Source organism: Xiphophorus maculatus, chromosome 6 (genome assembly GCF_002775205.1).
Source record: "Xiphophorus maculatus strain JP 163 A chromosome 6, X_maculatus-5.0-male, whole genome shotgun sequence".
NCBI lineage: Eukaryota > Metazoa > Chordata > Actinopteri > Cyprinodontiformes > Poeciliidae > Xiphophorus > Xiphophorus maculatus.
In genome coordinates, this window is record NC_036448.1 from 28,373,465 (window position 1) to 28,661,822 (window position 288,358).

Genomic DNA, 288,358 nt, shown 5'->3' on the forward strand with positions numbered 1-288,358 from the left:
GATAAAATCATAACTGCAAAAGGCCAAGGCACAAATAATTAGTAGCAATCAAAACGTCCAGTAGCATTACGGGTTGAGTGCAGGACGCTGAAAACAAACATTCATAAAAACAACATTTCATCGAGCCGTATTGCCTTCTGAACTACATGGACGCCATAAAGTGCTCCTTTTCATCACAATTAAGAAAAACGGCGTGAGTTTGATGCATGCTTATCGTTATGAAACAGTTTGATGTCATCATGGTTTTTCTTTTTAAATTATCCGTTAAAGTGGGCCGGCTTTTATCCTCCTGCAAAAAACAGAAATATGAGCCGCATGTTTTCCAAATTCATCCGAGGCGCGTCGGTGAGTCCAGATGTTTCATTTTCACTCATTCACCAGCAGAACCATGCAGAAAATGTTACAACGTCTGTTCAGATATTGTTCTGTGGAAAATGTAAAAACTACGCAGCGTTTCCACCGCACTGTAAAAATCAATTCCAATTTTATACAATCAGCAATAAAAATTAAAGTCCAAGAAACAGAGAAATGAAAAAATAATTTTCCCTCATTACAACCAGAAACAATCTGGACGGGAAGCAGAGTTTGACTTTTAAATGGTAACTAAACTCGAAAACAATTCAATAGTTTAAATGGAAACTTTGAAGGGAAAATTAAAAACCAATCAATGAAATATATTGATCCAGTTCTTATGACAAAAATACAAAAACCAAGTTACAATTAATCAGCAAAGAAACAAACCAGAAGAAATTTCTCCTGGATTCAGACATTTTTATCTTTAAATCAAAACTCTGTTATGATGCGAAAACAGCAAATCACCGATTTAAAACATTTTAAATGTCATGAATGACGAGGGAAAAACTTCACATTAAAGCAAAACGAACAGAAAATATTTGATTTGACAAAATAAAAACAGAAAGAAATTACAGAGATGTTCTTATAAAAGATCTGCTGACCAGATAAAATAACTATTTAGAGGAAATATTATCATTATTGTGACTTTTAGCAAATAGAAACAATTTAGGTAATTATAACTGAGCTGAAACAAAATACGTTTAATCTGATTTAATTTTATTTTATTACAAGCCATCAACAGAGTTCTGACAAACTATTACTAAATGTTGGCTTGTATTAAAATAACAGGTAGTTTGTATTAAATTATTTGAATTTATGACTTTTTATTTGCTTCTCTTGAAAAGGTTTCAGATAAACCGGATAAAATGAAAGACATGCAGTAACAAATACATAAAATAAAAGAGCAAAAAAATGGACAAAAGTTTCTGACGTAATAAAAACTCAAAATCAATTTAATTCAAGTGAGAATAAATTAAAGTGACAATTTTTCACTGCAAAAAGTAATGCTAGCATTTTATTTTGAAACACTGTTTTTACTGAATATGAAATATTACTGAATATTTTCAGTAGGTGAAAAAGAGAATTTTTATTTTATAATTTTGGTAGCATTATTCTTTTAGCAGTTTGTTTCCCGCCATGGAAGACATTTTCTCTAATTAAAAAAATAAATTTTTGATGTCAACTCTTTCATACTTCATCAGTCAGTTTGAAAGGAAGCCACACGTTGAATTTCAGATGGAAGAAATAAGTACAACATGCATTTAAAGATGTTTTATAAACTAAAACTGAAGTGCAAGGCAAAGATATTGTTGTGCAAAACATTTTAAAGAACAATAATGAACAAGAAAATACATCAAAACATTTAAAGTTTAAACCAGAACAAGAAGAAAAACAGACAAACAGTAAAAACTTTACATGTTGGGTCTGATTGTTGCAACTGAGCCGAAAACAGCAGAAACCATCTGAACCGGATTCACAGATTTTAAATCACGTTCATAAACTGTGAGGTGAACTGCAGGCGAAGTGTCTGAAACACTAAATCATGAATGACTGAATCATTCTGGACGGTGCTTGAGGCACAATGAATGAATGAATGAATGAATGAATGAATGAATGAATGAATCTCTACAGGGATACAGATTACTAGATTATCCTGTCTAGTAGTAGGATAATCCTATAACATTTTGTCTTTATAGAAGTGGCTTAGAGGAACAGATTATATTTGTTGTACAGCAGATTAAGCAGATAGTCGAACGTCTCACCCATTTCACTGGAGTTGCTTCTGATCCAGAGTTACTGCGACTTTAAAGGAACAGTTTGAATTTTTACCGCTGGGTTTGATGAGGTATCTATAAGAAGTCAGTATCTTACCAGTACCTTCAGTCAACTCTCTGTTGCTATACTGCCTTTATTTTTAAGGGCTGCTAAATGTATCTGGGTCCAAAACTCCCATCCCAAAATAACAGGATGGAATAGTGAATGTGAAGTTTCAGATTTATGCTACAACATTTAGCATAGTTTCAAAATTAGCAGAACATAACTGTAAAGTTAAATGTTATCTGTTTGTTTCATAGCTTGGACTTGGAACTTGGAAATAAAGTTGGCAGACAGTCAATCTGACCGCATGTCTGTTAGCTCAACTGCTAGCTTGACAGCTGTGAATTTTCCATTAGCTTTATAGTTGTCTTGCTTATAGCTCAACACCGAGATCAGTAGTTAAACATTAGACATTAAACTCTGCCCTGCTAATTCCCTGTTAGCATGACATGCTATTTATTAGCACAACAGTTAGCCTAAGTCAGACTGTTACAGTTACCTCATGCTAACTGTTAAGCATAGTTAGGTTAACAGTTAGCATGGTAAATAGACTATGACAATAAGATTGAGTGTTAGCATGACAATTAGCTTGACAGGAAGTTAGTATAACAGATAAACAGTTAGCTTTTACAATTAGACTGTGAGCTTGATAACTAAATCAACTGTTTGCATGACAGATTCACTGTTAGCCTAAGAGTTAGCTCAACTGTTAATTTGTCAGTCATCTTGCTGGTTAGCTTGACAGTTAGCTCAAGATTTAGTCTGACGCGACTAGCTTGACATCAAGTATCAACATTTGAAAGTTAACATGTCGGTTAGCACAACCAAGCTGCTTCTTTATTAAATTGAACAGGAACAGTGAAATTTGTTGTTATTCAAGCTGGAATGAACCGTACTTGTTCTCAGACTTCATAAGAACTTAATTGCAGAACGTTTGTTAATTCCTAACGAGTCGCTACTCGTTACAGTGTTTGTATATAGCAGAATACATTAGAGTTCTGGCCTGATGTATCAAGCACAAACTGCAAGAACCTTCAAATGCAGGATTTTACAAAACATTTATAAAGCTCTACATCAACTGTTAGCTCAGCACTTAGCACCACTGCTAGCTGAGGGTGATCTTGCCTGTAGCTTCAGAACCATTAGCCTGACTTAAAGCTGCTCTGTTTGACAGTTACTGTGAATTTTATTTGTACTCAGAAGTAAAAATCTGAATCCAAGTTTAAAATGAATGAGAAATCCAAATTCAGTCTGAACTGTGAAGTCGGAGGTTTTGGTGCAACAGGCAAACTTAGCAAAGTTTTCATATTTTTTATTAAAATCAGTCACATATCCTGCTGAATAAAATATGTTTGTCAGCATATTGTTTAGTCTATAACTGCATAAAATGCAATGACATTAGCTTGTATTGCAAGTAGCAGTGAGTCTGGTCCCTGAGCACAACAAGCAAATCATAAAGGTTTTCTGACCAACAAATGGCCCATGGTGAAGAGTGTTAGCTCAACTGTTAGCTTTACAATTAGCTCATTTATTATCTTGAAAGTTAGTTTGAGAGTTGGCTTTTCTGTTAGTGTGACAGCAACTATTAGTTATATTCACTACCTTCACACTAACTAATGTCCTTAACGAGTCACTGAGATCACACCGAGTCCAATCTAGTAGGTAAAAAACTGACTACTTATAGCTACTCCATATAACCCCATTAAATTAAAACTATTCCCTATAAGTTATAAAATACTTGACTGCTGAATGAACTGAGGAAACATGTTCTTAAAAACAGTTTGAATTCACCTCCAAGGAGTTTTGCTTTTCCCTAATAAATCTACATTTTCTTTTTAAAATATACAGCAGATCTACAGCGCTTCAAAAATATAAAACCGTAAGATTGTTAAATAGAGTTTATAGTAGAAGTCATAAAAGCAGAGCAGAGGCTTGGTGATAATTCAAGTCTTCAGATAAAGTTTAGTCAGGTTTTACATCACAATCTGTGATTCTACAGATAAAGTAGTAAAATCAGTTCAGGCCTCAAAATATTGTTCATAACATCCAGATTTCAAAATTACAAATAGAACCAGATTTAATTACAATTAGCAAACTTTAAGTATATAGAAATGTCTTATTGCAAAGTAGAATACATAACATTTCCTACACTACATTTATTAAGGCCTAGTATATTTAAATAATTGTGAACCATTTTAGAGCAATTCAAGCAGCTCCATAACAAAGCTAAATATCCATTTATTTTATCATATAATAACTTTATTGTTTAACTTTTCAAAATATATAAAAAAGATTAAGCAGCAGATTTAATTACTTTCTGAATAAGTACATTATTTTCATTGATAGCAAAAATAGTTAAGATAATTAAATTTTAAAACATGCACCAGCTAATCGCAGCAAAATTACAACTTTATTGTTCCACTTCAGGCAGCGATTACAGGAGGATTTATTCCACTTTTACAATTTATTGACTTGATTATTTATTATAGAAAATTGAAAGCGAAGCATTGCTTTCCTTCCTCTTCACAATTATGCACTACTTTGTGTTGGTTCATCATAAAATCCCAGTAAACTTTAGTCAAAATGTTCTAAAATTTATATTTTTGTCTTTAGCAAGAAAAACCTCAGAGTTCAAAACGGCAACATTAACATGGACGAATGTAGAAAACTTTTAAAAACCTTCAGATTTAACTTTTTAAAGCTGTTTACATTTCAGAAATAGGTTTATGGAGCAACGTTTCCTATAAATCAAGCAGAAACTGAGAATAATAAATTATTCAGGCAATTCAAAATAAATTAGAATTAATTATATTTCTCTGTTTGGGGTCGTTTTAGGGAAAGTTTTGAATAAATCTCAGCTGAGAAATTTGAAAATGCTACATTAAAGTTGGAAATGCAGGTTCTGTGTGTGAGTTATTTTTTTATTTCAAATTTATTTTCACATTATGAAGTTTTCTAATCCTTTAAAATTTTATGTCAGAAATATAAAGACTGAAATCTAAGATCTGCACACAGCCGGATAATTTAAAGGTTAAAACAGCTTTTATAAAGATGTTTAAATGTTTTTTTTACTGCCCAAAGTTTCTTAAGATAGGATTCATAAGTATTCACGGCCTCTGAATTCGCTGCAGCCTCAGATTTTCCTGTTTTTTCTCTACGTGTTTCGAGGCCCAGCAGGAACCTGGTGGTTCTTAGAGCTTTTCTACAGGTTATAAGTTTATATCCAGCCACTTCACCTTCATGACTTTCTGCTCTGTTCTGCACTGTGAAACTTGTCACACTTTTTTTATTTTACCTCATTTGTTTGTCCAAACAAAGGTTTGCATGTTTCTGGTCTGTCCTGTGAATCTGACGCTCCAGCTACATCCGCTAACAGCAGCGATGGACGACGAAGCCGCGTCTCTCTGGGGTTAACTTCTGTATAAACGACCTGATTGGATGCTGGAAAAGACCATTGTTGTGTTCAAGTTGTGCTAAAAGGAGTTAGCCTATCAGGGAGGCTATGCTAGCCTAAAATAGCATCTCAATGCTAAACATGTAGCAGCTAATGCTAATGCTAGCATCCACAGTCCAGGACTTCCTGGATGGAATAATATTTTGCTCCAATCTGATGGTTTAATAAACTAAATAACAGATTAAAAACTATAAAGATCTTAGTTGTTGCTCTTATTTCTATTTATTAAATAATTTAGCAGCAAAAATGGGTTTTCAAGAGAATTTGTTGCTTATTCTGTCAATATACAGCTTTAAATTAAACAATGAATTAATTACAGACCCTGTAATTAACTAAATTAAAAAATTTAATGGAGTCAAACCGCCGTCATCCATGGAGCTGAATTTATCGCCAGTGCTTTAAAGAATCAGTAGTGAAAATGTATAAACCTGTTACGGTTAAACCTTTACATTTACTTCAACTTTACAAAATAGTTTAATAAAGTGTTTTCACTTTGTCATTATGGAGACTTTTATTTTTAAGAATACCACACTAAATCTGAGGAAACATGGAAAAAGCAAAGGTGTGTAAATACTTAGCAGTATGTTTATATGTATTACACATGTTGGCCAACATTATGTTGAATGTTTTATGAAATGAGAGACGGTTCATATCCCTGAATTCATGTGCCAGCAAAGCATCAGAAATTTAGTGTTTCGAATATTTTCTGACTGTAAGTTTGTAAATCTGAGATGACCTCCAGCAAAAACAAAACAACATAAATGTAAGAAGGTTGGATCAAACGACGAGACAGACGGTCGGTGAGGAACAAGAACAGACAGGAGACTTTTGGTTCCAGTGTCGCCCTCTAATGGTCACCCCAGGAATGGTGCAGCATCATGCAAACCATGCAGAAACAAGGATGTCTTCATATAAAAAATAAGTGTTACAAAATGGCATAGCAGGTATAAGTTTCCATTCAATCTCTGTTCTTTTTCCTGATATATCCTAAAATTTGCAGTGTCTACACTAAAAGTCGCATGCGTCACATGCAGTGCGGTTGGCTTTGCAGCAGTAAAGCTTTTGGGTGTACATATTTTGTATAATGTTCTTTTTTTAGCTAAATTTTCGTGAAGAGTGCGCTGTACAGAGTTTTTTCTTTACAAACGGTCTGCTTTCCTTTTTTTGTTTTGCTGTTGGGGCGGACTCGTTGCCTGGTCTCCGCAGGTCGACGGCCAGTCGTTCAGAACGCGCAGCAACAAGGCGGGTTAGACGCACCTTCCTCCCAAAGATTCGGCCCAAAAGTGTGGCTTTGACCCAGCGTTCTGGGTTTTACAGGCATGGGTTGGATTTAAGGTCTCAGAGTCGAGGCGACGTCGTGTTTCAGGGCGGCGTGTTCCACTCTGCGTCCCCGAACCCCTCGCCGGTGGAGGAGAGGGGCAGGGCGCCCCCGCTGGGCGTGAAGGGGTCCGTGTCCGTGTCCGTCTCGCCCTCGGCCAAGTAGCTCGGCCTGGTTCTCGTCCAGCTGGCCTCCCCGGCCGCCACCGCCGCCCCCATCGGCAGGTCCAACCCCGCCTCGCCCTCCCGCTCCCCGGAAATGCTGAACCCGCTGGGCGAGCGCTCCAGCTCCTCGTGGTTCACCGACAGGAGCGAGAGCGGCGAGTCGCCGCCCCGGCCCCCTGTGGTCCTGCCCCGCCCCGCCGACAAGTCCTGCAGGGAGCTGATGGGCAACACGGTCGGCCGCTCCGTATACGTGGGGATGGCGGGTGGCGCCGCGCCGCATGCCAACCCGACCCCCTGCCTGCCGCCTCGCCCTCTGCTGCAGGTCGAATTCGCTTTGCTGACAGGCACCTGGTATGACATCTGAGGGAACACCTCGGAGTAGTTGAGGAAAACCCGGCGGATCTCACCGTTCGCCGTCTGGTCGCAGGCCTCCAGGGTCATCCGAGCGTCGCCGGCCGAGTCCACCTGCAGGTGCTCGGTGTGCTGGATGTGCATGTCCACCAGGAAGTCCAGCTTCTTCTCCATGTCCTCCACCTGAGACAGAGACACATCCGTCCATGAGCTCAGCAAACTGACCCGCCAACACCAAAGCTCAGAACCATGAAGGACACGGTCAGCAGCTTCTCCAGGTTCTGAACAGGAATACGTTTTATTCCTCATTCAGAAAAGAAATTCATGGATTTAAAGGTTTTCATGACCTTGAACTATGAATAAATGTAAAGGAACACAACTAAAGCACACCAGAGTCCATAGGTCATTATAATCAGACCATTATATTGTTCTTCAATTTGAACCCTCACCTGCCTCTCCACCCTGACAAATCTACCCATCATGCTTTGGTCTTCAGTGTCTGGCATGGACGTGGCTTTGGCTAAGTAGGACTCATGCCTGAAACAAAGAGAAACAAATACATGAAGATGGTGCCGCCATTACATGCTTGAACATTAGCGATGCAGAGTGGTGTCGCAGTACCTGGGTGACTGACTGGATGGGTAGTTAAAGGGTGTTTTCTGGGGCTTCTTGCTTTTTGGGGTGAGGGGAGGTCCAGGGGCAAGAATCATGTCGATCCTTTAGAGAAGAAACACGTTGAACACGGCACATATGAGGCATTTAGCAAGATGTACCCCTCCAGATCTGTGTTGTGTCTGCTCACCTGGTCTGGAGGTATTTAATTCTGCAGAGCATGTCCAGATGTCCAGCAGAGTACTGCTCAATCACATCTTTGACATCGTAAGGCCTCAGAGTTTCCTTAAACCTCTTCTTGTTCAAGAGAAATTGCATGATCCTGTGAAGCAAAGTCCAAGATCAGGATTTCATTGTGGAACATAATTGCATCTGTTGAAGCTTTGCAACTTCTTGGACTTTAACCAGCTAGTTACACCAACTAAAACAGTCGGTGTTCTCTACAACCCAAACAAGGTAGAAGAGTCATACAAAACCTGAAAACTCCTCAGGACATCCGTCCATTGTGGGGACTGGCTTCTATCTTCAACGGTCATTGGACACAAAGGGTTGTGCACCCTGGACAGGTCAGTGATCCATCACAGGGTAATGCAAACACTAAGGGCAATTCAGTGGAAAACAAACCGAACTTTCATGTTTTTGAATGCTGGTCATTGCTCAGATGTAGGATGCAAGTTCAAAGTCTGCAGTGGGTTGGTTGCTACGGGGGGGATGCCCCAAAACCACCAGGAGAAGATGTCAAAGAGGCATCAGATGCCTCAATCACCAAACGACTAACAACTACCAAACCTCTGGATCTCAGCTCTTTACCATATAGAGAGGTCATCCCAGATACTTGCATGTCTTTTTGTTTGGTCAAGATCCATATCTCACCACCCCAGTTAAAGACTGTAATGCAGATAGAGCAGCAAATTCAACACTGTTGACTTTGACTGGACTGGAGGGAACAACAAGAAAACAAGCACTCTGGATCTGCCCAGTCCTGTTCTTGTATTGGTGGCACTATCCTTTCAGTCTAAACTCGGTGCCCTCAAGTAGATAATGTTCATCGTAAGGACTGCCTGGTAAAGCGCTCAGAGCTCAGACAAATCTGCTCCAACGTAGCCACTCTGTGCACAACGTCCAGTTTGGTTTAAACTGGTGTTTCCAGTCACTGCCCTGCATATTTTAGATGTGTCTCTGTTCAAGATCACCTGATTCAAATGACTGCATGACCTCCTCTGCATGTAGATCTACAGAGGTCTGTTAATCATCCACCTATTCACGTCAGGTGAGTGGCAGAAAGGCCACAACTAAAACATGTAGGGTCCGTGAGGACTGGGGTTGAGAAACACTGGCTTAGATCCAAGTCCAGCCTGGCAAAATGCCATTTACTGAACAGTCGCCTAACAGGAGCTCCTTTTTCTAACCACTCATTTCAGGCAACCCGTACACCGCCTCCTTTGGTATTAACACTTTCCCTACTTGAGTTCAATCCCATCATCCATCAGTTCTTTGACATGTTCGTCTTTGAGGCCTGTTTGCCACCCACTGAGCTGTTATCTTCAGCTCTTCCCAGAGTCCTCGGCTGCTGCAGGAGCTCCGGTGTTTGGCAGAAAGTCTTGGGGGTCCTGAAACCAAAACCCTTCATGTCTGAGTTCCCCTTTCAGGGAGCCATTCAGCCCCAGCATAATGGGGTGGGAGGAGGAAGTGCTTTCACAGGGTTAATCACTCATCTCACAGGTCTTCACGCTAGATTGAATTCCTGCATTATGTCAGCTGTGTGGCCTATAGATGCACCAGGAGACTGTTAATATGTGAGCTCTGGTTTACATCACTGATGTCGACACATCCAGCTTTGCTTTGCTGAAAGAAAGGTCACACTGAGCACACATGCTTGAACCTGAAGACTAATAACATTGTTACATGTGGAGCTGAGAGAAGTTTGCACTAAAAAACATTGAAGCCTTTATCTTGCTCACCAAAAAACGTTTTGATAAAAAGAAACATTTTAACTAGTAATACAGTGGAACTGATATAATACTGCCTGATTATTGTAACGTGCCAAGGTAGGACAGAGTGAATAGACTGCTATATATGAAAATGTTGACCTAAAACAAACTTTTATTTCAGAACAGTAAGATAAACATCAAGGTTTTCAGAGCTCAATGATTCTGGGCTCTTTGTCCAGTGGCAGAAGGAAAACCTGTGACATGCAGGGCAGAACATGTTAAGACCATAACCTTCATGGTCACAACATGTTCATTTGATCAGGTTAAACCAGTTGGTGTTTTCTACAGACTCTGGTTGTTAAGCACTTTGATGATCCAGCTTCGGGTCTTTCTCCATGAAATCTACATGTCCTCTCTGGGCATGAATGGTTTTCTCTCTGGATTCTTCCTCGGAGTCTGAAAACATGACGGCTTCGTTAACTGGTGTGTCTAAATTGTCTTCAGGGGTGAGTGAGTCCAGGATTGTGTGTCCTGTGAAGGACTGGTGACCTGTCCAGGCTGTCCCTCACCTCTCACCAATGACCGTTAGAGACCAGATGGGATGGACGGATGACTCCGTAATTTCCTTCCAAACCGTCAGACCTTCCTGTTATCTTCTGATGTGGCACTGCTCACTGGTCCTCCAGGCTCTCTAACGTGGTTTCTGCTGAACGGTATGGCCTGGGTCAGTGTGCTGTGGTACGTACTGTTGTCTGTAAGCGGCCCATACAACCGTCCGTACCACTCCATTCCTGGAGACCCTCCAGTTGTAGGTCTACGGGAAAATGAGCAGAGCTGCAACACCGTCCTTTGATTGGGACATTAAAACGGTTTTCTTCATGTTTGTTATTGCTCTAGTATGACGCAACGGTAGGTGTTTGGGTTTAACCCAACACGCCCAATTAAAGTCCAACTGGTGGTGGAAACATTCTCTACTGGACATGAAATATCGTACCGACCCGCACCAACTCATGCCGTACCGCTCAGTGGAAACAAGGCAAAGACCTTTTCAGGTTTTATCTCTAGACTTTGGATCATTGTTTTAATAGATTCAAGCTCAAAGTTCAGGATCACTGGAAGTGAGAACGATTACTCCGGACCTGACTGCCCTGATGACCAGTTTCAGCGTCGGGATCATCTCCTCCAGGAGGATCTCTGGCGGGAAGCCCCGGTCCTCTAAGACCGGGTCTGCAAGGCCTCCAGCATCTGGAAGACAAACAGCAGACACCATAAAGTAAACTGACCACTGGCGGTGGCGTTGTCCTGCGGTCGGCACTCTGACCTTCAGCGCTCTGGCGCAGCGTGTAGGCTTTCATCCGGAAGGCGGTCCGGAAGCGTTCGCGGTTACTGAAGCCGGCAGGTTTGGGCTCCTTGGAGGGACTCTCCTCGATGGATTCGGCGTTAAGCGTGGGTTTCCTGACCATCCCCAATGACGGCCTCGTGTTGGAATTGCGAACGCGTTCCAGCAAACTCACTTTCTGACTGAGGTGGAGAGGAAAGGAGCAGGTCATCAAACCTTTAGTATTTACATTGTGTGTTATGCTGACAATACTGAACAAGGACTCTTTTATGAAGTGCAGAAATAGGAGAAAACGGTGTTGGTCACAACCATTAAGGCAGGACTAGCACTAAAATATACATATTCAAACATTTGTAGTAAGAAAGAATTGTGTTAGGATTTCACAACTGTGGCAAAAATCTGCCAAAATATTTTCTTTCAAAATGTATTAACAACTACAATTATTTTAATCTGAAATGGACAAAAATAATGAACTTTTCCATGACATCCTATCAACCAATCAAATTTATTTATATAACACTTCTCAGTCACCAACTGAGAAATCAAACATTACATTTTGTTTCCATCATCAAAATCATCAATATATGTTGGCCCATTTATTATGGTTTAAGATGAACCTGCATACTTCCTGCTTCTCAAACTGGAACATCTTTTTGCTTTACATCCTCAGAGTTTCTTCAGGATCTGCTGGTTCTGCATATCAGAGCTGCGCATCAGGCTGAAGGAAGCGGCGAAGAACCCAAGGAGATTGGTCTTGTGACAATATTTGGCAACACAAAGACGCTGCTTTCTGGGTAAAATAAGACTCCTGTGTCCCTTAGAAGAGGCGGGGAGGTGGAGCGGTAACCGGAGCCGCCAGCGGCCCAAACGAGGTCTCTGAAACGTGGAGCGCTCTCAGCGACTTTGCTCCCACAGCGGACACAATATGAGCCTCTATGTGGCCTCAGGGCAGAATAGGGACGGCAGATTACAGCGCTGAGAGGCTGCAGAAAGGGAACGCTTTAAAGGAAGAGGGAATCTTCTTTCTGAACGCTCCTCGGCAAATAAAGAGCAGAAAATGGGATGTGATTATCCACAGATCTCTCTAAACGAGGCGACACAACAGCAGAAAATAACAAGCCCAGATAGTCAAAGAGCCAAAGTTTTGTGCTTATTTCCAACAACAAGACTAAACTTCATAGATAAAAGAGATCACAATAAACCGGAATGGAGAAGATCTGAAAGGATCTGCTGGCAGCAAGCAGCAAAACTCTCATCCAGCTCTCAGATGGAGGATCAGTTTCTGTTCACATCGCAGGGAAAAGATCCCAGATTAGCCACCAAACTGTTGAGAAACGCAAAACATCACAAAGAGCACAAAGCTCCCAGCGCTGCCGCAGTTTCTGGACGAAGTCCACCTCTTCGCTCAAAGCAACCAGATGAAGTCCGACCCAGATCCGTGTCTGGGTCTTTGTTCAGGATCGCATGTTTTTGTAGTTTCTGTGTTCTGAAAATTCATGCAGGTTTTTCCCAGCAGTGTGATAGAAAATGAAAAACAGAAATAAAAAAAATCTGATTGTGTTATGAGGAGCTGAGAGAATAAATGAAACCACGAGAAGTGAGACGCAGGCGGAGCTGAGGAACGAGATTCGCTCAGAAAGACTTTAAAACCAAAACTCACTGGTCCATTCATCAGAAAACCAACCCATCACAACTCAGACCAGTTCAGAACGAGACAAAAATAAGTTTCAACAGTAAATCTGAACAGTTCAGCACCAAAAGTGATTAAAAGCATTTTTTATTTTCAAATATTTTCAGTGTAATTTTGACATTTTATGGGCTGTAGGAACTCATGACTGTCCCTGAGCTGATAAAGGGAAACCATTCTCCTCATTTCTGCCTTTAATTAATGAACCTGAACCGTCACCCATCATTCAGTCAGGACTAATGGACTCACTAATATGTTCTCAAAAATCCTCAGCTTAATGTTAAAGTCAGAACGAGTGGGCGTTCAATATCAACTTCTTCCCAGAGTCATTTATCCGAGTCATGGATTAATATACGAAGCTATTTAGAGACGGGCTGGGTGGGATATTTTAGGAAATGTTAATTATTTTCTCTCTTCAGCTGGTGGCCTAATTAAAGTCTTTACTGTAGGCACAGCTCTGTAATTCACAGCGTCTCTGCAGGAGCTCAGTGACCTACCTCACCATGGCCTCCAACGTGTCCTTCCTGTCAGACAGAGAGAGAGAAAGTCAGGAAATAAACCAAACCTGGAAGATTACTCAAACTGTGGCATTTATCTGGAAAACCTCAAAGTCAAACAAATAAATAACTAGTAGATCATCCGGCAGGTGCAAACGCAGCGTAAATGATGCAAACTCAGCTTTCAGCTGCGTGTTTGGACCCGTCAGGCACCGACACGATCAATTAAAACAAGATCAATAATCTCCATTTGAATGATTTATTGTTTTCCTCTTTCTACCAAACACTGGATGGTAAAATCTTCACTCTGGTGTTTTGGTCTCAACTGAATCTGTTTTTGAAGGATCTTTTTTTTACAGAGACTTCATAATTAATTTATTTATTTGAATATTTAAAATGTCTTCCAGTTTCAGTGTTAAATGTTCTTCAGAATTTAAGGTTTATTGATCTTAGAGAATCTGTTCTTTCATTATTATGCCATTATTACCATAATATCTCTGGAAAATGATTTTATCGTTTATCACAGTAACTTCTGGGATAATCTAAATTTGTTGAAAGGCCTTTTAGCTCCACAGGAAACTTTTTCTGCACTAAGTTGTAAACAGATGAGGAACTGCTGACCTAAAAGACTTTAAAATATAAGAATGAATCCGACAGTTTGGAAGGAAAACATGATTAAATCTGGATTATGTAACTTTTATAAAGAATATATTTTTACATATTTATTGAAACTGTCGCCATGTAGTAACAGTTTGCTATGAGACAATCTGAGAAAAGATCGATCTCCTCCCTGAGCTGCTTTTGCCTCTGAAGAAATGCAGCAAAAGCAGCCAATCAGAGTGAGGAGGAGGGGCTTAGCGCTGTTAATCAACCTCATGTACTCGCTGAGCTAATGGAGGAGAAACAACTTAATGTTACAGAAAAACCGTTTATCTGCTGTCATCTTTGGCTACGCTAACTAGCCTTAGCTTTCACGACAAACTCTGTTAGCTGCAGCGGTGATTGACAGCGCTAAGCCCCGCCTCCTGGCTCTTATTGGTTGTTTCTGATTAGCGCTGGAGCTCGATTTTTTCACACATTATGTGACTCAAACTGTCATGACATTGTGACATATGTTTATAAAAAACATATTTTTTAAAAGTTACAACCTGCAGCTTCAAAGGCTCTGTGGGGAACAGATGGAGCCTCGTACCTGAAGCAGGGAAGAGAGATGATGGTTTCATAAAATCTCCACGTGGCAATAAGATCTTCCCTGATTGGATTGGTGGAGTAATACCGCCAGGCCGACTGGATTCAACACAGAACAGCTTCAGGATTCTGATGAAACACATGGAACCAGACAGAACACGTTCGGCGTCTCATCTGACCTGGATGAGTCCGGCTGCCGGGTGGCGGCGCTTCTCAAAGTGCTTCTGTCTGTGCTGCTCCTGGACCTTCAGAGCCAAACCAGAACCCAGAATCCCCTGCAGCCAGAACCAGAGCAACAGTTTAGGATGCTGCTTCATAAAAACATTAATAAAAATAATAAAATGGCTGATCTCATCTGCCAGATTTATTTTTCGCTACACTTTTGTTCCTTTTATTTAATTGTTGATGTAGTTCACTGTAAAACCCACAAGAAAAAGTTCTTTAATATTCACATTTTGTGAACATAACCTTCGTTATCTGCAGCCATGGATGGATAATGATCATAACTCACAGCAGGCAAAGCGAAGAAGGAAACTCCGATCAGAGCGAACGTGCCGGCTAACAGTCTCCCAGCCCAGGTCTTCGGGGTTTTGTCTCCGTAACCGATGGTGGTCAGCGTGATCTGCAGGAGAGAAATAAAAACAGAAACCTGAACTCCACCACCTGAAAAGGTCTCAGGTCTGGCAGAGCAGATCCACAGCCGCCAGGAAAACTTCTGGTTGGAAGGACGACGGATTTAATGAGGAGAAAATCAAAGCTTCATAAACCCGAGGCGTTCGTTACAGCAGAACTTCACAGATTATTTCTACTGTGGAGAGAAACTCTGTTCATTACATATCACATCAATACTTTATTTCACCAATATCATAAACAAAGCTGTTCTCATTCACATATTCATAAGGGGAATCCAGATTTCTTAAATAAAATGAAACCAACATCTGCGTAGTTATTTCAGCAGCGGCGAACGTACCAGCCCCCACCACAGCGCGTCGGCGTACGTGTCGAAGTCCTGCTGCTGGGTCTGCGCCGTCGGGTCCTCCTGGTCAGACACGTTGACCGAGCCGTCGTCCTTCTCCACCAGGTAGACCAGGAAGGACGCCAGGATCAGAGACAGGAAGCCGATGTACCAGGCCGTGATCAGCTCCTGCAGACGCACCAACACAGAACCGTCACTAGATCTGTAACGGTTCCATCAGGCCAGTCTGCTCAGACACATCAAGATGGACAAGTTCTCCTTCCTACTGACTGTTTTAACCAGAGACAAGTGATTAAATCCTCTCTATGCCACAGGTTACGTCAGTAGGATCCATACATGGTGCACAGAGGCAGAGATTAGCATGTAGATCAATAACTCAATAACAGGGATTAACTCTGAAAACATGATGTTCATCACTTTTCTACTTTTTATTCACCGTGTTAGTGGATAAGATGGATCGAACCAAATCAACAATAGTCAAAAGATTGTAAATTTAGTCTTTCCCTAGAAGCTACTTTATCGTTTTTCTGTGTTTTCTCTCATTGCTTTCCCTCTGGAGTCTCTTCAGTCGTACCTTACTGTGAGCGTAGATGGCAGAGCCCAGGAGTTTCCAGGTGCCGCCTCTCCGGTCCATGCGCAGCATGCGCAGGATCTGCAGGAAGCGCAGGCTGCGCAGCGACGTGGCCAACACGTTGCCCTGGTTACGCACCGCCACCACCGGCACCGAGGCAATCAGCACGAAGATGTCTGGAGCAGAAGGACCAGAGTTTCTGAGAGCAGGCTTTTCTCTGACGAGCTAATGAGTTTGACCCCAACACGTCTTTGTTGGAGAAAAAGAGACAATTTTTCAAGAGATGTTAATCACAGACAGGACCGACTAAAAAACTGATTTAGTTTGATTAATTCTTCTATTCACAGCTCCTCTTGAGAAAAGAGCCGCTGACGTCTGCAGAGGTTCTAATTCAAGTCTCAAACAAATCCTAAACATAGAAGTGTTAAAATGATAAAGGTTAAATGATGATGGATTGATATAAAGAGATGCCGACTCTCAGACAGGAAAGCTGCTCTCTGAACGTCGTTATGATGAAGGTGGAGGAGAGAAACATCGGATCTCACTGCCTCATTTACCTGGAAGGTGATCCAGATGACACTCTGGTGGAAATACCTCACCTGTTTGCTTTTATATTGTTTTTTTATTTTCTTAAACTTTCTGGTGAATTTCAGAGCAAATAAAGTAGTTTAAAATATTAGCCCTTAAAATGTTCTTCAGGTGACAGAAGACCGGCTTTATAATCGTCTTTATGTGTTTCTGAAGGTTCAGCTCTGAGGTCGACGCTTCCCATCCTGATTTTTGAGAGTTTAATGTTACTATAAACCAAAAATGCGTGAAGAAGCCATGATTCCTGCATTGGGGTATTTTTTTATTTTAATTTCCCGAATAAACTGAAAGAAAAAATATCAAATTTAATTTAAACACTTTTTTTTCTGCACAATTTGATCTTTAATAATCGATTGAACCCAGAGGAAGTTCTGGTCGTTATGTCTCCTGGTTTCTGCTCAGAGCTGCCAGCTCGGTGAGGACGGACAAATCAGGCGTCTTCGGCTCTTCAGTGGGAGTTTGAAAGGCTGAAGCAGCTTTAAATCTGGACAAACTGAGGATGTTTGCTGCCTCCAGCAGCTTTCAGGCGTCCTGACAGCCACAGAAAGTGAAGAACAGCCTCTTCCAGGGGAGGATTTCTGGCCAATTACTTGAAATTTATTCTGAAAAGCTGCTGGTTTGTTCAGGGCAGCTGACAAAGCTCCTGTCAGCCTGACTCTCTGCCTGCATGGCTCCTTTCTGAATGCTTTCGGCCATTTCGCTGAAATAATCATCATTGTGTTTCTTTGAGCTTTATAAATGACTTCCTGAGCCTTTTAATTTTATCTGTAAACATTAACATATTTATGATTCCTCCTGCTTACCCAGAATGCACAGCGGTTTGCGGGCAAACTTCAGTCTCCCCCTCCATCCTTTGTAGCGACAGCAGCAACCGGCAGCCCAGACCCTCAGTGCAAACTCTGCTCCGAATATGAAGATGGCAAACGTTTCCTGCAGAGGAAACAGGCTCGCTCACTCACTGTGTGTGTGCGTGTGCGTGTGTGTGTGTGTGTGTTTTCTGTGGAGAGACGGAGTCGTTCTCACCAGTATGACCAGCCAGTGTGCAGAATCCTTCTCATGTTCCCTGAATGTGGTCAGTATGGCCAGAATCAAACATCCCAGAACGATCAGAAACCTGCAGAGAAAAGAAACAAACAGCAGATCAGAAAAAGCTGATGAGACAAAACGGTTAGAAAAATTACAAATTATCTGGAAAATAAATCAGCAGAAAACCAGCAAGAATTCAGCCAGACAGCGAGTTTGTTGCTTCTGCCACTAGAGGGCACCGTTTCCTCTTAGGATAAGACTACAACTAGTTTCGGTTTGTAGACTAAACATAATAAAACGGAACCATCAGGAGCAGGTTCTGCTCGTTGCTGCCCCCTGGTGTCAGCTGTAAAAACACCAGTAAATAAAACCGAGCTGTTCTTCAAACGGAGATAAAATCCGAGCAGGACGATCCGTTGACAGTACCAAACATCCATCAGTGAGACGATGACGACCAGCATGACCCGCGCTGCAGGTTTCCCAGTTTAACCAGCAAAGACCAGCCTGAACTCAATTTATTTAATGGTTTAATGACAGGCACACGCAGCAGAAACAACTAAATGAATAAAAACATGCAGTGAAAAACAAGCAAAGCCTTCCTGGGGATTAATGATGGAACCAAAAACTGTTTGATGATTCGGGTGAAATCACAAAATTAAAGTCAAATAACAGAATATTTTACCAAGTTAATAAAAAAAATACTAATTTATCCCAAAGGGAAGTTAAATATGGGCAGATGATGATGCTGTGGGAAGGAGGAATCTCCTGCAGCAGTCAGTCTCACATCAAATCTTAAAATGCCTCTGACTGAAGATGTGCTACAGATCTGTTGCTGTATGAAATGCTAAAAGGTTAATATATATATATCACAGTATCATGTCCTGGATGACATCACCAGCTCCACAGCATCCAAAACCAGAGGGAACAATTTCCCAAACAGTCAGTGAGCGATAACAGAAACTTTCCCACTGATCCAGATCCAAAATATTAAAATGATTAACTAAATCATCCTGGGTTATATTTACAGGTCAAGCTGTTAGCTGAACCAACCCAAACTGTGTGAGTGCGAAACGCTGAGCTCCTCTGTGGTGCTTCATTACCTTCCTGTTGGACAGATAAACGCAGCGCAGGATCCCATCTGAGCTGTGATTGGCCATCGGGCCGTCCTGCAGAGAAACAGCCACCAGGACGCAAAGGAGAACTTTTCCCTCAGCCAGGCGAAGGCGAGGAGAGGCCTGCTGCAGACGGAGAGCGTTTGGACCGAACCCGCAGCCTTGACAGAGATAACGAAGTTTTTTATCCGAGCGGAGACAGAGGACGGACGCTCAGAGGGAAACAATTCCTGTCCGTCTCCGAGACAAAAGACGAGGAACGAATGTTTTTTATCCCAGCAAGACAAAAAACTCCAAGAGTCTCAGTTCCTCATGTTGGCTCAACAAACCTCAGCAAGATTTCTGAATCTGTCAGTCACCAAAACCTAAATAATGCAAAGAGACACTTAAGACTTCCAATCTGAATATTCCTCATATTTCTGATTAAGTTTTTTGTACTTTAGCCTTTCAGTCCAGTGAAGTGTAAACACTGAAGAGACCTGGCTGTAAATGTGCAGCAACTTTAGAGGCTGAAGTAAATTCAAACAATAAGAACCCATAACTGATGATGATGATGATGATGATGATGATAATCAGCCCAATTATGAGTTTAATAGCTTTATGTCTAGAAAATAAAGACCATGATTAAATTTACTTTTAAGGGTCTGAAAAACAAATGATAAATTAAGTTGCACTAAGATAAAGTACAATCAAACTGGTTAAGATAAGAAAAGTTCAAACCAGCTGAATGAAGATGAACAAAGAAATAAAATAAGCTGAGCTGATGTACAGTAATGCAAAAACCAGGTTAAAACAAAATAAGCTAACAAATAATAAACATAAACTAAACAAAACAGATCATATAAAAAAAGCTAAACTTAAACTCAGCTGCTACGCTAAAATGAGCTAAACTAAGATGGATAAGAATAATGAATCAATGGGGAAGAAATCATGTAAAATTTTACATCTAATTTAAATTTTGTCTATTTATGATCACAGATCTGCTTCATCCCTCGATTGATCAACAAAATCGTCAAAGTGCTCAGGAACTGGACTGAAAACAAGAATCACCCAACAGCTTTATGTGCTTTAAGCGATCGGCCCATCCTCTATAGATCACTTTACGTTCGTTAGCGCCATGAAGGCCCGGTTCTGATGGGGCTCCCCGGCCCAGATGGGTCCCTGGAGGATTCCTAACAAACAATTTATGGCAGAGATTCAATAAGCGCAGACTCTGCATTTCTGACGGATAAATCCCTCAGATGTATGCAAATAGTGGTGAGAAAGGAGAAGAGCAGCGGTAACAACGGCAGACAGAAGTTAAAGAGTGTGACCTTTAAAAACTGAGGAGGTTTTTATAGCAACTCTGACAGGCTGGGAAAAAACTGAGGAGGGAAAAAAACAACCAAACTTTTGCTTCATCAGCAACTCTGGCTGCCAAACTGACAAAATTAAAAACCCCAACAAGCCCAGAGGCTTCATATAATTCTACATTTACTGCTTTAACAGCCTGGAGTGCAAAGATTTACCATGTTGTGGATATTTTGCCAAAACATTTAGAAATGATTATCTTTTAATTGCGTTTCCTGGATTCAACCTGGACTTTTCCAGAGAAAACGCCCCCTAGTGGTCAGTTTGCCTCCCTGTGGGTTTTATGGCTGATGAATTATTGCTCTGTTCATCGCTGGTCAGAGGTTGGAGTTCAGCGCCGACAGCAGCTTAGATTTGCAGCTTAGATTTGCAGCTCTTTGAAGCGATGCCAGCAGAAACCGCCGTTCCTCCGACGGCTCAGCGGAGGAGGAAGATTCACACTCTGGTCTGAGATCTGCTGACCCTGCAGGACCGTTTGGACGGGACGAGCCGTGAGTCAGGAAATAACGCAGCACAGCAGCTGTTGGCTTCACTGACGTGTCATAATGAGAAAAATGCTGCCGAGTCACAAACCAGAAGAATCTCAGACACTTAAAGATAACCATGAAAGATCACATCCAGTGTAAAATCAGCAATGTTTCTGATTTGTCGGATGATTTACATCAAATCCTTCATTTCAGGCTGAAACAGATTTCCTCTTCATGTTACGTTCGTTGAGGTAGAAATAAAACTGATGCAGTAACATCACACTGTGTGGAATGTGAGACAGATCATCTTTTCTAGAAAAAACTAGAAACTTCTCAGTTTGAAAAATCAAGAATTTGCTAAAAAAAAACTTTTTGCAATAAACTTCAGAAATTTTTGAGAGAAAAAGAAATATGGGAAATTTCTGAGTTTCAAAAGTGGAAGATTTTCCACCTTCGTTTCCACTGGAGCTTTTTATTGCACATTTGCAACTTTTCAAAAATGTCCATGTTTTTTTCTACAAAATTTTTGTGATTGTCAAAATTTCTGTTTTTTTTCCAAGTAAATTCCTCCCTCTTTAAACTCAGAAATGTCCAAGTTTTTCTAATTTGTCTTTTTTTCTACTAAATTTCTCAGACTAATCTATAAATTTTAATGGTTTTCTAGCACATCTGTGACTTTTCAAACTCAGAAATGTTCTTGATTTTTCTAGAAATTTTGTGAAATTCTTTTGGTGTAAAATTATTTTTTTTCTATCTAACTGTCTAACTATCCCATCTTTAGGATCGTTATTTTTTAAAAATATTCAGATGTTTTCTGTCCAAACATCTGGATTTCTTCTGAAGTAGAGAAAGAAGTTTCTCAAACATTAAAAGGTCATTTTTAAATCTCTGCCACCAACACTGAACAGTTTACTTTCACAAACCAGAGCTTTTAGAAGAGCCTCTGCAGATCCATCAGCCGTTTAAAATAACCAACACTTCCCTTTGTTTCCTCTGCAGGAGACGCCAACCCACAGACCGAGCCCAACTGGTTTTACATGTGGAGTTGTCTCAAAGTGATTTAAGACGGGCAGGACTGTCACTGACGTTTTTGAATCATTACTTTAGAGAAATGGATGCGTATTTAACCAGCAGACTCCAGAAACAGAGTTTCACCTCTGGTACTGAGGACGTTCAGCCTGATCAGTCACTCCTAAAGGGCGTCCGTCGCTCATCAATCATCGGCGTTCCTCCAACTCGCAGCTCATCCATCAATCAGCCGAGTTCGTCTGCCCAACTCTGAAGTTATTAACAGAACCGAAGACGTTATGATGAAAAATCACTGGGTAAAAGTCTCACATGAGGGGAAGGATCTGAGTCTGGCTCGCTTTTTGACGAGCTTCTGTCTGTGTTTCCAGAAGGGACGAAATCAGACGGGTTGACCCGGTTTCTAAGCAGCAACTTATTGTTGCCTGCAGGGAGACAAAGAACAACTCCCCGACCAGCTGCCAGAGAGTGAGAGTGGAAAATTAGAATAAATGTGAAGCTACCTCAAGCATTAATGACACAAGAAGGAGGTCAGGAAGGAAAATCAGAGCCAAAAATCTGTTTTTCACATCACAAGAAAATCCATATGAAAGCTTGAAGAGAGCGCTAAAGGTAGGATGGGCGCCTGTTAGCTTAACTATTAGCAAAAACATCACAGTTGCGGATAATTATAATGCATGATGCTCCTCAGTAAGGCTACAAGTTTCACATGAATTATTGAACACCTTAAACAAACTGCAATAAAATGAATCTATCAGAGGTTGCCATCATCTAGCGTTCGGGTTTCCCAGGCCAGCAGGGAGACGTAGTTCCTCCGGCGTATCCAGGTCTTCCTCTGGATCTCCTCCTCACCAGGGAGACGTTGAGGAGGCGTCCTAACTGGATACCTGAGCCGACCCAAACAGCTCCTCTTTATGTGGAGAAGCATCGTCTCTACTCGGAGTCTCTCCTGCATGATCGCTCTTCTGACCCCACATCCCTAAATGACTCTGAATCATTGGGCCGAAGTACCAAATCTGGTTCACGTTGACGAAGGTTTTGTCATTTTGTCGTCCGGCCCTTCTTGCCACAACTCCACCTGGCTCCACTTCCCCCCCTCTGTATGCAAGACTGTTGAGTGATTGGTCAGAATCTCGCTCCACTTACTCAACTTCCAGAAGCGAGTTTTTCGCCCAGAAAGCATGATGGATCGTTTTGAGAAGCATTTGTTCAAAGCTGTGAGGAAGTAGGCACAGTTGGACCAAAACACTGAAATCCTCCTGATCGGTTCTGACCCAATGCAGCGGGCAACATCCCACCAACGTCTTCCGCTTGTTTTGGCTTCTGATAACATGGAACATAATATGAGATGTTGCAGTTCATCAAACAACATTTCCTCCTCATCCAGACTCGTAATAGTTGCTCTTCTGGGCTCTGATCGCCATGTTTCACAGGAACTCGGCTCTGAGTCTCGTGGCTCTAGAAGGTCAGTATGACAGCAAACATCCAGTAACCACATGATCCCGCGTTGACTGTTCGACTTCAGGTCGACCATGCCGGGCATAAAACTTGTGATGATACATGAGGGGAAGACAGTAGATCAAGATACTTCAGCTCCTCCACAGATATTTAATTCAGATAAAACTCAAGGTCCCTGGTTGGCATGTGGACCCCAGAGCATCCAGTCACATCTGAAAGGCCTTCACTCCTGTTCTGCTGTACTGTTCTCAATATTGGTTGTTGTTCTGACTTTATTTTTGTCTGTTCATGACATGCTCCAGGTTTTTGCTTCTATATGAGGCTAACATCTGAATCTGGGCCGTTAAAGACAAACGATTTGGTTGTGGAGTTGCTTGTTACAGATGCACATGTTGAGTTTGGCCATCAATATTTTTTAACAGATTTATGCACTTTAAGTTTGTATTAAACATTAAAATGATTTAAAATAAGCATTTATGAGAAATGACAACTGGCTACCCTCCAAGTTCTCCTTAAGTACCTGCAAGTGTAACTGTATACACCCTGTAACACGCCACCACATAACGCAGCAGAATCCTTGTTAGTACTCTGTAAGTACAAAGTCGCATGTATTGGTACCTTGAGTTGTCAGAACTACAGAAGCTCAGGAACAATGCACCAAACCCAGCACTTTATCTTTGGCAACTCAAAATCATTTAAAGTATATTTAGAGTGTTTAGTTACCTGAAAACAAAAGGTGTGAGTGTTAATCAGGTCAATAAACCGTGTAGTCATCTGCTTCAGACTCTTCAGCTCATGTAGCTTTGCAGGTTTTCGGCTGTTTTTGTGCCATAATCACACATTTAGATGAGACTCTACGTACAGTTTGTACCTTCAACAGTTCCCAGCTGCGTAATTCAGCGCCAAGCTCTCGTCCGGACCGAGTTTCCGATGGGCTGGCCTGCCAAAGGCTGGGATTTGTCACCTGAGTGCCCTCGAGGCCGAGGCAGCCATTACTGGCTTGGCAGGAGGAGGTGTCAGCAATCAGTGTCAGGCGTCCAGCAGAGCTGTTCATTAGCACAAAGACTGCTCTCGCCTCACTGACTCTGACGTCTGTCGCCTTGTCCCTCCGTCTGGGCTGATGGAAACGGGTTTGCTTTGTCACATTCAGCAGCTCATTTAGTCTGCAGCAGCGGCAGCCAGGCGCTCTCCGAAAAACTAAAAGGTCAACTTGGAGAAGTGGGACTCCTGGACGCAGCGATGTGCTTCAATTCTGGACGACTTCATGCGTCTTTTATAATTAGCAATTGAGAAATAATTTCCACCCAAAGCTTCTCCGTTATAGGATAACTGGCGGAGCATATCAGGCACCTCGGGCTCACTTATGGGATATTTGGAGAATAATTATGTGGTACCAATGGGATGGGTTTACTTATGGCAGTGGTGCCCAAAGTGGGTCCTGGAGCGCCGGCATCCATCCTGCAGGTTTTAGTTTCAGTCACATCATTTTTCAACACATCGGTGATTCAGCTGTTCTGTAAGACTTGAGTAAAAATGAACAGGAGGTTGTAAAATCACAGAAAGGGGAACTTCAGGTGCCTCAGATAGTAAAGTTTGGGGAAGTATGTGTGTGATCTAAGAGGAAACATTGTTTAAACAATATTTACTTATCCTTCTTAATGAACGTTTTATTCTTTCCAGAGTAATGTAGAGAAGGTAATCATTTTCATATGATTACCTATGATGAACTTAACTCAAAAATACCTTATTGATCCCAAACAGAAATTAAATTTTGTTGTAACTTATTATCAAACTTTCTACCAAGAGTTCATGGTGTAACTATTGAGTATCATTGGGTTTTTATGCTATATCTTTGGGGCATCACTTGGTAATTATAGGTCCCAATAAGGTCCCTATGGGGCCCTTACAGGATGTCCACTGAATAGTTCAGCTTTGGGCTTTTAAAGGGTGCTAACAGAGTATCTATAGGTAACGGGTTAAATACAAGGTCTGGTTGTCTGCTGTGTAATTATACTGCAGGATTTATTACTAAAACACGGTTAACCGTTTCCTATTCACGAAGACTAAAAGGTCAGGTTGACTGTTGTCTGAATTTACCTGCAGAGAAACATCCAGACAGTTTGTCCCATAAACTGGACACTGCCCCAAACCCAGAGCTGAACCTATCGGGTCTGCATGCTTAGGAACAGAAACAACCAGAGGATCCAGGATCCTCCCAGTGCAGCGGATGATTTATCTGCTTTCCACTCAGTATTGATCGTTTTGGTCCTCTGTCATAAATCAATCTTGTCTTATTGTTGCAGTAAACAAACTGGTTTTACTGTTTAAACCAACAGCAGTAATCAAACACATGAAGGACCTAAAAGGTGATTATGTTCAATATTGTTGCTGATTAAAACTTTACAGGCTTTTATTATTATTATTAAGGTTTGTTAACAGCGCCACCTGCTGTCTGTTGGTCTAGATGTGAAAGCCACTCTAATTCGAACAAATAAATATTTAAAAAAGAAAAAAAGCTGATAAATAAAAATCGTATTCTAAAGTATTTTGTGTGTGTTTCGGTTTGATAAAACTGAAAATCTCTCAGGTGAAGGAAGTCGTTCTGGTTCTCTGAAATCTCTCAGGTGTTCCCGGTCAAACGTCACGTCAGAGTTTCCCAGTTTCCTGTTTCCTCTCTGAGCTAAACGAGCTGCAGCATCACTCCATCCTCTCTGCTCCTGCACACGAGATGCTTTCTGAGTCTCCATGGCAACAGCTGCTCACTGGAGCATCCCTCCCGTTCCCCATCACCATGGCGACACCTGCTCGTCTTCCTCCCTGCTGCCAGGGAACACCGGCCTTACCTCCGCTGTCAGTGTCTCCATGGCGACGAGCGCGTGGCAGACGAGTCGCACAGTGAGCGGCGCGGTGTGATTGGACGCCTTTCAGAGCGAGTAAACAGAAAATCCTCAGACAGAATCAACAAAAGGCCGTCTGAACGCATGAAGTCATCCTTACTTTAAGGAGACTTTATGAAGAAACGTAGAAATAAAAGAAAACGATTAGAGAACGACACAAAACTAAAACCTGATGATAAAAGCTTCAAGCTATTAAACAGTCCAGCAGCATTCACCACTTCTGGTGAATGCTGCTGAAAGGTCAGTTAGTAAAACACTGAACCAGTAAGACTGTTCGAAGGAGAACACCTCTTCTCTCTAAAAACAAGATGGCTGCCGGACCTGCTTTACAAACCAACAACCAACAGGTTACAGCAGAGAAACTGAAAACACGTCCAGTTTTCATTTCAGAAAATGTTGCAGCTTCTTCCTGCTTCTCAACAAACAGGAACCATTAGAGAACATTTCATTCACGTGAGACAGATGAGTGTTGAGCAATAATTTAAATGTTTTAACAAGTGGATCTGTAGCGAACACGGCCCGGGTCAGGAAATGAACCTCCAGTGGGCCGAGGAAGCCGCTAACTGTTAGCGGATGTTGCTTGTGCGGCAGGTTTACAGGCGTACCAGAAACATGCAAACACAAAAGGTTCCGGCTCAGAACTTCTGTAAAACTGTAATTAGTTCATCCTGGCCCTAGTTTTCAGATTTCAGGATCGTTTGTTTCTTTGAGAACGTTTCTAAACCAGGACCTTCCATAAGTCCTGGACCCATCACCGGGTTTCCTTCCTGCATGCACAAACATGCAGCTGCTGCTCAATCAGCAGCCTGTTGTTCCCTGAAGAGCCACATTATGGTTCTTCCAGGCTCTTTGTGAAAACGAGTCACTAAGTTTCCCTAAAATGTTGTTCTGAAAGGTCGGCTGGCTGATGCTGACCTTTACCTGACCTGTGTGAGATCTTCATCCGTGTCTCTGCTAGCTTGCAGAACGGAGTCACTGTGGTGAAAAGTCAGACGTGTTCTGCATCATTCATGATCCTTCAGCCGAACCCTGATCTCCACCACCCGTCTGTTGGGATGCTGTTCTTTAAAACGATGCTTAAACCTGCTGCAGACTTAGATTGGATTAGTTTAGACGCGTGGTCCATTAACGATGCAGCGCCCAGAACCGTTATCTCGGATCAGACACGTCAGAGAGCTTCGCCTCCTAATGCAGGAGTCTTGTTCTCCGCAGGGAGCGCCGCGGTGACGTCAGCGGACGGAGACGCACCGCTGAGGCTCCACGAAATCAAAGCTCAGCCTGTTTCTCTGCTCGGAGATCCAGGATGGGAAACTCCAGTTCTACTGGATCTTCTGGTTCTGCTGGGGTTTACTGGTCTGCACAATGAGAAAGAGAAACATGAGGACTGCTGTGACACCTCCTCAGATGAATGTTTAAGGGTTGGATTCATGGTTCATACAGCAGAGCAGTTTATCAGCAGCATAAATCCTGGGATTAGTTATGAGGCTTTTCATCAAATTCTGCTGCCTGGAAACATATAAATCTAGACGGATCCAACAAGCGAATCCCGTCCAACCTGAACAAAAGCTTTCAAAGCAGAAGAATAGATCCATTTTTGTGAATGTTTGTTCCATTATTTGCAGTTTTTTCCACAAATGTTGTTCCATAAATCAAAGCTTGAACGGTTGCTGTTGATTTCTGACCATCATCAGATCTTCTAACCACAGATTCATAAACCTGCTCATACATGCAAAGGCACAACTGACCTTGAATATGTTAATATATGAATTAGACATGAATAATGAGGCTCTGAAGGTCACTTCTCCCAGTTGGTCTCGTGGCTCATCTTCATGATGCTCAGATGTTTTTACGCCCCGGGGGACGAGGGGTCACTTATTTACAGCCTGGCGCCGCATGTGGACGGATCTTTCAGCATCAACATGTCTGAATTAAAGGAGGAAGTTTAACTACAATCAGCTGTTTGAGTATAAACACCTAAAAAGTTTGACATTTAATGGCGTAAATGAGTCGGTCCCAGCAGAGCGAGGAGTTTTCCTCTGATCCTCCTCTGATTAATTAGCCTGAAGTCGCAGCTGCGTCCCTCCTCACCGACAGACGGCTTCATGTTTCTGTGGTTTCATCGTCAGTTCGCTCCTCCGTGAGGAACAGCAGAGAAAGACGAGTTTCATTTCACTGGTTTGGTTCTGCATTACAGCTCCACCCGAATCCTTAGAGCTCAAATCCTCTGGCTCTAAAGTCAGAGAGGTAAAACAGTCTGGGTTAGGGTCCGGTCACTTTTTATTTATCAATAAATGTACAAACATTTTTATATGAATGCCATAAATAACATTCATGCATTTCCTGAGTTTTAATGCTGGTTGTGATTAAATTTGCTCCGCTGCAGACAGATCTCCTGCGTCTCATCTGCAGGAGGTTCTTGGATTCAGCCAACACCAGTCTGTCAGCTTGGGGTGTCAGTGATGTGACGAGGACAGAGTGGGACTGTGAGGACATGGAGACGTCCAACAGGTCCAACAGACGAGCTCCGTCTGCAGGAATCAGGTCACTGAATGTTTCCTCTGACAAGCAGGATTTTACTGCAGATTAAAACAACTAAGAAATAATAAACCACTAAACAAACCACAGGCAGCAGGTGAAAGGTCATGAAAGGTCAGTTAGTAAAACACTGAACCAGTAAGACTGTTCGAAGGAGAACACCTCTTCTCTCTAAAAACAAGATGGCTGCCGGACCTGCTTTACAAACCAACAAGAACAACAATTTCATTTGTTTGGCCAAAATGAACAGCAAATAGAAACAGCATATCACGCCAAAGCATGGTGGAGGAGGGATCATGATGTGGGACTTTGTCCTCTAACTGGGAAGAATTTATTCATCTGTCATAAAACCTTTCATGTGGAGTTATGGTGATCACTGGACGTGTTTCACATCGTTTTTTATTCGCATTTTGAAGAACCGCATTAAAAACGTTGATGGAAACAGAAAAATTAAAAATAATTTCCTCAATTTAACAAAAACATTTTACGCTCCCTTAAGTTGAGATTTGACTTTTCTGAAAAGGTTGAAGTGTTAAAAGTGAAACACATTTACCAAATGATCTCTGACGCAGCGAACGCTGCCCCTGCTGGCGGGTCAGAGGTCCAACCCTCCGGCTCACAGGGAGAACTTTACTTTTCTAAGACTTGGTCCAGGCCAGGTTTCAACCTCTACTTCCTGTTTACTGCAGCCATGCGCAGCGTCATCTGATGACATCACGCGTTTCATATCCTGACTGATTCGCTCCAAACCAGCAGATGGAAACACGACTAACTTCAAATATTTACTTAAAATCTGCATGACAGTCAGATGGGAACATGGTTACTATGGCAACAAAAACAACCCGAGGTGATGATGTCACGTTGAAATCAAAGGAATTTCCTCTCAGAACCACCAGTCCTCCATCACTGGGATCACTGGGATCACTGGTCTGTTTCTCTCCCAGCTTGTTAAGTTGCTGCATCACAGATAAATCCTCCCTGATGATGATGATGATGATGATTGTTGTCCAACATCTAATCAGGCCGTTTTGTTATTTTTTCCCTCCATCTTTCCTTCAGAGCGACGCACTGCTGCGTTTGGCATTTTAGTTTCCATGGCGACTGGAAACCTTTCGGCCCTCCTTCCTCCCGTCATGCAGTCATTTTGGATCTGCTCAGCATGCAGCGAGTGAAAACGGTAATCAGAGGAGGAAGCAGACGTTCAGCAGCTTCTGCCTTTTATTCTGATGAATTCTCCTGAAACTCCTGATGCTGCGTTCTGCTGTCAGTTTGACGTTTTATTTCTCTGCTACTTCATAAACATGGAGGACAAAGACTCGGCTATGTTTCTTACTCTGTTCTCCTGCAGGATTATTTTCCTTTGATTACCAACAAGAATCCAGATGTAAAGAGATTCTTTAAGATGAAATCTAAAACCCAGAGGATGAAACTCCTCCAACCAACGCCGGCTCTGAAAACGACTGAAGGCGATGCTGAGAGAAGATTATGTGTAATTTTAAATTTCAGAAACAAGTATTGCATTTACATCCCTTTATTATCTGTAATCAAATCGTCCAAATCCAACAGAACCGAACTTCAAGTGATTTAAAAGCCGTAAAAAAACAAAACAACTAAAATGATGTTTTTACTTCAGTTCATTTCTTTGACAGATAAACGTGATCAGAGTCAGAAAAGGTTTTTGACTCGAAAATGTTGCTCATCTTGTCGATATGGTTTTGATTAAATGTGACGGACGCTTGTGTAGCTGAAACTATTTTCATGTTAAAGACGTCACGTTTTTTTAAACTTGTGTTTTCTCTCTGCAGAAAAATATTAAATGAAGCTGTTTATGTTTTTCTGTGAATTTTGAATTTCTCTCAGAGGAAACCTGAACCCAGCAGAACTTTTCTAGCGTTCTCCATCGGTTCCTCCATGTTTCCTGGATCCCAGAGCTGCTCTGAGCTTGTTTTCTGGGTCCAGACGGTCCTGCATCAACAGAACAGTCTCAGCAGCGCCGCGTTTCTGTCCCGGGTCAGGCTGAACGTCCACCGGGACGCGGCGTCGCATCCGGAGCCTTAAACCTGTCAGAAACTGAGTCATTGGACTATTTAAGCTGCAGCTGTCCTGCAGGTCTCCTGCTGCAGGCCGTATTTCACACTGTAAGCTGACTTTATTGCACCTGCAGAACCACGGAGGCTGCAGCAGCGCCTCTCATTATGCCTCAGAGAGGCAACATTTAGTTTTTCTATACGCAGCGACGCCGGATCATTACATGAGCTGTAAACGAGCCGCAGCAGAGAGACGGAGGTCTTAGCAGTGCAGCTCTGGAGGAGCTTGTTAAATTGACTTCCTGTCACCTGGATTGATCGTCTTCGGCTGATCCTGCTGGTCGGATCTCCGGGTCGGAGTGTCTCGGGTCTCAGCGTTTGGAGGGATTCAGTGTAGAAGCAGTTTCTGTGTTTAGTCATGGCTTTTTGGCGGATTTAGAAAATTTTTTTGTGACTGAAACTAAATAACATGAAAACACAACATGTCCTGCAACAAGTTACATACAAGTTGCTCCTCTGCAACCCCGACGAGAGACGAGAGGGAAGAGAGAAATGGATGCATCACCGAGGTAAATGAAGATAATCAGGATAAAAAGACAAAAACACATTAGAGTCACATTATTTGGACACTAGAAGCGTCACTGCTGTCTCCTCTTATATTACAGTGTTGAAGCTACAAGCACAGTAAAATAAATCACTGTCAGAAACAACACGGCTGAATAACTTCTCAGACTCGACATCATTACAAAAACCAGAACAGCACAAGCAGCACAATGTTCGGCACATTAATCCCACATCATATTCAAATTAATCTGATTGTTTTTTCTATGATGCTCATCTGTCTTAAAGAAAAGTTTCTACCACTTTTATAATCGCCCTGCACACAGGCTGCATCCACACCAGCCATGTTCAGTCCGCAGATAAAAGTTGCAGAACATCTGATCCTTGATAACTGGAGAGCAGGGATCACTGAGGAAAACCCAAACACTGAACTAAACTGGCTGGGTTCAACATCACCAGGTCAGAACCAGATATGGATGCCAAGCCCCGCCCCTGACAAGTGGGCGGAGCCAAGAGACGCTGAGAGGCGTGGCCAAGTGTGGAGTTGAGTGGAAAAAGGTCAAGACAAAACAACTGTTGGCAACTCAACGACTTTCCAGACCCATCCAACAAATCTAGAGACTTCTTTCTGATGTTGGACAGTTTAGCCGACTATTCTCTGCTGTGTCCTGAATAAGTAGCTTCCTCTGCACAGAAACGTAAAGATACAAACCTAAATAACACATTTAGTCAGTTTATCAGTAAAAAAGCAGATCTGGAGGTGAATTCTATGTTTCCCAGTAATATTTACCCATTTCTGTGGTGGAGGATGCAAATCTAAATAACATCCCAAATATGTGAGAGACAGAAAAATAATATTTCTCATTTTGAACAGAAAAATAATTCAGATTAAATATGAATATATTTGGTCTCCACACACTGCAGGTAAACGCAGCAGCAGATCACAACACTGGTCTGATAAAGACATGCTGGTAAACTTTAAATATATGAGTTAATATTTCACACAACTGTAAAAATAAAATACTATCCGTGTTTTCATATTAAAAGTATAATTGCATGTAATTAATCCATCAGTGTTCTTATTTCTGAGATAAATTAGTGTTTTCTGCTCCAACTTGTGCATGTAAATGTCTTTCTGTCTCCTCATGGAGAACTCTGCAGGTTTTACCGCCTATTTAAAGGAGACATTTCAGGACAGTTAGAGATAAACGCTCATTATCTGGGCCACGTTTTGGCAGCTTGAAGCCTCAGAGGGACAGTCAGCGTGACGCCACCGGCAGCTTCTGCTGCTTTTCCTCCGTCTAGGAAAACGCTTCCACAGCTATCGATGCGACATGCTGAGCTGGTCCGAGTCCTCCAGGGACAAACCCGCGTCCAACCGGAGACGGGAAGACAGAGATCCTACTTTCAGAATGACAGAACAATCAGCTCTGACTGTTGATGGAAAAAGGCAGAAAAATGCAGAAATGTCTCCAGTTTTTGGTGAATAGCAACTAAAAAACATACAATAGGTCTGCAGTTATTTTCAATACTAAATCACATGTATGTCTGAAAACAGAGCAACAAAAAACATACAGCTATTTTATTACCTTAAAGTTTTCTTCCTTTTGTACCCATTTGTTTCAAACTGGTGATGAATTTCATTAAATCTAATATTTTCTTCAGATCTTGTGTAACTCCACTGATGGTGGTGGATCCACATCTGGACAGTTGGTTCTTATGAATATGAGACATTGTGAGTCGCTTGAAGATAAAGTTACAGAACAGCTGCAACTGTCATTCATCATTATAATGGTGAATGTTATCCATCATCATAGTTTTGGCTGTCAGTCATTGGACTCGGATAAAACACACTTCCTTCTGCAGATGCAGAGGAAATAATAGAAAATTATTTTAAATGCTTTTTTAACAAAAAAAACCCACAAAACATCCAGAAAAGGTGGATGAGACCAAAACTATGACAGAAAGGATGAAGATGTGAAATTAATAATTGAAAGTCATAAAAATTTGTTTTATAACCACCTTTCCATCAGGGTTTGTTGATCCTGTAGGTCCGATGCCGCAGGCTGCATTTCCCACAGTCCTGTTCAGTCCGCTTTAACCCAACTCCAGCCCGTTTGCCTAGAAAGTCCGGTTCGTTTGGGGAGGTGTGAAAGCGTAATCAAACTTTGGGTCTCATACAAACCTCAATCTGGGTTCAGTTGAAACGGACTCTGGTTCAGTTCGAATGCACATGTGAACACCAAGCAGACCAGAAACCGCTCAAAAAGCAGGAAGTGGACTACAGCACAGGGCATTCTGGGTAAATACAACCAAAACAAACACGTTAGCCTAGCACTAGAGGACGAAATGAGTCGTGTTTTTTCTTTTTGCCAAGACAAAAGAGAAATTCTCCAACCACTAAAATCTGATGCCACTCCATTTTTGTTTCCATTTCATAAAGAAGGAAGTTTTGCTCAGTGTCTTCTTCAGAACCGTTTCTACTCAAATGGTCCAGAAGTTGGAACCATTTACATTTTAGGCTCCCAGTGGGGAAACTGACATTTCAGTACAGCCTGTTCAAAGAACAAGAGACATAAGACGGGTGTCTACATAGGTACACAGGCGTCGAAGGCTGCGGCCGTCATGGGAGGCGCTGCCCAATTGCTGGATTTATGCAAAATTTGCAGAGAAAAAAAAATAGCTCAGTTATTTTAAATCCTTATTATGTTTAGAAAATACAGACTGCATTTACTTTCTTTAATTCTTCCACATCTTTCTCCCTCCTGTGTGATCACACTTTTAGTCGTCCGTTGGTTAAAAATCCACTTTTCCTCTTCAGGAAAGTGAGCGGGCAGATAAAGGAGCTCAATGTCTGGATCAAACTGCTAACTTCCAGAACCAGCAGCTTTGGCTCGGGAACCGCCCGAGGTCCGGTGCTAATTAATCCGGAGATCCTTCTGCTGGCTCAGAGTCCGCGTCTCCTCGCCAGAAGTCCTGCCCTCCTCCAAATCCGCTCCTCCTTTTCTCCTCTAGCAGTTAAAATCAGAAGTGCAGGTTTCACAGGGTGACTTTGAGACACTTTATTACATCTCATTACCTACTTTTATTCAAACTCTGATTTAATCTGGCTTTAACTTTATTCAACTGGAATCAGAGCAATAATGCTTCTTTATGCCCTAAAATCCTCTTTAATATGTAAAGCAGTGAAACGGTTTTCACAGGATGATCAAAGTCTGGCTGGGAGCCATTTCAACGGGAGGATCCTCGTCCTGAGGGCCCATCAGTGCTCTGACATGAACAGAGACTTTCTGAGCTACGTTTCATTAACCAAGGTTGTTAGTTTCCAACTGGACTCAGCAGGACTTCAGCCGCAGTGCAGAGAAAAACTGGAAGGTTTTCAGGGTCAAAGATCAACTTGAAAGGCTGCCACTGACCTCTGCGGGTCATAGCAGGACAACTTTCTGCTTTTTTATTTACTTTTTTAGGAGCAGATGTCTAGGGTGTTGTATTCTGTCTACTTCTTTCATTTCCTTCTTTCTCTTTAAACCTTCTCACCACCTCTCTTTGTGTCCACTACGTTCGAAATAAACCCAAAGCCATTTCTGATAGTTTTACACGTATATCAAGTGAAAGTCGCATCGCTCCGCTTGTGAAAGCTGTTGTGCCTCACATTGACACTCGGACAACAATTCTGATTTCCACACCGTCTCATTTACAATCAGTTACTAAGTCGGCTTTCTATCACCTGAAGAACATTTCCAGGATTAAAGCACTAAAGTCTCAGCAAGATCTAGAAACTCATCCATGCATTTATCTTTAGTCGCATTAATTACTGCAAGTCTCTTTACAAATCTGCCTAAAGATATCAATCAGACATCTGCAGGTGATCCAAAACGCTGCTGCTGACGTTCTGACTAAAACCTGGAAGCTGGATCACATCACCCAGGTCTACAGTCCTTACACTGAGAGAAGAAACTTTAAAATACTGTTGGTGGTTTATAAACCACTGAACGGCTTTGCACCAAACTACATAAAAGATCTGCTGGAGTTGTATGAATATTCCAGACCTCCCTGGTCTTTTGGTTCTGGTTCTGGTCTGCTATGCATCCCCAGAACCAGAACCAAACATGGAGAAGCAGCATTCAGCTTCTGTATACTACATACAAGATAAATGGAAAATAGCCAAAACACTGAGTTCCTTTAAATCCTGGCTGAAACCCCACCTGGTTAGAGCTGCTTGTGATTAATAAGACCTGGAACATTGATTATCCTTTGATGGGTATTCATGATTTTAACTATGGCAGTTGACCAAACATGATGTCTGTTATTTTCACAACTATTGACTATATGTTGTGTTTGTAATTTTTTGGTTTTCATGATGTAAAGCACGTTATTCAAGTGAATAAATCCAGAGAGAAAGAACAGCAGACATTTATTTTTCTGATCTACATCCAAAGTATTTAATAGAAAACAGCATCAGGTCTAAGTTGTTTGTTTGAGTTTCTTGAAAAAAGCCAGAGAGAAAGAACAGCAGACATTCAGATTTAGAACAGCAGAGAAGTTTAGATTTTCATGTGGAGAAATATCCATCCATCCATTTTCTAACACCCTTGTCCCCAGTGGGGTCGGGAGGTGCTGGTGCCTCTCCAGCTAACGTTCTGGGCGCGAGGCGGGGTCACCCTGGACAGGTCACCAGTCTGTCACAGGGTAGGACAGGGTTGGACTGTGGCAGGAAGCCGGAGTACCAGGAGAGAACCCACGCTTGCACAGGGAGAACATGCAAACTCCGTGCAGAAAGACCCCGGGCCGGGAATCGTACCCAGGACCTTCTTGCTGCAAGGCAACAGTTCTACCAACTGCGCTACTGTGCAGCCCATGGAGAAATATTTCAGGGTTATATAAAAATTAAAGAAAAGAAAATCAGCCATGATATACTTTATGACTCCTGGAACACAGACAATGACATTTAAACCAGAAAAATAAAGAATAGCAGAGCAGAGAAGAACAATGAACCCTGACCAACAATCAGAGAGAAAATCTATGTGGGTTTACAGAACTCTACAGTGTCTCCAGTCCAGCGAAACCAAACTCCAGCATGTAGCGGCTCAGTGAATCTGGTCTGGACTCTGTGGATCAGAGTCATGGATCCAGAGACGCTGTAGAAGGACAGAATACCTGCTCTGTGATCCAGGTACACTCCGACTCTGGAGGAAACTGGACCTGAGATGGAGGTCCAGATGTTGTTGTGACCAAATTGATAACCATCTGAGAAACAATTTACAGCCCAAGATTTGTCATTACCTCCAAATCCACAGTCATTCCCACCTCCTGCTCTGCTGATATTCTTGTATGCGACTGATACAAAAACTGTCCCTCTCCACTCCACCTCCCAGTAACAACGTCCAGTTAAACTCTCTTTACTCAGAACCTGCCAGTAATCAGTGAATCTGTCTGGATGACTTGAATAAAACTGAGGTTGATTCATCGCTGTCACCTTCCTGTTTCCCTCTGACAGAACCAGCTTTGTGTGAGCTGTGTTTGGATCCATTGTGATTTCACATGAATATTTTAAGAATCCAGCCCTTGTCGTTGGTCCTGGTTCTGACAGTAGAACATCCACCTCAGTGACCATCAGTGAGATGTTTGTCCATGAGTCTCTCAGGACGTCCTGTAGTTTCTCTCTGAGCTCTGACACAGCTGCTGCCACGTCCTCAAAGTGTCTCAGAGGACGGATGTTGATGCTGGATGAGTGTGTAGACTCACTGAGTGCTGGCAGTGAGGGGTAGTTGAGGAGAAACTGGTTGTGATCCTCTGTGTGTGAGAGCTGCTCCAGCTCAGCGTCTTTCCTCTTCAGCTCAGTGATCTCCTGCTCCAGCTTCTCCTGAACATCTTTGACTCGACTCACTTCAGTTTCCTGCTGGGATCTGATCTGCTGCTTCACATCAGAGCTTCTTTTCTGGAGGAGACGGATCAGCTCAGTGAAGATCTTCTCACTGTCCTCCACTGTTTTATCAGCAGAGTGATTGATGGCCTCCACCTCCTGTTGAAGCAGCTTCACATCTTTCTCTCTGTCCTGGATTCTCTGCTGGATGTTTCCTCGTCTCTCCTCCAGCTCTCTCTGCCTCTCAGTCCTTTCTGCTGCAGCTGACACTGTTTCATGACCTTTATGATCATCCAGTAAACAGAAAGCACAGATACACTTCTGATCAGTGCGGCAGAACATCTTCATCACCTCACCATGCTTAGAGCAGATGTTCTCCTGGAGGTTCTTGGAAGGCTCCACCAGCTTGTGTTTCTTTAAAGGAGCCACATCATAATGAGGCTGAAGGTGTTTCTCACAGTAAGAGGCCAGACAGACTAAACAGGACTTGATGGCTTTCAGTTTCCTCCCAGTACAGAAATCACAGGCCATGTCTTCAGGTCCAGCATAGCAGTGGTCAGCAGGAGCAGCTTGGAGTCCAGTCTCCTTCAGCTGTTCCACTAAAGCAGCTAGCATGGTGTTTTTCTTTAGTGCAGGCTTCTGTGTGAATGTCTCCCTGCACTGAGGGCAGCTGTAGATTCCCTTCTGATCCTCTTCATCCCAGAAGCTTTTAATACAGTTCATACAGTAGCTGTGTCCACAGGGAATCGTCACCGGATCCTTCAGTAGATCCAGACAGATCGAACAGGAGAAAGTTTCTTGGTCCAGTTGACTCTGCTCCATTTCTGCTCTCAGTCACAGCGACTGTGTGAGTTTCAATTCCTCGGACCAAAAACACGGTTGAGCTCTGATCTACAAACGTGTCAGGGCAGAGAGGCTGCAGCCAATCAGCTTTCACCTTCAGCAGGTGTTGGCTCCTCCCAGCTTCAAGGCGTGTTTGAGCAGGAAGAAGTGGGAGGAATATCAGACTTTGATTCCAGGAAAAAAGAGGGCTCAAAATGATAAGGTTTAAAGATTAACCGTCTTCACAAGTTTTCTGTTCAAAACACCAAACTACAAATAACATTAGTGAACAATGGAAGGTCGAGTTCAAACCTTATTAGAAAATTAGAAGGTAAAACAGGGACAATGTAATGTAATTGATATGTATTTTTCAAAGACATGAACTGAGGCAAGTTAATATGTCAACTCCAGGAAATGATAAGCTCTCTTATATAATGAGAAGAGAACTTGGTGAATATCCAAAGTCAATCTAATTGGATCTGCACAATAAATCACAGGAATGTTGACTGTTAACTGATTACCTGATCACCAGGATATTCAGCGACTCGGTGTTGATTAATGAAAGGCTGAACCAGTACGGCAGTTAGGAAGTGTTCAAGAAGAAGGCCTTGGCTGAGAAAAAACAGCAGATTAGCAGAAACCCGTCATACCAGCTGATGAGCATGGTGGAGGAGGGCAGGTGATGTGGGATTGTTTTCCTCCTCTCACAGTGATATCGCTCCTGATTGTACCCACAAGTCCTGGGTACCTCTGACTCAATAAGGCTACGTTCACACAGCAGATCCTGATGCTCAGTTCAGATTTTTATTATTTTTGCTGAAATCTGATTTTTTTTTGTGGTTGTTTGTACAACTAATAAAATGCCACTGCAATCCGTCTTGGGTATGAATGATTTACAGCCTTAAAGCACCGTGAAGAAGAATGCAGACGTCACACAGCAGCGCTCTGTTTACCGAGGAAATAATCGATCTATGGATCGATTTTAAATGTATTCAGCATCAGGAGCCGACAGCATCATCACAACCATTGCTTCGTTCAGATTCACTGCATTTGGCCTCTTCTGGTACCAAATTATGATGCATGTTGGATAAAATGGCTGAGATGTGGAAGTGGCACAAATTCTATTGTCTTTTGGGTGAAAAGATAGGAAATGGGTCATTCAGAACCAGTATTCAGACTGCCATGAAGAAAAGTTGGATTTGGGTCTCATTTGACTGCTTTGTGAACGTTGCAACCAGGATTTCCTCTGAATACCAGAGTATTCCAGAAACCTGACCCAAACTCGGTCACCAACTGGACTGATTCCAACAGCAGCAGATTTACATAAGAAAAAAAGCCCCAGTCAAAGTTTGGAGCCGAAATAGACCTCTCCAGAAACAAACAGTTGACTTCATTGGCAGTTGCCTGTTCTCTCAGTAACGTTTTGTTTTTCAGTTTCTTTCTGATCTTTATTTTAAACTATGATGTTTTTATTAAGATTTTAAAATGTATTGTTCTTCGTTTCCTCCTCTGACTCGAGGAACAGTTGGAGTTTCTACGGACGGTAAATCTGCAGCGTCATGCTGTGTCACTAAATCCCACGTCTACAGATAATCTGAGTGTGAAACAAACTGTTGTTTTCAGAGCTGAGATTTCCAGGATCTACAGTGATCCTCTGGAGCTCTGCAACCTGCTGCAGCAAACGCTGCCGAGTGTTTTAGCTGGGGTTGCCTAGCAACTGGGACTCGGCTGTGTCATCGTGTTGTTGCTGAAGCACAAAACACACTCATTACAGACAAACACACACACATCTTGATCCGAGCCCTCACACCCACCAACCTGCTAAATATAGGCAGGCATTGATGCAGTCAGCAAACCGGTGTCGTCTCAGGGGAAAACATCGGGTCACGGTTCTGTTCAATGCATGAACCCGGTGTCAGTCTTTTACTTCAACAAGGTGCTCTGATCACTTTAAAGACCAAACATTGCAGATTTCAGGCTGAAATGAGGCGATTATGTACAATAACCACTGGAACCGGAACCGAATCACAGTGGTGGTGGGACTGGTGCTGAACCAGCAGGACATAAGAGAAGAAGACGGCCTTATCAGCCGTTCGCAGGCGCTTCAGCTCGGGGAGGAGGAAAAGAAAACTGAAACACTGCCCATAAAAACCTGAGCTGGTTTTTAACTGGTGACTTGGATCTGCAGAGAAAAACTCAGGTTTTCTGCTTACAAAGACGTAAAGCTACAAAAGGAAAAATTTACTGGAGTCAGGACACTTGAGCTCATTCATAGGTGAGTTTTTTTATCCGTGTTGATGACTGATTTACATTTAGAGTACAGAAAACACCTGAGCTCTTCCACTGAGGTGAACTGAGTCTCTGGAAATCAATCCATTACGTCTTACCTGGGCTGTGATTGGCTGGATAATAAACCTCTTGATGCAGGAATCAGGAAGTTAAGGCATCCATCCTTGACTGGCACCAGATTCTCAGATTACATCCAACCTTAGTGTTCCCCAGAGGGGTAATGTTGCTGAGGCTGAGCTCAGCTAAGCCCCAGGCATCCAGGCTCAAACACCAGGCACCTACTAACCAGATCCCCCCTCCGAACGCAGGCCTGGCTCCAGGATGGGGTCTCCGTCTCCCTAATCCTGGCAATCTTGGAAGGAACGTGGTGGCGAGCTGCTTGCCTTACCTTCAGTTTATACTTGGCAGCTTCTAGTGATGTCACTCTGGTGGTAGTAGGCAACTACTGTACCTGCCTGGCATTGACCAGTCCATTTTCAAAAACAGAGAGTTGAAGTGCAACAAAGCAAGCTAAGGTGTGAAGTCTTCTTCATTCACTCCTCAGAGTTTCCCAGATCAAGGGTACTCAAACCTCGCAGACAGTCAGGGTGGTGAGTCGACCGAAGAAGCTTATTACCAAACATCAACAAAAAAACACAACTCTGTTGTATGTGAACCACCTTCAAATGATCCGTAGTCTTCCACCTGTTTGATGTTAGGAACAAAATCTAAAGGAAAACAGATTTTCCTTTCTCTACCGGGTCCATCTTCATTCTCCTCTGGGATCCCAAGTAGCTGTGGAAAAAACTCAAGTCAAACTAATGGGAATCATTTTGGCCGTGACCTTGACCTCAGTGCAGCTACCTGCCACCCCAAATGGTTCCTACTTTTCTTCTGCATGAATATTCCCACTGGGATCGCCTTTCCACAGTCCATGTAAGCAACAGTTGTGCTGATGTGAACAATCGGACTTCCAAATGGACTACAGGTCTGAACTGAGCCGTTCACAATGTCAAAACAATTAACAGATTGAACTCATTCTTGGTGAAAGGGCTTTTAAGAAAGGCTGCAAGATTTTATGTATTAATGATAATGATGAACAGCAACTAAACCAAACACAGACAGCAAAGGTGTTCATATGCTACTTCATATTAGAAAACATCTGCTTGTGTCCATCGCTTTGCCTGGAATCACCTTCATACCAATGCAATCACAAACTAAAGTCATAAGGATTTTTCTGTGCTAGTTAATAAGGTGAAACCAAACTCTGCCAAGCATATTCCAGCTAATCCAAAAAATACAGAAAAAGGATGTAAAAAAGGCTGCCAGCAGTAGATGTGTGTGAGTTGGCGGCTTTGGAAGAGGAAAAACAAAAAAAGTGGGGCGAGAGGCAGAAATAAAAGGCTGGCGGGAGACGAGAAAGGAACATAGAAGCAGAAATAACCGACAGCTGGTGGCGGGGAGCTGAGAGCATGGCAACAAGAGGCTGATAAAAGAGCAGAGAGTCGACCGCATCCCTGAGAAAACAGTTCAAACACCGGTCCTGAAGAACAACAACAAAAGAGAAGTAGGTCTCACAGACACAATGCTACCTCACCCTTATATGTATCTAGTATATATGGATGAAAGCAGAGGAGCACTCTGCACATGGACTTTACCTTCATATAAAACCAGAGCAGAGGCTGATTGGCAGGCGGCAGCAGCAGCTGGGTGGACAACCGATGGAGCGTTTGAGGAGGACAAACACAGACAGAGATGTGAAGCCTGTGATCAATAATTCAGAAACCAGGGACGGCTGGAAAATGTCAGCCGGCTCTGCGTCTTCACACCACTATGAACACACAGTCTGCAGGTCTGTCAGGTTGAAAGGAAGGAGGCCTCTCTTCTCTGTCCTGGAGCAAACCTCCAGCACCTGGAGAAGGTCAAGCTGGATTTCATTAGCGCTCTGTAAGGGGGCTGCAGTTGTAGGTTTGATTCCAGTTTCCCTCCTGGAACATATCAATGTGCCTTTTGGTGCAGCAGCTGAAGCCAAATTACCCACCAATCTGCATATTGATGCATGAAAGACTGCTAATTTCTGAGTGCCAGTCCAGCTACCATTTAGTGGGACTAAAAAGGACTGGACAACTAATGACAATCATCAAATTGTGTGAGAACAGATCAGGATTTTATAAATGCAACTGCTCCAAAATGTTAAAAAGCTCCATTATAAATGTTGTGGAGCTTATCCCATGATAGACATAAAAATTAGGACTGCATTGTATGGAAAAATGTGCGAGGTAAATAATGTTGCTGTGATCTTTAGCATTTTGACAATTTCATTTGTGCTAGTGTGATATTTTGCTGCCATGAGACTTTGACTGGCAAATATGTCATTATGTAATCAGTAACAGGTAACATGAATAAAACGAAGTGTTAACTACTAGAAATATTACATTTGCTTTAGGCCAGTTCAGAAAATCTTAGGAAGGCCAGGAGGATAAGAAACTACAACAAAAAACACATCATATCAGAAATATGTTATACTCAAAAGACACAAAAGAAACGTGTGCACCTTGTTTACCCAAAATAAAAGTTTGATCCTAGTCTTTAGTTGTCTTGTGATATGCCAGTTTGTAAATGTAAGGTTGGTAGATTCCCTCCCAGTGATCTGTGAATGCAGTTTGTCCTACCACACTGTGGGTTCTGTCACTATAGGTTCTGTTCAAATGGCCAACGGGTCGCCATCCATGAATGGAGCATCTAAAGCCTGGATCCAGTCTCACTTCTCAGATCTTGATAATATAACAAACTGACCTATGGATAAGGTCAGAACTATATTACACTCATGCTTTATGAAAAACCGTAACAATTAACTGCCATGAAATAAAACTGAAACGTCACTTTACTCATATTTCACTTATACTTCTGTTGTACAATTTATTTATTCGAATTAAATTTGACCAAAATGAATTAGTATCATCCAGTTAATAAAGAAAAACAGCTAAAGGTAATAAAACACAATACATGACTACTAATATATAAAAAAAGAACAATGCAAAAATAAATTTAGCCACATAGTCTGAGTAATTATAGATTTTCCCCATTCTATTTTGCTCTGTAACTCAGAGTCCACATGCTAACTGTTTTAGCATAGCTCAATGGAGTTTACAATAGTCCAAACTAGCATAGCGGCTAACGGGGTCAAGAGGTTGATGTGAAGTCGCCAATATAATTCTTCATTACTCGGGGAAACTGTCTGTTACATCAAATACAGAGACTCCTCACACGGTTTACCTCACGCTTTCAGTATTAATATCATAATATCAAAGCATACAAGCTACTTTCATGAACTTACGAGGTTAGCTAGCTTCTCCCATCACAGCAACGCTGCTGCTAACTAGCATAGCGCAGGCAAAACGCAAACTGGGGGCGGGACAACCACTGTGATTGGCTGAGGTTCTTCTTCTTTATTTTAATGGCGGTTCGCAAGCAACACTTGCATGTGCATTACCGCCATCTACTGGAATAAAATGTGGATCGGGAGGCTAAAAATACATAAAACTAAACAAAAAATAAACAAATAATACAAAACAAAAGAAAACCATATTGTGATTGGCTGAGGTTACCTGAAACTACTTAATCTATTTGTTGTTAAATTCTGTAAAATGCACAATCATATATTTTTATACTGAGTAAAACAATAGCTTTTATCACACACTTATAAGATGAATGGACTTTTAAATATTTACATTTACCGTAGCTTTATTTCATTATATAAAACAGTTTATAATGTCCTTTTTTGTCAACATTAAACAAAATGAAAAATGTTTGTTTTTACAAACAGACAACCCATCCTGCAGCGGTCTGGTGCAGCGGTCTGGTGTTCGGGTGTGGTCCTGTTTTTATTTACTGCCTAATGCTGTTCTGCTGGGTCCATTATGTGGCTAAGAAAAACATCTGCACGTTCCAGAGCCCAAATGTTTTCCAGATCTAATTAGGCCTTAAATAATCCCTTTAAGGCAGGAGGAGTTATCTGCCTGATCTTTTTCAGAGCTGCTCATCCATCATCCAGTAAGTTAGTGACCATCAGGATCCATCAGGAGGAGGAAGGAGAACCAGGAGAATCAGCCTCACTGATGGCTTTGCTTTTAATTAAGCCTCTCACTTTAAAAAATAAACTTTATTTGAATAAAAATGAAAATGTTTGATATCTTTCAAGTTTCTGAATATATTTAAGATATCTCCTGGGTTGAATTAAAGGTAAAACTACTTACATTTCTAAACAAACAGCAACACATAATACTACTATGGAAGAGACTTTATTTCTGTTTGAAATGGCTGACGGATCGCTTGAACTGCCAAATATTCATTCAGTGTCTTCAGGTTGCAGAGAGAATGAGTCCTGAAGGTTCCTCTGTCCCAAATCTCCCAGCCTCAGTAACACCAGCTGCTGTTCATAAATTAACACGCTGCTGTTTGGGAATCCACAGTTTGTTTTGCTCAGCTGAGCTCCACCATCTCAGAAACTCAGAACCAGAAAGACGGTCAAAGTTTACAGGAGGAAACCTTCATGGAGACGAAATGACGCATCTTTATAGCGCCACCTGTGGCTCACCACTGGAATCACTTTGGTACAAATAACTGTTCAGATAATTATTTCACAGAAACAACTGGCTGAAATGTTTCTCCAGATCTGATACCAAAGGAAGAATCAGACGTAATAAAAGACTGTTGAAAGTTTCTGTCGCCTTCAGGAGAAGAAAAGCCGCATCAGCATCCCTCTGAACGTCTCGGACTCGGACTCCAGCCGTGTCCTCTCCCGTCCTTCAGGCACCACACACGGATCTGAACCCCTGCCAGTGATTTGGTTTCAGTTTGAGGGGGACGTTAGCAGATGTACCGTCCCTGGATCTGCTGATCCACTTATTATCGGCGCTACGACGTCAGCCTCCTCCTGAGCCGACCAACAGATCCGGACCGGATTCCTCTTTGTTATTCAGTTTAGAAACTCTGACTCTTTAGAAGTTAAATTAAAGGACCTTTAGCAACATGAACGATTACTTTAAATTCAAAGTTGTACTGATATAAAAGGCATTTAAAGTTAAAAGGACTTTGAACTCAGCTGATTCTCTTTTGCAAACTGATAAGTAATGAGAGTAATTAGGGGATTTACTGGCAGCCTTAATAAACTCCTAAAGTTTAAACTGACGTCAGTCAAAGTGTAATGAGGCACAGAGTCAGAGCCTCAGACGTAGAAGAATATTAAAATGTTAAAATGTTTTAAATCACAATTTATAATGAGAACCGATTTACAGAAACACCTGAATGCACCGGCGTGGATTTTACACCAAGAAGCTCAAACTTTAAACCGAGACCAATGACGATTATTTAAGGCTCCTGTTGCATAAAAATTCATCTTAATGTTAAATTTCTACATGTATAATGAGATGTCTAACAGAAATGTGTTTCCTGAGATCCAGGAAATGTCCAGAGTCCTGTTGTTAAACTCATCAGTACTCCACATTTCTTCCATTTGTGTTTAAGACAGAAATGGGTATTTTAACAGAAAATAACCCTAAACAGAGCAGAAGTCTGGAGTCCGTCACAAAGTCCTGATCTCGGTTCTAGAGGGCTGGACAGGTGTGTGAGTCCGGTGGCCTAAACCCGACCCAGTTCCACCAGTTGTGTCAGAGAAATGGGCCAGAAGCAAACCACTATCAGAACGCTGAGGAGGGAAATCCAAAACGTTTCACCGAGTCAGAAAAAAAGGAAATTCTACCAAACAGGAAACTTTCACAGGCAGATTGTTTGGTCCTAACAGGCCAACAGTTAATTTGTTCTAATTTCAATAAATGTTTGGATTCATTGATCTCAGTTTCAACTCAATACCAGCGTCAGTAACTTATTTATGGAGAAATCCTCAACATGTTTGGTTCTTATAATTCCTGTGGTTTATATAAAGAGGTAAAATCGTGGATTCTCCATCGTTTCTCGCTGAGAAAATGTCGGTTAGAGTCGGATCAATGCTGCATCAGTTCCTGTCTTACTTCTTCGCTCCAACAAAAACGAGAAGCTGATTCTGTTGACTCAAATATTTCCAAAGCCTCAGTGAAAAGCAGGATGAGCCTCCAGAAACAGAAAGAGCCTCATTCTGTCGGATCTTTGGCCAAAAACTGAAGTAAACTCAAACAGTCGATCACCGGAGGCCCAGCCTTCGACATGCAGGGAACAAGCAGAGCCTTTCTGAGCCCCGGGCAGATTGGAAGTGATGCTCCATTATGACAGGAGGTCCGGGGCGCGGTGGAGGACGGGCAGAACTAATGGTTCCTGGTGCAAAACCCTGCATCAATAAATGATGAGCAGAGTTCACACTGGAGCTAAGTGCTCTGTCAGCTGCAGGAGGGTCAGCTGCAGCAGAGATCTGCAATCTGATGCTGCAGTCGCAAACACTCACAGAGCCGGAACCAAGACTTGGGTCCAGATCAGGGGCAACAGAGACGTAGTAGAACATTAATCTTTAACATTCAGGGACTTTATGAGTATGAAAGGCTGGTGCAGCATGAAGACAACTGGAGCTTTTTACCCTACTCTAAAACAACGACGGGATCCTGAAACTCATGCAGGAGATATTTACTTATGTTTACTTCAGAACCACTGAATTAAACCTGCAGTGGTTCTGATGGGTTGGGTTAGCATAGGTTAGCACGCTAATGGATGAACTCAATGACATAAGGCTTCAAACGGTGAGCTGGACTTTATTCTGAATTCCCACGTTGTTTGACAGAAACGCTTACGCTGCCCGTGGTTATGATTTTATCCTCGATTGCCATAAATCATCAGAAAATCAAAACTTTTATCTTTCCAATTACATATAACATACGTATGTGATTAGACAGAATGTCACAAACAAAATGCAAAACATTATGTCCAGAGGCAGGACATAAGGTCCGACCCAACACGGGTCCAACGTCCAGAACTCGCAGAAAATCACTCATATTAATACAATTTTAATAAATCTCTAAGAGTAGAATAATAATAATTATTATTATTAATAATAATAATCCAGGAACATTGGCGTCTTTTTGCACCTTTACAGATTTAGTTTAGTTTGCATTTTTACTTTAATTCATTATTTTGTCTTCAAATAATCCAGTGTGATCGTACCGACTCGCTGGTAAAAGCAGCTCTGGACTGTTCAGACTGGTGTTCCGGTCCAGAACCAGAACCAGAACCAGGACCAGAACCAGGACCAGAACCAGAACCAGAACCAGACTAATGTTGGGTAGTTAGATGATCTGGAATGAAATAAAGCAGCTGCTGCTGTGAGGTCATAAATTTGTCACATTTCTTTAACTAGACGTTTCCTAGGAGACGCTGAACAATCTGAGCTCATCATTTATTTCAAACTTAAAGGATAAAAATGTTTCTATGGAGACAAATGAGATAAATTATAGGAGAACCAGACCAGCAGGAAGTTGCTCTAAAAAGAAAACGCTACAGATTGGAGTTTAATCACCTTTACAGATTAAAAATCAGACTTTAGCTAAAATACATCAACATTCTGAGATGAACCAAATGAAGATTAAAGTTCTGATGGTTCTACAAAGAAACCCAAAGTCAGAAAACCAAAAACTGGGATGGAGATGGATGGAAGGTTGGAATCCATCCATCATGGCTGGTTGGATGGTTGGTTGGATGGATGGATGGATGGTTGGATGGATGGATGGATGGATGGGTGGATGGTTGGTTGGATGGATGGATGGATGGATGGATGGATGGAAATGACTACTTGTCCATCTTTACAGGTTTTTGGTGATATTATTTTGTCGTTTTCGTCCCTGTCTGGTTCCATGAAGCATTAGTTAATGCAAACATTTAAAGTGAAGCTTTAAAGCAGAAGGTGTCCAAAGAGTGCCTGAATATAAATATTTATCAAAACATAAAACACAAATTCAGCCCATTAAACACTGAAATAACAGGAACAGAGACGAAGCTTTGATTCTGTTTTTGTTCTGTCAGGATTAAAAGGTTTGTTGGTTTTAACAGCAGCAGAAACACACACACACACACCGCACACACACACACACACACACACACACACACACACACACCGCACACCCCAACAGAACAGGGAAATTACTCCACTAATGTGCGCCGACACACACAAGCTGAGCTGCAGGAGAAAACAGCTGCACCAGATAATTAAGTGTAAATTCATTGTTACCACACAGACTGTATCCGAAGCTCCCACACAAACAACCACCAGCAGCTTCCTTCTTTTCCTCCTTCCTCTCCTCCTCCCTTCTTTCCTTTCTTTCCTCCTTCTTTCCTTCCTTCCTTGAAGGGTGACGCTGCGTTCTGATTGGACCAAACTAACGTCCACATGCGGCCATCGTAAGACGGTTTCCGCTTCAGTCTGCAGAGACTCAGACGTTCAAACAGCAGTGATCTCATCCAGACTGACTCTAATGAGGTAATCAGTTGGATTTTTACTGCCGGGCCGTTCGACCCGAACAGAACCGCTGCTGTCTCAGAACCAAACGAACACAAATCAGGTTAATGTCCAACATGACACCATAACAGGAGCAAAACCTAAAGCTTTGATCTCAGACTGACCATAAAACCTTCATTCTGGTCCAAACCCGAGACGGAAAATAAAACAGTTAGAGAAACTTATTAACAATAAATATGTTCGTCTCACTACTTGAATAAATCCGGATCCGTCTGTCCAAGTTGGTTCTGGTGTTTTAAAAGCCAACAGCTGATAAGTGGTGAGGATGTAAAGAGTGACTGAACACTTCCACAGAGCTGCAGCTGTCCGACGCACCAATCAGAAAGGCAGATTAATAATCAGGAAGGCAGATCAATAATCAGCTGGGTGTTTCTATGTTTCCTGGGATCAGATTTAAACTCCGGCATCAGGAACAGGAAGTGCTCCTGGTTGAGCTTCCTGAGTTTTTCCTCTAAAATTCATAAAGGATATTAAATCAAAATGTTCTCCATGTGATTCTCAGCCTGAACTTTTCTCTGGTTCACATTTTCTGGCTTTGCATTCACACTAAAAACATGTTAGTTTACAATCGATATATTTATAAAGATTTTGTTTCACGTTGGGATAATATTGTTCTTGGTTTTCACAATTATTCAAGAAAATAATTTTGAAAAAATTATTTTACTGCAAAATTTTTTTATTCACAAAAGTAAATTCAATAGAAAAAAATCTTGCTTTGTGACTTTTAAAGTTAAGTCATTTAAAAACAGACAAAATGGCAGAAATAAAAGAAAATTAAAAAACATTTCATGAATTATTGAATAAACTACAGGAATTATTCCCTCCATGTTGCCGAGAGACGCAGCGAAAAATCACCAGATTCAGTTGTGACTGAAATTACAGACGGCAAAGATTCGGCTCTCCCTGGTTGCCCCACTGCACCCTACACACACACACACACACACACACATGCACACACACACACACACACACACACACACACACACACACACACACACACACACACACACACACACACACACACACACACACACACACACACACAGGCTCAGAGCCATGCAGAGGTTTGGGTGTAGCAGCTGCAGTGGGATTGTGGGATTGGAGGGAGGGGGGTTTCCCTTTACTGGTGTGGATCTGGTTTCTCCTCCCAGTAAGAGCATCCTCCTCTGGGTCCGGCTGCTCCACCTGCACCATCGATCTGGATCACAAGCTGCAAAGTTCAGGGTTGCCCCAAAACCAAATCATCTTTAAGATGCAACAAAATGCTGCAGGTTGTGGATTTTAAACCCTCATAAATCTCATGCTGACGTTTTCAGAAGCATCTGAAACATGTTGGATTCTCCTGCTGGAGCAGCTGAAGTCTCAGCTTCCTGCCTTCCTAATCTGGGACGGTCCAATTCGAGGTCCAGGAGGACAGAACAAAAAAATAGTCACAAAAAAACACGATCGCAGGATTCAGGAAATATAAACACCAAAAAATAAGTTATTTTTGATGGAGCAAAAGACACAATAATTCTGAACTTTGGTAGATTTAAATTTATTTTCATTAAACTGTAAAGTTTTCCACTGACAGGAAGTAAAATGGACATCTCTCAAACATAATGAATAACAGAGGATTTATTGGAAATAAACTAAAAATATTTATTACATTTTCAATCAGCGGTGATGAAACTTTTACTGAGACCAACAAACATTTGGTGATGAAGGCTGGAAAGCCTCTCTGCCATCACCCTAATGTTTACTCCACAGAGTCTGTTAGATCCAAGTCATTAATAATACCTCCAGTTTGACTCGCCTTCTGCAAAACATTAACAAAAGAAACATGTGGAAAGATGACTTTATCTAAACCTGTCAAAACTTTGAGTATTTTCCTATTGGTGTGTAAAAAACAAAACAAAGTAAAGAAAATATTCAAAGTAACCAAATCTTTCAGAAAAATAACCACAAATTAATAAAAACAACAAACATCCAAACAGAAAGAGCTTCATGCTAAAGATCCCAGATTAACACCAAGCAGCTGCAGACTGAGGCAACGCTCTGCAGATAAAAGCTGAAATAATAAACCACTGAAATCAAGACGAGTGAAAACAAACAGAACGACTGAAGCATAAAAAACACCATCGTCCTGGAAACCAGCAGAGAAATGTGTGAGAGCGTCTCTGTGTGACCTGAAGGCCCAACGGGACGTTTTATTCCCAGGTATCATCGCTGCCGTCATCAGCCGGAGGCTCGGCTTCATCCTTCATCCTTCATTACGTCTTAACGGCTCAATAAAATCCTCCGCTGAGGTCAACGCAGAATAAAACTGAGTAACGTCTCTGAAAACTCCAGCTCCCGCTTCCCAGCATGCATCTCTGCAGTCGTAAACCATCCGAGCCACTAGAGAGGAAGACGCTGAGAAATCATCATCATCATCATCATCCTCCAGCTGCTGCAGAATAACTGGACCCGTTTCCACCAATCCAACCCGATTCTTCCCGTCTCCCAATGAAACTTCGTCAATATTCTGCTAATGTCGAAAAAACACAACTGCTGTTTTCTTTAAATATGAAATGCAACTAAAATCACAGAGGACAGGTTTGTTCACACCATGAGTCATTAAAACATGCATCATCCTCCAACCACTTCCTGTCGTCTTCTTTGTCGTTTCCCCCAGTAGTAACAACCGGTTGTTGATCATGTGACTCGTGTGATGAAATAAAGGAAAAATAAACCAATAAACTAATTTCAATACAGCCAAAAAAAACCACCTCATCCTAGAGACAAAACTTTTTATGGAAAACAAGAATTTCTGGAAGAGCTGGAAGAAGTGGCCGGGGAGAGGGAAGTCTGGGCCTCCCTTCTGAAGCTGCTACCCCCGCAACCCGACCCCGGATAAGCGGAAGAAAATGGATGGATGGATGGAAGAATTTTTTTTTATTTCCGTGTTTCAGAACATTTATTTTCTAAATAACAAATTGTACAACAATACACTCAAAAGAAAAGTAAAAACAGTAAACAGTAGCTCTGCTGTCAGAGTTCGGTTACACATTCACACCTCCCCAAGCGAACCGGACTTTCTAGACAAACGGGCTGAATTTGGACTGAACCGGGCCGGCAGACATGAGTTTACAGAGGAGTTTTGTTTTATTCAGATCTGATTTCACTCTCTGGAAAAACAAACGGATTCACTCGGTCAGGACAAGATTTACTGGACCAGAATAAAATAATCTGTTGGACTAAAAGTCTGTCTAACCGACATTGTTTCAGCTTTTAACTGCTGCTCATGGATGAGTTGCTCAAGGGCACTTCAGTGGCTGGTTTCTGACAGCCGGAGAAAACATTAGTCACTCTGTGCACCCACAGATTATGATGCACACGCAGCAGTTCAACATGACACGTATAAAAGCCGAGAGGGAAGTGGGATGAGGATTAAAGAGGAGAAACGATTCAACGAGCTGCGATAAGGAAACTCGACACAGAAAGACGAGGAGGTGGACAGGAGAGAAAATGTTCCACACTTTGGTTTGTTTGGCACTGAAAGTCTGATAAAATAAAAAAATATGACCCAAATACAACCGAACATTGTGCAGATTTCTAACGATACCATTTAAGGTGAAGCTAAATCTGACTAGCAACAAAAATCTGCTTTGGGATCCTCAGATCATCTGTACAAAGCTTTAAATGTTACCTTTAGCATGCTAACAGTGTCTTAGCATTAAGATGTTAGCTTAATATTCTAAATGTATTGTTAGCATTGTAACATTAATGTTGGGGATGCAGGAATGTTTAATGAGTTATTAAACATAGACTCGTTAAAATGTTAGCTTAATGCTAACTTTAGAGTTAACAAGGTGATGCTATTGTTAGCTTCAAACAGTTGCTTGATTCTATAGCATTTGTTTTAGCATGCACACTTTAAGCTGCACACACTGTTCATTCATTACAATGTTCTGTCATTTTATAGCATAATCATAATTGTTATAAAAATGCTACTTATAAAATCTGACTTAAAAGAAATTTGACTTCCTAATGTAACACCTTGAATTTGGGCCTCTGTCTCTTTAAAAACTCCTGGTCTTTCTGAAGCTCCGCCTCCAGGAAGTCGTCATGGCTCCTCTCTTAACCCTTTAACGATTTGACCGCAGCTCAGAGGCGGAGCTTCGCCTTGAAGGCGGGGCTACGTCCACCCAGGGCTTTGCATAGCTCAATGGTTGCCATGGAGATTAAAGGATTTCTCAAACACACATGAAAAAATCCAGGCAGCTCTCCAGGTGTGTTTTTGATGAGAATATCATCTTAACATGATGAAAGAGTAAAAACTCAAATTTACATGATACTGTAATGAAGCTCGTTAGTTCAGAAAAGTGAAGGTTAGACATGAACTGTAGTGAAGACAGAAATCTGAAACCAGATTAAAAAAGTTCAAAATGTCCAAAGTTGAATCTTAGAAATGATTCCAACCCGGATCAGGTTCTAATCCAGGTTCAATGAACCCGGTTTGGGTCGGTTTTAACCTCAACAGTCTGTCAGATCAGAGAGTAACGAGTTTCTGTTTCTGTTTCTGTTTCTCATCTTAACGTCTGTTTGGTTTTTTACTGTAAATTTTCGACTGGTTCAGTTTCGATCTGCAGGAGGGCATTTCAGGTCAGAGCCAAACTCTTCACTCTGGTACCCAAATACTGGTTTCCATGGCAACGCAGTGATGAGAGCGAGCAGAACCGGCTCGGGGTGGAGGCTGAGAGCCGGGCTGAGCTAGCGTGAGAGTGTGTGTGTGTGTGTGTGTGTGTGTGTGTGTGTGTGTGTGCGTGTGTGTGTGTGTGTGTGTGTGTGGGTGTGTGTGTGTGTGTGTGGGTGAAAGCAGAGGGAGTGAAGGGGAAACTGGAGATCTGGGGCATCATCAGTTTTGGTGGCAGATCGCTGCTGACCTTTGACCCCTGCAGACGTCCAGACACACCAGGCTGACAGCAGAGAGTCTTGTGGATGAGATGCTGGATAAATCCCATCCCGGCCTCTTAGTTACCATCTGAGCTGCGCAGCTCATCAGGAAAACACGCATCAGCAGTTACCGGGCAGAGTTCGGACTGGTCAGATAAAATTAACGATAGTTTTATAGCAATCAGGTGCAATAAAATGAAATGCTACTGATAAGAAAGATAAAAATGTTTAAAGCAAAAAACCTTTGACCAATTTCCACTGACCAAAAGATGACACACTGTGACAATTAGAAAATAAATGATCTTAACGTAAAATTCCAAATAAAACTGGTTTTGCTGCTGCTGCTGATGTCTGAGTTTACATTCTGCCATGTTTGTAGTTTTTAGTGTTTTGTGAGGAGCAGCGTCAGCAGGATAAACTGGAGCAGCAGGAAGCCGAGCGGCTCGTTAGCGGCAGGTTCAGCTCCGGCTACACGCTGCTGACTCGTTTCACAGAACGACTTTAATATTCTGACTGACTGAATGCTGACTCAGCAGAATCATTTTGATCTCATCGTTAGCTTTTCCCTGACAGGTTTGTTCCTGGAGCCGAAGAAAAAGCAGATTTTCTCTCTGAAAACATGTTTAGAAAGCTGCAAGGTTGGTGATTAAAAACCTTTAGCTTGACATTGTTTCATATTTGTCCCCATTTTATTGGCTGGTTAAACAGAACTGGTGTTTTGGGTCATTTGTTTTAATTTACTGGGACTTTTCATATTTACAGTCATTGGATAGTTCAAAGCATTCACTGCTGACATTAGACAAGCAGGAAGGAACATGCTGGTTTATTTTCCTCTAATGCATAAAAACTCACTTTGACCGTGATAAAACTAGGAATATAACTACAGATTAAATGTTTTGTTGTCAGATTAAATGTTTTGTTGTCAGATTAAATGTTTTGTTGTCAGATTAAATGTTTTTCCAAACCCTTAATTGAAGACTGAAGACTTTTGTTGATGAAAGCAGATTTTCCAAAAATGTCCCTTATTATGATCTGGTTCTTATAAAGTTTACTTTATCTTCCATTATTGTGATTTAGTAATCAATTAACTGCAATAAATTAGCTGTAAAAAGAGAACACACACACACACACACACACACACACACACCAACGCGTTAGAGCAGGTTCTGTTTTCCGACCGGACCCGGATGTTCTGGGCTGTTTCGTAAACGGTTCTGTTGCATTTCTCCCACAGATTCGTGGTTTCCTGCAGTAAACCCAGCTTTAGGTTTGGGGTATTAACCTGGTTCTGGTTCTGATCCAGTCTCTGTCTGTGCAGCTCTGTTTCTGTTTGCCAGCTGTGGGTCGGGTCCAGTCTGTGGTTGTGGCCGTTTAGACTAATCACATCCGTCTCTCCTCTGGGAGTCCAGAACCGACGGGTCGCAGGTTCTGTCCAGACCAGTCGGTTCTGATCTGGTTCTGGGGCTGGACCTTCAGAGGATAATGATGTCGGTTTGGCTCAGGCTGTTAATCCTCCAGGTTTCCCTCAGTGTTTTATCAGCCTGGCGGGTCACCAGGCTGAGGACTGTTTGTTTACTTTAGTTTTTCTTTTTTAAGTTTTTATAGATGATGTTTCAATATTTTTAACAATGTCTTCCAATAACACATATTTACCCAGTGACATTTTCAAATTTACTGTCAACTGGATGATAAGTCAACAACAAACGCTTGTCTTTTCCAGCAGCCATTATGCAGCGCAGATAGCAGGAAAACCAGATGACCGAATGTAGATGTTGTCATCTGGCTGTTGTGATGTGGATGCTCAGATGTGGTTGCTAGGTAACGGGGGGACTCAGATGTGGTTGCTAGGTAACGGGGGGACTCAGATGTGGTTGCTAGGTAACGGGGGGAACTCTGTTCATTTTCTGGACACCAAAAAACTACATTCATGAACTTACTGCCAAAAAAGCTGAGTTTGGTTTTTCCAAGCAGTAAAAACCCAAATGGAAGAACCAACACGTACAGACTGTGAATTTTTCCTAGTTTACACCCGGTTCTGCTGAACGGCCCGGGATCCAGAGCCCGAGTCTCTCATCATCTTTAATGAGACGTTTTCTGCTAAAACATGGAGAAACCCTGATATGAGCGATCACCAATCATTTAGAGTTCCTTCCCATGATCAGCCGCTTTAATCCAACTCCAGTCCGTTTATCAAGAAGGTCCGGTTCGGTCGGCGAGTCGACCTCGGTCTGGGTTTGGTTGAAGTGAACTCTGGTTCGGTTTGAATTCATATGTGAACGCCAAGCGGACTGGAGTCCTCTCCAAAAGCAGGAAGTGAACTAAAATGCAGGGCATTCTGGGTAAATACAACCAAAACAAATATGCTAGCCTAGCGCTAGCAGGAGAAATGACTCCTGGTCTTTAGCCAAAGACTGAAGAAAAATCCTCCAGCCTCTAAAATCTGACGCCTCCATTTTAGTTTCCACTTCATGAAGAAGGAAGTTGCTCTCTGTGTCTCCAGAGGTTTCTGTGTCGCTTTCTTCAGTGTTTTCCTCCGTTTAGTGCAACTTTCTTTGTTCATTTCCACATTAACACAAGGAAGATCTGCTAACAGCAGCGATGGACGATGAAGCTGCTGCTTTCAGCCAATGAGGGTTAATTTCTGCTCCTAAAACGATCTAATTGGACGCAGGAAAAGGTTGTTGTGCTAAAAGGAGTTAGCCTGTCAGCAAAGTATTCAAATCTGAAATAGCATCTCAATGCTGACATGTAGCAGCTAATGCTAATATCAGCGTCCACCTCAATAAGATTAAAAACCGTAAATGTCTTTATTGAGCTCACATGTCTATTCATTCAACAGTTTATCATCAAAATGTTGCTTATTTTGTTAATAATGTTGTTTTGATTAAAATCCAATTAGTTATTTACTATGTAATTAACTACATTTTAATTCATTTCCACCACTAGTTACTGAGACTCAGCTGAGCTGCATGTTAATGCTTCCAATCTGTGGCGGTAAAATAAGAAACGTTTCGACATCCCAGAGTTTAGTGGGACATTTTCAGCAACACCAACAATTTACAGCCAAATCTGAGGAGGATTTTTCTTTCTTTTTACTGAAAATGTCTCAGGAAGCCTCAGATTTCTGGTGAATAACGGTCCAGCATTAACAGAGTGATGTGGGAAGAGGCCAGACGACTGAAGCTGGGGACGCCACCCACCACAGCTCCCAATACTCCCATTAGGGCAGAAGAAGGAAATATGTAGCATGCATCTGAGTCACGCCTCTTTACGCCTTCATGTGCAATTAAGAAAACATATTTTATGAATAACCTCAGAAAACTGTGAATATTTGGATGCATTTTTATGATTTCTCCATTAACGCCGGTGAGTTTGTCTCTGCAGATTAAATCACAGGGAGAACAAAAGGAGCGGCGCTGCCGCTGCATCCATAGAGGCGAGAGGATTTCACACCAGAACCAACACATGAGGTCACTTTGATACGGACTCCCACCCGACATCAGCAGAAGGAAAAACTGGCTGCTGCTGGCAACCGTGATGCAAACAGCAGGTTTCTGCTCGAGGTGGAGGGAGCAGAAATAAAAAGAGTCATGACAAGAGAACCGAAGGGATTCCTGGATCAAACACACAATTTAAAATACTGAATGAGAAGAAAAAATACAAAAAGACGGAAAGCAGCAGCTAAATTAGACTAATGTGGCATCAAACTGGAGACGAACTGAAGCACAAACCCAGATCCAGCTTCGAAGAGAAGCAGCAGAGAAATGATCAAAATTCAAATAATGTTTCTGACAGATAAAATCAAAGCTGAATTTAAGCCTTTTTTACTTTTCTGGCCCAGATTCCAGTGATGTAAGGAGAAAAGTGAGCCGACCCGGTCGGAGGAAACAAGTTGCTTCCTGTTAGTTTTGGTTCAAACTGATGAGTTCGCTCCTCTACCAGCCGCAGACAACGACAACAAGATCAGATTAACGGAGCAAAATAAACGCTCCCCCTCACCGCAGACATTTAAAAACCGCTGCGTCTGAGATCAGAGCCTGAGACGAGTTCTCTGAAGGGGGTCAAAGGTCAACAGCTCTGAGAAACAGACGCAGAATTTTACCGGCTGATTGGAAAACAGGCGGATCGTCCAACGATCACAGAAAATCCCACAACAGGTTGTGAATACTTTGGTAATTCTCCATAAATCATCTGGAAACTGGGCCAAAAACCCAAATTATGGCTGTTAGTTTTTGACTCATTTTATAAACATCTGTCACCATGGCGATGATCAACACCAACACCCAGTTTGATTGCTGACATATTCATATTTCAAACCTCTGACTGACTTTTAAAACCAAACTCCCTCCCAGCAGAGATCCAGCCTCCGAACACCAGTAAACCAGCTCAGACTGGTCCAGAACCAGTTCTAGTTCATATCATGTTTAGCTCGTCTCTCCAGGAAGTTATGATCTCAATTATTCATGCACAAATGTTGCCATTTCCATAAGAGCATTTGTGATGTTGATCTAATAACCAAAAGGTAAAAACTGAACGGTTCCAGTGGAACCGTGAGAAAATGAAGCTGCATGATGGAAATGTTTTCTAACTAGTTAATCCGTGATGGCTGATCAGATTAAACTGGTTACCAATAATACTGATGCTGCTTTACATCCTTTGCTAGTTAATGGAATTACAATCCAAAATTTTTAACTGTCTGTGCTCTGAAAATGTGAACGTTCATTTAAATTTCTGAACATTTCTGAGCTCATGTAAGAATCTGTGAGTTTTGTATTTTATTCCACCTGCAGCGACATGATTAGTAAAATCCAACAATCACAGAAAAACATCGCAACATCCTGGAGGGACCGGATGTGAATTAGAGCCACTGGAAAACAGAAAAATACTTTTTCTCTCAGAGTTCTGACTTTAATCTCAAAAGTTTAAAGTCAGAATTCATTTTTAATTTCTTTTCAGTGGCCCTCGTCCCGTTCCGTAGTTTGTTGGGTCAGAAGTTTCGCCTGGCTCCTCTTCAGAACGCGCAGCTTCATTTCTCACCAACAGATGTGCGAAATGATCAGCAAACACCTGCATGACTAGCCGAACCGGAACCGGACCCGGAGCGGTATTTACTCACACGAACGCGTGGTAGAGCAGGGCCCATCCTCTCGGCCTCTCCAGCGTGTCGTAGATCAGGTTCTGGATCTTCCTCTTGCGGATGTTATTCCTCTTGGCCGGCCGGGTGTAGCTCAGGGGGGTTTTGGCCAGCAGCCCGATGGTGATGCCCTGAGCGCCCCGCTTGAAGTCCTCCCGGCCCATAAGCAGCAGGGCCCCATCTTTGTCCGCTCCTCCGCCGCCGCTTTGGTCCAGTAAGTCCCCGGAAGGAGGAAGAGGAGCACCGGAGGTCTTCTTCTGCTCTTCGGAGCCGCTAGTCCTGGACCGGAGCCCCATGGTCAGTGCTGGAGGGCCGATGAGGGCAGCATGCCATGATCCGGACCAGACACCCGGTGTTCAGCCGCGGGTCAATCCGGGAGCAGGTCTCCGGGTGGCGGGGAGGTCCTCAGCGGTGCGCCTGGAGGACAGAGAGGAGCGGGGATGAAGAAGAAACGAGAGGAAGAGGAGGAGAAGAAAGCATCGGCATCTGCAGCCAACAGGAACCAGAACCGAGCTGTGCGTAAAACACGCCCTGCTGCTGCGAGGAAACTCTACAAACTCACCGCTGCGGCTTCACGTCTGGAAACATGAATATCAACCAGACGGTGAGTCCAACAGCTGACATGAAGGAACAAACCCAGAAACATCCCCATCCAGCCTCCCAGCCCACAGGAACAAACACCGAGCCCTACCAGCGGCCGAGTCCGAGCATGGTGCGCGCCTCCGGGGCTGCCAGCCTCCATCCACCTGCAGCGGAACCGCGGAGGGAGAGGAAGAGGAGGGTGGAGACCGGAGGAAGCGGAGCGGAGATGCTGCGTGAAGGAGCTCGATACTGAAACTGAAGAAGATGATGACAACCAGCCTTCATCAGCACCGGCGCCGACGTGACGTGCGCGCACACTCACAGGTGCGTGCACCCGCGCGGGAACGCGACACACACCTTGATAGCTGCTGCGGTTCTCCTCTTCAACAGAAAAACGCAGCTGACATAGCTGTGTGTGGATGCGCGCGCCCGAGGACTTGCTACGCATAGTAACGTGCATGTGCGCGCTCTCTCATGTAAACATCTATAGGGGAATTTCTATATTTCACCAAATTTCTGTACATTCCTGACATAATAATTCAACAGAAACCAGACTGTTGGTCCTTTTAGTGAGAAACAGCAGAAAATCCTCAGAAAGCTGTGAAACCAGAACTTCACCAAACCCACAGGGGCGCCGCGCGGGAGGGGGCGCCAAAACGACGCTGAAAATTCATTTCCAAACTTCGTCACTCCAAACCTTTTTTTTTTTTTTTTTGAGGATTCATTAGATTATTTAAACCAAAAATCCTGAAAATCTTCAGATTTTCTTTAATTCTGCTGTTCAGGTCAAATCATTTTCAAACAAATGAAATATGGAATTATTTCTCATGTCTGTTGCGTTTGCATTTATCATTTTTCATGTTTTTCATTTGTTTAAAGCATTGTTGCTTCTGGACTATGATGGTTTACTATGTTTTTGTTTTTGTCTACAACAGTAAAAGTAAAATCCTCAGTAACTGAAAACTTTTATAGTAAGACTTTTACTTTCTGGATTCATATTTAAATTTACATTTTGTATTTATTTTAATTTGATTTGTTGCAGTTTGTGTCATTTATGATGTTGTTTCGGGGAAAGGTTCAGTGGCTTTATGAAGAAACTGTTGGGCCAAAAGAAAAAAGATCATGACATTAAATTTATTTAGAAAACAGATGTTATTGTAAAGATAAACTCTTCAGCGATGACTTTTAGTTGTGACTAACATTCAAACCTTTTAGTGAAGATATTTTCATCTTTGTGTTGATGAAAGTCCATCTGCACTGTAAAAACACAAAATCTTACCAAGCATTTTTCTCTAGTTTCTGGTGCAAATATCTTAAATTACACATTAAATAAAACAAAACTAACTTATAAAACATTTCAAACTTATCAGGAAGATATAAGATCTTGTTTTTAGTCATTAATTCCCTCCTATTAATTAAAAAATGTAGTTCCACTGTCAGATTATTTCCCTTCCAACATGTGAAAATGTTTTCTCTGTGCTGCAGGTTTTTGTCGTCTGCTCCAGGATTCACCCAGAGGAGCCGAGAAATCCTAAAATAGATTGGTTTGACGTCTGTTTGCCCTTTAGCTACTTAACCGCTGCCGGTCGCTGGATTTGACTAATTATCTGGATGAGAAGCGGCCGGACAGATCAGTAATTGAAAAAGCAATGATTTGCCAGTGTGCTGGTTCTGCTGTACAGGACGATCCGGTGAGTCACGGTGGCTCCGAATCGCCTCCCAGGGACAGAAGGGATTCAGACTCCGCGCTGCTTCTTATAGCTACTCATAAAAATCAATCCTCCTGCTGGAGTTCGGCTTTTTTTAGACTTTACTGCAGCAAATTCTGCTCTCTTCATACTTGTTAAATATGTCCTTCAGGTTCTTGTATCTTTTTGAAGTCTGGATAAATAACTGGAACATAAAATCTTCTGCAGACTTTTATGTTTTCTTCCTTTTTTCAGCAGACAATAATGACTAAAAATTCCTTTTTATAAAACAAATCATAATCTTTGTTCCTCTACCACAGTGAGATGGAGTGAGGTTGTTCCCTGTTTACTTTCCAGCGTTTTTAAACTGTATAAATATCCAATGAAAATGTTTTTATTTGTGCGCTGCAAAAAAAGAGACTGTATGTGACACTGAAAAACATGCAACCGGTTATTAATTACTGTGTTTTATGCATTTTTAATTCAAAGTTGGTTTAAAAAAAACAAGACGTCAGACTTTATGATAAAACAAAAAGACAGAAGGGGTTATAATGTTGTTAGTTTGTAAAAAGAGATCCAGACTCCTTAGTTTAGATGTTAAATAAGCAATCCTTTTTTTAAGCTAATGTGACATTTTTCCAAATTAGGAAAAATAACTAATCTGCCAAATTAAGTTAAGTAATTATTTCTCTAAATTGAACAAAGTTGCAACTTTTCTAAACTTGGGTAAGTGACTCTGTTGCTGCTAAGCTAAGAGAAAATGTTGCTGAGTCACCATATTGCTAAGCTAGCTCCATTAAAACACTGCTAAGCTAGCTGTGTATTTAGCCTGACTAAATAAAGCCAACTGAGTATACAAGTGCTCGTCTTGCTAAGTTAAAGTAAGTGATCTACTGATATTATGCTAAGCTAGGCTATATTAGCCTAATGCGAGGCAGCCATTTTGTTAACCTAAGCTGAGTTAGCATACTGCAAAGCTAAGTTATCGTTGCTAGAACTAGACAAAGGGAATATTTTGTTTATTAGGTCACTGTATTTTTCAGCTAAATTAAAAATATTGAATTGAATTTCCAACTTTCCAAACTTTTGGCTCAAAGTTTTTTCTTAAACTTACAAAATGTTTATATAACTTTAATTTTGAAGCAGTTTAAGCATAATTTCCATATGTTCTGTTTTTTCACTTTGTTATTGACGTCATTTCCTGTTTAAGACGTTTGTGATTTGTTTGTGTTTCATAACCAGCCGGTTCTGAACCCTCTGGGTTTTTCCAGGTCTTCCTGCTTTCTCGCCTCGTCACCGTTGTCTTGTGCCAGAAGGTTTTTGAAAGTTTTATTATGCTGCCGCTCCTGAAGTTTTCACGGCTGAGTGGCGAGGTCGTTGAGGCTGAGCTGGACATCGGAGTGACAGGAGAGTTCAGAGACTCCTGACTGGACCGGCGGGATCCTCCCTGACGACACACAGAAACCTGAGCAGGATAAAACCTTCAAAAGACTCTGCAAGATCACAGTTTCTACTTTTCAGGAGCTCTTTATGACTTTCAGGCTTAGTAACGTCTAAAATCGGCCCAATTTTAACCAGAATGAGCTTCACCAGAAGCAGGAGGAGGAGTGCTAAACAATTGTTTCTTAATTTCATTGTTAGAATTCAACAAATGTTCTTAAAGTGTAAATAACCACTGGCAAATTTTACAAAATCCATTGTTGCTAAAATAAGCTAACTGACAATGTCGCTAGTCTAGGTTAAGCTAAATGGTGTTATTGATCAATGAAGTTTGTTGATCATATTGCAAAGCTAAGCTAACAGATTGCAAAGCTAAAAGTTGTTGCTAAAGTAACATGCTACTAAACTAGGTTAAGCTAAATGGAAAGCTAGGTGACTTGATTGCTAAATGCTAAGTTAGGCTTAGTGACAACTTGACACCAGGAACCATAATAGTTCAACTGAATTCAGGTGATCCTGAGTGGTTAAATAGACGTAAATGTCCAAACCAACCTTATAAGACTTAAAAACATATTTTTATTTATTTAGATGAAGTTTAAAATGCATTTTATTAGTTATGCAACAAGTACAGTATTTACTCTTACCCTGCCTGAGTGACACACCAGAGGTTAGTATTAGCTTAATAAGTAGGGAAGCAGTTAGATTAAATATTAACTACAGTAGTAAAGTATTTTACTACTCTGTGGAAAACAAGCCACAGTGGTTTGGTAAAATGGTTTAATTTTGTATAATGTATTCAGTCTGAAAACTACAACAAAATGCCAAAGCCACAGCTGCAGGTTTGCTAGAACAAAATGCTAAAAGCATGACTTCAATTTTAGCATAATTTCCATCGTTGATGTGGCTTTCGCATTTCAAGCTGTAGAATCCAGACTTCATTACAGCAACACTAAACCAAAGTTCAAAAAACCAAATCATGAGACAACAGACATCTCTTTTTAGTAAAATGTGTGTTTTCTTCTGAGTGAATGTTTTCCTAGCATGCTGCTGCAGGTACTGCTTGTTTCCTGTTTACCCAGACTGTGAGGATCCTTCCTGGGTCTTTGTCAGAGACCCAACTGGTGAATAATTGAAGGCATTACAGCGCTGCGTTATATCTGCATGATGTGGCCGACTCCTCAGCCGCCATGTTTTATTCATCCAGCTCATCCAACTTTCACGGCGCGGGGTTAAAAGACACGAAGACGGGGACGACTTCAGCGACACGACCAGCTGAGGAGGAGACGGGCGAGGAAATCCTCTCATTGTAGACGGGAGTGAGGTTAACGGAAACTAGTTCAGATTTGGTTTTACAGAAAAGCTGGAAGACTCAGCAGGTTGACAAACAAAGGATGCTTATATTGAAGCCCGAATGAGATTGTTTAAAGTTGTATCGTCTTATTATTTTGGAAATATTACCGTTCACACTTTGGTAAAAGCCCAAAATTAATCTGACATTCTTGCATTCTTGTTAGCCTGAGTTAAAACCCTTCAGTTCAAGTCCAGCTCAGTCCTGCTGCAGATCCTGATTTAACTCTCTGAGTATTATTTAACTGCATCCAGATTATTTAACTGCATCCAGATTATTTAACTGCATCCAGATTTTTGATGCCTGGTTGTTTATGCTACTGAAAAATGTGACAGCAATCAGACTTCTGCGAATGGTTTACACATGCTAGCTAGCTAGTTGGTGTGCTAGTTAGCATGTATGACATCTCTTGTATTGTATTATGTTTGGGTTAACTTTAATGTATTTTTAAAAATAGTGTTTGCTTCATTAATTTAATGTAGTTTGTCTGTATTTGGTCTAATCTATCATTTTGTGATTCGTTCAGCCAGAAAAACATCATCAAACCACTTGTAGCTGAACTGGAAGTTAATTTTGATCTAAATATGATTTACAAGTTTCATCACATTAGATTTAATAAAATCTGATGGACTGTTTAGGCTTAATTATGCAGCAAATATAAAAAAAATATTTTTTTGGTTTACAGATTTGATTTTAGACATGAGATTATAAATTAAAGGTAGAAACAAAGAGATTTAATTTGGTCTTGACCTTGAGATGATTGGTGGATTTTCCCGGTGGAGCCCAACATGGACGTAGAGCCGCCATGAATCAAACTGCTCCCGTGAAAAATGAGTCCAGCTGTCGTCTTCTGCAGGACTGACACAGGATCAGATCTGCCGATTCAGCAGAAACAACAAAACAAACACATCAATCTCACACCAAGCGTCATAAATCACCATGTGACCTCAGTTCACAACACGCAACTAATCCTGGAACCAGAACCCAGGAGGTTCCAGGAGATTCATCGCTTCGATCTGAAGAGCAGCGAGGATCAGTTTGACTTTCAGATCAAATATTTTCAGACCTTCACTGTTTATTGATCTCGTTTTTTTCATGTTATATCAGAGCTCAGTAGTGTAGAAGAAGAGAGAAAATCTAAAAATAACTGCTCCAAAAAGCCTAGAAACCATCTGAAGCAATAATGAAATCGTGTCATTTTCCTAATAACATACAATAAAGACAGAAGGTGACGAGTCTTTGCTTCCACTCTTTCCCAGCTCTCAAACGTTTTCTCCATCCAGCGGTCAGCTGCTCAGTTTCTCCGTCTTCCAGACGGTCCTAATGTTTATGGATTGGTCAACATTGATTTTCCATTTTCTCCCAGTTTCAACATTGCCATCTTTCTCTTCACAGACAGTTCTCTGCTCTCAGTGTTTGTTAACAATAAATGCAGCTGGAAGTGAGAAAACATGCTGCTGTATTTTTTGTTCAGTCATTATTAATGGACGCAGCAGGAAACCGATAAAACCTGCCGGTCATGTTTCTATGTTTTAGAAATCCAAAATAAAGGCTGGCAGGATGCAGAAATGATTCCTGAAACCTGAGGGGATTTATTCAACATGAATTCAGTTTTCATAACCGCTGCTATCTGAAAATGATTTGACCCACTTCACTGGAGAACTTTCTGCTTTTGGATTTTGAACCAGAAGATGTGAACAGCTGAGTCAGGAGTCCATCCAGTGTGCTAACATTTCCATAACCTACATTAGAAATATTAATATTACTGTTGGCTTGGGATGCTACTATTAGTGTGCTATTTTTTGCATTAGCAAACTGCTAGGAAAGAATGTTAATGTCAGTGTGCTAATTTTTGTGTTAGCATGGAAATAGGCTAATACTGTTGCATGAAATGTTCGCGTGCTAACGTTTGTTTTTGCATAATTTCAGACTATTAATATTAACCAACTGTTATGTCACCTTTAGTGTGTTAATTTCTGTACTAGCCTTAAAACATTAGCATATTAACATTAGCATAAACATATAATAGCATGCTACTTATAGACATTACTGAAAGCTTAGTATGCTAAAGGTGCTGTTAGCATCAAAATGTTAACCGTAGCATCTTAATGCTACTATTTGCATAAAAACATTAGCATGCTAATCGGAACGCTAGGATGCTAATGTGCTTTGTGTTTAACTTGAAACTTTGAATTTCAGAATGATCAGCTAACTGTACAGCTAGCTGTAAAAGCAACAGCGGAGCTCACTGTAAGTTTACTGACGTTTTGCTGTGGCAGCAGTTTATAAAAACGAAGGCAGGAGTCAGATTCCTCCTGTGATTGGTTGCTTCTGATGGCGCTGCTGCAGAGGAAACCCCGCAACTGTCCGTGGCTGCAGCTCAGGACACAAAGATGGGGACAGGGAGGGTTCCTGAAGGCAGGTTAAATAATTCATCTCACAGAGAGACGGAGGAAAGAAAACAGCAGACAATAAAACAGGAAGTTGAACAAAGATTAGGACTGAGGAATACTTACAGATCTGGAAGCCTCACCTCATTGTGTGAGCGCAGCAGTAATCAATGAGCTGTAAATATCTGAGACTTGCATCACATATTTAGGAACCATCATCTGTTTACGGTTCCACAATCAAGAACTTTGACTCTATATTAACGAATCTGATGGGCCTTTCCAACCTCCTGGATGATTGTAGAAACAACCAGAGACATTCAGCCTGAATTATACATTTAGCTGGAGGCCTTTTCATGTGGAGGAGAAGCTAGGAGACGTTAGCGTACGCCGTCTGACTGAAGAAATGCTCCTCATAAAGTCAGGAAAAAAACACCCAGCAGCGCCGAAGAACTGGGTCAGTGAGAAAAATCATCATATTAAGAAAAAGAAACTGATAAAAACAACAGAGAATTTAATTCAAAACTGAGGACAGGAAGAAAATCGACCACTAAATCCATTAAAACCATTTTGACCACAAAAACCAGTCAGTCAGAATGAGCAAAGCACTCTGAGCCATTAAGCCTGATATAATGGTCCCAGTGTGACAGTAAACACCAGTTAAATCAGCTGTTAAATACCACTGATGGTTTCTAAGCTGCTTCCAGACAATTTAATTAAGAATTTACAGATTTGTGGGAAAAACAGAAATTTAACAATGATGCTAATTCATATCAGAAAAAACACAAAATTAGATTAAATCTGCTTTAAAGGTGAATATCAGGGGAAAATTAAACTATATACAGTACAAATACAGATTTAAATGTCTGAAATGAAGCAAAACCCAAAAGGAAATGAGCTAAAACGTATTTACATCTGTAGAAACATGAGCAGATAAAAGTATCCATAGATTATTCAGACTGATTTGTTTTTAAAACAACAGCTTCCTGTAAGTTTTCCCAGTGCTGCGAACACATCAGCAGTATTTTCTGTTTCTGTTCTCAGATCAGATAAAGTATTACTGACGGAGCTCCACAAGGCGCCACACTCGGTCCTCCTCTGGTCTGTTCGTTACAGAGACAATCCGGTTTACAGATTAAGGAAAAGTCATTAATCTGATTGTAATTTTCCAGGGTTTGATTCTTGTTCATATTTTTAAAATAATTCTCTACAGATTATATCGTTTACATTCATATCCATCCATCCAACTCAACCTAGGAAACATTAAAGTTATCTAATTTAACACCGACATCAAATCCTTAATATCCATAAATTCTTGAAAATCTCAATCAATGCAAAAGGAGTTAGTTTGAAAGATTTTACATTTTTGAGGCAATGGACTAATTTTATGTTAACTTATTTATTAGTTTAGACGTAATATGACAGAAAAACAAGATTTATGCCCTGATGATCTCAGGATAATCTAGAAAAATGTTTACATTTTAACCAATTAGATCATAATCATATATCTGGCAATAGAATGTAAAAAAATAAATGGCCTATTCAAAGTCAAAACTGTCTTCTGGTTAACCAAGGAATTTGTTCTGAACATTTCCTAAAACTGCTCAGAAACCTACAGCTGATGTTTTCCATGAGCTGTAAACTTTATTTGCATGATTTTATTTTTGAGTTTATTTCCTCTCAGTGATGAGCAACACATTTCCTTAGCCTATAAATAAACACGCCTTCATTTTGAAAAGCTGTGGAAGTGGGAAGCGAACACTGAGTTACTGCACAGAGCAGGGGCTTTATTACCAATAAATCAGAAATCTGCAGCCAGCAAATGCCTGATCGGTTATCAGTTATCGACTCATTTCTGGGTTACAATAACTAATAAAGATGTTTTCCAGTAAAACTGGAGAAATTAATTACCAAAGTGCGGCTCCAGGCTCCAGGCTCCAGGAGTTTTGATGTACTTGCAGGTTGCAGTAAAGACAAACATCCTGCTGTACAGCGCATACAGCTCAGTCCAAATATAGCCTGGATAATAAAAGAGTGAAGCCGTCAGGAAGGCAGAACGATTCCTGCAGGCGTACAGAGGAGGAAGAGGAGGGCGAGGAAGAGGAGGAACGACCTCAGAGCTTTTTAAGGTGACAACTCAAGAGGAAAGTGAAGACTCAGGAGAGTTCAGCCGAGATTCAAGGAGAGAAGAGCGAGCTGAAGAATAAGTTTATGTCCTCTGGGCAGAGAGGAGCTTCTGATCAAAGTCTGGCAGAGGACCCGAATCTGAGGCCGAGCATCACAACACAACGGCCTAAAGCCGCAAACAGAACAAAAAACAGCCACAGCTCATCGATTTTTCTTCAGCTGCAGCTTAAAAGCAGCACAAATTAAATCAGGGAAGAGAACAAGTCAGGATTTTAGTAGCTGGTGAATTAATGAGAGGAATATGTTCACTTAAAAAAGAAACAAACTAACTTTGGTCGACCAGCAGCAGTTAAACATCCGTCAACTAAGGTCAGGTATGAGAGAGGCTACGCTAACTGCTAACAACACATAATCATCAGTCAAGCTAATTGCTGAGCTAACAGCAAAATCAACAATTAAGTTAATATTTAATCTAACTGCTTCCCTACTTATTAAGCTAATACTAACCTCTGGTGTGTCACTCAGAGCAGGGTAAGAGTTTTAAAGGAAGGTAACTGGACTTTTGTTATCTTGAAAACATTTCAGCCTTATTAGTGAAGCTCTAATTCCCAATCAGCATGATTGATCTGAGGACAGTTTATAAACCTAAAACTCCCAACCTATAAGTTTCTGAACTAAAAATGACTTTTGGATGAGAGGTTTAGTTGCCTTCATTAATTCTCAAGATTGACCTTTGACCTAACAGTCAGGGTAGAACTCAGTCAAATGTCCGTTAGCGTGACAGTTAAACTCAATTATTTTAAGAAACAGTCATGCTAATATAAGCTATACATAAGCTAACAGCGCTCTAAACACTCAAAACAGTGAAGCTAGCTAACTAATTAAAGTCACGTTAACAGAATGAAAGCTGAGCTAAAATTTCACTAATAGTCAAGCTAACAGTCAAGAACCTCTTGAGCTATGCTAATGCTAACATTCATGCAAACAGTTGCATAAACAGTTGATAGTCAAGGCAACACTGAACAGTGAGACAGCAATCACAAAGTCATGTAAATGCTATTAACATTAATAGTCATGTAATAATTAAGCTAACATGCTACAGAGCTAACAGCTTCTCTACTCAAAGTAAAGCTAAGGTGTCCAGCTAACAGCTGGGCACCTTAAGTTGGTTTGCTAACCGCTAATAAAACTCAAAAGAAGAAGAAGCTACCAGCTGAGTTAGCAGATGAACTAATAGATCAATCAATTACAAATTTATTGATGTAACTTGACTTAATGATTGATTCTATATTGCATTGTGATTCTGTGTTTGTTATGATGTAAAGCACTTTGAAATGTCTTGCTGCTGAAATGTGCTATAAAAATAAAATTTGATTGATTGATTGATTGATAGACAAGCTAATAGGAGAGCTAACCTTCAGTCAAGATCACAATTTAAGTGACCAATACGTTACAGATCAAGTTAAGAGTACGGTGAATATTTAAGCAAATATTGTACTTTCTCAAAATCAAGCAAATAAGCACAAACATTTTAAGGGAAACAGCTGAGCTAACGGTTAAGCTAATATTCGAGCTAACTGATACTCTGACGACATTTTCTTTCTACAGATTGGAGGTTTTCTGTTGAGGCCAATAAGGCTGAAGAGCCGCTGACAGAGACGAATAAACCTCTGAGCCCTCATCAGATCAGAAACAGGAAACTTCAGCGTTCAGTTAGCACACCTTGTACCTCTGAGGAATTAGAAACTAATTTAACATTTGCTCTTTGCAAAGAAATGAAATGAGTCCAGGCACACACTGAGCTCAAACTTTGGGGAAAAGCTGCAGAAACTCTTATGAAGGTCCGGAGAGGCTGCCAGCTTCCTCATTAGAGGTTTCACTGATTCTTCAATCTGGGATCAATAACACTGACATCCACCAAAATATTAAAACCCCAGTTCACCATAGAGAATCTGTCACAAACTGCAACTAAAGACAATCAGATTAAAAGGCAATTAAAGGCGAAGGTCAGTATCACTGGTTGATGTGTTTCACAATGACAGCAGATTGAAGTTATATTTATCTGTTTTTGTCTGTCCAGGTGATAAATCTTGTTTGGTCTTAATATTTACAACATACACATGGATTCTGTACTTTAAGGTTAAGAAAAAGGATTTAAAAAAAGAATAAAACACCAAAAACTGTCCAGAAGAAAATCTTTTTACTAAAACCAAAATGTTTTTCTGTCAGAATCTTCTGAGGTTTTGTTACCAACACTAACATTTGTTTTGCTGTACGACAATTAAAATCACTTAAAATCACAGGATTTGCATCATTTTCTGTAGAGCGGCGGTGAAACTGTGTTTTTAAAAACATTTTAGATGAGTGGAGGAACCTCCGGGTCGTCCATGAACTCTTCAGGGAGTTCTGCTGTTTTACCCGGTTTTTCCTGAAGATCTTCTCCGTTGCTCTGCTGAGGCACGATGTTGGCAACATCAACAGATTTACGTTTACTGGGATCAACTTCCAGCCTCTCAGGAGTTTTATCCTTTCTGAAAACAGAGAAATGTATATTGCAATAAAGCTGGAACTGAGTTTGGATGCATTTTACACTCTTTAAATATCAGAGCTTTCATGTTTTAATTGTGTTTGCAGCAGCAGTGAATCTATTTTCTTTCTTTTTCCCACATGGAGCTGAAACTGTTACAGTGAAAAGCAGAGATCAGGCTGAGAGAAACAGTAAAAGTTGCTGATTTTGCTCTGCTGCTGAGATCTGTGGCCAACAGCAGCAGAACCTCTTCACCGCCGTCTGCTGGTTTATTAAGAGGGGAATTCAGCTTCCAGAGGACGAAACGTCCCGACTCAGAATCGCTGCTGCAGGAGAACTGCAGGCTGGACCAGAGAAACGGGTTTAAGCTGAATCATCTTCCTGAAACCCAAGAACTCGACAGCTTTCGGGTCAGAACCTCAGATTGTGACTCTGAGTTGCTCCTGAACATCCCGGTAAACCACAGAAGAAGAGAGGTGGAGGTGTCATCGCTCCAGCTTTGGTAATGAGGATGTAATTGAGTTCTGACTGGACGGGCCGGTTCTGGTCAGTGTCTGGTGATCCGTCGGGTTTTGAGGAATCTGATTGTAAGTCCATCAGCTCACCTTTAGATAAGAACCAGACAGAGACGGTCGATGCTCAGATGCTGAACTACTTCCTGACCTGGACTGTAATCTGATGAGTCACGGGTCACTTCACGGGTTCGGACCTCCTCCAGCCGTCAGAACCACCTCAGGTCTTCACAGCAGAAGTTCAATGGTTTATCAGAGACGTTGGTCCATGTGGAGCTTTAATTTACTCGGCTGTTTTGGAAACTTTCAGTTGAATGAAGTTCAACATCTGCATCAAAGTTTTGGTTATCGACTGAAGAACGCTCAGTTACAGATTTATATTCATGCTCTTATTTTGAAGTCTGTTTATGCAGCAGTTCTGTTTCCTCTTTACCTTTTTTCAACATCATTTGTTAATTAAACAAATAAATGCAAAAATGGTTTGCTTTGAGAGGCTCCTTATTAAGCTAATACTAACCTCTGCATACCTAATGCTATAGAGCATTAGCATACCTACTGTTTACGATTAGTGCTGTTGGGTTAGCGTAGCTAGTAGCGTTTTAGGCTCAGGTTCCCATTCCGACTAGTTTGTTTTTGTTCGGATAGGATGTATTACTAGATCAAATTATTTATTTGGCATCTTTTTTATAATAACGTTTTTTAACGGAACCCAGAGCTTCTCTGCTAATCATAAAGACATTCTTGGATGGAGCAGTCAGTGGTCCTCTCTGCTGCCCCCTCTGGTGAGGAGGTGCCATCGCGCCCCGAACATCAGCCTCTGTATTTTCCCATCAGTTTTCATGTAGTGAATGAATCATCGGGAGCTGATCCTGCCTGACTTCATGTTTCAGATGATGTGAGATATTCCATTATTCTAACATCCATTTCCTGCTCTCAGGAACATCCAGTCAGACCTCATCATGTCCTTCAGATCCGTTCCTGCCGGTGTCCGCTGCAGGATGGCCGATCTGTGGCAGAGCCAGGGGTCAAAGGTCGGCCTCTGATCGGCTGCATGGTGCGATAAGTCAGAAGCTGCTGCTCACCTGTCGCCAGGTTTAATGCATGGGGTTTGATGGGCAGAGATGAAGGACAGGAAGCGACTATAAATGATGATGGTGATGAGGATGATGATGGTGGGAGTGGCTCCAGGCGGTGGAAGCTCTCCCAGCAGCCCGTGGTTCACCCTGTTGCATCCTTTGGATGATTTATTATGGATTATTGATCAGATAACCAGAGGATGATCTGCAGGTCAGTCAGGAAACTCGGAGATTCAAACACTTCAGGTTTAAACAGGATTATTTCTGAGTCCCTTTCTACGGCTGCAGAAAGATTTAAATTTCCAAACAAATCCTGTTCATATCAACAACAGTCACATTTATTCTGTTTTGTTTTTAAAAACTGCAGGACTTGGAAATATAACCTGGGATGTCTCGGAAAGTAAAAATCAGGTTCCAGAAAACATGACCTGGACCTGGACTGGGAAGTTCTGGAAACGTTGTAAAGCAACCAGTAAGTTTCTAATGTATCCTGTTGCTTCTGGACAGTACCAAGAAACTTTGGGTTTCTGTTATTCCTGGACACGGCGCCGTGCCCGGTGACCCGTTTCAAGCCGGTTCTGCTCAGAGGTTCTGGGTAAAGTACCGTCCTGGAGTTCACGGTCAGCGCTCCGGTTTGTGTTCCGGGTCACGGTCCTACCTGTTCCGTTCCTCTGCTGAGCTGCGGCTCGGAGCGTCTCGGTGCTGGCGAGGAGCGGGCTTCTTCACTCTGAGTTCACCTTCAGCCTGAAGGAGAGGTCAAAGGTCAGTGAGCCGGTCTGGTTCGGAGTCGTTTGAAGATGAGACACAGATTTACTGATTTACAAATAAAAACCTGATCGATACGGCGAGCAACAAAAACAAACAAGCTATTTAAGTTCTTTAAAGAAAAAACTGTTTTTCTATCCAAACTGTTTTGTTTTTATCATCTTGTTGATTTTGGACAGAATTTAAAAAGTCAAACAAAAACAGAAACAAAAACAGATTTAAACTGGAAACTTTGCCTGGAGGAAAAGTTCAAAACTATTTCAGATTCAACTTTTTTTCAGTTACAAAACTTTTTTTCTTATGAGCAAATTTTATGGCCCTAATTTTTCCCCATAGTTCCTGGACAGAACCAGAACCAGAGCCAGCAGTACCGACCCGGGGCATGGTCAGAACCAGGTGTCCGGTGGTCTGGGAGCGCCGGGCCGTCGAGCTGTCGGGCTTCACCTCCGCAGGAAGAACCACCTGGAACATCTGCAAGGTAAATAATTCAGAACCGTAATTAGTGAGATTAATGCAGCGACCCAGTTCTGGCACCGACCCGGTTCTGACACTGACCCGGTAGCTTCAATCATTACTCCAGCCTTTTATAGACGCACTTCCAGAATAGATCGGCAATCAATCTCAGCAGAGAAACTAAAATGATTCATGTTGGAGGACAAACTGGAGCAGATTGTGATTTAACTCCCAGACTGGGAGGCTTACTGGGATCTGTGGGCAGAAGGGAAACCTTCAGCTCTTTGCTCCTCCTGCTCGTATTAAAGGAGATTTTTTGACAGCCTGAGGTGAAGCATCGCAGCATGAATCACTCCACCCGCCCCACCAGGACGACTCCTGGCATAAAACAAGCGCACATAAATCCCGCAGCGTCGGCGCTGATGAAGCGTTTGCTGCAGGAAGAAGCGGAGGCTCTCCAGCTCCTGGATGATCATCCAGATGTTTGATGATTCTGACATCATTAGTGGGAGATTAAAGCGCAGCAGAGGTTTCCTCACAGCTGCTGAGAGAAATATGACATCATAATCCAGAGCAGAAATAAACAAACTCAGCTGAACAAGACAAAGAAATCATTTTTAATCTGGTTCCTCTGCATACAGCAGACATATTCAGATGGATCTTTTTATTCTAGTTGATTATTAAACATGTTTCTGTTCTCTTTTTGCTGAAATAGCTTAGAAGTAACTATATATTATAACCATTTTCACTATAATTTCTGTTTTATCTCATAAATATGTAGAGAAAACAGAAGCTGAATGTTATGACTTTGTTTTTGTTGGTAGATGTAATTTTTTTGACCTCCACAGTCAGCAGCAGGTGGAAAATTAAAGAAACATGAAGTAAAAATAAAATGTGAATTATTCTGCTGTCAGAACTTTTTTGTACTCATGGAGAGTAAAAGGAGCTGCTTTTTATAATTTTTTGTTTTCAAACCCGAGAGCAAACGATGACTCAGCACTAAAGGAAACCGACCTGTTAAAACGCCACCGCAGTCGGATCAGGCTGCTGGGAGTCTGAAGTCTGCTTTTTGTTTTAAAGTTCAGTCTTTATGTGAAAAGTTTAACTGTCTTGTCTCAGCACCTTTCCTTTGACGCTGACTCTGGCGTACGTCGGCTGGACGTCCACATCCATCAGGGACGTGTCCATGTGTCTGAGGGAGGAGACGCGCCAGGTCAGTTTACACTCAACTGAATAAAGATCAAGTTTCCAAACTGAAGTTCTCACTGAAATTAAATCAGATTTATTAGGAAAACAACAAACTCTGCAGCACACTGAGGATTCAGCAGGAGAGATACTGTTTCTAATCCATCCTATGTTTTTATACATTTTTTCCCAAAAGATCAGAATAAACTAGAAAATTTCTGAAGAAATTTAGCCAGGGCCTGCCAAAGCGTGCCCGTCGGTTTGGGCCCGGCGTTGTCATGCTAGAAATTAGCATCAATGCTAAAGAACGCTGCAATGTAATCAGTAGCATGTGGAGAATCACAAGAACGTTAAGTAAGGTGGCCGTGCACCATTCAGTATGATTTAAAATTTTTGTCAAGGCTTTTATTTTTGAAAAACTTCATTTCAAAGGGCCAAACTAAATCCATGTATAACAGTCATTGGATAAAATCAGTTATATAATGCTGAAAAGAGCAATAATCTCATGTAAAAATTGTCAAGGCGTTTATTTTGAAATTATTATTATGCTTCATTTCAAAGGTCCAAACTAATCCCATGTATAACAGTCATTGGGTTAAATCAATTATAATGCTCAACAGAGCAATTACCTGATTTAAAAATATTCAAGGCTTTTATTTTGAAATTTTCAGTATGCTTAATTTTAAAGTTCCAAACTAATACCATGTGTAACAGTTACTGAGTTAAATCAGTTATATACAGCCCATAGCAGCAGGTAGTTCTAAAGGCCAGTTCAGTCCTGATCTGTTTCAACTGAGTATTCCACTATATATAGAACTACAGTGATGCGTATTTGTAGTCCTAATCAGCAGCCAATAGCCTCTTGAGTTCCGTTGCTATGGTAAATAAGTTTCTCACCAAGGTGTGAACTGTTAGTGACAGAGCCTCAGACAGCCTAGAAAATCCTGTCGCATGACTTTGCTCTGAAGCACCGTGACAGAAAACCGTACGATCTAGATAAATTTCGAAAACATTTTACCGGAGCAGACATGCGTATCAATGTCAGGACCGATTTTGATACCAATCGTGCGATATTTGTGGGCGTGATGGCAATTTCAAAATTATTTTGGGGTGAAAAATTGTCTTCATTTCTCACTCTAGCAGAGGGGCACTCAGGAAGATTCACACTCTAATTTTAGGAAAAATTAGAACCTTTGGGTTGCTTAGAGACAAATTGTGGACAAACCGTAATTGGTATCGACGAGCCGTCTTCACTTTCGAAGAGATCACAGACGTATCTACAAAATGAAATTTGAATGGCATTTCTACGTGAATTCGTGACGACACAGAGAATCCTCAAAAATAGAGTATTTCTAGGATTTTTCCCATTGACTTATAATGGGTTTTTTTTTCATAGTTTTTTGCGAATTATGTCGCCATGTTAACCCCGAATCCCACCAAAAGTAATAGCTCCAATGGCGTGAATTTTCTGCACGTTTTGATACCTCATTTGTAGGTGTGCACCCAGCGGTATGAGCCGCATTAACGGTTACGGATGAAAAATAAAGAATTGGGAGAATAGCAATAGGTTCCTGCCATTGCTTTGCATGGCAGGCCCCAATAAAACAAGGAATTAAAACCCAGTTTAAATGTTGGAGCTGCCAGCAGGTCTCACCTGTAAACGGCCAGGTCCAACACAACAGCGTTGCTTTCCTCATCCTCAGTCAGAGAAAAGGCCAACCTGACACACACACATCAGAAACCCAACGGAGGGATGCAGGTCAAATGTCACGTCAGATTTTATCCAGAATGTAGCAGAACAGAAAACAGCAGAATCTGGATCCTGTCAAAGCACCAGATGTGAAGTTCTGACTGTTTTTAAAGGAAGACCCTGATTCTCTTACTTGGGTTCGTTGATGTTCATGACTCGTCCGTCAGCGGTGATCAGAGTCCTGGGAGGTTTGTTCTTCTTCTCTGGTTCCCTGCAGACAAACAGAACCACATCCAGACAAACTACACTCTGATGCAGTGAGCAGACAAGAAAGTTCAGATCCAGAATCACGGCGTCTAAAGCGATGGAAGGGCCCGCCATTTTTCATCTGAAAAGTCCTCCGACGTGGGCGGAGCCAAGACACGCAGAGGGGCGTGGCCAAGTGTGGGGATGAGTGGGTCAGCAGGGCTGCAGTCAGGATGACAGTACACTGTTGACAATTTATCACTGTGTTGCTACAATTGGCAACTTTGTAGACAGCTAGTGATTTTTTCACAGAAGTGACAGGCTAGAAATGGGAAATGTGAAAACAGCAGTCGCTCTGCAGTGACTGAGTGAAGCTCCGCCCCTTTCACAAACACTGCAGTCAGAGCAGAGGGGATCCAGTCCGCTCCAAGTCCACACGGAAAATTAATCACAAGTGCAAAGCTGAGAAACGATCAGCGCTAGCAGTGCTTGTTGTTCCAACTTCTTACACCAGGGGGCGTGTGTCTGATGGTTTTAAACCTGAACTCAGGTTCAGGCTGGAACTAATAGGAAAATTTAACTGCAGTAGCCACACTTTAGTCCACAGAGGGCAGCACTGAGACGATTTCAGGCAAAGCTATTTAAGAATTAAATAAAATTTACATTAAAATGCCACAATTTGAACAGAAACATAAATATAGTAGTTAAGGACCAGTTTAGACAGTTTATCTCCAAAACAAAGTTTAATTTGGGTTTAGTCACTAAGTTGTCGGTGAACTGGAAGTAACACGAAATCTAATCAGTCAGAACATTGAAAACGGGTCATGGAGCCATCCATCCATCCATCTTCTGGTCACCCTTTGTCCCTAATGGGGTCGGGAGGGTTGCTGGAGCCCATCTCCAGCTACGTTCCGGGCGGGAGGCGGGGTACACCCTGGACAGGTCGCCAGTCCGCCGCAGGGTCATGGAGCCATTCTAACTTATTTAGTTTCTGTTCCTGGTTGACATTTCCACATCAACGCCGTGAGACTGTTGTAATATTACAACATGCCTGTTTTAAACTTTTAAAAAACGGACTTTTACTCTGGGTTTTATCATAGAGACTGAAGAGGACATGTAATGTCAAAGAACTTTACATACTTTACTTTAAAATAAATAATCTGAAAACAATTTAATCTTCAAAGTTCTGCTACAAATCCATGTTGCTTTGTTTTCATTTTTTATTTCTATATCTGGGTCTTGCAGGGTTAAATCTGTATAAATTGTTTTCTGTCTCTGTTTTTCTACGGTTGCTTCCTGAAGCTGGACGTGAGTCAAAGTGTTTACTGCCGTTACAGACGGCCACTCTCTCCTTCAGCTGCATGAAGCTGCGGTTAAACACGCTCCTCACAACCGTCCGTCCATTAGACCCGCCGCGCAGCAGATGGCTGCGTCTGTGTCTGAGGCAGGTGAGCGTTTAGCGCGCTGCGGCGGGTCAGCTGCCCTGACCTCTGGCAGTGGCCATGAGGAGCCTTCAGTCTGCTCAGCTCAGAGGTGAGGAGATGAAGAACGAGCTGCCAGACTGAATATCAAGTTGTTTTGTTGCATCTTTTTCTCTTTTTTCACGTCGAATCGCAATTTCATATGTTTGAAGTTACACAAACGATTGCTTGGATGCCAGGTATGCAGAAAAATATCTTTGTTAACTAACCAGTGGAACTATAACTTTCTCAACAAAAAAGGTTAAAAAGTTTTTACGTCAGAAGTTACTGACTTAAAACAAGCTTCTATATCTTATTGAAAAGTTATTTGTAAGTTAGTTTAGTCTTATTTCTAGTGTATTAAGATACTTGCACCAGAAATTAGACCAAAATTCTACATAAATCCTGAACAAATCCTGCAGGTTTGGAACTTTGTGACCGGGTGAAAGTGGAGTTTATAATTATTAAAGCTGTGAAATGAGATTTGACTGAATCTGAGCATCCTCATCGGTGTCTTTCTGTCCATGCAGCAGCTTCTCTCTGCTGCTGACAAGGTGACATTGTGGCTCTGCAGCACGTCTTCCTCAGATGGGTGTGAAGAGTCTCAAACAGCTGAGTCATGCAGACATCAGAAGTGACAGCTCTCTGCTGGCCTGAGTGGAGTCAGGAGGTGAGGATGATCTCTTCAGACACCTTCCAGTTAGCCATGAGCCGACCGAGTCCGTCCTGGAAGCAAGTCCTCTGAAGCCTCATCAACTCATCAGGTTGGTTTTACATGACGGAGGCGTACAGTCGGGCTCTTCCAGCTCAGGACAGAGGGAACCCCGGTGGCTCAGACACCAGGGCCGGAGCGCCGGAGACCGGTCCTGGTCTTGGAGGAACCAGACTTGGCTCAGTCCCTGCTGGGCACCTCTGGTTATTCACAAACCCCAAGTGGAGACGATGATGTCCTGAACCGAAGTGAGCGGTCAGAAGTGAGGCTGGCAGCGTGCTGTTCGGGTCTGAGATTCAGCGGTTGGTCAGGTCGCATCTGACAGATGGATGAGTTCATCTTCAGACTGTAAGAGGATCGGAGGCCAACCAGGTGTCTCAAGGCCCAAGCATGCTCAGGCGTACTTCACTCTGCAGAGGTCCGAACATACTCAACATGGACTCGAAGCAGACCAGATGATACCTCAGAGAAACCGTTCATGCTCATCTCCACCTGCACCGTCTCCATGCAGCGTTAGCTGTCCCCATTAGTCAGGCTGTCAGTTTCTTTGACCTGGAAGCGTCTTTGTGTTTTCAGTCTCAGCTCTACAGAATCGTCTCCTGGTCGACCTTACAGTAGAAACAACCACAGGAGCAGGAAATTCATCTCTCCTGACATTCCTGTGATGCCATGAATGGAGTCAGTGGTGCTTTGAACTTTTCAGACTCTGAAAGCTTTTATTTTTCAGAGTTTGGGTTAACTCCGACTGAAGTGCTAAACATTTGGACTGATCAGAAACACCTCCAGGTCTTTGGCAGCAGACGAAGCAGCACAGAGCGGTAACCCAGCAGGATCATTCATCGGCCAAAACTCGGCTGTTCTGCTGCTTGAGGTGTCAGGAAAGCTGAAAGCTGTGAGTCAGCAGGAAGCGGCTCTGTCCTCATGGGCAGTTTGAAAACTGAGACGTTCTGAAGGCTCTGTGTGAAGCAAACCAGTGGACGTCCAGAGGTAAACTGCACCACAGCGGATGTAACGACTTTCTGTGCCAGAAAACACAACAAAAATTGAGCCGATTGACATTTTTTCTCTCCTCTGTCTGTTTGTTCTGACCCTTTTCCATTAGAGCCTAAATCTGAGTTTTTGGTTTTATTTTGAACAACAAATAAACAGAAACATGAGAACAGAGTCAATCCTGCAGACTGACAGGAAACCCGAATCCTCCAGTTAGAGGTGGGATGATCTGTTGGTTGGTCTGGAGGCGTTAAACACAGACGGTCCGGTCTGACCCGGAGGTCTCAGAGAGAGTTTATGGATTTATAATCAGCCTATAAACGTTTCCCCATCAGGTTCATCTGTGTGGCCTTTAATCACAGCTACACCCTCGCCTCCACGACTCCAGTTACAGAACAACAGAGTGAAGCTCCACCAGGCGGCCGGATAACAAAAACGGACCTTCAGAAAGGGACGGACGCAGCCTTTAACCGAGGAAGCAGACGACAGACTTTAATCCCAGCAGCGCAGGACTAGCAGGACTGGTTCTACTGTTATCAGCTTCCTGTCCTGGTTGCACAACTTCAACATCATGTAGCATAAAACGTTCAGCAGTCTGGTGAATGATTTATCCTTTAATCGTTTAATGGTTCAGTGCGGTTGATTCACGGGGTTATAAAGACTCACGTCCACTGGCATGGATCCACAGCCGGCCCAAATGCACCAACACACCAGATGAAACCAGTTTAAATCATAAAGACACACCAGATGAAACCAGTTTAATTAATAAAGACACACCAGATGAAACCAGTTTAAATCATAAAGACACACCAGATGAAACCAGTTTAAATCATAAAGACACACCAGATGAAACCAGTTTGAATCATAAAGACACACCAGATGAAACCAGTTTGAAGCAGAAAGACACACCAGATGAAACCAGTTTGAAGCAGAAAGACCTGCAGTGCAGGGACAGTTTATACTCTGAGTGGATTTGGGCCGGCTGTCTGCCCAGGATTACAGGTGCAAAATGACTTTGGAGCGTCGGCCACCGCTCCGTCCTGCTGACGTTCCTGACCACAGACTGAGGAACCAACGTTAGAATCCACCCGGACTTTAACCGGCTACAGAGAGTTGACAGTGGTGAAGGAACTTAATGCTGCCATTAACTTTGGGTACTTTACCATGGAAAGTAGTCCTGGCTCAGTACTCCTCTGTTTTCTCCAAGGCTGGATCTCTGATGACTGCACTGATGTGATCCACCTGACAGTGGATTCTTTGTTTTCACTCTTTGTTTTGACTCTGCTGCCGGTTCAGTGCTTGTCTCTCCTCTGTCCTGTCGACTCCCTGTCAGTCGTAGCAGAGGACAGTTTCTTCTTCCCGTTGGAAAGTCGTTGTTCCTCTCCACTCTCACCAGATGCTTAATCAGGATGGCAGATTGCTGTAAAATCAGCCCAAGAGATTGTCTGCTGTCGTCCAGGAGCAGTGAATGAATCTGAGGGTTTCCGAAAACTTTGATTTGAATTATGAACTGAAGTTGATGTATTGTTTATAACCAGTGGGAATAAATGCATCATAGGACTGAAATGACTTTTTTGTAAAGTGCTGATATCTGTAGTCACTGTTTTGGGTCGGAGTCATTTAGCTGCGTTGTAATCAGATTGTGTTTGTGAGTTACAGAGAGACGAAACACGATCAGAGGTCCATGTTCGAATCTCATGTCATTAAAACTCTGGAAAGTGATTCAGCTTCCAGGGGAAACCGAGGAGATTTAATCAGACTATGGATGATCAGGGAACAAACTGTGGAAAACTAAATATATATAAATATTCTGGCTGAGCGGGATCGTTCTGGATCAGCGGGATCCAGTCTGTAGTCCAGTCAGAGTCCCAGAGACGTTTCCTCATCCTCCAACCAGGTCCAACCCGTTTTCACACATTAACAACTTATTTTCTGTTCGTTATTAACTTTCCTACTTCAAACAATCCAACATTTAACCTTTAAATCGCCTCTAAATCGCCGGTTCTGTCCAGAACCTTCACCTCTAAACCCGTCGGTTCTGCCTGAACCTTCACCTCTAAACCCGTCGGTTCTGCCTGAACCTTCACCTCTAAACCCGTCGGTTCTGTCCAGAACCTTCACCTCTAAACCCGTCGGTTCTGTCCAGAACCTTCATCTCTAAACCCGTCGGTTCTGTCCTGAACCCGGGAGTTCTGAGTCCCAGCGGGCCGCAGCAGAACTCCAGGTCCAGTTCTGTCCATCCAGGACATGTCCAGCGGCTACATCCTGTCTTCCTGCTGACCCGGTGGGTCTCCGTTCGGTCCGACGTCACCAGAACATTCTCAGAACAATCGGCCCGTTAAGCTCCTAATTAACCTGAGCGGACTCGGCAGCAGACGCTCTAATCTGCTCTGCTGACGTCAGATTAAAGTCCAACATCTCCTCATCTGCTGAGGAAGGACGGGTCCGATACCCTGCAGCAGCTGCATCATGCTGCCATGACCTGAAGGTCCGCTCGGTTCTGAGCAAGACATCAAATCTGCACAGAAACGCTCAACATGTTTTTTTGTTTTTTATTTCATTTCGTTGTTTTTTCTTCCTCTGATGAATCTCTCACTGATGGCTTCAGCGCGGAAAGGAAAGATTTTAAGGGAATCTGTTTCTTCTGCAATTTATTCCAAAAGATCAATCAATAGATTGATGGAAAAAAAGAGTGAATGTTGACGCTGTGGGCAGGAAGGAGCTCCAGTAGCAGTCCGTCTTACAACGAGGCTTCTGACTGAAGGCTGTAATGACATGCTAGCAGCTCAACATCCCGGCAGCAGAGACTCCATCAGTTGTTTTCTAGCTCTGCTAATCCACCTCGTTTAATTTTGCCGCTTCGCTTTAAACTTGTCTGGCTGAAAATGGCCAAACAGAAACTGACAACAGGAAGTAGGCTGGTAGGTCATAAAAAGACAAATTATGTCCAGATCTAAATAAACGGATGAGAAAGTCTCTGATTTACCATCTGTCTTCTTCTGGTGAAAACTAAGACGTATGTTTCATGTCGGAGAAGAAGCAGTCGGATAAAATGCGACATGAGAGTTCAGACTGACGACGCTTTGACAACTTGAAGATACAGTTTAGCTCCACATATGGAAGTGGCTCAGACTGGATGTCTTTTGAGTGAAAAGAATCGGGTCGGTCAGACTCGTGTGAAAAGTCGGATCCGGTCGCATTCGGCTAATGAATTATTATTTTACCAAATTTTACCAAATTTGGTAAAATGGAAAAATCATCTGATCTGATCTAGTTTTTGTATTTACTCAGGTTTTCTTTGTCTGATATTAACAGAAATCTATAAGGAGGAAAAAGTTCATTAGTTGGGTTGGGAGGTATCAGCAGTTCTGGTTCTGGTTCTGTGGTTTGGGATCACAGGTCCAGATGTTTCTGCTACCTGGACTGAAGGTCTGCATCTTTCTGCCTGGTTGTTAAACTGGTTCCGCTGTCTGGATCCTGAACCGGTTTGAACTGGAGCTGAATCTGTTTTCATCTCTGCTTCCTTCCTGCAACATTTATCTGAGTTTTCCTCTGATTTTCCTCAAGGATGAAGAAAGAATGAAAAATGGGAGGAAGCGTCGTGACATCAGCTGCTCAGATGTTCAGTTTCTGCTCAGGTGGAGATAGAAACAGTGACACCTTGTGGCCAAGATCCTAAACTACATCCAAACAGACAAAGTTCATGGTTTGAGTTCTTGGATATTGGTTCCTGTTTAACGCCTGGTTTTTTAAATAATGTGTAAATACATAATATAATATGTTTCTTAATCTATGTTTAAGATGTTTATTTATCCAGAGGCTGATGGAACAAGAACAAAAATAATCTGCGGGATCAGGAAACAATTGACAATTTTCTCAACAAAATTATTCTGAATGTTTTGGAGAATTGCTCCATAAAATAATTTCATATTTTTTATATGTTTCCAAAACAATAAAGTTGAAATCTTTGGCTTTAAAGATTTTAACTTTGGGATTCTTCTTCTCTGTGTTAAATCGAACATCTGACACAAACGGAGTCAAAGTGCTTAGAGGATAAAACAGATGAATCTGGTCCACTCACTTCCTGTTGGCGTTCTTCTTCTCCTCCAGGCGGCGGTGCGCCTCCAGCCGGGACTCGGGGGTGAAGGAGCAGGGCGTGTGCCAGAAGTCCTGCTCCTCCTCCTCGGCGCTCCGCAGGTTCTCCTTGTCGTCCTGTGAGCTGAGGAGGAACACGCAGACATTCAGACCATCTGGGAAAGTTTGAACCAGGTTTGCTTTCAGCTCCAGATCCTGAATTTAAGGAGAATTAAGATCAAAACTCTGTTCTTCTGATAGAAATAACTCCACTTGCTGAAACTCACTCTGGTTTCCTCTCCTTGTCTCTTTGTGCAGCCTCCTCTTTCTGCTCCTCTCTCCTCCTCAGGTACTCCTGCTCCTGCTCCCTGACTCGCCTCCTCACCTGCTCCAGGCCCTGCGAGGCTCTGATCCGCTCCGACCGGCTGATCTCTGTCCCGTCCAGCCACTGGAGACGGACACACAGGACAGGGGACTTCTGGATGCTAATGAGTTAGCTTCAGCTGCAAGTACTGCCTTCAAATCAAGATTTAAATCCTGAAAGGTATTTAAAGGCGACCTGTTATGCTTCATGGAACAGGTCAGCGTAGGTTTATGGCCTATACAAAACATGTTAATCACATTTTTTGCACAAAATACTTCTCAGATAATCAGCTTTTATTCAGTTCACTTCTGTCTATTTGTTAGCTGTTTTATGGCCTCTGTCACCTTAAATCCAAACAAGCAGCTGCTGGCCACGCCCCCTAACGTTTACACATTTAAATAAAGAAAAACAGACGTGCAATTGTACAACCATACAACTAAAAGAAGAAGTGGAGCATCATGTACAGGATAAGCAGGATTTATATGTCTGAGCAATTTAAATATATATATATATGGCAACGGATTATGATAATGTGGTTTGTGGTTTATTTGTGGTCTTTTGCTGCCATCTGCTGGACAAATTAGAAATAACTGTTTATAGCTAGTGAAAATAATAGCTTTCATTTGTTTCATCCTCTGTATTTCTTGTAGACCAGTGGTCCCCAACCACTGGGCCAATTGGTACCGGGCCGTGCAAGAAATAATGAACTACTTCCGGAACTTTTATTTTGAAAATCCTAAACCGGATTTTACCAGTTACGTCTTGCGCGTCAAAATTGAGCCAACTTGCAGCAGAATGAGTAACAAAACAAAACATTGAAGGGCTGCCCGGTCCGCGCGACTGAAAAGGTTGGGGACCGCTGTTGTAGACCACTCTCAGCTCTGTTAAAGAAAGTTTGGACCTGAAATCTCTCCTCTCATCCTTTACTGGAGGCTCGTAGTGGCTGTACTGTTTACAGAACTAACCCTACTCATAAAGGGAACACAACAGCTTGGCTGGGTGTTTTGGCTTCATAGAAATTTGACTCCGTAACGTAATGCCTTGAAATTGTGCCTCTGTCTCTTTAAGAAGCTCCTGCTGTTTCTGAAGCTCCGCCTCCAGAAAGTCATTACAAAGTGGCTCCTCTATTAACCCTTTAACAGAGTTTTTACCAGCGTTGCTCTGAAGAGTAGCTTCTATAATGAGCTCAGCAGGTCCACCAGGGGTTTGCTAATAGCTGCTGGCTAGTCTGCAGGAGCTGAGGGGAGGAGCTGCGCTTTGAAGGCAGGGCTAGGCCCACCCAGGCTTTTTGGACATGGTGATTAAAGGATTTCTCCAACATGTCTGAAAGAATCAAAGCAACATTCTATTATAACGTGATGGAAAGATAAAAAAGTTGATAATTAAACTCTTGGGCTGTTTTTAGAAGCAGTAGATGCCAAAATGTAATAACAATCTTTAAATCTTTAAAAATGACATTTTTGCTGAAGAAGTTTGAGGAAGTGCGGTGACCTTGAGCTGAGGCAGCGCCGCCACGACGTACTGCCGGTAGCCCTGGAACTCGGTGCAGGGGTTCCCCACCAGGAAGAGCTCCCTCAGGTGGGCGTTGTGCTGCAGCGACTCCACACTGCTCAGCAGACCCACGAAGTTCACCGTCAGGTCCAGCTTCCGGAGGCTCTCACAGCCTGAAGGCAGGAGCAAAGTCAGAGTCTGCTTCTGAAAAACGGGCCTGCAGGGTCGGCTCAGCGCGCACACCTTCCAGGTTTTCAATGACTTGGATGTTGTTCAAGGCCAGATTCAGATACTCCAGCTTCTTCAGGCGCCCCACGTTCTCTGCAACAGCAGAAAAGACTGAACTATAAAAGATAAAACAATAAAAACTCAGTAATTGCAGCTCTTTAACTGGTGAAACACTAAAAATCAGTCGTATCCAACAGAGAAGCAGAGAAAAAATCCCCGTTCTGGGAATTGTGAATCAATTCAAAACAGTCACATTTCATCTGCTTAGACTTGTAAAATAATATTCTGAATGATTCTTTCATATATTTTTATTTAAGAAAAAACCAGGAAGCTAACCTTATCTAATATTTATTATTTAAGTATTTTATACACAAACCTGTTTTTGTTTAAATATAATCTGACAGTATTTTAGGACTGTATTAAATAATGTTCTATATAAAATCATTCCCCTGGTCAGTCACATAATTTAAACAGAATCTGTAGACCGTTGGAAGAGAGAAAATGGTTTCTGAAATAAAAATAGTTTCTGGATCGAATCTTGATCCTAAAAATCAGAATTGAATTTCTCGCTGCTGAAAGATTCACGTCTGCTTTCCAATCATTTCTACCATAAATAATAACGTTCTGGTTTCCATGCAGTCATATTCACACGAACGCTTTAATTTAGGGATTTTAATGAGTCATTTGAAAGTTTATTTTTTAAGGGAATAAAACAAAATGAAGTGATTTTTAAAACTGCGTCTCTAATCAAAAGTATTTACACCCTCACTTGTATTTTTAGAAAGTTTCACCTTTTCCAGACACTTGTGTCTCTATCAATATGATTTTAACATAATTCTGGGTGAATATTTGACCAGTTACATTAAAATAACTCATCAGGTTTTGGAGCTCACTAAGCAAACTGACGTTAAACTTCCTGAATTCCTTAGCTGAGGAGTTTTGAGTCATTTTTACCATTTCTGGGTTAATAAATTCAAACTCCAGTGTTTTAAAATAATTTCTACTGTATGTTGCATAATTATTATTCCATCCTGGAAGGAGAAAGGTTCAAATAAATCACTTAAAGCCCCAGATGATCCAGAATAAACCCCATCCTGACTGTTTCCATGCAGGTGTCTCCTGTAAACCGATCGGTACCGATTCTGGGGATGAGGTTGTTCTGCAGGTAGAGGATCCTCAGCTCCCTGCACCACCTGTCCACATGCTCGATCCGCTCGATGTCCTGCTGGTGCAGGGAGACCTCCTCCAGGGAGAGGATCTCACAGCCGTTGTGCTCGGCCCGCCGCCGGATCAGCTCCTCTGTGACTGGATGGGGAAAAAACAAAAATAAAGCATGGATAGACAGGAGTTTATGGAGCATTTCTGAATGTTTATGATTAAATTATTATGTTAAAATATGTCAGGATGAATTAATTCAACACAAGACTATTTTAAACCATTAGAATATTATAATTAACTTATTTCTATTGATCAGTGATATTTATATTTTACGCATACTTCTCCGCATAGTCTTTAAAAAAAAAAAAAACTTTATTATTACATTACGTAACAACTCCACTGAGCGGCTAAGCTAACTAGCATTTATTTTCCATGAAGCGGAAACAAACTGTAAACAAAACCTGAGAATAAATATGATTTAAAGACAAATAAATCCGAAAGTTAACAGTAAATTTAAGCTTATAGACGTTAAGTATCTGTTTTTATTACTTTTCCGGTTCTTTTTCTCCTAAACTTACTGTAAACCATCTTAGTCTCAGTCGTTGTGACGCGTTGCCGTGGAAACCGACTTTTTGCTACGTTCAAATTCTGTAGGAAATTTTAAACATTTCTAAACTAATTTAAAGGGTTTTAGTTTCTGAACTTGAAATGATCACAAAACAAGTCAAAAATTAAGAATTAAAAAAGAAGAATTGAATGATAAGTGTATTAGTGAGTCTTTAAATGTAACAAAAGTGATAGGATCTAGTCAATATTGATCAATAAATCAGACCTAAGTTCAAACTTCCGTTTAGATCTTTAAAGGCAAATACTCCACCATCATTATTTTACATAATATATGACATTTTACGTTTATTGTAGCAACTCATGCTTGTTTTATTGGCTTTTTGTTTCCTAATAAAGAAATCTTTACTTTTTATATAATTTACGTTTTAGTTTTTACTGAAGTTTTCCTTAAATAATAGGAGTTACAATAACATTTAATTTCCCTTTAAGATTAATAAAATATTTTTGAATTTAAACTAGAATTTGAAATAGAAATGAAATACTTGACATTTTATTGGTTCTGAAATGTACAAATGCTTCTCATAAACTTATTGATTTAGCAAATTTTCCTCCGTGACATGCTGATGGTTCATTACTAAAACTTACATTTTCTGCTACACAACAGAAACGCTGTCACACATTTTACTGTTTGGCTCAGGCGTAAAAACATCAATCTTCTGATTGAGTAACAATTTCGCCTTAAGACGGAGCATCAGGGCGAAGAGAAAATACAGAATAATAAAGTCATGGATTACGGGAATAAAGTCGTGCAATATAAAGAACAATGTTACGGTTCAACTTCTCATATTGGTATTCTTATATTATTATGACTTGGTCATTATCGTACGACTCTATTCTCGTATTATTTCGTTATTATGGTAATATTACGCCTTCATTCTCGTTTTACTCCAACTTTAATGTCATTCTCGTAATTAACTTTTTATTTTTTAATCTGGCCCCAATACTTCGTAATTCCAAAATCTTCTTCAAGCATATATTATTTAATGTATATTTAAACTCATTTGTCAGGATTAAATAGTCAAACATATAAACAACAAAAACCAATAAAGCCCGCATTTACAGTGTGTTCTTGAATGCAGCATCCCATCAAGCCGCTGACCCTTATTTTGAAAATTCAGCGCACAGAAGGGAAGTCCAAACAACATCTGCAGCATCCGGCCGTTTTCCATGAGCAGGTGAGCCGCTTTTCGGCTTCAAAACCGGTTTAGTTGCCCACAGAAAGCTGGAGGTCGCTGGATCTCACCCTGCCGGCCTTACGGAGCTGCTGCTGCTGAGACCTGAGCTCGTTTCCCCGCCAGAATGAGCAGCTTGAAGGGGTTCCAGTCCCAGCTGTCGTCCATCATGGAGGCGCTGACCCGAGCCGCGGTGGCGGAGATCTGCGGGCTGGTGGACGACGGCTACGCCGTCCTGCAGCTGGAGATCTCCCGCAGCCGCAAGGAGAACGAGGCGCTGCGGACGAAGCTGGAGCTCATCGAGTCCATCATCGCTCGGGGCAGCCGCCGGACGGACGGCGGCCCGGAGGACGCGGCAGCCGGTGAGTTCAGCGGAACCGAACCGGTGAAGGTTCATCACCGGTTCTGTTTTTATTATTATTATTATTTTGGTTGTGAATGATGGAATCAAATCTTCATGTTTCCACCAAACTTCATTAGAAAAACTGCAATAAAGCGTTTCGGCTTTGATGGGAACAAAGTTAGGAAGCCATTCTCAGCAGGATGACTTTCCTTTCAGGCTCTTTTTAATTCGGCACATTAATAAAACCGGAAACTACAACATATCCCTGCGTTACTACAGTTATAACTAAGGAGAAGTATTTAGTGGGTTTGTTTTGTTATGATCCGTTTCAGGGCCGTTAAAATGTGAGCAGAACCCTGAGCAGAACCCTGCGTGGCCACCAAAAACCTACTGTCTGTAGTTATACTCAATGTTTTTATTCTATAATGTCATCCATAAAGCAATAACCCAGATAAAAGAGTTTGGTGTTGGACTATAAACTATAACAATTTGTTTGTATTTATTTGAAATATTATGACAATTATGCTTACCTAATATAACAGCTATTGCAGTCATAAAAATGTTGTAAATAAGATTAAAGTAGGCATTTCAACACAAGCAGATATTTTTGTTTTAAACCATGATGGAGCCTCTACCGTGCTTTACTGATTTGATCGTTTCAGCTGAGGCTGAATCTGAAAGTCCTTCGAAACGCCAGGAGAACTTATAAAAATAACAGTTTATTCTGTCTGTCTGGGATTTCTGCGTTTTATAGTTCATCCTGGAAGTATTAGACATTTTTCTGGATTTTTTTCCTGTAGTTCTGTTTTTATCTGTGAATGTTTTTCCACCCAGAGTTGGAAGCTGAAGCGTCTCTACAGCAGGTAAAACCCTCCAACTTCAGAGGACATGGATCCGTTCCTGCAGAGGTGAGACATCCACCATCACTTTACTTCACTAATAAACTAATCCAGGTAAAACCGCCATGTTGTTTCTTCTGACAGGATTCTGCTACAGCCGCTGCGGAGGAGCCGATCCAAATGGATCAGGACATTGTTGTGATCAAAGAGGACACAGAGGAGGAGAAGGACGACCCGCTGCTCCTGCAGGAGGACGGTGAGAGGAACCAAGTTCATTTGGGTTTCTCTAAATATTCCAGCTGTAGGCCTCGTCCACATGTATTGTTTTTCTTTAAAAAAAAAAAAAAAAACGATAGCTGCACCGCATCGTTTAAAAAAATATCATACACAAGGGATCAGTTTCAGAAAAGCGATGATCCACACCAACCCGCTGGATTACCAGACCCATGAGAGGCAAATCTAACACCTGTCAGCCAATCAGAATCCTTCAAAAGAACCACGGCTTCCTGTTAGGAACCAGCTGACCAAACGTGCTAGAGCTCAACTTGGGATTCTGGGTAATGAGCGGTACCTTGCTGGGGTTGCTAGGTGACAGGCATTATCTGCTGATTTGTGAAATTTTATTTCAAAGGTTTTTGAAATCACTAATTTTCCAGACACCAGAATAAAATATTGACATAGTTCCCACAAATCTGAACCAGAAGTCATCCGCGCCATTGGACCGCCATCTTGGTAGGCAAGCACAGCGCAGAGCATAGATGAACCATGGCTTCCACACCAACAAGAAGTATATTGACACTCTTGACCAATGTGCAAGAGACAGATAATCGACCCGTTGGAGACAGAAAATGTAGCTTGTTTATTGTTGTCGTAGCAACTCCATAGGAACTGTCATGAGAGTTAAGTATACCTACCAAGAAGGCTGTAAGCTACAAAGTTCCTGGAAGTGTGACATCACATGAGAACTATGGCCAAAAACAGCCGAGTGATTTCTGTTGTGTTTTAAGTTTGGACTGTTTGTAGAAGCAGAAAAAACCCAAATGATAGTTCTGCTGTGGACGAAAGACCAGATTGCATATAAATCTGTTCAGTTTTCTCGATATCCTGCTATGTATGGACTAGGCCAGAGATAGTGAAACCTTTCGCTCTGATCCGTGTTCAGGTACGGAGGCGGAACCGGGTCTCCCTGTGGGGCAGGAGGGCCCATCCGGGATGAAGATCTCTGACGTGCGGTGTTGGGACCAGAGCAGCTCCTGCAGCGGGCAGCCGTCCCCGGGTCCGTCCGGCGCCGCCGAGGGCAGCTCTGCTGACTTTGACCTGGCCTCTGAGTCGGACAGCGGCGCTCTGTCTGCAGCGGACATCAGGACCGGCTTCCTGCTGGGGTCTGGAGACGGACCGGCAGCTCTGCCCGGACTGTCGGACCTGAAGCGGGGCTCGGCTCTGGTCGGGTCCGTCCCCTGCGATGTGGATCTGGATCCCGGCTCCTCCTGGAGCAGCCAGTCTGTGCCCAGCATGGTGCCAGTGCCGCACCGCTCCATGCTGCTGGCGCTTGGCGGCTCCAGACTCGACCCGCTGGAGCTCAGCCGGTTCTGCAGGGACCAGCGATTTGCCTGTAACTACTGCGGAAAATGCTTCACATCGTCGCGCAGCCTGGAGACGCACGTCCGCGTGCACACGGGCGAGAGGCCGTACAGCTGCGCGCAGTGCGGGAAGCGCTTCACGCAGTCGGGCCACCTGAAGACGCACCAGAGCGTCCACACGGGGGAGCGACCCTTCTCCTGCGAGCACTGCGGGAAACGCTTCGCGGCCAAGCAGAACCTGCGGATCCACCAGCAGAAACATCACATGGTGCCGCTTTGACTGGGACAGAACCGAGCCCAGACCCGCTGACCCACAGACAGGGCCGGCCCAAGCCTTTTGGCACCCAAAGCAGATTGTCACATGGGGCCCCCCGTACCAACATGTCAACACCAGATTCTTCATTCCTGAGCTGCTCTGTGTGTGACGTAGCCACATTAGCATCATTTGAAACTAGCTTACCAGTTTTATTTTGGCTGTTGATTTTAACATTACAGGAAAAAAAAAGATGGTTGAGATTTTAAAGTGCTGAGTGGTATTTAAGTGTGCCATGTTGTTTTAAGCATTTGAAAGTAGCATCAGCTGATACATTTACAGTTTTAAACACAATTTAAACTTTATTTACAGTAAACAAGTTTGAGATGTTATTTTTTCCCAACAGAGGCAGCAGCCATCAGGAGGAAGAAATCACCTTCCACACATCTCATTTCTACAATCGGTTGTGTGGAGGATCTAAACTGCTGCTTAACTTGCATATGCCTTGGGCCGGCTCTGCTGATGGACCAGAACCTCCAGCAGTTTCATAACTTTTTCTGTTTATCAAGACATTTCAGTGGAAAAGCTGCTCAGACTTCTTCTCTCTGCCTTTTCATTCACTTTTAAACAGGAAGACATTCCAGTAGGAACCTAGTTTTGTCTTTAAAGACAGTTTGGTGTCAGTCAGTCAGAGGAAGATTTTCTAAAGTTATATTTTTGTTTTTTATCTTACCGAATCCAAACAATAAAGTTAAAGCTGACAGAAAAGCTCAGACTAAATCAATTTTTATTCAGCTAAAAAAATTTCAGATTTCTACTGAAAACGGCCAATCAGGTGCCAGGATTTTCTGTCACCATGTAGAAACTGAAGAACGACCTGCTGTGTTTACATCCACCAATCCTGGAATGTTATTAATTTTACGCTTGTGATAAAAGCAGGTTTCTCCTACGGTGGAATAATTAAACACACACCTGGAACAGAAACATATGACTGATGGTGAAAGTGTAATACTGAAGCTGTGTGTATTATGTTGACTGTTTAATAATAAATTCAAACTGTTTACCATTTGTAAAATTCATTGCAGTTGCAGTGAAATCCTCCTCAAATAAATCATTTATCAGAAGTAAGCTCCACGCTCCGGCTGACTGTAGCAGAGCTATTTTAAAAAGGTGTTTTTGTTTTTAATGATCATTTAACAATCTGTTGGCTCAGTGGAGATAGTTTCATTTTAAATTAATGGTTTTATTAGTTTTTAACCTTTAAACGTTATATATGCATCCTAATCAGTTTAATTTGACGAGTTAATTTAGTAATAAGGATTTGTGAAAAGTTTCCCAATTAGTAGTACCATGGACTATACTAAATTATTTTCAAAGAAATGTAGCTATCTGTAGTTTAGGCAGACCGTAGATGTTTCCTTTTCTGTGCTGTAATGCCAAGATGCATTATTATTGACTATTAATGCAAATAAACGTGTTTTTTAGTGGAGGTCTCAAATATTTGGGGATTTTAGCTATTTGCAGAGGCAGAAATACATATAGAAAAGTAAAAAAAACAAGATAGGTGGAAATAAATAGCATTGGAGAAATGAAAAGGGTAAAAAAAATACAGAGGGAGAATAAAACACACAAAAATATTTGAATGTACACAAATAAAATGTTAAAAAGAAGTTATTGATAATAAAGCAATTACAAAGGTTAAAGAACTTGATGAAAAGAGATGTATACATTTACTTCTGGCTGTCTATTTTAATTACCACCAACATTTATTTACTGTATTTTTGTACATTTAATCACATCTTTGAGCATTTATTTGTTTCTGTATTTATTCTTTTGTGGCAGTATTGGTCCTCTATACGTGTCCAAATTATTGAGTTATTTAAAATACCGTAGTAGAGTTAAAAGTAAAGTTTACCAATAAAAAGAGTAATTTTAGTTTCTAAACTTGACTCGCCTACTTTTACTTTGAAATAGGATCTTCATCCGGAAGTTACGTAATAATAATGAAAACCATGACTCTTCCCTGTAGTCTCGGTCGTCTGTTGTAGTCCTAACTCTGCGAGGCTTGTATCCGTCGTCGCGGACGGTTTCTGAGGTCGGCTTGGGTTCGTACGTTCGGTCCGGAGCTGCTTCAGTTCGGTTCCGGTTCTGTTAGAGCTCCGCGATGTCGGTACTAAGCAGCAAAGCGCTCCAGGAGCAGCTCTCCGTCGTCCTGGGAGCGCTTACCAAGGCGGCGCTGGCGGAGATCTGCGAGCTGGTGGAGGAGGGCTACTCGGTGCTGCAGCTGGAGATCAGCCGGAGCCACAAGGAGAACCAGGACCTGCGGAAGAAGCTGCACCTCATCGAGTCCATCGTGGTCCCGGGCGGCGGCAGCGGCGCCGGGGAGAGCCAGGCGCCGGCCCCGGAGGAGAAGACCGAGGCGACAGAGGCTGCTGTCCCACCGGAAACACCGCACAGACAGCGGGACAGAGAGCTGGAGGACGCCGCCGGTGGATCCGAGGGAGACGGAGGATCCGCCGGGGTGGAGCCGGAGGAGGTAACCGTTCTGACCGCAGACAAATTATTTACCACCAGAGAAACCTGAGAGGGGGTTATCACTAAATAATTATGGCGTATTAGGGACATTGTAGGTCGATAAAAGCATTTTTCTAGCTTCTGTTTTTCTAGAAAATTTGGAAATTCCCTAGTTTACAATGTCGACATTTTTCGACTTTTGGAAAATTTCTGAGTATCAAAAGTAAAAGAAAAAAAATCGACTTTTTGAAACTTCCCCCCCAAAATTTTGAAAATTTCTGAGATAAGCTAAAAAAAAATTCTAACAAATGGTCAACTTTTGAAACAAACTAAATTTATGAAATTTATTTGAAGGGAAATTTCCTCTTTTATTTTCCTATGTACAATGGCCCCAGTATGCCTTTATAAAATAACTCATTTATTAGACGTGTGTAACCCACGTTAAAATCTGACAAATAGGAATAAATAGCTGCTCAGTTAAAATCTGAATAAAAAGGAATAAATAGCTGCTCAGTTAAAATCTGAATAAATAGGAATAAATACTTGCCCATGTTAAAATCTGACATAAATAAGAATAAATAGCGGATTAAAAGTCTGAACAGAGAATAACGTCGCTGCCCCTTTAAGGAACCAGCGTCACAGACGCGACGCCTGGGTGACGCTGCGGTGCACAAACCAGAGGGAGAGAGCAGAGGAGGAATCGGAGGAAAAGAGCAGTTGATTGATTAACGGAAAAAAAAAGTTAATATTATAGTTAAGAAGACATAATTTACCTGGTCGGAAACTGACTGGGATTTTATGAGAACTGAGTTACATCGGTTTTGGTGAGTTTTGTGTTTATTTTCTTACATATTCACCGTATTGTACTTTTCCTTTTGGCAGAAAGCTAACGCTTAAGACGTAGCTGTTTGAAAGAAATACTCCGTTATAAACTGTGATCAGGTTAATGTATAAACGGTTATCCAGTTAATATGTTGAGTTTATGAAGAAGAATTTATTTGTATAATTTAAGGATTTAAAAAGAGTTTTGTCGTGTTTGTGGCCTGTTACACAGGTCAGGTTTTTTTGTTCGGTTGGAAGCTCAGTCGGAGCGAAGATTGGTCTGCCGTGTGCGACGTCCACATTCACAGACGGGATTCAAGATGGCGAGCCAGACCTAGACCTTCAATTCATCTTCTCCATCATATCAGGGAGGGACTCTCCTGCGTATGATAATTCGCTGCCGGAGCGGTAGGAACTTCAGGAACTGGTTCAAACCGAACTGAACAGGATTAAGAACTGATTTAAGAACTGGTGAAATTATCATTATTTTTCTGGACTGAATCAAAACTGAAGCTTTTCATTGAACTGAGAACCTGAATTCACATTTGGACTTGAACTCGAGTTTAAAGTGGCATACTTGGCTTTTCATATGTTATGTCTCTGAATGTGAATTGAATAATTGTGGTCCACTTTGATTTGTTTGAAGGTATTTCCTTACCTGTGAAAGAAAAAAAAAGCGAGTTAACTCAGAGAAAAAATAGGAATCCTAAAATAGGTGCAACCTAAGAAAAGGAGACCGGTCTAACTAACTTAAATTAGTTTGACTAAAATAACCTAGGAAAAAGAGACTGGCCTAACTAAATTAGATTAGTTTTACTGAAATAAGCTAGGTGAACTAGTGAGTAAAAAGAAGTGATACATTTTTCTTTTTCTTCTTTTTTTAGGGGGGTTTTGTGTATTGTGTTTCATGTGTGTTTTGCATTCAGTAAATTGCCGGCTTTTTGCATTTAAAGCAGCGGTCTCTGGTGTTGTTATTCTTGCTTCCCCACTCCTTAGAGCCTAGAACTGGTCCAGTAGCACAGTTAGCCGTGTGATACCGGTGCTACAACTTGGCGAGCCAGCCAGGAGTGGCTTAAAGCATTTAAACTAGAAACCAGAGACCGTATAATATTGTTCTTAGTGTAAAAAGAATAAAAAATGGATGTCGTTCAAACCAGTAGTGTAAAAATCCCTAACTCAGTCATAGTTAGCGGTATAACTGACACAGAAACTGATGACGAACTAAGCGACTTCCTGAAACAATATGGTTCCATTCAAAGGGTAATTCCAGTAGACCTCACTGAACCAGAGTCAGCCAAGCAGATTATTGTAGAGTATACGTATAGTGTAGCTATGCAATCTCTCTTACCTTCATTGCCATACAGGCTTAACAGTAAGACTAGGACTGATGTCACCTACTACATCAGAGCCTTAGCTAATGTTTACACACCTGTAGTTAGCAAAACAGCTACACAGACTTACCTTTCCGAGTTAAAGGACATTGCAAAACAGACTGGTAAAGACTTTGCAGCTGTCCTCAGAGAAGAGCTCTCCCTCATTAGTGAGACTGTTGATCTAGATCACTCAGAGTCCCAAGATGAAGATGCCCCTGAATATGCTGCACATGTAGGCCTCCTGCCCAGTATGGCCCCGCAGCAGAACGTTCAACATCATTGGTCCCCACCATCGACACCATCTAAAGAAAAGGCACAACCCGCTCTGAAACTCTCTGACGTCAATCCATCTGATATACAAAAAGTAATTGTTGAGCACATAGTGAGAAATGAAGACTCTGCTCTGCAGGTGCACACTTCCTTGAGACTCAGACCCTTCTCTGGGTGTGTCCCACGTCCCAACAGTGAAGTAGATTATGAGACATGGCGCTCCAGTGTGGAACTTCTCCTTAAAGATATGACACAGTCTGATCTTTACAAGTCGCGAAAGCTTCTTGAAAGTCTCTTATCACCTGCTATTGACATCGTGAAGCACCTGACACCTGATTCTCCCCTTAGTGCGTATTTAGAGATCTTGGACTCTGCTTTTGGCACAGTCGAGGATGGAGATGACCTCTTTGCCAAGTATCTCAACACAATGCAGGATAATGGTGAGAAACCCTCAGCTTACCTACAACGGCTACAGGTCATGCTGAGCACCACCCTCAGAAGGGGAGGTGTAACTGCAAGCGACCTTGATCGGCATCTTCTCAGGCAGTTTGTCAGAGGCTGTTGGGATAACATCTTGATAGCTGAACTCCAGCTAGAACAAAAGAAGCAGAATCCACCTACCTTTGCTGAACTTCTCCTGTTACTCCGTACAGCAGAAGACAAACGTTCTTCCAAAGCTTCACGCATGAAACAGCACTTCAACGTTTCAAAACCAAGAGTGTCTTCTCATTATCAAGGCATTTATGTGCAGAGTGAAGAGGACTGCGGCTCATCTCAGCCAGCTCCTGATCACAGGTCTGAAATCCAAGACTTAAAGAAACAAATAGCTGACCTACAGTCCCAGCTCACACGCATCACGCAGAAAGACAATAGAAAAGCTAAATCTGCTGCCAGACCACTAGCTCCCCAGACAGCTGGCACACATTCCCCAGCTATCACTCACACATCTCAAAGGTTGCAGCCCCACAGCCGAGATGCAAGCATCAGCACAAGCAATAGACCAAGGCCCTGGTATTGCTTTAGATGTGGAGAGGATGGGCATATTAAGCCTCAGTGTGAAAGCGAGCCAAACCCATCTCTGGTGGCTGAGAAGAGGAAGCAGCTAAAAGAAAAGCAGTTAGCATGGGACAGACAACATGGCACTTCAAAGCCTGATCCTTTAAACTAGACCCAGTTCCGGTTGTGGGACAAACAGGGACTGGAACACAGGCAAAATGTCCCAAAAAGAAGTTGCACAGAGCCCATGTGTACTCTCACACACAAAGACAGTCAGTAACTTTGCCAAAAGGTCTGATTGGAGCCAAGTGCACCGCACAAGTGACCATAGCTGACAAAGACTGTAGCTGCTTGTTGGATTCAGGCTCCCAAGTATCAACAATTCCCAACTCCTTCTATCTAGAGAACCTGTCTCACTTGCCTCTCAATTCTTTGAACGACCTGCTAGAAGTGGAAGGAGCCAACGGTCAAAGCGTCCCTTACCTTGGCTATGTTGAGGCCACCATCAGATTCCCAAAGAGCTTGCTTGGAGTCGACATCGAGGTACCTACACTGGTCTTGGTTGTACCTGACATGCGCTCCACGTTGTCATCAGTGCTTATAGGCACAAATACCTTGGATGTTCTCTATGAGAAGTATGCAGAGATTGCACCTCAAAACTTTGAGTCTCTTCCTTATGGCTACAAAGTCGTCTTAAAGACCCTTGAAATCCGGAAAAAACTGTCTGTTGATTCCAACCTGGGGAAGGTGAGACTTCATGGTAGAGACCTCGAGACCATTTCAGCTGGACAGACCAAAGTCCTTCAAGGATCAGTGAGCTGCAGGACATCTGACGTTGGAAAGTGGGTGATGGTAGAGTCACCAAAGTCATCGTCCCTGCCTGGCGGCATCCTGGTGGCAGATAGTCTGGTGAGTCTACCACCAAAGCCATCACGCTGCATCCCAGTCACGCTCAAAAACGAGTCACAGCATGACATCACCATGTCCCCAAGGGCTGTGATAGCAGAGATACATGTTGTTGAGAGTGTTCAACCTGTCAAGACCCCTGGCTCAGACTCTCCTACAAAACCTGACCAAAAATCAAATCTCGACTTTGACCTTACTGATTCTCCTGTACCCAACGAGTGGAAAGAGAGGATAACAGAGAAATTGAGCTCCATGCCAGAGGTGTTTGCAAGGCATGAGCTTGACTTTGGCCGCACTGACAAAATCAAACACCATATAACTCTCAGTGACGAGACACCATTCAAACATAGGCCAAGACCTATACATCCGCAGGACATAGAGGCTGTGCGTACCCATCTCCAGCAACTCCTCGATGCAGAAGTCATCCGTGAATCAGAATCGCCTTTCTCCTCGCCAATCGTAGTTGTCAGGAAAAAAGATGGCGATGTCAGACTCTGCATAGATTATAGAAAATTAAACGCACAAACGGTAAAGGATTCATATGCCTTACCTAATCTGGAAGAATCCTTCTCAGCGTTGACCGGGTCCAGGTGGTTCTCGGTTCTCGATCTCAAATCAGGCTTCTATCAAATAGAGATGGAGGAAGCAGACAAACACAAAACCGCATTCGTCTGCCCTCTAGGATTCTTTGAATTCAACAGGATGCCTCAGGGAATAACCAACGCCCCTAGCACGTTCCAGAGGCTTATGGAGCGTTGTATGGGAGGGTTGAACTTGAAGCAAGCCCTAGTTTTTCTGGACGACCTCATCATCTTCTCCTCTACATTGGAGGAGCACGAGGAAAGGTTGATGTGCGTGCTCAACCGATTGAAAGAGTTTGGTTTGAAACTGTCACCAAAGAAATGCAAGTTCTACCAAACTTCTGTAAGATACCTCGGCCACATTGTGTCTGAAAAGGGCATTGAGACCGACCCTGACAAAGTAGCGGCATTAAAAACCTGGCCAAAACCAAACAACTTGAAGGAGCTAAGAACCTTCCTGGGTTTCTGTGGTTACTACCGACGGTTCATTAAAGACTACTCAAAGATTGTGAAGCCACTCAACGAGCTCACTGCTGGCTATCCACCGCTAAGGAAGCACGCAAAAACCACAGTGAACCCTGAGAAGTATTTCAATCCAAAGGACGGCTTTGGTGACAGATGGACGCTCGCTTGCCAAACAGCGTTCGACACCATAATTGAAAAACTGACAACCGCACCCATCCTCGGATTTGCTGACCCCAAGCTCTCTTACATTTTACATACAGATGCAAGCACTTCGGGCCTCGGTGCCGCTCTCTACCAGGAGCGACAGGGACAGAAGCGCGTCATTGCTTATGCAAGCCGAGGTCTGTCAAAGTGTGAGTCCAGGTATCCTGCTCACAAATTAGAATTTCTTGCCCTTAAGTGGGCAGTAACAGAGAAATTCCAGGATTACCTGTACGGAGCCACATTCCTTGCTGTCACAGATAGCAATCCATTAACGTACATTCTTACCTCAGCTAAGCTCGACGCCACGAGCTACAGATGGTTGGCCGCTCTGTCGACGTTCGATTTCCAGCTACAGTATAGAGCTGGTAAGCAGAATCAGGACGCAGACGGGCTGTCCAGACGTCCTCATGGCAAAGCACCTGATGACACATCGTCACAAAAAGAGTTGGAGAGGATACAACAATTCACAAAAAGACACTTGTCAGAGGCTGATTATGCACATTTGAATGAAAGCACCATCAAAGCCATCTGTGAGAAGCACTTGGTCCATGAAGTAATCAACAATCACCCTGGGGAAACATCACCCAGCACCACCTTGGTTGTGTCACTTGCCCACCATCCAAAGGCTCTCCCTCAAAGCTTTGAAGAGGAGGATCAGCTTGGTGGCTTACCTGTCATCCCCCCGTTATCACCAGCTGAACTAAGAGACAAACAAAATGCTGATCCCTGCATTGGTGAAGTACTCAGGCAAGTGGAGTCCGGAGAGAAACCCCCTCCATCCTTGAGGAAAGAACTTCCTGAGCTTGGTCTCTTATTGAGGGAGTGGAACAAACTGGAGGTTTCAAATGGTGTTTTGTATCGCAGGCGACAAGAGGGTGCTCAGACTCACTACCAGCTTGTACTCCCAGAAGCCCTGAGATTCGTAGTCCTCGAGAGCCTCCACGACAACATGGGCCATATGGGCACAGAGCGCACGCTAGATCTTGTCAGGAAGCGGTTCTATTGGCCCAAAATGTCAACTGAGGTGGAAAATAAAGTCAGAACCTGCAACCGTTGCATACGACGTAAGACCATGCCCGAGAAAGCTGCACCACTCATCAACATCGTGGCCACGAGACCACTCGAACTCGTGTGCATGGATTTTCTCAGTGTGGAGCCGGACTCAAGTAACACAAAAGACATTCTGGTCATCACCGACCATTTTACGAAATATGTAGTGGCAGTCCCCACCCCGAATCAGAAAGCCAGGACAGTGGCCAAGACTTTGTGGGACCACTTTTTCGTCCATTATGGCATTCCTGAAAGACTCCACAGTGACCAAGGTCCCGACTTTGATTCCCGAACAATAAAAGAACTGTGTGAGCTCATTGGCACCAAAAAGATAAGAACCACACCCTACCATCCGAGAGGGAATCCTGTAGAACGCTTCAACAGGACCCTGCTCAACATGTTGGGAACCCTTGAAAACCAGAAGAAGAGTCACTGGCGAGAATATGTCAAGCCATTAGTACATGCTTATAATTGTACTAAGAACGAGACAACCGGCTTTACCCCTTACGAGTTAATGTTTGGGCGTCAGCCGAGATTGCCAGTTGACCTAGCCTTTGGCCTACCAGTCAATCATCAGCCAGGCTCTCACTCGCAATATGTCCGCAACCTGAAATCTCAACTTGAAGACAGTTACAGAGTAGCAACTGAGAATGCTAAAAAGACAGCCGATCGCAACAAAGCAAGGTTTGACAAGCATGTCGTTGACTCCACCTTGATAGCAGGCGACAGAGTCCTGGTCCGAAATGTCCGTCTCAGAGGCAAGCACAAGTTAGCTGACAGGTGGGAGTCCGACGTGTATGTTATCCTGAGACAGTCCGGAGACGTCCCAGTGTATGTTGTGAAACCTGAGACAAGAGATGGTCCACAAAGAACTCTTCATCGTGACCTCCTGCTGCCATGCGGTTTCCTTACTGTGACCCCGGTCGAAAGCGAAATTAACCCGCCAAAGGCAGTAAGGCGACCAAGAACTCGACAATATTCTAAAGATAACACATCAGATGGAGCTGATGAGGATGAATCCCAATCTGATTCTGAGGAATATCACTATCAAAGAAACCTAAAAGTGGACACAATAGGTTTCAACCTGACCTCCGGACCTATGGAATACTTACCTGGAAGGATCGAACCAGAACCTGACTTGGCTACTGTTGAGCAAAATCTTTCAGACGTAGCTGAAGCTTCCCCTGATAATTCTCCAGTAGAAACTGAAGAGAGAGACTCACCTGATCCTGAAGAGAGAGACTCACCTGATCCTGAAGAGAGAGACTCACCTGATCCTGAAGAGAGAGACTCACCTGATCCTGAAGAGAGAGACTCAATTGCTGAAGAGGAAATTGGGAACCTACCTGAGAAAGATCCGGATAATATCCATCCTTCTACTCAACCTGCTCAGGAGAGCAAAGAAAACACAAGTGATCTGGGTCAAACAGACAACCAAAATGAAAGTGACTGTTCGGGGAGACCTATCAGAGACAGAAAAGCGACTAAAAGACTGACTTATCCTGAACTAGGAAACCCGTTGATTACAATAGTTCAGTCTTTATTTCAAACCTTGAGTGATGTATTTACAGACTCTCTTGAAGAACCTAGCTCTCTAAGAATCCCTGGAGTTATGACAGTATGAAGTTCAAAATGCACAGGGACGTGCATTAGGTAAAGAGGGGAGGATGTAACCCACGTTAAAATCTGACAAATAGGAATAAATAGCTGCTCAGTTAAAATCTGAATAAAAAGGAATAAATATCTGCTCAGTTAAAATCTGAATAAATAGGAATAAATACTTGCCCATGTTAAAATCTGACATAAATAAGAATAAATAGCGGATTAAAAGTCTGAACAGAGAATAACGTCGCTGCCCCTTTAAGGAACCAGCGTCACAGACGCGACGCCTGGGTGACGCTGCGGTGCACAAACCAGAGGGAGAGAGCAGAGGAGGAATCGGAGGAAAAGAGCAGTTGATTGATTAACGGAAAAAAAAAGTTAATATTATAGTTAAGAAGACATAATTTACCTGGTCGGAAACTGACTGGGATTTTATGAGAACTGAGTTACATCGGTTTTGGTGAGTTTTGTGTTTATTTTCTTACATATTCACCGTATTGTACTTTTCCTTTTGGCAGAAAGCTAACGCTTAAGACGTAGCTGTTTGAAAGAAATACTCCGTTATAAACTGTGATCAGGTTAATGTATAAACGGTTATCCAGTTAATATGTTGAGTTTATGAAGAAGAATTTATTTGTATAATTTAAGGATTTAAAAAGAGTTTTGTCGTGTTTGTGGCCTGTTACACAGGTCAGGTTTTTTTGTTCGGTTGGAAGCTCAGTCGGAGCGAAGATTGGTCTGCCGTGTGCGACGTCCACATTCACAGACGGGATTCAAGATGGCGAGCCAGACCTAGACCTTCAATTCATCTTCTCCATCATATCAGGGAGGGACTCTCCTGCGTATGATAATTCGCTGCCGGAGCGGTAGGAACTTCAGGAACTGGTTCAAACCGAACTGAACAGGATTAAGAACTGATTTAAGAACTGGTGAAATTATCATTATTTTTCTGGACTGAATCAAAACTGAAGCTTTTCATTGAACTGAGAACCTGAATTCACATTTGGACTTGAACTCGAGTTTAAAGTGGCATACTTGGCTTTTCATATGTTATGTCTCTGAATGTGAATTGAATAATTGTGGTCCACTTTGATTTGTTTGAAGGTATTTCCTTACCTGTGAAAGAAAAAAAAAGCGAGTTAACTCAGAGAAAAAATAGGAATCCTAAAATAGGTGCAACCTAAGAAAAGGAGACCGGTCTAACTAACTTAAATTAGTTTGACTAAAATAACCTAGGAAAAAGAGACTGGCCTAACTAAATTAGATTAGTTTTACTGAAATAAGCTAGGTGAACTAGTGAGTAAAAAGAAGTGATACATTTTTCTTTTTCTTCTTTTTTTAGGGGGGTTTTGTGTATTGTGTTTCATGTGTGTTTTGCATTCAGTAAATTGCCGGCTTTTTGCATTTAAAGCAGCGGTCTCTGGTGTTGTTATTCTTGCTTCCCCACTCCTTAGAGCCTAGAACTGGTCCAGTAGCACAGTTAGCCGTGTGATACCGGTGCTACAACTTGGCGAGCCAGCCAGGAGTGGCTTAAAGCATTTAAACTAGAAACCAGAGACCGTATAATATTGTTCTTAGTGTAAAAAGAATAAAAAATGGATGTCGTTCAAACCAGTAGTGTAAAAATCCCTAACTCAGTCATAGTTAGCGGTATAACTGACACAGAAACTGATGACGAACTAAGCGACTTCCTGAAACAATATGGTTCCATTCAAAGGGTAATTCCAGTAGACCTCACTGAACCAGAGTCAGCCAAGCAGATTATTGTAGAGTATACGTATAGTGTAGCTATGCAATCTCTCTTACCTTCATTGCCATACAGGCTTAACAGTAAGACTAGGACTGATGTCACCTACTACATCAGAGCCTTAGCTAATGTTTACACACCTGTAGTTAGCAAAACAGCTACACAGACTTACCTTTCCGAGTTAAAGGACATTGCAAAACAGACTGGTAAAGACTTTGCAGCTGTCCTCAGAGAAGAGCTCTCCCTCATTAGTGAGACTGTTGATCTAGATCACTCAGAGTCCCAAGATGAAGATGCCCCTGAATATGCTGCACATGTAGGCCTCCTGCCCAGTATGGCCCCGCAGCAGCACGTTCAACATCATTGGTCCCCACCATCGACACCATCTAAAGAAAAGGCACAACCCGCTCTGAAACTCTCTGACGTCAATCCATCTGATATACAAAAAGTAATTGTTGAGCACATAGTGAGAAATGAAGACTCTGCTCTGCAGGTGCACACTTCCTTGAGACTCAGACCCTTCTCTGGGTGTGTCCCACGTCCCAACAGTGAAGTAGATTATGAGACATGGCGCTCCAGTGTGGAACTTCTCCTTAAAGATATGACACAGTCTGATCTTTACAAGTCGCGAAAGCTTCTTGAAAGTCTCTTATCACCTGCTATTGACATCGTGAAGCACCTGACACCTGATTCTCCCCTTAGTGCGTATTTAGAGATCTTGGACTCTGCTTTTGGCACAGTCGAGGATGGAGATGACCTCTTTGCCAAGTATCTCAACACAATGCAGGATAATGGTGAGAAACCCTCAGCTTACCTACAACGGCTACAGGTCATGCTGAGCACCACCCTCAGAAGGGGAGGTGTAACTGCAAGCGACCTTGATCGGCATCTTCTCAGGCAGTTTGTCAGAGGCTGTTGGGATAACATCTTGATAGCTGAACTCCAGCTAGAACAAAAGAAGCAGAATCCACCTACCTTTGCTGAACTTCTCCTGTTACTCCGTACAGCAGAAGACAAACGTTCTTCCAAAGCTTCACGCATGAAACAGCACTTCAACGTTTCAAAACCAAGAGTGTCTTCTCATTATCAAGGCATTTATGTGCAGAGTGAAGAGGACTGCGGCTCATCTCAGCCAGCTCCTGATCACAGGTCTGAAATCCAAGACTTAAAGAAACAAATAGCTGACCTACAGTCCCAGCTCACACGCATCACGCAGAAAGACAATAGAAAAGCTAAATCTGCTGCCAGACCACTAGCTCCCCAGACAGCTGGCACACATTCCCCAGCTATCACTCACACATCTCAAAGGTTGCAGCCCCACAGCCGAGATGCAAGCATCAGCACAAGCAATAGACCAAGGCCCTGGTATTGCTTTAGATGTGGAGAGGATGGGCATATTAAGCCTCAGTGTGAAAGCGAGCCAAACCCATCTCTGGTGGCTGAGAAGAGGAAGCAGCTAAAAGAAAAGCAGTTAGCATGGGACAGACAACATGGCACTTCAAAGCCTGATCCTTTAAACTAGACCCAGTTCCGGTTGTGGGACAAACAGGGACTGGAACACAGGCAAAATGTCCCAAAAAGAAGTTGCACAGAGCCCATGTGTACTCTCACACACAAAGACAGTCAGTAACTTTGCCAAAAGGTCTGATTGGAGCCAAGTGCACCGCACAAGTGACCATAGCTGACAAAGACTGTAGCTGCTTGTTGGATTCAGGCTCCCAAGTATCAACAATTCCCAACTCCTTCTATCTAGAGAACCTGTCTCACTTGCCTCTCAATTCTTTGAACGACCTGCTAGAAGTGGAAGGAGCCAACGGTCAAAGCGTCCCTTACCTTGGCTATGTTGAGGCCACCATCAGATTCCCAAAGAGCTTGCTTGGAGTCGACATCGAGGTACCTACACTGGTCTTGGTTGTACCTGACATGCGCTCCACGTTGTCATCAGTGCTTATAGGCACAAATACCTTGGATGTTCTCTATGAGAAGTATGCAGAGATTGCACCTCAAAACTTTGAGTCTCTTCCTTATGGCTACAAAGTCGTCTTAAAGACCCTTGAAATCCGGAAAAAACTGTCTGTTGATTCCAACCTGGGGAAGGTGAGACTTCATGGTAGAGACCTCGAGACCATTTCAGCTGGACAGACCAAAGTCCTTCAAGGATCAGTGAGCTGCAGGACATCTGACGTTGGAAAGTGGGTGATGGTAGAGTCACCAAAGTCATCGTCCCTGCCTGGCGGCATCCTGGTGGCAGATAGTCTGGTGAGTCTACCACCAAAGCCATCACGCTGCATCCCAGTCACGCTCAAAAACGAGTCACAGCATGACATCACCATGTCCCCAAGGGCTGTGATAGCAGAGATACATGTTGTTGAGAGTGTTCAACCTGTCAAGACCCCTGGCTCAGACTCTCCTACAAAACCTGACCAAAAATCAAATCTCGACTTTGACCTTACTGATTCTCCTGTACCCAACGAGTGGAAAGAGAGGATAACAGAGAAATTGAGCTCCATGCCAGAGGTGTTTGCAAGGCATGAGCTTGACTTTGGCCGCACTGACAAAATCAAACACCATATAACTCTCAGTGACGAGACACCATTCAAACATAGGCCAAGACCTATACATCCGCAGGACATAGAGGCTGTGCGTACCCATCTCCAGCAACTCCTCGATGCAGAAGTCATCCGTGAATCAGAATCGCCTTTCTCCTCGCCAATCGTAGTTGTCAGGAAAAAAGATGGCGATGTCAGACTCTGCATAGATTATAGAAAATTAAACGCACAAACGGTAAAGGATTCATATGCCTTACCTAATCTGGAAGAATCCTTCTCAGCGTTGACCGGGTCCAGGTGGTTCTCGGTTCTCGATCTCAAATCAGGCTTCTATCAAATAGAGATGGAGGAAGCAGACAAACACAAAACCGCATTCGTCTGCCCTCTAGGATTCTTTGAATTCAACAGGATGCCTCAGGGAATAACCAACGCCCCTAGCACGTTCCAGAGGCTTATGGAGCGTTGTATGGGAGGGTTGAACTTGAAGCAAGCCCTAGTTTTTCTGGACGACCTCATCATCTTCTCCTCTACATTGGAGGAGCACGAGGAAAGGTTGATGTGCGTGCTCAACCGATTGAAAGAGTTTGGTTTGAAACTGTCACCAAAGAAATGCAAGTTCTACCGAACTTCTGTAAGATACCTCGGCCACATTGTGTCTGAAAAGGGCATTGAGACCGACCCTGACAAAGTAGCGGCATTAAAAACCTGGCCAAAACCAAACAACTTGAAGGAGCTAAGAACCTTCCTGGGTTTCTGTGGTTACTACCGACGGTTCATTAAAGACTACTCAAAGATTGTGAAGCCACTCAACGAGCTCACTGCTGGCTATCCACCGCTAAGGAAGCACGCAAAAACCACAGTGAACCCTGAGAAGTATTTCAATCCAAAGGACGGCTTTGGTGACAGATGGACGCTCGCTTGCCAAACAGCGTTCGACACCATAATTGAAAAACTGACAACCGCACCCATCCTCGGATTTGCTGACCCCAAGCTCTCTTACATTTTACATACAGATGCAAGCACTTCGGGCCTCGGTGCCGCTCTCTACCAGGAGCGACAGGGACAGAAGCGCGTCATTGCTTATGCAAGCCGAGGTCTGTCAAAGTGTGAGTCCAGGTATCCTGCTCACAAATTAGAATTTCTTGCCCTTAAGTGGGCAGTAACAGAGAAATTCCAGGATTACCTGTACGGAGCCACATTCCTTGCTGTCACAGATAGCAATCCATTAACGTACATTCTTACCTCAGCTAAGCTCGACGCCACGAGCTACAGATGGTTGGCCGCTCTGTCGACGTTCGATTTCCAGCTACAGTATAGAGCTGGTAAGCAGAATCAGGACGCAGACGGGCTGTCCAGACGTCCTCATGGCAAAGCACCTGATGACACATCGTCACAAAAAGAGTTGGAGAGGATACAACAATTCACAAAAAGACACTTGTCAGAGGCTGATTATGCACATTTGAATGAAAGCACCATCAAAGCCATCTGTGAGAAGCACTTGGTCCATGAAGTAATCAACAATCACCCTGGGGAAACATCACCCAGCACCACCTTGGTTGTGTCACTTGCCCACCATCCAAAGGCTCTCCCTCAAAGCTTTGAAGAGGAGGATCAGCTTGGTGGCTTACCTGTCATCCCCCCGTTATCACCAGCTGAACTAAGAGACAAACAAAATGCTGATCCCTGCATTGGTGAAGTACTCAGGCAAGTGGAGTCCGGAGAGAAACCCCCTCCATCCTTGAGGAAAGAACTTCCTGAGCTTGGTCTCTTATTGAGGGAGTGGAACAAACTGGAGGTTTCAAATGGTGTTTTGTATCGCAGGCGACAAGAGGGTGCTCAGACTCACTACCAGCTTGTACTCCCAGAAGCCCTGAGATTCGTAGTCCTCGAGAGCCTCCACGACAACATGGGCCATATGGGCACAGAGCGCACGCTAGATCTTGTCAGGAAGCGGTTCTATTGGCCCAAAATGTCAACTGAGGTGGAAAATAAAGTCAGAACCTGCAACCGTTGCATACGACGTAAGACCATGCCCGAGAAAGCTGCACCACTCATCAACATCGTGGCCACGAGACCACTCGAACTCGTGTGCATGGATTTTCTCAGTGTGGAGCCGGACTCAAGTAACACAAAAGACATTCTGGTCATCACCGACCATTTTACGAAATATGCAGTGGCAGTCCCCACCCCGAATCAGAAAGCCAGGACAGTGGCCAAGACTTTGTGGGACCACTTTTTCGTCCATTATGGCATTCCTGAAAGACTCCACAGTGACCAAGGTCCCGACTTTGATTCCCGAACAATAAAAGAACTGTGTGAGCTCATTGGCACCAAAAAGATAAGAACCACACCCTACCATCCGAGAGGGAATCCTGTAGAACGCTTCAACAGGACCCTGCTCAACATGGATATATGGAGGCCGAAAGCGGCCATACTGACTTGCACTTTTTCTCTACGGTTTTCTCAAGATAATGAGTTAATTACCCATTTTGTCCAGATTGTCTCGAGAAAACCTGAAATTGACTCATTATCTTGAGAAAACCATCTGGACAAAGTATATGCGAAGTTAAAAAACTTGAAATAGTTTTGGATCTTTGATCCATATTTATTTTTGGACCTGGTATTTTCCCCCCAGCTAGTAAAACAGAGAAACTTAGTTTTTGAGTCAAAAATGTCAACATTTAATTAAGGGGCCGCTGATTTGCATATATTTACATAAAAAGCGTAGACCCATGAATACTGCTTTGGGATTTGAGATGTTTCAGTTCTGCACTGAATAAAAATATTCTTCAGCTCAAAAGAAATAAAGAAGTAATATTTGTTTTTTGGGCCTCAAAATGTGGGAAATGTTAAGAAAATGTTTTTTTAAAGATGAAAATGAAGGTGATATGTGGCCAGTTTTCAGATTTAATGGATATTTATCATAATGACTCGGCGTTTTGAGGCGGATCTGAAGGCTGTTTGGGTTTCAACAACAAATCTCCGGACTGGAAGATAACTGTGTCCTCATACAGGAGCAGAATCTCATTAAAACCGGAGACTTTCTCAATATAACGAGATTTATATCTCATTAAAACCAGAGCATATTCTCGTTTAAACGAGAAAGGTCGTAACGTGAAACTGCAGCACCTCGCGGGGCGTTTGAGTGCCGTCTGGAAGAAAACGGAGAGTCAGAGAGAAGATGTAATCTGTCAGAGGAACTTTTTTTCCTACATCTTGTTAAAATGAGAGTTTTCTGGTTCTAATGAGAAAACTTTTGAATTTTAACAAGATCCTGCTCCTGAATTTATTCCCAGCTCTGGCAGTTTAAGGCTTCCGTACAGGCAGACATGTTGGAGATGAAGCTGCTGATTATTTCCTCTCTGGGTCGACGCTGCAGGCTGAAAGCGGCTTTGTGAAGTTAATTAGCTCCTAATCTGGGGGAACCGATCTTTAATGGATGAAGTGATTAAAAACAACTGCAGCACTTTGACTTGTTCTGAGTGGAAATGCAGAAATAAGCTGATATCCTGCATGGCTGCTTCTGCTCTTACTAGAAATGTTGTGGCTTCCTCCAGGTTCCGGATGTGGTTCTGATTAAAGACGAAGACTCGGACGGGTTCGACAGCATCGACGACGGTGAGCGGAAAATCATTCTACTGCTGCGCGATGCGAACATTTCATAACAGCCCATATTGATAATTATTGATTCATTTTTTGTTTTAGATTTCCAAATGATGCCAAACTAGTTCACTGCACCAAAATCTTTTTTATTTTATCAAGTTATGAAGACAAAACTGCTCCATCATACTGCGTTACCCATTCTGCAGACTGTTGAGATTTCATAGTCAAGCTTACAGATTGCCTACATTTCCCATAATTCTAATTTATACTAGCAGGTTTCCAAAGTACCGTCAGACAGTGGCAGTCACATTATGCCTCCAAATTTAAATGTATTTTTCCAGCAGCAGAAACTGAAGGACCATCAGAAGCTCCTCTGTGGTGAATGTTTTAAAAAGCTGAGCTAGAAAATAAGAAGTTGAGGGAATCATCCTGTGTCTCAAGGCTGGTTTAAGTAACTCAGCTTCATTTCATTTCATATTATTAAAGGATTAATAGAGGAGCCATGTTGTGATGATTTCCTGAACTTTTAAAGAGACAGAGGCCCAAAGTCAAGGCGTTAAAATACGAAGTCAAATTTCTTATAGCGTGAAAGCTGAAGGTAACATTTACCTGATTATGCTGTAAAATGCCATGATCTGTGTTTAAAACACATTGTACTGGCCCTTTAAATCTCTGGATGATCCGTAACGCTCCAGAGTTTTTCCTCTCTGTCCAGGAGAACGGAGGCGCCATGATGGCGGAGCGGCAGCCGCCAGCGAAGCCGCCCTCTCGGCTCGGTCCGTCCGCAGGCGCCGCCGCCGCAGTCGGCCGTACGAAGACGGCGACCCGTCGGCGCTGAAGTCATCCAAACTGTCGGGCGGGTCACAGCAGAACGTCCCGGTCTACAGCCTGGACTCGCCCCGGAGCGAGCCGGGCGGCTCGGCGCCGGAGGACGTCCAGGTGAAGACGGACGCCTCGGCCTGCTCCTACCCGGACGTCCAGCTGGTCCAGGACTGCTCCCTGGCGCCGCCGGGCCCCAGCAGGCAGCTGTTCTTCAGCAGCGCCGCCCTGATGGAGGCCCAGTCTCCCTCCAACCGGGCCGACTTGGACCTGAACCTGGACCCGTCCTGGTCCAAACAGCCCAAAGGCTCCATGGCGTTCGCCCAGTTCTGCCCCAACGAGAACCTGGAGGGCGACGTGTTCAGCCTGAAGCTGGTCGGTATCGCCGGCTCCGCGGACGACCACAGCGCCGCAGCCTTCGAGTTTGAAAACGGCAGCATGCTGAACTTCGGACTGTACGGATCCTCGCCGGGCCAGCAGCTCTCCGCCGCGGATCCGGACGAGGACGCCCACAGGAAGCGCTTCGTCTGCTCCATCTGCAACAAGACCTACGCCACGGCGCAGAACCTGGAGGTCCACACCCGCATCCACACGGGCGAGCGGCCGTTCGCCTGCGACCAGTGCGGCAAGAAGTTCACGCAGTCGGCCCACCTGAGGTCGCACCTGAACGTTCACACGGGGGAGAGACTGTACGGCTGCTCGCTCTGCTCCCGCAGCTTCATCGTCAAGTACAGCCTCAAGCTGCACATGAAGAAGTGCCACCCCAACAGCTGGGTCCAAACGGGCCCAACGACTGGGCCCAAACGGCCTGAACCGGGTCCCAACTGGACCCAACAGCTGAGCCCCACTGGGCCCAACAACAGAGCCTAAGCAGGCTGAACTGGGCCTAATGGTTCGCTCCAGAACTTTGTTCCACTTTTTAAACCTTTTCCTTTCTAGCGAAGCGTTAAACGGCCAGAGGTTGTAAATGAGTTCAGGAGCGGTATCTCTTTAAGGTTTAAAACTACTCATAATCAGATTTAGATTTCTTTAAAACCAAAATATCAGGTCGTGATTTTAAACCACCTCAACACGACTTTGGATTTTTGCACTGAAAAAAAAAAAAAAAGAGAGAGAGAGAGAGAGAGAGAGAGAGAGAGAGAGAGATTGGAGCTTCAGCTTAAAAAATGTAGTTAATTTGTCACATCTATTCAAATGTTTGATAAACTTAATTTATTAGCATTAGGAATGTTAACATTTGATTAACATGACTTGTAACTATTGACGCTCCGTTCTGGTTTTTTGCTGCCGATTCCAATCCTGATCACCAATGAGGGCCGATCACTGACGATCATCTGGGTTGGCTGTTAATTTCTATTAGATCTGGCAAAATGTGAAAAATGATCTGGCAATAAATTTAGACATAAAACATGCAAAATACAACACTATTCAGTCAAAAGGACAACTTGAGATCAGTAAAGTAATATTTAACAGTCAGGCTCTCAATACCATAAATTATACATGAATCAAATAAATCTGGCCGATCGATCAGCAAACCTCTACTTATAACAAATGACATTTTTTAAAAGTTCTTTTTTTCAATGTAGGAGAAACGTTGGAAGAATCAGAGAGGAAACTCCTTCATGTTTTAAGAAGTCAGAGGAACATAATTTTATTTAAAACTAGATATAAAACTCGTCTGGTTATCAGAAACTCGTTTTAACGAGATAAAAAACAGATTAATATGAGTTTGTTATAGAGATGAGTTTCATCTTGTTAATTAGCTTTCTTAGGATATTAAACTCAAACTCATTTTAAATCAGTTTCTTGTCAGAGATGGAAACAGATGAACAAAAATGTCTCATAATGAAAAACTTTCTTGTTTTAACGAGAAGTTTTATGTCCTTATAGTGAGAAACTTCCTCATTAAAACGAGATTCTTCTCCTGAGTTTATTTCCAGTTCTGGCAGTAAAACGGTTCCGTAGATTTCTGCATGTTTGTGTAAAACCACCTATGAATTTTAATTTGTCAGGTTTTAATGAAGCGCAGTAGCATTTTTCTAAATAATGTAAAAAATCTTAAAGTTTTGAGATGAAATCAGACAGATTAGAGCGGGAGGAAATGAAACCGTTTAATCCATGAAGTTTAAGGATTTCAGACATTTCAGGTATTTATGTTCTGAGGAGACGAAGATAAAACTTTTTATTTCCCTTTTTATTCTGGAGCTGCAAAATTTGAGGGAGTTTTTGTCCTTCTGGTGGGATTGAGATGATTGGTGTCCCTTAATGTCCTAGTAAAAGATTATTAGGACCAGACTAGGAATTCTGTTCTTCTTAATTAGGAGAATAAAGCAGTAATTTTCTGAGAACTCCTAAATATTTTTTTTCACTCAAAGCACACAAAAAGTGGATTCTGCAAAACATGTTCCCTTTAAGACATCGGCATTAAATGATCAGTATCAGGACTTGGAAACATTTCTGAATAATCGGCCTGATCTGGTCACATCAGATCTTGTTAATTATCAAAGCTTTTCTCTCATTAAAACGACTTTTCTTGTAATTTTACAACATTTATCTGGTAATATTGCACCTTTATTCTTATATGATTGTATTTTTGTTTATTTAAAATATCTCTTATTCTGGTCCTAATCATAAAATTAATACTTTCCAACAGACTAATAGCCACCATCATGCAGTACCACTCCTGACCACTAGAGGCTCCAATAAACAGTGTTTGTCTATTTTACTGTTGTTTGAAACAATTACATTTTATACGCATCCTGTCTGCTGTGTTTTAATCCGTTTTTAGTTCAGTTTAGATCCAGACTGGATTTGATTCCAACATCTTTACGTTTTTTTCTTCGCTCTACCTAGAAACGAACCTTTAATTCTTAAAATCCTTCACAGTCTTTCAGGTTCTTGTCCAAAACCTGTTCAGGTGAGTCCACAGATCATCTGTCCTGGATTTGGAACCTTAATTTCACCAAACCTATCTAGAAACATTTTGGTTCCCTATCCACTACAGAAAAAAAGATAATTATATAATAGATAGTTTTATTAATGTATTATAGGTTACATAAGTCCTCTGAGCAGTAGATCCATTTTGTTAAAAAAATAAAATTTCTTATGTTTTATATACTTGCGTATTGTTTATATTCATAAAAATCTCACATTTTTTCATTAAAATAATAAAGTCTTTGGGGCGGCCCAACGACTGGAGCCCTGGGCTGAAGTCTGGTCCAGTCAGGATGAGCTCCTCACTGCCAGGATGATCCTAAAGGATGAAATCCACAAACTAAAGCAGTCAGACTAAAATTCATTCTGATCACAAAATCATATTAACTTTAACAGTAAAACTAACTGCTGCAGAGCAAAACAAGGTATTTGGGGGTTTAAATGTCTGTAAACCTACTAGATTAGATTTATTATCATTAATAGTAAAACTGCTGAGGGATTTTATAAACAGTCAAGACACGTCAGACTAGACCGGAGTAATACTTCACAATAAAACCCTTCCATGTTTCTTTCCTTAATTGTTCAACAAAAACAAGTTTTTTTCACATAAAAGTTTCAAACTTATATTTCGTGAACTTCTAAATCCCGGAATTTACTCTGCGTGACTAACTGCAAGTTTCAGGTCAAACACCGGCTTTTATTTTGGTGACTCCGGGTTTTCTATACCTGGAATGTGTGAACACGTGACTTCGCGCATGCGTACTGAGTATTGTTTCCGTTCCTGTCGGTGTGGAGGCCTCAGGCAGGTAAACAGGTTCTCCAGAGGTTCTCCTACGGTTCTGTTGGTTCTAACTAGCTCTCAGCGGTTCCGGTCGGACCAGCAGGAAAATGTCTCCATCCGCCACGTTTCACTCCCAGCTCGCCTCCATCATGGAGGTTCTGGCCAACACGGCGGTGGCGGAGATCTGCGAGCTGGTGGACAACGGCTACGCGGTGCTGCAGCTGGAGATCAGCAGGAGCCGCAAAGAGAACGAGGTTCTGCGGAGGAAACTGCGGCTCCTGGAGCTGCGGGCGGCGCGGTCTGCCGCGCTCAGAGCCGCCGCGAGCGGAAGCGGCGCCGCGCTGCTGTACGCCGCTAGCGGCCGCCCGCGCGCCAACCAGCGCGTTCACGAGCCGAGGAGGAGCGTGACACTGACAGGTGACCTTTAGGGTTCAGATTTACTTCATGCTAACAGAAACTATCCACAGGTTTCAAATTCACAGCTATTAAACCAAGTTGAAGTTGGCGTCTGATTTGGACTAAAGGGCTATTCCGCTACCGTAGAGTTGATCTATGACGTAAAAGGGCTAATGTAGATAGGAAAAACAAAACACTAAGATATTTAACCAGATATGTGATAATAATAGTAGTAAAAAGTTTGATCTCAAATATTCTAGAAAAAACCTGAACATTTGAGTTTTATAAGTAAAAGATTTTCCTCTTTCGAAACTCAAAATTTCCAAAAGTTTCAAAAGTCAAGAATATTCCCATTTTTAAATTTCCAAAACCAATCTGCACATGGTTTGTTGAAATGCAAAGACTCGGTCACAACAAGATCAATAATCCCCCACTAATAAATGCACCAGTTACCAACTGGTAACTGGTCCATTAAACAAAGAGTCCATGGTTTCATTTGTCCAAACTATGAGGAAAATTGTCCAGAATAAAACAAGAAAACATTAGTGGTGTGTGTGTGTGTGTGTGTGTGTGTGTGTGTGTGCTCAGACTGCATCAGCCTCCTACCAGACCAGTTTGGAGGTTCTGCTGGTTCCAGTAGCTCGCCACCTGACCTGCATTAGAGAAACAGGACTAGTTAAATATCATCACACTGCTAGTTAGCATCTTAACAATGGTTCATTTATACACAGAAAATCAAATCCGTGCCGTTATGTCCATGAATGTGCTTTATTTGTAAACATTCATGCAGTTTTTGTATTAATATTATGCAACAAAACCCATAATTCAGAATCTGCCCAAAGACCAAATGGAGGATTTTTCATTTGGTAAACTCAGTGTATGGGTTGTGAAGAAGTCGAACTGTTAGCTGCTAATGGCAGGCTAAACCAGTTAGCATTAGCTACAAACACTAGCAAGCTAAAATCAGTAGTTCAGTTCATGACAGACTTAAATCTAAATCATGTTTTTATAATGAGTCTCAAAGTGGAAAAGCATCAGAAACAATGAGTTTTATGGAAGAACAAACCTGGAGCAGCTCTGGTCACCAGTCCTCCCAGTGGTCGGCTGAATGCGTCATGTGACCAGGATCACATGACTGACATCAAACAAGCTGGTGATGCTTCTAATGTTAATGAGAATATTCAGTAGATTTTAACCTGGATAAAATCAGATGCTCAGCTCTAGTGACAAAAATCTTTGTGACGTTAATATTTACTGAAAGTTCAACAGTTTTGTCAGAATTGAAACTAATGGCTCTGAAGTTTGAGAAACATGAAACATTCTGGAAACCGACCAACAGAAATTAAAATTCAATAAACATTTGATACATAGTCAGAAATTCATATTTTCAAATGTAATAAAAAATAAGTGGCAGAAATTCATAATTCATTAAGCCTATAATCATTTTTAAAACTTTAATTTAAACCACTTTCAGAATGCACCAAGAAGGACTTAGAGAATAAGTACCAGTGTTTTTCAGTGGCCTAGTCAAAGTCCAGACCAGAGCTCAAAATCCAATCATTGTTTTTGCTTCTGCAGAAGTTGCAGCAGAGCTGTCCTTGTCGTCCAATCAGCAGACTTCTCAGTGCAGAAAGACCCACCCACCACCAGAACCGGAACCAGAAGCTGCAGGACAGATGGTGAGTCGCCGCGGCAACCGCAGTTTTATTTCACTGGGACTGTTTAATTCAGTTTTAATGATTTAAATACAGTTTAGTTTCTATTATTTATAGTAGTTGTTCTAGTTTTTTCATACTCTGGTTAATTTTTAGGTGCAGAATTCAAAAAGGTCAAAGTTTTGTGATTATGTTTACATCGACGGGGTGATGAATACTCAGCAGAAGAAACCAATTTAAAAACTATTCAGATTCTGTTGAACAATGCGCCTTGTTTCCAGGCGGCTGCAGCCGAGACCACAGTGGTGATCAAGGTGGAGGATGAGGAGGAAGAGTCCTGGTCCCAGTCCGACCCTCATGGTAAGACTTCCTGTTAGCCTTCCTGTTAGCCTTCCTGTTAGCCTTCCTGTTGGCCGGTGCGTTGTTAACCTGCAGGCGGACTGAGTCTGGTTTCGCCTCCAGGTCGGTTCTGTGTTGGTTCTGAGGATCAGCACGAGGCAGAAGCTTCGTCCTCGCTGGTCAAACAGGAAGAGAGCGGTGCAGACGGCGGCGTCTCTTGGACCAGCGCGGAGGTGAGCTCCACCTCCACCCAGCAGACCAATCAGAGGCCAGAAGCCAGCGGCTACGACTCCATGATGCTGCAGCAAGCCTCCCACGCTGCAGCAGCAGAACCCGGCGGCTCCTCCGGGTTTGTTCCCAGCAGAAACGCTTCAGCCGATTCAGGAAGCGGCTTCAGCCACAGAGAGGCGAGTCTGTCTGCAGCGGGGCAGCGGCAGCAGAGCCACGCCGCCCCCGGAGGGAAAAAGTTTGCCTGCAGCTTCTGCGGGAAAAGCCTGGCCTGCCTGAAGAACCTGAAGACCCACATGCGGGTTCACACGGGCGAGAAGCCGTACGTCTGCGCGCTCTGTGGGAAACGCTTCTCCGACTCCAGCAACCTGAAGCGCCACCAGAGCGTCCACACGGGGGAGAAACGCTACGGCTGCGTCCACTGCGGGAAGCGCTTCGCCCAGTCCGGCTCGCTGAAGGTCCACATGGCCGTCCACACGGACTGCGGCCAGTTCCGCTGCTCCGTCTGCGGGAAGGCCTTCACCTCCGCCGGCCACCTGAGGAGGCACGTCGCCATGCACGCCGGGGACAAATGCTTCCCCACTGCGTTACCGTGACGACCAACAGCAGACGCTGCGTCCTTCAGCAGGAGTTTCAGACCAGTCGTCGGCCGCGCTTCCTGCAGCAGGTCTGATGCTTCCTGCTGGTCGGATCAGAGCGACAGGAAGTCCTGAAACCGTCCGGATCATCAGGCTCCTCCCACAAACTGTGCAAACTATGTTTCTGTGCAAATTCTGACATTTATGTGTACATTTTTAAAATTCTGCCATATTTTGGCAGAAACAGTTTAAGAGGATAAAGCTACTGCTGTTGAGTTTTTCTTTTTTCCTGGTTAGCGTTTACATCACAGCCATGTGTTCGGGTTTTATTGTCCCACTTAAAGGAGGAGTTTTTTTCCGGTGGTCTGGCGGGGGGTCGCGCTTTTATGAGGTTTTTGTGTCTGTGTGTGTGTGTGTGGTTTTGGGAATTGACGGTCTGACGGGACATCGCCCCGTTGCCCCGTCAGACCGTACTGTTTTCTAAAACTATCTCAGACAGACGCCCCCTGGTGGTGAGTGAGGAGAGGGAATAATCAGCATTGTTTGACTTGTGACTTGCAAAATTGGCAAGCTGGAAGTCTGTGATGTTGCTGAGCTTCACAGCAAATACTGTGATGTAATAGTTAAAAAACATAATATGGAGCAGAGAAAAGTGATTGGATTGAAACGTTGGACCCAGACAGAATATGAAGGTATCTATGCAGCACCAGGAGAAACTAAGTTAAACTTTTCTGCGCTCCTAGAGATGCCAAGTACACAACAGGTATTTAAGGGCTGAAAGTGGTTTAGGAATCATGAGTTCCTTTAACTGGTCCAAAGGAACCTGAACGACCTCCAGAGAACCTGGAGAACCGCAGACGGAGAAAATATTTTGGTTTCAGACAGGATGAGTTTTAAATCCACTGTGACGCTTCAGCATCTTCCTCCTCTGAGCGGCGGGTCTTCATCCGACCCGGTTCGGTTCGGTTCGGTTCTGAGGAGAACCAGCTGGTTACACATGATGGAGAAATGTTTCCGGAAAAATCTGCACAGTTTTCTTCAGAGTTAAAAACTTCATGTTTTCTGGTTTATTGTGAACAAAACAAATGTTCTGTTTTTGTTTAGGAAGTTTTTACGTCTCGACGGTTCTAATAAAATGACTCGATTGTTTCTCTGGTTTCTTTGCTTTAGACTGAAACAGTTGGTTTAATCATCTCCGTCTTTGTGTTGCCTTCAGGGTCAAAGGTCACAGACTTAAAAGAAGTTGGACACAAAAACTGGAATTAATTTTTAAACAAACACAGAACCTCAGATTGTCTTTAATGTGGTTTAATAGCTTGATAATAAACAGTCTGACAACAGGCAGGAGACAGGAAATTAAATCCAACGTCACAGCGCCACCAACTGGTCAAATATCCAAGAACACCTATGAAATCTCTTTTTACAGGAAATCTTTTCAGATTCACATGAATTTAATTTAAACTCCACATTTTTCTTTTGTTTCACAGTTAATATTTAACTCCTGCTGAGCTGCCAGACTGTTTCTGAAAAACAAGTGCCATCACAGCGTCACATTTCCAAGTGCATTCAATCAAAATACAAACAGCAGAACATGAGGCTAAGAGCTTCACACAGATCTAAAGCTTAGAAAGTAAAAAAAAAAAAAAACTCCACAAATTTCACTTAAATATGATTTTTAAAAACCACACGTTCTTAAGCTGCACTGTCTGGTTGCGACCAGCAGAGAGCAGCAGAGTTTGGTCTCTAATAAAAACACAGAGCAAGAAGAGTTGAAGGACAACATGTTTACCAGTAATAAACAGGAAGCTTCCAGAACAAAGTAAAGCAGAGCGCTGTATCAAAAATATCATCGTTTTGTTTCTGGATAAAAAATTTGGCACTTTGATAAAAACGTTTCTGTCGGGTCTTCGGACCACAGCATGATTAGAAGGATTTCTGTGGGAAGATTTTTCATTTTGCGAGCCCTGAACGCATCACGACCTTCCTGACGGTTCCCTGCAGGAAAAACGTCGGCTCTGCTTTAACCTGAAACCGAAGCTCAGCTCTGGATTTCTGACAAATGATCAGAAAGTTTTACAGTACAGTTTACATTTCTTGGTCTCTGCGTTTCCACACAAAGTTTTATTTTCAATAATAATATCAACATGGAGCCTCTGAAGTGAGAGATTATTTTTAGTTTGAGTGGATTAAAAAATAAAAGCACTTCAGGAGCTCCATACAGAGGCAAGTCCCTTTCAAAATAAAAGATTGCGACAAAGTAAAAACTTGGAAATAAAAACACATGAGAAGTAAATACATTTATTTTTTCCTAAAATTATCTTCTGAAATCCCTTTTCTCACTTTTGTACAGCTGAATTTTGGAGCAGCTTGGTTTAGTTTTTCTGCAGCCATGAAGGATTTATTACGTTGTTAATAATAAGAATTTAACTTTTATTAAATTTTTAAATATCTAAACATTTCATCAACATCAAGGTTTTATTCCTATTAATCTGTCTGAACAGGATAAAATATATTAATGCAAAAAAAAAAAAAGACTTCTGGAGCTCCATATGAAAAGATGCTTTTCAAAATAAAAGCTTGTGCAAAAGGGGGAACTTCACAAACAATAATTAAATACGTCATAATTTAACTAGAGTAGTTTTCTTTATCAAAATTGAATTTTGCACTAAATTATATCATATTTACAGCTGAATTTATGGAGCAAATCTGTTCATTTATCAGATTTTTATGCTTTATCATTTGACTGTATTTTAATTGATTTATGTTAGTTTTCATTTTTATTTTTAAAACATCTTGCTTTCACTTATAGCTTATTATGTGGTCAACTTTATTTATTCATTTGTGTATCTTTTTTAGCTCAGAGATGTTAAATTAAAAGCACTACAGGGGCTCCATACAGAGAGGAATCCTTTCAAAATAAAAGCCTTGCCCAGCAGTGAGGACCTGACCTCAGATTTAAACGTAAAAATAGATTCATCTGAAATTTAGGTTCTGAGAATTTTGAAGCAGGTTGTTTTAATATTTATATTTTTAATTTATGTTTTTCGGGATTTTAGGTTTTGAAGGTTTAAATTTACGATAACAGAATGTTTTATTATTATTGCTCTCATGCGTCTCCCCTGAAGTTGTGGTTTATTTATTTTTTTATTTTTAAATAAATGTTAATAAATCATCACTCCTCGGCTGTAAATTAAATATTAAATCTTCTGCAGGATTCCAGGTGATATTTGTGGCTCTAGTGTCCCTTATACAACAGCAGGCTGACAGGAAACGGGGAAGACATGCGGCAAATACCGTCGGGTCCGGGAGTCGAACCAGCGATGACCGCGTCGAGGACTCAAGGCCTCCAAATACGGGTCGCGCTAACCGCTACGCCACCACGACACACCCAGGATTCCAGGTGATTTTTGTGTAAAATTCAAACCTGAACTTGATTAAAACTTTGTTTGGTTTCTTCCACAGAAATTCCCAGTTGATGATTTTTTTCTGTATATTTTAAACATGATGTGAAGCTTTGCAGCTCTCTGCGATGCTAAGCTAACCGAACGGTTCTCTCTGTGACTCTGAGCTCCTTCAGCCATTTTAAAACCAACAGCAGTTTTTATTCTTTATCTGCTGGTAAAAGTCAGATTATTGATTATTGATTATTGATTCCTGATGACTTTTCTCTCTCGTCAGCCATGATTGTTTCTCTTTCTGTGAATTCAAACCCGGTTAGCTTTAAAAGCCTCCAGAGCTCAGAACCAGTTTCACCTTTTTGTCCAGCTGGATTCAAACACTGATGGAAAAACCAGCAGGAAGGTTTCTACAGAATCCTGTCTGGTTCTGGTTCTGTTCAGGTCCTGGTTCTGTTCTGGTTCCTACTCGTTCCTGGATGTGATGTCCTGAGGGACAGAAGATGAATGTTAGTCGTTTTCTCTGCAGCTCATCGATGATCCGTTCAGATGGTTTCCGGACTCACCTCAGTCTTCGCTCTCCGCCACTCGCCCATCGGACCCGACTTTGTCACGACTGAAAGATGAAAACAAAACATTTCATTTAACAATAGGAAGCATTAAAGCCTCTTATCTTACTGTAAATTCATTTGTTTATTCTTTATTCTGCATCCAAGAAAGAAAATCTAAAAATGTAAGTTTTATTATTGTTTTGATTTCCAAAAATTTAATTATTACTCTGAAAACTAAATAAACTCATCATAAAACAAATCTAATTATTCCTATAATGGTTTTTTTGTTCATTTAGTTTTGTAAATTTTTTTCTTATACATTTAAATATTTTAATTTTTATTTAATTTTATTTTACTTCATCTTTTCATGTTTGTATTTATTTGCTATTAATTTGTTTTATTATTTGAAAGTTTATTTCATTTTGTTTACATTTTAATCCACATTGTTCAACTTTTAAAAACATTTGTCATTTAATTTTACATTTTCTGTTTTCTATAATATTAAACATCTCATAATATTGTCAATTTATTTTTTTATTTATTATTTTGATGTATTTATTTTTACTTGTTTTTAATGTTTATTGTTATTTTTACTTTGATTTAGTTTTTTTAAATTAAACGTAAAAATCTTATTTTATATGATATTTATTTATTTTATGTTTCTGAATCTATTTTTAACGGGAGTTTGGAAAACGATGTGAAGAACATTGAATCAGTTCTGTGGAGCGGACCCGGACCGGACCGGACCAGAACCTCAGAACCGCAGCAGCCCAGTCATACTCACACATCACGGCTGAGATCGTCGCCAACATGGCCGCCGTTACCATGGCGCTCCACCAGCAGGAGCTGCAGGAAGGAAGAAACGTCTTCATCATCTGGTTTGATCTTCAGATCATCATGAATAATAAAACAAACTGGATTAACTGGTTTAAGTAATTTAACTAGTTAAATTGGTTTAATTAGTTTAACTAGTTAAACGGGTTTAATTGGTTTGAAGTCTCACCCTGAGTAGAGGACGCTGATGATGAAGATGCTGAAGATGAGGATGAGGAGAGCCTTCATCGTCAGTCCTGAAATAGAAACGAAGTTTCAGGAACCTGAACGTCTCAGAGAATCAGAACCGGACGGTTTGGGTCACAAGTGCAGCCCAGGTGTTCCCGGCTCACCTGGAGGTTCAGGTGCCGCCTGGCAGCAGCTGTAGAAGGCCGAAGGGGGCGGGACTTCAGAGAGGCCGCTCAGTGATTGGGTGAAGCGCTGCGTGGACTGACTGATCTCAGAGCAGATTTCCTCCTGGATCAGCATCTTCCCAGGAGGCGGGGCTAATTCATCAGGAGGAGGCGGGGCTTCTTTGTCTGGAGGAGGCGGGGTTTCGGTGGGATCTGAACCAGGAAGTAGAGTCATGTGACCTCAGCGGCTCATGATGGCAGCGTTGGACCGGGCCGCTCTGCAGACTCACCGTAGGTGAAGCTTCGTCCGTCGTCCAGATCGGCGTTTAGCCCCGCCCACAGAGACTTGTCCAATCGACACGGAGACGCCACCTGCTGGCCGACCAGGGCCCAGTCCAGGTCCGGGTCCAGGTCCAGGTCCAGGTCCGGGTCCGGGTCCTGTCTGAGGCCGGTTCCCAGCATGCCTCTGAACACCTTCTGGTCCAGCCATGACTGGCAGCTCTCTGAAACGCCGCTCAGCAGAGAAACCAGAGCGCTGCGAGGTTTCCGCCTGCGCCGGAAAACTCTGAGGACGCAAAGAGATGCCGAGGTCACCGCTCTGTCGCTAGGCAACGCCTCAAGGTCAACAGCTGTCAGGAAAATGATCCAACAGAAGAGTTTCTACACATCTATAACCATCAGACAGGAACGAAGGACAAAACTGTTACATTAATGCTAACAGTTTTCCAGACCTGGAAAATTCCTAAATCCCAGAGTTTTCCAAAAAGATGAGAGAGAAATCCTCTAAAAGGATGAAAATAAGCTGCAGCAAGACTCAAAAAAACATTCAAAGTGATGAAGAGGATGATAAAGTGGCCACAAGGTGGCACCAAACATCCACAATAAGATGAAAAACTGTCACGTTTGGACATAAAATCACAAAACGAAGCATCACAACAAAAACTGTCAGGCTAGAAAACTTTAGAAAGCAGTAAAAATGAGAAAACGAGTAAAAAAGCAGACAAAGCAGCCAGGAACAAATACAAAAAATGTCTTGATGCTCCTTCAGTTTTAACAGGAATCCTCAACAAACACAAATTATCTAGAGACCCCAGAGGTCAAAACGACTGCTGGGCAACAAAACCAGAAAATAAACTGGAAAAAAATATTAAAAATGATGAAAAATATTAAAAATGATGAAAAATAACTAGAGACTGGAAATGTGCCCAAATTAGCAGCAAAAAGCAAAGAGAGGAAGAGAAAAGTTCAAACAGGATGAAATGAATAAAAAGACAAAACAACTTTAAATTTTTACAGATTAAAAACTAAATGGGTTTCAGTTTAGCAGTTAGCAAGAATTTACTGAATAATGTTACAAATATGTATCTTCAATAAAGACCCAAACACGGTTCAGAGTGACATCAAAATGTTGTTAAAGTAACAGAGAAAATATAAAAGTAACAAAACAAAAAGAACATTTGAAACTGAAGGAAACGTGAAACAAAACAAGTTTCATAAAAACTTCAGAAGTCTGAAACCCGCCAGCAGGGGGCAGCACTCTGCTGCAGCTTTTATTCATCAGTTTTCAGGCCAGCAGCTCTGAAACTGAACCACAAACATCCCATAACACTGACGGTCTCCTAGCAACAGCTGTCAGTGACATCACCGCTGAAGTCACTGAGGAAGAATTTACAGCTGAGTGAAACCTGCTCTGATTGGCTGCTGCTGTTTACCCTGCAGGCCAGGAACCAGCCCACCTGTTCTCACCTGTGTGATGATGTCACACCTCACCTGACCAGGTTCTCCTTGTAGGACACGCTGGTCCTGCAGTCGGTCAGAGACACGTTTCCGTCCTCGTCCAGGCAGAAGCTGTCCTCTGTGACGTCATAGTAACCGTTGGTGAGGAGGCGCGGCGAGCGGCGGCAGCAGCAGGGGGCGCCGGCTTGCGCAGACGGGTAGCAGACGTACGACGAGTCGGGGGAGAGGAGGGAGACGTCCGGGCTGCAGGGGGACGAAATGTCTGGAGTTTAATTTGATTTATTAAATATTAAGTCTGAACAGAAGAAAACCTGATTTCATTTTTACTCCTTCATGTTTCAGACAAACCTGATTAAACTTCTAACAAGCAGAAACATTTTGACGTCTGTTTTCCTGCTGGGCTCAGAAAGTTGTTTTACTGCCAGTGTTTAAATATTCATAGGTAGATCTGTCTCAACAAGCACAGGTTTACTGTTTCTCTCTTTTCTGTCTTTCAGCCAAAAACTGGATGTAAAAGTTTTCAGTCTGTTGATTTGGACTCAACTTTATAACTAATTTTATTTGTTTTGTTTATTTAGGATGTTTCCAGTTCCAGTACTAAATGTTTGTGAATGAGTTCTATAGAACTAGAAAATTATCCTTAATCTTGATAACTGCTGGGACAGATTATCGTCCAGCTGAACTCGTTATGAAGTCAGGTGTGTTTACAGGAAACTGTCTTACCTGTGGCAGGAGTGATTCCCACGCAGCCGCCGTTTTATCGGGGAACCTGAACAACAGAAGAGGTTCGGTTACGTTCAGGAACCAGCAGGTTTCTAAATAAAGACGAGTTTTAATCAGCTGAACTTTCCTCAGTTCAGATACAGAGTCCAAGTTTCACCTCTGAGCAGAACAACCTTAAATCATCTACTGACAGTTAATTTAGCACTAAAGCTGAACCATCTGCTCTGGTTGAAACCAAATTCTGCTAAAGGATCATTTTCTACCAGTTTACCACAATGTAAAGCACAGAGGAGGAAGGATTATGGGATTCACAACAGATTTCACTTTTTATTTTCGTCTGTCTGCAATAAATGGTGGATTTTAGCAGAATTAAAATGTTAATTACAAATAAAACTCTCACTGTAAAGCACGGTGGTGGCAGCATCATGAAATGGTGTTTTATAAATCGGGCAGCATCTCAGGTAATGGATGCTGGGATTGAATTTAACCCAAAAACACGCCTGAGCCAACCGTCTGTTTTCAACAGTGTGAATGGTTGGGGGGGATGTGTGTGTGTGTGTGTGTGTGTGTGTGTGTGTGTGTGTGTGTGTGTGTGTGTGTGTGTGTGTGTGTGTGTGTGTGTGTGTGTGTGTGTGTGTGTGTGTGGGACGTACTTGTGACGGCTCCAGAGAAGAACAGAGCCATGTTTGTCCGCTGCGTCTCGTCTGTTGTTCTGTGAAACAGCAGAAACCCGACGCCCGGCGGTGAGAGAGAGCAGAACCGATCAAACACAACCAGAAAATCTTCTGCTTCCTCTCAGATTCAGTTTGAACAGGTGAACATTCAGGCTCAGATTAATGGATTTTCTGCAGAAATGATTGCAGTTCATTCTTAATAAATAAAGCCCAGATCTGGAGGGAGTTTCCTCCCGTTAAGTCTCTCCCCTCTCAGACAGACGAGCTAATCTGTGCAGATCTGATCAGACTAAGAGCTGCAGGAATGAACAGAATCTGCTCCAAACTCGTCACAGGAGCTTTTTAAACAGCTGCTTAGTTTTAAAAAGTTTATTTTTACCTTGAGGCTGAGAAGGAAGAAGTTTATCTGCTGCAGTTCTCTCACATCCTGAAGAGGCGAAGCTGCAGACAAACAAGCAGAGGAACAGAAGGAGGCCGTGACTCTGAGCTCATGTTTCCTGTTAACCGTTTATCAGCCGAGCACAAAACTCACAAACTCGTTTCTGACTCCAACAAAACTCACAAACTCGTTTCTGACTCCAACAAAACTCACAAACTCGTTTCTGACTCCAACAAAACTCACAAACTCGTTTCTGACTCCAACAAAACTCACAAACTCGTTTCTCTGACTCCAACAAAGCTACAGACAGTCTGACGAACCTCCAGCAGAGGGTCAAATAAACACAAACTGTCTGAAGTTTCTGAACTTTGAAAGATGCAAACAGATCAGCTCCGTCATGTTAACCCTTGCAAGGAAAAATAAGTTTTCCAAGATGCTTTTTATGCTTATTCATACAGAAAAAGGTAATTAGCATATGGAAGTGAAAACTTTTATGTTGACAAATAGGTTGTGATACAAAAATAGATTTTGACTAAGGTGTTAATTTATTAATTAATTAAAATACATATTTATTTACTGTTGTGTGAATTGAAGAGGTGATGATGCACATTGATCAAGGAGGGAGATTTTCATAGAAGCTAACAAAATTACATCAATAGGAACATTTGTTGAACATAAACAAAAGATTAAATAAATGTCCAGATGTTGAAAATGTTCAAATATAAGATTCCTAAAGCTGATATTTAATATTTACAATCTTTCACCAGCAGCAGGAATTTTCTGTGGCTCTTTAGTTACATCCAGCGATAACAAACACCTGGATTTATTTTTAGAAAACTAAAAGTTATACCAGGTCTGCACCATTTCATCTTTATATTATATTTATAGTAACACACTTGTTTCAGGAGAATGAAATAAGGTAATATTTTAGTTATTGTGTTTTTCTAATACTCATTTATCTTTTTACAACTAGGTTAAGAGTTTAAACAGTAAAAGCTGAGTAATTCAGTTTAGGTCAGACTTTCCTCAAAATCTGTAGTTTACAATTAGGATTCAATTTACAGGAGTCCAAATGCAGCAAATGCATCATTTTTGTTGTTTCACAAAAAGTGTAAAAGTTTTACAGAGAAAAACTGATTTAGTAGAAAGTCCAGTCCAGGTTGGACCAATCTGAGTGTCGATGTTTAAATGAAGCTCAGATTCCTCAGAAAACTGTGAAATTCACCTTCAGTTCAGAGCCGAACTGGAAAAATTAATTTTTTAATATTCTCACAAATGACTTCTTCTAAAATGTTGTTTTAAAATGTTTTAAGAAGCTCTGAAGCCGTGAAGTCCAAACGTTTTTATGTGGGTCAAAATCATCAATGAAAAGTAAGCAGAGTTTTTTAAAACGGTAAAACTGTGATTTTTTAAAAACATGATAAACTATTATTATGTTTAATAATATCAATTATGTTTAATAATGCAATGCTTTAAACAAAACTTGGAATGTGTAAATCACTGCAGATCCAAAGCTTTAAAAGTATTTCTCACATTTACTTTATTAAAATAAAACATTACATTTTGAAATTAATTTTTACATTAAATTTTCTTTTAAAAACATATTTAGTTTAGAACAAGACTTCAGTCCAGTTTAAAGTTTTCTTTAAAGTAAAAGTCTCTGTGGTTCTGAATATCATGAAATAAAAAATAATTAAAAGTTCTGATTTTTATAACATAAATATCTTGTGCAGTGCCTGACAATGTTTCCCTGTAAGAGGATTTGGTTCTGTAGAACCCGGTCCGAAACTCAGTAAAACAACAAAGCCTAGATTTTATCCTCAGCGTCTTCATCTAGTCTGGGTTTCTAGTGGTTCTGATCCGTTCTGACCTGAACCAAAGCAACAGAAATCATTTAAACTCTGGATTTAATTTAACATGGACAGGAAGCTAATTTTACCTCAAACTGGTTTCAGAAGGTTTTTAAATGTAATAATAAGACATATTGTGGAAACATGGCAGCAAAAACAGAACAATTCTTCAGGCCTAACGGCCCAAAGAGAACCGGAGAACCAGGAAAGTAACGGACCGAAAAAAGATAAAGGAACAACTGAGTGACGAGATAAAATGAACAAAGAGGTTCTGCTGAAACAACATGTTTTTAAAAACCTCATTTAGTTTTAATTAAAGTGAATATCTGCAGAGCGATCCGGACCTCAGTGAGGATCAAAAACTAAACATGCTGATGGGAAAATGTCTGAACGTATCCGGCTGCCTGGACGGTCATGTTGGGATATATATATATATATATATATATATATATATATATATATATATATATATATATATATATATAATTTTCAGCTTCTGAAGCCAAGATATTTCTTGGATTCTTTTCTAGAAAATATCTGAGATTGTTTTCAAACTTTCTGAGTTTTTTCTGTCTTTCTTGGCCTTAATGTCGTCAGATTATTAAAAACCCTGGATGATTATTTCTCATCTTCCTTGTGAAACGCTAAACTTCCTCACCAACTGACTCCCGTTTCCTGTTTTCAGAGCAGCTCTGTCCTCTGCTCTGTGTTTGGACTGGTAACGCAAACAGAACCGAGTCAAAGCTGCAGAACAGTCAGGAGTTCAAACGTGCATCCGGGTTAAACTCTGGTTCTTCATCATTCAGGAGTCAAACACGAAGGTTTGATCCATATTCAGTCTAAACTCTGCAGACTCTGGTTTTCTGCACATTTCTGTTTCTAGTGTTCAGCTCGTTTCCCCTCTATGTGTTTCACATTGGACTGTTCCCATCGCAGCTTCCCAGCATGCCTTGCAGCAGCAGCAGGCTGGAAGCTGCTGATGCTGGAGATAAACGCGTAGCAGGAAACCCAGAGCTGGACCGAACCATTCCAGTTCCCACCAGAACCGGGGTCCATTTGAACTCTGGAGGCTGATCATTTAATGTGTTTACTGTTAGATTAACCAATCTTTAATTATTTATTTAAAAAAAAAAAAAAACAATGTGATGAAAATAAGATGCTTTTTCTGCTTTTCATAGTTTTAATGTTTAAGTGCATCATCTAAAATATTTTATACTTCTATATTTTTGTTCCCACCGTAATTATCATGGTTTGAATCTATTTTAGCTGCATCTGTCAGTATTTCCATGATAGTCTTTTTGGTATTTATTTTTGCAAATATAGTTTAAAATAATGTTCCTTCCGGAAATATAATGGAAAAAAATATTTGGGTTTTTTTTTGTAGATAAAGGGGAAGAACAGGCTGTTATTTAAGCAATAATTGTGAACATATATAACTCTTTAAAGTAATTAAAGTTATTGAAGGCGGTTTCTGTTCAATAAAATAAAGAGTACTTATTTAAATGTATTTTAATTGTTTTCATGATTTTTTCAGTATTTTTGTTGAATTTGCTGCTCAAATCGAGACAAAAGAGAAAATAACGGGACTGCTGAACTCACCGGTTTGTTTTTCCTCTCGGTTCCTCACCGGAAGTTCAAATAAATCCTCTTCCTCCCGTAAAAACGTCCTCCTTTTGTTCCTTTTGTTGTTTCCTTTGGTTTTTATGATGTTTAACCAGGTTTCGGTTTTTATCAAACCGAGCAGAAGTCTGTCTGCCTGACTGTCTCTGCCTCGCCTCACCGGAAACAGCAGATGATCATAGAAAAACAAATCCAGCTTCCGGTCAGAACCTTCAGAGTAAAAGCACAGAGAATTCTTCTTCTTCTTTGTGATTTTTTCTGGCGGGTGACATCTAACGTCAGGATGTATTATCGCATCTACTAGTGCGGACCAGAGTATCTCCATCCATCCATCCATTTTCTGTTCACCCTTTGTCCCTAACGGGGTCGGGAGGGTTGCTGGTGTCCATCTCCAGCTACGTTCCAGGCGGGAGGCGGGGTTCACCCTGGACAGGTCGCCAGTCTGTCGCAGGGCAACACAAAGACATACAGGACAAACAACCATTCACACACACACTCACACCTAGGGAGAATTTAGATAGACCAATTAACCTAACAGTCATGTTTTTTGGACTGTGGGAGGAAGCCGGAGTACCCACGCATGCACAGGGAGAACATGCAAACTCCATGCAGAAAGACCCCGGCCGGGAATCGAACCCAGGACCTTCTTGCTGCAGGGCAACAGTGCTACCAACTGCGCCACTGTGCAGCCCCAGAGTATCTCCCTTTAATCTAAATTTCTCTATATAATCCTGTTTCCTTCAAAAAATTATAACTGCTTTATTTATTTTATGTTTAATATTAAGTTTTAATGTCTCTATATCATATTTCCTAATTTCTTGTTTTAGCTTCTCTCTACTTACTGTATATTTTTCACAATGAAATATTACATGTTCTACTGTTTCCATATCTATACCACTCTCACATCTACCTGTTGGATGTTTACCTATCAAATGTAAAGTTTTATTTAATCTGGTGTCCGAGCCGCAATCTTGTCATCACTACTTTTCTTTTCGATTTTCTCCTATTATTTCCATATTTTCTACTTTCTTTTGTATATGAAATAAATGATGATATTTAGTTCCTTCCTCCCACAATTGTTGCCATTCAGATTTAATTTTGCTCTTAATAATTGATTTTAGCACAGATAATTTTCTATAAATAAGGTTTTTATGTCTTTAAAAAAGTTTGAATGAATTACTAATTTGCTTATGTTACAAATTCGCTCCTATAGTCCAGCCTCCTACTCGTATTTTTCTGTTTTTCTTAATGCAGTTTGAATCTGCATGCTTATATTTATATTTAAATTAGATTTCCCACTGAGACAAAAAAAGATATTTCTACTTATAAACTACTCAAACCTCAAACTCTCATTACTTACAAATTTTCAAATGTTTGGGCTTATTTAAAACGTATTTTTTGTAGGCTTTATTTTACATAATGTATTTCTCATAAAAATGTCTATTACTTCTTTAAAATCTCCCCAGTATTTCAGGAAATCATCTTGTTTTGGTGAAGCAGGTGTTTTATTTTGACGGTGTCAGCATCCTGTTTTGGCAGTGACTCAGGGGCCTTGAGGAGTTTTGGTTGACTTTCCGATACAATACCAGCTGAAATATTGAGGAAATTTTCTTATTTCTCTGTTTTCAGCTTTTATCAGGTTGACATGTTGATTAGGAAGCAGCAACGGTGACATCTAGTGGACATATTGTGTAATAACTAGCTTAGCCATTTAGAAAAAGATGTTTCAGTTTATTTAAACAAGAAAAGTATCAAATATATAAAACAATTCAATAAATATTTGTATTTATGCAATAAAGCACGTATTTGACAGATGAGCTGTTGGGACTCCCAGTGCCGCTGTGAGGAGCAGAACCTCAGCGGTGCTAGGTGAAGGTTCCGGCAGCAGAATCAGGGATGTTGGTGGCGTGCATGTCCCGCGTCATGTTGGACTTCTCCTTGAGCTTGGCCTGCAGCAGCGTGTGCTCCACCACGCCGATCCTCACATCCATCTGCACCACTTCCTGCTTCAGCTTGGTGAGGCTCTGCTTGATCTTCACCACCGGAGCTGCAGTCCAGACGGAGACACAGAGACACAGGAAGGAAATGGGTCGGACATGTTGGGGAGGGAAACGGCTGATCAAGTCTCACCTCCATCAGACATGCTGCTGCCTTTGTCCTCCATCTCCTGCTTCACCTTCTCCAACTCCTCACTGATCTGAAACGGACAAAACATGATGGTGTGTTCACTGACTGATGGTGGTGTGTTCACTGACTAGTGACGGTGTGTTCATTGACTGATGGTGTGTTCACTGACTGATGGTGTGTTCACTGACTAGTGACGGTGTGTTCATTGACTGATGGTGTGTTCATTGACTGATGGTGTGTTCACTGACTGATGGTGGTGTGTTCACTGACTGATGGTGGTGTGTTCACTGACCTCAGCCAGGACTCTGGTCCTCGTCATCACTCCAACACTCGCCTGCCTGTAGCGCTCCTTCGCCTGATGGAAACAGTCCAATCAGCTCCCGGTACCGTTGACGGTTTCTGGTTTGTGGGTCATTGGGTCTCACCTCGCTGAGCCGGGCCTGAGCGTTGCGGTATTCCTGGATCAGCGCCTCCAGCTGGTTGTTGATGTATTTCTCTCTGCTGCTCACCTTCTCCAGAGTTTTCCCGATGTCCTCCTGCAGCTTGTCCAGGTAGCTCTGCAGACACACAGGACAAAACACGGCGGGGTGAGAGTCCGACCAGAACCAACCGTCCAGAACCAGGTGGGTTTGTCCAGAACCAGCTTGACCGTCCAGAAAAAGCTGGACCGTCCAGAACCATCCGGGTCCGTTTGGATCAACCCACCTTGGTGTCTTTGAGTGACGACTTGATTCCGTCTCGGTGCTGATGCATCTGGTCCAGATGGATCCTCCAGTCCTGGAGAAGCGGAGCAGAGTCAGAACCAGAGTCAGAACCAGCATCAGAACCGAACGGGTCGGCTGCGGCTCAGATGAGTTCAGGTGAGTTCTGACCTTGTTGTCGGTCCTGATGGTGACCTTGAGCTGCGGCAGAACCCGCTCCACCTCCAGCCTCCACTCGGCGGCGTCCACCGTGGACTCCAGGATGTCGTCCGGCTTGGAGCTCGGTTCTGCTTCCTGCCAGAACACAGAACCGGATCAGAGGGAGGAAGTCGGGTTCAGAATGACAGGAAACTCTTTTTCTTCTTCTTCTCTGGTCTCACAGCGTGAGCGTTACGCAGCTTCAGCGCCTCCAGGTCCATCACGTTCTCCTCCTCATCGTCGGCTTCCTCCTGAGGTCAGAAACACAGTCAGACCCGTCGGACCCTCCAGACAGAACCTGCGGCAGTACTGGGTTCTGATTCATCAGAACCACTTGGTGAATAAACCTACAATCATCTCCTCCTCCACCTTGCTGAGCGTCAGCTCCGCGTCGTCGTCCATCATCGACTCTTCCTCTGTGTTTTCTGCAGGGTAGTTTGGCCTGGAACAGAAAACAGGAAATGAAACCCTCCCACATCCTGTCGGGTCAAAGGTTGGGTGGATTTCAGGACCGGTTGGTACCGTCTGAAGGTGAAGCCTCTGTTCTTCAGCGCCTCCTCAGCCAGACGGTCCAACACGAAGCAGACGAACTCACCGGAGCCCGACTTCAGCTTGGAGGGAGGGAAGTCCACCTTCACGCCCTGATGGACACAGAGAGTCCAAAACTTCTTCAAATCGGCAACAAAAACAAACCCGAACCGATCATTTCCAAAACCCGTCGTTTAAATCTGCTGGACTTACGAAGGCTCTGAGTTCTGCCAGGATGTTGGACACGGTGGCGTTGGGCTCGTCGTACTCCTGCGGCTCGGTGAACCGCCGCCCCGCCACGTTGATGAGCCAGGCAGCGATGATGGTGAACATGTAGAACTGCTCGCCGGGGTTGGACACCAGGTACGGACTGGAGACGAAATAATGCCTGGCAGGACGGACCGAACACGATTAGAACCGAAGGAAACAGAACCTGGAGCTTCACATTAATATATTCAGTCCAGAACCAGAACTTCTCCACACAATTTCCTTATTCTTTTTAAATTTAGGGTTAGTGTAGATCACAGAAAAAAATGAAAATTATGTAGACACAGAGGAGTACATTTATGCAAAAATCTCAGAAATTTCTAAATTAATTTAACATATTTATAATATTTATAATATATATTATATGCATTATTAATATGTTTATTAATAATGCATCTTATTTGTTAGCATGTTACATACTAAAAAACCAACAAAACAGTGACTGAAGACTTTTGTCATCCAGTTTTTGGTAGAGAAAAGAAACAAAACTATAAATTATGCAAATGGTAATGATTGAGTTCATCTTCATTTATCATGTGATTAATTGATTTATTTGTTATTGCAACAGGCCAAGAAAAAATGAAAACAGATGTAGGAAAAATAAAATGTTAATTTAGTGAGCTGCTTGTTAACCATCTTCATTTATGCCTAAAAATTATAATATAAAACTAAAGATATTTTCTGACAATATAAAGTCATTTGTAACAAAAAAATTTCCAAGGATCCTCGATATTTCAGTGACATGTTGAGGAGATCACAAGTCAGAATGTTTTCCAAAGTGGTAGATCCGGGATCTTTTCCTGGATCAGAACATCTCCATGTTTTAATGTTCTAATGAACCTAAAACAAACCTGCTTCATGTTTATTAATATTTTAATGTCATTATGGTCTCTAGTTCTCCATATTTTCTCTCTCATCTACACCTTTTATCTGCTTATTTACTCCTGTAATAAACAGAAAGCTGCTCTTTATCAGCTGTGGTACACCTGTCCGTCTCACCTGGTCAGGCTCTTCATGTTGTGTTTCACCAGAACTTCCTCCTCGTAGTTGAGCAGCTTTAGCTTCTCCAGAAGGTTCTCCATCGTCACAAACCCCCGGTGAGCCGCTCCGGGGCCCCGGTCCTCTTCCTCTCCGCGTCTTCCCTCTTCAGCCATCCCGGAGACTTTTGTTTAAAAATTAATAATGGTAAAAACAGCTAAATGGGGCTCGGAGAGTCGGGTCGTGGCCTCCTTGATGCTATTCTTATCCGTTGCCAGGGCAACAGAGCTCTAACCGACGCAGCAGTGGATGTGGCTAATGTTAGCTGCTAGCAGTTAGCTGCTACCCGTTTTAATCTTTCGGTCCAATTTTAAATATATATATTAAATATTTCTGTTTTGATAACGTTTAAAAGTCTAAACAGTATATATGTGTTCCTAATAATAAACTCACAGAATCGTTAAAAGACACCAGTTTGTCACGGCGGAGAAGATAAACAGGCTTCCTTCTTCTTCTTCTCTTGTTTTACTGCCGGGCTGCAAAAACTGAAGCTGCACATCGCCGCCTGCTGTGCAGGAGTGTGCAACGACACTTCTTTATCTTTTAAGAGTAAAATGTCACTTTAATAACAATAAAGAGCTAAAGAAAATAAAGTCTTTCATCACCTCCCCTAAAAAAGTAAATGAATAAAAACGTGCCCTATTGAAAAACATGGCCACTGTTCCTTAGGTTATCTCATATTAATATTATACTAGAAATAAAAAAGGAAAAATGTTTGAATGCTCCCTAATACATTTTTGATAACTAATTTTAAGTTTATATAATAAAGTTACATGATATTATTCTGCTAATCACTGCATGCTAAAATTCAGAAAGGAGATGAAAGAAGATTGAAATTTGACTGCAAATAATTTTAATTCAATCAAAACACTAAATTTTGTTCTTTAATTTTCATGTTTTTGCCTGATGTAAAATTAGCCCTTAACTGTTGTTATTTTCATACTATGTCTGGATTTTAAATTTTTATTACTTCTCTTTATGTTGTTTCTTTATTCTGCAGCATCATTGTTCTTCTATAAAGTATTCGCCAGTGATTCCTCACACCTTCACACGCCTTCAGTGTGTGTGTTCATGTGTGTGTCGGTGAATAATTCATGCCTCCTCCCCGGCGGTGCAGCAGGAGGTGTGCAGAGGGAGGGAGGGGGTGTTTGTTTTATCTGCTGGCTGCTCCCTGCCTGCTTGTCTGAGCTTTTACTGACAGGCTCACCGACAGCAGCGCCGCCTCGCTGACAACACCTGCTGAGCTGCAGCCTCACCCAGCGGGGTGATGATGAGAGCCCACAAAAAAGAGAACCATTCTACCAGGTTCACACATTTTTACTGGAGGCAGTAAAAATGTTTGATTAAAAAAAATAGAACCTAAAATTCTGGAGCTCAGTGGAAACTCTGCCCCCTACTGGGGAGAGTTATAACCAGCTTGAAGCCCAAGCTACATTAGGTAACTGTTCTTGTATAACAACGAGGTTTTGGAGAGAGGATATCAGCCTTATATGAGTGTATGGTGTGGTATTAGGGACAAAATTAAGACTATTGCGCACCCAGCTGCAGATATATCCATGTGGCAGGAGGCTATAGCCAATCTGAAGCTAGCTGCTGATCATGGCAGGTTGGCACCAGTAGCTGAGTGGCCAGCGTTCCTAGCCTGTATGAGCCTTGGACTAGTGTTAGCATTGGATGGGCTAACAATTAGCATGCCTAGGCTGGTCACCCACAACTTTATCAAGAAAAATTAAAAGTATGTCACTTACAGATATAACCAATTTCTCCTTCAAAATAAAAACAAACAAAAAAACCAGTACAAGTCAGCCTAGACATTATCCTAGCCAAGGGTAATGCTAGCATATCTAAAGCTAAAGCTAGCGTATCCAAGACTAATGCTATTATGTCCATGCTAACGGACAGCAGAGGAAGAAGGCAATCCAGTGGTGCAAAGCTAACCCAAGTGACAAGGAAGTAGCAACCACTGGGGGCGCTACAGTCTTAATTTTGGCTCCAATACCGCCATACTTCATAACCCAATTTGGACCAGGCTTCTGTTGTCGGATGTTTGACTCTAGAATATTTTGGTATTCATCGTTCAAATTGTGACTGCAAGGTTCCCAGTTCCTGGAGGGATGATGATGGGGGCAAACAAGCCCCCATCATCATCCCTCCACCACCGTGCTTTGCAGTTGATGTGAGAAGTCAAATGCAGACTTTCTCCTTCAGCCTTATTCTTTATCTAATTGCTGTCTAATGACCTTTAACCTGCTAAGTGAGCCTGTGGAGTCTAAGATGGAGCTATTGGATATTTAAGTTCATTGCTGAGCATTTTCTTCTTCTGACAAATTTTTGGACTTTGGTTTGGAAATAATCTTTCTTCCCATATTGATCATCCATTGCTGATGTCTGTGTAGCTTAGCATTATGTTAGCAAACAGATTAACCCTTTAGGACAGCAAACTGCCTGAACTCCTGCTTTTACAGAAGACGTCTCACTGATGATGATCAGTTAAATCAGTGGATCTGAAGACAGTTTAACTGTAAAAACTGTGTACCAGACACCGTGTCAGCCGCTGGGCTAATGGTGAGGAGAGACGAGGGCGGATCCACAGCTTAACCTGAGCGAGGCGGTAATGATCCCCGCCTCGCCTGAGGGCCGGCAGGCGGCCCACGGACCTGCTGGGCATCAGTCACTCTGCCTATTTATGCGCCGCTGCACAGAAATATCCCCAATCTGAGGATCATTACGCCACTGGATGTTTTCTAACAGAGGTGATAGGTGACAGGTTTTCACCCCTTTCAGCGGTAAATTAGCACCTGGGGCTTGAGGTGGTTGTCAAGGCGGTGAGGAGGATCCTGGAAAATAAATGTTTCCAAATGTCAGTTTCCACTGTTCAGTCAAGATGATCTGGTCATTTTACTCTCCTCAGAAAGCAGTTAGATATGAAAAATAATAAAAAGGACCAGATTGCTGACCCAGATTAGCTGCCTTACAGTCCTTGGCTATTTGATAAAATATGTCTGCAGAAGGAAAAATGACACATCAGTGTGTTATTCAAAATGCTAACTGTCTTATTTATTTACAGGAATTACATCACATAAATGTAATTCCTGTAAATGTAATATATATATATATACAGTGGTATAAGCAAATTGTCCTCCATTTCTCTATTGTTTGCACATTTCTTCATTTCAAACAAAGACTTTTGGGAAAAGAAGAGAACATGAGGAGAGGAAACAGCGTAAAACGTCTTCACCCTCTTCAAAATAAGAGCATGAATATCAACATTTAATAACAGTCAATAATCAAAACTTTGACAAGGATGTTGAACTTTACTCAACTGGAAGTAAATTAGAGATTTAGAGTCTGTCTGGAAAAATGTCATTTCTGCTAAACGTTTTCAAAGTTAGCAGAACCTCTAATGTGCTAAAGAAACAAATTAGCTCTGCTATTAGTGGATTAGCAAAAGTGTGGCTAGTACTGCTTCCTATTATTATAAAAATGTGAACTATTGACTTAGTAGCCATTCACCAGGAAGAAGCCAATACCTCTAAAACAATTTATATTTTAAAACAGTAATGAAAATATAAAATTATTAAGTTTTAAGTTTTTATGAAAGATTCAATAAGTTTCCAGGGTGCTGCAGTGGCGGACCACTAGGGGGCTCCACTCACTTCCAGCCTGTGATCTAAAAATGTGTTTTAACATCTTCAGTCAGAGGCTTCTTCAGAACCGCTGAGATACTGACTGCTACCTTGACAAACCTCTTCAAAGGTAATAATATGAGCTACAACAATTAAATTTTCCTCAGATATTAATAAAGTTTTAAATTGAACTTTTCCTCCTGTACTGCAGCGTTTCTTGTTGCAGTTCGCCGGTCGGCAGATAGAGGGCAGTATTTGCAGCTGGTTTTAATGTTTGCCTCTCTGCTCCCCCAGCTGAAGGTGTCACTTGTTTCAAACGCTGATTTATCGTTTGTTCAGCATCCTGGCGGGTCATTATGTTCCCTGAACGCTGACTGACAGGCAGCGCTGTTTCCTCCCACACACAGGAGGAGGATGTTCTGAGCAGGAGGCCCGCTCACCGTTTGGATCTGGAAAACCTCCAGAGAGCAGCAATAAGTCACAAATCTCTGCTGGAAAGGAAATTAGACGTTCAAAAAATATTCAAACCTCTTCAGCTTTTCCTCCATTTTGTTACGTTGAACTGAAATGTATTTCAGTTGATGGAGACGAGTCAGCGCAGAATTTTAAAGGGAGAGAAAGAGAAAACGGTTAAAGAATGAAAACATTCACATCTGTTTTCTGCTGATACCCGAAAATATCAGCTATAAAATGGAAAGATTGTTAAATTGTGATGACAGTATCTGTTCAGTTTTATTGCAGATTATTGAAATAAAGCTAAAAACTGATGGCTTCTTTTAAAGCTGATTTCACTTTGCAGTCAGTTTGTGACGCCAAAGCCAGTGTTTTTCTCAGGTAATTTCCTGCCAGCTCTTGTTCTGCCGCTGCATCGTGTTGTTGCAGGTTTGTGTCGGCTCTCTTTGTGGAGCAGAAATGGGTTTTTGTATTTCTGTATCTGTCAGAGGAGACAAAGCAGGAACACGAGTCTCTGCAGCCTCTGAATGCAGCAGCGTTTTACTTTATGAAAAGCTTCCTGAAACCTTCTGCTCCGGCTTCACCTGTGAACAAATTTAATCTCAGACAGACTCCTCGAGTGTTTGTGACACAGAAGAAGTGTTCACACTGTGAGAGGGAAAATGAAAACGTCTTAATGGAGCTCCTCTCTCCCGTCTTCACCCAAGGCTGTTCAGCAGATTGCTTCAAGAGTTCAATTGTGCTCAGCTAATGCATAACAAACAGATGAAGCAGAAGCAATCAGCCCGCCGCCGCGTCCTCCGCTCTTTCTCTCTGAAGTGCTGGAATAAATCAAAATTATGTTTTTTTGGTGGATTGGAGGATTTGGCTCTGAGGAGAAATTCATTACAGCCGTTTCTTCTGCAGCTTTGATGTCTGTGGAGCTGCAACAGGTGAAACATGGTAATATCTGCTTATAAAGGCAAACTGGAGCTGGAATTAGTCAGAGCTGCAGAGCAGATCGCATTGAAAGCAGCGACTGCAGCACATTCACACGCAGAAAGCTTCAAAGCAGGGGCGGAGCTACAGGTGGGCATGGGGGGAATTAATACCAAAACATGACGTCAGACTGAGAAAGGTAGAAAGTTATGAGCAAATTCTGGTTTTAAAGATGAAAATCTGAAAATAAAATAGCATAGTTACAATGACAAAAGACATTTACACCTAAAAACTTGTCTGTGTTTTTCTTCCAGGAAAAGGAAACAGACAAGTTGAATGTTTTGTTGGCTTTTACTTGTCTCTGTTTGGTGTTTCCACTTCCTCCAGAGACGAGGCGCAGAGAGTCGACTCAGACAGTGAACTCAGAAAATGTTTTACTGAGAGGATTCCCCAGGACTCCTCTCAGTCTTTCTTCATCTCTCGGCTGGTCTGGGACTGAATTACAGCCTCAGACTCTCTGCTGCTGGCAAACACATCTTACTGACAAATCCACAAATCTGGAGAAAAAAATCTGAGTCAGGAAGACAGAAAACAGTTTATAACACAGACGAAATCTGTTTCTTTTAATTGTGAATAAAAAAAACAGAACAGAACGAACTAAAGAAGGATAAAGCAAGAAAGAACAATGAATAAATGCTTTAATGGATAAAAATAAAAAGAGAATCATCAACAACCAGCCAACCAACCAAACTAACCAAACATCAGACAAAGGGTTTGAATGGATGACAACCAAACATTCAAACCACCAGAAGAAAATCCTAACTAACCAACCAACCTGTTAAAAAACAACCAAACTCCTAACTAACCAACCAACCTGTTAAAAAACAACCAAACTCCTAACCAACCAATCAAAATAAACAAATAAACCAATTAAATAAACCAAGAAAACAACCAACCACATGAATAAATCAATAACCCAACTATCCAATCAAAACACCAATTAGCTAATTAAAGAACCTTATAAATAACCAATAAACCAATTAACTTTTTGAAAAACAATATAAACCCAACTAAATAACCAAATCAAAAAAATATGAAAACATCTAACAGGAAACCAACCAACTACCAGCTTCCTTGACCAGGTGAAGCTAAACAGACCAATTATTATTTTATTTTTATTTTTCCTCTCCAAATAAATAACGACAGTAAAAATGAAACTGTTACCGTAAGAAATGTTTTATTTGTTGATCCAGGTTTTGTTATACAAGTCAAACCACAAACGTTACAGAAGAGAAACTGACAGTTTGTGGTTTTTATTCCTGTTTCAGCATTTAGGATTTTCTGAGTAACTGTAAAAAAAAAAAAAAGGATTTCAGACCTGAAATATGATCAAAATGCCCAAAATAAACCTAAATAAGTTACTCTACTGCAGTAAATGAAGAGCAGCAATACAAAAATAATAAAACAGTCTGACACAGAAAGATGTGCTGCTAAAGCAAACTAATGAATTTCCTTTAAAAGCCACATTTCTACTGGATGAATTCAGATTCTCTGATGATTGAAGAGCAGAAAGTTTAAAGTCCAATCAAAGCAGTGACCTCAGAAATGGTCTCAGGTGAATTAACTGTGTGCTGGTCAGAAAAAGCAGCAAAGGTTTGAAATCATGTAGGAGTGATTACATCCTGCTGGAGGTCACTGCTTATAAAAACTCTCCATAAAACGGCAGATTTCTCCGTTTCTCAGGCCAGATATGGAGGAAACGTGCAGAAATGTTGGTTTTGTTGCTTTAAAAACAGTTTTGATGTCAGAATCCTGAACTTTTCTAATCTTAAATAAAACTAACCTGTGTGGCATTCAGGGGTCTGAAGGAACATTCAGCTTCTAGTTAAATCTCAGTTTCTCCTGCTGGTTGTTGCTCTGAGCTCAGACAGAAACCAGCCTGACGTCAGACCAGCTGAAGACAATTTCACCTGAAACTGGAAGTTTGTACAGGATTATATGTACATTTAGTGTCAACATTCAGAATCCTTCCTGTCATCTTCCTCCCCTCCATCGGCTCTCCGACCCGTCCGGACTCTCATTCTCCACAACCTCATCACGTCTCACCCTTTACATAAATACAATGGCTTCATTTCACAGATTTTATCAATAATTGTCAAGATTTAGAGCGCAGTAAATTTATAAATTGAGACAATCATCTAACATCTCAGACCAGTTCCTGGTTCTCAGGACGTTATTCTGACACCCGGGTGGCGCCGGCCTGCTCCACCGGACCCTCCCTCTTTGTTTCCGCGGCGCTCTCCGGCTTCTCCTCCTTGGCCGGCTCGCCCTCTCCCTCGGCTCCCTCCTGGCCCTCGGCGACGGCCCGCTCTTTCTTCAGCTTGATGCGGAAGGTCTCTTTGGTGGGAGCTTTCTTGGCGATGTTCTCCTTCAGTCGCTCGCCGGACTGCTTCAGCCGTTCCCCCGCCTGCTGCATCTTCTCCCTCCTCTCCGGCGGCATCACCTTCTCGCCCAGGTTGTGGATCTTGGTGCCCAGGTTGTCTTTGGTTTTGCTCATGTTCTCCTTGGAGAAGGCGGCCTTCAGGGTCTCCGTGCTCTTCACCATGGACTTCTTGAGTCGAGCGGCTCGAGACGGGTCCGGCTCCTCGTCTCTCAGGTACTCTTCGTCGGAGGAGAGGTCGGCGGGGATGTCGTAGGCATCGGGCTCAATGTCCAGGCCTTCCAGTCCAAGACCTTTGGGAGATTTGGTGACAGCCACGGATGGGACCTCCGTCTCACCCTGAATGACACAGAGAGACCTGAGATTAACTGAGAAAACTGAGATTAACTGAGAAACCTGAGATTAACTGAGAAAACTGAGATTAACTGAGATTAACTGAGAAAACTGAGATTAACTGAGAAATCTGAGATTAACTGAGAAACCTGAGATTAACTGAGAGACCTGAGATTAACTGAGAAATCTGAGATTAACTGAGATTAACTGAGAGACCTGAGATTAACTGAGAGACCTGAGATTAACTGAGATTAACTAAGAAAACTGAGATTAACTGAGATTAACTGAGAAAACTGAGATTAACTGAGATTAACTGAGAAAACTGAGATTAACTGAGAAATCTGAGATTAACTGAGAAACCTGAGATTAACTGAGAAAACTGAGATTAACTGAGAAATCTGAGATTAACTGAGATTAACTGAGAGACCTGAGATTAACTGAGAAAACTGAGATTAACTGAGATTAACTAAGAAAACTGAGATTAACTGAGATTAACTGAGAAAACTGAGATTAACTGAGAAACCTGAGATTAACTGAGAAACCTGAGATTAACTGAGAAAACTGAGATTAACTGAGATTAACTAAGAAAACTGAGATTAACTGAGATTAACTGAGAAAACTGGGATTAACTGAGAAACCTGAGATTAACTGAGAAACCTGAGATTAACTGAGAGACCTGAGATTAACTGAGAAAACTGAGATTAACTGAGAAATCTGAGATTAACTGAGATTAACTGAGAGACCTGAGATTAACTGAGAGACCTGAGATTAACTGAGAAATCTGAGATTAACTGAGATTAACTGAGAAAACTGAGATTAACTGAGAAACCTGAGATTAACTGAGAAAACTGAGATTAACTGAGAAATCTGAGATTAACTGAGAAAACCGAGATTAACTGAGAAACCTGAGATTAACTAAGAAAACTGAGATTAACTGAGATTAACTGAGAAAACTGAGATTAACTGAGAAACCTGAGATTAACTGAGAAAACTGAGATTAACTGAGATTAACTGAGAAAACTGAGATTAACTGAGAAATCTGAGATTAACTGAGAAAACTGAGATTAACTGAGATTAACTAAGAAAACTGAGATTAACTGAGATTAACTGAGAAAACTGAGATTAACTGAGAAACCTGAGATTAACTGAGAAACCTGAGATTAACTGAGAAAACTGAGATTAACTGAGATTAACTAAGAAAACTGAGATTAACTGAGATTAACTGAGAAAACTGAGATTAACTGAGAAACCTGAGATTAACTGAGAAACCTGAGATTAACTGAGAAAACTGAGATTAACTGAGAGACCTGAGATTAACTGAGAAAACTGAGATTAACTGAGAAATCTGAGATTAACTGAGATTAACTGAGAAAACTGAGATTAACTGAGAAAACTGAGATTAACTGAGAAAACTGAGATTAACTGAGATTAACTGAAATTAACTGAGAGACCTGAGATTAACTGAGAGACCTGAGATTAACTGAGAAAACTGAGATTAACTGAGAAAACTGAGATTAACTGAGAAACCTGAGATTAACTGAGAAAACTGAGATTAACTGAGAAATCTGAGATTAACTGAGAAAACCGAGATTAACTGAGAAACCTGAGATTAACTGAGAAAACTGAGATTAACTGAGAGACCTGAGATTAACTGAGAGACCTGAGATTAACTGAGAAACCTGAGATTAACTGAGAAAACTGAGATTAACTGAGAAATCTGAGATTAACTGAGAAAACCGAGATTAACTGAGAAACCTGAGATTAACTGAGAAAACTGAGATTAACTGAGATTAACTGAGAAATGTGGATCCGGTGTCACAAGCATTATTTTAAAGTTACATTTTTGTAATGACATTCTTGAGTAATTCTTACAACATGGTAAATGGTGGAAAAGTGCTTTCAATAAATCTCCTGGATTGTGTCAAATATGCATCTACAGGCTTCTTGGCTGCGTTAAGAAACTGTAATTAAATAATAAAATGAAACTAACTGTTTTCTCACCTGATATTCCAGTAGAATCAGTTTAATTTGGAACCAGAACTCCATCATCTGCTCCACCTCCAGCTGCTGTGGTTCTGAGTCAAACCAACCTGTTCCCCTCCTGGCCTGTGGGGGCGCTGCACCAAGAACCACTGAAGAAAACGACACTAAAACCTCTGAAGACACTGAGAGCAACTTCCTTCTTCACCAGATGGAAACAAGATGGAGGCCTCAGATTTTAGTGTTGGAGGATTTCTCTTTAGTCTTTGGCTAAAGACCAGGAGCCGTTTCTGCTGCTAGCGCTAGGCTAGCATGTTAGCTTTGGTTGTATTTACCCAGAATGCCCTGCGCTGTAGTCCACTTCCTGCTTTTGGAGCGGTCTCCGGTCTGCTTGGCGTTCACATATGCATTCAACTTCAACCAAACTGAGGCCGAGGTTTTTGGACGGACCGGATTTCAGTTTCTGAGTTTGATGACACGTTCACACCTTCCCAAAGGAACCGGACTTTCTAGGCAAACGGACTGGAGTTCGATTAAATGGATTGAACAGAGCTGCTGTGAACGCACCTTAACAAACATCGACTTTAATTCCTGCTGAAATATAACATTCCAAAAGAATTAGTTTCTGATTAAAAATGTAACAAGTATTTGTCAAAAGGTAATAAAATAAATGTTAAAATTATTTGGTATTATTTTAGTTTTTGTTTTTCATTTGATTGGGGGTGTAAATACTTTTGGACACAACAATAAGTGGATAAAGAATCTTTGAAATAAATGTCAGAATTTGAAGTTTCAGTTTTTGTTTAATAATAAAAAATGTTCCACCTGAAAGCGTCTCTATTTAATAAAACAGTTTTTAGTGGCATTTTTTGGTGCTGTTGGCAGGATTTAAACCTATATTAGAAATATTACAGTTATAAGTAACAGGATTATCAGTAATAAACAGCTGGGGTCATTTCAATGAGATGGTTCATATTTTACAGCCTCATTCACAGAAAATGAAGAAATGCTGTAAAGAAGCTAAATTAAAGTCAAAACCTGGATAGTAACTTTAAACATCTCCATTAGCTGCAGATGTCCAGATTAAGATTAATTTGTCAGAAATATTCCTGTTTCTTGACTCCTTCCCCTTTAGCGCAGCTCCATCCTCTCTTATCATACATCACATTTGCTCCATCTCGACGGGCGGCTCAGTTGTCCCAGTGCAGATGAAACCGATCTGTTCTCTCCATTACGGATAAATTTACTCTGCTGCTTATTAAACCGAAGCAGCTCAGACAGAAACATTATATTCCTCAGAGATGCTGTCAGACCTGCAGCCCCTTGTTTCTGTCTGAAAACACAGCCGTCATCATGAGATCAAGTTTCCCTATTTTTACGTTTGAGAAGGTCACAGAGAGAAGAGCAGCAGTAATAACAACCTCCTCTCCGATTAACGGCTCAGGTACTCAGAGATAATCTGAGTGCAGAGACGCGCTAACAGTGAACATTATTCATCCTTTCATTTAAACATCTGAAAACTGAGCAGAACGATCATGTTTTCCTGGCCGAACAGAAAGTGCAGCAGGAAAATTTCCCCGCTGCGGAGCGAGTTAATCAGGCTGAAGCTGCGGCCACCTGCAATGATCCCACTCATTAATCATGGAGGCGTCGTCAGAACCAGCCTGAAAACGGTGAATGACACAATAATTACAGCGGCTGGGAATGTGGCTCAGAGAACGTATTAATAACCCGAGAGGTGATGAGGGAAGAGACAGGAAGTTCAGAGGCAGTGATTATCGGAGCACACAGGGAGCTACGGGACAAAACATGACGTTACACGGTGACGTTACACAGCAACGTTACACGGTGATGTTACACAGTGATGTCACACAGCGGCGTTTCACAGCGACGTTACAGAGCAGAGTTACACGGTGACGTTACACGATGGCGTTACATGATGACTTCACCAGCGGTGTTACAGAGCGACGTCAAATCCCAATAAAATACCATTACAAGGCTCTATTTTAAAAATGCTGACAAAAACTGACAATGAAAAAATCTACAAAGAGCAAAACATGAAACTTTAACGGCTTAAAGATCAGAAGGACTCTTTAAAACACCAACGATGTGCAGAGACTCACAAAACAAGAGACAAAAGTCAAACAGGCCTCAAAGAAACACAAACATGTCCAGAAATGATCTGCATTAAAACCTCAATCCCAAAAATTATAAAAATATTTTAAAGAACACAAAAACCTCAGTTTACCAGAGACTCAGTGAGATAAACCGGATCATTAACGCAATAAGGGAATCACTAATTGATGAGGTTAATATTTTACCCAGCATGCAGGAGGATCACAATCTAACCCATGACCTCTGAGATGAAACATTTCAGCAACGCGTGGCGAACAGCGGCGTGGGCGGCAGCCATCGCTCTCCAACTGATTACCGGCCGCCGCCATCTTTCTTCCTCCAGTGGCGACAAAGAGCTGCAGGAGGAACGCCGCGGCAAAACATCGCCGAATCAGCAAAACATCCCTCAGGAGGAAACCCGACACCAGGTCGGACCGCCGGGATCAAACTGGCCGAACCGGGCCGGACCGGGACCACAGGGTCAGGCGGTGGCGGAGCCACAGGGAGCGAGTGAAGAAAACGTTTATTAATGGTGATGTTCAGCTGAGGCTGCAGATAAAAACAGATTCATTTCTCAGCTGCCAAAAAACAAGAACAAACTGCTGGCTTTAAAAATATCCTGAAAATAGATTAAAAGGGAGAATTAATGCTGTTTTATCTACTATGTTAACTTCAACTGTTATGAAAAATGAAAAATACTATAAATATGACAAAAGCAATTTGCCTTTGTAATTTAACGCCTTGAAATTGGGCCTCTGTCTCTTTAAAAACTCCTGCTCTTTCTGAAGCTCCGCCTCCAGGAAGTCGCCCCAACATGGCTCCTCTATTAACCCTTTAAAGTTTTTACCAGCGTTGCTCTGAGCAGCAGCTCCTATAGTGAGCTCAGCAGCTCCGCCAGATGTTTGCTAATTGCTGCTGGCTAGTCTGAAGGAGCGGTCAGCAGCTCCTCCTGGCTGCGCACAGATAATGGATTCACGTCCTGCTGATACAGAACATGAGCAAAGCTAAGAATGAAAACTGAACTCAACACCTGAACATGATTATAGTTACTTTAGTTCGGCGTTTCAGGCGTACCGTATAGACAAGATGGCCGCCAGGGCCAAAATTAAATCTGAAGTTGGTGTCCTAATTAAATCCAGACTGCATCCAGCATGAAAGCATCGGTGTGCTGATGTCACAGTTACTAGTGTTTGGATTATATGCTAAAGACGATTATTTCTCTGCTGCCCCCTGGTGGCCACAGAGCCCTGCGGGTCTTTTCTAAATATTTCACATGATGTAAATTTCCTCTTTCTGTCCTGTAAAGCTGCAGCTGCTCCAGCGGCCTGGTGTGGATCCCCGGGTGGCAGCAGTTCCTGGCCGGGCCCTGCTGGCAGCGGGAGAATGCTGCCATCCCAGAATAGATCCCTCTGTCACAGATCCACAGCAGCTGTTCGCTGCACACTGAGATCCGGTTTCTATTCTGAACGAGTCTCTGCAGCGCTGCACACAGCAGAGCTTTTACTCAGACGCACAATCAAGATCACACCCCAAAAAAAATAGTTTATAAGATGCTAAATGTGCAAATGAAATGTTTAGCATGAAGAAGAGCTAAAACAGAGGCAAACCAGTCTGAAAAACAAAAAAAAGCAACTTGTCGACGATTTTAGGCAACTAAACCATAAAAACCTGATTTCTTTGCTCCTATTGTTGCTTCTTAATGTGTCCTGATGGTGGCGCTCAGCACCATGACAAGATAAGCTTCAGCTGAATAAAACAGTAGAAGAAGAAATGTTGGCGGAGGAACCACTGAGATTTTCATAATATCTAAAATATTCATAAGGACATGCAGCTTGAGAAGCTGAGACACCCAGACGCTATGCTAGCAAGCTGTTAGCATCACGGCTGTTAGCGTGTTCAGAGTGGAGCTACATGTTAGCAGATTTCAATAATTCACCAATCAAATAAAAGGTGGAGCTGATGAAGCGTCACAATCCCAGTCATCAGATCATCATTGGATGCAAATGTTAATATTCCACTAACTCAAAAAAAACAACATAATTTCACAATTGCAGTATTTCCATTAAATAAGAAACATCAAAATCACGTGAATAAGTTTGTTCACACGATAAGTCATCATCCTCCAACCACTTCCTGTCTTCTTCTTCTTCGTGGTTTTCGCCAGGATACAGAATAATGTAAAGTTAATGTCTATATTAACTATAAACTCACTGAAACCCTCAGTAAAAACGTCCAGGATGAATTTATATCAATTAAAAAATCATTTGACTTTTTCCGTTGCACTGAAACCTCCAACCAGAACCCGTCCTCTCTGCAGCTCCACCTTCAGCAGCCCTGAAAAATCCACTCTGGAAACCAGTTTCTGCTAATGGAGGACTGGTTTCCAGTACTCCCACTGCTCCCTCCACTGAATGCATCGCTGCAGCTCCTCTTCAGATGCATTAGACTGTCAGACTCCAGAGATCCTCCCTGAAATCCCTTAATAAGAAATAAATTATTCCAGCTTTTGATCTGAGAGAAACTGGATTTGAAAAAGCAGCTGATTGTCTCCATCATCTGATCTGAACAATTTATAATCCAGATAAAATACTCAGATCATCCCATCAGAGCATCGCTAAGGTTCTGTCTTTAACAGAAGATGAAATGAAGATTAGCGGGTCGATGGCTGAGGCCGTTTGAAACGTTACAGTCAGAGATGAAGCAACAGTTTGGGTCAGAAACGGCTGAAAGGGTCAAAGAATAAATGAAAGATATTCATTCATTTATAAATGTCAGTTTCAAACTGAATATTTAATTAGCAAACAAAATACTTATTAAAAATCTAAATATTTACAGTGAAATATTAACTCTATGCTTTCTAAATATGTAAACCACAAGGTCTGATGTTCTGATGTTCGTCTTCAGTCACAGACAGAACCTGATCAGCAGCCGTTATGAAGCCCGTCCATGTTCCTGGTGATCTGGACTCTGACGGATCAGAACATGTTCCTGGTGATCCGGACTCTTACGGATCAGAACATGTTCCTGGTGATCTGGACTCTCACGGATCAGAACATGTTCCTGGTGATCTGGACTCTGACGGATCAGAACATGTTCCTGGACTCTGACGGATCAGAACATGTTCCTGGTGATCTGGACTCTGACGGATCAGAACATGTTCCTGGTGATCTGGACTCTCACGGATCAGAACATGTTCCTGGTGATCCGGACTCTTACGGATCAGAACATGTTCCTGGACTCTTACGGATCAGAACATGTCCCTGCAGATGAAACAGGCATTTGGTTCATATTCCCAGCTTTCATGCTAGCAGCTGCTGAGGAGTCTCTCCGTATTTCCTGCTCTCAGCCGAACCGGATTCGGGTCAGGTCCTCTCTCCGTAATGATGAAGCTTTTCCTATAAATTACCGCGTTAGAGTCGAAAGCTCTTATGAGTCTGAACTTCAGCTGCCCTTCATTTCACAGCGCTGCTGCTGCTGCTGCTCAGCCTCCCTGTGCATCAGACGCCTAATGATGTGATTTACAGTTCATCAGTTAACATCTGGCCCAGTTTTCCTTTATTCCTGCTACTTAATTACTCTACGGTTCCTCATAAAGAAAAATATCCGCCTTCTTCACTGACTAAACTCAGATCTGAGCTTTAAAGTTTTTCAGTTTAGATGAGGTTTGTAACCGGTACGCGCGCTGAGGTCGACCAGGCAGGTTGATTTTAAAATGTTTGGTGAAGATACAGAAAACGCCTCAGGGTGATTTCACACCAGCCCAGTTTACTCCACTTTGATCAAAATCCAGTTGGTTCTTAGAGGTGTGAATGCATCATCAACCAGATTTTGGCCGTTTCTTTTTCTGGTTGAAATGAACTCAGGAAGCAGACGAGAGCGCAGGGCATTCTGGGTAAATACAACAAACAAACATGCTAGACTAAAGAGAAATCCTCCAACTGCTAAAATCTGACGCCTCCATCTTGTTTCTATCTGGTGAAGAAGGAAGTTGCTCTCAGTGTCTTCAGAGGTTTTTGTGTCGTTTCCTTCAGTGATTCTTGGTGTAGCGCCCCCACAGGCCAGGAGGGGAACAGGTTGGTTTGACTCAGAACCACAGCAGATGGAGGTGGAGCAGATGATGAAGGTTTGGTTCCAAATCAAACCACGTCAAACGGACTATCAGGTGGGAAAACACCCTGAAACTGAACACTTCCCTCTCGGGTTCAGTCCAGGCGCTGACAGCTTAACAGACCTTCGCAGCGTCTCATCTTACCTGGTAGATGACCACTCTGAACTTGTTGCGCGTCAGCAGCTCGTCCTGCGTCGTTTCCACCTTCTTGACTCGGATGTTCTGCTTCTCGACGCGCGTGCGGACCTCCTTGACGTTGGCGCTCACCTTGCGGGTCTTCTGCAGGAGCTTCTCCACGGTGCCGCTGGTGTCGCTGTGGTCTTTGGCCAGCTTCAGGACGTCGCCCTGGATGGTCTTGATGTTGTTCTCCAGCTCCAGCTGGCGCTCCTCCATGCGCTGCTGGCAGGACTGGACGTTGTCGATGATGCCGGCCACGCGCTCCAGCAGAGACAGGATGGTGAGGGCGCTGATGGGGTTGCCGGCCTCGTCCTCCACCCCAACGATCTCCAGCTTCTCCTGGACGCCTGCCGAGCGCAGCTTGTGCTGATCCATTGGGGATGGTTTGGAAAACGTTGTAAATTTGCAGGTTCAGTCGGAGGAGCGTCGGGGTACCAGCAGGAGACCAGAGAGTGGCAACACCCAACCGCTGTGACCCAAACTCAGGTCTGGGAGCAAGAGAGACGGGAAACTCCACCTACCCCCCTTTAAAAATAGGTGTGAGGACACTGAAGGATCCTGATTCAGATCTCCACGGGACGTGGGCCAGGCACTAAACTCTGAGCCTGCAGAACCCCCCGCCCAAGCTAAAAATATGAGCTCCCTGTAAGGCGACACTTTGACATTTCAGGCCATGCAGGCAGCCTTCTGAGTCCTGCGCCGCTTTGTTACCCGCCATGCACAGTGATTCATAATTTCCAATAATTTCCACTTGTGTTCCTGTAAGCAGCTGTGAAACATGTACATCAGCAGGAGTCATCCTGCGTTGCTGCAGCGACAGTTGCAGCCGTTCCATCTCTGACTGCTCAGAGCAGCTCTGCCCTTTTACTTTCCCCTGGGCAGCAGAGTCCAAACACTGAGATCTGAAGCCGTTTATAGAGCTGACGGCTCCAGAGCATCAGAAACTCTCTGAACAAACACGTCTGAGAACGACCCGCGAGGAAAACGGAGACAAAACGCCTCTTTATCATCTGCTAAACAGTTTAAATGAAAATGTGCTGTGAAGCATTTAAATGAAGATTTGCTCCAATGCTAGAAATTATACTAAAGTGCTTTTGTAGTTCATAATTTACTTTTTAAAGTTGATCAGAATTTCTAGGAACCTTTAATTTAAAGTTTCCTGGGGTACAAATATAATGTTACACAGGCGACATTCTGATTTTTCTCCAAATGTTCTCGTCTTCTGCCAGATTTAATGTTTATTTCTCAGCTTATCTTATCCCAAGATGCATTGCAGGGAAATTAATGTTCTTGTAACAACGTGGGAGAGAGAGAAGTTTTTAATGGTGATTCATTAATTAATTAGGTAACTAGTTACATTTTTTTGTTGTTTATATAAAAAGCTCCAAAGGGAACCTTTGTATTTGCATGTTTCTGGTAGATCTGTATATCTGATGCACAAGCTACATCGGCTAACAGCAGCGATGGAAACTGATGAGATTGTCAACATTTATCAATGCGGTTAGTTTCAATTTAATTCAAAAATACTTTATTTATTCAAGTGTTTGGTTCAGGGAAGCAGAAACCAAAATATTCAACATGTTGCACAAAACATGAAGTTTGTAACCTGCAGAGAAGATCACAGTGAGTGGAGATGTTTTCATATGTTGTATGAAACAGCTAAAGCTAGCATAAAAAAAACAATTTAATTTAACTGGATCTTACAGAACCCCATGAGGCCCCGGAGCCGCTGGTTCCAGACCCTCATGGAGTCCAAACGTTTCGTCACTGCGGTCAACAACGACATGCAAAATTCATGCAAAAAATTGTTTTTAGTGATTTTTCTAGTTTCACCTGGTTGATAATAAGTGAACTTTCAATGAAATCTATAAATCCTTAAAGGTCCAGAACATAAAAAGGCTTCGAACTTCTGCCTTGTTAAAACAAAAACACAATTTAAACATTTTTGGGATGAACTGTTGATTTCTGGTTTATCAGTCAAATTTTTTACCGTTCTTGATTTGCAGTCAGGGGGCCGATCAAAGTCATTTCAAGGGCCACAAATGGCCCCCAAGCCACACTTTGGACACCCTGATCTAGAGGAAAAACGGACGGTCAAAGATTCGTCTCTAACCACCACAGACTAGCGGCTGCAGGGTTTGTCCATCATGGTGACCATTTATCTCGTAACGTTGGATGTTTTTCTCCACTGAATGAATTCAGAAAGTTTTCTTTCGGCTTCGCTACCAGGAGAGAGAAAACCTCGTCCTGCCTGAGGTTTGGTTGGAGAACGGGAGGTAATTCCTGAACAATGGAGTCATGTGAAGCGCCTGCTGAATGCAGCGGACTGAACCGAGCAGCTGCTGCTGCCCCCGGACCCCCAGCACACACACACACACACACACACACACGCACACACACACACACACACACACACACTTCAGCCTTTAAATATATATTTACAGGCCAGCATGCCTCAGACCCCCCCCCCCCCCCCCGGTTCGCCTCAGACCCCCCCGTTCGCCTCAGACCCCCCCCGTTCGCCTCAGACCCCCCCCCCCGTTCGCCTCAGACCCCCCCGTTCGCCTCAGACCCCCCCGGTTCGCCTCAGACCCCCCCGTTCGCCTCAGACCCCCCCCCCCCCCCCGGTTCGCCTCAGACCCCCCCGTTCGCCTCAGCCCCCCCCGGTTCGCCTCAGACCCCCCCGTTCGCCTCAGACCCCCCCCCGTTCGCCTCACGCTGCCGTTGGTTTGTTCCGGCTTGTTTACATAAGCAGTTTTTAATTAGACAGTTAATGATGTGCTGGCTCCGCTGACAGGTGGGTGGAGATTTATAATAACGGCTGAAGGCCATAAACAACCTCATCTGTCCCTGTTTTCAACCATAAACTCCCAGAGCTTCTGTAATTGGCCTGATATGAGGACAGAACCGGACAGAACCGTCTCTGCTTGTTACAGCAGCAGAAACACTGGAGGACGTTAATCAGAGCTCAGCACCAAACATGATGACATGTGGTCCAATAAGTAAAGGTCAACAGGAATATAAAATGACATGGAAACCACAGAGTTCATTTTTATGCTTCTCCATAACCGATTCAATAATGAGGTAAACATGACAGCCTCCTTCCAAATCTAAAAATTGTCTAATTCAAATGTTTCACCTGTTGTTTTAACAATCGATTTTATGTAAAAAACAAAAACATATTTTTACTTGCATTGAACAAACTGACCATAATTAAAGTCCGTTTGTCAATTTCTGGAGCCATTTTGTTTTAAAACATTAATTATTAAACAAAAATTAAGAAAAAAAAACAAGGTTTGAAATGAAGTTAGCGTATTAGCGTTAGCCTCCACTAAACAATGTGTTTGCCTAGCTCTTTAGCGTTAGCGCAGCTAGCTTTTTGGTTAGCGGTGAAATGTGGTTATTTGACATGAAAAAATAATTTACTGCTAATGTTTCATGTTTCACCAGGCAGGTGGCACAATGGAGGCATAATCAGAGGAAGGCAGAAACATGCCAGTGTTTTTATTAATATTTCTCTCTGTTCTTTTAAAATTATTTAACTACAGAGAGAAATAATAATTTGTGTAGAAAATGGAAAAGATTCGGGGTAAAACAAGTCAACTGACCCAGAGTCATTATAACAAACTTTAATAATAATAATTTACATCCAGCTCATTTAATGACCTATAAAAACTGGAATAAAACATAAAGAACAGACAAACAATGAAACCCGGGGAGCAATTATGTCTTTGCAGCGCTTTAATAACTCGGGCCGATTAAACTGACAGGAAAACAAAGACCTTTTAAAGCAGCTCTGTTATTGTTTTACAGGTTATATGGAGGGACTGAAATGAACAATAATCTGAATATTATGCAGAAAAAAACGGACAAATCAAAGCGTAAGTTTACAGGATGCAGAGAAGATATAAATGATGAAGACAGCAGCAGTTTGATGTGAATAAAAACTGGTTTTATTTTAAAAAAGCCTCTCAGAATCTACATGCACAACGTCAACATGTCAAACACGCTTTATTCACACTGAGAGAAACGGCCGACAACAAGCAGGAACCTGGTGGAAAAACCTGGAGATGCCCAGAAAACCCGACTCAAACAAAACAGAACCGCTGGAGAAATGATCCGGACCTCAGCACAGATTCAAACTTAGAAAATTCAGTTTTATTGGCTGAATTCTTCACAAACAGAACCTTCAGTTCAAAGATACAAAAAACCGATGAAGACCACAGACTGATAAACGCTTCCTGATCGGACACAGTTTGGCTTTTTTGGATGTTTTATATTAATTTGTGTAGTAAATATAAATGAGTGTCTGTAAAGCTGAATAAAACAGGCAGTGGAGCAACATGTCCTGCTGTCTGTTTCTATCTGAGTTTATGTTAAAGGGTTTCAGGTTTCATGGCAGCACAGGATGCATAGGAAGTCAAACAGAAAGTACTGATATAAAGTACTAAAATAAGTCATTCAGCTGATATAAAAGGTCCTAAATGTTAGTTTTGTTTCCACTTGCAAGGTTTTTTTGTGCATATTGTTGACAGGTTTTCATATTTAAGTGATCTCACTCACTCTGGTAGTTGTCACAGTAAATGGCTCACATTCACACCAGCAGTAATTAATGGAGCAAACTGCTGCTAAAACTGAGCAGACCTGTGTTTACAGACAGGACAGGTATTTGATAGGAAACAGCGCCACCAGGTGTCGCTACATACCGAGAACAATATGTAAGAATTAATGTGTAACAATATGAAAACCTAGATTTCAGTTTCTCTGACCAGATTACATGAAGTACATAAAGCCGTTCTGGTCAGACAAACTGGGATAAAAAAAAAGAAGCTAAAAGCAGAAACATTAATTTTATTATTTAAAATTATTTTATTATTTATTAAAATTGCTTTTCTTTTTCCTTCAGCCCCTGAGGAGAAATGTTTGACGTTTCGTCCTGGGGATTTGTTTCATACAGGAAGATTATTGGTGACGCGCCACCTCCATTTTGTATTTACAGAGCAAATCATGGTTACCGTTTCTGTTATTAATGGCCCAATATGAATATAATAACAATTTAAATGTCAATAAAACAATGTTTGCTTCACTTGCATGCTGTTTAAATCACTTTGCTATTTTTTGAACAGGATTTGCTTTACTGGTAGTCGAAGCTAACAGGCGTTTCGTTTGACATTTGTAGTACGTTGATTATATACTTGGTCCAGAAAATAAGATAATTAAAATTACTAATTTAAATAATCTTCCAATTATAGGAGCATTTTTGCTAAACCGCTAATGTGAAGCTAATTTTTCACTTTGCTAATTTTTCAAATGGTTAGCACACTTAGCTTCCCCTGAATTAATTTTACCATCTAACTTCTAAAATGTTAATTTATTTGCCTGTTTTTTAAACTTTCAGGTGAATAAAGTCTGTGTTGCAGCTTATTGACTGTGAAATAGTTAGATCTTTATATTCATGCTCGTTTTTCTCTCATGTTCTCTGTAGTTTTTCAAGAAACTTCATTGAACAAACGTCAAATATACAAACAAATGAGAAAATACATGAACAAACACAGGGTGTTAATTAAATAAATACATGTAAAAATACACATATATGTGATTTGTTTTTAGGACATGATTGTTGGTATTAGCATGGTTGAATTTATTGCGTTAGCATTAGCTTCCTTTAGAACTGGCTAAAGATGAACCAGAATTGAACTAATTTTTAATTAATGTAATTGTTTAGATTCAGTCATGTTAAAATGCTTTGTTTAATGTCTTTTTTTCATCATTTTATTCTGTTGATTGTAACTTTTCATTTAAACCAACTGTTAAAGGTCCTGCTAGCGACGGATGTTGTGAATTAGCTTGTGGCTATAAACACAGATTCAGGCATCAGATTGTCTTGTTTTTGTGTTTCTTGTGTTTCTTGTCTCTGTCAAATAAACAAACAAATAAAAAAACACCATGTTGGTGTAACAGTTTAAGGTTAGCTGTGCTAATGGTTATGATTAGCTCTTTAGGCTTAGCGCTAATCACAAGTTAGCGGAGCTCACCGCTGTAATCTACTATGATGCTGATGATGCCACATTTAGTGAATTTTAAATGTTTTGTTTTCAGTTTTGCATGTTGAGAATCACTTGGATAAACAAATTATTCATAAACCATCAACATTTAATCACAAAGAAAAGCTGCAGCCGTTGTTTCTGTATTTACATGAACAGGAATGATCTCCGTTGGAGAAAACATGACGATGATCTGACATGTCTGACTTTTGTTTATTGGGAACAACATGAAAAAGGACAATGATTTACATCAGACTGACCCGTTCGGATCGTTACGGACATACTGACACAGAAACCAAGGACTGGCCTCAAGACTTCAAAACGTTAATACGACAAAAATTTTAATTAAATTAAAAATTAAAAGGCAGTAAGTTACCTGCACACCACTAACATCTTAAAGACACGTTTTTATTCCTGTTTATACCAGCAGGAACCGTTGGAACGGCAGAGCGGGCTTCACATATCCCCAAAGGGAATTTCTCAGTGGGTTTCCATGTGCTTGGAATGTGTCACAGAGAAGAAAATGTCAAATTAAAATAATAAAAAACCTCTTCACAACATTCAAAGAGCCTAGACTTCCTCCATGTCAAAAAGTCCTTGGTTATAATCTTCAGCTCCCTGTTTATACCAACAAGGATGCAGGAAACCTTCCAGCCTCTGAGCCGATAAATAAACTCGTCCTCCGCAGGTCCTGGCGTTTCCAAAAACCCCACATTCATCGTTTCCACACCGAGCGCCAGGTTCTCCGTTCAGAACCGACGGGACGACGATGAACCAGACGGAGTCCAAAACATTTCCTGGTAAAAAGTTTAAACTACACCACAGTACACAGTTTTCACAAGTCATGCTAATTTACAAGAACTACAAGTCAGAACCAAAGCTAACGTAAAATCCTCCAGTAAAAATTACTTTAAAAAAACAAAAACAATCCTTATAAATTATTAGCTTAGTTAAACTGAAGCCTTAAAAGAGATTTTCAAACCAAAGAGCAAAAGAATCTGTTGGACTGGCCGGCGCCTCAAAACTTTAAAAACAAACTAAGTTTTTGATCAGCTGGATGATCAGAAGGAGCTGAACAGGCGGGGAAAAGATTTTCATGGGTAAAAATCAATAAATATCACATTCCAGAGGGGCAGACGCTGCTTCGTTAGCCAGCTTACCGAAAAGATTTCAACAAAATGCAGGCGGTTGTGTTGATTCAGCTGCTTGGAAAAGAAAAATTTTAATCCACCAGGAAAAATAAGGCCTCTTAAATAAATATTCTTATTCTTCTTTTATTGTTTTTTCCCCCAGGAGAAAAAAAATGTCCCACTTACTGTTAAAAAAATCGGCATTCCCGCCTTATAAGAAAAATACTTATCAAAGAGAAGCGTCCGGAAACGAGGCTATACCATCCGGGAGTTTGTGTCCGAGGAAAAGTGGCCGAGGTTTTGTTTCTGCCGGCGGCCGCGGTTGTTTTTCGGACATTTCCTGGAAACACAAACCGAGAAAAAAAAAGAAAACATTTCTAATGTCTATCGTCTCAAAAATTCACTAAATAAGATTTTAATGCATCTTTATTTAAAAGTTAAAAGTGTAAAAGTTTTGGGCCAGGCTAAGATTTTCTTATTTTTTTATTTTCAGAACGCAGTCGTACAAAACAATGCTGACAATAAATATTACAAGAATAAGGTTGTACATTAGGAGAATGAATTTGTCCATTTATTTATTTTCCTCCACAAAAAATAAAACATTAAATGAGCATCTTGTGAATTTATGCCTCAGTATCAGTTTTACAAATGAAAAAATATTGAAACTCATTTGACTATCAAAACTTTGCTCTTGTTAAAAATACTTTTTTTCATAATTTTATAACTTCACTCTGGTAACATTGCATCTTTATTATTTGTCACATTTTAAAATCATTCTTTAGTTTTAATAAAACATTTTTTAAATTTATTTTTAATGTTTTTTATTAAAGAAAACCTCCAAACATTGTTGGAAACTTGAAAGTAACAGAAGACAAATAATGTATTTCAGTTTGGTTTTAAAGAAATTATTAACTGTTTATTAATGTTTACTGGCTATGAGTCACATTATTAAACTGATTATGATTTTAAAATATTTGTGGGGTAAAAATGCTCTGTTGTTGCTGTTTTGATCATTTCCTAAGAAATGTTCCAAACTTTGTTTATAGTAAATGAAATTTGTGCAAAATGGAATAAATCTGAGTTATTACTAAATATTTTCATCAGTTATTTTAGCAGCACATATTTCCTTTTGTAAAACAGACAGTCCTGATGAAGTCCTTTAATCTGATGATAAACCGTTTCGGTGAAATCAGGCGTCTTCCTACCTGGTGATGCACATCACCACGGCAACGATGATGGCGATCTGCACGGCTCCGATGATGGCAGCGATCAGGACGTAGTGCAGCTTCTGTCCGCTGGGTACCACGTACAGGATGTTGAAGTCCTGCGGCTCGTCGCACTGCGTGCCTTTGTATCCGGCGTCACACCTGGACCCGGAAACACGCTACGTTAGCAACATGCTAACAGGCGAGCATCAAAAAGCAGCAAATTACTGCAGCAAACCAGCAACAAAACGAAGCATAAAATCAGGAAATGCAGAAAAACACATGCAAATTACTGCCACCATTTTGTGACTTTATTAGTAAGAGTAACAGAGAATTAATTACCAAGCAAACATGAGCGGAAACATAACAAAACAATCCAAAAATCTCCCAGCATTAGTGCACAAAGCAACAAGTTTGATCCAAATTTGAGCTAAAAGTTGCGTTTTCATGTTAACTCAGGTGTAGTTCAGGCTGACCTGCAGGTGGCCATGTTGTACTTGATCTCACATTTCCCATGGACGCAGAATCCGGAGTAGCTGTCGGCGCAGGGGATCGGCATGCCGGCGTAGAAACCCTCGCCTTGGTCCAGACCCGTGGTTTCTGGAGAATGGAGGAATAAAAACAGCAGGAGGATTTTTAACCATCAGAGTTATGTAAAGAGTTAGGAAGCTAGTTAGCATAACCTGTTAGCATCACACAAAATATCAAAATAATAAAATGACATTACATCTTTGTATTTGTTTCTAATTTACACATTTTAATATTTTACATGTCTTTGTGGTAAATATATTCCTTATTTTTTTTACTTATTTTTCAAATGTTGCCAAAAAAAAAAAGAGATTACTAAGTTTATTTTTTCATCTGCACCTTCAAGTGGGAGGAAAAATAAAACCTAAATCCAGAACATTCTAGGATTTTTGGATTTTATAAAAGCTGAGATGTTTGTCAGGAGACTGAACTCCTCACCCTGTGGGTCTGTTTATAAAGCAAACACTTTAAAATAAAAATCTGGGACCTTCAGGCGATGGGAGGCTGCAGTCAGACAGTGAAGGTCAGCAGAGAGAAAAGGTTTTCCGGATCATTAGCAGCATCAGCAGCATTTCACTGGGCCTGAATGAGACTCTGGAGTCAGAACACCGAACGGCCCAGCAGGTGAAAACTACGGAGGCCCTAAAGGCCCAAAGTTTAAATCACTTCTATAACTTCATCCTGCGTTGATCTGAGTGAAACCGACTCACCTTCTTCAGATCTAACAAGATTGGTGTCAAACGTTTGTGCAGCAAAAATGTTTGTTTGTGCTGCAATTATATAAAAAAATCTGCCTTAAGATGAGTTACTGTCCCTCAGCTCTTCTTCATGGGTTTTGACAGCAAAGCATTTAAATCTGAGGTTAAATGTTTCCATTGTGTGAATCTTGATATTAATTCAGAGATCAAAAACTTTCCAGATTTGATTTAATTTCCTCCCTGATCTATAAATTCAATGTTTTGTTGTGCAGCAGGACAAATGACCCGGTTCTGCCACGGTGGGCCCGTTTACTCAGGAGAGATGTTAGCATCGCAGCAGCGGCTCCTAAAAACTCAGCTTTCACTTTATTTCACTATCAGAGCAAATTTACTGCTTCTGGTTTTACTGCTGTGTTTTTCCTGTGAGGACTTTATTGTGTATTAAAGAGATTTTCATTGGGTTTATCTCCAGTTTTTGCTCCGCTGCAGGTTCAGAGTCGGGTTAACAGGCTGCTGGAAGGAACCGCTGGCTGGATGAACATCTGGAAGAGAGTCAGTGTTGGTCTGAACAGGAAGGAGACGACGATCAGCTTCAGACGAAAACATGAAACATTTAGTCCACAGACTCACTTCATTCAGGTTTTAAACCACTAACCTTTTATTTCATTATCTTCCACTAATCACTAGTTTGCTAATAGCTCATTTTTAGCGTAGCACTTTAGCTAACTGGTAGCACATTTAGCTTTTTCCTGGATAAATTCTGAAGCTCTAATTTACTGAACTGTTCTGTAAACTTCTGGTTTAATAAAGTTTGATGTCTGTGTTCAAGTTTTGATTATCGACTAAAAATGTCTTCCTGTAGTTTGACGCTTATATTCATGCTCTTATTTTGAAGTTTGCTTTGGGCAGCAGTTGCATTTCCTCCTGTTAGTTTTGTCTCTATTTTTCTACAATAACTTTATTTAAAACAAGAAACATGCAGGTACAAAGTAAAACGCAAATAGCAAAGAATGAGAGCTAATGTTGTAGCATTAGCTTCTGCTAAATAGCATTGTAGCATGTTAGCATTAGCACAGCTAGCTTTTTAGCTAGAGAATTTAAAACCTGAATGTGTTCCGGCTTCAGCCGGTTTAGACTTTCCAATGAGCTCCATTAGAGAGAAGCCACAGCATCACACGTCCTCCACCGTACAGGTTAGGACATAAAATAAACCTATCAATTATATTATCTGATTTAGTTTAGAAGTGACACAAATCAAATGTTTTGTGGGTGAAAAACATTTAATTCAGGATTTATCTGCTGTGTAAACAGAAATAAGCTTCTTTCTCTGTGTGTCAGGTCAGCAAAAGGTGAAGGAAGAACTAATAAATCCTCCAGTTATATTTATTTAATATGAACAGTTTGGATTAGAGGTTTATTTCCACAGAGTTTGTGTTTGTTGCCTCTGGAGGCCGTGTTCGGTCCAACAGTCCGACCTGAACAGAACCGAGCGGGCGGCTGAGGGAACCTGAAACGGTCCAGGTAAACGCGGCGGCGGCGGCGGCCTCACCTAAGACGTTGACTTTGAAGGGGCTGCTGTCGTCCTTCTTCCCCAGCTTTTCCTTATCCGCTGTGGGAAACAGAGAGAATCACATTCAGACACAAACGCTTCGTTTTCTCCAGCGTGTCAGCAAACATCCAGCGCCGTTACATCACAGAGTCTGTCTGAGGCGCTCAGGCTCTTCCAGTCGGATTCTGCTGTCATCGTCTGACCGCGTGACTTCCTGTCTGCTGTCTGTGAATTTCTCTGTGTGTGTTTGTTTCTTTTAGGTCAAAATAAAAGGAGAAGAAAACGTCAGGGGATGTTTACTCGCAGTCTGAATCACACCCTGTTCATCTGAGTGAAGGTGGTGATGGGTCCATCTCAGACGACGTGTGTGTGTGTGTTCGTGTGTGTGTGTTTCTGTGTGTGTGTGTGTGCGTGTGTGTGTGTGTGTGTGTGTTTCTGTGTGTGTTTCTGTGTGTGTTTCTGTGTGTCAGAGAGTGACGGGTGAAAACAAACAAAGCAGCAGCAGCAGCCGCTTGCTGTGAGCGGGCGTCATGCTCTCTTGCCGCCTGCAGGAGGAGCTGCTCTGAATCTTAACCAGCCTCCATGTTGCTTCTGCTGTTTCTCTGTCAGCTCTGACAGGAAGATCTGCTTCATGTGTGTGTTTAAAACTAAACACACACAGGAAACTCTGGTTTTATTTCTTGGAACCTGATCAGATGTGGAGCTGAAACTTCAAGGTCTTTGGATAAAATCTGGATGTGCAGATTTTTGGTACTTTGGATGTTTCTGCTGCAGCTGCTTTCTGGGTTTTGAACCTAAACTGGGTTGAAACCTCTATAATTCATAATGCTGCCTAGTTGTGGTTCAGCATTCACAAATTCATTTAGCTAATTTTCTGAGGACATAATTTAAATTTATTTGATGAATATTTCTCTGTCTGTGAATTATAATCTAAAATGTCAAATGAAGTTTATTTATGTGGCAGATTTCATCGTCCATGTGGTAAAAACACAAAAATAAAAAGTCATCCACAGTTTTTACTCCGAGTTGTTGTTGTTTGTTTTTAAGCAAAACCTGAAACTGCTGCTGCGCAAGTTACAAGGCAGGTTGTTGCTAGGTAACCAAAGAGAGAGTGAGTTAATAGTTTCCACCCCTGTTGCCTCTCACAGCTAGCTGCTAATGTCTTTCCTCTGCCTACATCTCCCAGAATGCTGTGCGGTTCTGGATCAGAGTTCATTTTATTGATGGATTATCTACTGAAATTGATCACATATTTATTGCGATATATATTATTGATTGGATAAAGACGCTGAAACTTCCTTTAAATCAAAGCTGAACAGGATCTGTTTAGATCTGCCTCTGATTAAAATAACTGTGATCAATGTATTTGATAACTGATTTATTGCTGGTTCCTGAGATGTTTATGGACTGAAACACTCTGACCGCCCTGCTGCTGAAATGTGCGACACTAATAAAGCCGACTGGAGTCTCTGGTCGATACGAAGCTCATTTCAACGCTCGAATCTGATCTGCATTAAAAATACATGAGCAGCAGAAACTGGTGAAACTTGATGAGATCCGCCGCACTTTTCAGAAATCCCAGCTCTGCTGTTGTCAACGTGTTTCTAGTCAACAAGGCAACCGCCTCACACTTCGGTTTACTCACTCCAACACCAACCCAGAAACACTCGTCTGTTAGCGGTTCTGTGTTTTCTGCTTCCTTTAGAGATGAGAGGATGAAAGAAAAGACGAGTGACATGGTGGGAGGTTGGTGAGGATGAAGGGATGAAGCAGGAGACAAAGAGCAGGGTGAGATATTGTCAATATTTCCTCCTGAGCGAAGCATCATTAAAAATGGATGAGTGGGTTTGGTTTCACTCTGCAGCTGTGGGTGGGGTCGATCTGAGGCTCCATCTCTGCAAACCCAGGAGAAAATCTGGTTTTGTTTCTCTACAGTTAAACCAGGCTGTCGTCTCTGTTTGTGGTTTCATTTCCGTTTGAACACAGAGAATCATTCATTTCTACGGTGCAAATCAGCTGCAGAGCAACACATTTACAGCAAGCAGACATGTTGGTTTCAACATGAATGAGTGAATATTGAGGCTGCAGCGTTTCAGGATAAACCAACTGAAGCTGCTCTTCCATTATAAATGTGAACAAAACTGTTGATATAATGTGGAAAAAACACAATTTCATAGTTCAAATGTTTCCATTAAATAAGAAACAACATTAAAGTCACACAAGAACAAGGATACGTCATTAAAAAACATGGCTGCCGCGTCATCCTCCACCACTTCCTGTTGTCTTCTTTGTCATTTCCAGCAGTAGTAACATCCTGTTGTTGATCATGTGACTCGTGATGAAAAATGAATGTTTCCAGTGCAGTTCTGCTGAAAACCACTTCAATCAAGCAGCAAAACTTTCCATCAGAAAACGTTAAAATTGGCAGGTTTTTTTTTTTAGCCAATTTATTTTTGTAATTCCAATTTGCACAAATTGAAGGTCGATGGAAACGCTGCTGTTTAATATTAATATCTGATGTTTTTAACGTCTTTCTACAGGCGCTTTGAATTATCTGTGTCTGAAAGGTAAATAAACTTAAAAGTAACCTGTAACCATGGTAACCAGGGGCTGTGATGCGGGTTGCTAATTTGATGCTCTGAATTTTGTTTTCTAAGGAAATAAATTAGAGTTTGACGAAGCTTTGGTCAGATCCTGACCCATAGCGACTCCTGCAGCTCTAGATCAGATCTATAAGTGTCTCTCTATATTATTTCTCTATTATCTGTTTCCTGTGTTTTGGCTCCATCACGCCCCGGTGCTGGCCCGACGCCCTGAAGTGACAGCCGATCAGAGCGGGGGGGGCAGGTGTTCATCACCTCAGGGCGTTACACACCCACATAGCCCCCCCTCCCCTCCAACTGGCACCGTCCAATCAGGCTCCTGCTCACGGTCGCCTTAAAGCCACAAACGCCGACAGGAAATCCATAAATGTCTGCGTGTTGTGATCCGGCGCCAGCAGCCCAGAGGACGGGCCGAGGCGGCCGACACTTTGGGATTCAAGGTGAGTCTAAAGCATAAATCTGATGCGAGCTGCGGCGGGCCGGGCCGACTCTGGGCGTTGGCTCCGGCTTTGAACAACATCAGACATCAAGCTGCGACTGCAAATCAGGTCTGTATGCAACACTCGCACCTCAGAGCATCAAAGCCGCTCTGACTCATTCTTCTGCATATTTTAAAACCTGACATCAGAGAGCGGCTGGAAGTGTAAAAACTGCTGAAGTAACTGCAGATTTAATCCACTGGAGTCGTTTCTCTAGTTAATGGTGAGGTTAATGAAAAAGCCAAAGGGTATCTCTGTTCCGCAGCGATTCAACAGACACTCAATCCGTCTTAAACCCTCTAAATATTCCTGCACTCTAAAAACCGACACTCAGGAAGACCTGTAATCCCTCCATCGTGTCTGGGATCACAGCGGCTTCATTCATCTGGTGACAGAAGAACTGAGACAGAAGGAAAGGAAAGGCTGGGGTTGCATTCATGTCATAATGTTCATTAAACTCTCGGTTTGCTCGGTTTTATCCCTCAGATTCAGAGCAGTCGTCCTTTAGAGGAAACTCATTTCATATCTGCCGTTTCTCAGGTCGTTAGCCGCCGTTAACGACCTGAAGTGGAAACATTGGTACGAATGTAAAACGGCTTTAAAACTTTATTGTTTTGTTTTTTAATTATCGTTTATATGCAACATTATCATGCATTTTCAGCTGAGTTTTAGCTTGTAAAGCACTTTGTGCCGCATGAGTTATTAGAAATAGAATAAATCAAGTTGACCTTTAAACTACACGGTGCTACAGAGTCGTCAGACTTTGTCTTTTATTAATCCGTAAACAAACAAACCGACTGAAATGGAAAAAACACTCAGAAGGATTCAGAGTTTGGTTCCGCTAATCCAATAATAACGGAGCTAATATGTAATTTAGTGCTTTAGCTAACTAAACATTTAGCAGTTAGCTTCACTCAAATAAATGCTGATTCATTTGGCCATAAACGTTCATGGCGGTTTCTGTAGCTGCATTTAATTTGACCATAAAACTGCAGAAATTAGAATTACAAAAATAAATTTGCTTAATGGCAACACGGCAACTTCTAAAAATAAATATATGTCAGAAAAGCGTCAACATCTGTTGCTGTTTTTAATGAACAAACTAACAAACACCTAAAATGCAAAGTTTGGTTTTCTTCATCATTATGGAAACGCAGTTAATGACACCTGGTGGTTATCAACATGTTGCTGTAGCGCTTTAGCTTTAGCAGAACTAATGTTTATGATTAGCGCTTTAGCTTTAGCAGAACTAATGTTTATGATTAGCGCTTTAGCGTTAGCACAGCTAACCTTTTAGCTAGCGGTTCCCACCACTGAGTTTGACTATATGGTCAAAATAAAAATGAGAATTTATTAAATTTAAGGTGGGCGTGCCGTGGTGGCGTAGCGGTTAGCGCGACCCGTATTTGGAGGCCTTGAGTCCTCTGCGCGGCCGTCGCAGGTTCGACTCCTGGACCCGATGACATTTGCCGCATGTCTTCCCCCCTCTCCTTCCCCGTTTCCTGTCAGCCTGCTGTCATATAAGGGACACTAGAGCCACAAAATACCCCCTGGAGGGGTTAAAAAAATTTAAGGTAAAATTTTTGAAGTTTGACTTAAAAAACCTCCAAACATCTGTCACTAAACAATACCTCAATCTGTCCTTTTATCTTTTCTCCAACTTTTTTGTTCATAAATCTTTGATTACATTTATTTTCATCGCTTCATGCAGAGCAGTTAGCGACATGCTTTTCAGTTTTCCTCAGTTGACACTAATAAAATCATTTTGGACGACAGTCGGCAGCACTTAACGCTGAGGCAACAGTTTTACAGTACAGCAGCTCATCAGCTTTTCCAGTTTTATTTGGCAGAAGCCAGAGAAGCAGATAAATAGAAGCAAATGTTGGAGCTAATTAGGTGGACATACTGCTGTAAGTGAACAATTAAGTTCCTCTTTATCTGCTGGATCAGAAAATGAACATTTGTTTGCACCAACATGGAAATATGCAAATGTTTCCTCTGCAAATCGTTCAAATAAATCCTGCATTTTTCAGCAAACCAAAGTGCCTGGATGTCAGACATGATGTTTACGCTGCAGTCAGTTTTCCAGAACCTTCCCTCCGTGTCACATTGACGAGGTTTGCATTAATAACCCCGTATTACAGCCTGCATGCTCGGTTCGCTTCCTAATTGAAAACGCCGGCGATCAGACGCATTAATTTGACTGACATGGTTCCAGTAACGAGACTGATTTATTAAACCGTCACGGTTCTGCAGCCAGCAGTGATCAGCAGGAGAGGAGCGCCATCCGTCCTGCATCTGCAAATCTGTGTGAAGTTAGAAAACATCTCAGGGAGAAGATGAAGGAATCTGGAAAATGATGAAATCCTGTTTGAAACTGAGCTACTCCGTCCACAAACAACCGTTATCTTCAGGGCTACAAAGCTTTCCCAGCCCAAACGCTCGTTAGCACAAACAGGAAATCAGCCAATCACAACGCAGCAACTCAACGGATTGAGGCATCTGGACATGGAGACGACAGCCTGTTCAGTTTGAAAATGGGCTTCAGGTTGTTGGTGCCAGACTGTTTGATGGGATTTTCACCAACAACCAGCAAACTTCTCAGGATGACAGATAAAGATCCAAAGAAAAGAAAACGTCCAGTGATCAGCAGATAGTTTTGGTTCCAGAAGATAAAAAGGCAAAAAACCTCAAAAACCACATTAGATGTTAGCTGGGAACAAGAAACTGAGGCTGGAATAAACGACAACCTGCCTTTAATCAACACTTCAGGGCGGTGGAGGTGGCGTCATGCTGTGGGAGAACTTTGGTTCATTGATTACCAAATAAATATTGTTTCAACATAAAAGCCTCCTGCAAGATTGTTGCTCATCATCTGTGTCAACAAACCACCAACATCACGATAAATGATAATATTGTCGTTTCAGACCATGTTTCGTTCGCTACAATAACACTAATGCAAGTTCACCCTCTGAAAAATCTAAAAACTTTCATTCCTAAAGAATATTTAACACAGAAACTGGAAAACATTTTAAATGTCCAAAATAAACAAGTAAAACAAGTAAAACAGCAATAATTTAAATGAATTATGAAATCTCTGGAACCAAATATTAATTGTTCAGCTTTGACAGGGAAAACAGGCTAAAGGGGCAGCTAATGCTAGCTGGCTACTTTATACTGGGAGCTAATTTTTTGCAGCGTTTTTCAACATTTTTCAGCGATACTGAAGGGTAGCATCTCTGACTATTGTAGTCCACATGGAAACTATAGATTTTATATTAATTTATCATGCAGTTAATTGATTTATTGCTTATTGGGAAATGTTTAGTGGTGACAGCGTTTCACACACATCAGATAAACTCAACCTGATGTCACTGAAGTCCTTTCAGTCCCTGAAAGATTCATCTCCTCTGGTCTGAAAATGTGTTTGGAGCCGTTAACGGCCTTGGACTAGACTCCCTGAGGTCAGAGATGGAGATAAACTCCTACCAGAAGAGGTTTGGTGTTCAATCTGTGCCTGACATGAGCTGCTGTTCACAAACGGACATTTTCAGACGTGTTTTGCACCATAACTTTACCGAGGCAGCGTCCCAGGTGCTTGACGTCGATCTGCTCCTGCTTCATGCACGAAGCCTCCCGGACCAGGCACGGGTTGTTGTACGAGTTTCCGTCTGTAGCGCAGACCGGGTTCTCATTGTGGCCGCTGCAGTCAATGTTGCATATGCACCTGAGGGCAAAGGTCAACCATCAGAACAATATCCCAGGAATGAAACTGTCTGAACCCATTTCTGACACACAGCACCAAAACGTTCAGATTATTTTAAATTAAAGCAACATTTCATTTCATGTTTCTGTGCAGTTTAATGAAAAGTTTGGATCCATCTTCTTCCTTCAAACATTAAGCTAACTCTCTAATACCATCATATGTTTCATCTGTTTATTTAACAGTCACCTAAATATGTTGTTAGTGGTAGTAAACAGCAGAGACACACTTCTGCTAATCTGCTAATTTCTGGTTTGGGGTTTAAATGTTTAGTGAACTTAGTTTTCCCCGAATCAGATTCTAAAGTGTTAAATTATGTTGGATCCTTTGTAAACTTTCAGTTGAATAAAGTTCAACATCTGTGTTGAAGTTTTGGTTATTAACTTAAGAATGCTTTAATCATTTTACACACATGCTTTTATTTTGAAGGCTCTTCAAGCAGGAGTTCCATTTCCTCTCCTCATGTTCTCTCTGTTTCCCCAATAACTTTATTTAAAACAAGGACATGACAAATAAAGTAAAAACATGGACAACAGAGAACAAGAAATAAACATAAATACAATATCTAAGGGAAATATAAAATATAAGAGCAAAAATAAATTTGTCCTTGAGAGTTGGACTCTTTCAAGAGCAGACGCAATTTGAACTGAAGTTAGCGGCTTAGCACTAGCTTTAGCATTAGCTAATGTTTATGATTAGATTAGCACAGCTAACGTGTTAGCCAGCAGTGTTAGCCACGGCTCAGACATAATGTATCTGTGAACCAATTAAAGCTTTTTACTCATTAACCTCTCGCTCACCAGACATCTTCGGAGTCTTCATCACATTCGGCTCCATATTTACAGGTGCTGCACTTGGTGAACTTCTTCCCGACGTCGGAGGCTGAGCCCTCATCGTCTGTTAGACGGGCAGAGAGGAAAAACGCTTCAGTAACAGCAAACATTTCTCTACAGTCCTGCTTATTATCCTGGACTTCATCCTTTACTCGCAGAAATATTCACACCCGTTGACCATTTTGTCACATCAAACCACAAACTGTGTGTTTGTTGTGCTCCGTCCAGAACCGTTTATCCTCTCCAACCAGGACTGGACCTCCGTTCAGACTAGCTGGTGACCAGTGGTGTGGTGGGAGCCGTCACTGGGATGTTTTTGTGGACTTTAGGAGGTCCAGGTAGGCCCAGTCTGTGACGGAGGAGGAACCAGTTTCTTCTTCCTGTGGAGATTTCCTGAGGACGGTGTGATGAATCCAGCTGGTCGTTCATCAGTTGTGTCTCAGTGTTTCTATGAGCCCAGCTGAGAGCATCTTCTGCTACAGAGGAGAATAACTTCCTATCCAGGAGTCCAAACCGACAGTTTTCAGAGGGAAGCTGATTTCCATCAGTGTATGAAGGTCGCTGTGTGTTTTTCTACTAGCAGGGAAACGGATCAACGCCCTGAAAACACCAACAGGAGACGAATGGCTCGACATCCACTGTGTTCATAACTCAATGTTTGGTTTATTAAACTCTTCTTTATCTCCCAGTCTGGATCTTTAAACCTTGATGTTCTATAAAACCACCAGAAGAAAAACTTTCTGAAGTTTTACCTGTTTCCTCAAAGTCAAATCCATCATCGTTCACCTGTGACTGTTTCTGGTTAAACTGGTTTTAATTTCACCTCCTGTCGGATTCTGCTCCACCGCCTGCGCAGCTCTTTATTTTTTCAGATCTTCATCGCTGAACGTAATAATCAGCTTTTTATTTGTTCTGCCTCTTTTCCAGAAGAGTGGCTTAATTTCATTTTGAAAACAACCTGCAGCTCGCGTCGGATTTTGTTCTGGTTAGCGGCGCCTCTTCCCGCCATCGAGGCAGGCCACGGCTCAGGCGCTTTCCTATCAGACACAGCTGAGCGTGTGGAGAGGCTGCTCAGGCTTATCGGCCAAATGGAAACAGAGGCGCCACATCATCATCTGATATTGTTATTATCATTACAGCGTTTAATGCCACCTCGCATCCATTCTCCAGCAGCGAAGCGCCAACAGCGCCGAGTATCAAAGAGCCGCAGGGATTATTCAGGGCTGCCTTTCATCAGCAGAGCCATTTTCATGATTCATCAGGTGCAATTTTGTTGTAAAACAGAAGAAAAGCTGAATCCTGCAGAGAGAAGGAAACTAATCTACAGCAAAATGTAGAAACCACAGAGGAAACGGAGCCTGGAGGTTTAAAGTTTAGGATTGTTGTCTTAGAAAAGCAGGAGTGAGATTCTCTGCATGTGTTTCAGGTCCAATTTTCTTCATTTCTTCCTTCATTTCTTGCATATAAAAGTTTCAGCAGGAATTTTTATCTTGTGTTTCTGGTTCACCCATAAATCTGATCCGCTGAGAGGAGCGATGATGAAAAACACAGTTACAGTTTTCAGTTTGTGCTAAAAGGAGTTAGCATCTTAATGCTAACATGTTGCTAATGCTAATGTCAGCGTCCACAGTCCAAGTTTCTAAAGAAGCTCCATGAATGATCAGGACTTCATGAAACTCTGGAAAGACGAACTTTGCTCCAAACTGACGGCTGAAAAGATTAAAAACTTTAAATATTTTAGTTTTTATTTTGTAAATTCAAAATTTACCAGCAAAAAGGCTTTTTGGATTGAAAACATTCTTTATGTTGTTGATATATAGTTTCAGTAACATCTGATTAATTACTTACTGACCCTAAAATGAACTGTATTAAATTTTTAATCCCGTTCCAACACTAGTTTTTATCAGAAGCAGGTTTTACATCGAGTCTTTGCTGCTCCACATTCTGGTAACAGAAAAGAATCAATTCCTGGAAATACGCAGCAGAAACGAACATTTAGTTCCTGAAGGTCGTGAGATCGTTCAGAGTTATTTCCATTTAAATCCTGGATGAAATGTTTCAGTTACTGCATCTGAAAAATTAAAGCAAAACAAAATCAACACACAAATCAATGCAGCTAAACTGCAGAGGCGTTCACAGGGCCGTTCTGCTGCTTTAAGAGCAGCAGCATGATTAAACTCTGTGTGTGTGTGTGTGTGTGTGTGTGTGTGTGTGTGTGTGTGCCTGACAGATTGGCCTGCTGTGTGTGTAGCTATCGAACATGGAGGGCTCAGTCGGCGCTCCATCGATTGACGTGGATCTGCAGCCGAGCGGCGTCTTTGTTTCTGCTGACAGCAGGACGCCGCTGCTTCCTCTCTGACTCCTGTTGTTGTTTCCCTCTTTGCTCTCGCTAATATTTGCCTCCCGGCTGAAAAAGGTTCCTCTGTTCAAGCGTTAAATCCCGTCCAAACACAGATTCTGTAGCCTAAAACAGATGCAGCTTATTATCACCACCGTTTGGGTCAGCAGCTCACAGACGTCCTGCAGCGAATGGAAATCACCGGCATGAAGCTCACGACCCTGAACATCATTATGGCTTTAAATTTTTATTAATATCCAGCTCAGAAAACGCCTAAAAGACTCAAACTGACGTTTACTTTATGCAAAGTATGCCTCTGACACAGCTGGGAACCGCTGCTGCGCACAAATTTAAATAATTTTAAATAATTTAATAAATAACAGGAGATAAAAATAACCTGGGACGTGGATGTAAGCAGCAGGAAGTTCTGGTTTCTGGTCGAAAGCAAAACAAATCATCCAGAACGAAGTCAAACCGTGGAGAAAACGCTCTGACCCAACTAAATCTGAACCTGCAGCCACGACTGAAAAAGATAAACGTGTCACAAAAACAACGGACAGAAAACCTTCCATCAAGTTCACAGTGAAGCACGAGGGAGGCAGCATAGTGATCTGGGATTAGGTTTCTTCAGAAAGGTGAAGATGAATTTCAGTTTTTAGAAGAAGTGACCGATGATTAGGCCAAAACGAGAAAAGATTAAAGTTTTGAACGTCCTAATCAAAGTCTAGAACTAAATCTGAGAGGAATCGCCTGAGAGGCTGCAGACAGAAGATCTTATCACAATCTGACAGATTTACAAATATTATCCAGTCAGGAGTTTTCAACTTGTATGAACTTGTTTTATCTGGAGAAACGACCAACATTAAACTGGGAAAATTTAAAAACCAGCAGCGGCAGAAATTCATCCGTTTTACAGAAATTATTTCTCCTTCCTGTCGTCTTTCTTCCATCTTCCTGTCTCTACTACTAACATTTTGTCACATTAGATTCTCCTAAGGTACGATGTGTTTTGTGAATAACTTTTCTTACAAAGTCTTAGAATTAATGTCCAGATTAATGTTTAATATTGGAGCCTCTGCTGCAGCGGCAGAACCTGCAGGTTAACGCACCGCGTTTCCGTCTGTTAACACAGAAATCTGGAATTTACTTGATTCTGTTCATTTGTGACCAATTTAAAGTTAAAGATAAGAACTGCACAATATGAGGAGCACATGATTCACATCACGGCTGAACGCTCCAATCACAATGCTGATTCGATTAGCCCACATTTACCTTCCTCCTCTCCTTCATCTTCATCACCCGAACGTCCCAAACACTAAGCAGAGCTGAGAAAGTTCATCCAGCGGATCAAATGTAGTAAGCAGGGTAAAGCTAAAGCTAAAGCTAAAGTTACCAACACTCAAAGGAAACATCATTAAAGTGCAACTAAAGAACAAAATGAGGCAGAAAGCCAAGAAAAAATGTCAATATTTAGCAAACAATCCTGCTTCCTATTGGTGTAAGTTCATAACAGCTGATGGCCTAGTAAAAGCCTCAGCTCATTAAGGGTCAGCCAAAAAAAAAGTTACAAAATGTAATGCAACTTCTGAATAAGAGAGGAGGCAGACGTTCTGACAGAATAATCATCAGAAGAGCCGAGGAAAACAGAGAGCTTCGGACAGAAAAGTTAAAGTTAAAGAGAGTCTAGGCACAAAACTCCACTGCTGAAGGAAAAGCATGTCGGACAAGACGACGAAAACAGAATCAAACCCTTTAGATGTGGATCCAAACACCAGAGTCTGTGGATTCAATGAGGGCAGATCTTTCAGGACATAATGAAACCAAGAATGTTCCAGTTATTCAGCTAAAAGAACCAAAGATCAGAACCAGAACCGTCAAGATGTTGGGTCAAAATCCCAGCTGAGACAGACGGGCTTCACTGCTAAGTACTATAATGAATATATTTCATTAAATATTATTAAATACTTGTTATAAAATACTTATTCCCCGTGTGGTGAACTTGTATTCTGCACGTTAGACATTTTTAAACTAGTGATGGAGTTCAATTAAAATTTTTAGTCGACTTAATTGAGCAATTAATCACAATATATTGACAAAATATTTTCAATTCAAACTTCGTTTTGCTGGTAAATTTTTGTATAAATAGATATGAGCTCAACAACAAAATATGTATAGTTTTTAATTTGCTCTTCAACCATCAAGTTGGTGCAAAGTTTGTCTTTGCAGAGTCCCAGGAAGCCCTGATCATTCATGGATCTTCTTTAGAAATGTGAACTGTAGACGCTAACATTAGCATCAGCTGCTACATGTTTAGCACTGAGATGCTAATTTAGGTTAGAATAGTTTCGTCGATAGGTTAACTCTGAACAACACACCAAGTCTTTTCCAGCAACCAATTTTGCTTAATTTTTTCTGCAAAAATGAATCCAAAATATGCTGAGAGAAGCAGTTCTGTCGTCCATCATTGTTAATTAAGAATATTGCTTGCGCATATCGAGTGTACCAGAAACAAGAATACAAAGGTTCCGCCTGGAACAATTGTTTGTAAAACATAGGGTTTGTGCAGAGCTACTTTAAACTTAATAAATGATGTAAAATGTGTTTTCATTCCCATGACCAGGCGTCACTGAGTTCATGTTCTGGTTTCAGGACCGTTTATCCGCTAATTCTCCAGCAGCCCAGCAGCAGAGTGGAGGCTGTTTCACTAATTAATCTCAGAGGTTTGACTGTTTCATCGCAGCGGCTCAATAAAACCTCCCTGCAGCAGCCAAACCAAACAACAAACCATGTGGTCGTCCTCACAGGTGGCTGCAAAATGTCTCTGTTGCCAAATTTGGCATCGACGACGCTTTTCCATCTTGGCCCCTGCAGGACGGAGAGATTGGGCCTGCTCCTCTGGGACGACTTGGCGGCTCCTCGCAGGATTCACTGCTGCGGTTAATATGCATCAGAGGAGGCGTGGAGAAACGCACACAGCGGTTCCTCCTACCGCAACACACTCAGACCCGCAGAGATCAAGACTCAGCTGTAATTGATTTCTGTTTGACTTTCAGTCACAGCAGAAGTGAAGCAGGAAATGAAATCTTTAAATAGCCCAAAGAAAAAAAACAACAGAGACTCACCGTCTGCGTCTCCCGAACCAGAACCGGGATCTGTGAAGAGACACGGCAGCGGTCAGACATTTTGCTCTGAAGACTCAGAAAGGAGCGAATCATCCAGCAGGTTCCTGATTCTCAGGCCAGATTAACACTGTTAATCCGCTAATGCGCTAACAGAATAGCTCATTTTTAGCTTAGCATTTTTGGTAACTGAAAATATTTAGCTTAGCTTCCCCTAAATGTTTCTGTTTCACAGAATCACTTCCTGAAGCACAAACTGTGCAGGTGGGTGAGAAAATACACAGAAAAAATGACAGCAATAATTTGGGTTATTCAGCTAATAATAATACAAACTAAGGATTAATTTTTATAGTCATATTTTCATCATAATTCATCAGTAATTTATAAATGTCAGTTTCAAGCTAAATATTTAGTTTGAAACCAGATATTTACCTGGCCAAGTATTTAGTTTACTAAGTAAACATTTAGCAAATCATAGATTTATTGTTTTAGCATTAGCTTCTGCTAAACAGCATGTAGGTGTGAAGTTCAGATTCTTCCAACTTCAACTCAAATCAGCAGTAAGACGGTTAAACCCTGACCACAGCAAGGCGTCCTTAACGGACCAGAACCGGTCCTGGATGGGATAAAACCCGACTCATCTGGTTGACTCAGACCTGCAGCTCCATCAGGAAATGGAGCGCCTGCTCCAAACTTGGCTCTGATGCACTGAATTAAAGAAATGAAGGCAAGTCTGGGAGTTTCTGGCACGGCGGTGTCGCGTTAAGAAATGGACTCCAGCTGCTTTCTTCCATTAAACTTCACCTTTCTTCCTCACCGAGTCCACAGGAAGTTGTTTTTCATCCGAGAAGGGCAGAAACAGTCGGAGTGAGTCGGAGACTTTCATGACTTTGGCAGCACGGCTTATTGATCAAATGTGAAAATTTGGCTTAAAACCTGCAGGTGAAACTCAGCTTAAGCCTTTCAGAAAGAAAAATATCACAGATCCGAGTGAAAATGGCCGAGTTGTTATTGATTCCCTGCAGGCAGATTTACTGATGAAGCAGCAAAAACAGCGACTGCAAAGTTCAGAAAGAAAAACACGGAGAAAAACTCAAACAGGAACTTTTCTAACCGCATAAAAACTGGATGAGACAAACAAGTCTATATTTATTTTAAATAGATGAAGCTGACATTCTGCAGCTTCAGTTCACTTTTATTTGATCACTAATCGGTTTCCACTTAGTCCTTTAGGATTAAACTGAAAGGCAAATAGCTACAGAATAAAGACTCTGCAAAACAGTGAATGTTGAAACAACGGGTTAGAGACGCAACCAGGTGTTTCACACACACAACAAAAACAGATGGGAAAAAATCAGAGCAAACATTGTTCTGAAGAACCTATCCGGGTCCAAACCGAAGCCTGAACGAACGAACGAGACGACAGCTTCAAACGGCAGATTCAGATTTAGAGTCTGTCAACATTTGGGCTGAACTTGAAATTAAATTTCAATTTAATTTGAATTTGGTTGTTTTGTAACATGTTGCACTGTTCTTCTTTCTAATTTGTGTTTGGCCTGAATCTGCTAATTGAAAATGCAAATAAAAAAAAAAGTTCAATCATTGTGGCATAAAAAGTATTTTATGCATTTAGACTCATCTGCATGCGTTTGGGAAAAGTTCCCAGGGATTTGGTGGACAAAGACAATAAATACTTAATTAGAGTTTTCTGCTGATTGTGAATAAATGTATAACATCTGCTGGTTAAAACTCAAACTGCCAAAGGAAGGAGAGGCAAAATTAAAAATGTCAACATTATGGAAAAACAGCATAAGGACTAAAAGATGGAGACATTTGAATCTAAAGGAAACAAACAGAGAATCCTGATAACTCTGTTTACTAGAGTAAATATTTCCAGTTTAGTTTGTACTATTATTGATAATACATACTGCTATTATTTATTTAGTTTGGTTTATGTATTATTAATTTCCATGTGTTTACTATTGTTCTTTTCACTGAAGTTATTGTGTATTTACTTGTTCATTGCAGAATATTAGCTTTTCTTAATAAATGTTCTTGTATTTCAGTTTTATCTGTAGTTTCCAGATGAGTCAAAATTAAACATCATGAATATTTAATGTTAATTAAATGTTTAAGGAAATAAATAAGATGTGAACAGGGACGATGATGGACAGGTGTGTGTAGAAAATAAATTAAAAGTTTGGAAAAAATGAATAAAACTCTGGTGTGTTGTGACCAGAACCGGCAGCGACCCGTTTGGACCGCGGACGGGTCAGCTTTCTGTTTCTTCAGCTCAGAAAGCAGAACCGTCTCCTGGTTTCTGATTCCATCAGCGAATCGCAGACGGAGGAAAACTGAGAGACGCTCATCAACAGCTGCTGCTGTGGAAATGAAACGGTTAATGAAGCGAAGGAGAATTCCTCCGTCCTGATCTGGAAACATTCAGACAACCTGCCGCCCATGACCTTTAACCTTTGCTCACTGAGGCCTGGACGTTTCTCTGAACCTCACACTCTGACCTGATGGCTGGGAAGATCGAAGCTGCCAAGGATCCTTACATCGCTCCTTCCTTCCTACTTCCTCTTTTCCTTCCTTCTTTTGTACTTCAGTCTTTTCCTTCTTTCCTTCACTCCTTTTCTCCTTCCTTCCTGTTTTAATTCCTCCTTTCTGTCCTTCCTTGGTGTTTTCCTTCCTTAGTCTTTCATTTCCTTAGTTTGTCTCCTTCTTTCTTTCCTTCTTTAACGCCTTCATCCTTCTTTAGTCCTTTCCTTGCCTCCTTATGGATTAAAGCGTCTCCTTCCTTCCTTCCTTCCTGCCTTCCTGCCCCGGCGTTGTGCCTGCCGGGGCATTAAAGAGTTTTTAACCGATCTTTGAGCATTCTGACATGTGGAAGCAGCGCTGACGTCTCTGCTGCAGCCATAACTCTTCCTCCTCCTCCTCTTCCTCCTCCTGCAGTTATATTTCATCAGTGAGAAAAATAAACCGGCTTGTCCTTCAACTCCAGAGTCGATTCTGAAAGCTCAAATCTAAAGGAAGTGAAGTGGCAGCAGATGAAGCTTTTCCTCGGCTTTCTGAAGTCCAGAGTTTTTTCTTCACACTTCAGCGCCGACTGGAACTGGATTAAATTCAGACGGATAAAAACCACACAGCAGCCTCTGAATCCCGTCATGGAGGAAAGTCGGTGGCGTTACGTCTGACTCACCACCTGCTGCATCAGATCCTTAAAACAAGGAGAGTTCAGCTTTTTAGTGAAAATCAGAGAAAAGAAAATCAGCCGTAAAGCTGTGGAAGCAACGCCTGGTGTTCCGGTCCAGACCTTCGTCTCAAACAATCTGTCTGAGGTCGGATCTTACAGACCGTGTTTTTGTTTTTTCCAGTAAACAGGAACAGGAACCAGCAGGGAGGTGAGGAAGAGGAGGCTGAAGAGCGCTAGGCTGGTTTCCGGGGAAACCAAACCGCTGGCAGCAGCATCACCTCTTCCTGTTCGCTGAGGGAAAACAGTGAAGTCACCCGACCTGCAGGGACGCCGGACTCCACAGTCAACTGACCGTCCTGCTGCTGACGGTCAGAAAAACTCTTCATCACTTGCAGAAAACATTTAGAAGATTTAAAAAAGGCTGAAACTTTTAGATTAGAGAGTTTTATGATTTTTATCAGCAGAAACAAACATCAACACAGCACTGGTGGTTTTTAGGCTGATGCTAACACCAGTTAGCATGCTAATACCAGTTAGCAATAGCATCCAAACGCTGTCTCTGCTTTAGGCAAGTTAATAAACTTTGTTGTTTAACATTAACTGCTTTAAGCATTTTTAAAAACTACTCAAATGTTAAATCTATAAACTGATAATAATGTTACTTCATTTATGCAGACGCTCCATCTGCACTGATGAAGATTCTCTTTGTTAGCTGTCTGGATTTTCAGCTCCAGTTATTTTCTGTTTGCTGCGTCCTTTAAGATTTGATCTGTTTTAGTTTCTTTGTTGCATCACCAACAAAACGTTCGACAATCAGTAAAAAAGATTTCTGTTCTTTCATAAACTGCAGTAAATCTGATCTTATGGTTGGAATAGAAACAGATTTAAAACTGAAACAAAACATTGGTACTGATGAGAATCATCTTAACTCTAACGTTTCTAGAACCGGTCCAGAATAACAGAATTATTTGTTCCCAACGTTCTGCATGAACAAATGAAACATAAAACCGGTGAGCAGTTTCCAGTTCAGAGGCTCTGAGCTTCAGGAGATTTTAATGACTTTCATCAGAAGCTCCTAATTAAAATTGATCAGTTGATTAACCGACTCGTCCTCAGAAATCAATGACCCTGATGATGATCTGCAGAGTTCAGAGCAACAACCAGTCCATTAAAAACACAACAGCCTGGAAAATCACACATTTTAAAAACCAAATATTTAGCTCTGAGCTAAAGCTCCAATTTAAACCTCAAACAAATTATTAGTTTATCAACTAAATATTTTATACTGTAATATCTAAATATTTAGTACTGAATTAAATATTCAACTTCTAACTAAATATTTAGCCTTAGCTAAATATTTAATTTGCTAAATGTACTTAGCTTAAAACTAAAGCTAAACATTTAGCTTTAGTTTGAAACTAAATATTAAGTCTAACTAAATATTTAGTTTGAAGCCAAATATTTATCACTTAACATTTGGAACTGTAACAATTATTATGTTATTATATTAAAGAATTAATGATTAATGAATAAATCATTTTTAACCCAAATTATTGCTGTTAATTTTTGACCATATAAATTCACAAATGGGACGTCACGTTTATTTTACGCTGATTAAATTATTGACTTTGAGTAAATGAGTCAAAGTCAACATTAAATCCTGATGGATGGAGAAAAACGATGAGAATTTATGGGGCAGAAGATGAACTTTCCTCCAGAACAAACTTTATCTGCCTGAAACCGTAAAGCGCCACCTAGTGTTTATTCTTAAAACTGCTGCTAGACCTGAGTATCTGTCCAGAACGACCTGGGCTCGGTGTATTTGCTGGACTCAGTCAGTATCTGTGATGGGCTTGGTGTATTTGCTGGACTCACCGGCGGAGCATGGCCCGTCATGGACTCTGGAGATGGATCTCTGCTGCTTGCAGGACGCCAGCCGTCGGTAGCACTCGTTCTGGTAGGTGTCTCCATTAGAACCGCACACCGGGATGTAATTTTTGTGGCACTGCGGGTCAAACCCAGAGGTCAAACTGGTCAGAAATGACTCAACAATGGCAGTAAACATGCTCAGACAACGTAAATCCTGAAAGCTCAAGTAGGAGCGAAGAGGAAAACCCTAAAGCAGCTCCACGGTGTTTCTCAAGCAGAAATCTGCATCATCGTTTCCAAACTCTAATGGAAAAGACAGAAACAAATTCAAAAGAATATTTTTTCTGTCCTGTGATCAGTCCCTCAGTTTCTGTGCAGCTTCTGGTTTTCAGTTGGTTTTGTCAGATCTTTGCTTGGATTGGACAGAATCCAGCTGAGGTTCTGATTAATGAGAGGAAAACATGGCAGAAAATAACAGAATAAAAGAATAAAAGTTTGAAACAGGTAAAATAACTGCTGAGCTCTTTTGATTTTCATGTCATTAGAAAATAATCTGATCAGATTCTGTTGCCCAACATGGCGCCGTTAATGAAAAGCATCTGAGCCGTCAGGATGATTTGATCTGTAAATCCATATCCAATCAGAGCGGGACGGCCTGCAGCCTGACCGCCGCTCCACGGAAACCGACTGAGACCAGACTGATGAGTTCTGACCGGTCCGGAGGTCCAGACGAGTGTTTGGGTTTGTTATCAGCTGAATACTGAGAGACACTAAAAATCAACAGCAGAAGAGCCTGGTGCTTTAACTAGGACGTTCTCATCGGGAAGACGACAGAATGAAGCAGAAAAATTTCCTTCAAGGAAATCACTAAAGCATTTTGGAGAAATACATTTGGAAAATATATTCTTAATAATTTGAACCAAATGAGGCCCTAAATATGAGGAGCCGTTTGTAAAGTTAGGCAAAAATGATCAGCAGTTATTTGGGTTGTTTAGTCTGTCATGAGAGAAACAGAGGGTTCATCTTTTAAACCATGTTAGCTGTGAGGCTAAATATGTAGCTAAACTAAATATCTACCTTAAAGTTTAATCTCATTTAGCTTAAAGCTAAATATTTAGTTTGAAGCAGTGACATTCATTAATGGGACATTAATAAGTAACATGGTAAAATATGACTTTGAATAAAGATCCCAGCATTTTTTTCTTATGAAAAACTAAATAACCCAAATTATTGCTGTTATTTTTGATGCTCTAACTTTACAAACATCCCTTACAAATTCCTCTGAGTGGAGACATAATTATTTAAAGTCGTCTGAAATGTTGCTCAATGATTTTTGCTGTTTTTACCTGGAACTGGCAGACGCATTTGAGCTGCGCGCCGTCGTCTTTGCATTCGCCTCCGTATCGGCAGGTGGAGACGTCGCAGACTCTCAGGTCGCTCTTCTTCTCTGACAGATCTGCAGCAGAGGAAGGAAATAATTCAAAGCTTTAAATCATGTAAACATCAAGATTTTACTCATCTAAAGAGAACAAAGTGGTTTAATGAAGCTCACACAAAGTACACATTCAATAAATAATGACTTTGATGAGGATTTTAATCACAAAGTTTCTGTTTATTTTGTGGGAAATGGATGATGCAGTCATCAAGCCTGATATTCATCAGAGCGTCGCTAACGAGGAACATTTCCCAAAATGTCAGCGTGTTTGAGGTCGCAGCCGGCCGCCGCTTTCCAAACGCAGAGAAGTTTCTCCTGCTTATCCTGAATCAGTTCTGCCCTTTACAGCTTTTTATGAGCAATCAGTTAATAAAATGCCACAACGTGACTCCTCGATGGCCGCTTCCTTATCTGGCAGAGCTGAAGAGGAGATTAACCCACACACACACACACACGCACCCACGCACACACACACCCACACACACACACACACACACAGGATCTGATAATAACAGGCCTCCACGTGTCAGAAAGCAGAGCCTCGCTCCTCAGATTTCAGCCTGCAGCAGGACTGGCTCTCAACAATCATGTAATGGTTCATAATTACACTGAGCAGCTCCTAAAAATGGCCGCTGAGGAAAACGCCGTACAGACGGACGGACGGACGGACGGTCTCATCCCTCCTACTGGAGGCTTTTCATCCAGAAAACTTCACACAGAAACTGTTCATATGTTTAATGTTCAGAAGTTTCTGTTTTACACTGAAATATTTACCTGCCAGAGTTTGAAGTAAAATCAGGAGCAGAATCCGGTTTAAACCAGAAAACCTCCTTATTATAACGATATGAAAATACTGACAGATAAAAAGTTAAAGACATAAAGCGTTTCGTTGTGACGATTCTTCTCTCCTGTTTCTTTTAGACAAAGTGTTGCTGTTTCACTGTTACAACCTTTCTGATTTAATTTGATATTTTGGGTTTACTGACATATAAATCTCATCATAACAACATATAAAAATTATTATCTTGCTATAATAAGAAAGTTTAATGAGAAAGTTTCTCAAGACGTAACGAACTTCGTTGAGTCGCTCCGCCCTGCTGAACGTCAACGACTCGATCTGCTGGTTTCCATGGAAACATTTTAAACTTTTTAAAGGTTTGAATCTTTTTAAATTGATCTGAATAATAAACTGAACTGAAAACCAGGATCTTCTGGATATGATTGATTTTTTTGCCTCAGGATGAGTTTATAGAAATGAACTGAATTAAATTGAATTTTCCTCTCAGTTTTACTCTGACATGTTGAATTTGATTTATTTTTTTATCTACGTCCCTAAACGTGTTTTTTGCTTCCTTCTGATGGAATCCAGCCGTAAAACTCGACCGTCGTCTCCTGGTTCTGGTGCAGAAAGCAGGGAAACATTTTCACAGTGTTACAATGTCGGCCTTTTGGTGAACAAAGAAAAAACTAGAACATGTTTCTGAAGTGCTGAAGTCGTCCGCAGCTTTAGTGGAGAATCAGCAGGTCTGCTGGTGGTTTTTAGATGTTTACATGCAGCATCCATGAAAACTTTTAATGGTTTAAAACCAGTTAAGGCCCCGGCTGTGAGACTGGGAGCTTTTCTGCCGTGTTGAGCCGAGCAGCAGGGCTGGAGCTGCAGCAGGGCTGGAGCCGCAGCAGGGCTGGAGCCGCAGCAGGGCTGGAGCCGCAGCAGGGCTGGAGCCGCAGCAGGGCTGGAGCCGCAGCAGGGCTGGAGCCGCAGCAGGGCTGGAGCCGCAGCAGGGCTGGAGCCGCAGCAGGGCTGGAGCTGCAGCAGGGCTGGAGCCGCAGCAGGGCTGCAGCGGCGATGTGCGGCTCTGCAGGCGTTCACGGCTAATTAAGTCCATGCAGCGTCTGCATCCATCAGCACCACCGCCTGACACACACACACACACACACACTCAGAGCTGTGTGTGTGTGTGAGGAGAGCTGGGAGGCAGGACAGCTTCCTGTTTCCAGGTTCTTAATACCGAAACAATCAACCAGCAGCAGTGGTTAAAGGTCCAACTGGAGCCAAACTGGAGCCTGAGAGCAGCTCCCAGTCAGGCTGAAGCAGCTGCTGCAGTTCCTCTCAGCTTCTTCACTCTCATGCATTTTACAGCAGCAGCAGATTAGAAATGCACATAATCTGGATGGAGGCAGATGAGGCTGACAGAGCGCCCAGGGGAACGTCCAGATCCCCGAACGCCACAGGGCCGGGGCGCCCAAACACACTGCTTCACACACACACACACACACACACACACACACACACACACACACACACACACACTGCTTCACACACACACACACCTTCACACACACACACGCACACACACACACACACACACACTGCTTCACACACACACACACTCCTTCACACACACACACACCTTCACACACACGCACACCTTCACACACACACACACACACACACACACACACACACCCACACACACACACACACACACACTGCTTCATTTGACATTTTATCAGTGGAAATGCCTTTTTCTTGTACATCTTCTTTGATTTTTGCCTCTTATTTTCTCATCCATTCATCAAAATAAAAAATATTAATTCTGATATTTTTATTTAAGATGTTTTTGCTTTATTTTTGTTTAAATTGTTGAACATTTACCTGGTTATTGATCATACTTTTCTTCATTTTATTATTTTTTTCCTCCATTTATTTTTCTTTTTTTGTCTATTAAATGATTTTCCTGAATTTATTGCATTGAAACATTTTCTGTCTTTGTTTCTGTTTGCAGAATCAGATCAGTGGAGGAAATGAGATCATCGATTATCGTTATTATTGAAACATAAACTAAAAAAAAATGTAATTATAGTAAGTATATTTAGTTTTCCTCGTCACAAGCTGGTAAAGTTTGTCAGGAACCAGCAGGTTCAGGAATCATCTTCAGAATATTTCAGATGAACATTATGGAAACATTTCATCTTTTCTTTGGTCCAAACCGAAGAACCAAACATCCCATCAAACATGTCGGATCTTAAACTCGACCTTCATCTGTTATGTTTCTGTTTTCATTCAGAAAATCCAGATTTAGTTCTTCCTTCATCCTGAAAGACAAACTTATAGAAAACATTCTGGCTCTGACTCCCGACGGCTCGTTTCAGAGAAGTCGAACCTTTTCAGTCGGGCATCAAACTAAAAGTAAAAAAACAAAAAACTGTTTTTTCTCTCCAGAGTTTCTTTTTTCGTTTCATCACAGAGAAGAGAAATCTTCTGAAGGTCTGCCGCTTTGTCCCCGGTGGATGTGAAGCATCACTGATGCATGATGGGACGTGAAATCCTGTCACGCTCGTACAAACGTTCCAGTTTTCTGAGCAGTTAGGAGCGTTGAGAACGGATTAAAAAAGAGAAACTCATGAATCCTAATCAGACCAACAGATGAAACCAAATTCAGCTCGGCCCGTTGGGTCCGGGGCCACCAGGGGCCCCAACACCGATAAATTAACCCGTGGTCACTACGCACTAATCAGAAAGCAGGAGCTTGATTTGTTTGGACCGACATGATGGAACAAACGCAGCAGGAATCCTGCAGAAACCAGCAGATTTTCATTCTACACTCAGAGACACTGCAGGGAAGAGGCATGACCTTTGACCTGAACCCAGGTCTGAAGCCAGATGTTTACATACGCTGAATAAAAATATGCATCTCGGTTTTCCTCCCAGTCTGGTGAGAAATTAGACGAAATGTTTCCTGTTTCAGGTCAAAATCAACAAAATGATTTTCATTCGATAAATGACAGAAAATCGAGTTTTTTTCACCAAGATAATAGAAGCACTTTATTCATCCCAGCAGGGAAATTACTTCTAACAACAACAACGCGTCGAATCGATACGATTGTAGCGCATAAATAAATCCCAAATCTACTGTTTTATGCCGATAAATGGTCTAAATTGGAGTTTTAAGTGTGCTATCTTCCTGTTTTTGTGTAATTTTGATGTTTTCATGTAAATCAGTTTAATTTTGTGACTTTCGGCCTGAACCAGAACCAGAACCAGAACCAGAACCAGTGGGATGAGTCTGATCTTGTTTATCGGTTTCAACAGAAACCAACCTGGTTGAAGTTTACGTCACTTCACTCAGACACGCCCCCTGGTGGAGAGGCAGGATTTGGACTGAAAATGTTACTGATTTTATCAATAAAAAGTTTTCATTTAAATTCTGATTACAGACCCAAACTAGCAACCAGTTACTGAGGACTATTTCTTCCTTGTCTTACTGGTTATTTTTACAGTACCAATAAATAAATGATCAAATATCTGGTGTTTTCTGTCTCAGTAAATGTTCATACAAGCAAATATATTGTTATAAAATGCCTATAAATAGTTTGAACCCTGTTGGATTCTTTTATTGTTTTACAAATCTGTTTAGCTTTTTGGGACAAAAATTAACTCTTTAATGTCAAATGAAAAATGATTTCTACAAAATTATGACAAATAAAAATATGTAACAAAATACATTGATTCACTCACTGACCTCATTCAACAGAGGTCCAACCAAATGGTACCAATATTTCACAGATATCAGCTGAGAGCAGTGAGTGTTAGACATTTTAATAATGCTAATCTTTCTTTAGCCTTGGTGCCTTGCAATAAGAAGGTTCTGGGTTCGATTCCCGGCCCGGGGTTTTTCTGCATGGAGTTTCCATGTTCTTTAGTCTTTGGCTAAAAACCACGAGCCGTTTCTCCTGATAGCGCTAGGCTAACATGTAAGCTTTGGTTGTATTTACCCAGAATGCACTGCGCTGTAGTCCACTTCCAGTTTTCGGACCGGTCTCCAGTCCGCTTGGTGTTCACATATCACACTGAACCCAGTTTGATATGTTCACTTCAACCGAACCCAGTCTGAGGTTTGCAGAACCAGTTAGCTTAGCGTTCACACCTCACCGACCGAACCGGACTCGGTACCAAACACTCATCAGTTTGTTTTCTGAACTTTGTCACGTTTTCCTCCTGAACTCTGAGAACGTTTCCTCCTGGAAACAAAATGTCGCTGCGTTTCTCAGACGGCCTCTGAGCCTCGGAGAGAGTTCATTAAATGGATTCACTCTAATTCACTTTCATTTAAAACATTTGCCAAAAAGCCGTTAATACGGCGGCTGGGTTTGAAGCGCATACCCGCCGCTGATTGACGGCGCGCTCTGTGTTTCTTGGTTCTCTTAATGGAAAAGCTATTTGCAGACATGAAGCCCTTTCAGCTGTAAATCTAGTCTGGGTTTTATTTGCAGGCAGCGTTCATGTTCTGCCTGAATGACGGAGCCATTATGCAGCTTCGCATTATGAGCAGTAAGAGCTGCTCCCCCCCGGCAGGACGGAGCCTTCAAACAGGAACACATTAAACATCGTCTCACTGCTGGACGCTCCTTTACTTACAGGAGGCGTCAAAAATTCACAAGCAAAACAAAACGCAGAAGCAAAACCATCGACGCTTCAGTCGTTTCCTGCAGAATTCGGTGTTGATGAAGATTACATTATTAATGTTCACTTCCTGCTCTGTTTTATGCTATAAACTAAACTTTGTCACAAAAAAATGCCACGACAAAAATGTTATTCTACCTCCTCAACAATAAATTAAACATGAAATATTTTCATTGAGCAAATAAAGTAATCAGATTTGATTTGTAATTTGCAGGAATAAAGCTGAACGGCAGTAAGTCAAAAATAATAAGTTGTAATAACACGAGAAAAAACATAACAATACAATTATAGTCATAAAATTACCAGAATAAAGTTATTTGACAAAAAGTCCTAATGTAAGAAGAATAAGGTTGGAATAACATCAGAAAAAATGCAAAATATACAAAAATAAACTCAAAATATTACAGAAATAAACTCAAAATATACAAAAATAAACTCAAAATATTACAGAAATAAACTCAAAATATTACAGAAATAAACTCAAAATATTACAGAAATAAACTCGTCATCAAAGAATAAAAGTTGTAATCTGAGTGATTGAAATAATAATTTTATACAAAAGATTAAAATGTTGAGTGAAATTTTACTTTCATATCAATTTGTGATTTTTTTATCAGGATGAAAATCCCAGGACGCTGTGGCGTCATCAGGCGGTTACCTGAGCAACCAACAGTCAGTGGGAACAGCAGGTGGAGGTCAGAGGTCACCAGCAGTCCTTCGGCATGTCTGCCTGATGCAGGGCGACATGATGTCATTTCCTGTTCTGGTTTCATTTATTCATCAATTTACTGTGAAAAGCAGAAGATTTTCAGCCAAGCTAACATGTGACCTCTGACCCCGCTGGCTCTGATGGAGCCTGCTGACCTTTCAGGAGTTGAATGAAACGTTCTGGACGTGTTCGCTGCTCTGCTGGTGTGAAATATTCACCACTGATTTGTTAACAAGCAGGAAAATATCCAGCTTGTTCGTGTTTAAATGATTTTTTAAAATTTTTTCTGTCTGGCGGCGAATCCGGGTCCAGATGTTTCCGTCCCATCAGAGCAGCTGCTTCCTCCTCCTCTTCCTCCCCCGGCGTCTCATTTGCATAATGGCCGCCCTGTAACTCCGTACGGTTTGATTTGTAGCGCAGCGTGAGGAAACGCCGCGGCGAGCGCAGCTTACAGCCTGGTCCTACTGGGAGGAGCGGCTCTGGTTTGACTGGTTTCATCAACGACCGACTGGAAATGAAACCCAGGATCTACGATCCGGCAAGACGAGAGAGAAAAGAATCTGAGCTGAAAACAGCCTGAAGTTTAAACACAAACATGTTTACATCAGAGAGACGGAGGCGGATTAAAGCAGCATAATCAGATTAAAAAGCCGTTTAATTATCTGGAAAAAACCCAACACATTAAATATGAAGAATATTTTTAGATTTAGAGCAACAAAAAGGAGTTAAACTCCAGAGGCAGGAAACTGGATCCATGTTTCAGCCTCAGAACCAACTGGGCCAATGAAACGGCTCCACAGGTCCAGAAAGGTCGGGTTCTGAAAAACTACAGAACTGAAACTAAAACTATATTTTCATCTTGCTATGCATAATTTATAAATGTTAGTTATAAACTAAATATTTAGCTTTCAAATGAAATATTTAGTTAGCATGCTAGCCTGCTAAATATTTATACTCAAGGTAAATATTTAGTTCTAAACTAAACATTTATTTTACAAACTAAATATGGAACTTGGAACTAAATATTTAACAGGCTAACAGTATTTAGCAAGTAAGCTAGTTTTATAAATATTTGGCTTCCTAGCTAAATATTTAGTTTTCTATCTCAATATTATGCTAAGTACATATTCAGCTTGCAAACTAAACATACAGCAACCATGCTAATTATTTAGCAAAAACTGAACTAAATATTTAGCTTTCAAATGAAATATAATATTTAGCACTAAATATTTATTTTACAAACTAAATGTTTAGTTTACTTGCTGAAGCTGATGCTGTCCTCTGATCCGGTTCCAAACAGAACCGGAACCAAAACGAGGAACTGGATCCAAACTGGATCCAAACTCCACCCAGAAGAAAAGCTCCACCCACCCAAACATTCAATACAGTAGAAACTCAGTTCATGTTTCTGAACAGAAATAGATGTGAGTTAAATAGATGTGAGTTAAATAGATGTGAGTTAAATAGATGTGAGTTAAATAGATGTGAGTTAAATAGATGTGTGTTAAATAGATGAGAGTTAAATAGATGTGAGTTAAATAGATGAGAGTTAAATAGATGAGAGTTAAATAGATGTGTGTTAAATAGATGTGAGTTAAATAGATGTGTGTTAAATAGATGAGATTTTCTCCAGAGCCTTTAAGCTTCAGGATGTGAATCTCAGATTCTCAGAGTTTTTCCTCCTGAAGCCAGTTTTAGTTTTAGTTTTAGTTTTTGTGATGAAGTGAGGTTTTGCCCCAGAGGAGCTTTTGTTCCTCGCAGTCTGTTTACGGCGCCTCTGCCTGGTGGAGGCTCCAAACCGGCCCAAACCATCCTGGACCGGGCCCGAACTCCCGCTGCTCCGCTCCAGCATGAAAGCCCAACAAAGAGGCTTTCAGCCCACAAAACAGTTAAAACCTCCATTATAAAACGGCTTCATTTGAAGCGGCTGTCAGCAGGTCAAAGTCTGCTGACAGGCGAACACAGGCCCGCCTCGTCACCGCCTCGCCGGCCTCCATTTGCATTTTCACTTCCAGCCCTGAGCCGGTTTTCTGCCCTTTACCTCCTCTGTCAGGATCCGTCTTCCTCTCTGCCTCGCGGTCGCCAACCTCAAACTCTCACAATCACATAAATCTCCCCGACGGCGTCCTAACGGCCACTGAGACGGAAAATCTCTCCCCTGGTATTGATTCAGAGGCAGCGTCGCAGCCGGGATGGGAGTTCAGTTTTCCTTCTCCGTCCTGGAGAGGAAGGAGAAAATATCTGCAGACTGAAAACTCCTGACAAACTGGTTCCAGCTCTAAAACAATCCATTCCTCTGAACAGGTTCCTGGAGCGTTGATGACGCTGACATCAGTAAAGATGGCGGACAGAGCTTCAGATTAAATCGTTTTCTGGGTCATAAGAAAAGTTTTCTCACCTCCCAGTCAACTAAAAATAATCTGCAGGAAGTGAGTCGAGTGTTTGTTAAATCAGAGAGACAACAAAGCCTCCTGAGATCGTCTTCACATCTATCCCAGAAGAAATGAAACGTTGCAGCAGCAGAACAGAGTCTGTAACGTTATTTATGTATTCAAATGGACAATAATAACCTGCAGCTGTTTCAGAAACATCTGGATTATTCCCAGAACAGCCAACAGGAATCTGGTTCAGCTCCGTTTCGTTATCAACCTTTTAATCTTTCTTCTTCTGCTGATCAAATGAAGATTTAAAGGAACTGATGAACCAGAATCAGAGGAAATAAAACCATTTATGTTTTTTGAAATGTGTCATGTATAAATATTAATGAATATTAATGAGACTCTTTCATTTCTGTAAATAAAAAAACGTTTGAATGAAGTTTGGTTCAGTAAGAAATGTTTTAACTTCAGTCTAAAACCTGAGGAGCCGCTTTGGAGCAGATCTTCAGCTGTTTTTGTTTTCTGCTGTCAACAGGACGCAGCAGTGTGAGCCCACACACACACACACACACACCCACACACACACACACACACACAGATTTATAGAGGTTCTGCTTCCTGAATGGATCGGCCCAGAGACTCACTGAGGCGAGACTAATCAGGCCTATTCCAATCCCGGGCCCAGTGGTGGACGTCGACCCCCCAGCAGGTCGTCTGCTGCACTTCATGCATTTTAATCGGTGCAACGTAGAGCTGCAGACATAGATATGCAACCTGACCAGCAGGCTGGTTTCTTACCACAGAAAGGAAAACAAAAAGATAAATGATGAACGACCCGGTCCGAGAACTGGAACATCTAAATGTTTTATTTACAAGTTTTATGTTTTAACATAATAATATAATTATACCTGATTTATGTGTCATTTTGTTCTGTTTTTAACTGTTATAATTATTAATGTTCATTTTAGCCGTTTGATTTTAAAACTGATGTTAACTGTTCATTTGGAGCCGGTGCTGCAAATGAAGTTCCTTTATTTTATTTTATTTTATTTTAGTTTAGTTTATTTATAGGGGCAGAATCTGCTGGACTGAAGTTAAGAACCAACTTGATTTTCTCTCTCGTTTGAATAAACCCAGTGAACCTGAATGTGTCTGAAACGAGACGAATAAAGAAAATTTAAACATTCAGTTCATTTAAACTCAATGTTTTAGGCTGGAAAAATCTGGGATTAATGATAAATTACCTGTTTCTGCTGGATTTTCTCTCCTGATGCAGAGTAAATCTGAGACGTTTAAGGTTTTAGGAAAAAACAAGATCAATATGTTGGCAAACAACAAGTTTTCCTGCTGAACATTAACAGATTTACAGGTTATAATCTTAGTTGGATTTTGTCTTCAGTAAAGAAATTCATTCCTTTAAAAATGACTGGCAGATTATTTCACTTATAACAATAGATTTTTTTACAGTAAGACAAACACATTTTTATCAATATTAATAATTATATTAAGAAATAATATAATATTAATAAAACTCCTGTTTCTTTAGTTTTGTCTCATTTCAACCGAACTAAGATTTCTGCCTTGGAAACTTGGTTAGATTTTGTGTTTTTACAGTGAATCAAGTTTGTTTTTTTCTTACTGGTGTTTTTTTTAGTCTATTTAGTAGAAAATTAACTAAAGTGCTGATGACTGGACCTCCAGTCCTTTATGGGACGTTTGTGGCTCATAAAGTCAACACTAACAGCGGCCATTATGGAAACAAAATGGCCGAAATTAGGGCTGAAGAGATTAACTGGATTATTGTAATTATTGAAATAACTGTCAACTAACTTAGTAATTGATTATTCTTTACCTGGAGGACATGGATTAAGAAAACAGGACAGCAATTAAACTAAAACAATAAAATATATATGTTTTGCTTTTAAGACCAAAAAGTCTTTAAATGTGCTCTACCCAAAACTAATGAAGAGCTTTAGCTTCAAATTATGGTTCAAATTCTCTACAACAAAAATCACTTTAGTGCTTCCAATTATTAATCAGTTAATCCCAAATCATCAGCAGATCAGCTGTAAACTTTACCGATTTTAAAACAAGCAGAAAGATTTTCAGCTGCAGATGCATTAAATGTTCACTAAAGAAATTATTTATTCTTATATTTTAGACAATAAAAGATTAAATTCTGTGTTTATTTGCACGTTTTAGAGTAACATCGTTAGCATTCTGTACGGTAACGAGCTAGCAGTAGCCCTCATGCTAACATGAACATTTCCATATAAAAGATAAAACAAACATCCTGGACTGAGGAAGTGACTGTTGGTCAACATGCTAGTGATTAGCCACATGTTTTATTGTACTGTAGAAAAAAGATTCAAATAAAAAATCTGCATAATCTGCCAATTTTCTATTAAATGAATCGTCAGAATAATCTCAACTATGAGCCACAAACATGTTTGGCTGCAAAGGAAACCGGATCTTCAACATGGAAACTCAACTTTTTTCTTTTGGAGGGAAATGTGTAAATGTAGGTAAATATCTCAGGAAAGGAAAGTTGAGGAGGCTGAATGAAGAATTCATAAAAACAAAGAGAGGATGGAGGCAGCTGCTTCTGCAGCCAAAACGCTGCGAGCTAAAAGCTCCTGAGGGATTCAGAGGTTTAAAGTAAACAGAGCAGCTCATCATCAGCTGGTCACCAGTTGGTCACCAGTTGGTCACCAGTTCCCATCTGCCAGTCGTTAAACTGGTCCTGCTTTAATTACAACGTTTCAGTTCCTCCAAATGTCCAGAAATGCTCTAATTGGCCCAAATATCATGAAACGTCACACAGAGCTGAAAGACAAAATCAAATCTCTGAGCTGATCTGAGTAACTTCAGGTTTTCTTGAATCTTCCTGTGAGTTCAGTAATGGAGACGACAGCGGCGCGCTCTGCCTTCAGAAAGTTTAAATTGCTGCAGGAGGACAGACGTTTGTTGAGACGGCTGATTTATTTAAAAAACATCAGTTTTAATCCGTGTCTTCTGGGTTTTCTGCTCAGACTCGTATTGACGTTCACAAGCTCTCTGCAGCCGCTGCAAGGAGCGAGTCCGACTTCTAATGAGTTCCCTGAAAGAACTGCAGGGGCATCGAGCTTTTTCAAAATCTGACAGCTGACTTTTTAAGCTCGGTCTGGAACATTTACCTCAGGCCAATCTGCAGAGGTTACTGAAACTTTAACAGGACACTTACATCACAAGCCGACTCACAACCAGGCCAGTGAAGTTTGGTGCAACTATTCAGATCCAACAGAGTCGACACAATCAGGACAAAACTGCAAAGTCGAAATGTTGATGTTCGCAGCAGGACGACTGAACACAATGAATGTTGGAGAAATGTTTTAAAAATGTACAGCAAGGCGGCCATTTTGGGTCCATTTTTGATATTCACACACCTCTAATCTTAAAAAAACTCCTCCAAGGGATTTTGAGCTTTATCATTGGTCTGTGTGCAGTTAAGGGATGGGGGATTAAAAGTTATCAAAATGTTTTAGTTTTTGAGCATGGCCCAGTGGTCTATTCACCAAAGCAAACGCTATAATTTTCACAAACAAAGGTCAAAGTGCACCAAACGTAATATGAACCTTACACTGATGTATATTTACCTACTTTGTTGTGGAGAATTAGTTTTCTCTAACATACATTTTTATGTTTCTGATGTTCAGGAACGTTTCTGATAAACTTTAATAAAAAACATCCGGGAGGAAAAACCCGATTCCTGACCGACGATCCGGTCAACGTAAAGAACCGAACTTCTCATCCTGACACAGAACCGACCCATCACATAACTCCAAAAACAAAATTAAAAGATTATTTTCGTCTGATTTTCTGTTGGTGACAAAAGCTTCACGGTTCCAGAACATTTTTTTACTTGGATTTTGTGACGTTTTTAATATTTAATGATGACTTTTTACAATAAAAGTAAAAACTTCATCACATTACATTAGTGAACAAAATGCATCAGACAGAAAAACTGTTTTCATGATTATTTGGTGTTTTGGTTTCCTGATCATATTATTATTAGTAGTAATAAAATCTTATATTCAGTTATTGGCGAGTTTCTCTAGATGACGTTTGTCCTCTAAACGTCCTGCAGGTGGCAGAAGGCCGACTTTGTAACCGTCTTTATGTGACTCTGAAGGTCCAGATCTGATCTCTGGTTTCTGTCTAATAACTGAAGCTTCATGTTGATTTCAGATCATCAAAACTGGATGATAAAAGTTTCAGTCTGCTGTTTTAGTCTCAACTGAACCTTTATTTTGAAGGACAGTTTTGTTTAGAGAGACTTTATAATTCATTTTATTTGTTGTTTTGTTTATTTACTTTGGCTATTTAAAATGTCTTCAAGTTCCAGAGTTAAAAGTTTATTAAAATTGAAAGTTTATTCATCTTTGAGGATATGTTCTTGTATTATTAAGCCATTATCATTATATTGCTGGAAAATTGACTCAAAACAACAACATTAATTTTTATTGCAATAATTTCTCAGACAGTTTATCGTCCAGTTATTGTTGAAGATGATCAGTAAAGAGAGGAATAAACAGGAAGAAATGACCACCAGCAGCTTTATAGCCTTCATGGTTTCCTGAACCGCCTGCTGCCTCCACCTCGACTTTAAGGAGTTTCTTTTTCTCAGCTTTAATTAAACTAAAGTTTGAAAGTCGACTTCCAGCAGCTGATGAACTGAATCTGTTACCTCATGAAAGACAATTAAAAGTGTCTGTCACCTGTTAATGCTGCAGCTAATTGGTTTGAGCTAAACTAATAAAAGAATTATTTCCAAGCTGCAGGAGATCAATGAGAGGAGGTGAGCTAATTTAACCTGGAAAGCTTTTATTTTGGCGAGCCGACGGCCCAGTTTGTCTCCAGAAGAAACGAGACGAGAAGTTTTAAACAAACAAACCTAAATTATTGGAACGGCTGAGGGAGAGAAAACGCTCCAGCTGAAGTTAGATTAAAAAATTTAAATTATGAAATACACAAAATGAAACAGAAGAAAAAAACTTTGATGTTTGAAACATTTAACTTATTTGAACTGTTTCTGCCAGAAAACATGGAAAACAAATGGAGAGAAGAGCCACTTCTGCCCCGCCGGGGTAAAATATGGGTTAATAAAACAAAACTTTTATTAATATGTTTTCATTATTTTGAAAGGGAATCAAATTAAACTAAAATTTATTTCTATTTTCACATTTTCATACAAAGTGAATCATCGAACTTCTGCAAATGGAAAACAATTCTGCAGAATAAATTAAGTGAACTTTTCTGCAAATATGAATTATAGAAATGAAATATAAAGTAAAGAAAGATCCGTGTGTTTCTGTACGCCTCTACATCTGGCGCACAGCTGCATCAATGAACAATGAAGCTGCTTCTCTTTTCCTATTGGGGGTTAATTTCTGCTTCTGGACGATCTGATTGGACGCTGGAAAAGACTGCTGTTGTCTTCATGTTGTGCTAAACGGAGTTAGCCTAGCGGCGAAGCCATGCTAGCCTGAAATAGCATGTTAATGCTAAAGATGTAGCAGCTGCATTGATGCCAAGATGAACCTGCCATCAATCTGACGGTTTAATGATCTGAATGAAATATTAAAAATAATAAGTTTGATAATTTAGCATCAAAAAGATTTTTGAATTGAAAATGTTGCTATTTTGTTGATATGTATGAAAAATACAAAACTTCTGCAATTTGCTCTAAAACACAATAAATGAGTGAAGGAAGGTTTTCTAATGCAGGATGAACTGAGATTTTCTCACATGACATCACAGCATCACTGCATCCTGATTGGACGGTTTGTCCCGGGTCAAAACAAGCCTGTGGTCCAGCGGTCTGGAACCAACATGGCTGCTGCAGACGTAACGTTCACCGTGTTTAGTTTCCGTTTGGCCGTTCTCCAGAAACTTGTTATTTTTGGAGCCAAGAAGAAAAGCAGCCGGAGTCTAAAAGCCTGTGAAGCTGCAGGACGTGAATAACGAAGCTCCCTGTAATCCACAGGCCTCCCTCTGGACTCCGTTATGTAATGTACACAAAGATCTTCAAAGTGTGAAAGTAAGCTCACACTTTTCACAAAAAAAAGAAAAATGCTCCCAGAAAGTTTCAAGAGACATTTGTTAAACTTTCAGATCTGAGACAGGAAACAAAACCATCAATTATTTAAAACGTTGATTAAAATTCAAGTCTTGAAGTTATAAATTCAGAGTGAAGATTAAAAGTTTCTTCAGTCTGGTTTTCTTATTTCATCATCTGCAGCTCAGCTTCTTGACACAAACACAGAAACAGCTGGAGGACAAGAAGAAGAAGAATAAGAATCTAATATTCTGTTTAAAACTGAACTAAAATAAAACCAGGAATCATCTTTCTAACACCAACATGGTGGCTGATAATCATTGGGATGTTTTATGGTTCAAACTGTGAATGTTGAAAATGTTACGTTTGATGGTCAAAGTGATGCTGAACTTTGTGATGAAGAAAAGAGAAGTACGGTGGCCGACAGGTGCAAATGCGCAGCAAAAGAGAAAACATGCAAACAAAAAAGAAGACACCCCCGAATGAAATGCAGCAAATAAAAAGAGAGACGCAAACACCCCCGAATGAAATGCAGCAAATAAAAAGAGAGACGCAAACACCCCCGAATGAAATGCAGCAAATAAAAAGAGAGACGCAAACACCCCCGAATGAAATGCAGCAAACAAAAAGAGAGACGCAAACACCCCCGAATGAAATGCAGCAAACAAAAAGTGTTGAAAACGGAAGTGCTCCAGACCACTAGGGGGAGTCAAAGAAAATAGTATTCATTTCTATGGGACCAGATGCAAGATTCTTCTTCTTCTTCTTCTTGGTATTTATTGGCGGTTGGCAACAAACTTACAGTAGCATTACCGCCACTTACCAGTATGGAGTGTGGTTCGAGATGGTCTATAAACTTTCACTTTCTACCTTTTCCCTCCATTAACTCCTGATTAAACATACCCCCACACATACACACCTGCTTATATTATCCAACTTGCTTATAACTTTATATACCCCTCTTTGATATTCTTTACACATTCACACCCAACTTGCTCTACTCATATCCTATGAAATAGCTTTGTTTTTTTAAGATACCGAATAATTATTTGAATATGTCTACTCCCGAAATCTCTCCTCAAAAATTCTATTAAATTAAACCTTTCTTTAATACCTACACACTCTCTCAGCATGCATCTTCTCTCTTCTTCATACTTACAACACTCTAAAATAACATGCTCTATTGTTTCAGACTTCTCACAATAATCACACTTTCCAGATGCAAGATTCAGAGAGATACCTTTACTTTCTTTCAAATTTCTTTCTCTGAATCTTGCATCTGGTCCCATAGAAATGAATACTATTTTCTTTGACTCCCCCTAGTGGTCTGGAGCACTTCCGTTTTCAACACTTTTTGTTTGCTGCATTTCATTCGGGGGTGTTTGCGTCTCTCTTTTTATTTGCTGCATTTCATTCGGGGGTGTTTGCGTCTCTCTTTTTATTTGCTGCATTTCATTCGGGGGTGTTTGCGTCTCTCTTTTTGTTTGCTGCATTTCATTCGGGGGTGTCTTCTTTTTTGTTCGCATGTTTTCTCTTTTGCTGCGCATTTGCACCTGTCGGCCACCGTAGAGAAGAGTTGGAGAAACGGGACTCGGACAGTCAGGAGGAGAAACCTGCAAACCGAAACTCCAAAAGCAACAAACTCCTGAGTGGAACCCGGTCAGAACCTCCCGCCGCCGCCGCTTGTGTCATCAATCAGAGCGATTCGCTCGGAAACACTGAGAATGAGCCGACAGGTGGAGGCTCAGGATTCATCCACATTCAGAAAGCAGAAGGAACCGATTATCCTGTTTGCTTCTGCCTCATTATGAGCAATAAAACAATCGCTGAACAGATTCAAACAGAAACCAAACCATGAAACGTCTGATGCTGAAAACAGTTTCATCCCAGCAGTTTAACCTGAGGACGTGGAGACAACACAGGAAGTGATGGAAGCAGGAAGCTGCTGATTTAAAGCAGCAGCGACCCAAACATGACGGCGCCACACAAACACAACGGAAACGATGGCAACCGGCTGCTCAGTCCACCAATCACATGATCAGCAGATTATATATCTGGATTCTCTGACAGGCACCAAACAGACGCCTAAACTCCTGGAATGAAACAGCCGAAAACTCCAAACAACCAGCTTCTTCTGGGTTAAATTCAAATCATGAAAAGCTTCAAATAGATTAAAAAAAAACTAAATACCAAAAACATCATTAATATAGAAATTAAACAAAAACTGTTGTGTTTTTGTAGTTTTGAGGATCCAAATCCAGATGCATTGAGGGGAACCATTTTGAGAATCAAAACTGGGAAAATAAAAATCGGTGCTAACAGAGGTAACCGCTAACAGAGCTAACCGCTAACAGAGGTAACCGCTAACAGAGCTAACCGCTAACAGAGCTAACCGCTAACAGAGCTAACCACTAACCTAGCTAACAGCGCTAACAGAGCTAATGGCTAAAAGAGCTAACAGCACTAGCAGAGCTAAAAGAGGTAATTGCTAACAGAGCTAACCACTAACCTAGCTAACAGCGCTAGCAGAGCTAACAGAGCTAATTGCTAATAGAGCTAACCATTAACCTAGCTAACAGCGCTAGCAGAGCTAATTGCTAACAGAGCTAACCACTAACCTAGCTAACAGCACTAGCAGAGCTAGCAGAGCTAATTGCTAACAGAGCTAACCACTAACCTAGCTAACAGCACTAGCAGAGCTAACAGAGCTCATTGCTAACAGAGCTAACCACTAACCTAGCTAACAGTGCTAGCAGAGCTAACACAGCCCCCTCCTCTCAGCTCCAGAGGACAGAATGACCTCATCAAGTGGTTTCATTGCAGGGCGTCGGGGTTGTTGAGGCGGTGACCCCGCGAACAGCAGCGAGGAGTGAATATTTTCTCCAGATGAGCGCTCCGGCTAAACGGCGCGGCTGTAAACCGTAAACAACACGGACAGGACATCAATATTCATCCGCGGTCCTGTTAATGTCGGAGCGGCTGCTGAAAATTTAATCACGCCTGTTTCTCTCTCCTGACTTCATCCGTCATGTCGGCGTCGCCGGACTGAGGCTCCGAGAGCTTCTCCCAGGAGGAAGCAGTTTAAAAGCCTCGCAGGCCAAATTACCGCCGTGATTTCATTTGTGTTGGCGAGGGAGAATCAAACCCGACCTGACCCGAACCGAACCGAACCAAACCGAACCGAACCGAACCGACCCGGCTCGGCCCGGCGACAGAAAACAACGCACTGCCGTGAATTTGTAGAGTCAAAAATGAACAGCAATCAGTTGATATAATGGAATTAAATTTACTTTAAACCATATTTTAGTTATGTTTTTCATCCTTTTATATATGTCACAGTTAATAATAATAATAATGATAATAATAATAATAATAATAATAATAATAATAATAATAATAATAATGAATAACGTTTCACTCTTTCATTATGAATAATAATGAAAAGAGTCTTAAAACCCAAACAGCTGAACAGTTTCAGTCTGATGGACATAAATCGAGTTGGTGGTTAAAGTCAACGACCATTAAAAATCTGCAGGATTTAAATGTTTTATACCTATTAAATCATCAAAGGGATAATTGTTCTTATTGTTCTCTTCTGTCTCAGAAACCAGAGCGAGACGATGCTCTGGGTCAAACATCTGATTCCTGCAGCTGCAGATAATTTAACCCTGGAGGTGTTGAGAGAAACCTCTAAAACCTCTAAAACCTCTGAAGCTTTGGGATAATTAAAAACCAAGATGAGACGAACCACATCCTCACATCCTGACATCAGGAGAGGCTGCAGAACAGATGTGTCTCCTCAGCGACCAGCAGCCACATGAGAGGGAACCACAAACATCCACAAAGCAACAAAACATCCACATGCCGTCCAGTTACAGCCTCCTGGCTCTAGATGAACACATGAATCATGACGTTTGGATCAGAACCGAGTTGGAAAGACATTTTGCTGCTGCTGTTCACCAACAGAGAATATTCTGCAGAGACGCGACAGACAGTCGTTTGTTCTGGACACCAACACCACAACAGAATCGGTTTTTTGGCTCCATTGCCTGATGAAATCAAACTCATTGATCTTTCTCTGGATGAACCGCCAAACTCTCAGGTTTCCATGGTTACGCCTGCTGAGACTCTGTGAAAGCTGCAATCAGAAACCCTGAAACCTGACAGCCAAACTCAGAATCTGCCCTCTGACCGGTGATGACTGGTAGTCCACAGTGGATGCTTGGTGCTTCTCCAAAGCTGAGTTTTCCCAGCAGACCTCGAACACAGCAGCCAAAAGCCATTTTGTTGGTTTTTCTGCGACAGCGAACGTCGTCTTGACCTCTGTTTCTGCAAACGATAACTCAGAGAGCCGAAACTTTCCTGTCATCCGGGATCAATCCGTTACTGCCATGCTCACGGGCTCTGAGGCAGCGGGGGGAGGGGGGGCGATGACACACTTCCTGTTAGTAACCGTCTGGAGATTCATGTGACTCTGAACGTTTCACCTGCAGAAGGTGAGAATCGTCTCATTCCAGTTCTTCACATGAACGCGGCTGGGTGAGTTTCCCTGCTAACATGATGCTGGTCTCTGACTTTAAATATTTATTAAAACAGGAAGGAGCAGATAACATGAGATGAGCTTATGAATATTAGATTGTGATGCTGTAGATTCATATTAACCTCCTCACTTTACATGAATTCATATGAACAGAAATATGTTTGTTAGAAACTCCAGAGATCAGGAAAATCTAATTCTAGAGTTTTAATACATATGAACCATAAAGCAGTTCAGTATCTGCAGCTTCAGCTGTTTGTTTACATCATTTACTTAAATCTGTTTCTGTTTAGGAGCTGAGAAAAATAAAAAATAACAGTAAAGTGTGAAACACCTGCTGATGGTTTTACCTTTCAAAACATGCGGCTTCAAATCCAGTCCTGATTTACGGAGAGATTACTGACTATTAGAGTCCTTTTATTTTGAAATGTCACGTTTTGCCCAACATGTTGGAGGTGAAATGGAAATTAGAAACATGTTCATAAAGAATTAGATGATTTATGTCAGGAGAATAAAAGCTGCATCCTAATAACTCTGGATTATAAGCCGTATTATTTTCTAAACATCAGACTGAACAGAAACGCCATCATGTCTTCCTCTGGGTTTTAATGAACCCAGAGCTCCCAGTCTGAACTGGTTTTGTTTTTTTGATTGTTTGATCCATAACAGATCAGCCTGATGAACTGAAAGTTTGATGTTTGCACAAAGAGCAGCAGCAGCAGCAGCAGCAGCAGCGCTGCAGCCCTTTGTGCCGCTGCAGCCTAGTCAAAGCAAACAGATTCATCTCCCATAAAGGCAGAAGAAGCACTAATGAAACATCCCATTACTGAAAGCAGAGCCCGATTCGGTTTAAAGGCTTTAATCCGATTAAAGGCTCTAATGATGAAGAAGTGACTCTGATCCCTGCGGAGCGGATCAGGAGCATCCGGAGCCGCAGGAACACGGACTGCAGGAGCTGCAACGCAACAGCAGAAAAACTTCAGGACAAGTCCTGATGTCCTCCAGGAGCAGCAGCAGCATCAGGACAGAGTCGGTCCCGTGTTGCTGCAGCAGCATGAACCCAAAACCACCTCACCCATCCAACCTGGCAACCCGCAGCCCGCAGCCTTACCTGAACACTCCTTGCCTCTGCCTTTGCACTCCCCGCTCTGCGGCTGGTAGGAAGCCCGAACCTCCGGCCCGGCCAGCAGCAGCGCCAGCAGCCAGGCGGACGCCAGGCACCGGACTGCCCCGCCCGGGCGCCGGCGGCACCTCCCAGGGCCCGTCAGCATCATGGAGGAGACCCGAAGCCCGCAGTCCGCTCGGTTCGGTTCGGCTCGGCGTAATTCCTGAAGAAACGCGGCTGTCCTGACGGCGCGTCCCGCACAGAAGGAGCTCCAAACGCGGGAGAGAGGCAGCGGAGCGCCGCTCAGGTCTGAGGCGGAGCAGGAGCGATGATTCCTGCGGGATTCCGGGTTCAGGAAGCCTCAGAGGCGGTCCGGTCCGGCAGCAGCATCCTCAGTCCGAGCCTCCGCCGCTCAAACTCCGAGTCTCTCACAGCGGATCTGATGTCACTCCCGCACAGACCCGCAAACCACCGGGGCGCTCCGGCTGCGCGTCCGCCGCGCGGCAAGGAGGCGGTGAGGGGCGAGACGCGGCGCGCAGAGCGAAGCGGCAGCTGCGACCACAACAAAGAGACCCGGACTGAAGAAGAGGAGGAGGAGGAAGAGCAGGGGAGGCGGGATGGTCACGTGAGAGGATGCAACACTCCCACACACCTCCACGCCTCTACATGCACACGCACGCGCGCACACCTTACACACACAGCCAACAAACTGCAGCAAACCGGAGAAGAAGAAGAAGAAGAAGAGGCGGAAGCCGCAGAAGGTCAAAGTTCAACAAGTTGAAGATTCATTTACTGGTTTTCATCAAGAAATCTTAAAAAATATAATAAAAAATAAACAGAACTGGGTTGAAATGATTAATCAATTATTAATAATCAGCCAATTTAGTGATGAAATGAAACGACTGTTGGTAAAATCTATAGAGAAACTTTAAAAATTACTAAATTATTCATTTCTCCTGATTTTTGTTGCTTCTTTTTGGTTTTTGATTTTTTTTTCCCCTGTAAGAAGTAAAATATTTTCCAACTTAAATTGGATTTTTTTGGTCTTTTTTCTTTTGCATTTTTTATATTTAGAGTCTGGTGTAACATAATAACGCATCAGTTTAACAAAACTAAAGTTTTCTTTTCAAAGCAACATCTGAGAAAATTCAAAAAACACTTTATTGATCTCAAAGGGAAATGAAATGAACTGAAAGTTTCTTCAGGAGAAAAGTTTTCATGATCTGTGGAAACAACCAGGAGATTAAAAGGTTATAAATGAAACTTCATAAAGATTTCAGCTCCTCCTGACCATCAGGGTCAGAACATTTATGGATTTCATTTCCTTTTTATTTCAAAAACACAAAATCTTACCAAGTATTTTTATATAGTTTCTAGTGAAAATAAGACCAAACTAACTTAAAAGTAAAAAGAGCTTGTTTTAATTTAATAATAACTTAATATTGGTTAAAAAGTTCTTGTTACATTATTTTACTTATAACATGGGAAAATGTTTTGTTAAAAGTAAAATAATCTCCAAATGAAACTAGAACTTTTTCATCAATATTTAGTTATTATTGCCTTAAAACAAGATCCTGCATCTTTATTAAAAGTTACTTATAAATTATTTTTGTCTTATTTCAAGTGTAGTCAGATATTTTCACTAGAAACTGGACCATAAATACTTGGTAAGTGTTTTTGGGATCAATAAAGTATTTTTGAAATTTTGAAAGCAAAAATTTCCCTGCGATGAAATGAAAGATCCTCTGCTGACCAGGAAGCGTTTCTCCTCTCTGCTCTTTCTGCTAAACTTTGCCTGATGAATAATGTGAAGCTGGTTAGTTACTGCAGTCAGAAGTAGGTCAGTCCTCGGACTGCTGGGTCCTGCTGGGTCCTGCTGGGTTCTGCTGGACCCGACGCGTCCTGCTGATCCCGGCGCCGCTCTGACTCATCTGCTCCTTAGCTCAATCATGACTGAACACAAATCAGGAGTTCATAACGTCAGAAAGCTGCAGATTCCTGAAAAACGTCAAAAAGTCAAGCCTGCAGCTTTCTGGATGTAAAAACTAGAAGTTGTTCATAAATAACATAAATTCACAAAAGGCTTTTAGGGAAATCAGAGAAAAGTTCTGATCCGTCACAAAGTGGACCACAGAGTAAAACATGAGTTAACAGAACTTTAATTTGACCAGGATGAGCTGCATTTATGTAACCAACACTTATCCACACTGACAAGCAGTAAAGTAGGAAAGAAAGAAACCAGAACAACAGAAAGACTTTGGAGGTAAATCGTTGCTGTCAGTATAAAACCAGATGATGAATCTTTACTGAATCCCAGGCAGTTGGAGCCAAACTTCCTCCTCCTGTTTTTCATCATTTGGTTTATTAAACGTCTTCTTGCCAGATTTCTTTAAGTTTGGAATATTCTGTAAAAACTTCTCAGTAATTTCTCTCTGAGCTTCGTCTGTTTGGGTTTTTATTCTCCCCATATGGCAGCGATCACCCAGACAGGTTCTTAACAGAAACTACAAACTTTTACTCATCACTGGATTTTATTCAGTTTTTTGACGACTGATTTTTTTTCTGTTGGAGTAAAAGTAGGTTAAAGTACCGTGACGCCCAGGTGTGGCGGGTTAAGGACCACCTGCACCATAAACCTTCAAACCTCCTATAAGATGCTGATAACTGCCTGTTTTAATAGTTGAAACACTAAATATACCAAATATCCTTTGCTATGCACAGTGGAAACCGCCTTAGCGCTAACGCAGCAGCTAACATCTCCATCCTTCCTCATCTTCACTCGACCAGCAGCTTGTTCAGCAGCTTTGCTCCATGTATCTCCCAGGCTACATTTACTTTCAGTAGATATTAGATATGCTCTAAAATATTTTTTCTGCAATAATTGAAACTAAAATCTACAAATAGGTGACATTTCTGCGAATCCTGAACCACGAGGAGGCGAGTTTCCACTCTAATGCTGTTCTGACTTAGTTAAACTTTTATACTCGACTGAAAATATTTATCTTTTCCAAATTATCTGCACAGATTCTGCAGAAAAGAAGAAAGAAGGACACAGGAAGAAGCAAAGAGAACATCCTGATCACACAGAGGGAGGCGAAGGCTGGAGGCGTCCAGGTGGGAATAGGAGAGAAAAAGGACCAGACAGGTGAGTCTGAACTTCCTGAGGAATAAACGAGGAATAAACGAGAACCCAGAGGATTTTTATCAGAGCAGGACTGAGAAACAAAACCAGAAATGTAGCTAAAAACAAACTGAAGCAGATAAAAATCCAAGATAAGAAAACCTTATGAACGGCGAGCTGGACAGGATGATACTCTAAACCACACAGAGACTCAGTGGAGGCGCTGGACGACCCAGAGGGACCAACGCAACGAGTCTGAGAAGAAAAAGTCAGAATATGTGGTGAAGGCAGTGAGAGACATTTTAAAGTTGAGATTCTTAAACTAATTTAAAGTTTCCCTTTGAGGGACAATAAAAACTGATTCTGGAAACCCTGAGAAATGTAGAATCTGTCCTCAGCTTCAGCAGTTTATCCTGCAGACTGTCCACAGTCAGAGCGTCCAGCCCGACCCGCTGCAGTAACGGACCAGACGGGGGGAGGGGGGGGTGTCTCCAAATGGAAAGAGGAGGATTGTTGCTGATTTGATTAGGCTCCATTATTGTTATCTGTAATTGGCTTAAAGCTTTTGTTGTGGATTGAAGGTCTGGAGCTTCACTGCTCAGATTCTTCATTAAGATTAAAGTAGGAAATTCTGAAACACCTGAAACTCAGCAGGTCCAGCTTCTCCCCACCAGCAGAACCGCCGGCTGTAACCAAATGAAACAAATGGAAAGTTTAACGCCCGTCTTCCCAGCGGTGCAGGGGGTGAATCCTGGCTGGTTCTGGTTCTGATCGTAGCATGCAGCCTTTAATTTCCTCCACCATCTGCGGCGGCAGCTCGCCGCTCTGCTGCGGGTTTCAGGATAATCCGACGCATCCTGCCGGGCCGAGCGGGCCGCCGGGGTTAACTCTGCTAATCACCACAAAACCATCTGAATGCAGGAATTAGGTTTTAATGAGACGCTTAATCTGAAGGAAGCCGAGGACGCAGAGGCAGGTTGGGTTCCTGTCAGAACCTCTGAGGTTCTGTTCAGAACCTGAGCAAACATGGTTCAGTCTGTTCAGAACCTGAGAGGGAAAAATGCTCATGCAGGTCGGATTAATATTCCAGACAGAAACGTTCACAGTTCCTCTCAGCATCATAAATGTTTCTGATTTTACCTCCGAACGTTTGGGGAGATTCTCCCGGCTTTGGTTCTGCCTTTTCCAGACCAGAACCTGAACATGTTCAGAGGAAACTTTCCTTAGATCGGACCTGTGAATCATGTTGGCGCCTAAACTTGAACAGATTGACCGACGTTCTGTTAACATGTCAGCAACGACTGCAGATTAATTTGATTTTTAGCTCCAACAAGATCAGAAGAAGTGCTGCCTTATTGCTTGTGTCGTAAAAACTTGGACACTGGAAGGTTTTGAATCGGATCCTCAGTTAGTGTTAAGGACGTTTATAGGTTTGGTAAAGGATCTGGACCGGGACCAGTGGATCTGGACAAAGCACCACTGAGGATCAGAGGGTTTGAGCAGAAAGGAGTTTGTTACGTTGGCAGACACCATGAGGCAGTTTGAAAGTTTGAAAGTCTTTCTAGCGAGAAGCAGCAACATTTTCCATGATTTCCTGAATGCTGTTTGCAGAAACCACAGCTGACCTGCCGCCTCACTGCTGCTGGAAATCTGGTTCAACGGCCTGAAAGTAACAGACTGGAGAGCAGCCATGTCTCAGCCAGGACTGGTCATAAACCTTTTCTCAGAGCCCAGGCATCAAAGACAGAACCAGGTCTTCTTCCTCCATCGCTGCTGAAAGGGTCATTAAGTTTGATTGCCCAGGAAACGTGTTGTTGTACCTATAGAGGCAGTTTCTAGAGCTCTGGTTGCACTGAAGGGGCGTCTTTATGGTCCATCTGGTCTCTGCGTCTCCAAACCCAGAGGTGTGTCCATGTTTTAACCACGAAGCCAAACTCCCAGCGGGTCGAACCGCCTCGTCTCACTGATCCGTTCAGCAGATCTCTGGACAAAATCTGACAATGTTGCAAAGCAACGCAGCATGTCAGGATCTATAATCTATAATCTATAATTCATACCGAGGAGAAAAGCAGCTGAACATGAAGCACACGAGATGAGGCGACTCCTTTCTCTGAAGGTTTTGCTCTCAACAGGAAGAAGGCGAATCGCTGCTTCCTGAACTCACACCTGATGACAAAATGTAATATTTATTGCATGTTTGATTCCTGGTGACTGTATGATGTTTTATGATGCAAGTAAATAAACTCGACTTGATGGTTTGATGCAGCCAGATCTGGGTCGACCGGTCAGGACTGGAGAAGAAGGAGCTACGCTTTCAAGTTTCTGGATTGTGAGAAGATTTCTCTAGAGGAAGAAGATCTGAGTACAAGCAGCTGAAACGAAACTCCTGTGAGCGTTAGCTGAGCTCAGCCTTGGAGACGGGAAGCTTCATCCCACAGGAGAGCTTGGAGCTCCTCTTCACCAAACGCCGTCTGATCAGAACCAATCCTGGATTCTTTTCTTTCCAGACGGATCCAACAGGGAGGAGAAGAACGAGCGTCTGGGTTTCACTTCTGGGGGATTTTCTGTGATCTGACCTTCTGACCTTTGGATCGTTGGGGTTTTTCCTGACATGAGGTTCAGACAGATGTCCAGGCCTGTCGCCGTCTCTCCTGTCCTCCAGCAGCTTCATGTTTCTCCTGCTTCATTAAGGCATGTTATGCATAAACAGAAGCTCAGATTTTAATGTCTCCTCCATCGGCTGAACAAAGAGTTGGCCGGTAGTTTTAGAATATCTCACTAGTTTAGTTTTGCATAATTAAAGACTGCCATAATGTTTTAATAAGCCGACCCATCCGCAGTAAAAAGATCATAAACGGAGTCCCTTCATAAAATCTGTCATAAAAAGATAAACGGCGCATAAAGAATCGTTTCACGTCGGGTCTGTCAGTCTCACATCAACGTGATTTATAAAGGTTGTAAAGATAAAATAAGAAAAGTGCCTCTGCAGTCAGAGCTTCAGGAAACTTTAATGGTTCCGGTCGGGTCGGGTCAGCGGGTCTGTTGGTGATGTAGAAACTCAGAACGCTGCTGAGTTTCCAGTCGCTTCCTCTCCGTTATAATATCACCTTTAGTTGATCGTAGAATATTTAATAGGAAAAGATTTCATGTCTGGACTGACCCATTCTGGTACCACTCTGGATGTCAATGGGCGACCCGTTCTTTCATTAACGCTGGTCGGTCTCTGCCTGGCCAAACGCCGGACTTCAGAGCCCAGTGGAAACCATCGTGTCTCTAAACGGCGTCTAAAGCTTCAGATTCATTTGTTGGTTTAGTTGAATGGAGATTTTATGTCATAAAACGCCTCAAACACACGAAACCACAGAAAACAAATGCAATAAAAACGCTGCATCTGCAGGAAAGAGAAGCTTAAATATCAAAAACAACAACAAATATAAAGTGTTGAAAACTTGTTTTTCTGGAGGATTTAACTACATTAATATGCTGCTGTTTTATAATGTGGTTAAAGATATGAAGGGTAGAAAACCGTTTCTTTGTTCCTCCAACTTTCTTCTGGACGTCCCATTAAATCATCCTGTTTACTGAGGGTCTGATTTGTTGGTCGACTCCCCCTGGTGGTCTGGAGGATTTCCATTTTGTGGCGTTAGCTTCATGCTTAATGTTGTTTTGGTATTTGTGGCGATTTAACTTTTATTTTTATTTCCTGTGATTGCAGGATTTTTTGTTTGCATTTGTTTTGTAGTTTTTCAGGAAGGAGAGATTCCAGTATGAGAAATATTAGGGTGACATTTACAGGCCTGAAAACACCAACTTGCTGCAGGAGGGACCGGTGCGCTTCACCGTAACAAGCAGCATCTCAACACGTCAGCCAGGACGGTGATGTTCGGAGACGGTGATGTTTGGGGACGGTGATGTTTGGGGATGGTGATGTTTGGGGACGGTGATGTTTGGGGACGGTGATGTTCGGGGACGGTGATGTTTGGGGATGGTGATGTTCGGGGACGGTGATGTTCGGGGACGGTGATGTTTGGGGACGGTGATGTTTGGGGACGGTGATGTTTGGGGACGGTGATGTTCGGGGACGGTGATGTTTGGGGACGGTGATGTTTGGGGACGGTGATGTTTGGGGACGGTGATGTTTGGGGACGGTGATGTTTGGGGACGGTGATGTTCGGGGACGGTGATGTTTGGGGACGGTGATGTTTGGGGACGGTGATGTTTGGGGACGGTGATGTTCGGAGACGGTGATGTTTGGGGACGGTGATGTTTGGGGACGGTGATGTTTGGGGACGGTGATGTTTGGGGACGGTGATGTTCGGAGACGGTGATGTTCGGGGACAGAAAATCTTCCAAATGGACGTTAGCATGAAACCTGAACCTGCAGCTCATCTCAAAGTCCTGATCTCGGTTCTACAAACCCGACTCAGTTCTGCCAGGAGGAATCAGACATTCAGGGAGGTCATGCAAGAAGCTTGACTTCAAGATCATTTTGTAATCCCAACAGTCTTACAGCAGGATTAATGTTTTCTGATTTAACCAACAAACAGAACGGTTACGCATCTTTTTACACAGAAATGATGTTTTTAGTTTGAATTTGTGTATTTTTAGTAAATCATGTGGAACTGACTGCAGACTCAGATTATTAGCTGATTATGTTTTGAAACATGGATATGAAACACAGGAGGTATGAATATGTGAGTATTTGTGGAACAAGCTGAGCTGCTTCACTGCTTCCATTAGAGAAACTGAGCACATCTCAGGATTTCATACAGATAATCCATTTCCTGCCTGGATTCATTCGCCTCCAGCCTGAGGAGGAAATCACTTCTCCCTCCATCTGTCACAGCGACGCCTCACTAATTGAAAACTGAGAGCATGAATCCTGTTAAAAATGTTTTCATCTCCATGAAACCTGTCTGATCACAAAAAGCTGAAAAACTCAATCAAGATGCGCCGCAGAGTTTCAGCCTGAACTCATCCTGCTGCTGGCGATTAACGGCTGAGATGATGAACACATGAATGAATCAGCCTCTGACGATGATGATGATGATGATGTCGGCTCTGGACGGATTGTAGAAAACTGAAGGTGAGATAATGACTCAGGTTGTTTATTTCAATCAGTTTCATTTTCATAACAATCAAAATGTTTGCAGATTAAATTTTGAACTTCAGTTTCTCTTCCTGTGGTTTAACATCCATGTTGATGGTTCTGGTGTCGACCAGAGAAAAACACGACGGATCCTCAGAACTTCACTGCGGCTTTCAATAACTTTAAATTTAAAATGAAAAATGCTAGCTTTAACCGTTTGTCTTATGCAATAACATTTTCACTAACAGGAATCATTTTTATGAAGCTACATGCTGTGTTGACGTCGATTTCTATTAACTTTTAATATTTAATTGAAGAAAATGCATCAAACCTGAAAACTAAACTACAGTTGTTCTTTATGAGTTTAAAAATCTGAATGAATTTCCTGTTTTTGGTCCCAAAGAGACCAGCTGTGCTGCTGACATCAGGTTTCACTGCAGACTGGACCCTGGAGGCCCGGCCGTCTCCTTAAGACTCAGATTCCCGAGTTGCTCCTGAACGTCACAGAAAACCTGCTTTATTTTGAAAAGTCTAAACCAACTTTGTTTGGTTTATTCTAGAGGCAGAAGTGTTGCTTTGCAGCAAAAAGGTTCTAGGTTCTGCCAGAGGAAGCCGGTCTGAATGATGGAACCAACGGTACCGCCTGAACACCGGGTCCGTTCCAGGAACGCCTCTCATTTAGATGAACTAACCCAGAAGGTTATTAAAGGTTACAAAAAGTGCATCTCTGAGATGAATCTTGCTGATAAATGTTGAACATCACTGAGGCTTGTGGATAACCAACCGTCTGTTTTTTATTTTTCTCCAGTCATTCTGGAAACACAACATGATCACTCTTATCGTTTTGCTCTGCGCTGGATGAAAAAGTCTTTTCAGAGAAACTGTCAGACCTCCAGGGTTCTGACAGGAAACACAGAGAGCTGAAGGAGGCAGAACTTTGTGTTTTTATCACATAATAACCAACAAAATGTTTTTCCCCTCTGGCTGGGCGGCTGGGCAGTCTGGGCGGTCTGGGCGGTCTGGCCACGATGGAGAGAAAAACACTCATTTAATCATAAAGCCTTTTGTTTCAGCTAATCATTGCTCCTTTAAAAGCCATGACGGGAATCAATACTGATCAATGTTATTGGATTAATCAGCAGCAGCAGGATTCCTGTATTTGCTGTACAGTCCTGAAGGCAGCATAGGTCATAGGTCATAGGTCACCCGCCCAGCGTCTCGCTCCGGTTCCTCCTCCAGGTGACGTTCGATTGAGCCGCGGATCACAGAGCCAGTTTACCAGAGCTGCTGGTATCGATCCGGCCCGTTATGAAGTCCACTCAGTCGCCCACGCGGCGATCAGGCAGGACGGACCAGATGAAGGAAGGTAACCACACGGCCGGAGAGCAGAGAGGCTCAGAGGGCTGAGAGCTGCAGCTCAGTGATAACTGGAAACAACCAGACGGTTTTATTTACGGCCAGGCTGTTGACCGTCTGAACCCAGTCCATTTGGATGAAACCAGTTCAGACACTTTATCTATCAAAGATTCCTCAGTGAATCCCGACAGAAACACGATTCAGGCGCTAAACGCCACAAACTGCAGGACATTTTAAACAGTTTCACTGTTTTACTGTCGTTATGATGACATCATAAAGTAAAATATGGACATAAATTTAGATTTGGACAGATGGAAACCGTCTGCCTGGTATCTGCTGACATTATGTGACCCGTCTGCAGATCGTCTGACCTTTCATGACTCTGGTTCAGAGTTGTTCTCCTTTTGTCGGCCATCTGGAAGCGTTGTGATTGGCTGAATATGAAAGCATGAACAGGCAGATTGTCCTGAACTGTAAATGTCCCAATAAACGTTTCACATTGTTACAGAGGCTGGAGTTCTGATGCAGCCTGTAATAAAACTGACTGGATTTCAAATCTGCCTCCACATCAGTGAAATGAAATCACCAAACTTTGGCATTTCCTCATCCGTTCCCTCAGCCTTCATCCATTTCAGCAGTAATTTGGATTCTGGGATTTTCTGAGAAATCTTTACGGAAAAAAGAATCGACTTTCATGTTGAGGAATTTCTGATCCTTGAAACTTGACTTTAAAAACTCAGTTTGAAGTTTAAAAATGAAATTCTCTTTAAGTTATTAAATAATCTTGATGTTGGTTGTTTCGGTTTTCAGGTCGGAGTTTCACTAAAACAGTGAGACCGGTTTATTTCTACAGGTAAACTTTAATGTGGAAGATGCACCAGAATGTCTTGGATAATTGGAAATAAATCCAGGTTTTATTTATTCCCCATTTTTATTTAATGTGAACCGGATCTGGTCTTTAACAGCCTGGTAGAACCAGGCAGGTCTGACCCAAATCGAAGGCAGGAAAACAGCCTAAACTGAGCCAATGAATTCATGTCACTTTACATTAAATCCTATTTCTGTGGTGGCAAAGTGCTGCATAATAAATGTGAGGCTCAGAAGTGTCTCATTAAGGCTGAGTTGACCCTGATTAAATCAACGTCTGCATTAAAAGCTTTCTAAACATCTCAGCCTCTGATGAGAATCTGTTCGGTTGGAGCCGCCTGGCAGTAAGTGATGCTGACAGCTGCAGCATCGCTGCAGCGTAGCTGCTGCTGCAGCGGCGGCGCCACTCATCAGCCGCCCAAGGACGCGGCGGTGTGTCTGGCTGGATACCAGAACCGAACGGAGGAGGAGAAACTGTTGAATCACGTCAGAACTGTGAGGTTGATTCATTTAGATAAAAAAAAGTCTCGTTGTTTCTCAGTTTGACAGTAAAAAAATGAAACCAAGCAAACAAACTTCACAGCTGGACTTTAGATGTTCAGTTCATAACCTGAAATTATGAGCAAGTTATGAGCTGAAGCAGCTGAATTAAGATTAAACATGTGATTTAATCTCAGGTTCAGTAAACCAGGAGCTCACAGTTTCTGTCTGCAGCTGCACTGTTAATGATGAAGATGATGAAGATGAATGAGCCACAGAACTGTCAGAGACATCGATCACCGATCAATACAGCCAATAAGAGTTTACCCCAAACCAGTGAAGACGAACTGGTTGAGCCGCATGAGGCCGACTGAGGAGACGACGTTTGAAGCCGTTTCTGTCTGCAGAGGATCAGAAATGACAGAAAATAACGGATACAGAGAAACACGGAGAACGCATCTTAACCTGCTTCTTTTCACACACAAGTAGAGACAGAAGTGAAGTTTAACACTCGGCTAATGAAGTCGCTCCATGCAGCATTTGAATAAACCTGGATTTGACATTTCACCGCTAATATCTGAGTCCCTCATTCCAGTAACTGTTTGACTGTCAGAGCGGCTTGCATGCTGAGTGCGTTTCCCAGGAACGTGGCGGAGAGGAAAACCTGGGAGAAACGTCAGGCGTGGGAGGACAGTTCCAGCCGGAGCCATTGTTCTGAAGCATAATGAGAGCAGCTGCTTTTAAAGTCTGAACAAACCGGGAGATCAGGCAGAGCAACGTCTGAATGATGATGAGCTGCAGGAGCGCCGTGACATTCTGTCAGAGAACATCCGGCATCCTGAGCTCACAGAGGTTCATGTTCATCCAGCAGGAGGCAGACAGACACCGGAGCCAGTAAATGCTGGTTTCACTGCATGAAACGCAACAAGTATAAAAACTATCAGCTCATCCACCGTCTGAACTAAATTATTTATTCATGATTTATCTGAGGGAGGATGCAGTTTATCTGCAGAACGATTGTTTCTGTTCCTCTAATGAGTCCAAACTTTAATTCATTTGGTTTTATTCACATTTCAGCCACTGAGATTCCAGCTTTGATAATGAAACCAGAGCAGAGACCAAGTCTCTAGTTTTAATAGTTGTGCAAATTTATATTCTGCACAAATAAAATAGGCTTTAATATTTAAGCATCTTAACTTTTAACTGTATCAATTCTTTTAACAGACTAACAATGTTGAAAAAGTAAAACTGAAAAAGTAAAATGTTCCTTATTGTTGCATCTCTTTACTAAGCTTCAGATGCAGGCAGCCATTATTTACTCACAGAAGATCATAACATTATGGTTTCTCTGGTTTTTGCAATAATCCATAGAGAGATGTCCATTTTACAAATAAAGAGACCAAAACAAAGTGCTTTGTGTGAGAACCGTTTGGAAATGTGCAAAATACAATAAGTTCAAAGTGAAACCGTCCTTCTGCTGTTTCTCAGCTACCTTAACACACAGCCACAGTCAGCTAGCATTAGCATTAATTAGCCTTCAGAAAAATGTCCCCAGTCAGAAACCAGCATCACGTGATTCGCTGGTTGACTCTCCATTCAATAATCTCTTCAACTCGTAAAGGTGAACAATATTTATGCATCAAAATACAGTTTTACTGACCTGTGATGAGACACATGTTTAGCTTTCATTAGCATCCAACAGGAAGGTTTATTCTTCTTCTGTGTCCAATTTTCTCTATGTGACAGGCGCCCCCTGGCGGTTATATGTGGCATTGCACCAAATAACTGAAATAGTGAAAAACTTAGAATGAGAAAAGAAGAGTATAAAAGAAAAATAATGTTGAGTTGCCTATTTTTATACTCTATCTATCTATCTATCTATCTATCTATCTATCTATCTATCTATCTATCTATCTATCTATCTATCTATCTATCTATCTATCTATCTATCTATCTATCTAATCCAGGGGTCTCAAACTCGCGGCCCGCGGGCCAACTGCGGCCCTCGGGACGATAGTTTGTGGCCCCCCCCTTAATATGAAAGTTTAATGTTAGTGCGGCCCGCGAGTTTGATATAATTGGCACTTTTCAGTGTTGTGTGCGGAGCTGAACAAACTTACCAATCACGGTGGAGTATATTGCTCTCGGGGGCGGGACATCGGCCGGGCCTATTTGCATTTTCTATTTGTCATTATTTGCATGCGGTACATGATCAATTTCCGCGGCCGCTCCCGCTTCACGTGCTTCAGCATCCAGTCTAGACCCGGAAGTTGCTGATCAGTGTAACGTATTAAGGTGAGGCGCTGTAACGCTTGGGTTGTGTTTAAGGGAGGAGAGGAGGCGGCAGATTCGTCAGGACGGTCAAAAACTCACAACCACTCTGGTACTGGGAATTTCCCAGTGTTGTCCTTTAATAAATACACTCTTCACCAGCCTTACAAAGCCGGTTGAACGGCTGCTATATTATCAGACATGAAAATTGAGCAGCGTCCAAACAACCCGTAACATTACTAAAATGTTAGGGAACTAACATGTCCGGCTAGCACGTTTCTCCCACGCTCTCTACAGAGAAGCCGTGGCGCATACTTGTGACGTCATTAGCAATACTAGAGTATCTTAAAGAGACACTACACAATTACGGCTGTTACAGCGCCTGACTACGGCCACATATGGTAATAGGCAATCAGAAAGGTTCGGCTGAGGAGACCGTGTGTGTGAATGTGGCCCAGCCTCACCCAGACTCTACCTCCAGCGGCCCCCGGGTACATTGAGTTTGAGACCCCTGGTCTAATCAGTCTGATTCAGATGAAATTCTCTCAGTTAACCAGCAGGAGGCGCTGTGGCGCTGTTGGTTTGCTCTTTGAGCTCATAAGGTGATTTCAGCAGAAAAAGGAGCAGGAAGCCATTTTCAGACTTTCTTAAAGAAGAAGCTGTTAGTGATGAAGTTCAGAGACCAAAGAATCAGGAACAACAAAGAGTTATGATTTATTACAGAGGAATTATTACACATTATCATGTAAATATCAGTATTTTTTACCTTTGTTCTGCTGCCAGGTTGTTGTTTTTTTTTACAGCTGTCAGAATATTGGAGCTTTTCGTCCATTAATTCACACAGAGCTGCAGGAGGTGAAAGACATTTTCAACCCACTCACGTCTTTTCTTTTCTCTAAGTCAGGAGTTTCTGAAAGCTGAGCATAAATCCAAAAACATTCACAGAACAAGGAGCTGGAGGAGGGAAGGTGACATGAGCTGGAGAGCAAACAAACAGCAGAAGGTGGATTTATTCTGGATCAGCTCAGTAAAATCTGCTTTAAGTTTCTTTGTGTTTCAGAGAGCTGAAACGTGCGTCGTGCCGGGGTTTACTGGTTTCATCCCTCCTTTAAAATGGTCCCAGCAGGACGGGCTCAACCGCTGATTAAAGAGTCAAAAATCCATCAGATCAGCCAGAAACCCTGGAAGCTGAGCAGGGATCGCAGCAGTTAGTCTGAAGTTACTTCATCCATGTTCAGATGAGAATCCAGCGGCAGGTTGGGATCCCTGCAGAAAATCAGCTGAAGCTTCCTGAGGGCTGAGCATCAAAATAAATCTGGACCTGCTGGTTCACAGAAACATCTTCATCACACATGCAGCTCGCACCAAATATTCAAGACTGCAGCCACATGAACTGAACATTTGAAATGAGAAGCGAAGCAAACAGCCAGACGACTAACAGGAAGTTGGTGCTGAAGCCTTTTCCTGCCTGGATGGTGCACAGGTCAGAGGTCAGCTTCTCAGAATGAACTGGAAGGGAGAAAATCAGCCAAAAAGAAAAACTAGAAGTGTGGAGAAATGTTAAATAACCTGCAGTTAGTAAATTTGTAAGTAAATTTGTTTAATTCTGCCATAACAGTTGACTTTTCCTGCTGGTCACAGAGAAAAGAGCTTGATGTTCTCAGCTTTGATTCATTTCCTCTCTGCTCTGTCTGCAGTTTTATAACAAAAACTTTACATTTCTGGATATTTTGTTGAACAGATTTTATGATGTGAAAGTAAAAATAAAATTTAAACATTGAATTTTTATTACAGTTTCATAAGATGTACAGTTTGAGGCCTAAAGAAAAAAACCGTGTCGTTAATTTAAACCAAACTCAAAGGTTAATAAAGGACCAGTTACAGCCAGGATGAGGACATAAAGCAGGTCAGCCTTCATTTAAACACACACTGTGTCTAAGTCTCTTTTTACAGTCATTTGAAGCTGGTTCATAATTTGTTTGAATGATTTTTCATGATAGTTTGTATTTTTCTGCGGTTTGAGGTGAAGCAGACTCGGGCCAGAATCCTCACATATTGACTGAATCTGTCGAGTTGTTCATTAATATCTTATTATCCTGGGTTCTGCTGAGGCTCAGTGAAAATCCCGCCTGGTTCCTCTGATCGGAGGAACAGGAACAAGATGGCCGTCACGTTCAGCAGCAAACATGGAGGACGCTCAAACAGGAAGAGGTTGGAACAAACTGCATCACTTCCTGTCGTGTAGATTTCATCACATTCATGGGATTAAAGAGGAGAAAGTTGAAGCTGTGAGGCAGACAGGAAAAGTTCTGCCTGTGGTAAACTGGGTCATCCTGAACCAACGAACCGTCATCTGGTTCTGTAATTATTCCCTCTGTTTTCCTCTCGGTTCGTGAATCGACTCCAGGTCGGCTTTAAAGGCTGTTTCCTCACTTCCCTTCATCCGACGTTTCAGTGCCAGATCAGTGAATCGTTTGAACGGTTTGAGGAGATCAGACCGGTTTACATGTTGGGTTTCCCACAGCGGGCCGAACCGAGCCGACGTTTCAGAGCATCAACACGTCTGAGAACCAAAGGAAACATCTGACAGAACCGATCAGACATCAGATTAGGGAGTTATAAGATAACTCTTAAATCTGATTTTAGCTGCATCCCAGTATAAACTACAAACCAGAGTCTGATTTTTCACTCAGGTTTATTTCTTCATATTTCTGTCAAAAAACACCAAAAGGCCTTTTTTGTTTTGTGCCACAGCAGTGCTCCTCAGATTATTTAATCTGATTAATATTAATAAATAACTGGATCAATAACTGGACTCAAACCTGATCTGAAGCTTCCTCTCTCACAGAGGGAAATATTTCCCCTTTTTTGAAGGAAACAGAAAAGTTTCATTTTAGCTGGATGTGCTGTTAAGTGTCGCCACCTTGTGGTCAAGTGGAAAATCACAGGTCATCTCAGGCCCAAAACTCACAAACCATTTTCACAACTTATCTGGTCTGGAGGTATTTTACAAACAGCAAATAAAGCAAATAGGAGAGAAGTGGAAGAACAAAGTGAGGAAAAGTGATGAGTTTGTTTTCCTGCAGCCTAAACCTGGACCAGGATCAGCTACAGAGTCGGATCATCACTGCTGGTTGATCCTAAATCACTTCAAAGTAGATCAAACTAATCTGATTTAGGTGAATAAAGTTCAAGTTTCATCCATTTTCTCTGGTTAGATAAAGGACTGAAGGTTTTCTTCCTCCTGCAATAAAATGTATCTTAAAGTTTTATGGTAAAATCAGTAATTTGCTTCATCAGAGACTGGTTGGTACTGAAGTTACATCAGAACCTACCTGGTTCTGAAATGAATTTATAATGAAACTCTAATGCTGTTGTTGACGTGTGTTTGGGGCGTCGCCTGCTGCATTTTGGGTATTTAACAGAATAGATTTTTATTCCAACAGTAGATCAAAACTAAAAGACCAAGAATCTAAAATAATCTTAATCTGTTTCTCTGTGAGCACAGACAGGAGGACAGAAAAAACTCCTGCTGTTGCTCAGTCTATATTTGACAAACAGGAAGTGATGAAACCCTGATGGAGGCTCTGGAGGCGGCGTAACCTTCCTGCTGCGTCTCTGACTCAGTTTACCTGAGAACATCGTCCAGGTTGAATCCTGCAGGTTCCTCTTCCTGCAGGCGGCGCCTCATCAGATGGACAGCAGACCAGGAGACGTTGGATCACTTTAATGTTGACAACCAGACAGTCCAGGCTTCATGTGAGCCAGTTACTGACCCCACCGGACCGACCCGGCACCGGACCGACCCGGTGCAGCAGCAGCAGGGTGAGCAGATCAGGAGCTTCAGTGTTTCTCCACACGGCCGCTGACTCGTCATCCCAAAGGCCCAGAAGCAGCCAGTTTGGTTTAACTTGGTTTTGGTTTGTGGAGTTTTTAGTTTGAAATTAAAGAACCTGTTGAGCTCAGAAAACGATCATTAAAACTTTTCCTGCGTTTCTCCTTCATCTGCTGCTTCCACAGAGTCGGACCCTGAGGTTCCTCTGGACTGTTTGGTGATTTAAGGTCCATCTAGAATCAACCTCACAGCATAAAACCCATCAAAGTAAAACAGAAAATGTTTTGATCATGAAGTTTTATTTCCAACATGACATTTGAAATGTGTGCCTAGTTTCCACTGAGCGGATCAGTTCGGTTCTCTATTTTCTTTTTCTGTTGTAAGAGGAAGTTAGGGTGAAGCTACCGGCGTCGCGCAGCGCAGGCCATCGATTGGTGGACAGAAAAACGACCCTGCAGCAAAACCAGACGCACTAATGTGTCACATTTGTCGTTGCACCATTATGATGCACCGTTTGGCCAACAGGCGGAGGAATCACTCTCCTGAAAACGGTGAACCAAAACTAAGAACAGCTCAGTGAACGGACTGCAGCTAAAGACTAATCGATTATTCTATTGATTATTCTGGCAATAAATTGTAAAAGAAATTGACATTTAAGCCATTTTACACAGTATTAGAAAGGTAGGTAGCTTAGTTTGAAGCTTGTAGATATTATGAGCATATTTTGCATAAGAACTTCAGGAAAATCTCCTAAAATCTCCATTTCTTATTGTGTTCATAATCAAAAGCATTTTGTTTTTGGTTTGTAAGCGTGGAGGGGCAGGCTGCAGACTGGAAGCATGAAGAAATGTCTCCTCTGATTGGATCTTCAGTCCAGGAGCTTCAGCAGGCGTCAAGAGGTTTAATACCAAGTAGACGGGATAGAAACGGCTCCTCTGCCTCTCAGGTTTTGGTTTTCAGCTGAATAAAAGCAAACTGCTCCAGTCTGGTTTTGGCTCAGGTGGAAGATTTGAAGCTTCTTGGTTTCCTGTTGATGGTGGATGGATGGTGACTCCATCTGCTGCAGCATCAGAACCAAACATCTGCTGGTTCGTCTGATCTGGACGCCTTCAGGTCATCTGGCTGGATTTTCACCCAACTGGGAGGAAACGTAGAAAACAAAAAACTGATGGATAGATGCTAAATATCCCAGCTGGATGTTTGATTGTTGCACATTCAGATTGTGAACTAGAAATATTAAAGCTTGGATCTGATAGTGAAGAGTTCACCTCAGGTCGTCTCCTTCCACATGAGCGGAGGTCAGAGGTTTAGTTTGTGAAACCGGAGCAGTCAGACGGAGGCAGAGGAAACGCTCCTGTGTTTTCTGTTCTGGGTGGGTTTGTTTACGGCTCTGGGTGCTGGGATCCGTCTGGGATCGGCCCAGGAAGCCGTTATCTCAACTGTGTGAGACTTTTACCATCTGATCCCAGGTTACCTCTGAGGAAAACAGGGAGGTTTTCCACTGAAACCAGAGAGCTGCAGCTTCAGAGGCTCAATCTTTAAAGCAGAACATGTTTACATAACAAAATATGTCTGTTCTGATAGTTTCCAGAAAAATATTTGATCAGAAAAAACTTCTGTTCAGGATCAGGAGAGAAAAGACATGAAAACAAGAAACAGGAAGGTTTGTTTCCTTAAACAGCAGAGAAGATAATAAAACACATCAATAATAAGAAATGGTTCAAAATGGCAACACAGAATCATGAAGACTTAGAAAATAAAAAAATTTAAATAAAAATGTGGAGCAGAACAAGAAAAGTTAATTAAAGATACAGACACAATGTCAGCTGAATGACACGATAAGCACAGAGAACAGTAAAGAATAAAAGTATTTATGCACTTTTTGTTTTGCATTTTTCATTATACAAACAAACTTTAATGCATTTATTGAGATTTTGACATTTGCTGAAAGAAAACCTTTAAAGGTCCTAGTTAAAGTCAGAAGACATGTAGAGAAACTGAGGGAACAGATGAGGTTAATCTAAACCTCTCAGATTATGATTTGGTTTCATTTCATCTTTATCTAGAAAACACTTTAAAAACAACAAAGTTGGCCAAAGAAATAAAAATAAGATAAATAATAGGAACTAAAACGTTTGATAAAAGCTGAGCAGCATTTAAAACCAACTGGATTCTAGAAAGTAATGAATTGTGATAAAAACATGAATGAGCTTCTCAAGTGACGCAAAGAAAGAAAATAAAATATTGTTGTGTATTTTGGATCCCAACTTTATCATTTCTACACTGCAAAAACACAAAACCTTACCAAGAATCTTTGCTCAAGTTTCTAGTAAAAATATCTTTGTAAGTTTGAAATAAGACAAAACTAACTTACATGTAACTTTTCAACAAGAAATATAAACTTGTTTTTAGTCAAAAATTCCTTAATACTGATGAAAAAGTCCCAGTTCTATGGCAGATTATTTCAGTTATAAAAATACTTTTGTTTTAAACATAAGTTCATGTTCTTGCTGAAAAGTTACATATAAGTTAATATTTGCCCTAGAAGAAAATATTCTTGGTAAGATTTTGTGTTTTTGCAGCGTCCTTGTCCTGCAGATTTTAACCTTAATGGACAGATTAAATCTGTTTCTTATTTTGTACAGAACTTTGGGTCATTTTGTTATTGGATTTTTAATTTCATGTTGATTTAAGATGCACAGTCTTCATCTTTATTCAGTCCAGGAAAAACAAGTTGAATTTTTAACTTTTCTCATTTCATCCTGAAAAACAGGCTTGGACACCTTCTACCCCATTCAGACATTAATATATGGAAATAACTTCACCTTTCACTTTTCAACCACATTTAAGTGTTTAAATGTGACGGCAGGATTTCTTTAAACAGCGAACATGCAAAAACATTACCAAGCAGAAATCATTAAAGATCCGAAATATAATTAACTGAATAATAAATCACTCTCATGTGCCAACATGATCATAATTTTAGTCTGGTAAAAGAAAATGTTGCTCCTGGATTATAAATCATTATGTTTTCACGTTTTAAAATAAAGCTGCCTGATAATTGCAACCATTTTGCATAATATAAAAATGTATTTCTCTTACTTTAATATTGCAGATTTTACAGCTGAGTAACTAATTTTAAAAACAGTTTTTTGTCTTGTTGGTTTATTTAACAGCTGCAGAGTCAAGAACAAACGACCTTCATGTTTATGGATGGAGATAACGAGTTCTGCAGCTTCCTCCGACTCATCCTTCCTTCCTGAAGTGGGTCGAGCTCAGATTTCCTACAGTCCACGAAGGCGCCGCCAAGCTAATTCATGGTTGAACGAAGCGGACGGACTGGACACGCCGAACCGCACCGAGGAGCTGCTAAAAGGACCAAAAAGGACCCGGTTTCCCCGCTGTAAGTCGGTCCAAGTCGTTTAAATGTCGGTTCCGTTGGGTTTTGGAGCCGCCCGGAGCCGCTGCTGCCCCGCTGCGGTCCTCTCCGCACGGCGCGGGCGGCGTTCAGCGGCGCAGTTTCCGGGTTTTACCGCCTTTGTGCACACGGCACCGGACTGGTGCGGAGCGCACAAAACCAACGTGTTTCTGTTTACCTCCGCTGTGTGAGTGGGTCCGGAGTGGGACACCGACACGCGTGGCCGCTCGGGCCGCTGAACACGGTGTTAAATACGGTTTAATGGTTAAATTTGACCGGCAGGCTGCGGTCCAGACTGGGCGGCAGAACGAGGCCTGATTCCGGGCCGCAGCCATCTGGAACATCCCGCCTGTCAGCATCCAGAGCGGGGAAGCCCAGTCCGGGCTGATAGCATGGAGGACAACCCGGTAAAAACACGGTTCACTTCAACAAGTGACCGCCTTATTTCACTTTAATTACCTCTAATAGTTAGCTATAGTAACACTAATTTCGTCCTACAGTAATAATCCGGTATGACTCGGGTTTTCCTTCTGCCGAACTCCCTTCAGAAAAACCAACATTTTAATATTTCTTTGCCACACAGATGATGAGGGATGTAATTTTTTGCCACAGTATTTATTGAAAGCTCCTTTTTAATTCGGCTCATCTTCTATCAAACCCTGAACCTCATTTTTTGCTGATCCTCATCTTTTCCTTTTATCTATTTATAAACTCCAGTGACCGAGATTAACAGGATTTCTAGAATAAATGTTTTTAGACTAATCTGATCCTTAAGCACCGCGACATGTGGCTCTTTGTGTAACACTGAAGACTCCTTCAGTTTCTAACGGGCTGGAGCTTATTATAACCACCATCAACTGTATTAAAGACTCAAATAGATCCATATGAGAATAATAATGATTTAAAAAATAAAGTCCATTAGCTGAACCTTTAGTATATTTAGGCTGATTAAATGTTAAAAATGTGGACTCTAAGAAACGCAGAGTTCCCCTTTGGCCTGTTTCACTTCCTTCCTCTGAAACTGTTTTTATAGGTTAAAAACCTTTAAACAGGTGATTCATTTGGGGATTTTTTGCTCTAAAGTGTGAAAACAAACAGGTTCAAGAAGCTGATTCATCCTCTACTAACATTTAGGAAATGTTTGAAACTAAACGGCATCACTCAGTAAATGTCTGATTGGTTTAAAATGATGCATTTTTTGTGAAAATCTTTTGAGTCGTCCTTCATTTCTTCCACTTCAGCAGCGTTTTCACTCAGACTGATGTGTTTATTTGCCATCTGAAGCTCTTCAGGCCTCTGCTTGGTTTTTAAGCTCATTCTGCTTTATCTGCTGTTGGGCAGAATCACTGAATTTTCCTGTTTTTCTGTTTTTCTCCGGTGATCCAGACGTGACGTTTTGTCCCAGCAGAGATGCTGACTGACCAGATGGCTGCAGCCATCTTGGCTGCGACGCTCTGCTTCGCCGCCAGCTGCGTTTGGGCGGCGGCGGACTGCTCGCCGTCCCCCACCGAGGCCTCCGGCGGCGCCCGGCTCCTGACCGCTGTGGTGGACGCTCAGAGGGCCGAGCTGGCCCGAAGGCAACACCTGGAGGCGCTGTTCCACAGGTGAGCTGCTGCTGCTGCTTTGACTGAGGAAGACGGGAGAGGAAATGTGTTTATGGTCCGATGGGTTGGAGCGTTTCTACTGAACATTTATGGTTCAGAACATGCAGCCAAAACTAAACTAACTAAACTGCTGGAGATTTTTCTGACACACTTTTTCCTTCCACTCAACTTTCTTTGACTATTAGGATTCCAACTAACACTTATTTTAGTAATCAATGATTTTGACGATTAATCAGATAAGACAGAAGGTACATTCTGCAGATTTTTCAATTTTAGAAACTCTTAAAAATGCAAATTTATGATTTAATTCCTTTTTTAAATAGGAAAATAAACATTTTATTGCCTAAAATTAAATAACAGCATTCCTTTAGTGAACTCTTGATTTTGTTTGATCAGATATTATTTTAGCATCAACAAGAGAAGTTCAGGCCTTTAAACATCCATACAGTTTATCGATCGACTGATTATTTATAGATGAACTCATTAATAAATGGCTGATTAATAACTGGATGTAAAAGGTGCTTATAACGTTTATTCAATTGTTTTATTTTTTATCTTTAATCATATTAAAATTTTGTTTATTAGCAGGTAAAAAATAAAAAAATACTAATTTTGCATTATTAATTAATTACATTTTGTGAATAAAATTAATTATGAAGAATTTAGAAACAAATTTGTCCCTCAAAAAGTTTTAGTTGAGAATAAAACACCAGAGAGAAACTTTTATCTTTTATCACCCGTTTTTTTAGAAAGAGAAAAACGATAAATCATTCAAATACACAGTATTGATATCGTTTTAATTTCTCATGTGATTTATTGATTTATTGCTTATTGTGACTATTTGACATATTTAAAGTTGTACCTAAAGTTATCATGAATATTAATTATAACTGTATTGAAAGGAGAAAAGTTTTGATCCTCCATGTTTGTCCGTCTCAGGTACGGAGAGAACGGCTCCATCTCTCTGGACGGCCTGAAGCGTCTGCTGCGGAGCGTCGGCATCGACCGGATCCGGACCGTCATGGTGAAGCACCGGGAACAAGCCGGCCACCACCATGACCATCATCACCACCACCACCATCATCACCATCATCATCACCACCCGGCTGCCGACCAGAACAGAACCGAGGACCTGCAGCAAACCCAACCCACTGTGTCTGTGGCGCCGGGTCGGGACGGCAGAACCGCCGACGGCGCCGGATTGTTGGTGAAAACCCAAAAGAGAAGCTTGGCTGGAGAAGGAGCGACCACGGTCGCCACGGCAACGGCGGTTAAAACCGAGCCAGCGGGCCACCATGAGGAATTGGACCGGGATCATCTGCAGAACCGCAGCCTGGAGGAGGACGAGGTTCGACTGACACAGGAAGAGGTTCTCTTTAGTATAGATCTATAGATCTGCAAGAAACATGGTGGACATGCAGCTCCTCCACCGGCTCAGCAGGTTTCCTGGAATAAATAAAGATATGAGCCCAAAACCAGAAATATTTATTATTTTAATCTTTTATTCTGGTTATTCAGCCATCAGATTGGAGCAAAGTTCATCTTTCAGGAACTCATGATCCTTCATGGAGCTTCTTTAGAAATGTTCACGCTCACATTAGCGTTAGCCGCTACATGTTTAACATTGAGATGCCATTCTAGGCTAGCACAGCGTCACTGTTATGCTAACTCCTATTAGCATAACTTAAACACAACAGTAGTCTTTTCCAGCGTCCAATCAGATCGTTTGAAGCAGAAATTAACCGCCAGTGGCTTCAGGTACAGCTGTGACGTTCTAAAGTAGGACTGACTGAGTGTTGGTATTTCCTGCAGTGCCTGAACGCCTCGGGCCTCCTCCTCTCACACGGGATGTCCCAGGAAGGAGGCGTCGCCCTGGGAGACTTCGCCTTCCTGTGCCCCGCCCTCCTCCACCAGATCGACAGCGGGGCGTGTCTCCTCCACGGCGACGCCTCCCGACACGAAGACGCAGGTAGGAAAGTCAGACTGGAGCTTTTTCCTCCACCGTTACCAGAGGAAACATCTGGAAATGTTGGTTCATCTGGACTAACAGGTTCTAACCTGAAACTTCGTCATGTTGGCGACTAATCGCATCATCAGCAGTTTCTGCTTCTGTTCATGGAAAATAATAATTTGTTTGATTTGTTGCTTTTTTAAATTCTAGTTCATGGAGAAAAATTTGATTCAATATTATTGCAAACAAGGAATTCTTCAAAAACTGACATTTGAAATTAAGTTCAAAAATAAAACTTTGAAAAACTTCTGAATCAAAAATTATTTTCTGAGCCATTTAAAGAGTAACAGTTGTACCTGCTGACCAATAGAAATGCTGTTGCTAACGGCGACCTGGATGATGCGTCTTAGCGCCGTCCTTCAGAGGAAGCTCCGCCCCCAAACCTGTGGACCTTAATCTGTGAAATAAGATTTGAAAGTAATTCATAAAATGCGAATCTAAAAAAATAAAGTCTGAAAAAATAAAATTTGACTAAATAAAATACAAAAACAAAAATGTGAGAAAATAAAATGAGAATATAAAATCCAAACAAATAAATCAATTAATCGTATGATAATTTTTTCTCTTTCTACCAGAAACTGTTTTGTTAGAAAGTTTCAGTTGAGACCAAAGCAATGTTTAGTTGTTTTGGTCTCAACTAAACATTTTAAAGTTTAAAATTAATTTTATTTGTTGTTTCTGTTGTTTTGGATATTTAAAATGTCTTCCAGTTTCAGAGCTAAATGTTTGTTAGAATTTAAAACTTATTGATCTTAGAGAATCTGTTCCTGCATTATTATGCCGTATTATTATTATATTATTTCAAAATGGTCTCCAAACATTAATATTATCATTAGATATTATCAGATCAGCTCCTTTTGTGTTTTATTTATTTCTCTGTATCTTTTAGGACATAAACACCATAAACATTCACACGGTCACCATGGAAACCACGACCACAGCTTCGCCACCCGGAACCACAGCGAGCCCAGCAGCGGCGAAAACGGAAAACGCATCGCAACAGGTGAGATGATTTCAGGCTGGGAGGTCAAAGGTCAATGGATGGGTTTAACGGTGGAACGTGTTTCCTTTAACTTCCTGTTTCCTCTTCAGTGTCTCTGGTTCCTGCTAACCTTCGTCTTCTCCAACTCCGTCAAACAGATTCACACAAAACGAGGAGAAAACGTCATAAAATTAATCAAAAATCACAAATTCTTCAAGTTTTAAATGATTCTAAATCCTCCCCAAACCTTTTCAATGTATAATTTAAGAAAACATGAAAGTCTTTGGTTGTTTTTCACCTTTAAATAAATGCTAACCTGCTCTTCCAACCTCGGCCTAACGAAGCTCCATCAAAACTAAAACTAATGGGTTTAAAAGAATAAGGTTCTGCAGAGAAACGCTGAGCGATGCCTGAAGTTCTGGTTCCTGACGCTCTGTGGTTTGTTGCAGCCTGGGTCGGCGGCTTCGTCTCCATCACCGTCATCAGCACGCTGTCCCTGCTGGGCGTCCTCCTCATCCCGCTCATGAACAGAGTCTTCTTCAAGTTCCTGCTCAGCTTCCTGGTGGCGCTGGCCGTGGGATCGCTGAGCGGCGACGCCTTCCTGCACCTCATTCCTCATGTGAGTCAGAGCGAAATGAGACCCTCACATTTATTTACATCAGTATTCACTCTACCGATTCGTTTTACCGCAGAGATACCGGAAATCTCAAGAACTGTTCACTTATTTTAACTTGACTCTGTGTGTTAGTCCAGATTTTCCTTTTTGGTGTTTCTAGCTGTAAAACTTGAATCTTCAGTCCTAATAGCTTCACCAGCTAGCTTAGCTTAGCTTAGCTTAGCTTATGGTGTTCCACAGGGATGAGTTATTAGCCCCCTCTTTTTGAATTCTTCTTCCTTCTGAATTTAAATGTACATTTAAAAATATAATGACATATTTTTATCCATAAAGGAATAAAGAAACTGCTGGAAAAACGGTAAAACTCTTTGATATAATTAAATGGTCTTAAATGATAAATCTGTTGTTTGAACTTTTTTATCCTTTTGGCTTTGAAGTTTGAAGTTTAAGACTGAAACTCGAGACATTTAAAAGCCAAGAACATTTTTGAAAAACATTTAAAAATGCAGAAACAAAAATAGGAAGAAATCCTGCATCTAAAGCAGATGGATGTAGGATTTCAATCTGTGTCATTCGTTCTTTTCAAAAATCAAACAAATTAAAATGTTTGTTTTTCTCACTTTTGCACACAGAACAATTTTCTCAAAATCCAAAACTCATTTTTCCATTTTGGATTTTTGACTAAAATTTCAAAAATAAAAAGCGAGAAAAGTTTTGGGTTTTGTTGTGAATGATTAAGAAACAAATAACAAAAAACAATTACTAACTGTAAATCAGACCTACATCTTTAACAGTCTGACCCCACCGGCTGGAGTTTTTTCTTCCACTAAATCTTCGCTCTGTGCTGCTCTGAGTGGAGATGCTGCAGATGTCAGAGCAGAGGAGCAGCTGCAGCGTCGTTGAGCGTTTTGTTTTCTTCTCTTCAGTCTCATGGGAATCACGATCACCACCATCACCTGGACAACCATCACCTGGACGCCGCCGCCGACCTTCACCCTCACGACGACGGCGAGGAGAACATGGACGGCGTGTGGAAAGGCCTGACGGCTCTGGGCGGAGTCTACTTCATGTTCCTGATCGAACACTTCCTGACGCTGGGAAAAATGTACAAAGACAAGAAACAGAAGGTTGGAAACGAAACTTTGATGTTTTCTGTTGAAGTTGATTCTGATTTTATATAAAAAACCGTCACAGAAAGAACCAGCAGGAAAAGATGACAGGATTACATCCATCTCTATGGCAGCAAAATCTGATAATTAATGCAGCAGAAAATAGTTCAGGATGGCTTTTAATAAGAGGTTGAGTTCAGCCAGCAGGTGGCGCCACATGCAGCTTTTTCAACAAAACTGTTTGCAGTAAATTTAACATTTAGGTTCTTATGAAATAAATATTAAAACAAAACAAGTCATAATACTAGCAGAAAAACATCATGATTTTATTCTTGTGATATTATGAATATTTTCGTATTATTAAGATTTTTTTCTCATAATATTATGATGAATTTTTTTCTTATTGCTACTTTATTCTCATAATATAACTTTGTTGTAATTTAACAGTTTTTCATATCCTGTTATATAAACACACTGACCAGCAGTGTTGATGTGCAGCCTCAGTGTTTATGGATCATAGAGGTTCTGGTTCTGTTGGTTCTGCTGGCTCTGATGTTCCTGTTTGTTTTCCTGTCAGGTCCAGAAGAAGTGGGACCAGACGGACAAATCGGACCCGGAGAAGCAGCCGGCTCTGGAGGAGAGCGAGCTGAAGCCAAACGAAGGTGAGAGTCGGTTCTGATCCGGTTCCGATCTGGTTTTGATCTGGATCTGATCTGATTCTGACCCGGTTCTGATCCAACACAAAGCGCTCCTCTCAGACGTTTCCTCTCCATCTGCTCTTCCTCCATCAGACGTGGAGCCGAACGGCGCCGGTGCGTTCGGCGAGCTCCCCAGCGGCGTGGCGGAGGAGGAGCAGGTGATGCTGACGCCGCAGGTTTCCGTGGTAACGGAGCAGACGTACGGCCGGCCCGCGGGGAGCGGCGCCGGCGCCGGATACTCGGCCGAGGACTGCGAGAACAAATGCCATTCCCACTTCCACGACACGGTGGGGCAGGCGGACAGCATGCACCACCATCACCATGACTACCACCACATCCTGCACCACCACCACTCCCAGAACCACCACCCCCACAGCCACGCCCACTCCTACTCCGAGGAGCACTTCCAGCAGGCCGGCGTCGCCACGCTGGCCTGGATGGTCATCATGGGCGACGGCCTGCACAACTTCAGCGACGGCCTCGCCATCGGTGAGCCGCCGTCGCCACGGAAACGGCCCGGGAAGCCGCCGGCGGGCGCGGCCTGACGGAGTGTCTGTGTGTCTGCAGGAGCCGCCTTCAGTGAGAGTCTGTCCAGCGGGCTGAGCACATCGGTGGCCGTTTTCTGCCACGAGCTGCCACACGAGCTGGGTGAGGGCGGCAGACGCCACCAGTTTGATTCATCGTTCAATGAAAGCATCAATAAATCAATAAGTCTGGAAATACAGTTACTGTCAGCAGATTGGTGGAAAAAATCAGATGGCTTCATGTGACTGGAGTCATAAAGAAACGTTTTTAAAATGGAAATATTTTTAAAGAGCAGCATTTCTGTAAGTTATACGGTTATCCAAAAAAAGACATAAATGGTTCTTATTGTCAGTTTTATTGTTATCACAAAATATCATAAAAGGTTTTGGTCCATATCCCCACATTGATCAGGTTAAGTTTTCTCTTTCTTCATAGAATGTAACAACATTAACATTTTCTGATGTTGTTACTTTCTAGAAATTCATAAACGTTATAATTTATTTATTTATTTTTATTTTTTTAATTTCTTCTCCCTCTAGCGCTAAGCTAGCAGCAGAAATGTCTCCTGGTTTTTAGCCAAAGACTAAAGAGAAATGGAGGACAACCACTAAAATCTGATGCCTCCATTTTGTTTCCGTTTGGTGAAGAAGGAAGTTGCTCTCAGTGTCTTCAGAGGTTTTTGTGTCGTTTCCTTCAGTGGTTCTTGTTGCAGCGCCCCCACAGGCCAGGAGGGGAACCGGTTGGTTTGACTCAGAGCAGAGAGAAAGAGACCAGATGTAGATAAATATTCACAACCTTTGCTCAATATTTTGTTCTAAACATCTTTGGCAGCAGTTACAGCTTTAATTGATGACTGTAGTGGTTGGTCAGTTTCTGATGCTGCTCTCTCTCTCCCTCTCTCTCCCTCCAGGTGACTTTGCGGTGCTGCTGAAGGCGGGCATGACGGTTCGCCAGGCCATCCTCTACAACGTTCTGTCGGCCATGATGGCGTACCTCGGCATGGTGACGGGCATCCTGATCGGCCACTACGCTGAAAACATTTCCACCTGGATCTTTGCCCTGACGGCCGGACTCTTCATGTACGTGGCGCTGGTGGACATGGTGAGTTGGACCGAACCGTCCCTGGAGGACAGAACCGTCTCATGTCTTCATCAGCAGAGCTTCTGCACAGTTTGGTCATAAAGTTCAAACTAACTTTTGATCAAAAGCCTAAATTTAGAAAATATATTTTCATAAACTTAATAAAATGAGAAAGTCACATTTTTCATGACTATCAGACTAAATGTTTCTTATTTTACATCAGTTAGAATCATCCAAGTTTTTCCTGTTTGCAAAAACATTTTTTTACTCTAAGTTTTAATTAGAGCAGAAAGATAATTTTTCTTAATTTATTCAGTGTTGTATAAAGTACTGAAATCTCAGAGTCAAGTAAAAGTATAAGTACCTCTCCAAAATACGACTTTGGTAAAAGTCGAAGTCACTGACTGAAATGTTACTTGAGTAAAAGTCTTAAAGTATCTGAAACTTCTTGTACTTAAGTATGGAAATTACTGTAAAAATGGATGTACTCAAGTAATGTAATGAAAAGTACAAGTAAAAAGTAAAACAAGGCAAGTTTGAATGACATTTCTTATATTTTGGTAAACTTGTCAAATAAACTTAAAATAATGTACCCAACCAAGTGCAGGCAAAATGAAACATGCTAATAAATTGTTCCAGTTTTAAAGAGTAGCACATGTTAATGGTTTGTGGCTTAGAACTTGCATGCCTTTCCTATATTCGTTAAATTTAGTCTAAATTGCTATCGCTATGGCTTCTGTCCCCCATTGAACTAGGGTGACCAGACGTCCTCTTTTTCCCGGACATGTCCTACTTTTCAGACCTAAAAAGATGTCCGGGGGGAATTTAAAAATTGTCCGGGATTTTGGTCAACTGCCTCAAACACATTACATAGCTTACAGTGCATTATAGGGCACGGCGCTGCGTGTCACGTAATCCCTGAGCCGCGTCAGTGCGGGCAGCACTCTTCTGTGTTCGTCCCTCCCACCCACCCACCCGCTGCAAGGTGTTCTGATTTCTAATTTCCCCAACAATGGGAGAAGCGAAACAGGTGTATCCTATTGGAGGTGATGAACAAGCCCAGGCAAGCAGGCTACGGACTTTGTTCGGTAGCCTACTTGCTACTTGCTAATCAGTAGGTGGGTCAAAACACTTTGTTTCTCTCTCTCGCTTTTTTGTAACGAGTAACTAAACCACACATTGAAAATGTATCGGAGTAAAAGTACGCAATTAAGTTCGGAAATGTAGTGAAGTAAAAGTGAAAGTCATCAAAAATTTTCGTACTCGAGGAAAGTATGAAGTACTCCAAAATATACTTAAGTAAAGTAGTGAAGTATTTTTACTTCGTTACTATACAACACTGAATTTATTTAAATTGTTTCAACCTAATATCTGTTATCAATAATGGATCAATGACTCACTGATCATCTGATATTTTATTCAATAAACAGATGATTGAATTTAGGGGATTTTTGTTTTGTTGTTTAGGTTTATAGATTGAAAGACATTTCAAAACATCAAATTTTACTTTATTTTAGTTCATCTTGTCTCTGCTGTAGAATATTACCACAGAAATATTAACAGTATTAAATATGAATTAAAGTTGCTGTTCTTAGTTCATTTCTGTCGTTTTTATCTCTAAAACTTGGTGCTGGAAAAGTTTGATATTTACCTTGAAAAGTTCTTGAATAGTTCTGTGGAAACCAGAGATGCACTTCTTCACTTCCGATGCCGATCCTTTATCTGAGGTTCAGTATCGGCCGATCCGATACAGGAAAACAGCTGAATTGATTTAAAATGTTTCTTTTATTAAATAGACATAAATTTACTGAATGACTCATTTATTTGATAATTCTGCACCAGAACAGCAATAAATAAACCGATAGCTTCACAAGTTGAGGCAAACATGTAAAAACAACTTTAATTTGTTCAGTCAGTGCAGGCAGCAGTAAAACAATCAGTGGAAAATAAATCAACTGAAACTGAAACTTTCTTTGAAACGTTTCAGAAACTTTTCCTTCTTCCTCTGCAGCTGGCGTTCTCCATGCGCCGTCAGCCTGTTTCTTCCCTCCAGACTGATTTATTGCTGCTTCTCTGCTTCAGGTGCCGGAGATGCTGCACAACGACGCCGGCGACCACGGCTTCAGCCACTGGGGCTTCTTCCTGCTGCAGAACGCTGGCATCCTGCTGGGCTTCTGCATCATGCTGCTCATCGCGCTGTTCGAGCACAAAATCCAGCTGGACCTGGGATACTGACCCGCGCCGCGATACATCCTGTTTCAGTTCACATCAGAAACGACAGGAAGCCTGGAGGGAGCCTGGAGGAATCCTGGAGGAAGCCTGGAGGGAGCCTGGAGGAATCCTGGAGGAGTCCAGGCCTGGAGCTGCTCAGCTGGGTTCACAAGTGGAAACTGTCTGGAGTTTCTTCTGGGTTTCTTTCTCTATGAACACATTAATTTTCTCTCTGAATTTCATCTGTTGGGTCAATTAGTTTAGTTTTTTATATCATTTTTACGTTTTTCTCAGTGAAACCTGATCAGTGTTACAAAGGTGCAACCTTCCAAACCACAGTTCCTCTTCAATCTGTGACTCTGTGTGAAACCTGACAGGAAGCAGAAGCAGAAGGCGGCTCATGATGAGTCTGATGTTACTTTTAGGTTTCTTTTTTTAAAATGAATGCTTTTATATCCATTCATACTTCTGGAGTTTTTTGTTGGTGTTGAATCTTTGTTTCTCGTCACTCCGTCTGGAATAAAAATCACATTTTCCCAAACAGGAGTGCTTTAGAAACTTCTGCTCTGAATGTTAAACAGAAAAGAAACCCTGAAATAAAAATGATTTCCAGAGAAGCACCAACAGGCGGTGCGTTCAGGAGCTGAAGGAGTTTTTAGACTCGGCGTGTTTTTCCTCTAATCGATCCGGCTGCTTTTAAAGGTTCGTTTTATTAAAATAATCCCTGAAACATTTGGACAGAACCGGAGAGAAAACGGATCCAGTTACAGGAAAAGTCCTGAACCAAAGCTGTTAAAAATGCTTTTATTTTGAAGGAAAGACGCTGATTTGGGTTTAAATCCTCAGATTTCGGTTCTGGTTCCTGTTAGTTGAATTTGTAGGTGAAAGTTTGAAGCCAGTTTGTTTCTGTTTTATATTTAATTGTTTTGGTTGTTTATAAAATGAATATGGATGTTAGTTATGAATCGATCACTAATGCAGAGATTCCTCTAAGTTTTCCCAAACAGCCAAACTGTGTGGAGGTGAATTTTCATCCAATCAGCATCAGCAGATAAAATGAGCTTCATGTTTGCTCTGCTCTCATTGGATGAATTTTCTGCTTCAAGCATTGAAGAAAAACATCTTTTTAATTTATTTTATTTGTTATATAATGCACAAACTTATGTTATATTCATTGCCTTGTTTAGAGAAGTGTTGTAGAAATGTTCTTCAGCTGACTTCAGGCCAGAAGAGCTTTTTTGTTTCCATGGTTACAGATTGAGGATGGCAGCTCATAGAAAACAGGTTTTTCCTCCGTGTTTTAATTTTCTTCTGTTCAGGATGAAGAGCAGCAGAAGAAACGATTCCTCTGAAGTTCAGGTCAAAGTTTCCTCTCTGTGGATCCAACATGTACAGTAAATATTAAACTGTAAATATTTAGCTGTTAGGTTTATGTAAACAGTCTGCATTATGTTTCACTGACACAAACCCAACCTGCTGCAGAAAAAATCTAAAGGTTTGGGAAACGATAGAAAAATTAAATCCATTAAAGATGAAATCTCATGTTTTGTTTTGTTTTTCTTTATGAATTCAGTTTAATTTCAGATGCAATTTTATGTTTTCATTGATATTCTGTCCATTCAATATGTCATGTAATTTTATTATAGATTGTTTTCTCTGGTTTCAGCTTTTTGTCGGCTGCTACCATAAAGTTTATATCTGTCATGAATTAGCTGGTTGTTGGTGGTGAGGCTGAGATGCAGTCAGAGCCCAGTTAGGTTAAAAAATGAATTTAATTATGATTCTTATAATAAACAAAAACCAGGAAACACAGGAGGACAAGGAGACCAGTGTTGTATAGTAACGAAGTAAAAATACTTCACTACTTTACTTAAGTATATTTTGGAGTACTTCATACTTTCCTGGAGTATGAAAATTTTTGATGACTTTCACTTTTACTTCACTATATTTCCGAACTTAATTGCGTACTTTTACTCCGATACATTTTCAATGTGTGGTTTAGTTACTCGTTACAAAAAAGCGAGAGAGAGAAACGCAAGTGTTTTGATCCCACCTACTGATTAGCAAGTAGCAAGTAGGCTACCGAACAAAGTCTGTATCCTACTTGCCTGGGCTTGTTCATCACCACCAATAGGATACACCTGTTTCGCTTCTCCCATTAAACACAAAGCAAGTCTAGCAATCAGCAGCAGCCACATGGAGGAGGAGACGGAGACCACAACGACTGCAACTACGTTGGACACGGCTCCAGGGGAACCACCAGCTGGTGATGAGAGCCCATGGCCTTATTTAAACACAATACACTCTTTCGTGGGTGTTAAAGATTCGTCGTACCGCATGCAGTTTATGTTATTCCTGCCCGAAGATGTGGAAATTCTATCTTACAAAAACTCCCCGTCCAACTTGAAGAAACACATCGAGGTAACGTCTTATGAAATGGTTATAATCCTCCTGTTTCAGTAACTATAGCTTGGTCACTAGACACTATTGTGAAATCTTGAGCATAACGTTACCTGTATAAATGCACTTTGTTTGGCATCGTTTCAGTTCCATACGTGGTGTATTTAGCTTAGGCCTAATGTTGACTGTATCAGGCTACCTAGACTCCTCTGTTCAAGGGGGGACAGAAGCCATAGCGATAGCAATTTAGACTAAATTTAACGAATATAGGAAAGGCATGCAAGTTCAAAACCAGGTTTACAGATGCCAATAAGCTGCATTTCCCTCCCAATTCTTTTTTTCTTTTGCATAATGACCAGTTGTGTGCACCACCTACTGACTGTAGCATTGACTGATTCACTGATTTGTGAAGTAGAGTAATCGTAACAGCTCTTTTTCTTCATGTTGGCCGCATTTTCTGTACTATTTATTTTTCTCATTTTCAGCACTGACCTTACTTGAAGGGAAAACTTGAGGCTTACAAAAACTTTGTATTTTCTGTCCTGGAGGGTTTACTAAGAAGCTGGTTCAGTTGTAAAGCAGGTTAAGTTAACCTTGTGCTATAGGTAAAGCACCTAATTTTCTTAACTAAATGATGCCTGCAGGTATATCTATTAGCAGGTTTAATTTTGCCTGCACTTGGTTGGGTACATTATTTTAAGTGTATTTGACAAGTTTACCAAAATATAAAAAATGTCATTCAAACTGCATTTGCTTTGTTTTACTTTTTACTTGTAGTTTTCATTACATTACTTGAGTACATCCATTTTTACAGTACTTTCCATACTTAAGTACAAGAAGTTTCAGATACTTTAAGACTTTAACTCAAGTAACATTTCAGTCAGTGACTTGGACTTTTACCAAAGTCATATTTTGGAGAGGTACTTGTACTTTTACTTGACTCTGAGATTTCAGTACTTTATACAACACTGAAGGAGACACAGGAAGACTTGGAATAGGCAAGGAGCCGGGATTGAGCAAGGCACACAGACGGGATTAAATACACAAGGACATAATCTGGGAAACGAGAGGCAGCTGGGAAGATCAGGAACTAAATTAACTAGAAAACACAGAAACATACATTAACCAAATCACCACAAACCTTATTTATGTAGAAATTAACTACAAATGCATCTTATTTTTATTTTACTTAATAATTTCACTTTCTTCATTCAGGTTTTAAATAGAGGAGCTTAAAGACACAAAGACAAAACAACATTAATGTGTTGAAACATTTATTATTTTAGTACAAGCACATTGAATCACATTCTTAAGTTTTGTCACATAAAGATCATCTGCCTGAAATATTTTACAAATGTTTGCAGCTCTTTAAATCAAATTACGCCAACAATATTATATATGATACTTTATGTTAAAGGAATAACTGAACCCAAAATTATCTTAGCAAATGAGATTAAAAAAGTATCAACCCTCATAACAAAACAAAACAAATAGCTTTGAACAAAAGCTAAGAGAGTACTAATAATTAAAATCTAAATGATTCTGAGGAAATCTGTTGATTTAAGACCTCACATCAAGTGAATCTGATCAGAGGAAATGTTTTTCTCCTTTCTCCACTTTAGCCATAAACTCTGCTTTTTGTTTCATGTTCATCAGTGACTCAATTCGTTGTTTCCAGCCTGGTTTGGCCTCCAGTTTCTCTTCTTCAATCATCATATCAATGCACTCTGGAGTGGTGAGAGGGTTGGGCTTCAGTGCTATCTCCTTCAGTCTGTTCAGACACTTTGCTGACTTGTCTATTAATTTATTCACCTCTTTCTGCATGATATCATATTCAGCCTCTAGTTTTCTCATCCGTCCCTCAACAGTCATCTTCTGCCCTGTGGCCTTTTCATAGTTTGCTTTCAGGTCTGCGATTGTCCGTTTCTCTGTAACATCTTCGTATTCCCACCTGTACTTTTGGTTGAAATGAATGTTCCAGTAACATTTCCCTGGACACTGAGTGCAGTATCCATTTCTGTCCATCGCCGGACATTTTCTTTTATCAGCATCATTTGATATTGGACAAGGATAATGACAGGTGACATTGCACTGCTGACAGTTGGTAAAGTAGTAACCAGTACCTGAGATATCATATTGTATCGGTCTTTTCACAGTGACCTCAAACTCAAACTTCTCATTTCTTTTGATCTCAGCTTCATGCTCTTTGATTTTTTCTCCCGTCTCTCTGATCTCCTCCATTTTGGCCAAACCAAGTTTAACCTGAACCTGCAGATTCTCAACTGAAACCTCCAGCTGTTGTCTTTCTCTCAGGACCTCATTTGTCAGAATCAAACTTTTGGTTTCTATCTGATTTAGAGCAGCAAAAAACCTTTTCATGCTTTTTGTTCCCATGTTCCAAAACATCTGATCAAAGTTTTCATCATCATCATCATCATCATCATCTCCACTCTGAGTGTCTGCTGCAGAGGATTTATTATCAGCAAACAGAGCAGAGTTGTTAAATTTGAAGTGAACTGGAAGACCATCTTTCCCTTTCGGACTTGGTACGTCTGCAGCTTTGATGGCTTCTAGAACTGGAGGCTTCTGACCATCTGCAAATGTCACCAGGATCCTGATGTTTTCTGCTATATCTTTGCCAAAGATGGAGAGAATGGAATCAAAGACATATTTCTGTGTTGGTGTGAAACGAGCTAAAGCAGCCTGAGCTACAAAACACACAGCATCAATCTCACTGACCCCGTCTTTACTAGTGAAGAGTTTACGGAGCTGCTCTGTGATCTCCCTGTCTCTGTCTATTCCTCTGGTGTCTCCAAACCCTGGAGTGTCTATGATGGTCAGAGAGAAGGGAACCTCAAATCCCTCCCTGTGGTTGAGTTTGTACACAGTGACCTCAGAGGTCTGACTGTGAGTTTGGGATTTTGTTTGACCACCGTCCACTAAGCTGAACCTATATGAGTCTGACCATTTAACACCTAGAATGTAATTTATCATCCCATTGATGAGAGTTGACTTCCCAGCACCTGTAGCTCCAAGAACCATGATGGTACGACTTTGTTTGGCAGCAGCTTTGCTGAGTTCTCCAAACCTGAAGAACCTGCATCCCTTTATTTTGATGTTCTCCTCCTGCAGAGGAACTCTATAAACAGGCAGCTGTCCTGTCTGTGGCTTCAACTTTGTGCTCTGAGCTTTGACAGCATCAGAAAGCCTTTTTGGCTTTTGTTCAAAGAAATTCATGAATTTTAATTCAACAGCATCAGAAAGCCTGTTTGACTTTGTTGTATGAACCTGAACAATCTTGCTTTCCTTGCTCCTTCCAGCCTCACCACAGTCACATGTGATCCTGACTGAATATTGTGTTTCTGACTGAAGTCCTGAAATGATGGCCTTTTCACCTTTTGACCTTGTTTGGTTCCAGCTGAGATCTTCTACCTTTGCGTATTCCACAATGTAGCTCAGGATCTGAACATCTGGTCCGAGCTCAGCAGGTTTCTCCCAACTCACTGATATCTCAGAAGAGTTTGGTTCACATTGAGGTTCTCCAGCAGGACTGCAGGGTAAAGTTTTAATGGGATCATTGATGACATTGGCCGGTCCAACACCTGCTGAGGTCACAGCTCTGCATCTGAACACGTACTCTGTGTTTGGCTGCAGTTGAGTCACTGTGATTTCTGAAGATTTTGGTTCATTCTGTTGTTTCCATCCATCTTGTCCACTGACGCAGAACTCAACAGAGTAGGATGTGACGCTCTCTGCTCCAAACCTGGGAGGAGAAACCTTCAGAGTCACACTGCTGTGGTTTATATCAGCAGCTGTCACAGTTTCAGGCTTTGAAGGAGGCTCAAAGTTCTTACTGATAAGGAATCCGTCTTCATAAAGGTAGATGGTTGAACCTTCATGTTTCTCATCTGTTAGACCTACTGCCAGGAATGTTGTGCTCTTGGTCTCAGTGTTGGCCTCTGCAAAGTCACTGAAGAGTTTTACTTTTGTTCTCATTTCATCTTTCAGGTTGTTTGAGAGATACCATTGTTCCTTCTCAATATCATATCTGTGTGAATCGTCTGACTTGGTTTTGTCTTTGAGGTAGTTCAGCAAAGCAGAGAGGTATGGCTCATCTCTTTCCAGTGAGCTGAAGACAAAACACACAGCATGCTCTGCATTGAGAAGTTCTTCATCCAGGATATTTTGAGACGGGATGATTTTGGTGTTCTTCATCATCCTGGTGTAAGATTTCAGAGCATGTAATTCTCTCTCTTTGCAGTCAATCCAGTCATTGAGGTTTTTGCTGTTGAAAGGTGAGGAATGAATCTTCTTCAAGACATCTGCAAGTTCTGACTCTTCTTCTCCTCCTCCTCGGATTGATGGGAGTTTCTTTGATAGCGTTTGTTGAAATCCAAGCCTGAACTCAGAGCACAAACTTTTAAAACTCTTAAGTTTTTTGTTAATCTGTGGAAACTGCTCTGTTGTAATGTTTTTCATTGCATCATTGCTCCTTATTTCCAGGTCACTGAGCTCCTCCAGGACACTTTGTACTTCTTGAACTAACCTAACACTTATTTCACGGACAAGTTTAGCTGCAGAAGAATCTAAGTTAGTCAGAGGCAGCATCCAGACCTTGATTGGTACGGCATTTTCTCCACTGGCTCCCAGCAGCTTGGGCAGGCTTTGGTAGACTGCTACTGCATCCTGGAAGGTCGTTGGAGTTTTCTCAAGGAGGAAGTCTCCATGAAACTTACAGGAGAATTTCTGGATTTTTTCTGTGTCCTTATCTTCTAGGTGTAAGGAACCTTCACCTTCAATAGAAAAGGTTGGAATCTTCTCAATCAAAACTTTCAACTTGCCCTGAATGTCTTGGCGATTTTCTGTCTCAGATTTTTCTTGGTCAAAGACAAAAAATGCTTGAGCTCCATACAGAATGCCTGTGACCACATGTGTTGCTATTTTGTTCTCAAAAACATATGAATGCTTCATGTTGCCTCTTCCAAGATGATTCATTGATAACTCTTGGAACTTTGTGGTAGCTTTGTACTGCAGTGTTACTCTGGCTTGATTTTTGGACGTCATCTGATCATTGAGGTATTTGGCCGATCCTTCAACTTTAACTAGGCCGCCTAAAAAACTTGCTTTCAAAGATGCTTCAACATCCAAGGCTGAAGATTTGTCCTCAATTGATTCAGAAGCAACTATCTCAAAATCACTGTTTGGTTGTGGGGTTTCACTTTTGTATTTTTCCAAGTCATCACAGTCCCAGAGTGTTAATCCTGTAGAAACAGAGAAAATATTCATATTTTGGGAATTTCAGAGGCCATTTATAGATTCAAAACACTGACAGTTTCCATTAAGGAACAGTCATTTCACAGTCTTTGAAATGGTAACTTCATTTTGGTAACTACAAGTTTTTCATATCGGTATCAAGCACAAAGTACAAAGTGTTTTATAAGACGTCATGAGGCGCGTTGGACCAAAGTGCAGACAGGAGCGCAGAGTATTAATCACAATGTGAGTGAAGGGGGAGAGTACACAGAGAAACAGGAAATAAATCTAAATACAGAATAGCTAGACCGGAGAAACATAAAACTAGAACAACAAAGAATAAATAGAAACAGGAAATAAACTAGAATCAATAAAAAACTGAAGTGGAAATGGAAACAAGACAGAACTGAGAGAAAAACTGAGGAACACAAAACATAACAAAACCAAACTGAAACAACAACAGATCCTAACACATTGAATCACCATCACTGGCTTTGTTTGTATAAAGCTGTGAATGGGTCAAAGGTCAAAAGCCAAACTAGTGAGATACAATCATCTACATTAGTAAGATGATGGAAAGCAACGTAACCTTTATTTTTTCTATTTCTGTCTGTTGTTGGAAGCTTGTTGACCTAAAAATACACATGAAGAAAACAGATCCAGACGACCTCAGAGGTCAGAACTTTTTACATTACTGCATTTTCTCTGAAGGTTTTTTATTTTCTGGCCCAAGTCAAAGCAAACCCAGCAGCTGCTTAGGACCCCCAGACCTTCAGGGACCCATTAAAGCTTTAACTGTAGCAGAGATCATAGATCTAAAATTTTAGTATTCATTTATTTACAATGACAATGCAAATTTGATTTAATGGTTTCAGCAAAGATCAAATATTAAATATTAAATGTAGAATTTAATTAAAAAGTAAAAGTGCAGATAATTATCTTCATAGTTTGATTGTTGTGTTGCCATGGCTACAATCTGATGCTATCAGTAATCTTTGTAGACAAATACACCTGGTGCCAACACTGTCCTTACATGGTGCGTTTAAAGACTGCTAGGAAAACCCAATTATGGCATGTTAACATCAGATTTTACAGTTGTAACAACTGAAAGTCCAGGATGCACAGAGGGTACAGATATGGTGAAGTGTGGGGATCATTTCCCCGTTGTAATCTGTCTTAGGGGAGCGTGGTATTTTCATGGCATTTAAATACCATGAAAATAAAAAAGTTTTTTAAAAAAGAAATCCTATTTTGTTGTACGTTTATGAACACATTAGCTGCATTTCCAACCAACTTCTTAATTGAATGAAAAGCTCTTAAAATCTAATAATTTTGGTAATACTGTTTTAGTTTTCATTTTATAAATTTTTTGGTTTACTATGATCCATTCATGTGGTCTATTTAGCTGTAATAATGTTTTACAAAGTTTGCCAAGACTTTTGCAACGTGAAACATTAAGATCAAATACAGTTTCTTTAAGACATCTTGAAACAAACATGGACTTTACCCCCAAATAAGCATCTTATTTAGCGAATGCTTTTGGTTTGTGGGAATAATCACATGTGATACCGTATGAAAACAATAAATGTGTTATTTTATATTGTAGCCCACTGTGAAGTAAAAAACTCATCACTTTTCACAAACATAAATCAGTAGATGACTAATGGGTCGGAAATGAGGAGCAGTTCTTCCTCTAGTTCTCAGCACTATTATGCAACCAGTTACACCAGTTAGGTGTAACTGGTTACACCTAACTGGTGTAACTGGTTTGTCTCAAAATACAACAATCTCAAAACTAAAAAAAAGATTAAAACAAAAACTGAGTAACTCATAACTAAAAAGCTAAAATAAAAGGACAAAGGAAGGATAAAAAGATAGAAAATAATGAACAAAAAACACTTTTCTTCCCCTCACACAAAGAGGTAAAATTAATTATTTAAACATAAAATATAAATCCTTACCAGGAATGATTGCGTCCTGGCGGCAGTCGTACAGCATCCCGAGTCTGAACGGTCGGCCCAGAGTCGCCACTTCGATCACTTTCTCAGACTCCATCTTGTCTTGTAAATAATAAAAGAGGAACATTATGGATCAGAACAATCTGGAAACTATTTACAAACACTGAGGATAATCTGACAGAGCAGTGCTCCAAAAGCTGTAACAACAAAGACATTATTGGTGAGAAGAGAAAGAGCTGGAGAAGTGATAAAAACACCAACATGAAGGACTGAATAGAGAGAAAACGTTTACTCACTGCAGAAATGTACCAGAGCCTTATGACAGAAGTTTCACTTTCAAACTTATATTTTCAGCGAGGGAGACACGCCTCCTCATGGTTACTAAGTAAGGCTGCGCTTAAAGGGAAAGAGGCTCATTTCCCATAAATGGCGACCAACATGATGAACTGCCGAAATCTATGGAAGGCCATCCAGATCAAATATATGTAACTTTTAACACAAAAACAAGACAATGAATGTGTGTTGTTGTCATGTTGTTGATGTCTTTTTAACATGTTTTTAACATTTTAACAGTATGTTGTTAATAATAAGTTAATTACAGCTGATTTTAAGCCATTTGGCCACTTGTCCAGTTTGAACTCATAAGTGTTTAGTATGAACTAGTATGAAAAATTCACTTTTTGTATGTTTCCATTTGTCCTGCTTCTAGAAATAATCCAAGAGGAAAACTAAAACACTCAGTTGTTTTTGTAAATAAGTAAAGGCTCTGCTGATGTCTGCAAAATAACCTGTTTCAAAAACCTCTAAATTGATGTGTTACAATGTTTTTTCCTCTAGCAACCTCAAGCCAAGCCCAGCCCCTCACCTGGCCACCCAGCTGGAGCTCCACCCACTTCATTATGAGTAACTGCTAAATTTATTCTGTTGGATTTAAGCTGCAAAATGGCTGCTGGAAAAAGGAAAATATTTTGCTGTTAGCTGCAGTACAGAGCATGTGTTCATGTATTTTCTCCCAGTCCCAGAAAACAAAACATCTTGCCTACATTTTATTCTTGCCTCCAGGATCCCTGTGATGTTGCCAAAGGAAATTGCAACTTTGTGCAACTCAGATTATAAATTAGTTCTTTGAGAACGACCAAACGAACACGACAAGATTAGCCAAAATACTTGTACTGAAAGAAATTTCTGTTCCTATTGTTCAAATGGCTTTGTTGTTCGGCATGAACCTGATTTATCAGTTAGCTTAAAGCTAATGCTGAACAATAGCCTCTGCTAGTCCTGTGCCTCAGGTTATGTTACAATATCTAAGCATTTACTGAAAGTGATAGTTTACATTGAGAAGGTGGAGAGTTTGTGAAAACATGACGAATTCTCAGACATTACCAACATCTTGTTTTACGTGTTGATAGAAGTGCTTCTTTTCTGACCTCTCAAATATATAAAAAAAAATCTCATTTGAAGACTTTGTCCTATTTTTTCTTTAAATATCACACTTTTTTAGTGAGTAAGGTGGAGGTTTACTTCGGTTTTAGAAACTATTTAGAATATGTTATTTAAGAGCAATAGAAAACCTGCCTTCAACTCCACTGTATTTACCCTCAATTACAATAAGAATCTAATATTTATTTTTATATAGTTTCATAAGTTATGGCAGAAAATGTAGTGATGGAAAGTTATTTAGTCAGGCATGTTAAATATTGATTTTTATCCTTTTCTACCACCTGGTTTAATAAAAGGTCCAGTCCTGATGACCTTGCAGAGACGTTGAGGATAATTGAAATACTTCAGGTGGATCACACTGTGTTCTTAGCTGTGGCACCTTCCTGCCTGCAGGGGGCGTCAGCTGAACTACTGCTGCATGTAATGCCATGTTCTCATCCTAGTGATGATCCACTGGACTCTGCCTTTCAGTGTTTTCTTTTGCCTTTCAGTGGTTTTAACCATCTGTTTCCAAGCACATGGTTGACCTTTGTTTCAACTAATATTTTTTTTCTCTTTTCTTTTGCAGCTTTGAATGTGAGACAAAATCTGTTGAAGAGCAAAACTTCAGTAAAATAGATAAATAAAGACTAAGGAAATTGAATTTGGAAAGTGAGGCTCATGTGGCCAAACTGACTATTAAAATCTGATCTCCATAAGTGGAAAATATCTCCTTATAATAAAGACTGAAGACTAGTATGGAAAACTGAACAATCAAAGCAAGTTGGGCTTCATCTAATTCTAAGTGCTTCAATCCACAGATGATTATGAAACTGAATGATGTGGAAAAGGAATGTGTTGATCCAGCATCAAGAGTCCAAGAACTTCTAGATCCAATAAACACGTCATTCACTCAGGAAATGAAGATGATGACAATTTACTGGACATAATGACCCACACCTGACCACATACCAATACTAAACATATTTTTAAAAGCCCACAACACAACCAATATGGAACTCATCTTAAACCAACAAACACAACTCATTATAAACCATTATACACTAAGAAATAATGCAGAACTTATTCAGGGTTTCCTCCAGTTTATCATAAGCCTGGTGGGCCACCAGGCTTTACTTGTGCACCACCAGGCTAAGCATTACTAACTTAAGTCTTTTTTAAATGTTTGCAGTTTTAAAGACTTTATAGTTGGTGTTCAAGTCTTAATCTTCTAATCTTTCAATAACACATAATTATCAAGTGATATTTTCAAACTTTAAACATCTTTTAACTCAAAAACACGACTGGCTGCTGGATGAATGACTGAACTAGCACCCAACCACTGGGCTTAGCAAGTTTTCTGGGGGAAACCTTGTCATTCTTAAAAAGCAAACACTCCACCACCAACCAATACAAAACTCATTTTACACCACTAAAAAGTAAATAAAACTCATTCTAAAAATCTACGCTACGGCCCCAAACAACGTACTTGTTTCTAACCACTAACAAGCAAAACACATTTTAAATAACCAATACAAAACTCATTTTACACCATCAACTAATTCAAAACTTAATTCTAAAAAGCCCAAATCCCATCATTAATCAATGAACATTATTTTTAAACCACAAGAAACAAATATAAACTAGTTTTAAAAAGTGTTCACTCCACCATCAATCAATGTAAAACTCCTACACCACCAAATAATTAAAAAACAACCAAACCGAACAGGTTATAAAAGTAGAAGATCCCATAATCTACTTTCTCTCTGGCTTGCAGCTGGACGACTCGTTGTTGACCCTCAACAGCTCAATTCAGATGGTTGAAGGTCTGAATCTCAGTCCAAACTGGACAAAGTGTCCTTGTCCAACTTCACTGGTTCCGTCGTCTTTGACGCTCCACAACACAGATCCACCTGGAAGGTCCAGAACATCAGATGAGTTTTGTTCATTAAGAATGTAAATGCTGTTCAGTCAGCTGCTGTGTTAATTTGAACACTGATGCTGATTTGACTCTAATTGTGTCCAGTTCAGGCTCTGCTGGGTCTGTGTGGAAATTAAAGGAGGTCTGAGTGAAGAGAGGCTCTCTGAGGACGGCTCCACCAGGTAAGACCTCCTCACTGACTGACTGATGGATAGACTGCAGATAAACTTGCTGTGAGACTCAGTAAACTGAAACTAGTCAATCTCACCAAGACAACTGGACTGTAAGCAGAATATGTAATGCTTCATCATGATCACATAGTTACAAAGTAACACTCTGTCTACATCAACAAATTATCTTGAAGAATAACAGAATAATGAGGTTTGATGTAAACTTGACCTTTTATTAACAGGAAAACATTGTAACATGTACGCACTCTGGCTTTCTGTTTGGGAAATGTGCAGCGAGTCGGTTGGCAGAAACTTGAAGCCTGAAAATATTCTCCACAGAAAAGTAGTTTTATAAACAGTTTTTAGATAAACATGTCGAGATTTTAAACTCAACAAAAGAGATTCCACAAGTTACATCAAGGCTTGGAGAAAACGTTGTTACCTGTGATGAATCCCTAATTCACCAGCTATGCTCAATCTTTGGCTTTTATTAAGGGAGTCAAATGGACACAAACTTAAAATAAAAATTGATTTTATAACTGATTCAGCTGAAATACTAACAGCATTCTGATCATATTTATTATAGTAAAAAGATTTCTAAATATTTTTGTTCATTTAAGTTGTTTGAGCTCAGGCAGGTTAAATTAGGTCTGGATAGACCAACATGATGCAAACATCTTCCAAAAGTTTAATGTCTGGAAGAGACAACCAACCACAAACATGTCTTAATGTTAGGTGTTTAAGGTAATATTTTTAATCATTTAAATATAAATAAAAATCTATTTAAAAACAATGCTAACGGGGGCGTGCCGTGGTGGCGTAGTGGTTAGCGCGACCCGTATTTGGAGGCCTTGAGTCCTCGACGCCGCTTTAGACGAACCAGAGTTTGTTTCTCCTGTCATCATTTCTCCCTGTTGTGCAGGAGTTAATGCACTCATGCAAACCCTGGTTCCGACCAAACAACCGGGCCGAGACCCGCTTTCTGAGGCGTCTCAGTTCACTTCCAAACCAGCTGAAGTGGTTCACTTCTGTGTGAATACAAACCGGCCTCGATCTGAACTAAATGAAATATTTGTCTTTGATTATATAATGGATGGATAGTACAATTAAAACTAATTCTCCTAGAAATACGTGACCTGTACCATCATGGATGTTAATTGAAAAAGTACAACAAAAGAACACAAAGGAATTGCAAATACAGTTGAGGAAGATGTAGAGAAAAAAATACTCCAGGAACTTGAAATGTTTTTCCCCAAACTGACTGAACCACATGCCTCAAAATCTGGCACAAGATATTATCATTTTTAAGTAAGCAGTTTTTTGAAATATGATAATTTTAAATAAATAGTGATTCTCAGTGGAATAACAGACCAAATCTGCTGATCAGAGTGCTTCTCTGGTTTACACGTTTTATGGACCTTAAGAAGACCTAAGGCCTTGTTTTCTAATTTGTGGCAGATGGAATATGGGGTATCTGTGTTATCAAATGATTTTATGCTGAAACCAAGAACTGTGTTCACATTCATGCCACAAAGTTCGGCCTCTTTCCAGAGCGCAATGGACTCTGCTAGGGCTTGTCACTAGTAGCAGGTGATGTTCTCTATTCTTCCTGGTTTTTACTTCCCTGTATTAATAACTTTTACTTTTGCTAAGCAAAGTTATTTTCTTTCTTTTCTTTCTGACTCATATGGGGTTTTCACAGACGTCAAGCAAATTTTTAATCATTGAAATGTAGAGCAGAATCGTTTTGACTGATTTGGTCATTTTAAACTATTAATTTATCCTGAACAAAGATTGAATGACTAAAGATATTTGAGGACGTTGATATTTTAAAGTTTAAATTAATTCTGTCACTAATTGAATAATGTGCATGAAAACAGACACTATGCACAAACATCCCCACATCCCAACTCTCAACTTTTAACTTTCTGCTCAATCACATTTTGATGTTGATGAGATAAAATCTCAGAATTAAACCTCTTAGTTATTCCTCTGTAGGTTTTATTAACATGTTATTCATGTTGGAAAAGATATTTTTTGGTATTGAAACAAAGTTTAAAAGTATCTTGAACTCTGATGAATTCTACACTTCATAAAGTTTTTATACAAGTTAAGCTGATTTCTGGTTGCTACAAGGAAGTATGCAAACATTTCACTTGCTTGAGGAAATGACAGGTTCAAATATTTTCTGTATTGTTGAATGTGAGCCAGAATATTTATGATGGTTTTTGTTTCATTCTGAAACAAAAACCATTTCACACACCTAAAAGTAGGTGTGTGTTTGCAAGTCTTTCTATATATAAAGAAGCGAGCCTAAAAGATCGCAGAACTCGCTCTCATCATCTCTGAAGAGGACCAGGAGGTAAGTTTTTGAGCAATGATTAATTTGTTTTCATCAACATGATGTAGAACTGCTTTTCGATGCGTCTCTGCCAGCACACCTGAATCACTGATTGGGCCCTAAGCAGGAATCTGTAGAACCCGACTACAAACCGATGAAGTAATTCAGCCAGTTGTTTCAGGTGTTGGACCAGGGACACATCTGACAGCTGCAGGACATCAGTCCTGGTTCAGAGGATCTGGGCCAAAGTTTGTGTAGCTGATCATTTCTTTAAAACCAAATCACACAGTGACCACTTTTCTTATATTTTAGTGAATTGATCCAGTTTAGCAAAACTCAACACCCTGCAGAACCTGATCTACAGACAGCAGAGAACGTTCAGCAAAGGTTTGTATCATTTTATTTTAATCTATGCAATGTTTTTTTTTATTATTTTTAAATGCATTAGTCAGATTTTAGAGGAGTGATGATTTAGTGTTCCAGTCTAAATCTACTTTTTGTATTTTTATCTGAATTATTTTTCTCTTCTGATTTTAAACTTCATTTTTTGTTGAGACTTCTAACTTCTGTTTCAGACGTTGCTCATTTCATGGTGCATTTTATGATCCATTTATCAGTCATGTTTTCCTGTTTTCATTTAGAAATACCTGAAAGTTTCCCTTCAGCAGAACAAGAATATGCAAATAGATTCTGTGTTTTTCAGGAATCTGTCAAACTATTGGAAATCAAACATTTTGAGATCATCTGGATCTGCAAATTGTTGCCAACACCAGACCAAGGTTTGTTATGAATCATCATAAGCTCAACAGACTTGTTTAAAAATATCAGTCATTATTATTCGTTGCTTTGCATTTTAGTTACCTGCTGCAGAAGAGACCAAATATCTACAATACTGGCATTAACAGCTAAAAACCAAAGATAGATTTCACAGGACTTTGATTTCATTTCTTCCAGGATGTTGCAATGACTCTGATTGTTTCATCTTAAAATTACTGATTTTGTGGAACCTTTTTCAAATTTTAATCTTTCATCTGAGCCTCATCAAAGCACATATTCTAACTGATTGAATGTCACAATACATTTTACGTTGTATAATATTTTGCAGTCAGATGTGGCCAAGCAGCTCTCAGACAAATGTATGTTTTATCATAATAGCATGATTTAATATGGAACCATTAAAACTAATGAAGGATTGAATCCTAACACATTTATGTGCAACAAAATCAGACATTAGGAAATATTTACATTTTGCTAAAAGTTTTTACGTCGTTTGAAAGCTTTAACACATTTTCCCCAGGAAGCCCATAAACATGGAGGATTGATGTTTTGAATTCATTAGCTCTTTGGCAGTGTAGGTGAAATTGAATCTTGATTAGACATAAAAGTAACAAGTTTTTACAGTTTCATCATTGTTCCTGTTTTCTTCTGACTCCAGGCAGATTGACACTGAAGAAGAACCAACACTGACAATCAGGATGTGCCTGTTATTGACCACACCTCTCTTCATTGCTGTGGTTGTAATACTTCTGTTACTCTGGCAGAACATCATCACTGTGACAGACTTAATCAAAGCAGGAAAGCAAGTTTCAGATGTAGTAATCCCAGCTTTGGATGATCCAAAGATATCAGGAGCATTAACACTAACCGTCACTGCAGTGTTCATTTTGACAAACTCACTGGAAACGACTCTGTTGGTTCTGGTTGATATCGCCCTGTGGTTGCATTGGCTCAATATCCTCCCACTGAGAGAGTTAATTAGGTTAGCTACAGAGTTTTATCAGTCAGTCGTACCGGGAACAAATCAGACCTGCACTGATTCAAAGCCTGAAGCTAAACGATTGGCTGATGTTGTTAAAGAAAAAAGCACTTTACTGACTTCACAAACCGGACATGCCGAGATTTACAAACTTCATCTAGAAGGGAAACAGATCAACATTAATGGCTGCAAGAGTTTCACTTTTGGAGAGAAATCCATGAATTGTAACAGAAACATCATGGTTCTTGGAGCTGCAGGTGCTGGAAAGTCCACTGCCATCAATGCGATGATAAACTACATTCTAGGCGTTAGATGGGAAGACTCGTTTCGGTTTAAGTTAGTGGATGAAGGTCAGTCAGACTCACAGGTTCACAGTCAGACATCAGAAATCACAGTGTACAAACTCTACCACCAGGAGGGATTCAGGGTGAACTACTCCCTCACCATCATAGACACTCCAGGCTTTGGGGGAATCGGCGGCGTAGACAGAGACAAGGAGATCACAGAGCAGCTGCGAAACCTCTTTGCTAACCAGGAAGGTGTTGGTGAAGTTGATGCTGTGTGTTTTGTAGTTCAGGCAGGTCTAACTGAACTGACATCAACACAAAGATATGTGTTTGATTCAGCGCTGTCAATCTTTGGCAAAGATGTGGCAGAAAACATCAGGATCCTGGTGACGTTTGCAGACGAGCAGCAGCAACCAGTTGTAGAGGCCATCAAAGTGTCCGGTGTCCCATGTCCTAAAGGTGCAGACGGGCTGCCAGTTCACTTCAAATTCAATAACTCAGTTCTGTTTGCTAACAACAAATCCTTAGCGGCAAGGATTTGGTCCAATGAAGAGAAAACCTTTGAGTATTGGAACATGGGGACAAAGAACATGGCCGGATTTTTTGCTAGTTTAGCTAACATCAAAACCATAAGATTGACAATGACCAATGAGGTTCTGAAAGAAAGAAAGCACCTGGAAAGTACAGTGGAGGAGCTGCAGAAGCAGGTTAAACTTGGCTTAGCCAAGCTGGAGGATATCAGGGAGACAAACGACAAACTCAAAGAGCATGAAGCAGAAATCAGAAACAATGAGAACTTTGAGTTTGATGTTACTGTAAGAAAGAATGAGCAAGTTGATATTTCTGACACTGGGAAGTTTATCACCAACTGCATGCAGTGTCATGTTACCTGTCACTTCCCTTGTAACATAGAAAAAGATGAGGATTTAAAAGGATGTGATGCAATGAACCAAGATGGATACTGTAAAAGGTGTCCAGGGAAATGTTTCTGGAATGTGCATCGTAACCAGAGCTTCAGATGGGAATATCAGGATATTTCTGAGAAGAGAACAGTGAAAGAGCTGAAAGAAAAATACGAGAAAGCCTTTAGACAGAAGGTAACCTTAGAGGAACTGATGAAAAATCTGATGTCAGAGTATCGATCAATGCAGGATGATGTGGTGAAACTGATGGCAGAAGCTGCAAAGTGTCTGTACAGACTGAAAGAGATAGTCCTGAACCCAAACCCCCTTACTACTCCAGAATACATCAACATGCTTATTAAAGGAGAGGAACAGGAGGCTAAGACAGGCTGGGAGGAGAGAGTTCAGTCTCTGATGAAACTGAAGGAAAAGGCAGAGATCATAGCTAAAGTAGAGAAGGGAGAGGAAATCCTGGTGAATCAATAATTTGCTGATGCCGTCACAACAAATCTAAACTCAGAACTGTGCCAAGGTGAGACTAAAATAGATTTACTTCCACAAGTGGAATATGATGAGTGTATGTATTTATAATGATGTGGAAAAATTACAATAAGGTCACACCTGCTAAATGTATTGCTATATGTTTATTCTGAGTTCTGTATATTCCCACTAAGCTAAAGCTATTTGGGTTTCATGCACAAGGTTGGACGTTGTTTTCCCCAGCTGCCTGGGAACCAGCCTGATTCCCAGGCTTTGGATCCCTTTTGTATAAAACTCATGTGTTGTCTCTGCATGGCAGAGCTTTCCTTTTCAGACTTGCTTCATTTTTGATTGTCCTACAAGCTCTCTAAGTTGTGTGCAATTCATGAATAAACCTGATTGAGTGATTTTACCTGAACAGTGCTTGGAAATAGTTTTATTTCCACGATAGTTTGGTGCCGTGACCCGGATCCCTCGACTGGACATCCGAGGACGTCGACGAACAGCGTTTGGCCAACCTGGACTAGACTCCAGCCTCAAACCTCGATTAGGATTTGAGAGAGACGAGGGCTGCTGGTCGGCTCCACGGCTCCAGCGCTGGGATCAACGAGCTCAAAACCATTGTTATCAGGTGGGAAATTCACTCAGGCTAACAAATTACTTTTACAAATTCTAAATTATTAAATCTAAATTAGTAAAGGATCCTATAAACCTTTCACCCTGGGGAATGGAGATTGTCGGTGTTAACAGGAAAAGTTGGGTTAAAGTCCCACAGGAAATTTTTTTTTTAAATATGTAAAATAAAAAAAAATAAAAAATAAGTAATAGAGGAGACGTTAAAGTCCTTCCAAGATGTTTGGGTTCGAGTCCCAAACCGAAGAGAAAAAAGGAACCATGGGTTTCTAGGTTAGAGTCCTAGTTAAAGTCCTTATTGGTGAATAAGGCAGGTATTTTCTTAAGTTTTGGTTTTCTAAATTGAGGGAACTAAACCTTTAGAGAATCCTAAAGACCTTTATCGGAAATAAAGGTCCCTCTTAGAGGAGTAAGAGGCAGAGCGACCACAAAGCTGATTTGTTGGATTCTGCGAAGATATTTGCAGTTTAAAGAGGAAATCCCACCCAATTCAGGAAGAACGGGTCTACGTGGTTCCAGAACGCAATCTCCTCCTCAGGGTGAATTGCTTAACTATGTGATAACGAAATATGGAGGAAAAAATTAACATAAAGAAAATACATTGAGAGAAAAAAAACAGAGACTAAGAGTCTTGTTGATCTTGAGAAACATAAAGAAAGTTTAGAATGCTAGATGAAAGAAAATGACCGTAAACTCTAGTTTCTGGCTCCCTACCAAAACACTTTTCTGCTCAGACTGCTGAGCTTGTGGCACTAACAGAGGCATGTAACCTAGCAGCTGGTAAGTCTGCCTCGATATTTTCTGATTCAAACTATGCATTCAAAATTGTGCATAGTTTTGGAGTTATATGGAAACAGAAAATTTCTTAAAGCGGATGGTAAGCCTATTCTAAACTTTTCTCAAGTTGCAGATTTGTTGGATGCTATCATATTACCTGCTGCCATCTCTGTGACTAAATGTCAGGCTCACAAAATTCTGATGATACCGTTGCCGTGGCAACGCGAGAGCTGATATGGCAGCAAAACAGGCTGCACAACGGCCTTCAACGATGAGCTGCCCTCCTTCCACACTTCCCCTCTCTGATATTGAAGCACTACAGTCTTTTGCTTCAGGAACAGAGAGGCGTGTTTGGAAATCCTCAGTGGCTGTTTTTAAAAATGGAATATGGATGGGTCCGAATGGCAAGTCGTGCCTTCCAAAACATTTTTTCCCACACTTAGCAAAACTAACTCATGGTTTTGACCATGTTTTGAAGTCTGGAATGATTGCTGCACTTACAGCACACTGGTTTACAAAAGGATTCAGTTCTTTTGCACAAAGACACTGTCAAACATGCATGATTTGTGCAACACACAATAGAGGGAGAGGTGCGAGCACATCTCAGGCTGCACAGCCTCCACCTGACAGACCTTTTAACTATTTGATGATGGACTTTATTGAACTTTCCCCTGCTAAGGGGAAGAAATTTTGCTTTATCAGACATTACTTTGGGTTTATTTAAAATGAAACTGACATGGCAGCAGATAAAAAATGGGATTGGGAGCTTAAAGAGAGACAAGGTAAAAATTTAAAGGGAAAGAAGCAGGAGGTATTAGAGGATTGTTTTAAACAACAATGATAAAGAAAATATACAAGTTTACCAAAACCTGAAAGTTACAGCTAAAGTTTGATTGACCTATCATTCACCAACTTTTTTCTTAGTGTTTTTCAAAATTATGCAATTTTACCTTAATGATGTCATAAGATCATGAATAAAAATGTAAAGAACCACCTGGAATTTTCTCCATGTAATGTTGTATCCAACTAATCCAATTGTTAGCATGACTTTGGTTTTAATAGGAAATTCTTTCAGTCACCCAAACTGTAGCAGCTAAATGCGTTAGCCACCTATAAGGTTCTGTTCAACGGGAGGATATATTTCATTTGGTTGGACAGTAAATTGTATTTTAACAACAGAAAAATTTACCGTACCTTAAAGTTTTCAATTTAATTAATTTTTCTCCATCTTTTTGGTGTAGCTAATTTAGACTTTCTAATTATAGGGAAAATTTGTATCTTTAGCATATCTGTATGGTAAAGAGTACACAGCAATTTATCGATCAATGTAAATGGTTAAGACCAATAGGAATGTCAATGGGCTAGTTTCTCAGGAGATTAGATTACGACTCATGAAGAAGCAGACAGATATTGGAAGTTTGCAGTTGTCAGTAACTTGTATTTATAGTGCAAAACTATCTACATATTTACAATAATCAGTGAAAATATCTGAATGGCCATTCAAGTAAAATGCACAAAAGAGAAAAATAAACAAAACAACCAAAACACAAAAAGAGTTCAATAATCAATATTCCTTCAACCCACACCCTTCAGTAAATCAACCCAAAGCTGGGGTTTGTGAGAGGTACCAAGCAGATGAATCCAAAAGTGCTTGGACTAGTGCAGGTTATGGAGTGGGAAAACCTTCAAAGATCAGAGTTGGAAAAAACCGTTTGTTAGCTCTAATGAGCCTCCTGGCAGGAGAAGCAGAAATCTTCACACCATAAAAGTCCAATCTTTTTAGGCTCAAGTCCTGGACCATTAGCTCCCCATCAAACCAGGCCAGTTCTGCACTTTATACCTCACACAAACGCTCTTTTCCCCTCAGCCTGAATGATGGTAGGCGGCTCCCGTAGCTGCAGCTCCCTTCCAGCGAGTCCCGTCTGTTTTACAAGCTTATTGCTCACAGTAACATGGCTACCGAATAGGCTGTGGTAACCAGTGTGACCGCCAAAATGTCTCAGCGATTGGCTATTGAATAATCTTGCAAGTAAGATCAATATATGAGAACTAGCGTGAGATTTTATCGTGGGAACAGAGAACCGAAGAGACCAAGGAAATGGGAAGATGGAGGTTGGATTTTACATTTTACTCGGGTCTGAATATAGAGAATCAGCTTCTCTGCACCTCAAACCTGGAACAAACTCTCAGAAAACTTAAAAACAGCTAAAACTCTGAGTTCCTTTAGATCAAGGCTTAAACCCAGCAGAGTTTATTATGAACCATAATAAATGGAACATTGACCAACTTATTGGGTGGTTTTAATGATGTCACTTGACAAACTAATGTCTGTTACTGGTTGCCACAGTTGTTGACTGTATGATGTGTTCATGATGTTTTTGTGTTTTCATGATGTAAATAACTCTGAGCTCCACTGTTGCAGATATATAATATACAAAAACAAATAAACTTGATTGATTTGAATGTCTTGTAATACTTGATCATTTTTGGCATTAAGGCCTTGGTTTATACTTAACTAAAAACTAATTATTTCTTAATGTAATAATCCTGAAGGGTTTATTGGAACTGGAAAAATGAACCTGATTGTTGCAGGATAAAAAATATACAATATAACATTAGTGTCATCTTCAATATAACATTTGTCAAAAAATCCTTAAAGTGAACAGACTAATTATTACCTCATGTTTCCACACTGACACCAACCTCAGACTCCAGTGGTATCATTGCTTTTATTTTTTGTCCAATTTAATTAATTTTTTGTAACGGCTTAAATGTTGGATTCAATTGCATGAAAAGAGACGTTATTACATTCCTTTGGTTCTTTGGTTTGTTCCTTTTATTGTGGATTATGTTCTACAGGTCTTGGGATGTTCAGTGACAAATTTATTAAATTAAATTCTACACACTAATACTCCATTATGACTGTGGATTTTTTTTATAAGTATACTAAAAATGAAAATAAACAATAAAACATATATATGCAATCAGATCCTTCACATAGTGCATTGTTGATGTGGGACTGGAGTTAAAGACCTTCTGCTCTACAGAGTATAAATAATGTTCCTTTGTGATTCTCCCATTTATAAGATCTTCTATCAGGGCCAATGAATTAATCAAGGACATAAACCCAACACAGAACTGGAAATGGGTTTGATTTGACCAACATTTTAGTGAAGTATTCTGTGATAACTGGCATTATGTGTTTCATCTTAGTATTTATTTCAGTTAAATGATCAAATATTTTTCTCAGAGTTGTATGATATTATTTAAATCAGGTCTATATATTGCCTGCATAGTATGTGTGGAACTTGTTCCTTCACAAGGAAGTCAGATGGTAGGATTATTAATTATGGTGAATATATATTTAAAGCTAATGCTCCTTAAGACACATGACCTGTACCATTATGAATGTTGATTGAAACAATACAACAGGAAGAGTTAAAGGGGATACTGATAAAGTTGTGATAAAGTTGAGGAAGTTATAAAGAAAATTCCATCACCACCATCATGGAACAGAAGTGAAAGTATTCCAAGAGCTTGAAAAGTTTTTCTTTTTTGTTGCTAAACTCATTGAGCCACATACCATAGAGAAAAGTCTTTCACAAGCATTTAGTCATTTTTAAGTAAACAGAAGTTTCCTAGTAGAAAAGTTATTTGAAATTCTCTGTGGCATATGCCGGAGTCGAGGCATGCAGGCCAAATCCGTCCCGCCATGAGAGTTTGTGTCGCCGTCTAGAAGGCCACATGAATGGAATCTTAATGATCAGTTAGTCTTAACAATCAAATCAAACATCTTTCAGTTTCCTGCCAATTTGTCAACATGAAGAGGTTCAATATTCAAAGTAGTCATTGAATTGTACAGGTTTTTATTAGCATTTGAACAGTCTAATGCAGGGGTGGGCAACTCCAGGCCTGGAGGGCTGGTCTCCTGCAACCTTTAGATGTGTCCCTGCTTCAACACACCTGAGTCAAATAATGAGGTCATTAGGTCAGAATCTGAACAGCCTGACTGCACTGAGGAGGAGATTAAACTATTTGATTGAAGCAAGTTGAACCTGGGAGACGTCTAAGAGTTGCAGGACACCAGCCCCCCAGGACCTGGATTGGCCACCCCTGGTCTAATGTGTAGTTTTATCAATGGTTCAACATGAGAACAAGTTTTGTGCATCTTGTATAAGGAATTATTTTACATAAAATGGCTTTTGTCTTGGTCATGCTGCAGTGGACCAGATATAGTTGAAGGAAGTTTTCTTACATGTTTTCTGGATCTCAAGGAAACTTAAGAGGCTCGACACACAAGAAGCACAAAGGTTTTCCGCCACTTGAGGTGAACCCAACTCGTGCTTTTTTTGGAAGTTCTGAGTCTCTGCTGAGAGTCGATGAGCTAAATGTGCTCTGAAGGATTCTGCTGTGGCTGAAAATCAGTATGCTTTGCGTTTTTTCTGTTCAGCTTGTGAATCTGATTCTGCTGCTGTCAGGTAATCTGGAAATGTTTTGATGCAACAAGCATGTTGGAATCTGAAGTTCAAGACTGAAAATCAGTTTTGATGCTACAATGGAAAGATGGAAAATGGGGAAAAATGGCAGCCAACACTTTGGCAAATAATTTAAAAAGCAGCAGGAAGAACATTCACTTTAAAATGATCACTTTCATAAACCTTGATTTAAATATAAATCATGGACTGACATAAATAATGAACTGATGTTTAGGAGTTAAAATAAGGTTTTCCATTTAGACTTCAACAAAACAAACTAAAGACAGCTACCCAATAGTTTGACATTCATTCTAAACATTTCAGAAACAGGTATCTATACTCATCAGTATCATCTACTACAATTATCAATAGTTCAAACTGATAATATTCATGTTCTGCATGAATATAAAGTTAATTTTGGTGTTGGAAGAATACTCTGCCACGTTCAGTTTCATCTTTCCTGCATGACGACTGTTATAGGAGGATTCAAACACAGCGGCGCCATCTGATGAACATGCAGGTAATTGTCTGATTCATTATTTGATTTTTAGAATATAATCTTTAGTCGTTGTACTGAAAACTTTTATTCTGAAATTAGTTAATTTGTTAATATAGAACCTGTTTGCCTTTTTTCTACTCCTGACTCATTTATAGAAAGTTAGAAACTAAAGGAAACCTAACACACATTGACATCACTTTGTTCTGTAATCTTATTTATTTTTTCTCAGCTGTCTTATTGCTTTAAAACACTTTTTTTTAAAGTTGTAGATTAAGGAGTTTTTGTTTCTGTAAATAAATGAAACCGGTTGAAAATATTCTCCACAGAAAAGTAGTTTTATAAACAGTTTTCAGATAAACATGTAGAGATTTTAAACTCAACAAAAGAGATGCCACAAGTTACATCAAGGCTTGGAGAAAACGTTGTTACCTGTGATGAATCCCTAATTCACCAGCTATGCTCAATCTTTGGCTTTTATTAAGGAAATCAAATGGACACAAACTTAAAATAAAATAGATTTTATAACTGATTCAGCTGAAATACTAACAGCATTCTGATCATATTTATTATAGTAAAAGAATTTCTAAATATTTTTGTTCATTTAAGTTGTTTGAGCTCAGGCAGGTTAAATTAGGTCTGGATAGACCAACATGATGCAAACATCTTCCAAAAGTTTAATGTCTGGAAGAGACAACCAACCACAAACATGTCTTAATGTTAGGTGTTTAAGGTAATATTTTTAATCATTTAAATATAAATAAAAATCTATTTTAAGAACAATGCTAACGGGGACATGCCGTGGTGGCGTAGCTTTTAGTGCGACCCGTATTTGGAGGCCTTGAGTCCTCGACGCAGCCGTTGCGGGTTCGACTCCCGGACCCGACGACATTTGCCGCATGTCTTCCCCGTTTCCTGTCAGCCTACTGTCATATAAAGGACACTAGAGCCCACAAAAATATACCCCTAGAGGGGTAAAAAAAACAAAAAACAATGCTAATGAAGACAAGTGACCTTTGCCACCATGTTGAGTGTTAAAGACAAACAACAGACATACTGATGAAGTGAAGGAAGTTATGGAGAAAAAATCCTTCAAAACTGAAACTAATTCCACAAACTTATTTTTTCCCTCAATGCTAAACTCACTGAGCCACATACCGAAGATTAAACTCTGACACAAGGTTGTAATTGTTTTTAAATGAACGTGGTTTTCCTGATCAGTTATTGGAAAGTTTTTGATCAGTCATCCTCAGTTGCTTTCATCCAGGCTGTGGAATATTGGAAAAGAATATTTGAAATTGTTTATGGAATCAGTTTACATTCATCAGCCAGATGTTTAAGGTCAGCCACAGATTAAAGTCATAAATTTAGTTATTTTAAATTAATTTATTGTTAGGTAAATTGTATTTTTAGTAATTATCAAATATTTGTTGTATCATGTAGCCTTGTAGTTACATTTAGATAATGTTTCTGTGTGTTGGATAACTTTGATTCTATCCTGAGATTTCCCTGGGAAATAGGGGTGACAGCTACTCTCAGCAGCTGTTGCCCTGCAGGACTTCCTATGAGAGACGGAAGTGTTAGTTGCTCCCAGCAGAGTTTTACAAGCCTGACAATAAACTCTGCTCTGTGCTGCTTTGTGATACAAAGCCGTTGCTTTGAAGCTATGCAACGTGTCTTATTCCACACCGTGCTTGGAGCAAAAGGGATTTAGAGTATAGATAACGTGTGTCTAGACTAGTGAATGTTATTTAGCGCTGCAACCATATGATGAATGCTTTGACCCCACCCCATAGAGTTGCAGCGCCCCGTGTGGCAGGGTTCCTGAAATCAATAAAATAGAGGAGCGGGAGATGTGTTTGCCAGAGCGGAAGGAGATTTGTAACTGGAAGCACATCTCTGTCCGTTTTCCTCGCGAGTATAACAGAATCTAACTCTCTTGTCTTTCTTGTGTTTGTTTAAATTGTCTCTAATAGGTATTTAGACCTGACATTTATTCTGAACAAAATCAACTGAATGACTAAAGACTTCAGAGGACATGAGTGCATCTTTTAAATCCATGCTGTTACTGAGTGAATAATGTGCATGAAAACAAACTGCACAAACTCCTATATACCCACCATTACTGGATGTGTTTTAACTTTCTATCCTATCGCCACATTTACATGTTGGTGCAATAAAGTCTCATAATTTGGCCTCTTAGGATGAATTTACACCTGACACATCTGGCCAGCTTTAGACGAACCAGAGTTTGTTTCTCCTGTCATCATTTCTCCCTGTTGTGCAGGAGTTAATGCACTCATGCAAACCCTGGTTCCGACCAAACAACAGGGCCGAGACCCACTTTCTGAGGCGGTCTCAGTTCACTTCCAAACCAGCTGAAGTGGTTCACTTCTGTGTGAATACAGACCGGCCTCGATCTGAACTAAATGAAATATTTGTCTTGTTGAACTTCACGAGTTCAAAGAAGAAGTTGAGTCCCAAAGAAGCATGGCAGTTTGTGCATATACTAAAATGTGATTATATAATGGATGGATAGTACAATTAAAACTAATTCTCCTAGAAATACGTGACCTGTACCATCATGGATGTTAATTGAAAAAGTACAACAAAAGAACACAAAGGAATTGCAAATACAGTTGAGGAAGATGTAGAGAAAAAAATACTCCAGGAACTTGAAATGTTTTTCCCCAAACTGACTGAACCACATGCCTCAAAATCTGGCACAAGATATTATCATTTTTAAGTAAGCAGTTTTTTGAAATATGATAATTTTAAATAAATAGTGATTCTCAGTGGAATAACAGACCAAATCTGCTGATCAGAGTGCTTCTCTGGTTTACACGTTTTATGGACCTTAAGAAGACCTAAGGCCTTGTTTTCTAATTTGTGGCAGATGGAATATGGGGTATCTGTGTTATCAAATGATTTTATGCTGAAACCAAGAACTGTGTTCACATTCATGCCACAAAGTTCGGCCTCTTTCCAGAGCGCAATGGACTCTGCTAGGGCTTGTCACTAGTAGCAGGTGATGTTCTCTATTCTTCCTGGTTTTTACTTCCCTGTATTAATAACTTTTACTTTTGCTAAGCAAAGTTATTTTCTTTCTTTTCTTTCTGACTCATATGGGGTTTTCACAGACGTCAAGCAAATTTTTAATCATTGAAATGTAGAGCAGAATCGTTTTGACTGATTTGGTCATTTTAAACTATTAATTTATCCTGAACAAAGATTGAATGACTGAAGATATTTGAGGACGTTAATATTTTTAAAGTTTAAATTAATTCTGTCACTAATTGAATAATGTGCATGAAAACAGACACTATGCACAAACTCCCCACATCCCAACTCTCAACTTTTAACTTTCTGCTCAATCACATTTTGATGTTGATGAGATAAAATCTCAGAATTAAACCTCTTAGTTATTCCTCTGTAGGTTTTATTAACATGTTATTCATGTTGGAAAAGATATTTTTTGGTATTGAAACAAAGTTTAAAAGTATCTTGAACTCTGATGAATTCTACACTTCATAAAGTTTTTATACAAGTTAAGCTGATTTCTGGTTGCTACAAGGAAGTATGCAAACATTTCACTTGCTTGAGGAAATGACAGGTTTAAATATTTTCTGTGTTGTTGAATGTGAGTCAGAATATTTATGATGGTTTTTGTTTCATTCTGAAACAAAAACCATTTCACACACCTAAAAGTAGGTGTGTGTTTGCAAGTCTTTGTATATAAAAAGAAGCGAGCCTAAAAGATCGCAGAACTCGCTCTCATCATCTCTGAAGAGGACCAGGAGGTAAGTTTTTGAGCAATGATTAATTTGTTTTCATCAACATGATGTAGAACTGCTTTTCGATGCGTCTCTGCCAGCACACCTGAATCACTGATTGGGCCCTAAGCAGGAATCTGTAGAACCCGACTACAAACCGATGAAGTAATTCAGCCAGTTGTTTCAGGTGTGTTGGACCAGGGACACATCTGACAGCTGCAGGACATCAGTCCTGGTTCAGAGGATCTGGGCCAAAGTTTGTGTAGCTGATCATTTCTTTAAAACCAAATCCCACACAGTGACCACTTTTCTTATATTTTAGTGAATTGATCCAGTTTAGCAAAACTCAACACCCTGCAGAACCTGATCTACAGACAGCAGAGAACGTTCAGCAAAGGTTTGTATCATTTTATTTTAATCTATGCAATGTTTTTTTTTATTATTTTTAAATGCATTAGTCAGATTTTAGAGGAGTGATGATTTAGTGTTCCAGTCTAAATCTACTTTTTGTATTTTTATCTGAATTATTTTTCTCTTCTGATTTTAAACTTCATTTTTTGTTGAGACTTCTAACTTCTGTTTCAGACGTTGCTCATTTCATGGTGCATTTTATGATCCATTTATCAGTCATGTTTTCCTGTTTTCATTTAGAAATACCTGAAAGTTTCCCTTCAGCAGAACAAGAATATGCAAATAGATTCTGTGTTTTTCAGGAATCTGTCAAACTATTGGAAATCAAACATTTTGAGATCATCTGGATCTGCAAATTGTTGCCAACACCAGACCAAGGTTTGTTATGAATCATCATAAGCTCAACAGACTTGTTTAAAAATATCAGTCATTATTATTCGTTGCTTTGCATTTTAGTTACCTGCTGCAGAAGAGACCAAATATCTACAATACTGGCATTAACAGCTAAAAACCAAAGATAGATTTCACAGGACTTTGATTTAATTTCTTCCAGGATGTTGCAATGACTCTGATTGTTTCATCTTAAAATTACTGATTTTATGGAACCTTTTTCAAATTTTAATCTTTCATCTGAGCCTCATCAAAGCACATATTCTAACTGATTGAATGTCACAATACATTTTACGTTGTATAATATTTTGCAGTCAGATGTGGCCAAGCAGCTCTCAGACAAATTTCTGTTTTATCATAATAGCATGATTTAATATGGAACCATTAAAACTAATGAAGGATTGAATCCTAACACATTTATGTGGCAGCAAAATCAGACATTAGGAAATATTTACATTTTGCTAAAAGTTTTTACGTCGTTTGAAAGCTTTAACACATTTTTCCCAGGAAGCCCATAAACATGGAGGATTGATGTTTTGAATTCATTAGCTCTTTAGCAGTGTAGGTGAATTTGAATCTTGATTAGACATAAAAGTAACAAGTTTTTACAGTTTTATCATTGTTCCTGTTTTCTTCTGACTCCAGGCAGATTGACACTGAAGAAGAACCAACACTGACAATCAGGATGTGCCTGTTATTGACCACACCTCTCTTCATTGCTGTGGTTGTAATACTTCTGTTACTCTGGCAGAACATCATCACTGTGACAGACTTAATCAAAGCAGGAAAGCAAGTTTCAGATGTAGTAATCCCAGCTTTGGATGATCCAAAGGTATCAGGAGCATTAACACTAACCGTCACTGCAGTGTTCATTTTGACAAACTCACTGGAAACGACTCTGTTGGTTCTGGTTGATATCGCCCTGTGGTTGCATTGGCTCAATATCCTCCCACTGAGAGAGTTAATTAGGTTAGCTACAGAGTTTTATCAGTCAGTCGTACCGGGAACAAATCAGACCTGCACTGATTCAAAGCCTGAAGCTAAACGATTGGCTTATGTTGTTAAAGAAAAAAGCACTTTACTGACTTCACAAACCGGCCATGCAGAGATTTACAAACTTCGTCTAGAAGGGAAACAGATCAACATTAAAGGCTGTAAGAGTTTCACTTTTGGAGAGAAATCTATGAATTGTAACAGAAACATCATGGTTCTTGGAGCTGCAGGTGCTGGAAAGTCCACTGCCATCAATGCGATGATAAACTACATTCTAGGCGTTAGATGGGAAGACTCGTTTCGGTTTAAGTTAGTGGATGAAGGTCAGTCAGACTCACAGGTTCACAGTCAGACATCAGAAATCACAGTGTACAAACTCTACCACCAGGAGGGATTCAGGGTGAACTACTCCCTCACCATCATAGACACTCCAGGCTTTGGGGGAATCGGCGGCGTAGACAGAGACAAGGAGATCACAGAGCAGCTGCGAAACCTCTTTGCTAACCAGGAAGGTGTTGGTGAAGTTGATGCTGTGTGTTTTGTAGTTCAGGCAGGTCTAACTGAACTGACATCAACACAAAGATATGTGTTTGATTCAGCGCTGTCAATCTTTGGCAAAGATGTGGCAGAAAACATCAGGATCCTGGTGACGTTTGCAGACGAGCAGCAGCAACCAGTTGTAGAGGCCATCAAAGTGTCCGGTGTCCCATGTCCTAAAGGTGCAGACGGGCTGCCAGTTCACTTCAAATTCAATAACTCAGTTCTGTTTGCTAACAACAAATCCTTAGCGGCAAGGATTTGGTCCAATGAAGAGAAAACCTTTGAGTATTGGAACATGGGGACAAAGAACATGGCCGGATTTTTTGCTAGTCTAGCTAGCATCAAAACCATAAGATTGACAATGACCAATGAGGTTCTGAAAGAAAGAAAGCACCTGGAAAGTACAGTGGAGGAGCTGCAGAAGCAGGTTAAACTTGGCTTAGCCAAGCTGGAGGATATCAGGGAGACAAACGACAAACTCAAAGAGCATGAAGCAGAAATCAGAAACAATGAGAACTTTGTGTTTAATGTTACTGTAAAAAAGAATGAGCAAGTTGATATTTCTCACACTGGGAAGTTTATCACCAACTGCATGCAGTGTCATGTTACCTGTCACTTCCCTTGTAACATAGAAAAAGATGCGGATAAAAAAGGATGTGATGCAATGGACAACGATGGATACTGTAAAAGGTGTCCAGGGAAATGTTTCTGGAATGTGCATTTTAACCAGAGCTTCAGATGGGAATATCAGGATATTTCTGAGAAGAGAACAGTGAAAGAGCTGAAAGAAAAATACGAGAAAGCCTTTAGACAGAAGGTAACCTTAGAGGAGCTGATGAAAAATCTGATGTCAGAGTATCGATCTATGCAGGATGATGTGGTGAAACTGATTGCAGAAGCTGCAAAGTGTCTGAACAGACTGAAAGAGATAGTCCTGAACCCAAACCCCCTTACTACTCCAGAATACATCAACATGCTTATTAAAGGAGAGGAACAGGAGGCCAAGCCAGGCTGGGAGGAGAGAGTTCAGTCTCTGATGAAACTGAAGGAAAAGGCAGAGATCATAGCTAAAGTAGAGAAGGGAGAGGAAATCCTGGTGAATCAGTAATCTGCTGATGCCGTCACAACAAATCTAAACTCAGAACTGTGCCAAGGTGAGACTAAAATAGGTTTACTTCCACAAGTGGAATATGATGTGTGTGTGTGTATATTTATATAAGCTTTATCAGACTTTGGGTTTATTTCAAGTGAAACGGACATGTGAGCAGAGAAAACATGGGAGTGGGAGCTTAAAGAGAGACAAGGTAAAATTTTAAAGGGAAGGAAACAGGTGGTATTAGAGGATTGTTTTAATCAACAATGATAAAGAAAATATACAAGTTTACCAAAACCTGTAAGTTACAGCTAAAGTTTGATTGACCTTATCATTCACCAACTTTTTTCTTAGTGTTTTTCAAAATTATGCAGTTTTATCTTCATGATGTCATAAGATCATGAATAAAAATGTAAAGAACCACCTGGAATTTTCTCCATGTTATTTTGAATCCAATTGATTGAATTGTTATCATGACTTTGGTTTTAATAGGAAATTATTTCAGTCACCCAAACTGTAGCAGCTATATTAGTTATATATATATATATATATACAATATATATATATATATATATATATATATATATATACGTATATATATATATATATATATATATATATATATATACAATATATATATATATATATATATATATACGTATATATATATATATATATATATATATATATATATATATATATATATACGTATATATATATATATATATATATATATATATTATAGCCACCTATAAGGTTCTGTTCATCGGGAGGATATATACAGTAAATCCTATTTTAATGAAAAATTTACCGTACCTTAAAGTTTTCTATTTAATTTATCTTTTTTTTTTTTTTTTGCGTTTTTTTGTTGTGGTTAATTTTATTGAATTTCTAATTAATTAGAGGGAAAATTGTATCTTCTTTGTGAATCACCTAATTCTTATGAGCAGTTTAATATATGAAACTTTTTACTATAATGTTTTTAGTTTATCTTTGGGGTTTTCAATGTTTCTTTGTGTCACATATATTTGATTTTGTGTCGTTCCAGTTTTAATTTGATCTGGTTGCACTGCTGCTTACTGTTGAGAATATATAATTGTGTTTTCCTCTTTTTTTGCTATTTGCATGCTCTTATATACATACATGCACTCAAATGTTGGGGAACGTCTTCAAAGCTAAGGCTAAAGGAAATGACACACTAGCGAACGCCCTGTTTATGGCGTAGCTTAGATAGAAGCTAACAAAGGGAATTTAAAATCGTTTGATGCCATTTTGTTCTGTCGGCCCGTAAGGACAACATGAACAAATTTACAAGCTGCATTTCAGTCTTAATAAATGGAATTTATGAATTCAACTCCACTGACTCTTCTTCCACTTCATACATCAAGAACCTAATGGAGAAAGGATAATTCTCCACATTATATAACCATATCATGCATGTAACACTGATGGATAAACTGATAACGGCAGGCCAACGAGTTTGTAGAATGAGGCAAAGACAAAATCATCCATTATTTGCTTCTCTTTGTTTCACCCTTAAGATGTGCTGAGTGAAGCCCAGCAGTGCAGTCAGTGAATGTCACTGCTCCATGTTAATATTCATCCAAAATACGTTAAAGATCTGCTGCTGTTGTTTCAACCTTCCAGACCTCAGAGAGAAATGGGAAGATGGAGGTTGGATTTTACATTTTACTCGGGTCTGAATGTAGAGAATCAGCTTCTCTGCACCTCAAATTTGGAACAAACTCTCAGAAAACTTAAAAACAGCTAAAACTCTGAGTTCCTTTAGATCAAGGCTTAAACCCAGCAGAGTTTATTATGAACCATAATAAATGGAACATTGACCAACTTATTGGGTGGTTTTAATGATGTCACTTGACAAACTAATGTCTGTTACTGGTTGTCACAGTTGTTGACTGTATGATGTGTTCATGATGTTTTTGTGTTTTCATGATGTAAATAACTCTGAGCTCCACTGTTGCAGATATATAATATACAAAAACAAATAAACTTGATTGATTTGAATGTCTTGTAATACTTGATCATTTTTGGCATTAAGGCCTTGGTTTATACTTAACTAAAAACTAATTATTTCTCTATGTAATAATCCTGAAGGGTTTATTGGAACTGGAAAAATGAACCTGATTGTTGCAGGATAAAAAATATACAATATAACATTAGTGTCATCTTCAATATAACATTTGTCAAAAAATCCTTAAAGTGAACAGACTAATTATTACCTCATGTTTCCACACTGACACCAACCTCAGACTCCAGTGGTATCATTGCTTTTATTTTTTGTCCAATTTAATTAATTTTTTTCTAACGGCTTAAATTTTGGATTCAATTGCATGAAAAGAGACGTTATTACATTCCTTTGGTTCTTTGGTTTGTTCCTTTTATTGTGGATTATGTTCTACAGGTCTTGGGATGTTCAGTGACAAATTTATTAAATTAAATTCTACACACTAATACTCCATTATGACTGTGTGGATTTTTTTTTATAAGTATACTAAAAATTTAAATAAACAATAAAACATATATATGCAATCAGATCCTTCACATAGTGCATTGTTGATGTGGGACTGGAGTTAAAGACCTTCTGCTCTACAGAGTATAAATAATGTTCCTTTGTGATTCTCCCATTTATAAGATCTTCTATCAGGGCCAATGAATTAATCAATGACATAAACCCAACACAGAACTGAAAATGGGTTTGATTTGACCAACATTTTAGTGAAGTATTATGTGTGTATATATTGCCTGCATAGTATGTGTGGAACAGATGGTAGGATATTAATTATGGTGAATATATATTTAAAGCTAATGCTCCTTAAGACACATGACCTGTACCATTATGAATGTTGATTGAAACAATACAACAGGAAGAGTTAAAGGGGATACTGATAAAGTTGTGATAAAGTTGAGGAAGTTATAAAGAAAATTCCATCACCACCATCATGGAACAGAAGTGAAAGTATTGAAAAGTTTTTCTTTTTTTGTTGCTAGACTCATTGAGCCACATACCATAGAGAAAAGTCTTTCACAAGCATTTAGTCATTTTTAAGTAAACAGAAGTTTCCTAGTAGAAAAGTTATTTGAAATTCTCTGTAGCATATGCCGGAGTCGAGGCATGCAGGCCAAATCCGTCCCGCCATGAGAGTTTGTGTCGCCGTCTAGAAGGCAACATGAATGGAATCTTAATGATCAGTTAGTCTTAACAATCAAATCAAACATCTTTCAGTTTCCTGCCAATTTGTCAACATGAAGAGGTTCAATATTCAAAGTAGTCATTGAATTGTACAGGTTTTTATTAGCATTTGAACAGTCTAATGCAGGGATGGGCAACTCCAGGCCTGGAGGGCTGGTCTCCTGCAACCTTTAGATGTGTCCCTGCTTCAACACACCTGAGTCAAATAATGAGGTCATTAGGTCAGAATCTGAACAGCCTGACTGCACTGAGGAGGAGATTAAACTATTTGATTGAAGCAAGTTGAACCTGGGAGACGTCTAAGAGTTGCAGGACACCAGCCCCCCAGGACCTGGATTGGCCACCCCTGGTCTAATGTGTAGTTTTATCAATGGTTCAACATGAGAACAAGTTTTGTGCATCTTGTATAAGGAATTATTTTACATAAAATGGCTTTTGTCTTGGTCATGCTGCAGTGGACCAGATATAGTTGAAGGAAGTTTTCTTACATGTTTTCTGGATCTCAAGGAAACTTAAGAGGCTCGACACACAAGAAGCACAAAGGTTTTCCACCACTTGAGGTGAACCCAACACACGCGATAGTGACAGTACTGCCAACAGCGACGAGTTGATGCCAGTGAGTCGCATAGCTAGCCCCTGTGTGCACGTCTAAATGTATGAGCTCAAAATTTTACATACATGGATTACACCAGTCGCTTGGCTGAAAGAGGGCAAACCGAAATTAATGGAGAGTGAGTGATGTCACCGCTCGTCAATAAATTCAATTCATTCTATTTATATAGAGCCAGTTCACAAAAACCGTCATCTTAGGCAGGTCACTAAACAGCCAGTTCAACTATACATATAAAATATTACAATTAATCCTAGCTTTCAAACAGAGCAGTTATCTCAATTATTCAAAATAGTTTAAACAGTTTTCTATCTATGGAATCAGTAGACAACCGTTTTGTCAACCTTGCAGCAATTCCTCATACCAAGCATATCCATCATGGGAGAGGAAAAGAAAATTTCCCCATGAACAGGAAGAAACCTGTTAAAGGTTTAGAATCTCAACAAAATAATTTTATTTTTATTTCCTGATGTTCAAAATGCATGCTACTAAGTAAAGATATTTTCTTCCTGATACAGTAGCTGACTCATATACAAGAGTTTTTAATTAAGTCAGAAAGAAGATGTTAATTGTCTGAAGGTAGAGCAGAATCTTTCTGGTCAATTTATTTGTTTTGAACTGAATTTATCCAGAACCAAAATCAAATGAATAACTAAAAACTTTAGAGGACATCAATATATCTTTTAAAGCTTAAATCAATCCTGTTATTGACTGAATAATGTGGCTGAAAACAAACACTCTGTACCAATACACACAAAACTGAATCCAGTTTTGACTTTTTACTAAATCACTACAGTTGGATATTTTCTATTATTAAGATTTTATCACTTTTGACAACATTTTTGAACTTATACACACTAAAATTACTTCAGGCTATTCTGCAGTTTTTAATGAGTTCATCAAACCGTCTGCTTTTCAATTCTCTCCCTACAAGTGACATACCAATGTTTCACTTGCCAAAATAGTTATGGAGGTTTTTGTTTCATTCTCAGTAAAAATATTTGTGTGTTTGTCTTTGTATTACAGAAGGAGCATCTCTAAAACATCACAGAACTCACTCATAATCTTTGAAGAATAATTAGAGGTAAGTTTTTGAGCAATGATTAATTTGTTTTCATCAACATGATGTAGAACTGCTTTTCGATGCGTCTCTGCCAGCACACCTGAATCACTGATTGGGCCCTAAGCAGGAATCTGTAGAACCCGACTACAAACCGATGAAGTAATTCAGCCAGTTGTTTCAGGTGTTGGACCAGGGACACATCTGACAGCTGCAGGACATCAGTCCTGGTTCAGAGGATCTGGGCCAAAGTTTGTGTAGCTGATCATTTCTTTAAAACCAAATCACACAGTGACCACTTTTCTTATATTTTAGTGAATTGATCCAGTTTAGCAAAACTCAACACCCTGCAGAACCTGATCTACAGACAGCAGAGAACGTTCATCAAAGGTTTGTAGCATTTTATTTTAATCCATGCAATGTTTTTTTTAAAACACATTAGTCAGTTTTTACTATGATGGACAGCCGACCTGTCCAGGTGACCCCGCCTCTCGCCAGGTGACCGCTGGAGATAGGCACCAGCATCCCTTGCAGTCCCATTAGGGATAAGTGTGTTAGAAAATGGATTGATGAATAGTCATCTTTTAGCAGTGATTAAGTGCAATGCTTCAAAATTTATAAGAGAACAGTGAAAGAGCTGAAATTAAAATACGAGAAAGCCTTTAGACAGAAGGTAACCTTAGAGGAGCTGATGAAAAATCTGATGTCAGAGTATCGATCTATGCAGGATGATGTGGTGAAACTGATTGCAGAAGCTGCAAAGTGTCTGAACAGAATGAAAGAGATAGTCCTGAACCCAAACCCCCTTACTACTCCAGAATACATCAACATGCTTATTAAAGGAGAGGAACAGGAGGCCAAGCCAGGCTGGAAGGAGAGAGTTCAGTCTCTGATGAAACTGAAGGAAAAGGCAGAGATCATAGCTAAAGTAGAGAAGGGAGAGGAAATCCTGGTGAATCAATAATCTGCTGATGCCGTCACAACAAATCTAAACTCAGAACTTATTAGACATTAATTTGGGTTTATTTCAAATGAAATGGATATGTGATTGGGGGAGCTTAAAGAGAGACGAGGTAAAAATTTAAAGGGAAAGAAGCAGGTGACATTAGAGGACACGATTGTTTTAATCATCAATGATAAAGAAAATATACAAGTTTATCAAAACCTGTAAGTTACAGTTAAAGTTTGATTGACTGACCTATCGTTCACCAACGTTCTTCTTAGTGTTTTTCAAAATTTTGCAATTTTAACTTAATGATGTCATAAGATCATGAATAAAAATGTAAAGAACCACCTGATTGAAACAATACAACAGGAAGAGTTAAAGGGGATACTGATGAAGTTGTGATAAAGTTATAAAGAAAATTCCATCACCACCATCATGGAACAGAAGTGAAAGTATTCCAAGAGCTGTAAAGTTTTTCTTTTTTTGTTGCTAGACTCATTGAGCCACATACCATAGAGAAAACTCTTTCACAAGCATTTAGTCATTTTTAAGTAAACAGAAGTTTCCTAGTAGAAAAGTTATTTGAAATTCTCTGTGGCATATGCCGGAGTCGAGGCATGCAGGCCAAATCCGTCCCGCCATGAGAGTTTGTGTCGCCGTCTAGAAGGCCATATAATAAGAATGTTAGTTAATGTCATCAATCAAAATCAATTACATTTAATCTGATTAATGCCAATTTGTCAATATGAAAAGTGGTTCAATATTTGAAGTACCCATCGAATGGGACAGCTATTTATTAGTATTTGAACCGTTTGTCAATGTGAAATTTTATCAATACATTCTTCCACAACTAATACTTTGAGGACATGATATTAATACAACCCAAAAATGAGTTTTGGTCTAGAGGATCATTTTAGATGAAGGAGGTTTTGTCTTGTTGTTGCAAACAGATGTTGCCTCATTGCACAAGTTCCTTAGGAAATGAATGTAGAGGGAGTTATGTCTCCTCTCATGTCAAATTCAATTAATTTTACTTATATAGAGCTAATTCATCAAAAATGTCACCTTGACATGTTGTAGTAACGTCATGGTAATGGTATAATAATGCAAGAACACATTCTCAAAGATCAATAAACTTTAAATTCTAATGAATATTAAACAATCTTTCTGGAAAACATTTTAAATATCCAGAATAATTAAACATCTGAAAAAACAAAATTACTCATGATGTCTCTGTAAACACAATTATCTTTAAAAGAAAGGCTAGTTAAGACCAAAGCACCAGACTGAAGACGTTTTCTGTACAAAGAAACAATAAATCATGCAAATGGAAATTGATTTTCTTTTATCACGTAATTGATTTATTGCTTATTGCGACAAGCCTACATAAAGTACATTACAATTAATTCTAGTTGTCAAGCAGAGCAGTAATCTCAATTAATTATTCAAATTAGTTTAAACTGTTTTCTGTCTCTGTAATCAGTAGGTGATCCCTCATGTTTTGTGAACTTTGCAGCAATTCCTCATACCGAGCACATCCATCACGGGAGGGAAATAAAATCCCCTTTAACAGGAAGAAAACCCCAGCAGAACCAGAACCTGGCTCAGGACTACTGACCATCTGGGGGTTTGAGAAGACACTAAAACAAGCAGATAAAATGATTTAGAAATATTTTCTCTGTTAAAAGCAAAATGCTAAACAAAGATTTTCATCCTGGTGTTGTTGCTGAACAACATGCCGTTTTCTTTCCTGGTGTTCAGAAAGCTAACCAGTACAGTTGCCGACTCGTATAGTAGAGTTTTTAATTAAGTCAGAAACATATTTTCAACCATTTAAAGGTAGAGCACAACTGTTCAGGTTGATCTAGGTATTAGTTATAAAACTAATAATTTATCCTGAAACCAAAATCAAACTAAAAACTTGAGGATATCAATATATCTTTTAAAGCTTAAATCAATCTTATTATCCACTGAATAATGTGGCAGAAAACCAAATCGCTTCATTTGGATCTATTCTATTCATAAGACGTTTACAATTTTCACAACATTTTTGAACTTTTACAAATTACCTCAAACTCTTCTGCAGTTTTTAATGAGTTCATCAAACAGTCTGCTTTTTTATTCTGTCCCTACAAGGAAGTATACAAATGTTTCACTTGCTTGAGGAAAAGACAGATGTGAAATGTTTTCTGTATTGTTGAATGTGAGCCAAAATAGGAACAGTGGTTTTGGTTTCTTTCTCAGTAAAAGTAGGTGTGTGTTTGCAAATCTTTGCATAAAAGAAGGAGCATCTCTTGAACCAAACACAACTCACCCACCATCATCTCTTAAGAATAATTGGAGGTAAGTTTTTGAGCAAGGATTTTGTTTTCTAAAACATGATTTCTTTCAAGAAACTCCATTTGACAAATTGTCCAATATTTTTGTGAATTAACCCAGTTTTTCAAAACTCGACACCCTGCAGAACCTGAACGCAAAGAACAATCAACAAAGGTTTGCATCTTTTTACTTCATCTATGCAACTTTTTTGTAAATACATTATTAGTCCATTGTTATTTAATTTGTCCCCAGACTAAATCTACTTTCTGCTTTGATTTCCTCCCACAATCAAATGTCTAAAGGTGGAGAGATTTGGAGGAAAAAGTTCTTTGAAAACCATTTCTTAATATTCCTCTGAATTATTTCTGTCTCTTCCTTCTGATCCACATTTTTGGTGTTCAAACCTCTAACCTCTGTCAGACTTTGCTATTTACGCTGCATTTATTTAATGTTCCATTCATTTATCTTGTAAACAATCATGATCTTAAATACATTTTACTTACACTTACTGACATTTTTTCTGGCTTCATTGAAAAACATCTGAACTTAATGTTTTCAGAACAAGATCTAAATAGATTCTGTTCATTTCAGGAATTTGCCAGATTGCAAAATCCAAAATACGTCAAAATCATCTGGATCTGCAAGTTGTTTTGCCAACACCCGACCCGACCGACCCAGGTTTGTCCTGAATCAACTTAGCTTTACAACTTTGAAAAAACCCCAGAAAAAACCCACCATCATTTGCCTTTTTACTATGCAGCTGAGTTACCTGCTGCTGTTCAGACCAAATATTTGCATTATTGGCATCAACTTACACAAAAACTGAGGATATGAATTAAAGCAATACTTCCCAAAGTGGGCTCTCATTTTCCAGGAGACACGCAAGAAGGACGTAGGGGTTGGAGAGAAAACAGCCAAATCACTTGTTCACATAAATACACTGAGGCACCTTCTGACATTACTAAATACACGTGTAAACACTACCATCTAGTGTTCAGCAAAATCATAGCATCCATCTACAACATGAATAGATGCTGTGGATTCATAGGAGAGTGAGACAATGGGTGGGACTTACCTGTCAGTCAAAGCAGCCTTCACTCAACTTCTTGTTGGCGCTGTGAAGAAATGGACAGATCGCTCAGAAAGAAAATGTGCCAGGCCAGATAGTCCAGCATGACTGTGGACAGCAACTACGACACAACTGGTGTTGGGAACAACGTTGTCTCTGACCAAGAATCAAAAACATCTAAATATGATAAAAGTTGCATTGCTCTGGTATTTACATGCAGGAATATTGGTGGATTTCCTCCAACACTGTATATCACACAACGTAATGAAGCTTTTACTGTTGCAAAGACATTTAGAAACAAAACATCCACATTTGAAAAACAAGCCACTGGAGTATTTAAAGAGTTGAGATCACTTTGTACCAGTAAGACTTGCTTAGGGGAGATCAATGCTGACTACAAGAACAGACTAAAATCATATTTTACAGTGCGTTACACAGTGGCTTAAACCAGCAAGTGAAAGACTTGATGTGACCTCCTGCCACAGACATGGTTGGGACAATGCTGGGAGAAAAGGCTAAGAAAAACCGTACAATCAATGCCTTTGTCACATTTGTCTCTGTGCCTTTCTAAAATGGCAAAGAATGACTTAAAACAGCTATGACTGAATATGGACAAGAGTTTAGTACATTTTATGCCCTAAACTGATGGCGTTGACAGCACATCTCTATATACATGCAATACATTAATAAAGGGACAATTAAGGAGGGCAAGGTCTTCTGTAAGCTTCTAGAAACAAGAACATCAGAGGAAAGTTTAAAAATACTCAACAGCAATTAAACAAGTGGTGGAACGGCACCATGCTGAGCTCATCGTGTGAACTACTTAGTCCAACTAAGATCAACTTAATGGATGAACATTATTGTGCTGAAGTGATTAAGGGTGAGAAAGATTCTTAAAGAGTTAGAGGTCAAATTTCAAAGCATTCGATTGTAAAGTCAAATTTATTTTATTTTTGGTAAATACAGCATTTTTATAGTAACTGAAGGTAACAAAGGTACTTAATCGCGCTATAAAATAGTATCTGCCTGGGAAATACATATTACTCCTTTAGCAGGGGAACTTAGAAACACGAATGATGGATAGATCGATGTTGTGGATCCATTAACTGGTTACTTTCTTGGTGTTTGTGAACAAGAATTTTAGCAATTACATAAATGACCAGAGGATCAGATATAAAAATACCAAATTTTTCCAGGCGTAACATTTTGGTTTCTGTTTTCTTGTTTAACAGGCTGATTGACAGCAAAGATCTGTACTGACCATCAAGATGTGGCTGTTACTGACCATAACTCCACTCATAGTGGCTGCACTTCTGATGCTCCACTGGCTGAACATCATCTCACTTACACATGTGTTCACATCCGACAGCAAGCTCTCAAAGTTGGTCATCACAACATTAGATGATCCTAAGATATCAGGGACGTTAACACTGACAGTCACTGTGTTCTTCATCTTCTCAAACTCCCTCACAACAATCCTCTTGGTTGTTGTGTCTGCAGTATTTAGCCTGCATTGGTTGAACATCGTTACGCTGCCAGGTTTCTTCCCATCGGCAGTAAAAGATCCTAAGATATCAGGAGCAGCAACAATGACAATCATAGTGTCTCTTAGTCTGTTAACCTCATTGACCACAACTGTCTTGGCTGCTGTGAATGTTGTTCTTTGGTTTCTTTGGCTGAAATTCATCAGCCTGAAGGTGATATTTGAATGGGACCTCTTACAGTTGCTCATCCTGGTATTGGATGACTGGAAACTATCAGGAGCTCTAACACTGACAATCACTGTGTTCTTCTTCATGTCAAACACAATATTAACAACTTTCTTAGTAACTGCATTTACAATATTTAGTTTGCATTGGTTTAACATCGTTACACTGACAAATTTCTTCCCGCCATGGTTAAAGAATCCTAAAATATCAGGAGTGTTGATGGTGACGATCGCAGTGCTTCTCACCGTGTCAACCTCACTGGTAACAGCTCTCTCAGTTGCTGTGATTGTCATACTTTGGTCCAATTGGCTGAAAATCATCAACCTGACGTATGTATTTACATCCGAGAGAAACTTTTCAGAGTTAATCTTCACAGCATTACGTGATCCTAAGATATCAGGAGCGTTAACGCCAACAATCACTGTCTTCTTCTTCATGTCTAACATAGTGGTAATAACTCTCTCAGTTGTTGTGTTTGCAATATTTAGTTTGCATCAGTTTAACATCATTACACTGACACACATCTTTGATTTAGGATTAAATAATCCTAAAATATCAGGAGTGTTGACGGTGACCATCACTGTGCTTCTCACTTTGTCAAACTCCCTCACAGCAACTTTTTCAGTTGCTGTGATTGTCACTCTTTGGTTAGATTGGCTGAACATCATCACACTGACAGATGCATTCAAATACGCAAGGAACCTCTCAGAGTTGGTCATCTCAGCATTAGACGATCCTAACATATCAAGCGTGTTAATGCTGTCAGTCACAATGCTTTTCATCTTCTTAAACTCTGTCACAACAAATCTCTCGGTTGCTGTTATTGTCACCCTTTGCTTAAATTGGCTGGACATCATCACGCTGACTGATGCGTTCACATATTCAAGGAGCCTCTCAGAGTTGGTCATCTCTGTATTAGACGATCCTAAAATATCAAGCATGGTAACGCTGACAGTCGCAGTGCTTTTTATCTTCTCCAGCTCCCTCACATCTACTCTCTTGGTAGTTGTGTCTGTAATATTTAGTTTGCATTGGTTGAACATTGTTACACTGCCAGGTTACGTCCCATCAGCATTTGACAATCCTGCAGCATCAAGAGCAGTCGCAGTGACTATTGCAGCGTTTCTCACTCTGTCAAACCCACTGATAATTGTGTTGGCTGCTTTAAATTTTGTACTTTGGTTAGATTGGCTGGAAATCTCCACACTGACAGAATTTTTCACCCTGGGTTCAGAGTCATTCATGTCGTTCATTAGTGAATTTAGTGATGCAAACACCTGCACTGATTCGAAGTCAAAAGGAAAAGACCTGAAAAGTAGAGCTGTGAAGTTTGAGGATGTCAAGGAGGGAATACGAGTCAAACTTGGCTTACCAAAGCGTAACAGTAGCAGGAAGACAACACAAGTTAAACTTAACTTAGCTAAGACTGATATCAGGGAGTCAATCCGTGTTAGACTTGGCTTAGACAAGCTTCAAATCATTGAGACAGTTGAGGCTAAACGTGTTTCTGCCAAACTTGTGGACAACAAGAATGAATAACTCTTAGACTATAAAGCAAAGATCAGAAAGAATATAAATACTTTTGTTTCATGTCATCATGGGAATAAGCAAGTTTATGTTTGTCACACTGTATATTTCACCACCAACTAAATGCAGTGAAGCTCTTAGTTTATTTGACTGACCTCTCATTCACCAGCTTTATTCTTAGGTTTTTTCAAAGCTAAACTATTATTTTTAGCTAAATGGTTTTCATCAGTGCATGAACAAAATTTAAGCAAATTTCCTAGAGTTTCCTCTCTAGGTAATTTTAAATCCCATCAATCCAAATGTTGGCATAATTTTGTTTTAAAGTTGAATTGGTCATTTATCTAAACTCTACCAGGTTTTGTTTCCCTCCTAGAATGTTTTGTTTACCTGGAGAATCATGTAGTTTTGGTTTGACTTCATAGGACAATCAAGGGACAATGCATGTTTGTTTAACCATAGATTAAAAATTTACCATATCTTTTATATTTTGCTTGTTTTTTTTAGTTGTAATTCATGGTTTATGGTTTGTCATTGTGAACTAAAACACCTTATTTCACTCAGTTTTACATCTTGTCTGTATTTTCTGTTTGTCTTTGGGGTTCCTGATGTTTCTTTGTACTGAGTTTGGGGGGGAAATCTAAACAAATTGTACATATGCTTTAAAACACCAGATTTCTCTTTGTTTCTGCTGTAACTCCATGTTTCATGTCCTGTTTTTCTTGTTGAAATTTTCTCTTCATTAAAAAACTTATAAAATGCATCATTTGAAGTTTGTGCCTCGACTTTGACCACATTGACAGATACAAAAACACCAAAGGATGTTGTAATTAATTCAAAGCAGAAAAAGGAAAATAAAATCCTTGCCTTGCAGTTTTTAGTATAAAGTAATAGTATTATGACTCCTGTAAGATCAGACTTATAGGTTTCATCTAGAAAATATAAAGCATAATTAGCTTACAAAGAAGAGCAAAAACCTGTTGGACAGAAATATGTTGCTTGCTAGAAAACTACCAAGAGATTTGTTGTCAGGGAGTTTATCCTTTATTCTTGGACAGTCCTGCAGAAGACGGGTGAGACTCGCTCAGTAGACGGAGAGAGAAATGCCCAGAGGATTATTCTCCCAGTTTGTTGCAAACTGGTTTTGTTGATCTGTAAGGTCAGAGTTATGGTTTCCAAAGATATAAGGAGGGAATATTCTAGCAATCAATGGCAAACTCAGGGCCGATACAAGGCTCCAAAAAAGGAGGAACTCATCTTCCATCTCTAAAACAATAAACTCATAGATCCAACAGGGTTTATGATGTAATCATCCTCCATAACTAATGATAATCACAATGTCAATTCATTTTGTGGAGATCATCTCCTGCTCTAAGGAGTCACTGTCCTGGGCCAGGAAATCTGGGTGATTCCTAGAAACATGTTCCTTCCTGATTCTCCCATTTAACAGATTTTTCAGCAATTCCAATTAATCAATCCTGATCAATTCTGTTCCATTATTTCTGGAACAGAAATAATGTTTGACACTGATTTGGGAGACATTTTAATGATGTTTTGTGATGAAATGTACAATGTCTTTTATCTCAGCGTGTATTTTAGCCAAATGATTGTTTTTCTCAGAGTTGTTTGCATGCTCCTAACTTGTTTTGTTCAAAAGAACATCAGGTGGAAGTATTTTTAAATATGGTGTATATATTGTGACCTGTGCCACTCTAAATGTTGACTGAAGCTACACAACAGGAATGGTAGAAAGTAATAGAGGTAAAGTTGAGGAAATGGTGGAGAGAAAAACACCTTTATCATATATCAGTAGAACTGAAAATACTCCAGGAACTTCAAATGCTTTTCCCCAAACTCACTGAGCCACGTTCCTCAGGAACAAATCTGGCAGCAGCTCATCATCATTTTTAAGTAAACAGAATCTTTCTGGTTGAACAGTCATTTGAAATGACGATGTTAAATAAATAGTGATTCTCAGTGGCTTGTTTTGGAATAGTGGACCAGATCTTGACAAGTTTCATTTTTGATATTTTATCTTTCAGTGTGATTTTACAGTATTTTATCTTTTAATGCTAAATCTCCCTTTTGATGTTAGTGTAAGTTTTCCATTAGACTCTGCTAAAGATGCTTCTGGTCACTTTCTGGTTTCCTTGCTGAGCCACATACTATTTTATTGGGGCCTGCCATGCAAAGCAATGGCAGGAACCTATTGTTATTGTCGGAGAAAGTGTTTCTTTATTGGGGCCTGCCATGCAAAGCAATGGCAGGAACCTATTACTATTGTCGGAGAGAAGCGTCTCTTTAATTGGGGCCTGCCATGCAAAGCAATGGCAGGAACCTATTGCTATTCTCCCAAGAAAAGTTTCTTTATTATTATTGGGGCCTGCCATGCAAAGCAATGGCAGGAACCTATTACTATTGTCGGAGAGAAGCGTCTCTTTATTATAGAACTTTATTTTTCTTCCGTAACCGTTAATGCGGCTCATACCGCTGGGTGCACACCTACAAATGAGGTATCAAAACGTGCAGAAAATTCACGCCATTGGAGCTATTATTTTTGGTGGGATTTGGGCTTAACGTGGCGACATAATTCGCAAAAAACTACGAAAAAAACCCCATTATAACTCAATGGGAAAAATCCTAGAAATACCCTATTTTTGAGGATTTGCTGTGTCGTCACAAATTCACCTAGAAATGCCATTCAAATTTCATTTTGTAGATACGTCTGTGATCTCTTCGAAAGTGAAGACGGCTCGTCGATACCAGTTACGGTTTGTCCACAATTTGCCTCTAAGCGACCCAAACTTTCTCATTTTTGCTGAAATTACAGTGACAGCCCATCTCGGTTCATATCTGGGCACAACATTTCTTTCTCTCATCGCTGTAAATGCTCTGAGTGAGGTACAGATATGAATCTCGGGACTATCGCAGAAGACACATTGAACTGTCATACGCTCGAAACGCTTTTCGAATATGTATTACGGTTCCCGAACAAGAAGGATTTGTTTCCAATGCTTTTTTTCAGTAAAGTGTGTTTGCTCAAACACACTTGTGTGTTTGAGAGCTCACAGCTCAGAGCTCACACCTGCTGAGACCATTATTTGCCATAGCAACGGAACTCAAGAGGCTATTGGCTGCTGAATTGGACTACGAATACGCATCGCTGTAGTTCTATCCATCCTCAGTTGAAACAGATCAGGACTGAGAACTGGCCTTTAGAACTACTGCTGCTATGGGCTGTATATAACTGATTTAACTCAGTAACTGTTACACATGGGATTAGTTTGGAACTTTAAAATGGAGCATAATAATAATTTCAAAATAAAAGCCTTGAATAGTTTTACATCAGGTAATTGCTGTTTTTGGCTTTATTTGACGTTTTCATCCAAAGCACTGTTACACATGGGATTACTTTGGAACTTTAAAATGGAGAATAATAATAATTTCAAAATAAAAGCCTTGAATATTTTTACATCAGGTAATTGCTTTTTTTGGCCGTATATGACTTTTTCATCCAAAGCAATGTTACACATGGGATTAGTTTGGAACTTTAAAATGGAGAATAATAATTTCAAAATAAAAGCCTTGAATATTTTACATGACGTAATTGCTCTTTTTGGCCGTATATGACTTTTTCATCCGAAGCAATGTTACACATGGGATTAGTTCGGAACTTTAAAATGGAGCATAATAATAATTTCAAAATGAAAGCCTTGAATATTTTTACATCAGGTAATTGCTGTTTTTGGCTTTATGTGACTTTTTCATCCAAAGCACTGTTACACGTGGTATTAGTTTGGCCCTTTAAAATGAAGCTTAACAAAAATTTCAAAATAAAAGCCTTGAATATTTTTACATGACGTAATTGCTCTTTTTGGCTTTATTTGACTTTTTCATCCAAAGCACTCTTACACGTGGTATTAGTTCAGAACTTTAAAATGAAGCATACTGAAAATTTCAAAATAAAAGCCTTGAATATTTTACATGAAGTAATTGCTCTTTTTGGCCGTATATGACTTTTTCATCCAAAGCAATGTTACACATGGGATTAGTTCGGAACTTTAAAATGGAGCATAATAATAATTTCAAAATAAAAGCCTTGAATGTTGTTACATCAGGTAATTGCTGTTTTTGGCTTTATGTGACTTTTTCATCCAAAGCAATGTTACACGTGGTATTAGTTCGGAACTTTAAAATGGAGCATAATAATAATTTCAAAATAAAAGCCTTGAATATTTTTACATCATGCAATTGCTGTTTCTGTCTTTGTATGACTTTTTCATCCAAAGCACTGTTACACATGTGATTAGTTCGGAACTTTAAAATTAAGCATAATAATAATTTCAAAATAAAAACCTTGAATATTTTTACATCAGGTCATTGCTCTTTTTGGCTTTGTATGACTTTTTCATCCAAAGCACTGTTACACATGGGATTCGTTCGGAACTTTAAAATGGAGCATAATAATAATTTCAAAATAAAAGCCTTGAATATTTTTACATCATGTAATTGCGGTTTTTGGCTTTATGTGACATTTTTATCCAAAGCACTGTTACACAATGGAATAGTTTGGCCCTCTGAAATGAAGCATACTGAAAATTTCAAAATAAAAGCCTTGAATATTTTTACATCATGTAATTGCTCTTTTTGGCCGTATATGACTTTTTCATCCAAAGCACTGTTACACATGGGATTAGTTTGAAACTTTGAAATGGAGCATAATAATAATTTCAAAATAAAAGCCTTGAATATTTTTACATCATGTAATTGCTGTTTTCAGCATTATATAACTATTTTAACCCAAGGACTATTACGCATGGGATTAGTTTGGCCCTTTGAAATGAAGTTTAACAAAACTTCCAAAATAAAAGCCTCGAGAAAATTTTAAATCGTACCGAACGGTGCACGTCCGCCTCGCTTAACGTTCTTGCGGTTCTCCGCGTGCCACTGATCACGTCGCGGCGTTCTTTGGCGTCGACGCCGATTTGTGGCGTGACGACGCCGGGCCCAAAACCCCACGGGCGCGCCTTGGCAGGCCCCGGCTAAATTTCTTCCGAAATTTTCTAGTTGGGGCCTGCCATGCAAAGCAATGGCAGGAACCTATTACTATTGTCGGAGAGAAGCGTCTCTTTATTGGGGCCTGCCATGCAAAGCAATGGCAGGAACCTATTACTATTGTCGGAGAGAAGCGTCTCTTTATTGGGGCCTGCCATGCAAAGCAATGGCAGGAACCTATTACTCTACACCCAACAAGCGTCTCTTTATTATTATACTTCTTTATTTTTCTTCCGTAACCGTTAATGCGGCTCATACCGCTGGGTGCACACCTACAAATGAGGTATCAAAACGTGCAGAAAATTCACGCCATTGGAGCTATTATTTTTGGTGGGATTTGGGCTTAACGTGGCGACATAATTCGCAAAAAACTGCGAAAAAAACCCCATTATAACTCAATGGGAAAAATCCTAGAAATACCCTATTTTTGAGGATTTGCTGTGTCGTCACAAATTCACCTAGAAATGCCATTCAAATTTCATTTTGTAGATACGTCTGTGATCTCTTCGAAAGTGAAGACGGCTCGTCGATACCAGTTACGGTTTGTCCACAATTTGCCTCTAAGCGACCCAAAGTTTCTCATTTTTGCTCAAGTTAGAGTGCGTTTCTGGCTGCTTAGAGTGAGAGATGAAGACAACTTTTTCAACCCAAATCATTTTTGAAATCGCCATCACGCCCACAAATATCGCACGATTAGTATCAAAATCGGTCCTGACATTGATACGCCTGTCTGCTCCGGTAAAATGTTTTCGAAATTTATCTAGACCGTACGGTTTTCTGTCACGGTGCTTCAGAGCAAAGTCATGCGACAGGATTTTCTGAGGCTGTCTGAGGCTCTCTCCCATGTATTTGAATAGAATTTCAGATCTGGGCACAACATTTCTTTCTCTCATCGCTGTAAATGTTCTGAGTGAGGTACAGATATGAATCTCGGGACTATCGCAGAAGACACATTGAACTGTCATACGCTGCAAACGCTTTTCGAATATGTATTACGGTTCCCGAACAAGAAGGATTTGTTTCCAATGCTTTTTTGTCAGTAAAATGTGTTTGCTCAAACACACAATTGTGTGTTTGAGAGCTCAGCGCTCAGAGCTCACACCTGCTGAGACCATTATTTACCATAGCAACGGAACTCAAGAGGCTATTGGCTGCTGATTTGGACTACAGATACGCATCGCTGTAGTTCTATCTATCCTCAGTTGAAACAGATCAGGACTGAGAACTGGCCTTTAGAACTACCTGCTGCTATGGGCTGTATATAACTGATTGAACTCAGTAACTGTTACACATGGGATTAGTTTGGAACTTTAAAATTAAGCATACTGAAAATTTCAAAATAAAAGCCTTGAATATTTTACATGACGTAATTGCTCTTTTTGGCCGTATATGACTTTTTCATCCAAAGCAATGTTACACATGGGATTAGTTTGGAACTTTAAAATGGAGCATAATAATAATTTCAAAATAAAAGCCTTGAATATTTTACATGACGTAATTGCTCTTATTGGCCGTATATGACTTTTTCATCCAAAGCAATGTTACACATGGGATTAGTTCGGAACTTTAAAATGGAGCATAATAATAATTTCAAAATAAAAGCCTTGAATATTTTTACATCAGGTAATTGCGCTTTTTGGCTTTATGTGACTTTTTTATCCAAAGCACTGTTACACAATGGAATAGTTTGGCCCTCTGAAATGAAGCATACTGAAAATTTCAAAATAAAAGCCTTGAATATTTTTACGTCATGTAATTGCTCTTTTTGGCCGTATATGACTTTTTCATCCAAAGCACTGTTACACATGGGATTTGTTCGGAACTTTAAAATGGAGCATAATAATAATTTCAAAATAAAAGCCTTGAATATTTTTACATCAGGTAATTGCGCTTTTTGGCTTTATGTGACTTTTTCATCCAAAGCACTGTTACACATGGGATTAGTTCGGAACTTTAAAATGGAGCATAATAATAATTTCAAAATAAAAGCCTTGCATATTTTTACATCAGGTAATTGCGCTTTTTGGCTTTATGTGACTTTTTTATCCAAAGCACTGTTACACATGGGATTCGTTCAGAACTTTAAAATGGAGCATAATGAAAATTTCAAAATAAAAGCCTTGAATATTTTTACATCATGCAATTGCTGTTTTTGGCTTTGTATGACTTTTTCATCCAAAGCACTGTTACACATGGGATTAGTTCGGAACTTTAAAATGAAGTTTAACAAAACTTCCAAAATAAAAGCCTTGACAAAAATTTTAAATCGTACTGAATGGTGCACGTCCGCCTCGCTTAACGTTCTTGCGGTTCTCCGCGTGCCACTGGTGACGTCGCGGCGTTCTTTGGCGTCGACGCCGATTTGTGGCGCGACGACGCCGGGCCCGAACCCCACGGGCGCGCCTTGGCAGGCCCCGGCTAAATTTCTTCCGAAATTTTCTAGTTATAATTGGGGCCTGCCATGCAAAGCAATGGCAGGAACCTATTGCTATTCTCCCAAGAAAAGTTTCTTTATTATTATTATTCTTTATTTTTCATCCGTAACCGTTAATGCGGCTCATACCGCTGCGTGCACACCTACAAAAGAGGTATCAAAACGTGCAGAAAATTCACGCCATTCCAGCTATTACTTTTGGTGGGATTCGGGATTAACATGGCGACATAATTCGCAAAAAACTACGAAAAAAACCCCATTATAACTCAATGGGAAAAATCCTAGAAATACCCTATTTTTGAGGATTTGCTGTGTCGTCACAAATTCACCTAGAAATGCCATTCAAATTTCATTTTGTAGATACGTCTGTGATCTCTTCGAAAGTGAAGACGGCTCGTCGATACCAGTTATGGTTTGTCCACAATTTGCCTCTAAGCGACCCAAAGTTTCTCATTTTTGCTCATATTAGAGTGACAGCCGACCTCGGTTCAGATCTGGGCACAACATTTCTTTCTCTCATCACTGTAAATGCTCTGAGTGAGGTACAGATATGAATCTCGGGACTATCGCAGAAGACACATTGAACTGTCATACGCTTAAAACGCTTTTCGAATATGTATTACGGTTCCCGAACAAGAAGGATTTGTTTCCAATGCTTTTTTTCAGTAAAGTGTGTTTGCTCAAACACACTTGTGTGTTTGAGAGCTCACAGCTCAGAGCTCACACCTGCTGAGACCATTATTTGCCATAGCAACGGAACTCAAGAGGCTATTGGCTGCTGGTTAGGACTACGAATACGCATCGTTGTAGTTCTATCTATCCTCAGTTGAAACAGATCAGGACTGAGAACTGGCCTTTACAACTACTTGCTGCTTTGGGCTGTATATAACTGATTTAACTCAGTAACTGTTACACATGGGATTAGTTTTACACTTTAAAATTAAGCATATTGAAAATTTCACAATAAAAGCCCTGAATATTTTTACATGACGTAATTGCTCTTTTTTGGCTTTATTTGACTTTTTCATCCAAAGCACTGTTACACATGGTATTAGTTTGGCCCTTTAAAATGAAGCTTAACAAAAATTTCAAAATAAAAGCCTTGAATATTTTTACATCAGCTACTTGTGTTTTGAGCATTATATAACTATTTTAACCGAAGGACTATTACGCATGGGATTAGTTTGGCCCTTTGAAATGAAGCATCCTGCAAATTTCAAAATAAAAGCCTTGAATATTTTTACATGACGTAATTGCTCTTTTTGGCTTTATTTGACTTTTTCATCCAAAGCACTGTTACACATGGTATTAGTTTGGCCCTTTGAAATGAATATTAACAAAAATTTCAAAATTAAAGCCTTGAATATTTTTACATCATGTAATTGCTCTTTTTGGCTTTATTTGACTTTTTCATCCAAAGCACTGTTACACGTGGTATTAGTTTGGCCCTTTGAAATGAAGCTTAACAAAAGTTTCAAAATAAAAGCCTTGAATATTTTTACATGACGTAATTGCTCTTTTTGGCTTTATTTGACTTTTTCATCCAAAGCACTCTTACACGTGGTATTAGTTCAGAACTTTAAAATGAAGCATACTGAAAATTTCAAAATAAAAGCCTTGAATATTTTACATGAAGTAATTGCTCTTTTTGGCCGTATATGACTTTTTCATCCAAAGCAATGTTACACATGGGATTAGTTCGGAACTTTAAAATGGAGCATAATAATAATTTCAAAATAAAAGCCTTGAATATTTTTACATCAGGTAATTGCTGTTTTTGGCTTTATTTGACGTTTTCATCCAAAGCACTGTTACACATGGGATTACTTTGGAACTTTGAAATGAAGCATACTGAAAATTTCAAAATAAAAGCCTTGAATATTTTTACATCAGGTAATTGCTGTTTTTGGCTTTATATGACTTTTTCATCCAAAGCACTGTTACACATGGGATTAGTTTGGAA

The 288,358-nt window shown here is 40.9% G+C and overlaps 14 protein-coding genes across 26 annotated transcripts; 6 read left to right on the forward strand and 8 right to left on the reverse strand.

The window, feature by feature from the left end:
* Positions 1-1,379: 1,379 nt before the first annotated feature.
* kcnq3 (potassium voltage-gated channel subfamily Q member 3) lies at positions 1,380-59,679 on the reverse strand. Of its 2 annotated transcripts, none has more exons than XM_023335313.1 (16): positions 59,497-59,679; positions 58,788-59,222; positions 17,872-17,962; positions 17,652-17,778; positions 16,264-16,436; positions 15,684-15,857; positions 15,225-15,335; positions 14,893-14,988; positions 14,718-14,812; positions 13,526-13,552; positions 11,324-11,523; positions 11,142-11,247; positions 8,262-8,393; positions 8,081-8,176; positions 7,909-7,996; positions 1,380-7,642 (listed from the first exon to the last, which is right to left on the reverse strand). In XM_023335313.1, the coding sequence occupies exons 2-16, from the start codon at positions 59,099-59,101 to the stop codon at positions 6,989-6,991; spliced, it is 2,484 nt and encodes an 827-aa protein (XP_023191081.1). In that variant the 5' UTR covers positions 59,102-59,222; positions 59,497-59,679; the 3' UTR covers positions 1,380-6,988. The 2 variants fall into 2 exon arrangements, with proteins under 2 accessions (XP_023191081.1, XP_023191082.1); XM_023335314.1 differs by lacking the exon at positions 59,497-59,679 and adding an exon at positions 59,368-59,477.
* On the reverse strand, positions 36,078-38,048 carry LOC102232860 (tripartite motif-containing protein 16-like). Its single transcript, XM_023335332.1, has 2 exons — positions 36,591-38,048; positions 36,078-36,509 (listed from the first exon to the last, which is right to left on the reverse strand). Exons 1-2 carry the CDS (start codon positions 37,990-37,992, stop codon positions 36,328-36,330), a joined length of 1,584 nt encoding a protein of 527 aa, XP_023191100.1. The 5' UTR covers positions 37,993-38,048; the 3' UTR covers positions 36,078-36,327.
* Positions 59,680-69,727: 10,048 nt separating the features above from the next.
* lrrc6 (leucine rich repeat containing 6) lies at positions 69,728-89,121 on the reverse strand. Of its 6 annotated transcripts, none has more exons than XM_023335348.1 (12): positions 88,996-89,121; positions 87,288-87,455; positions 86,166-86,243; positions 85,923-86,095; positions 84,355-84,515; positions 84,075-84,212; positions 76,779-76,856; positions 76,550-76,615; positions 74,833-74,902; positions 73,633-73,728; positions 73,151-73,236; positions 69,728-70,908 (listed from the first exon to the last, which is right to left on the reverse strand). In XM_023335348.1, the coding sequence occupies exons 1-12, from the start codon at positions 89,102-89,104 to the stop codon at positions 70,734-70,736; spliced, it is 1,398 nt and encodes a 465-aa protein (XP_023191116.1). In that variant the 5' UTR covers positions 89,105-89,121; the 3' UTR covers positions 69,728-70,733. The 6 variants fall into 6 exon arrangements, 3 of the variants coding, with proteins under 3 accessions (XP_023191116.1, XP_023191117.1, XP_023191119.1); XM_023335349.1 differs by lacking the exon at positions 88,996-89,121 and adding an exon at positions 87,887-87,920; XR_002752884.1 differs by lacking the exons at positions 69,728-70,908; positions 73,151-73,236 and adding an exon at positions 73,813-74,251 and having other exon boundaries at positions 73,642-73,728; positions 74,725-74,902.
* On the forward strand, positions 89,060-93,185 carry LOC102216612 (zinc finger and SCAN domain-containing protein 2-like). Its single transcript, XM_005812624.3, has 4 exons — positions 89,060-89,469; positions 90,285-90,358; positions 90,434-90,545; positions 91,452-93,185. Exons 1-4 carry the CDS (start codon positions 89,235-89,237, stop codon positions 92,147-92,149), a joined length of 1,119 nt encoding a protein of 372 aa, XP_005812681.1. The 5' UTR covers positions 89,060-89,234; the 3' UTR covers positions 92,150-93,185.
* Positions 93,186-93,278: 93 nt separating this feature from the next.
* LOC111608872 (zinc finger and SCAN domain-containing protein 5B-like) lies at positions 93,279-114,385 on the forward strand. Its single transcript, XM_023335347.1, has 3 exons — positions 93,279-94,658; positions 110,759-110,819; positions 111,520-114,385. The coding sequence occupies exons 1-3, from the start codon at positions 94,287-94,289 to the stop codon at positions 112,491-112,493; spliced, it is 1,407 nt and encodes a 468-aa protein (XP_023191115.1). The 5' UTR covers positions 93,279-94,286; the 3' UTR covers positions 112,494-114,385.
* Positions 114,386-115,301: 916 nt separating this feature from the next.
* LOC111608878 (zinc finger protein 239-like) lies at positions 115,302-121,084 on the forward strand. The gene is made up of 4 exons (XM_023335373.1): positions 115,302-115,755; positions 117,313-117,413; positions 117,671-117,749; positions 117,852-121,084. Exons 1-4 carry the CDS (start codon positions 115,446-115,448, stop codon positions 118,550-118,552), a joined length of 1,191 nt encoding a protein of 396 aa, XP_023191141.1. The 5' UTR covers positions 115,302-115,445; the 3' UTR covers positions 118,553-121,084.
* Positions 121,085-121,838: 754 nt separating this feature from the next.
* On the reverse strand, positions 121,839-130,795 carry tmem71 (transmembrane protein 71). Its single transcript, XM_005812622.2, has 11 exons — positions 130,609-130,795; positions 127,160-127,221; positions 126,760-126,818; positions 126,107-126,152; positions 125,417-125,626; positions 123,937-124,211; positions 123,647-123,859; positions 123,484-123,550; positions 123,265-123,326; positions 122,496-122,545; positions 121,839-122,418 (listed from the first exon to the last, which is right to left on the reverse strand). Exons 3-11 carry the CDS (start codon positions 126,788-126,790, stop codon positions 122,395-122,397), a joined length of 978 nt encoding a protein of 325 aa, XP_005812679.1. The 5' UTR covers positions 126,791-126,818; positions 127,160-127,221; positions 130,609-130,795; the 3' UTR covers positions 121,839-122,394.
* Positions 130,796-132,358: 1,563 nt separating this feature from the next.
* Positions 132,359-135,958, reverse strand: ift57 (intraflagellar transport 57). Its single transcript, XM_005812621.2, has 11 exons — positions 135,450-135,958; positions 134,397-134,571; positions 134,178-134,296; positions 134,007-134,097; positions 133,838-133,906; positions 133,629-133,751; positions 133,462-133,533; positions 133,182-133,313; positions 133,049-133,111; positions 132,760-132,826; positions 132,359-132,676 (listed from the first exon to the last, which is right to left on the reverse strand). The coding sequence occupies exons 1-11, from the start codon at positions 135,602-135,604 to the stop codon at positions 132,495-132,497; spliced, it is 1,248 nt and encodes a 415-aa protein (XP_005812678.1). The 5' UTR covers positions 135,605-135,958; the 3' UTR covers positions 132,359-132,494.
* Positions 135,959-141,703: 5,745 nt separating this feature from the next.
* LOC102237388 (caveolae-associated protein 4a-like) lies at positions 141,704-152,176 on the reverse strand. The gene is made up of 2 exons (XM_005812620.2): positions 151,606-152,176; positions 141,704-143,264 (listed from the first exon to the last, which is right to left on the reverse strand). Exons 1-2 carry the CDS (start codon positions 152,011-152,013, stop codon positions 142,719-142,721), a joined length of 954 nt encoding a protein of 317 aa, XP_005812677.1. The 5' UTR covers positions 152,014-152,176; the 3' UTR covers positions 141,704-142,718.
* A 3,457-nt stretch (positions 152,177-155,633) lies between these two features.
* tmeff1 (transmembrane protein with EGF like and two follistatin like domains 1) lies at positions 155,634-203,296 on the reverse strand. The gene is made up of 10 exons (XM_023335377.1): positions 202,724-203,296; positions 182,339-182,448; positions 180,999-181,128; positions 175,931-175,960; positions 170,438-170,534; positions 169,453-169,601; positions 162,793-162,852; positions 160,494-160,617; positions 160,018-160,179; positions 155,634-159,152 (listed from the first exon to the last, which is right to left on the reverse strand). Exons 1-10 carry the CDS (start codon positions 202,884-202,886, stop codon positions 159,068-159,070), a joined length of 1,110 nt encoding a protein of 369 aa, XP_023191145.1. The 5' UTR covers positions 202,887-203,296; the 3' UTR covers positions 155,634-159,067.
* Positions 203,297-219,629: 16,333 nt separating this feature from the next.
* Positions 219,630-235,527, forward strand: LOC102236872 (zinc transporter ZIP6-like). 7 transcript variants are annotated; one of them, XM_023335319.1, is made up of 13 exons: positions 219,630-219,726; positions 222,913-223,139; positions 224,541-224,758; positions 225,698-226,127; positions 226,571-226,727; positions 227,659-227,772; positions 228,201-228,370; positions 229,294-229,494; positions 230,054-230,138; positions 230,268-230,663; positions 230,742-230,822; positions 231,610-231,800; positions 233,862-235,527. In XM_023335319.1, exons 3-13 carry the CDS (start codon positions 224,565-224,567, stop codon positions 234,012-234,014), a joined length of 2,172 nt encoding a protein of 723 aa, XP_023191087.1. In that variant the 5' UTR covers positions 219,630-219,726; positions 222,913-223,139; positions 224,541-224,564; the 3' UTR covers positions 234,015-235,527. The 7 variants fall into 7 exon arrangements, with proteins under 7 accessions (XP_023191087.1, XP_023191089.1, XP_023191086.1 ...); XM_023335321.1 differs by lacking the exon at positions 219,630-219,726 and adding an exon at positions 223,437-223,561 and having other exon boundaries at positions 222,185-223,139; XM_023335318.1 differs by lacking the exon at positions 219,630-219,726 and having other exon boundaries at positions 222,185-223,139.
* Positions 235,528-237,653: 2,126 nt separating this feature from the next.
* On the reverse strand, positions 237,654-243,953 carry LOC102223852. The gene is made up of 3 exons (XM_005814932.2): positions 243,898-243,953; positions 243,605-243,703; positions 237,654-241,651 (listed from the first exon to the last, which is right to left on the reverse strand). The coding sequence occupies exons 2-3, from the start codon at positions 243,696-243,698 to the stop codon at positions 237,978-237,980; spliced, it is 3,768 nt and encodes a 1,255-aa protein (XP_005814989.1). The 5' UTR covers positions 243,699-243,703; positions 243,898-243,953; the 3' UTR covers positions 237,654-237,977.
* A 7,481-nt stretch (positions 243,954-251,434) lies between these two features.
* Positions 251,435-252,883, forward strand: LOC111608855. Its single transcript, XM_023335255.1, has one exon. The coding sequence runs from the start codon at positions 251,447-251,449 to the stop codon at positions 252,881-252,883; it is 1,437 nt and encodes a 478-aa protein (XP_023191023.1). The 5' UTR covers positions 251,435-251,446.
* Positions 252,884-264,994: 12,111 nt separating this feature from the next.
* On the forward strand, positions 264,995-266,473 carry LOC111608856. The gene has a single exon (XM_023335257.1). The coding sequence runs from the start codon at positions 265,016-265,018 to the stop codon at positions 266,471-266,473; it is 1,458 nt and encodes a 485-aa protein (XP_023191025.1). The 5' UTR covers positions 264,995-265,015.
* The last annotated feature ends 21,885 nt before the right edge of the window (positions 266,474-288,358 follow it).

Bases quoted from the DNA above. Each gene is read 5' to 3' on its own strand.
- LOC111608878 (XM_023335373.1), top strand. From the start codon at position 115,446: ATGTCTCCATCCGCCACGTTTCACTCCCAGCTCGCCTCCATCATGGAG. The intron at 115,756-117,312 runs GTGACCTTTAGG...TTGCTTCTGCAG, and splicing joins GAGGAGCGTGACACTGACAG to AAGTTGCAGCAGAGCTGTCC. The intron at 117,414-117,670 runs GTGAGTCGCCGC...CCTTGTTTCCAG, and splicing joins CAGAAGCTGCAGGACAGATG to GCGGCTGCAGCCGAGACCAC.
- tmem71 (XM_005812622.2), bottom strand. From the start codon at position 126,790: ATGGCTCTGTTCTTCTCTGGAGCCGTCACAA. The intron at 124,212-125,416 runs GTGAGGTGTGAC...TTGCGTCCTCAG, and splicing joins TACAAGGAGAACCTGGTCAG to AGTTTTCCGGCGCAGGCGGA. The intron at 122,419-122,495 runs GTGAGTCCGGAA...TCTGTCCCTCAG, and splicing joins GGCGGAGAGCGAAGACTGAG to GACATCACATCCAGGAACGA.
- LOC102216612 (XM_005812624.3), top strand. From the start codon at position 89,235: ATGAGCAGCTTGAAGGGGTTCCAGTCCCAGCTGTCGTCCATCATGGAG. The intron at 89,470-90,284 runs GTGAGTTCAGCG...TTTTCCACCCAG, and splicing joins CCCGGAGGACGCGGCAGCCG to AGTTGGAAGCTGAAGCGTCT. The intron at 90,546-91,451 runs GTGAGAGGAACC...ATCCGTGTTCAG, and splicing joins GCTGCTCCTGCAGGAGGACG to GTACGGAGGCGGAACCGGGT.
- LOC111608855 (XM_023335255.1), top strand. From the start codon at position 251,447: ATGGTTCTTGGAGCTGCAGGTGCTGGAAAGTCCACTGCCATCAATGCG.
- kcnq3 (XM_023335313.1), bottom strand. From the start codon at position 59,101: ATGGGGCTCCGGTCCAGGACTAGCGGCTCCGAAGAGCAGAAGAAGACC. The intron at 15,336-15,683 runs GTACGTTCGCCG...TCTCTCCTGCAG, and splicing joins ACGCGCTGTGGTGGGGGCTG to ATCACGCTGACCACCATCGG. The intron at 7,643-7,908 runs GTGAGGGTTCAA...TCTCTGTCTCAG, and splicing joins TTGTCAGGGTGGAGAGGCAG to GTGGAGGACATGGAGAAGAA.
- lrrc6 (XM_023335348.1), bottom strand. From the start codon at position 89,104: ATGGAAAACGGCCGGATGCTGCAGATGTTGTTTGGACTTCCCTTCTGT. The intron at 73,729-74,832 runs GTGCTGAGACAA...TTTACCTTGCAG, and splicing joins GAGTCAGCGTCAAAGGAAAG to ATGTTCCAGGTGGTTCTTCC. The intron at 70,909-73,150 runs GTAGGACCGTGA...CTCTGTTTTCAG, and splicing joins TCAGCAGAGGAACGGAACAG to AAAGGATAAAACTCCTGAGA.
- LOC102237388 (XM_005812620.2), bottom strand. From the start codon at position 152,013: ATGGATCAGCACAAGCTGCGCTCGGCAGGCGTCCAGGAGAAGCTGGAG. The intron at 143,265-151,605 runs GTAAGATGAGAC...TGTGTCATTCAG, and splicing joins TCAGAGTGGTCATCTACCAG to GGTGAGACGGAGGTCCCATC.
- ift57 (XM_005812621.2), bottom strand. From the start codon at position 135,604: ATGGCTGAAGAGGGAAGACGCGGAGAGGAAGAGGACCGGGGCCCCGGA. The intron at 133,752-133,837 runs GTGAGACCAGAG...GTGTTCTGGCAG, and splicing joins AGCTGCGTAACGCTCACGCT to GAAGCAGAACCGAGCTCCAA. The intron at 132,677-132,759 runs GTGAGACTTGAT...TCTGGACTGCAG, and splicing joins CAGCAGCATGTCTGATGGAG to CTCCGGTGGTGAAGATCAAG.
- LOC102232860 (XM_023335332.1), bottom strand. From the start codon at position 37,992: ATGGAGCAGAGTCAACTGGACCAAGAAACTTTCTCCTGTTCGATCTGT. The intron at 36,510-36,590 runs GTAATGACAAAT...CCTCCATCTCAG, and splicing joins GAATGACTGTGGATTTGGAG to GTCCAGTTTCCTCCAGAGTC.
- tmeff1 (XM_023335377.1), bottom strand. From the start codon at position 202,886: ATGATGCTGACGGGCCCTGGGAGGTGCCGCCGGCGCCCGGGCGGGGCA. The intron at 182,449-202,723 runs GTAAGGCTGCGG...CCTCTGCTGCAG, and splicing joins CAGAGGCAAGGAGTGTTCAG to ATCTGTCAGAGAAGAAGAGC. The intron at 159,153-160,017 runs GTAGGAAGACGC...TTGTGTTTCCAG, and splicing joins GTGGTGATGTGCATCACCAG to GAAATGTCCGAAAAACAACC.
- LOC111608872 (XM_023335347.1), top strand. From the start codon at position 94,287: ATGTCGGTACTAAGCAGCAAAGCGCTCCAGGAGCAGCTCTCCGTCGTC. The intron at 94,659-110,758 runs GTAACCGTTCTG...GGCTTCCTCCAG, and splicing joins CCGGGGTGGAGCCGGAGGAG to GTTCCGGATGTGGTTCTGAT. The intron at 110,820-111,519 runs GTGAGCGGAAAA...CTCTCTGTCCAG, and splicing joins GTTCGACAGCATCGACGACG to GAGAACGGAGGCGCCATGAT.
- LOC111608856 (XM_023335257.1), top strand. From the start codon at position 265,016: ATGAATTGTAACAGAAACATCATGGTTCTTGGAGCTGCAGGTGCTGGA.
- LOC102223852 (XM_005814932.2), bottom strand. From the start codon at position 243,698: ATGGAGTCTGAGAAAGTGATCGAAGTGGCGACTCTGGGCCGACCGTTC. The intron at 241,652-243,604 runs GTAAGGATTTAT...CTGTTTCTACAG, and splicing joins CCAGGACGCAATCATTCCTG to GATTAACACTCTGGGACTGT.
- LOC102236872 (XM_023335319.1), top strand. From the start codon at position 224,565: ATGCTGACTGACCAGATGGCTGCAGCCATCTTGGCTGCGACGCTCTGC. The intron at 224,759-225,697 runs GTGAGCTGCTGC...TGTCCGTCTCAG, and splicing joins CTGGAGGCGCTGTTCCACAG to GTACGGAGAGAACGGCTCCA. The intron at 230,664-230,741 runs GTGAGCCGCCGT...GTGTGTCTGCAG, and splicing joins CAGCGACGGCCTCGCCATCG to GAGCCGCCTTCAGTGAGAGT.